The sequence below is a fragment of the Mytilus californianus genome, unplaced genomic scaffold (genome assembly GCF_021869535.1).
Source record: "Mytilus californianus isolate M0D057914Y unplaced genomic scaffold, xbMytCali1.0.p SCAF_9, whole genome shotgun sequence".
Classification (NCBI taxonomy): Eukaryota; Metazoa; Mollusca; class Bivalvia; order Mytilida; family Mytilidae; genus Mytilus; species Mytilus californianus.
This window is the reverse complement of record NW_026262745.1, coordinates 62,289,133-62,577,490: the sequence shown is the minus strand read 5'-3', so window position 1 is coordinate 62,577,490 and position 288,358 is coordinate 62,289,133. Positions and strand designations below refer to the sequence as shown.

The window sequence follows — 288,358 nt, the reverse complement described above, 5'->3', positions numbered from 1 at the left end:
TTTTAATAAAAAAAGATCTGATTATTTTTAAGTCAAGTTAACGCTATCAAATTTCCAAAAATCACAAGATTATCACACGTTAAAGCGATATTTAACAAAAAGGCCAAAAATAAGTATTTATGTGTTTAAATTTACTTTCTGCACGGTTTGCAGTGTTCTTGAGATAACAAAACAAACACAAAATAAAATTTCCGAAAAATGTTTGAAATCGAAAACAAAATTCTAAAACGATCTTGAGATAACAAAACAAACACAGAATAAAATTTCCGAAAAATGTTTAAAATCGAAAATGTCTAGGAACATTTTAAACTTGAATTATGCATGCGGAAAATCATTGTTTGGTTTAGAATGAAAATAATCTTAACTGATATGTAAGTTTTCTCGATTTTCAAATAAACATTACTTTGATGTTTTAAATACTAATCTGTAAAAACTTTAAGGTGAATACCAACAAGTTTATTATGGGTTTAAGTTTAATTTTGCATTTGGTCTTCGTGACTGGCTGGTAAGTGTAGAAGAAAATGATTAGAAAAGACAGACATGTCGTTACACTTAATGTACAAAATATTTTTAAATGATGTTTCTAATCTTATTATACTATTTGATAATGAACTGTATATTAAATGCAATGACACATCAATTAAAAAGAAGATATATGTATACAACACAACATTGTTTATTACATAATACAAAATGAAGAATACAAAAGCTTATACACTGGGTAGAACATGTTTAAGCGTTGAAAATATCTTTGAAATTTGAGTATCATTTCATAGATCAGTGATATTTTGTAACTTTTATAACTTTGTCAATTGATCTCTAGGTTAGACTTTACAGTTTCATAGTATGTCGTTGTTCGATGTGGATCAACTCGAGACTACCATATATTATTTTTTATAATTTATCATCAGTTACTGTCTATTTTGGTGACCAGTAGTGCAAGTAGATAAGAGTGTGTTTTTCATTATTACTCTCTAGGGATTTCTGGAATAAGATATTTAAAAGCCGTCCCAATGTCTTTTTTACTGACTTTTACTTGTCATGGTTATTACGAAGGATATCCCTATCGGATTTTGAAACTGCCTGCACTTTAACTTGACCAAACAGACATTAGGAGGGCTCACGTTGCATAATCTTTCGATTTCCGTGTCTAGATTTTTGAATCGTTTTTTATCGTTGTTTGCTAAGTTGTTGTAATACTATGTTTTTTTCGACTTTTGGTCATTTGATTAATTTTACTTTGAACAACCTCGTTATTATCGTGGTAGTGTGGATTTCTCTCTAAAATTGCAATCGGATATATAGTCTTAATTCTTCCCGGACGCGGTTGTTTATCTGTAAATCCCACACAGCCAAATGGATGCCACACTTTTGCAAGGTGTTTAGTGTCGGACGGGAGAAGTCCAAAAGTGACCATATGGCCATACCCCAGTTAACCTGTGGATCGCGTAGGATCTGCCGATACTGTCCTCAATCAATACATTAATTAAACTATTATATATACGAAAGAACATCTGTTGTCGTTGACTTTCTGGATCATTGACGTATTCCCGAATCTTCTTTTATCCATGTTTTTCTATTGCAACATTCTTAAAAATTCACTGTTACAAGACAAGACAAGACAAGACAATTTATTACAACTTAGGCATACGTATGGTGCTACAAGAGGATAACAATTTTATACATTAACAATTACATAATTATACATTTGCAAGAAAGACAAATAATAAATAAATTAGCGATATCATATAGTAGAATTGAAATATACAATATTTGGTAATTTTTTGAAATATTTTGAATTGCAACGTGATTTTTTTTTTAATACTACATTGTAACATGATACAAATTATGAAAATATTTTTTCTAAATGTCTTAAAAACGTACACAGCTGTGTTAGAACTGGCACATTACAGTGTGACAATAGACCTATAAATTTTATTTGGGAAGGATTCTTTGTGTTATTTGTAGGTATATACCTTTCTCTTAATAACATAATTTGTTAATTGGTACTTTTAAAAAAATAATGATATTATATTACAGTAGCTGATATATTCACCGACGTAAATATTTTTCATACATATGTCAGTACCTTGTTATAACTACAACTGACTTATAAGTAATAAGATATATAAGTTTTATAATAGATAAACAAAGGATATGGAATATCCATCCATGACAAACAAATCAGTATATGCACAACAAAAAAACACACAAAAAGCAAAGGAACAGCGCTTTTATTGCTGTTCTTCATCTCAAAGTAACAGTCTGGCTCTAAACACGGAGCAAAAAAAACCTCTCACCTCACTGCAAGTTTAGGACGGCCCCTAGCACTGGCTTGAGCGGAATTCTCTGCAAAAATAATTTGGATAGACTTTGTAAGATGTAACACCACCTAATCGGGTCCGGTCAAAAAAGAACATACTGGAAATTAGTACATATTTAAAAAAAAAAAATTCCTACCCACAGGTGTACATCTTAAACTATGTAGCATATATTTTAGAAATTGAGGTGAAGGGCTGGTGATCCTTGTAGGACACACAATTTACTGATAATTTTGATTAATACAAAAATGTATGAATGAATTCTAAAATTGAGGGCATATATAGCCTGTTTTTCAGATATGAAGTGCCTGGTTTGGTGTATCCAAAATTTCGATAACCAGTGCAGTACGGTCTGATGTATAAATACAGGTATATTGATCCCGCTTCCATAAGATGTTTTGAAATGAAAAATTTAACATGAATAGGAATGAGGACCAAGAATAGGTGCTGTGCGTCTTATAAAATTTTAGTATACAAACTGTCCTAAAATTGAAAGAATGGTGTGGCACACATAAGAGAAGTTATATCAAGAATACATACACCATAACTTTAAAAATACAGAAGAGCATACTTATCAAGCACGGGGAAACTTTCTACGGCCTGTATGCACTGTTGTTTACTGTTTCCTTCACTGCAGACTGTCTATCACCTTCAGACTGTTGCTCGTTTGCTGTTTCATAGTTAGCATCATGCTGCTTTATCTTCTGTTTCTTGTTCGACAGAGAGGGTATCAATGTCTTGTCCGCGTAATTTTTCGAGTTCATCTCTTTCCGTCTTAACAACAAGCTTTTGTTCTACTTCCATAAGTTCATTTTCCCCGTTTTTATGATCATCCGAACTAGTATTGCTACTCCTCTTTGTCACTCCAAAAGTCGATTGTCTGCAATAAACATGAAAGTTACCTCAATGCTTACCCTTTCGGAGTTCTTATGACCTCCCACAGTATAAATGGAGTCTTGTTAAATTTTTCATTTTCTGTGTAGTATTTTGTGGAATGTAATCTGTAAATCAGCTTTTTATAACATGATGTCTAGTTTGTTTATATATTGCTATCTTCTCTTTATTTTTCTGCCAACGTGGGAAATTTAAAATGACTACAAATCTGTGCTTTACTTTTTAAATCCTGTTTTTACAAAATGTAACAGTTTCTGCTTAAGATCACTCCTTAATAGAGAGGCAGTATTCCTTATTTGAAAGTTAAACATTGACTTAGAGAATAAAACTATTATTTATATATACTATTTTCCTTCTTCATCTACCTCTAAACGAAGAATCTGAGATGTGTGTACATTTAAATAATTAAAAAAAAAATTGAAAGTATTGGAAATGTTATACTTTTTTTTCAATTGCATATCAGTATCATGTTTTGAATTGACGTACATGTATTTGCTGTCTCGTTTAACAAGAAAATAGTTAAATGTCTTATTAAGATATTAGTCGTTTACTTTGCTATTTAAATTCAACATTATATCCATGATACCAGTGCCTATTTTGTGTTAATAAAATAAATATCAACATATTTGAGTACATTTTCTTTTAATGATGAAATAAAATGATGAAAAGCTGAGAGCTAATTATCGTTCTTTCTCATTCTCTTTAAGCCATGGTTCATATGTAGAGGGTTAAAAACGAATTATGCATAACATTTGGATCAACTAAAATGTTAATGAATAAATGCATTGATTGGTCACACATGAAAAACAAAATATATATATCACTCGGAATAAATGGTTTACAGATATTCGCCGGGTTTGTTCTAGTAATATATAAGGTGATATGTTCATATATTTTCAATTGATCTATTTTCTGCTGGTAGATTTATTTGATAGTTGTGTCCCAATGCAATTATGGGGTCTAGATTATTTGGTCCTCATTTCCGTACTTTTTAAATTTATGCCACATTTTGTATCCTGCCTTTTCCCCAATTATTCAATATTCTTTATATTTAAGGAACTTAAACTTTTATCTAGTTAATTATCCTATTGTTCACTATAGCTTGTTCCATTATTCTCTATAGTTTGGTTTTATACTCTCTATAGTTTGAGCAATTATTCTCTTTTCTGTTATTACAATCCAAATCCTTAATCATTCGTGTACCACACTACCTTATTTGTATAGTATTTATTAAGTTTTGCACAACGAAAGACTTTCATTGTTTCGATAGAGATGTGTTAATCTGTATGCAGACATTGATCTTTCGAAGGTACTGTTGTACGCGTTGTAAAATTTACCTAGTATATTTTTTCCATAGGAAGAAAAAAACAACAATTATGACCACCAACACAATAGAAACAGTTATCCCAACTGCTAATTTTGCTGTAAAATAAATAAATCTAAACTAAATAGAATCACATAGTCATGATAGTTATGCAATACAATCAAACATATCTGTACAGTACAATTGTATCATTGTTATGTGTTGTTTATGCATATATGTACCGGTTTTCAGATGCTTTTGGTTTGTACTGATAGATTTTTCCCACTTATACGAAGTCTTTTAAAAGACGCTCCAAAAATATTCCATGTTATATTTAAATGTATATGTTATCAAATATATTTATGAAAATCAAAAACGGAAATTGAAAATGTCTCTCATGATTTTGTTTTCACTTCACTACATATGATTTCCTTTGAGGTTAGGTCATCACTTATCGAAGTTTTACTGAAATCCAACATTATCTCCTTTATGCATACCCCTGATTCCTTATTTTTGCAAAGGGTTGTATTTACTTTTGGTCATTTTTGGTTTGATCAGCCCTTTGACGTTTGTGCTAGATTTTTGACTTTCAATCGTTTTGGCATCGAGAATCAATGAAGAAACAGAAAAATTGTTACCATTATTGTTCAACTCAGTAACCTCCACAATCGACGTATCCGTGCCTCAGTAGATAGTTCTTCAGTTTGTATAAGGTTTATATTGTGTATGAATTATGTATAAATAAAATATATTGAATTTTGTACTTCTGTGAACCAAATTACTCCAAACATATTTTGTAACGATTTGGCTGTCTTGTTATGTCACTTAAGGCAATTATTTCATATTGTTTTGTATGTCTACACTAACTGTCGTGCATACTTGTTGAATAATCCTTGTAATTCAAAATTAGATTTATCCATATATTGTTTTAAAATTGATGCAATAAAAATTAGAAATTTATCTGAAATTAAGGCACAAATATATATCTTTATCGTGCATAGCTCTGATTACAGACTCGGGTTAGGCTGCGCGTTTGATTTTTGGAAAGTTTAATGTTATGTCAAATCTACAGATTTTGTTTGTTTTTCATGTATTTTGGCCTTGTTAATCAATAAGTAAACATATATCGTCGATATGTTCAACTAGTACAGTGAAATTGCTACCGAGTAATATTTTTTATACGTTTATAAGTAATACATTGCATTACGCTTTGATGGAAATGTTCATTACATAATGTATTTCATTATAATTACCATTTATATGTTCAAGCGTATTGCATTAAAATATGAATCAAATTTCACAATCGTTTTCTTTTTAAAAGATGGTAGTTTTTAATTTATTTAATTATAAATAACCGAACATACACAAGTCGCTTTTTTTTGTAAATTGTAAAGTGCACTTTTAAAAAATGAACAGCGTACTACATGTAACCTTGTAATTTGAAAAAGAAATACCCATTAACACCAACAGCTAAAGATTTCGCATATATCATATCAAATATCATATAAACGGCTAGCTGTATGTTAATGAGAAATAGGGGAAACAAGGGGGTGCGTAAATTTCTATTTTCTAAGTTTTTAAAAAATAAAGTGATAGAAATCAGCTGATCTGAAAACGATAGTATTATTAACTTATTCATGAAGTGGATGTAAGCAATAATAGGAAACCGTACAGCCTTCAAAAACGAGGAAAACAGATACCGTACAGTCGGCTATAAAAGGCCCCGACATACATAAATATGAAACAATTCAATGGAGGACGACGTAATTTTTAACAAAAGGAGTTTGGAAAAACAAATATGACAGACATAAACCAACGACAACAACCGAATAAAGGCTCCTGACTTAGGACAGGCAGACGAAGATTATGGCGGGGTTTGAAGGCGCCAACCCTCTCTCTAACCTATTACAGTGGTGTAACGTCACAACACAAGAACAATTTATGCACAACAATAAACGAAAAACAAATATTAGAAACATTAAAAAAGACAACCACTCAATTACAAAATAGTGACTTGGGACAGGCACATATAGAATTTAGCGGGGTAAAACATGTTTGAAGTCGCCAACCCTCACCTAACCTGGGACAGTGGTATTATGGCACAGCATAAGAACAAACTTTAAAGATCGGTTACAAAATCAGTTAAGTACATTTGTAATACAATTAGAATAAGTACTTTTCTTTAATGAACTGGTACTTACTTTATAACTTCAATATGGAAGCACCACAGGGCATGAAAGTATGAATTTTGTTATAAATGTTATACAATGTATGTTTTTCAGATACCTTCACAAACTGGGTTATAGAGTGGGACTTGCTTTTTGGTTTTAAAATTGTGTTCGGATACTATTTTGATGATGTCCTCCTTTCATTTAATTCAAATCATTATTTCAAGTAGTGCATATAAGTTTGAATCAATTTTGTTCCTAAAATCGTGTACATCTTTGCTACGATGCCATGGTAGGTATTAAATTGTGCCATACTGATGCCTGGCGAGTCACACGTTTTGCCTGAATAGCTTTTCTACAATTACGATCGACATACTGTTTTCAACATGTTTTTTTTCTGCAGTGTGTACTTTCAAGAAAACAATATATAATCAGTTTCAGACATCCTTACACATGTTACATTTGCAACAGTCTAGTAGACATAAAAACACAAACACGGAACAAAAATTACAGAAAAAGTGTATCATTTCTAGAAAGGTACGTAATGCTTTGAAGTGTCAATATAACGTCATTTTTTATGTTTCATTAATTTTTTTAGGACGGAAATTGACGAGGAAGTACGGCTGGGTTTGAAATCCACCCTAGACTCATCGTGATGAAAAGCAAACATCACCTGTTGAATCATATTTTTAAATGACAAAATAGTACATTTATAGTAAATATATCTTTTTAATACCATTTTCGTTTATTCATTCATCTTTAAGACAGACGAATATCCCGAGAGTTGTAAAACCATTTATCTAATACACAGATCAAAGGATATTATGTTTAATATATGCAGAAATTTTTGTGAAGTCTAGGTCTTTATTGTTAGAAATTATCACACTTCAAATATATTGAAACTGATTCAAATGCCTGATTGATTACATAGTATTTAATCGTTTAATGATCTCTTTTTGAAATTGAATTGAAATGAAAAAAAAAAAATTTGATAATTATTAATGAAAGCAATACAATTTATTAATCATTCAAACAGAATTTCTTTCTCACCTGTGTCACTGTTTTTTATATTCAGTGTATAGCAGCCAAAAGTAGATAAAAAATCCAATTGGTCGAGTATCAATTTGTTTAGTCGTTTCGTGGACGTTTCTAACGTTCATATTTATAAAGTACAACTAAATTGTATATATGCGCGTCCCTTTTTAGTGTTCAGACTTTTCTTTTGTAATATTACAAGGTTTAACATGTAAATATGTAAACTTAAGATCTTGTTGATTAAGAAATAAAAAGAATGATTCCACACTTTGCATTGCAGTTATTATATCAATCAGTCATCAGACACCATATAAAAATAATTTTAAATATATGCCAGCATATATGCCAGCATAAACTAATTTGGATGAGATAATCAGACAACCTTGCCGATAATGAATAAACACAGTTTGCAGTACAACCTCATCAAAGATTTAAGGTTTATGATTTGTTACGTCAATCACACATTTCGTCTAAGTATGACTCAACAGTCGGAAGATCAAATCAAATGTAAAGTTGAACATAATAAAGCGAGGACGATTTACGAGAAACCCTAACGATGTTATATGATAAGGCCAAGCAATTAAAATAAAACATATGACAAGGTTGTTGATTAAACCATAAGTATCTGAACAAATCAAACGTCAATTTTAATTTTCAATTTTTATTAAGGATGTTCGCTACTCTGTTTCAAAATAACAAGGTTTTTAAAAGACTGTTATAAATTGATAGTATATAAAGAAAGAAACTAAAAAAGCAGAAAAAAATGAAGGGTCCGTGTGCTTGTTTTCGAGATATAAGCCATTTAAAATTTAGCGGGGAAATCTTCTCTCTAGATTTTTCATACATTTAACATTGAAACCTTTTTTCTTCCAAAAATGATGAAAAAATAACAAGGATTTCAAGGATGACATTTTAAACTATATGTAAGCAAATTACGGAAAGAAAAGCAGAGGTTAGTGGGCAAATTTTTTAATGGCTTTACATGGATAAAACCAGAGGATTCCGAATATCTGGCAAAAATTCAAAAACAAGAGGAGCGAACATCCTTAAAAACAGTGTCCGAAATGCATCCGATAAAAATAAAATCTGTTTACCTCCTCATGATAGCTAAACATATATGTTTTATAAACAAGTATATCATAGGGTATGTGTTTTTTGATATTCAAAATATACATAAAAGAATGGTATTGGATGTCTCAGCTGCTCACCACGACCCTTGAAGGAACAAAGTTGCCCCCTGAGAATTTTTTTTCTTTTCTTAGTATGTTAAAATTTAGCTATGTTCCGTTGTAAGAATGTAACGTGTAATAATTAATTTTGTTTTAATGAAGAGCGCTTTTAATTGTACAATTTTTATATCGTTAGCATTTTATTTTTAACATAACTGCCAATAATGTGATTTTCTCGCTAAAATGGCTTTTCAAGATTCACGCTGAATCAGTTATTTCTATCTGTCATTACCTTTTTAAAGAAATGATCAAAACAATAATGTAGAGAGGCATTTCAATCGTCTGTGATTTATTTATCTATTTTATTAACTTTCAATAAAGTAGTTTTTAAATTGTGTACTAATTTTCTTCAAACAAAATCATATTTGTCGTTGAACAAACCACTTCTGTACTTATGTTAAATATACAATGATAAGAATACACTCCATCATTTTCTTCACCCACATTTACTCGATTGCCATAGTTTTGAAATACTTCTACAAAAAAAATTCACGGCTGTCACAGTCTTTGAAAAAAATCAGTAATATTTTAATATAACTAATGATTAATTCTAATTATAAGCGTTATTACAAAAAGAGCAACAGATATATTCCAAAATTGGAACAGAGCTACACTCAACCTGACATCCTATGCTAGTATTAACATATCCATTCCAACAGGTACACGTAAAGCTTCCATAAGTATTGGTTCAGTTAAAATGTTCAGGACATGGTTTTCTCTCATATTCATTTACATCTATCAAAATAAATAGAACAAGTGTTTAATAAAAATAAGAAGATGTGGTATGACTGCAAATGAGACAACTCTCAACTTAAGACCAATTGACGGCGCATTGAGCAACTATAGGTCACCGTATGGCCTTCAACAATAAGCAAATTCCATACTGTAAAAGTTTATAGCATAAACTTAACCATTAAGACCAGTAGAAAAAAAATAATGTAATAAAGAATTATAAATAGGACACGGGTGGTCGGATTAAAATTTTTTTCAAAACTATCGAGATTGTTGATCGACGCTTCGACTTGAAATTCAAACACAAATCAGAGAAGGAAGGTAGATTAAGACTTTTACAAAACAATTAGCGAACTCCAGGTACTGTAAAAACACTTGGAAATATGACCCACAAGAGCTAGAGTCTGCTATTTAAACCGGTAATATTTTACCGCAAGAATTTAGGTCTAGTGTTAAATTTCGATGAAAAAATCAGTCATCTAAATCATCTTTCTGGTTTTATTACAAATATTAATGAAGTAAATGTGAGAAAAAAATCTCACTTCATGCTACCACTATTCGTGAACTGTCAAGACCGTTCATCACATTTGTGCAAATTATTTTAAAAACATGCATGGGACTAAATAAACTCATCCGGAATGTTAGGACAAATGTCCTAATAAAGATAAATGAGTAGCATGCGATCAAAGTAGTATTCCCATGTTTGAAACCGATTATTGTTGTTTAAGTTTTGATTCTATAGAATTTAATAAATGCAGTGTCGAAAACTTGATACAGATGCATAATAAATAACGTACTTATAGTGGTTATAATTATGAAAACTTGAGAATATTTATTCACTCTAGCATGTCTAGGTTAAATGTTCCATTTTGGAGACATACAATTAGTGTACTAATTCACCAAGATATTTGTGGACTTTTGGAGTTTGGTTGGCCAGTAGATATTAATTTTGCAGAAAAAATACACCCCTTTGTTGGGTAAGAAAGTGTGAAATCATGCAAGTGCACGACTATTTCCTAAAGGGATTGATAAATATATAAAGATGGAAGCTTCATATGGTGCTTTACTAGGACCTTTCAAAAGTAATCCCTTTAAAGATGATCTTATCTTATCTCCATTAAATTCTGTCCAAAAAGCAGATTCGGAGGGAAGAAGGATAATAATGGACCTTAGTTTCCCAAAATACAGCTCTATTAATAACATAAACGGTGCCAATTTTTCTGCACCAGATGCGCATTTCGACAATCAATGTCTCTTCAGTGATGCTCGAGGCCAAAATATTTGAAAATCCAAAGCTTATTAAAAAGATGAAAAGCTATAAACCAAAAAGGACCAAACAGTATAGCCAAAGCCGGACAAGAAATCAGAGCTTTCCATGAGTGAGAAACATTCTTTAATTTCAAATAATTTTCAAAATTTTGTAACAGCAAATTTTAATAACACAAAATCCGTATTTTCAAGCCAATACCGAAGTACTGGCTACTGGGCTCTATTAACGATTGCATCGATAAAAATGAGTATTTGGGGAACAAGGTTAGTTAACATTATCCAAATGTGGATGAATTAGTAAAAATTATCAAGCAAAAAGGTCCGCAGTGTCAAATTTTTTCGCGATTTGCGCCGGGCTTATAGATAATTTCCACTGGACCCCAAGGATTACAATTTGGAAGGTATTTTTGGCGCAATCTTATTGTTTGTTGACATAGGAGTTCTGCCCATAGGATTAAAATCGTCTGCATATATTTGTCAAAGAATCACAAATGTAGTGTCTACTATTGTAAAACAAGTTTGGTGTTGAAGTCGTTAATTATCTGGACGACTTTGCGGGTGTTATATCTCAAAACAAAGTTGAAAATACATATCAAATATTGAAACAGATGCTTGACAATTGTGGTTTAGAATATCCATTGAAAAAGCTTCCCCCCCCTCCCCCCCCCCCTCTTGTACCAGGTTGTCTTTTTTTGGTGTCTGGTTTGAAACGGAAAAAATGACGACAGAAGTGACTACTTCAAGGCCTACTGACATTTTGGCATTAGTTAATACTTGTTTGTTAAAAAGTAAGGTGTTGAGAAAAGTGCAATCGTTGATTGTAAAGTTAAACTGCATAGCCAGTTGTGTTAAACCGGGAAGAATATTCATTTCTAGAATTCTGAACTTTTTATGAGAATTTGATTCTGATTATCAGTGTTTAGAATTATCTGAGGAGTTTGAAAGGGATATTTTCTGGTGGTCAGAATTCTTGCTGATTTTTAATGGTGTTTCCATTTTAAGTCTGTTTAAAAGAATGGACAGAACCAGATCAGTTTTTCTCTTGTATGTTTGTCCGTATGAGATGGAATTTCATCTTCACGGTATTTTCAGTGTCTGTTTCCGAGTTTTATAACGAAGCAAAATTTACATATTAATACTTTGAAATTGTTGACTGCGATTGTTTGTTTAAGAGGGTGGGTTCAAAGGGGAAAGACGATTTGCCTTTATTGTGACAATGCTGTTTTAGTTCAGGTAATTATTCATGGTCGTTCGAGTAGTAGGTTTTTAAAAGCTTGTTTAAGAGAAATTGCTTTTGTTTGTGCTCCCTTTCATCAGTCCGATTTTTTAAATGTTGTCAACAAACAGTTTTTCAGGAAATTGAAATACATGATTTTCTTTTTAGGTTTCAAAATGAGTAGTGATTTGATAAGTGTGAAAATAGAAGCGAGAAGTTAAAAAAAAAGTGCTTATTTTGTCGGTACTAGAAAAAAATTAACAAACACAATGGATAATTTTTTTTCGGTTTTGCAGTTTTTATTATTTAGGTGCTTTGCTTTTTTAATAGAAACAATATGTTTATACTGTAAGTTTTCAAGTCGGTCATTTAATAGTACCGATTCAATAAGAAACTATTTTAATGGTGTTATATGTCCTCATTTGTATTTAGATTTAGAATTTTCGCATTTAAATTTGTTCCATTTTAAATTATTTATTTTTTAAAGGATTGCAAAGAGTAAATCCGCATGAAGTTAAATCTGCTTTTCCTATTTCTTCCTATATTTTAATGCAATTTAGAAAAGTTTTAGATTTTGAGGAGACAAATTACCTTACATTTTGGTGTTTATTTTTGTTTTCCTTTTCCTTACGTGTCGAAAGTTTAATTTGGTAGGCACCGTAGATGCCCCTTTTCAGATTTCAGCTTCTTAATTGTGAACTTTTTATTTCTATGTAGCAACATTCCAACAGCGCCTTCATGCATCTCCCTGTTGATACGATATTCCAGGAATTGTATTTCCTATCATGATTTCCATGATAGAGGGTTGCTGCTCACAAGGCAGCTGTTAGACCAAGAGTTCTAAGTGGTGAAGTTGAAATCATCCCTTCGTTAATTTTACGGACGCCATCACGAATTGGTTGACCTTTATGGAATTTCCGTTTCATCAACGGATGCTGGCATCAATGATATTTTCACTATATCTAGTGATCAATTTAGAACGAATATTACTTTGATTATTCAAGATTATTAGGAGTGTTGGTTCCTCTTGTAGAATAATTTTATCATCTTTATTGCCTGGACAAGTAGATTTTTAACTTTTTGACAGCTTCGTGAGAAAGCTTTAATCCACTAGAAGAGGAAGGGTGAAGATTAGCTACATGGTTGCTTGTAAATTTTTTAATAGGCCGATTTCCTCTTTATTTCATTAAACAGACCGACTACATTTGAATCATGCTGGAATTCAATTTTGTTTTCATTTAATAGCCAATACATTAGTTCATTCGATTTGAGGAAACACTCTTTACAAGAAAGGCTTCGTTTAATTCTGTCCTCTTTTTATCCAGGGGGAAGAAGAGTTTTGTAGCAGATTTTTCTTTTCTTTTTTTTTATTTTTCAGAAAGCTAACTTTAGCTTGTTCCTAATCTTATCCTTTATGGACACTAGGGAGGCTTATTTGTTAGCAGATTTTGTTTATATTTACTATAAGAGTTCACTCTTGATTCATTTTGATCAGTTTTGTGATTAACTTTCGGTAAGGCAGGGTAATTTTATGTAATAATTTTTTTTGAATTTCTATCTTGATAATTCTTAAATTTGTTTGTTAATTATTATTGACTTAATGTGTTGTGTGATTCCATATCAATAGCCATTAAGAATAAGCCAAGAGAATCTGGGCAACACCATCAGGAAACCAATCAGAACTATAACATGTATAATTTTGGTTACGTAATATTTTCAAAACGGCATGTATATCTTATGAAACTAATGGCCTCGAATCGTGATGCAAAGTAAACAACATCTGTTGAATCGTATTTTTAGACGAGAACAGGACATATTGAGAGCAAACAGTTGTTTGATATACTGTCTTTATGACCTCTTTCATCGTTAAAAAAACGTTGATATCCCAAAAGCTGGAGAACTATAAAAGAAAACTATTGATATAATGTAAAGATCAAAGAAAGTTTTGTTTAATACATACAGACATTGTTGTCAAGTCAACGTCTATGTTTTTTAGAAAGTATAAAATTTAAAGTAGAAGAACATTGATTTAACTAAAGACTAACTCAGAAAGGAACCGAGTCTTTGTTTGAAAAAAGTAGGGATTTGAAAAAGGCTTGCAATAAAAAAAAAATAAGTAAAAAGAAAATAAACCCGATGCCAAAAAAAAGATGTGACGAACAACAGTCAACAAAACAATACATAGACAACTTAAATTGAACAAGACGATCCTCATCAAAGCCGATGATCGAGAACTGTCAATTTTTCAAGCTTCTCTAGACATCGAGCATTCATCTTTTGTGGGGCTGGGTCCAGGCAAAATTTTTTTTAAATAGATTGTTTGCCAATAGTTTGTTACTTTTGAAAAATAAATAACAAAAATATTGATTTAAATAAATAGATTTCCCTGTATGTTATTGAAAATTAGTTTGTCTTTGACTCAAGGTGAACCAAATTATTTGTTTTTAATTCTCCCTTTTCCAAAATCAAACGCCCGACCCACCCTTAAAAATGAATAGTCTTAGCTATATCAGTCGCTATGAAATCTATATTTGATTAAGTTATATCCTAGTTGAAAAAAAGGCTACTATAAGTAAACGTAGAACAGGAACTGCTTACAAGAGCTCAGCATAGATAATAGAAAGTCACAAGCATAAATATATATATGATCATATATTTTTATTTGTCATGTTCTGTATTTTAGCATTACTTTTTATAATGTATGGTGTTATTCTTCCATTATTCAATGTTTTAACTTTGATTGAACATTCGTATAATTTTTATCGTTGCTTTTGTATGCATATGCTTAATTAATTTGAAATACCTGTGCAGTCACCATTCGTTTTCTGATAGCCATTTCTACAACTGCACAAATAAGTTCCAATTGTGTTGATACAATCAGAGTTACGACACACGGTAAGTTGGTATGAAGATTCATCTATGTCTGAAAAACATAATTGCTATTTGATCACGTCAAAGTAATATCAAATAACACATTATATAGCCATTCACATATGATTATCTACAGTAATCACATTTTGTTACATAGTAATTGTTTTAAAAAAATGTTGAAAAAAAAGATATCTTGATTTACACTTTAATATTCCTTGCTCTTCGATGGTATTATATTTTGTTTCTTTTTCCGTTTTAAAAAAATAGAAATTAATTGAAAAGAATTTATATGAATTAATTTCACTTAAAATATTACTGCACCAGATGCACATTTTGACAAGTAATGTCTCTTCGGTTATACTGGAACTCACAATGATGAAAATCATTAACCTTATGTGAACATTGAAGATCCGATTAACCACAAAAAAAAAGGATCAAAAGAAATGTCAAACTAATAATCAGATCTTTGCATGAGGGAGACACATTTCTTAATTCAGAGTTATTACGGCTACAAATTTCAGACGGTAACAAAAACATTTTATTTTACGCTAAGCAATGCTTGGTATGATATCAAAATACGAAGCTGTGGTATGGTTGCCAATGAAACAACTATATATCAGCGTCCAAATTCATAGATGACAGGCAACTATGGGATATCTAAGATTCTCAAAAATGTGAAAAACCTTTATATTTCGAATAGCCATAAAAAACTTGACATGACAAAATGGTAAGCAATTCAAAGGAATACATACTGTAGAGAGGTCGACGACGTCAATATACGTTCGCCATTTCGTTTTCTTGGTGAAAGAAATACATATCATGTCAGCTTTGAAGTGAAAATTAAATACTTTTCCATCATTTCTCTTCATTTAGAAATATAAAATTGTCTTGTTCAAAACATTAATATCCTAAGACAATAGTTTTCTTTGAAGTATGTTTGTTTGTATTGAACGATAATAATTATCTTTCTAACGCTATCATAGACGTTTTTTGTATGGTGACAACGGAAAATCCGAGAAAGGTTTTTTATTTAACTTAAAATGATCGTATGTTCCTGACGTCATTTCTCGATAAATTTAGTAACCAACGAAAGAAGAGATTCCCTTTTTTCATTCTCAAAGAGGAATTTTGATATCCGGTCATAATCAAGGTCAACATGTTTATGCCAGGCAACTATAGGTTACGTAATAATCTACAACTCGGTTGTTTTTGAAACAGACAAAATGTAAGAAAATTCCTCATTTTTATAATTTTCTTTCAAAATTAGATAATGGTTTGAAAAAAAACGTCCGGAACATACTTTTTTTTTCAGCGAAGTTTGAAAACAACGACGAATTATGGAAGCAAAAATCATTATCGAGGCTAACGTTAATACCAACGTTAACGTCGCTAACGGACAACCAGCTGTGTACGTTATGCGGAAGGACAGTAATCTAAATGAGAGTAACATAGGTGTATATATTTATATGTATTCTTATACTATTTCAATACATAAATCTATCTAAAAGGTGAATGAATGGAAGCCCATGTTTTATAGATAGGCCTGCCCATCATCTGTTCATTCATCTTACTTATGATTTGCACTCTTTTGGTCTGGGTTATATGGGAAAAGGGGCAAAATAAAATGTTTTGCGTGAAGTGGAAGTGCTGCCCATTTTTAACTCACCTGACCCAAAAGTGAGCTTTTCTCATCATTTTGCGTCCGTCGTCTATCGTCATCCGTCGTCGTCCGTCGTCGTTAATTTTTACAAAAATCGTCTTCTCTAAAACTACTAGGCCAAATTAAACAAAACTTTGCCACAATCATTATTGGATATCTAGTTTGAAAAATGTTTCCGATGACCCCTCCTGCTAACCAGGATGGCCGACTTGGCTAAAAATAGAACATAGGAGTAAAATGCAAGTTTTGTCTATTAATTTGAAAACTGTTATAAATAGAGAAATTCTGACATGGGGAAACATGTTCAGAATGTTCAGCTCAAACCAATTGTTCATTGGCATCAAAACTGTCAGGTGACTTCTTATAGGAGTAATTGCCCTTAAATGACAAATTTTACAATTTTTTTTCATTTTTGCCTATTATCTTGAAAACTATGATAGATGGAGAGAACTTTTAAGTGGCAAAAATGATCAGCAAGACAAGATCTAAGAATAAGTATGCATGGTTGAAATCGTCAGTCGACTCCTAATTAGAGTTTTTTCCCTTTCTCAATCTTAAAAATTATAATAGATAGCTAGAAACTAAGCAAAAATGATCAGACATTTGGACATTTCAATCTCTAAAGGAAAACTCCATACGAAAATTTACGACAAAAGAGACGATTTTTCACCTTTTTTAGACGGCGATTTTCCTTTGGCTCCATCATACGGTGTTTATATATCCCAACTCGTTCGTTATGCCCGTGTGTGTAGTGATGTCATAGATTTTAACGAACGTAATCAATGCATCACTGGTAAATTATTAAGTCAGGGATTTCGTTACCATAAATTACGTAAAACTTTTGCTAAGTTCTTTCATAGATACACAGATTTGATTAGTAAATTTGGCTGTACTTGTAGAAACTGATTAAAAATGGTATTTCACATCCTAAATTTTACGGTAATATTGTACTTAAAGCGCGGAAATCACTATGTGATCCGTGTAAACTTATCGAACCTTTAAACAAACTTATTAGTAAAGGTTATCTTACCAATGTTGTAATTAGATCTTTGAATATAGTTTACATTGGCACTGATATCGATTTTGTCATCAGCAAATTAAAACATATTCTTTTCAAACGGGATGTATAAAGACACACCCACGTTCGTTTTGATCTATAAAAAGGTTAAACTCCTAACTATCCTACTGTCTATCGATACATTTATTTTTGGCATTGCACTAGTCATGTCTTCTTTGACTGTCCATGAAGTTAAAATACAAAATCCCTGGGATGTGTTTTAGTTGATTTTAGTCTCTGATGCATGATTTTTTTTATTATTAACTGTTTTGGCTTTTGACTAGCTGTCAATAACTGCGAATCGTACTTTCTTGTTTATTTGACCTGTTGATACTAATTGTATTGTTTTTTTGTTATTTAATGTTATTCAGGGTTATATCTGGTCTATATACCAGCTTTGATAAGTGTTTGATATTATTATAAATTTTCACTTCGTACTATGAACATCAAAATTATTTATTTTGTAAAAATATTCCCTTTCTCTATTGGAACTGTACACGTTTACCTAACAACAAAATTATTTTCATTTACCTGTGTTTAAAGTTATTGCAAATGGCTGATATTTTTGTTCGAGCATATTGTTTTTCTTAAATTGTTTAACATTTCATACCGATATAGCATGTTACTTTTATTATTTTCCCCTTAGTTTATTTATTTTGTATTTACATTGTATCATAGGTCAAATTTATTTGGTCAGTGTATGTTCAGTGGTGTTAATATGCCCTTTGATTGAGTTAAGCTATTTCAGTTGATATTTTATAGTGTGTCTTTCTATGTTGTGATGTTACACTATTGTTTCAGAAAAAGGGTGAAGAATTGGTACCATTAAAACGTTTAAACCCGCTGCATTTGTTTGCACCTGTCCTAAGTCAGGAATCTGATGTTCAGTAGTTGTCGTTTGTTGATGTGGTTCATAAGTGTTTCTCGTTTCTCGTTTTTTATATAGATTAGACCGTTGGTTTTCCCGTTTGAATGGTTTCACACTAGTAATTTTTGGGGCCCTTTATAGCTTACTGTTCGGTGTGAGCCAAGGCTCCGTGTTGAAGACCGTACTGTGACCTATAATGGTTTACTTTTATAAATTTTAACTTGGATGGAGAGTTGTCTCACTGGCACTCATACCACATCTTCTTATATTTTAGATCTATATTTAAGACTTATGGAGGAAGTTTTTCGACGATTTCTTATTGGAGTTATTGCCCTTTAAAGGAGCATTAGCTACGAGATATAAAAAAATGAACATATGAATGTTTGTGTTCAATCAAAAAGAAAGTGAAATAGTAAAATGATAATTCGCTTTTAGCAGCCAGTTTGGTTCAATTTTGTCAAAATAAGCAAATAAATATCGCTGACGAAATATTCACTTGCAATAGTTGGGTTACGCATGAATTATGCGTGATCAGTTAACAAAAGGAAAAGAATGTCAACATTGAAAGTGAAACAAGGGTAAATCGTTTGATTGACTGATTCGATCCACAAACACTTCATTTTAATACAGGTAAACACGATGCTTAACATATTTTTGTAACCTATAATATGAAATCAAACAGACCTAGAAAAATCCAATTGCACGAGTTTGCTATCTATTTATAACTATATTCATGTTTACATCGGGTAATACGGCGGTCACCTCGATGAATAATTAGATGGCGTCTAGACTAAAATACACACGAAATGCTGATACATATTATCGAGCCCATGCATTGTAAATTACTTATTTTAGACTTTTTATAACTTGAATATACGTTTTAGTATGCTATAAACCAAATATGAGAATTTGAGTCAAATCGGTGAACATGAATTTGACACCTGATGCCCATTGAATTACGATTTTAAAATTTTTTTTGCATTTTGCCTTATATGATAACAATTATAATAGATAAATAGCAACTTTAAATAACAAAAATGATCAGCAAGGCAAGATCTACAAACAAGTAAAATTTTGCCGATATAGTTAGTAGATTGTTACTCTTCATAATAAGTCATATAGCTCACAGCTCATGTGTTTAGGCCTCATAAACTTCATTGCCTTTCAAATATTTTAGTTTGAGCATTACTTTTGATGGTAAATCCAGAAAAAAAACCAATAAGGACGTACAACATTAGTCAGTGATAAGTATTAATTTAGTGTCAGTTGACAATCTTCATATTAAAAAAAAATCAATTTCACAGTTAAACTAAAATCAAAGGATACACATTTATAAAAGCAACTATACAAAGATTAATTATAATAATTATTGATTTCAAAGTAAAACTAAAGCTATGTTAAGATACAAGTGAATTTTTCAAGAAGAAGTTACCAATGTCTTTCAATTCACGATACCAGTGATCAAAGTCCTTTAGAATGTTTTAGAAACATTTGCTCGCCAACGTTCTTTTATGTGAATAAGTTTTGTTAAGCATATATATCGAATCCTTGTCCAATCATATTGCTGTAAGTTCCCTTCTAAATGTTTCATGTTTTTATTCCTTTCTCAACAAAATCGCTGCATAGATGATGATAGATTGCATATATAACATTGTGTTGTACCCTTAAAATGAAGGTATGAAGAAAACTATTTTGAAGTGATTCTTAGTAGGTAATAATATATATATGTATACATCAACAAATTAAAACATAACTAAATTTGTATTCTTTTCGAATTGTTTGTTGGGATGTATAAATACACATCCACGTTCATTTTCTATAAAGAGATTGCTTTATCTAATTATTTATTATAAGGTTAAATCCATACTATCCTACTGCATCGCGATACTTTTATTTTGGCATTGCACAAATCATGTCTTCTTTCACTGTCCATGGCGTTAAAACCACGTTTAATAAGTATTTAGTATGACGATAAGTTTTCACTTCTGTTCTCGTACTATGAACAACAAATTTATCTATTTTGTAAAAAAAAAAATATACGTACTCCTAACAACTAAATTATTATTTTTAAATTTATCTGTGTACGTTCTTTTATTTAACGCCATTTTGTCCAAGGTTATAGTTGTCGTTTTACATTGTTTTACATCCCCCTTTTTTTGATATTGTATTGATATTGTGTCATAGATCAAATTTATTCGTTCAGTGTATGTTTACTTGTTTTTGTTAATATGTCTTTTTGATTGATTTAAGCCATTTCATTTGATATTTTATAGTATGTCTTTCTATGTTGTAATGTTACACTACTGTTTCAGGTTAGGGTGACGGTTGGCGTTTGTAAAAACGTTAAAGTCCGCTGCATTATTTGCACCTGTCCTAAGTCAAGAACCTGTTGTTCAGTGGTTGTCGTTTGTTGATGTGGTTCTTAAGTATTTCTTGTTTTTCATATAGATTAAACCGTTGGTTTTCCTGTTTAAATTGTTTTACACTAGTCATTTTGGGGGCCTTTATAGCTAGCTGGTCGGTGAGAGCAAAGGCTGCGTGTTGAAGGCCGTACTTTGACCTATAATTGTTAACTTTTTATACATTGTGACTTGGATGGAGAGTTTTCTTATTGGCGCTCATACCACATCTTCTTATTTATATAAAACGAAGAAGTGCACATAAGAAAAGTGATTTTATGAATAAATACGCCATAGCTGAAAAATGATATACTAATGTAAGTTTAGTATACACATTTTTATTACAGTCTTTACGTATACAATGATTCGTCCTGTTCTTTGTGGTTTACTATATAAAATTATTTTTTTATTTAAATGATATGATATCTATACAACATAAACTTACAGCGCAAAACAACCAGAAAAAGGCGAAAAGAAGTCAATGTATCTATACTATAAACTTATCTACATGCCAAGCTCTATATCGCAAAAAATCTTAGACATACTGCATTAAGATGACAGTTCTGATCTGCCAAAAGTTTTGATTAGAGCGTCGCTGATGAAGCTTATGTAATCAAACAGCGTCTGACGAACTAAATTGAACGTTTGGTCTGTATTCATTGTGATTTTTTAAACATAGCCTTTTTTTCTAAACTTTTGCAACTAAAAGTATGTATATCAAAAAAACATGTGGGGAATTATGAAGTTATATGTCCTACTTACAAATTGCTTGATCTTTTTTGGAAGACACTCAAGGAATGCTTAAAAATCACAAAACATTGCAACTTAAATATGTGAAAAATCGTACTCTAAAGCTTATTGTATGGCATGGTATGGGGTATGTTAGTTGTTGCAACCCGTACGGTCAAATTTACGTGCCCGTGTCCTACTCTGTTCGCCTTCTGTGAAGAATTGCCTCACTGACAATAAGCATGATAAAACACAACTTTAGACAGAACTAACAAAAAATAGAAAATTCATTTACAGCAATACATTTGTTGATGTTAAGTACCTGATCATATGCACAGTAACCCTGTTGCAGTTTTTTCTCTAACTTTAGTTTACCTCAACCAAATGTTCTGCAACTTATACAAAATGCTTACTACCACAGAAGACAGATCAAGTTTGAACTTGGGTGTCGTCACTTCTACCGTTTAAGATTTATGCGCCTTTAAAAATTGACCAAATTGCTGAATTTTTCGTTTCTGTTCTCTAACTTTAGTTTGCTTCAACCAGATGTTGAAACTTATACACAATGCTAATTACCATAAAACACAGATCAAGTTCGAATGTGGGTGTTCGAAGTTATGTCCTTTTATAACGTTATAAGAAAGCGGGGGCATCATCTGTGTCCCATTCGCCATTTATTTTTTAAGTTTCTATCTATTTATTATAGATATGTAGATCATAGTAAAAAACGCAACAATTTGTGAAAAAAATCGTCATTAAAGGCCAATAATAAGTAGCCAACTGCCGATTTCAGCATGTTGACTTATTTAGAGAACTTATCATTTTTTGTAATTTAAAGTTCACATCTATCATGTCTATCAATATAATTTTCAAGATAATAGACAAAAATACAAAACATGGTAAAAATTGTCTTAAAAGGCCAATTATTTCAATTAATGGTCGACTAACAATTTTACCGAGTTGCCTTATATGTATCAGCTTAATACCAAAATATATGATAAAAGAGATAATTTTTCATTTCCTATCTTAATTATCAATTTTTAGATGGTGACGTTCCCTTGTCACCATCTTATGGTGTTTATAAATCCCACCCAACTTGTTCGATTCCCTCGTGTATGTAACAACGTATTTGATTTTAACGAAAAAAATCTCTGTATTACTGAAAAATTATTACACCAGGGTTTCCGATATCACAAACTAGTCAAAACATTTACTAAATTTTATCATCGGTACATGAGCATCATTCGTAAATATAAATCAACATGCAGACATCATGGACATCTTATACGTTCAGGTATTTCTCATCCAATCTTTTATGGTAATATTATATGCATAGCACAAAAATGTCGACATTCACCTCAAAAGCAAACCAAACATTTAAACAGACTTATTCAGAAGGGATATAGTTACGATACTGTTGCAGGCATGGGGTAATGCAAATTTGTAATTGTAATGCATGGTAATGCATTACATTTTTCTAACTAATTGCATGTAATGTGTATTGCAGCAATTGTTGCATTATTTTAATTGTAATTTAATGCATTACTTTAGCAAAAAAATGTGTAATTTCATGCATTTAATTGCATTACATGGCATTACTTTTTTCACATACTATATCTCTTTGACAGATTGTTGGAGATTTAACTAAAGCAGAATTTAAGATTTCTTGATTAACTAAGAACATAATCATTCGAATATTGATTTTCTATCTTCTATTTATTTTTCACACTTTACATAAATCACTAGAGGGAATTTGGAGATTAAGCCTTGTCCCAGGTAGAACTTGAAAAAAATAATAAAGTGGTATAAATACTAGAATGACCAATTTACAATTCTAAATGAAAAACACAACACTGTATATCAGATTGAGTTTTTTTTTTAATTCATTTTATTTTATACATATTCCTGCATAAAAAGATTGATATTTGAAAATCATTACTGAAAAAGTGTTCAATTGTTTTCAAAAGGTCAATGAACACCTTGTAATGATTAAATAACAGATAATTGTAAATTGTCATAACACACTAATTAGTTTGTTTTACAATCAATCTTTTCACCATTTTTACACTTGTTCATAAATTAAGCTCTATGTTTATTATATAATTAGGAAAGAAATTCCCAGTAGATATTTTGATTGAAATTAAAAAACAAATGCAAAATTATAAAAGTAAAGTTAACATTAAGTTTAAATAAGTATTAAACTTCATCTCTGTAATTTCTTTTCAGAGAAAACACAGAGATGTATACATTGAAACTTTAAACCCAAAGATAGAAGAGCAATACATTTTGATAGGTTTTGTGAAACAGTCGGGTAGTCAGAAATATCATTCAGCATGAAACCTTCGAAAATCTTATGATGTTAAAATGTAATAGTCGTATTGAATAGACTTTTTACATGTATACTTAAATTCAATACATGGAACAGTTACTGCATATGCTAGAATCTTTTGTGACTTTGTGTTGTTTTTCAAAATGTTGATTTTTCTTTTAACTCGATAATAAAATTTACAAATGTAATGTGTAATTCAATGCATTACTTTGCAAAAGTAATTGAAATTTAATGCATTACTTTGATAAATGCTTGTAATTTTAATTGTAATTTAATGTATGGTTTCGTCAAAGTAATTGTAATATAATGCATTACATTACAATGTAATTCGCCCCATGCCTGTACTGTTTTCAGGTCATAAAAAATGGCATATTTTGGTATTAATATTGATTCACTCATAGGCTTTTTGCATCGGAAATAAACACATTTATTCTAAAACCAGTTGTTGGCATGATACGGGTTATGTTCTTCTCATATATTTTATGATGGTATGATACTAAACCCCTAATGGGAGGGATTGTGCTTGATTTTCATATGATGAAGACATAATATTTCAATCAGTTTAATTGAGTTTGGAGCTGGCAAGTCAGTAACTGCTAGTAGTCATTTGTTGATTTATGTATCATTGTCATTTTGCTTAGTTTCTTTTGTTACCTATTCTGACATCGGACTCGGACATCTTTTAAACTGAGTTTTACTGTGCATATTGCTGTGTGTTTGTTTTTCTACATTGGCTAGAGGTATAGGGGGAGGGTTGGGATCTCACAAAACATGTCTAACCCCGCCGCATTTTTGCGCCTGTCCCAAGTCAGGAGCCTCTGGCCTTTGTTAGCCTTGTATATTTATTTAATTTTAGTTCATTTATATGTTTTGGAGTTTAGTGTGATGTCCATTTTCATTGAACTAGTACACAATTTTGTTCAGGGGCCAGCTGAAGCCCGCCTCCGGGTATTTTCTCGCTGTTTTGAAGACCAATTGGTGGCCTTCGGCTGTTTTCTGCTCTTTGGTCGGGTTGTTGTCTCTTTGACACATTCCCCATTTCCATTCTCAATTTTACTTACATGTCTTATGTCACATACATGTATGTTGCTGATAATTTTTGCTATATATGTTTTATCTATCTATTATTGTTTTCAAGATAATAGACGAAAAAGAAAAACATCTTAAAATTCATCTGTTAAGGGCAATAACACCTGTAAAAAGTTGTTGAAAATGTTGATGCAAAAAACCTAATGTAGATCTCAACATTCTCAACATTCTTAATACGTCAGATTTTCTTTATCTATAGCAATCCCAAGATAAATGACAAAACGAGTATTGTATCCATATTTAATTCTTAGAAATGTCGGTCATGTTGGTTTGCATGCGGGGTCATCGGATACTTTATTTAAACTAGATACCCCATCTTGATTGTAGCCAAGTTTGGATAAATTTTTGCGCAGTTGTTTCATAGAAGATCTTGTAAAATGTAACGGACGACGACGAACGACGGACTCCAAGTGATTGGAAAAACTCTCACTGAAATCTTTGGGAGTAAAATTAAAAATTTTGAAAAAATTAATAATGCAATCTAAACAACTATGTATAAGGATTTTAGCGTCTTTTCTTTTTTCAAAAGTTGAATAAATAAGATTAATAAATAAGTTCCACAAATGAAAAAAAATAAGTTGAATAAATTGAAAAAATGTCATTAAATGTGTTTGATTAATCAGTTAAATAAATAACTTTATATATTGAGAGAAAACTGATTTGAAGAAAAAACTTTCAGGATCCGCTCTATGGTAGAGCTGTCAGCATCAGTTCAAGGGTAGAACTATCAGAATCTGTTCTAGGGCAGAACTATCAGAATCTGTTCTAGGGCAGATCTGTCCTAAACAAATCTACGACAAATATGTCACAATCTGTTCTGGACTAGAAATGTTTGTCTGTCCAAAACTGTTCTAGGTTAGAACTGTTCAACACTGTTAAAGAGTAGAACCGCTCATTCAGAAACTGTTCTAAAGTTTGTTCTTGACCAGTTCTCCTGACAGTTACTTGCTTATTTTAAGATTGGTTATAACTGAGCCCGGCTGTTAATGTCTGACTTTTGAGTGGATTTTACTGTTTATGTTTTTATCAATGTCTTTTAAATATGCCTTTAAAATACTAAATCCCTGGGATGTGTTTTAGTTGATTTTAGTCTCTGATGCATGATTTTTTTATTATTAATTGTTTTTGGCTTTAAATTAGCTGTCAGTAACTGCGAGTACTCTCAAATCGTACTTTCTTGTTAATTTGACCTGTTGATACTATTTGTAATGCTTTTTTGTTATTTGATGTTATTCAGGGTTATATCTGGTCTATATACCAGCTTTGTTAAGTGTTTGGTATTACTATAAATTTTCACTTCGTACTATGAACATCCAAATTATTTATTTTGTAAAAATATTTCCTTTTTCTATTGGAACTGTACACGTATACCTAACAACAAAATTATTTTCATTTACCTGTGTTTAAAGTTATTGAAAATGGCTGATATTTTTGTTCGAGCATATTGTTTTTCTTAAATAGTTTAACATTTCATACCGATATAGCATGTTACTTTTATTATTCTTCCCTTAGTTTATTTATTTTGTATTTACATTGTATCATAGGTCAAATTTATTTGGTCAGTGTATGTTCACTGGTGTTAATATGTCCTTTGATTGAGTTAAGCTATTTCAGTTGATATTTTATAGTGTGTCTTCCTATGTTGTGATGTTACATTATTGTTTCAGGAAAAAGGGTGAAGGTTTGGTACCATTAAAAAGTTTAAACCTGCTGCATTTGTTTGCACCTGTCCTAAGTCAGGAATCTGATGTTCAGTAGTTGTCGTTTGTTGATGTGGTTCATAAGTGTTTCTCGTTTCTCGTTTTTTATATAGATTAGACCGTTGGTTTTCCCGTTTGAATGGTTTCACACTAGTAATTTTTTGGTCCCTTTATAGCTGACTGTTCGGTGTGAGCCAAGGCTCCGTGTTGAAGACCGTACATTGACCTATAATGGTTTACTTTTATCAATTTTGACTTGGATGGAGAGTTGTGTCATTGGCACTCATACCACATCTTCTTATATCTACTTTATACTCTTTTTGTATAAATACGGATTTCATAATTTTATTTTTTTTTGTTCAAAGATATTGCTATTTCAGAAATCCTACATATTTGTAGAATTAAATTAAAATCTGATGCCTTTTATCTGACATGATCATGATTTATTACACACATGACTTGGTTTACTTTTACGAAATATCTGTGTCAAGGATGATCTAAAATACACTTATGTTTTTGTATGGTATAAACTGTTGGTATATTTTCCCTCCTCGATTACGATATCACCAGCCCAGTTGTCATCTCTTTTTTAATTGACATAAAATATCACCATGATCATTAATATGTTATTTTTTTGTGAATTTATTGTTTAGAAAATGTTGAATAGTTCGAAACATTGAGGTTTTTATAGCCAAGGCACAGATAACTTTAGCCCTATTTGACATTTCTTTTAAGAATTTTCGGTTTATTGCTTAACTCGTAATTGATATGGCATTGCGACGTTTTTATTTTGAGCGTCACTTACGAGTATTATATAGACGAAAGGTGCGTCTGGCAAACGCAATTAGAAGCGTGGTACCTTTGAGGAATTGTATGACTCTCGTCACGATAAAACCTTTTTAGAACTGGTATCTCGTTAAGCAATACCCAATCATTCTAGCTACATGTATCATGACGCTCTTCTTTTGCTTTGTAAACAAACATATTTTTCTAATTCCAATAAAATTGGGATGCACGTGCGAGACGTCACAATTAAAATTACTATCACTTTTGAATGCCACTGGATATTAGGAAGGAACATATTTATGTTGTTGCTAGCTAAAGAAATTAGAATAAAATTTTTCTAAAAGTAAGTCGACTTATAAATTGTTACACGGTTGGTTTTTTTAAACGCTATTGCTTTACCAAATTAAAAACGACAGCCTTTCAAACGTGACTAATTACGGAATACGAGAGGTGACCGGATATAACTTGATACGTACAACACAACAGGTATATAATATGCACTAGTGAACAGGATCAGCGCATCTGTGGGCAGCTCCTGAGTTATTTTTTTTTTGTTGTGGCCTCGTGTTACTTGATCTTTTGTAGTAGACCTTATAGTTTTATAGGCAGACACTGGTTAAAACTGTCTTTAGTTCATCAAAACTAGTAACCGTCCCTCAAGAGTTTTTTGTAATGTAGAAATGCGATCATAATTACATTGTAAATCTGAAACCTTTACTGTTTTAAATCTATTAAAGAAGTTTATTTAGTTTAACATCACATAAAATAAATCAGATTTGTTTTCAAGCGTTGATAGAGTATCTCCTTTTCAATTTGATTTTATCAGTTTTTAATCATTTAAATTGATGCGTATCGACTTGTTTTAATTTCAACATCTGAGCTGTACACAGTTTAATATGCTTTTAACATCATTTCTTCTTGATGGTCTAGTTAAAAAAACTACACCATGAAAGATTAATTGATGTTAAGAGCATATTAGGGAGATACTTTATTTACTTTTAATAAAAAGATCAGATTATTTTTAAGTCAAGTTAACGCTATCAAAATTCCAACAATCACAAGATTGTCACACGTTTAAACGATATTTTATAAAAAGGCCAAACTATGTATTTCTGTGTTTTGCATTCGCTTTCTGTACGGTTTGCAATGGTCTTGGGATAACAAAACAAAACAAAATTATGTTTCAGAAAAATGTTTGAAATCGAAAATAAAATTAATGGCTTTATTTTTTATGCATTTTGTTGTTCGTGACTGACTCGTAGGTTTAAGAGAAAATGATCAGAAAAGACAGGCATGTCGTTACACTTAATGTAAAAAAATATATCAACTAATGTATCTATTGGTTATTATACTATTTGATCTTGAACTGTATAATTAATGCAATGACACTTTCCACGATGCATCATGTGTATGTATACAAAACAACATAGTTTAATTACGTAATACAAAATGAAGAATACAAAAGCTTAAAAACTGTGATTAACATGTAATAGCATTGAAAAATTTGAGTATCATTTTAGAGATCAAAGATTTTTTTGTAACTTTTGTCATTTTGTCAATCGATCGATCTCTAAGTAAGACTTGAACAGTTTCATAGTATGTAGTTGTTCGATGTGAATCACATTGAGACTGTATTTGAAATGTAACATATAATCAGTTACTTGTTAATTTTTACCATTAGTACAATTTATCATAACTCTCCTGGTATTTCATGAATACGACATATTAAAAAGCCGTCACAATAACTTTTTTACTGATTTTTCCTCGTCGTGATAAATACGACAGATGCCACTTATCGGAATTTGAAGCTGCCTAAACTTCCGGAGAACTTGACTATAAAAGCATTAAGGGGTTCACGTTGCATAATTTTTCGTTCCCCTAATTTCCCGTGTACAGTTTTGTCAACTGTTGATTTATGTTTGTATTTGTTTGCCAAGTTGTTGTAATACTAGGGTTTTCTTCGACGTTTGGCCATTGATATCTGCATACTTTGAACCATCTCGTTTGTGGTGTGGTAGTGTTGCTTTTTCTCTAAAAGAGATATCGAATATATCGTTCCGATTATATTTCACACAGTCAAACTGACGGCACTCTTTAGCAAGTAGTTTATTGTAGGATTCAAGTTAACCTTTGGGGGTTATAAATTATTGTCTGGAGCATTCAATTATGATATGCAGATGAAGTCCTCAATTAATTAATCAAAGAAACTATATACAGGGAAAGACGTATATCCGCATTTTCTTTTTACCTAATTTTATTTTGCTACAATTTTAAACATTTAAATATCGATACATTTACAGTTACTTGTTATAATTACAACTGACTTGTAAGTAATAAATTGTGCTAGATTTTATGAACTGTTGTCCAATATTTCCTTCTCTGCGGACTGTCTCCCTACAACAGCTTGTTGCTCGTTAGCTTTGGTTTCAACAGTATCACAGTTAACAACATTTTGCTCATCTACTGTTTCCAGTCCATCAGGCAGGGTATTAGTATCAAGTCCCTTGGATTTTTCGATTTCATCACTTGACGTCTTTACGGTAAGATTTTGTTCTACTTCCTCAAGTTCATTATCCTGGCTGTAATAGGCATCTGGGCTTTTGTCGCTATTCCTCATAGTCACTCCAAACGTTGATTTTCTATAATAAACATGCAAGTTACCTCAATGTATCACGGGTGTCGATTAGGAAGAAGGAACTGCTTACAAACTTAAAGCCCTTGGGATCTCCCCTGGCATATGTTATAATCGTGTTGTTGAATCTCTTATTTTCTGTGTAGTATTTTTATAAATATTGTCTGTTCGTATGCTATTTAGAACATGGTCATTTTTAATTCCACCATGAGTATCTTTTCCCTATAGTTTCTTGCAACGCAGGAAATTTAAAATGGGTTAGACTCTGTGCTATACTTTTAAAAATCCATTTTGTGCAAGATGTTTCTTCTTAAGGATCACTCTTAAAAAGTCGTAGAATATCATTATAGGTTCTTATTTGTATGTAAATCATTAAACATGGGAATAACAGTTCCATTTATAAATTGCCATTTTCATCTTCTAAACTTACCCACTAAAACAAGTATCTGAGATGGTTTTCGTATTTAGATAATAACAAATATTTTAAAAGTATTGGAAACGTTGAAGACTGTATCAATCACAGATCATAATGATCAGGTTCTGAATAAACATTTTGATTCTGATTTTAATCAGTGTAATATTAATAAGAATAATTAAACAAAAAACACATATGGCGGAAAAAGACAATAAATTCATAAGATTAATAAAGAATGCAAATACATATTACTTATCCAATGGCGGAGAGGCTTAATATTTAATAGGAGTAGAGGTACAATTTCAAAAAAAAAATGTATAATTTCCCTCTGATACAGGCGCGAGCGATATTATGGTGTCGGACACATGAAATGTATAAAGTGTTATTTTCACTTTTTCATAAAACATGGCATTGAGTATTGTAGCTAAACTATCATAGAGTCTGTTCATCATGCACGAAGTATACTATTATTGTTGAGGGATAATAAAGCTATATCTAATTAAGTTTGAGAACGTAACAATAACATTAATTTTTATTTCAATAATTAATTTTTATAGTATCTGCAGATACCAACTTATGCAAATTTTTCACTAAAATGAGGTAGGAGAGACGAGAAAAAGAATGTTAAAATACAGTTAGAAGCAACTGCAATATTTGATGAACATTAATCGGAATAAATGGTTCATGTAAAATGCATTTGTTTTGTCTGACCGATGTTCAATCGATCTTACATTAACATAAATTATTCATCAGTTTTCATCAGTTAACAGGCAATTTTTCTTTATTCTATATTTTTTTTTACCTTTTTTTCCCTGTTTTTTTATACAACTTATATTTAAACTAGTTATTATTCTCTTTTATTATTTATCCAATTATTCTCCACTCTATATTTTTGGCCTATTGTTCTAACTTCTGATAGGGTCTCGATGGTCGTATGGTTTAAGTAGTTCATCGACTGTTAACCTCAATTAACCCCACAACTACCCTCAATATGTATAATCACCACACAACCTTATATGTGTAAGTTTATCGATTATCTATTGAAATAAAATCGAAATATGTTTAATGCTATCTTGGATGTGAATGGAAAGGGAAATATAGATGTTAATGTGCAGCAACAAGACATTGACCTAATATTATGGTTCACAATGTTAAATTTACCTTTTTCTTCTAAATAGCACACACATGATAGCAAGAAATACAATCATAACAAGTCCCAACGCTACAAATGTCAACCCGACTAGTAATGATGTATTCGCTGTAAAATAAACAAATTTATATATACATGTAATAGAATAGCATGATTACGTATTACCATCAAATATAATCTTTAGAAAATTGAGAATGTAAATGGGGAATATGTCAAAGAGACAACAACCCGACCAAAGATCAGATAACAGCCGAAGGCCACCAATGGGTCTTCAACACAGCGAGAAAATCCTGGACCCGGAGGTGGTCCTCAGCTGGCCCCTAAATAAAATTGTATACTAGTTCAGTGAAAATGGACGTCACACTAAACTCCGAAACATATAAAGGAACTAAAATTTAAAAAAAAAACATACAAGACTAACAAATGCCAGAGGCTCCTGACTTGGGACAGGCGCAAAAAATGCGGCAGGGTTAAACATGTTTAGTGAGATCTCAACCCTTCCCCTATACCTCTAGCCAATGTAGAATAAAGACACACATATCAATACGCACAGTAAAACTCAGTTTAAAAGAAGTCCGAGTCCGATGTCAAAATAGGTAACAAAAGAAACTAAGCAAAATGACAATGATACATAAATTATCAAAGGACTACTAGCAGTTACTGACATGCCAGCTCCACACCTCAATTAAACTGATTGAAATATTATGTCTTCATCATATGAAAATCAGGTACAATCCCTCCCGTTAGAAGTTTAGTATCATACAATCATAAAATATATGACAAGAACATAACCCGTATCATGCCAACAACTGGTTTTAGAATAAATGTTTATTTCTGATCAAAGACCCTATAAGTGAATCAATATTAATACCAACATATGCAATCCTTAATGACCTGACAACAGTATCGTAACTATATCCCTTCCAAATAAGTCTGTTTTAAGGTTTGGTTGGCTTTTGAGGTGAATGCCTACATTTTTGTGCTTTGTAAAGAATATTACCATAAAATATTGGATGTGAAATACCTGAATGTATAAGATGTCTGCATGTTTATTTATATTTACGAATGAAATCCTTGAATCGATGATAAAATTTAGTAAATGTTATGACTAGTTTGTGATATCGAAAACCCTGGTGTTATAATTTTCCAGTAATACAGAGATTTGTTTCGTTGAAATCAAATACGTTGTTACATACACGAGCGAATCGAACAAGTTGAGATATATGAATCCCATAAGATTGTGACAAGGGAACGTCAGCACTAAAAATAAATAAATAACAATAGGAAATGAAAAATCATCTCTTGCATCATAAATTTTGGTATTTATAGTACATTTGTAGCATACAAGGTTAACATTTGAAGCAGAACATGCTTTCCATTCATTAAAGCTTAGTACAAGCAGTATACTTATACAATTGAAAGTATATAACAATCTAATTAAAATCACAGAGAACAGCACTATACATTTTAAAACTTGACCCTTTAGTAAGAATGATCGAGGTTATGTTATAGAAATTTTTGACTTTTTTTACTTCCATGTTCTGGTTTGATAGAACCGATATTGTGCAAAAGACAATGTGAAACATTTGTGATGTTTTGGCAGAGAGAAACAACTCATTTTTAAGCCAAACTTGTCAACGGCAAAACATAGCTATAAGGGAAAGGCTGGGTATTTTGTATAGGTTTAGTAACAGGGAGCATACTCTGTTCATTTTAGGAATTGTCCCTTCGTCACTATTTCAATTTTAAAAAAACAATCTCGTTATCAATTTGATAATAAGCGAACAATACCAACAGGGGCTTTTGGTAAAATAATACCCGATAATATTTGAACAGAATCTCAAATTTAAGTATTATAATCATATAGTGTGTATCATTCTTTTTTAATATATTCATTAAAGGCTCTCTAGTTTTCATTGTTTTCAAGTTATAGTTTATGCCTTTCGGAATTTTGGGTACTCGATACTCGATGCTCGTCAACTTCTTACTCCCCCCCCCTTTTTTTGAACATCTTTTTGATTCGAGCGTCGCTGATGAGTCTTTTGTGGACGAGGAACAGGTCTGGCGTAAAACTATTTAATCCTGGTATATATATTTTGTTTATTTACAATCGTTAGGTCTAAGCCACTCCTGGAGGAGGTTTCTTCATGGAGGTATCAACAGCCCAGTAGTGAGCACTTCTGTGTTGACATGAATTATTATCGATATGTTCATCATTATAAATTAACTGATTATAAAACTTTGAATGTTTCGAAATACTAAGGGTTTTCTATCCTAGGAGTAGATTGTCTTAGCTGTATTTTGTAAGACCTTTCGTTATTATGGGTCATCGATGCCCTTCAACTTCGTACTTTATTTGACAATTTATTTTTTGATTCGACCGTCACTAGGGAGTCTTTTGCCGACGAGGCGCGCGTCTTGTGTTACATTTTTTAATCCTGGTATCTATGATGAGTTTATTCACAACCACTGTATCGATACCACTACTGGTGGATGTTTAATTGCTGAGGGTACCCGGAGCACAGGAGTCAAGACTTCGATGTTGACATGCATTATCATTGATATGGTAATTATTATAAATTAACTCATTACAAGACTTTGCATGTTTCGAAATGCTACGGATTTTTTACCCAAGGAGTCTTAGCTATATTTGGCAAGATCTTTCGGAATTTTGAGTCCTCGTTAATCTTCAACTTCGTACTTTGTTAAGCCATTTTAACTTTTTCGATTCGAGCGTCGCTGGTGAGGATTTTGTGGACGAGACTCGCGTTTGATGGCAATTAATTAAAACAGTAAATCCTGATATATATAATGAGTTTTTCATATATCTAGACTTCTTTATTTTGACCATACATTATATGACTGTTCTTTTTGCATACATATTAGCGGTCCTTTTCCAGTCTTGTTCCTACTAATTTTCGATCTCTGACAGTGTTTTGTGTCACTCCAATGACATTCAGAATATCTATATCCTAACATGTTATTCTTATGAAGTTACAAACAAACGAAAACAGTTGTTTTGCATCCGTTTTGGTATAACTAGTTCTATTTTTGCAGTTCGGTTAATTGAATTCATTGCATTGTTAGCGGTAAAATATATTCTTAATAAAGAAATCTTCTATTTCAGATTTTGTGACATCATCTACAATCAATGTATCCACGTCAAAGTAGATAGTTTGTACCTCGATCAAGCACACTCGGCATAAGCCATTTGTAATGTTTGGGTCTAAATAGCTGATACGAATTGAACTAAAATCAATGTTCTTTACATCGTGTTTGAATGTATATGTAGTTGATTCCTTTGATCAAATGATTCGCCAATTTATTTCGTGTACATTTTCGAAGATGAAAAACAGTTCCACCACAGCAGTAAGTACACATTTTCGAAGATGTAACAAAAGAATACTGTCGTTTTGCATTACTATTACAGATGGATTTTTTTGGTTTTCTTTGTTGATAAAGCAAATGTTGCTAGTTTAGAAAGCTGTTTTATGGGGTATTTGACACACCAAGTTGTTTGTAAGGACACTTACGTAGTATGGATATCAAGTACAGTTAATGAATATTTAGTCTTGAATCTTTGGTTAAAATTCATATAGAACTAAGATAAAACCAATGATAAAAAATAAACGATTTTGATTTGTAAATCTCGCCGCTGATGCACAAACTTTATATTAAAGTCTTTTGAAATTTCATTAAGTATGTGAATGTATCGCCCCACTTTACACAACAATAACCTCTAGAAAAAATATGCTTAATCTTAAATTGAAAATTAACACTACGGGGTCATAGGTGGAACATGAACTACTTACCCTTCCACAGCACCTGCATTCATCGCCGAATATTGTCCTGCTGTTCAGCCTTAAGTTTTTTGTGTAGTGTGATGTTATCTATTGTTTTTGTTGTTGTTGTTTTTTTTTAATTTGACTTATTGATTTGTATCTCAATTTGCTAGTTTCCCTTTTTTTTAATATTTATGCAAATGGATGACACAAACGTATTTAGTATTTTTTTTAAAGTTAAACTTATATCCGACTACCCTGCTCAACCTCCGCTAACCCGTATATGATTAACATTCATCACAATATGGATTCATTTTAACAAATCTGTATCTATACTTAGTAAGACATCTTCATTTGGTTGCTAATGAAAGAACTAAGTACAGACCCATAATACAGCGTACACATTTAACTTCTTTTCAATAGCTCATCCCTCTATTTCGTAACTTTCAAATTCATGTCCAAAAATAGCTTTATAGTTTGAATATAGAATTAATCATAGACTATCAAAACTTACATGCTGATTCATTTGACTTTTCTTCCGTGGATACTCCGTCTTCTATTAAACAGATAAATACATATTAGTAGATGGATACAATACAGTTTGCTTTTTTCATTATAAATTAGTACGTACAAAATAATTTAAATGTAAGAGTACCAAAGTGGATACTAATAAGCAGTATCTATAAACTAATTTATTATGTTCTGCAGTTCAGTTGACAAGTTTTTTTTTCGGGAGAGGTGATTTTTTTTTTTTTTTCTAATTTTTTGCCTTTTTGTTTTAAAGTGGTGTTCGGGTACTATGTTGTTGCCGTTTTATATTCTTTTATATTTATATAATCATTTCTTCAATTTATATTATCAATTTAAATTAATGTTGTCACCCCTGTTGAAAATAAAAACACACAATCATAACTCGAGACAATTAACACTAATCAAATACTAGAAAGTCAATGTTAAGCAAATACATGTAACCTATAAGAACATCAAAACGAAAAATGGCAAAAGAATATCGTTTAAAGTCAACATTAAGTTGAAAACTTATATAAGTATGATTTATGATCTGTAAGCTGAATGCATTTAGTCAAGTTTTAAAATTCAAATACGGAAAGCAGTACGGAAACACTAACTTTCTCGTATATCCAGTACACCAGCTAAGATACCAATGTAGAAAACAAAGCGTGTCGTACAGATTCCTGAATAGGTTATTTACAGTTTCGTATGCAAAAAATCTCTGATACTGTTTTTAATGCATTTTTTTCTGGGTCTGGTAAGTTTAAGAGAGAAAAAAAAAACTGTCATTCAAGTGATAGCTTTGGCTTGCTATAAAACAATGTTTAATCCACCATTTGTCTACATAACGAAATGCCTGTATGAAGTCAGGAAAATGACAGTTGTCTTCTATTCGTTTGATGTGTATGAGCTTTAGATTTTGCCAGTTGATAAAGGACTTTCTGATTTGAATTTTCCTTGGAGTTTGGTCTTTTTTGTTATTTTACTATTTAGATATAATTACATTTGGTACCGCTTAATCATGTTAATAGACACACCTGTGAAAGATTTTAAATGCAAAGGAAAAAAAAACACACACGCATGGAACTTATTTTACAACACGGTTAACCTTTCAAAACAGGTACGGTTTGGTTTGAAATACACATCAAACGTATACCAGTTTTTGTGCCTGGTTTAATTGTTCAGGGGAACAAATGGACAAGTACGTCTGGTTTGGGTTTCAAACCCAACCAGAATTCATGTATTGATTTATTTAAAAATCTGTACTCTTAAATACATATCATAGAAAAACCATCACCCATATATACATATTACTAGATATCAGCCATACAATTGACATGTCAATTAAATGTTAACGAAATAGACCATTCATAACACATGTAGTTAGATACAATAATTAGTCCATAGTTTTCAGTCAACATAACAAAAGACGAATATGCCTTACCCATTGACATTTATATTTCCACTCATAGACATTTTATCTACATACAATCACACCTCATTGGTATATATTAAACATTTCAAAAAGGGACAAATAGATAGATGTTGGGTTTTAGTGTCCGGCTATCTGTGTGGATATTGTGTACTTCATGGACCTATTCTTGCAGAGTTGGATCTGCAGTTGTTCTTTTCCCTTTTTTCTTGCTCCGACCTGGTGGTTGAGTCTGATACGGAGTGTCTTGTCGTTCTTGTAAGGCAAAGGCAGTTTGAATGGCCTCTGGATCTGGCATGGTTATCGGAGATGTGTGTGTGATGGTGTACGAAGTAGGTCGGGACCATCTAGGTCAAACCTATCAGTAAAATCTATCCTACTACCCTTACCTCTAGGTTTGGATGGAGTATAGAAGTATCGGCGATGGCATGCATTCTGGGAGTTGTATGGACTGGTTACAATGTCCGTCTTGATGTTGACACCCTCTGGTTCTCCACGATACTTTGTTGGTGTGAGTGGTATACCAATAACTGTGTCCCTGGCTTGAGTCTGACAGATGTTGTCTTCGTTTGTACTGAAGGTAAGTTACGGGGTAGCAGCTGAAGCAACGGCTTTTCAGGAGTCCATCCACTTGGTGAAACGCTGGTAATTTCGTCTCCTGGTAGATGGAGGCTTCTGTTTCCTTTGTAGGGCCGGCCTAGGTTTCCTGGATGTGGTGTCCAGGTCCTTGGCCTTGATCCAGGTGAGTTGGACTGTAACTTGGTTAGAACTAGCGTTAAATTTCCATTCTGGTTCTTTTCCTTCTAACTTCATGGTGGTTAGTAAAGCTTTCAAATCATTTGGAATTTCCTAATGAGCGCTCACGAGGTTGACGGTTCAAATTACATAAGTGACAAAAAAGCGACTAATATTAGCGGCATACCTATATATAGGAAAAGTCCCCATGCGCTTATCAAGCAATTGGTATCTATCGCGAACCTTAAACAACATAATTCATTGTTCAGGTCTTGAATACTCAGAATGATTCACTCTGTGTGTAATGTTTCCCTTTCTGTAAGGAATTAAATTATATAATCAATTTAAGCCAAAAGAACAAACCAACATCACCCGGAAACCAATCAGAACTATAGGTGTAAGACAACCAATTCCAAATCCCTATCTGTTTACTATATCAAAATTTTGCAATTTTCACAGCTTTCTAAATATTTTACCTTAAGTTTAACTTCATATATACCAGGTATATCCTGAATCATACTTGTGTCACCTTTCTGCATGCCAATTTTCAAACCATGTTTAAAGTCTTGTAGCGAAAAAGTACTGTTCGGAAGCCAATTACTACTAGAAATAACCCCTGGTTTTTCTTGAAATCTTATATTAGTATACTATGGAGCGCATTGATCCTCAATTTATAATGCAAACTCAAGGATGAGTTTTGCTCAAAACGGCCTTAATATATTTCTCTTTCACCAAAAGTTTCATTTCTACAACTTTGTTGGTGAGCTTAAGTAAACAATGACACCAAAAGCACTATTTTTGTCAGGGAAGGGCTACTTTTACATACGTGGTATGAGTGCCAATGAGACAACTCTCATCCAAGTCACAATTTGTAAACGTTAACCATTATAGGTCAAAGTACGGTCTTCAACATGAAGCCTTGGCTCACACCGAACAGCAAGCTATAAAGGACTCCAGAAATGACTAATGTAAAATCATTCAAACGGGAAAACCAACGGTCTAATCTATATAAAAAACGAGAAACGAGAAACACTTATGAATAGATATAGGAAGATGTGGTATGAGTGCCAATGAGACAACTCTCCATCCAAGTACCAATTTATAAAAGTAAATCATTATAGGTCAAGGTACGGCCTTCAACCACATCAACAAACGACAACTACTGAACTTCAGACTCCTGACTTAGGACAGGTGCAAACAAATGCAGCGGGTTTAAACGTTTTAATAGGTACCAACCTTCACCCTGATCTGAAACAATAGTGTCACATCACAACATAGAAAGACACACTATAAAATATCAATTGAAATGGCTTAACTCAATCAAAAGACATATTAACACAAGTGAACATACACTGAACAAATAAATTTGATCTATGATACAATGTAAATACAAAATCAATAAAATAAGGGGTGAATAAATAAAGGCAACAGTAGTATACCACTGTGAGATGTTAAACAATTTCCAAAAAACAACAACAACCTTGAAGAAAAAGCTGCCAAATACAATAATATACACAGGTAAATGAAAAGAATTTTGTTGTAAGGTATACAGTTTAAATTGAGAACGGAAATATTTTTACAAATTTTGTTGTTCATTGTACGAAGAAGTGAAAATTAATAGTCATAACAAACACTTATCAAAGCTGGTATATAGACGAGATATAACCCTGGAGAAGTAAACATTAAATAACAAAAAAGCATTACAAATAGTATCAACAGGTCAAATTAACAAGAAAGTACGATTTGCGAGTACTCGCAGTTACTGACAGCTAATTTAAAGCCAAAAACAATTAATAATAAAAAATCATGCATCAGAAACTAAAATCAACTAAAACACATCCCAAGGATTTAGTATTTTAACGTTATGGACAGTCAAAGAAGACATGACTTGTTCAATGCCAAAAATAAATGTATCGACAGGCAGTAGGAAAGTTGGGAGTTAACCTCTTTATAGAAAAAAAAAACGAACGTGGGTGTGTCTTTATACATCCCGTTTGAAAAGAATACAAATTTATTTATGTTTTAATTAACTGATGACAAAATCGATATTTGTGCCAATGTTAACATTGGTAAGAAAACCTTTACTAATAAGTTTGTTTAAATTTTCGATGAGTTCACACGGATCACATAGTGATTTTCGCGCTTTTAGTACAATATTACCGTAAAATTTAGGATGTGAAGTACCGTTTTTAATAAGTTTCCTACAGGTACAGCCCAATTTACTAATTGAATCTTTGTATCTATGAAAGAATTTAGTAACAGTTTTAAGTAATTTATGGTAAAGAAATCCCTGATTTAATAATTTACCAGTGATGCATTGATTACGTTCGTTAAAATCTATGACATCACTACACACACGGGCATAACGAACGAGTTGGGATATATAAACACCGTATGATGGAGCCAAAGGAACATCGCCGTCTAAAAAAAAAGGAAAATTAACTATAGGGAATGAAAAATCGTCTCTTTTGTCGTAAATATTAGTATGGAGTTTCCATTTAGAAATTGAAATGTCTAAATCTAGAAAAAGGACAACTACTGTTGTTTATGTTAGATTTAGTTAAAGTAAGTTCCTTTCGGGTAAATTTCGGTATTTTATATTTAGAGAACTCTGGATTATTTAACGAAAAAATATCATCAAGATAACGGTAGGTATTGTTGAATGTATCAACCAAATGTAACAATGACGTGTCTTTACTGAGTTTAGTAATAAATAATAGGAATAAATCTGCAATTAAAGGGGCGCAGTAAGTGCCCATAGAAATATCTACTACTCGTCGATACACTTTATCGCCAAAACGTACATATATGTTGTCCAGGAGAAAATTTAAAGCTTCAATAATCAATGATAATATCTTCACATTTCCAGTAAGTGTATCTAGCATACTTTCCTTTTTCGTTACAGAAAAAGACTGTAAACGAGTAACAGCAAATACATTTGCAATGAGATTTTTCAAAAGACCATTTAATTTAATATGAAAACTTTTTCTTGATAAGATTGTGTGGAAGTGTAATGTAGTATGTTCACTTTTGAAATTAAATTTGATAGAGAAAAAAAAATATCATTTTAAATGAAAGCGATATCATTCTAATTATTATTTAATGGGGACATCTTTGTATACATATGGTTGTCTTTCTGATATTGTTTTTTTTTTGTTTTACATCTAACCCCAGTGTTTTATTAATTTTGTATTTACATTGTATCATAGATCAAATTTATTCATTCAGTGTATGTTCACTTGTTTTTGTTAATATATCTTTTTATTGAGTTAAGCCATTTCAATTGATATTTTATAGTGTATCTTCTTATGTTGTGATGTTACACTATTGTTTTAGGTAGGGTGAAGGTTGGCGCCTAGTCAGGAACCTGATGTTCATTGGTTGTCGTTTGTTGAAGTGGTTCATAAGTGTTTCTCGTTTCTCGTTTTTTTATATAGATTAGACCGTTGGTTTTCCTGTTAGAATGGTTTTACACTAGTAATTTTTGGGGCCCTTTATAGCTTGCTGTTCGGTGTGAGCCAAGGCTCTGTGTTGTAGACCGTACTTTGACCTATAATGGTTTACTTTTACTCATTGTGACTTGGATGGAGAGTTGTCTCATTGGCACTAATACCACATTTTCTTATATCTATTGAACATCTCTATATTTAGTATAAAGCAGCCAAAACGTAGCAAAAGAATTCAACTGACCATGTATTAATTTGTGTAATCGATTCATGGACATTCCTAACATCTATATTAATAAAGTATAACTAAATTGTATATATGGTCGTCCCTTGTTAGTGTTGAAACTTCTCCTTAATGATATCAATGGGTTCATCATATAAACAATGAAAATGTTATTTATATACATATACATATATACACATTTTTATATAATGACTTGTGTCAACATTTTTTAGTAACTGTTTATGTTTTAACTCCACTTTAAGCGCTCTTAACTATATCTTAACCGTAACTTTTGTATTGGTTGAGGAGGTTGGAATACCCGGAGAGAGCCACCGACCATCGATCTTCAATTAAGGTTATGCATTTTATTAATTTTCATAAAAGTATACACACCCACTTCACATGTGTTGTCACATGGTTCACATAACGCTGCATCACCAGGTACTTCGTCACTAGTTCCTGAAACGAAAAACAGTTATATAAGAAAAAAATATGAGTCCTTAGTTGATATGAACATTATATCTTGCTTCACAATACACATGTAAATATTTTGTCTTTATTGACAATTTTGATTTAAATACCATCTGCTATATTAACTTATTTAAATTGTTGGCTAGTTTCAATGAGGACAATTTGCTTTGTGGCGGTGGATTTATCACCATAGAGAGGTTCCTAATACTGATGTTAGTTTTACAGAAAAATGGGCAAATTGATCTACTAGTGTGTTGTAGTTGTAATTTAACACAATTGGCTATGAGTTCACAAATAGCTAAAAACATCTAAAATTGGTTGTCAAAACAGTAAAATAGGTGTGGTCACAGGGTTCACTGCCCACTTGCTTACAAAGGGTCGGACCAATAACTTCGAGTCCCTAGACTGACAGTATGCATGATATTCGGTCTCAATGCTTAGTTGAGATATACCATATCGTCACTCATTAACCTACTTAAAAGAAAAACCTTGTAATCAGCCAAAATCAGCTGTTCTTTTGCGCATAGAGATCATTTTTGAGTTTGACCATACGTCCAGGAGCTCTTTAAGTTCTATCCCGTTACATTGAAAGAAGATATTGACTATGGATATTCGCCAAATGATCGGATTATAAACGTGACATTGGACAAATGTTGGAGCAATCTTATACAAAAAATGCGACTGTAAAGTATAGCAAGCAGGTTCTCAAGTGCTAAATTGTATGAACATCAAGAGTTATGGCTTCTGTTTGGTATAAAAGTGCTTTCACTTAAAAAGCAAATCATGAATCAAGAATAAAAATATTGTAATAATAACATGAATAAATAGATTCTGAATTGTGTAAAAAATAATTGCAAGTCTCAGAACAATACTGAGTTTATCCGGCTTCGATTGCTACAATAAAATGTGGCCTTTTACATGAACAAAATTCAAATCAATATATTTATATGAACAATATTGCAATTAACTTCTTTAAAAGAAACGTTGACAGTTGATTTTTATGATCTTTATTTTATATTTAGATTGTGTAATGATCTTTTTCTGTATTTGTACTTTATAATACAATACTAGTATTTGTTTCAATGAGCAATGTACACATGTGCCAATTTATCAAATTCACATCATTAAAATGTTTTGTTTTCGTTTAAGACGAGATTTTGAAATCAAAATATATATAACATTATGAAAAAATAAAAAACCGCAGAAACACTGTAAAGTGTTTGCTAACTACGGAGTTTAACGAGTGTTTGATATTTGAAATCCCTTTCTGCATTTCCATGTTACACAATAGGTAAAATCCCCTTAGAATATAAACTCATTGTACCCTTGTGGTAATTCATGCATAGCTATAAGAATACGAATATGTACCATAGAACTCAGAAGGTAAATGCAAGCATTTTGATTGGACGTTGTAAAGTTGTAAATTGTGCTTAATAAGAATCGACTATAAGTCGAAAAATAAAAAACACCAGAACTATAAAAGATGTCCATAGTACACCAAGCTCAGTTCGAACTGCCACTTTTCGATGTTCATAGCACGGTGAAATGTGAGTTAACATCCTAATTTTGGATATTTTTGAAATATTTAACACTTGTAAACTTGAAATCTTTAGAGGGTATCAAATCAATATGACTACAATTTAACGATGAACTACCGTTATCAATGGAGACGGGATGGACACACAGACTAATAAATAATGCCCTCACTATCATAGGCGGGAATTAATATGCACAGTCAAGCTACCATTATATGTATGCTTGCCATTCTGGAAAACCTGGGATCGACTAGGGTTTTTGGTTGGATTCAGGTTGTTCAGTGTTTAGCTTTGTATCTAGTGTTTTGTGGACTTGTTTGTCATTTCGTCTAATTTGTTTGTTTTATTTGTCATGGTTTTGTCAGTTTCCCTTTGACTTTGAATTCGTACGCTTCTTTTTTTTTATAGTATATGTATATAAATAAAGTTTACCTTGTCTTCTTAATGTGCGAATTTTCGGTGAGTCTGTGTATATACAAAATGTACTACACATCGGAGCATCATCATCTGGTGCGTTTCCTCCTTCTGACGCAAACACTCTCTCATTCGGAGTGACCCCAGTAAAAATATCTTTAAAAAGAAAACAATGTGTATGATATAACGGTTTATAAAGCTGAGGAGGAAGACTTTATAATCCCCCTCTCAAATGTATTACCTAATTTTTAAATGTTTATTATAGACGGAATCCTTTGATTTGGATAAAGTTGTTTGTATTTGATATGCACTGCTTTTCGGAATATTCCTAGGATTTGTGTAGATGGAACATTCTCATGGGCAGCATGCACAAACATTGGTTTCGTGTATAAAATAATAAAAAAAACAAGTTAATAGTTGTCTGCCAATCAAAAGAGTTGAATTCTCGAGAACAGGTATATTTGAATACAAACGAGACAAAAGCTCGTCATAAAACGTTTGTAATAATTCCATATGAGGCTTGCAAAATGTTGTTAATTTGATTGATTAATTATTTTGTCTTTTTAAATGCGTATTCGTGTCTCATGCATGTAGCTACATGCGCTTATTCTTTTTTTTTAGAAGATTCAAAGGAATTTACATGTATATGTTAATTCAATTTATATCATTATAACCATTTTTATTTTTTTATGACAAGTACATGTACTTTGATATATATATATATATATATATATAACTTTATAATGATACATAAATAATATGCAAAACCCTAAAATGGCTGAGCGAGACTGTTTTAAATACAAAACCTCTATCGAAAACTTTTTCAAACATCAATATTTTTGTAAGGGCAAAGCTATCTAAAGTTTCTTTAAATTTATTTTCATATTTTGTTTTTCCTTCCGAGCATTAATACATGTAACAATGTGCTGATATTTGCATTCAAAACATGCATTTTTGAGTAATTCCAGTTTCATTATCAGGTATTTTCATTTCTTAATATCCATCATTCTTTTCTAAGGTGTATCGGACGTGCATATGTGTATATTTCCTTTGTTGGTCAAGTGGATTTATTGGAAATACAGAGTACAGGAGCAGTTGAAACAACGTCGCATAAACATGTGATCAAATTTCACTTAGGTAAGGACACATAATTGATACCGCAAACTTGCAGATCCAATATTGTTGGGCTGTTTTTGAGACAACCTATTTCATGTATTTGTAATGTGTAGTGTCCGACCTATTTTTAACTGTTTAGTCCTTGGTTATCAAGAGAGTATATCAGTTGTGAGGTTGTAGACGTATATGATAAAAACACATCGACGTTGCTACATGGAAGGTATTTATCAGGTCTGCTAGGTACTCTCGAAAATACCACTTTATATCATGTCCACTGTTACGATTTCATGAAGCCGACATGAGAAAAAAAAAACAGCATTCGACTAACACAAACTGAATTTAATACAGTTAAGAAGGAGTTGCTAATTCATGACATCAGCATGAGAACAAATCCCGCTGAGGGTAGGACAAACTATTTGCTACCGCAAATTTATAGATTTTACATTATTGGCTAAGATTGAGACGAAGTATATGTTATATGCAATGTTTGTCAGCTATGTTTATACGATTAAGAATGTTAGTCGTACAATTGACTTTTATGCGTCGTAAAACTATAGCATATACACTCATCTGCCTTTTTATACTAGTCGTCCCTTCTATGCTGATAATTTTCACTGTTATTTAGTATTTATAAATGAAGTCCCATACCTGACAAAAGGTAAAAGTAATATAAATCGTTGGTAACTTTTGTCAATTTCATACAAAGATATAGCCTTCTGCTACCTAAAAAAGGTCCAGTGGTAAAGCTTGTGTCACTTCTGAAACATATCATAAAACATATACATGCAGGAATAACAATCACAAATATATTTATATTTATTACATTGGTTGCAATGAATTACATTGATTTCCCATTGTAATGAAAACCGATAATTTCACATGTGAAATAAACGTGTTTATTTCACTCCTCTGACGTCATACAACAATAGGCGTTGTCAAGACGTCGATTACGTCGGATCAAAACAAATTGTGAATGCGTAGAAAATGATATAGTTCCTTACATTTTCTACTTTAATTTTATAAAAAAAGCCATTTGCCAATGTAATAAAAAGAATAACTAATCAAAGAATTCAAATATCGAAAAATATTCGACTCGTGACCGAACAACACTGATAATTAACTCATGCGCTACGCGCATTCGTGAATTAATGTGTTGTTCGGTCACTCGTTGAATATTTTTCTCTATTTGAATTCTTCGATTTGTTATTCTATAATTATTAACATAAACGGTACCAATTGTATTGCACCATAAGCACATTTCGACAAGTAGTGTCTCAACAATGATGCCCGAGGCCAACATATTTGAAAAGTTAAAACCTTACTCGAAAATTAAAGAGCTAATACATGTAACACCCAAAATGACAAAAACGAAAGCAAAATCCAGGCAAAGATTCAGAGCTTTGCATGAGGGAGGTATAATCCTTAATAAAAAATAATTTCCAAAATGTTTTAATAGCAAATTTTTACAACACAATATCGTCATGTTCATTCCAGTACTGAAGTGAAAGTCATACAGTATAGTACATGTTACATCAAACATTACAACAAGTTTAAGCTTTGTTTTCCCTTACGCTTCAAAATTGAGATAATAAAAATGTTTGGAGTTTGACATTTGTTTAGTATGGTTTTTCATATTGTGCGTTTTATCAGAACAATTACTTCTTTGCATGAACCGATGTCAGAGAGTCTAGATGGGGTATCTAAAATGGTATTCTTGGAGTGTTTAGTATTTTAGTATTTGTTTAATAAATTATTCTCTTTTATATCTACCATGCTTTTATCTATCCTTTGTGTGTTTGCCTATTATTCTTTTTTTCGTAAACATCACCAATGTTCTCATAGTAGAGCGGTTGGATACTCGCAGGATTAAAACAAATATAGCCATGCAACTGCTTGAACTATTATTAATCAATGTTATAGATATCAAACCTTTCGTCATACTTTCCTGGACTTGTAATTCATATTCAGTGTCCTGACACGTTTGAGTCGTTGAATATTTTGTAATATTAAGACGTTTATTTTGGCGGATTTTAATTTTTGCAATTCATCTAGCACATAATGTTTTATTTAATTTAGCTTTTTTTTGTCATTGAGTCTGATTTGCCATAAAGATAAAGTTTACACAAGGGGACATTTTTGCCATTTTATTGTAAATGTAAAAATAAACCCTCAGAAAATATTTTTGTTTTGAATGTGCATGAAGTAAAATTAACACTTTTGAATTAACGGCCATTTTCAATTACAATAAATACCAAGTTGTGTTTGTCGAAAACGGTGGCGGCTACTACATTCGGTTATAGTTTTGATTTAGACCTGTTGAATATTGTTCAACAAAAAGACTCTATAAACACAAACAAGTAACCCAAGTAGCATTACGTCATATCAAATTCTGTATAATAATTCAGATTTGGTTTTTGATCAAAATTTAATATCACAATTATTAAATCTTGAAAAGGATATTTTGCGGACCTCAGACTTTTTATCTTGATTTAATAATGTTGATATTAAATGTTGATGAATACAATAATTGTAATAATCATCTTTACAAAACTAACACCCAAAAAGATTGCTAAAAAGTGGTGCTATACGAACTAGACATTTTTTGAAAGGATTAATAAGTAATGGTCTGTGTCTATTTATAGGTTCTTCGCTTGAAAAAAATTGAAAAAAACTCTTTATAACGGTCATGCCTCCGAAGCTGTTTTCTGGATTTATCTTCATCGAGAACATTTAAAGAAAGTATTTGAAAGCAACGGATATGTACGAACCGAAACAGTTAAAGAGCTTTATCACCAAAAAGGACCTACAAATAATAGCCAAATCCATTATAGGAACAAAGCAAACATATCTTTTATCGGTAAATTTTAATCGGTCGGTGGCAAATGTGTTACAACCCATAATGGCATATTTGAATTACTATTTAAAACACCACACTGATAAAAAAAAAAGAAGCAAATTTGTAACAATCATAAATTTGTATTTGTGATTTCCTTGATTCCGGCTAATCCATGAGGTCTAGGGGACACTTTCCCAATAATGTCACTAAAAATTAAAATAAATCAACCTTTTTAAAACATTAACAGGTTTACAAGGAACCCTGTCGAATCCTAGGTCTTGAGACAAATTCCATAAGAAAAAATTCAAAGAAAAATAAAAGACATATTTAAGAAATTTCTTTATGAAACCAAGATTTGAAAGAATGTCATACTGTGCACAATTATAGTTATAAACTGTTACTGTGACAATTGACCTTTGACTTTAACATCTTTTGGTTTCCTGCTTTCACTTTTATTCGATAAATAAAATCCTACAATTGTACTCCAAGAAATTACCAAGAAACAATGAATATGATGAAATATATATAGATATATTTATAAGTCTAAATTGAAAACAACGTTCAAACCTATGATTGCGTTGGATAAAAACCGCAATTTTTATACGTGTGCATGCAAAACAAATTTCTTGGTAGAGTGGTCTAAATACAGTACAAACAACATTTTCCAAAAGACCAAAAAAGTGAAAAAGTATATTTAAACAAAACGCATTTGACTAACAGGTCGAACAATGGATGTTCTTAAACCCTGCTGACTGCCATTTGCGATTGCCAAATAAACAGATCACAAGATGTAACAAAAATGGATCTTTATTATTAATTTAATACCAAACAGAAAACAATAAACTTGCGGAAAAGAGGGTATACTGCAAACATGAGGTGCAAAAATTTGTACACCATATCTGGATCTCGACAATTAATGTCTCTTCAGTGATGTTAGGAATCGAAACGGTATTTGGAAGGCCATATAATTTACCTCAATTTAGGATAGACTCTTGAATTTTGAAGAGTCGAAATAGGATGGACGAGTCATATAAACCCGAAGGCAAATATAATTCAAGCCCAAACGAAAAAATATAAATAAGTCTAAATTGAAAACAACGTTCGAACCTATGATTGCGTAGGATAAAAACCGAAATTTTTATACGTGTGCATGCAAAACAAATTTCTTGGTAGAGGGGTCTAAATACAGCAAAACAACATTTTCAAAAGACCAATGAAGTGAAAAAGTATATTAAACAAAACGCATTTGACTAACAGGTCGAACAACGATATATATATATATTTCATCTGATGTATCATCTGTGACCTTGACCTTTAACCAGTTTTTCAGACAATCGAAATTGTTCTTCTTTACCTTTTTATATATTTAACCTATATAGGTTTATTTTGAATTCGGTTCAAAAGTAAAATTATGTGTTGTACAGCATCCTGTCCTGTAGAATAATTTGTGAATTTAGGTTAAATTCTATCCATCGGTTTGTTAAGGTGTGGATAAACGGTGTGAATCTGACGACAACGCGGATGACAAGGACGCAGGACGACATATATTATCCCGATGACGTATTTGTCGTTCGCATTCGCATTAGGTACATATAACACAACAAACCCTATGTATCGTCCTATGAACATATGTGCAGTTATATGCTTATTTTTGTTGTTTGGGTACTGTCTCACTGATGTAATGTGTCAATCCCTTTAAATTGTATCATGTACGATGACAAGTTTTTAAAATAAATTCTGACATATTTCTTACTTGAAAACTACAATTGTCTGTGTGTTAGAGATGTTTAAACTATTAATGCAAGTCCAATCGTCGATTGTTGTTCCATAAGCGTTTAAATTGATGACAGAATTTTGTAACGTTGTAGTTGCGATGTTGAGAATTGTCGATTGTTCTGAATTGTCTGATGCTTTTGTGTAATTATATTCCCATGCTGCATTCTTTAGATCTGTAGGCAAATATTTAGCACCATCTGAAAATTAAAAAAAAAACAGTTCAGAAAAGAGGGACGAAAGATACCAGAGGGAGAGTCAAACTCATAGATCATTTCATCGCTAAAAAAAACAAAATGGACAAAACAACGTAAATTAATTTTCGATAGACATCAGCTGCTTACTTTTGACAAAAAATCTAACAAGTACAAAAACTCCTAATCATGAACTTTACATTATAACTTCAAATCATTTTAAATCGTTAACAATTGTGGAAATAGTCTTAGATTATATCGATTATCTCCGTAAATAATAGTTTTAATAGTTTGTATACTTTGAAATGCAACTGCCTGTGGTCATTCAAGGACACTTAAAAATCCAAATGTCATGACTATATATCAGATACGTTAAACAATATGACACAAGGTGTATTCCCTTGTTAAAAAGAATGAGTTGAACACTTATAAATTTAAATGTCAATTGTTCGTGACCAACTAAGAGATATTCCTTTTCAGAATGTAAGATATATGATTAGATAGAAGTAGAATGCATTGAAAAGCAATTAAACAATCATAAAACCCTTTACAAAGGATCAAAAACACAAAAATCGCTATCAAGAAAATGACCTTGAACTTTGACCTTTTGATATTTCTCAAACTCATTGGTCCCCAATGCCACTACAAAAGACCCGATGGGTCTATGACCTTTTGTTCAAGAGTTAATGATAATTTTGTCTTTGCAGACACCGTTGATCTTTCGGAAAATGTCAAATCTCTTCTGTCGAATTTACCAAAGTTATTGACCCAGACATTTTCCACTATCTAAAATTTTGTAAGTATTATGGTTTTTGAGATGATCCTGTAACAAGATGTAAGTTCAAAGGTCAAAGTCAACCTAAAATTGGATTTGAGGTATTTTCAAGGTCACAGGAATTGATGATCATTTGTGGAGATTCTTGGTGTCTACGACATACGGTTTCTGAGTTTAAGTGGCCAAACAACATTGGTTTATTTTCAAAGGGCTTAAGCCTACCAATGAGTCTTTGAATCTTTTCGGTCCAAAGTAACAAAGATATAGAAATTGAACTTGAACAAATTCCATCCATCGGTTGTTTTCTACCTATTACGGTAACTGTGTTCATCTGTTAACAAGGTTGTTTTGTTTTGGGTAAATAACGCAGGTCCGACAAAATTTAATGACTCACAGGGTGAGTTCAGGATAGGTATTTGTGACACCGATACAAAGTGTTAACCTGAAAGCTTGATGTCTTACGGTGACGGAGGCAAATCTTGTCAAAAGTTGGCAAATGAATAATAATAATGATTAAAATGTAAATCGTTCGTGAACAATTGAGAGGTCGTTCCTTTTCATAATGTAAGTAATGTGTTCAAAAAGACGTAGAATGCATTGAAAACCTTCTAAACACACATACAACACTAAAAAAAGAGGGTAAACAAATACCAAATTCGCTAATTAGGACATTTCCTTGACCTTCATTAAGGTCATTGGTCCTCGATGTCAATGCGAAAGACCTCATGTGTCTAAGACCTTTGGTTTGAGAGATAAAGCTAATTGTTTTTTTCAGAACCGATTAATGGATGTTATGGCCCTTAAAAAAGGTCAAATCTCTTTGATAAAAATGTAACAAAGTTGCACCTTAATGACCCAAACATTCTCCACAATTCAAGCCTTATGTATTCATATTGATTTCTGAGACATCCAATAACAAGTATTAGGTCAAAGATCAAGATCAACCTCAAAATTTGACCTTGAGGCATTTTCAGGGTCACATGAATTGATAATCATTGGTGAAGATCCTAGATGGTCCCGACTTACGGTTTCTGGGTATGAGTTGGCAACCGACATCGGTTATTTTTTTAAAGAACCACGGTATGGCAGTGAACAAATTCCATCATATGGTTTTTGTCTACCCATTACAAGTATGGTGTTAATCCCATTACAAGGTTTTTAGGTTTTGGGCAGATAACTCCGGACCGACAAAAAAATCAAATCTCTTCGGTCAATATGTAACAAAGTTGCACCTTAATGACACAAACATTTTCAATTAAATGGAAATTAAAATGTCAATTGTTCGTGAACAATTCAGGTCGGAATTTGATGAGACTGTCGTACAAGTGAGAGGTTTAGCACTATAAAACCAGGTTCAATCCACCATTTTCTACATTTGAAAATGCCTGTACCAAGTCAGGAATATGACATTTGTTGTCCATTCGTTTGGTGTGTTTTGTCATTTGATTTTGCCATGTGAATAGGGACTTTCCGATTGAATTTTCCTCGGAGTTCAGTATTTTTGTGATTTTACTTTTGCCTTTTCATAATGTAAAATATATATTTAAACAGACGAAGAGTGCATTGAAAAGCTTTAAAGCACTCATAAAACGCCTAGAATAGGATAAAAAAATCGCAATCCAGGACATGACCTTGACCTTTGACCGTATGTACGTTTTAAGGTCATTGGTCCCTGATGACATTGCAAAAGACCCTGTGCATGGGTCTAGTATCTTTGTTTCAAGAGTTAAAGCTAGTTTTGTCTTTTCAGAAACCGTTAAGGGGGGTTATGCCCTGAAAGAAAGATCAAATCTCTTCGGTAAAATTTTAACAAAATTGCACCTTGATGTTCTAAACATTTTTTACTTTTCAAGATTTCTGTAAGTATGATGGTTTTTGAGATATCCCATTACAAGTTGAAAGGTCAAAGGCCAAAATCAACCTTAAAAAACCTCAGAACACATATATTACCCACAAAATATGGTAAAAAACACAAAATTAGCTATCTAGGACATGACTTTGACCTTTGACCGTCTGACCTTTGTCAAGGTCATTGGTCCCATATTATATGTTGTACTGTTACACCATTGTCCATGGATAAGGGGAGAGTTTGGCGTGACAAAAATTGTTAACCCCATTACATTCAGTATGTGCCTGTCCCAAGTTAGGAGCCTGTAATTCAGTAGTTATTGTTTGTTGCTGTAAATCATATTTGATTTTCGTTTATTATTTTGTACACAAAGGAGGAAAACATATACTGGGGAATCGGCAAGTAGTGCATTTACATTTTAATTTTGTGAAATGTTCCCCATGAGAACACATTATAAATGTTACCATTTAGTAAAATGTTACTCCGGGCAGTTTTGTAATGCTCCTATCTGGAACACACAGATTAATGTGCCTCTTTGGATCACATATCAAAGATTGTCTTTTAGAGAAATCTTCCTCTAGGGAACAATGTAAGATGTGGACTTCTTTTAAAAAAATCACTTTGTCGAAAGTTTTAAATGAATCAATAATAATTTTCTCTGTTGCAGTATTTTCCTCAAATATCAGCAAGTCTTTAGTTCTAAAATACTTACTGCTAGGAGGTTTAGTATCTTGATGCTGTTGTTGGGTCGTCGTTTCTGTTTTAATATCTAGAATTAATAACAAATGAAATAATTGTTATCACTTTTAGACACATATCAAAATATTATCATTTAGTCTAATGTGTTGATGTTGTACTGTTACACCACTGTCCACGGATAAGGGGAGAGTTTGGTGTGACAAAAATGTTTAACCCCGTCACATTCAGTATGTGCCTGTCCCAAGTTAGGAGCCTGTAATTCAGTAGTTATTGTTTGTTGCTGTTAATCATATTTGCTTTTCGTTAATTATTTTGTACACAAAGGAGGAAAACATCTGCTGAGGAATCGGCAAGTAGTGCATTTACATTTTAATTTTGTGAAATGTTCCCCATGGGAACACATAATAAAAGTTACCATTTAGTAAAATGTTACTCCGGGAAACATTGTAATGCTCCTATCTGGAACACATAGATTAATTTGCCTCTTGGAATCACATATCAAAGATTATCTTTTAGAGAAATGTTTCTATAGGGAACAATCTAATATGTGAACTTCTTTTAAGAAAATCACTTTGTCGAAAGTTTTAAATGAATCAATAATAATTTTCTCTGTTGCAGTATTTTCCTCAAATATCAACAAGTCTTTAGTTATGAAATACTTACTGCTAGGAGGTGTAGTATCTTGATTCTGTTGTTGGGTCGTCGTTTCTGTTTCAATATATAGAAATAATAACAAATGAGATAATTGTTTTCACTTTTAGACACACATCAAAATATTATCATTTAGTTTAATGTTCTGATGTTGTACTGTTACACCACTGTTCACGGATAAGGGGAGAGTTAGACGTGACAAAAATGTTTACCCCGCCACATTCAGTATGTGCCTGTCCCAAGTTAGGAGACTGTAATTCAGTAGTTATTGTTTGTTGCTGTTAATCATAAAATTGAGAATGGAAATGAGGAATGTGTCAAAGAGACAACAGCCCGACCATAGAGCAGACAACAGCCGAAGGCCACCAATGGGTCTTCAATGCAGCGAGAAACTCCCGCACCCAAAGGCGTCCCTCAACTGGCCCCTAAACAAATATGTATACTAGTTCAGTGATAATGAACGTCATACTAAACTCCAAATTACAGCATATTTGCTTTTCGTTTATTATTTTGTACACAAAGAAGGAAAACATCTGCTTGAGAATCGGCAAGTACTGCATTTACATTTTAATTTTGTGAAATGTTCCCTATATGAACACATAATAAAAGTTACCATTTAGTAAAATGTTACACCGGGGATCATTGTAATGCTCCTATCTGGAACACATAGATTAATTTGCCTCTTGGGATCACATATCAAAGATTATCTTTTAGAAAAATGTTCCTATAGTGAACAATGTAATATGTGGACTTCTTTTAAGAAAATCACTTTGTCGAAAGTTTTAAATGAACCAATAAAATAATTGTCTCTGTTGCAGTATTTTCCTCAAATATCAACAAGTCTTTAGTTATGAAATACTTACTGCTAGGAGGTGTTGTAATGCTCCTATCTGGAACACATAGATTATTGTGCCGCTTGGGATCACATATCAAAGATTAGGTTCAAAATTTGGGTTAAAAACTCGAACAAATTCAGTTATAGCACAAAAGTTAAGTTCCTGCAAGGTCTGATACTATCTGTGTGACGATTGAAATTTAATTAAGCAAGACACACTTAGTGTATGTACTCCTGTGTATAAGTCAATATTGGGATACTAAAGTTTTCATTTGCTGTCCTGTTCGTTTTTACTGTTATTTGCGTTTGCGTTTGCTTCTGTTTTCTCTTGTCGTCATTGTAGGTCCTACTTTTTAGGGTATCTTGCTGTCACCTCTTCTTTCGATTCAAGGCTTTATAGTTCACCCGTTTTTGGCCCTGTATTGTATGGTTAATAATCGGCAAGATATCACTCAATATAAGTATGTGAAAATGAACGGTTCAACTACTTGTGATACCTGAGATATAACTTATAAATGTACGTAAGAGATGTATGCATGTCATTGGGGATTTTCGATTTAAACTTAAATTCTAGTCTAGGAATCATATATGTGTAAATTTAGAAGACAACCTAAAAAAAAAACGAAAATCATGGTATTTAAATTCAAATGTATATTATTATTTGTTTTCAATAATTTCGATGTGAAGGGGGCTACTTCAAAACTTAATTGATATGGATGCCGCTGGGATTCTGTTATCCCACCCTTTCATATAATTTTTATTCTAAAATTGTATATCTTTGTGTAGGTAAAAATGTAACCTTTTTCCAATATTGGTTTGGTTTCGTCTGGTGTGCTGGAGAAGTGGAATACCAAATTCATGAAAGTGTAAAAAGAGGGAACAATTGTGGATAAAACACTGTCGGGAAAACCAAGAAAGATAACAGACAAAGAAGAATTAACATATAATACAACAAATATTTTAAAGTACATACAGCAAACCCACCCAAAACCGGCGAGACTTTCGGCTGTGAAAAAAATACAGGGCTTTTCATATAACAAGTAATAGAAACTATATTGACCTTTTCATATATTTCTGATTTTTCCCACATATTTACATACTTTTCAGTCTTTTCAAGCTGTAAAATATTACCTAATCAAGCGGCACGTCCTATTACAACTTGTATATATGAAGTGCCCCCAAAGCCCCCCTCCCCTTGGGTCAACGTTATACACCTAAATACCTTATGGTACAGAGAGAGAGAGAGAGAGAGAGAGAGAGAGAGAGAGAGAGAGAGAGAGAGAGAGAGAGAGAATATTGGTTCAATAGAGTTTATGTCTAGGATCGTAACTCGTTATAAGTCTATAAACTTTACAGTTTAATGCTTTGTGTTTTGGGTCAATGTTTTTCTTCTACACATATACCATATATTTCATTAAGTTTAAATTCTCTAACATGTCGTTTTTTTTACAGTTACATAAAGTCAAGATAAATTTCATATAAAGGCACGATCAACTGATGATGTAGTTGCATGAATCACACAAATAACTGAATTTCTTAAAGAAATAAAAAAAATCTCCAATTTAAAACAGAAACATATCAAGTCTTCTAGTTGTCTTCATTTTTTTTTCAGCCGAATCAACAATTTAAAATCTCAGATTAATGAACAGTATATTATTGAAATATACAAGCATTAAATCAGCAATGCAATGATGATTTCCCTTTAACATGTTTAAGAACAAGTAAATAAAGAAATATTATAATTGTATATTTGGTTAAATTTAATGTACATTTAAAATTATTCATGTCATCTAAAACATTTCCAAGTCATTTCATTTTGTTTAGGAGAACCTTAGATGTTTTGCAGGACAGAATTCCTCCGGATTTAATTAAGAGCAGCTGTTTCATCTAAAGTTGTAAGAAAACCCATGCTGTTTCTTTCAAATAAAAATTGCAAAGTTAGTAAACGTCTTCATCGAATTGATCCTTTCGATTTACACAAGGTCACTTCAAGTTGACATATTTCAAGGTCATATGTCGTTAAACCTAATACAAAAAACAGTTATCATGTACAAGTATAATGTTATATCGATGATCTCTATGATCGGTACATTATGTCTTACAAAGTTCGATTTTGTTTTGTTCTACCTTGACCAGATAGTTAGAATGATTTATGAATCTGGTACCATTTTAGGAATTTTGATTTATTGTCGGGCTTACTGTTTGATATTTGATTATGTGTTAATATTTGATTTTATTCCATATTGGTATTATTTTAGAACGTTTTCTCTTTATGAATTGGATTTTGAATAAAAAAAGCATATTCACCTGGAGAAAAGTGATATTCACCGCGCTGAACGTCACACGCTTTTAACTGTAACGTTATGGTAAAATATTTGATAAACAATCGGTTTTGGTAAATATTTGACTTTTGAATTTTGCATAATCACCTCATCAAAAGACAGTAATTGTATAATATTGATATCAGACGTGGTCATAATATCTTGTGATATTTAAGAGACAAGGTTTGTGATTGCATGGCCATAATATCAAGGGATATTTTATAGGCATGGCAATAGTGTAACTTTTAGTGTGTATACACCGTTTGTGTTTATATTGTCTTGTTATATGTATACATAGAATTATTTTATAATAACATGAGTTTTGAAAAATAATATTTATTTGAATACTGTACATTTTCAGTTATCCATAAATGTGGGAGATTGAAAAATTATCAAAAGCACCCAATGGACAGGAACCTTGCAATTCTACGAGAAAAACTACCATCTTATTGATTATCGTCAAAAGCAGATAGTACCCGGAGGAATAATCAGTACTCTTTCAATGCTTTCTGTAGGTGGTGTTTTTCACATATCATTTCGACGACTTTACCTCCTACAGACTATTATGTCAGTTTGTATTTAATTCATCTAGCGAAATAAGATAAATCCACTAGTACTGTAAATGAGGCTTTGTATGCTATAAGTCGGAAACACAAGTTGGCAGGAATTGATAACCTTGTAAATCAGATCTTGTGGTGGCAACTACAAAAGGGGACCATATATTGAAAGGTCACTTTGTTCAAAAGAAAAAAACCTATATATAACTATCACTCCTAAAATTTAACATAAAATAGTGATTAACTAAGAACTGGATCATTCTCATTTGAAAAATTTAAGCATAGTCAGTATGTGTTTACTTGCGTATGCTGGATTTTACATTATTTAGAACTGGCAAATTTGAGGTCAAATAACGTTACTTTTCATACAGATCACGTGAGGTTAATTTTAGAAACCTGTAAAACAATATACACAGTGAATGAAGAGATGTCGTAATTTCTAAGACTAGTAAAATAACATGTCCTGTGAATATATTACAAAACTATTCATTGGCAGGCAAGATTTCTACATGTTCTACAGACAGCACTGATTTTATACTTTGTCCGCTTCCATTTTGCAAGTTATCGAATTCTTACAAACTTCGTAACGGAAAACTTTCTTACTACTGCAAGAGAAATATTACTACAAGTTCAACATGATTTTTTTTCAAATACACAACATGCACAACGCTTCGGTTTACACAATTTACGTTCAGATGGAGCTACAGCAGCAGCTACTTCAAAAGTAAACTACTGTCTTTTTAAAAAAACAGGTTTTCGGATTTAGTTAATAATTGCTTGATGTTCGTTTGAGTCTTCAACAAATGAGTACATACATGAATTTATTAAAGGTATCCGAACACTTGTGTTTGTTTACTACATGTTTTAAAACATGTGGGTGTGTATGTTACATGTAAGGTGTTTTGATTTGCTGATGAAGTAAGATCAATACAACAGATATAACATATCTTTTTTGTCGATAGGATGAAATAAGGCCGAAATGCAGTATATTTATAATAATAGAATTTTGTTATGTTAATAGCACGAAATTTAATTTTCTTATTAGATGGTTTTACTTATGGCATGTATAATGGTTATTCGTAGCCCTACATACGTTCAGCAAAGTTCGTTAAGCCATCTTGAAACGAATGTAAATCTTGTAAAATATTAGACTATAAGCTAATATTTATCTTTTATCTTTGTAGCTTGTTTGCTGTCTGGTGTTACTTTAATTCTGAAGTAATGAGAGTCCTATCAATTTGATTTGACTCAGAGTGCTCATAAATACAGTTTGATTATACAGTCACATGTATGTTTATTCAGAACTTTCAAGGGTATCTTAACAATCTGTACATGTATATGAATCTAAAATGTTGATTTCTCATACAAGCAATAATTTACCATTCTAAGTTTGAATTGTTCCAGATTTATCGGACTTGCAATCATTGTTAAGCGTTTTAAAGCACATACACTGTACGATGCAATATAAAAAAATGTCTAAGCCACATATTGCAAAACAAAAATATGACGCAAGATCGAACTTTGGCGGAAGAAAAAAAAAAGACCTAGAAGCGTCTGAGTAAGGATTACGGTTCTCAGTTATACGGTTTACAGACGACGTTGTCAACACGTAATGGCGGCCGTTGTTTGACTTTGGTTTTGGCAACGCACTCTGTAAAGTTGGATTTATGACATTCTTGGATGCTTTATCTTTATGCTACACAACATACAAGGTAAAGGCTCATTTAAGATATTCAGATAATTATTTTCAAATAAGTGTGCTTTCAGGAAATTATTTAAACGGCAAAAATAAAGTGTAAAATTATTTGAAATATGAAATACCATTCATCAGCATTCCCCATTCATATAGTGAATCCACTATTTATACTATACGTTGGTTAAGTAAATTCGGATTTCGGCCCGAGATATCCGCCCTTGTCTCCGGAAATATTATACCCACACAAGTTGTCAACATCCGTTTTCACACTGTTCAAATTGATTTTCACAATCTCCCTGACCGCTATCACTTGGTGGTCAGGTAATAGTACATTCTTGTAAACCCCAAACAGCAAATAACGATCAAAATGAATCAAATGTGATCGCATGGGTGATCACGTCTCATGCAGACTGTAAGTTCCAATTGTGTACTTTTATTCTATTATCTATGTTCATAAATTGTCAATATTGTTGACCTCAGATTTAATACTTAATTGCAAAGAATGAAGGATACAATCATTTAAATTTCATATATTTGATTGAAAACAATATAAGGTAAGTAACTTTTACATGATGTGCATCATATCCTGATGGAGTGTTAACATGAGGTTTCTGAAAGCTTTTATTCTAAAATATTTTACTAATCATTTTACCAAAATTATTTAAAATTTATTCAATTGACCATTTTTTTTCAGATAAAGAGAACTTACTTGAGCAGACCATAATGGGGTCATAGATGGACATAACAATGAAATACAATATCATAATTATAATATTTCCTAACTTTTGATTGAATTTAAAAACTTAATTTAATAACCAAATATTTTCTTATTTTTAGTAAACAACAGATCCTGTAAGTTGAAAAATTTTACTGGAGGATAAAATTTTAATACCTGGAATCAGCAATTTATATGGAATGTGTTAAGAGAAATATATTCATGTGCAGAATTGTTTCTTAGGTGGTAACCCCACCAGATAACACAGGTTGTTCGAGTGATTATTACATGTAGCAGAAATTTCTGCTGAACTAATGCATCATTTAATAAATGAAAATTTGGTAGACTACGGGCTCATACTACCCACAGACCCATCAACATTAAAATGGAGATTTGGATAAGTGAAATGTATTTTGTAATAAATTCAGATATTGACTTTATTTTTGTTATGAACAGTAAATTTTGAAATCACATATTTGGTTGTAAAAAGAACAAAATAAAACATAAGCAATTATATATCAGTGATACTGCTTTGCTGAATCTTCCCTCTGGCCTCAAGTGTTTCACTTTTATTTTGCAAATAAGTGTAATTTTTTTCCTTGAATGCTTGAAAGTTTGGTCGATCCTGCACAATTTTTATGATATACAAGATCAACACTTCATAGATTAACTCTAAATGAGTAACCCATTATCCTGAAATTGTAACACAAAATTAGGACTGACGAAACAAAGCTCCATTTTGCTTTTGACGAATTTGTTTTGTCATTCCAGAATTATTGAACTTTATTCATGGAAAATTGGACACCTACTCAAATGTACAAGAACTCCAACTTTGCTTTGATAATTTTTCAAGAAATTGTATCACAAGGCTAGATTTGATCAAATAAGCTCACTATTGTAATTTTAGAGTTATGGTACTTATTCCATACAAAGTATTTATCACATATCATACTTAATCTAGTATGCAGCTTATGCTTGGACTGATTTCCGTCACTTTTCACCTGTTGTTGAGATTGAGTGAAACAGTTTAATTATTTTATCCCAATCAATTGTGGGCGAGGGGTCTATGCCACCTGCACTCAACACTGCATAACTATATCATATCACAAGCTATGATACAGCCAACCATACAACATAGCCCCTGCCACCAAAAGGAGAATATATGTGTACAACAGACAAAAAATATATCATATGGCTAGCTATCCTATGAAATATTTCATTGATTTTTTTTATATGTAATGTTTTTTTTTGTTGGAAGTAGTTACTTATTAAAAGTATTTATTATAGTTCCAATTTCAGTTGGCCTGGTTTAAACTTGATTACAGTCCTTAGATAAAAATAAGAAGATGTGGTATGATTTAATGTCAATGAGACAACTCTACACCAGATACCAAATGACGTAGAGGTTAACAAGTTTAGGTCACTGACAACCTTCAATAAGGAGCAATGGGTCAGGAGGATTTATTAAATAAATAACCTGGACTGGTAAGAACTGAAAATAAATAACTTTACACAAGACAGGCTGAAAATTAATATTCTGCATCTCAAAATGCAGGGTAGACATGATAGATAAGGATACAAATGTATACAAAAGTGCAAATAAATTTAGAAAAAATGAGAATGTGTAGCAATAGATCAGATGCAAATAAATAAGTCAAATCAGAAACAAATCCTACTGTACCCCCTCCTAGAATATCAAATGGTTGTTCCCCAAAGATACTGCATTTTTAATTTTAAAAAGTAAAGCCACAGACAGTTTAAACATACTCAGCAAACCAGAAATTAAGAAGCATGAGCCCATAAAAATGACACACGCCTTTGCCGAAAATCAAATTTTTAAAGCCCCCCCCCCTCCCCCCCTCATTAAAACACATCGGCCAGTAACAGTTCACGAAATAAATATTGATCCACGAAACTTGTTCGATGTCAGAGAACAAATCAATCATATGTAGGCCCATAGGGCTGTGATTTTACCAAGCTTGGCCTGTGTTGGTAAAACGTTAATATGGATTCAACATATCGCATGACTTCCTTGTCATCTAGATACAAAAATTCATAAAAAAAGAAAAGGATCCAACTTTTAACTTTTAATGACATTTGCAACGTTGATCTATATACTGATCCATCTTCGGTTGAGGTCGATTTCGTCAATTCTGCTTCAAAATGTCACTAGCAGTTAACACTTATTATTGTTTTCAAATATATATGTTGTGTTTTTTTTAATTTTCAGAGGATGATTATTTTCGAGAGATGAATAGATAACGTGTACTTCAGAAACAAGGTTGCGGCGGGACCACGCCCCCGTAGTGCCTTCTTCATTTCGAAAAAAAATCTAAATTCTACAATTTGCTTACACATATTGTTATTTATAAAGGGGTTAAATGAATAGGGATTCACATTTTGGAGAGAATTAAATGAATATTTACTTTTTATACAGAAACTCTACCAATTTCTAAACTACCGCACATGCATAGAAAAATCTATAAAAAAGAGACCCCTACTTTAAAATGGATACAATTTTTTGCCCTGGCTTGAACATCCTTGTTCTTTACGAGTTTCGATGCCAAATAATACCGAGAACAGTATGTACAAATTTTTAGAAAATCGAAGCATAGGTATTTTTTGTACCCATTAAATAGTAACGGGTGAATAACTCCTGTAAAACGTCATCGGATCGCTCTCCAAATTGACCAAAGCTTCATTAGGATATAACGAACAATTTAGTAAAAGAATTTTGGTCGATATCTTTTTTTTGTTACGAAGAAGATGCACACACAAAATAAATAGTGTATGGGAGATGACTCTTACAAAGAAAATTGTTCTTAGTAGGGTGAAATTTAAAAGCGCATAAACTGTTCCATACAATATAAGTAATACCTAAGCCACATATTGTGAAACAAAAAATTATCGGAAGAACAAAATTTGGCGGAAGTAAAAAAAAAAAAAAAAACAAAAAAAAAAAAACAATAGTCAAAAAACCAATTGAAGATCTTTCCACCCCAAACGAAATATTTTGATATGAAAATATCAAAATCCGGTTTAAAATGTCATTTCCCCTGTCAGATGATAGCTAACTGTACGCTGACTCCAAATATAAGCGGTTTCTATACACTTTTGTTTGAAATAAAGGAGATACGTTTTTACTTCAGTTTGAAAAATCTCACTTTCGGTGTCAAAGGATAGGTTACCTGACTTGATTTAAAAAAATATATGGTTCTATATAATTTTATATCAAATAAGTTAACAAACTAACTAGATCCGGTTTTCACAAGGTCTCTTCCGGTTGACTTTTTCGAGGTCATATGGCATGCAAACTAATGCAAAAGGTCCCTAGGCTTTATCATGTATAATCCTACAATGTAGCAGATATACTGATTTGCGTAGAAAATATATAAAAAAAATATTACTGGTCTAGGCCATCAACTTTTAAGTTAATAGAGTTATTGTCTGGTGAAAACACAAAACAGCTTTGTAACTTAATAAAATATATGCATTTATTTTTTCAATTAAAAAACAGTTTATTGTAAAGATATTTTGAAATTAAAGCAAAGGCCAAAATCAACAACGTCAAATTTACCTTTGACCATGACCTCAATTTCAAGGTCATCAACCAATGACCTCATATTAAAAGACCTTAGGTCTCTACTATGCATTTTTATAAGTTATATGATAATACATTTTATTTTCAACATTCCAAGGGAGAAAAATCCATGTAAATGTAATTGCTCCCCTTCGAAGATAAATCTCTGTTACGACATGTTGCAACTAACAATTTAGTGAAAATATTTTGTCGATATATATTACAGTTTCAAAGGAGTAGAAAGCACAAACAAAAGAATGAAAATTACTTTGACCTTTGACATTGACCTTTTTTCGTGGACCCAGGACCTCAAATCAAAAGACCCGTGTCTCTATCAATTATAGTTTATGTCGAATACATAAAGGGAAATAATTCTCAAATGGAATCTTCAGATCTCTTCGATCAAAATAATGCTCAAAAACCTGAGGATATAACGAGCAATTTGGTAAAATAATTTTATCTCAATCTTTTACAGTTGCAAAGGAGTAGCAAACACAAGAAAAAAAGTGTTCGGGGAGATAACTCTTACAAAGAAAGGTGTTTGTTTAAGCGGTGTTGGTCTTAAAAGCGTATAAACTGTTCAATACCATATATCAAATATCTAAGCTCCATCTTGCGAATCAACCAAACAGCGCAAGAAAAAAAAATTGGCGGAAGAAAAAAAAAATATATCAGAACAAAATCAAAAGGTCTTTCCACAGAAAAGTAGAAAGACCTAATGATAATCAGAATAAATACAATAGGTAAACGTGGAAAGACCTAATTAAGTGTATATGGAGACCAAGCGGGACTATAATACGTTTTAGTAGAATGTTATCATACCTGCCACATCATTTACTACTCCCGAATTTGACTTTAAATGACTGTTACATTTTGGAAGGCCTTCTGGTACATAGTTATGTTGAAATTCAAAAGATTCATTAAGCATTACCGCCATTCCTTCGATCATATGTTTATCAATGTGACAATGCAAGAACCATACTCCTGGGTTCATGGAATGTATTCTAATAATCACATAGCCTCCATATGGTACAACTATAGTGTCTTTTCGTAAGGGATTATTTAAGTTTATGCCTGGTATATTCTTGTAATCATTCCAGGAATCGTTTTTCCATGTGGCGTTGTTGCACTGGCTTTGGCTATTAGTGAGTGTTTCACTGCATTTAATATCATCTGTAAATACGAACGTGCCATCGTTTGTAACTTCAGGAAGAAACATCTTTAGAACTTCAAACGTGTGACCGTGCATATGAACAGGATGAGAAATTGTTGCTCCTTGACCAACTGTCATCATAACCATTATAATTTCAGAACCAGGAGGTAATGTTAGCGAATAGCTACATTGACAGGTTTTTTCATCACCACATGCATCACAATTGGTATTAGTTTCAGACGGTTGTGTTAGGGGTGCTGCTGTTGGCGAATGATAAATGCGTCCATTTATGGATGAATGACCACCTGGAAAGCCAAAGTTTAAGAAACGTAATAAAGTTTCATTGTTTTTTTGTATATGCTCGTCACTTACAGCATCGTCATTTGGATATTCGGTAGAGTTTAAGTAAGAAACGGGTATGCAAGTAAAATCCTCTCTTTTCGGGTAAGTTTTGAACGGGCAATTCAAAACTCGAAGTTTATTATCATCAGTATGGTAAACCTTTGTTGGTGAAGAATCTCCTTTTGTTACATTAAGAAATCCAAGTCCAATATCGTTTCCAATTGTAAGATTTGGCGACGACAGAACACTAACAGTGATATTGTAAATTCTCTCTTCGGCATAATTTAAATCGATTTCAAAGTTATAACGTTCCGCAGGAAATATAATTATTTTATCCACAAAAGTTGGCACAACCTCAACTCCGTCAGTTTCGGATACATTTAATTTCAAACCTGGAATCGAAAATAAAAGGGTACTATGCGAACCAACTCCAATGAGTCTAAACAGATATTGATCGCCTCTCCTAACGGTGAATGTTTCAATGGGTGCAAGAATATCATCGAACTGTCCTCGTCCGTTGATTAAGATTGAGTGAGGTTGAGGAAGTGGACGGATGTTTAGTAATTCAACTGCATTATACTGATGGTTCCATTCTTGAATTTGAATAATATGCTGATTCATAGGTGGCTCTCTTTTACGGAGTACAATAAAACCACCGTATAAACCCATATCTCTTTGGATGCCTAAATGAGAGTGGTACCAGTAAGATCCTCCAAAACGAGGCTTGAATGTGTAATTGAATGATTGACCTGGCAATATTGGGCATTGTGAAACATAAGCAACACCATCCATGGCTGGATGTTCAAGCTGATCAATGCCGTGCCAATGAATAGTAACAGACTCATTGACCAGCTGGTTATGAATAATTATTGTAATAGTTTGATTTTGATACATAAAAATAGGCGGACCTGGCATGGTTCCATTGGCAGTGATAAGTGTTCTGGTAAGGTTCCAACCATCAGCAGTTATGATGTCATCTATTTGAGCTAGCGGACTGTTTACTCGAGATGAGTAAAGTTGACGATTATTTGCATACACTTGACCGACATCCGTCCTAAACATTGTAATGGATGACTTGATATCAATAGACGTAAAGCAGTGGTCGACGGTATCATCACAAGTAAATGCAATTGCGTAGCCAATCGTTCCATAAAAGGCAAATAAAAAAACATTCGACATCTACAAGTATTAAGAAAAATAATTTACAATATGTTTTTATACTGAACTTTTATGCTCTCTGAAGACTCAATAATATAAATATTTTTCAAATGTAGCCAGTTTAAAAACTTATCTTACTGAAACCGTTCAACTTCTGGACAGGTATATTTGACGAATGACGCATGGGAGACACACATTTCTTTTTATTCTCTCAAGAAACACCATCCATAAATGGGGAAAAGGGGGAGGGGGAGTGTTATTGCTGAGGTTTAAGATGGTGTATTTACTATTCTACTGTGTACACAAACTTTACATTCTGTGGTGAACAATATGCTTCTTTACCATGTTTACAATAAAACAGATCCTACAAAATAGCAGTACAGGAACATATTTTAATCTTAAAAGATAACTTGTAAAGCTTCCATCATATTTTTGAAGAATTTCTCGTAATATTGTACCGAAAAACCATTGGCGGAATCGTGGGGTGGCGTATAGGTGTTGAGATTGATATATTGTCAGTGAATGCATCTCTGATAGTTTCTGGTAAATTTTTTGACTTAATTGCCCAATTGACATTTATTTCTTCTATGAATGACTTGAAATTATGGCTTTAATCTTATATTTTTTGAAATTTAGTTACTACTATTTATCTTAGTCTTAGACTTTAGACAATTTGTAATGGCAATTTATGATATGACTGATTTTTATCGTTCAGTCAAGACTTATGTCCAATGTTGTCAAATTTTGTGATCGCCTTAATGCCTATTGCTTGTAAGTCAATTACTTTTATCTTTTAACGGAAATTGTTGAGATGATAATGTAGAGTCAATTTTCCTCTACCACAATTTGCTTCCGGAGTTTTGCCTTTTTTTTTTAAATTCAACACAATACAAAATAAGAAGCGCGATTGATTGTTGGTTGCGTAACGTCCAGTGGCGAATATTTCATGCATATTCAGGACGAGTAAAATAAGTAGCTTTTTCCTTTGATAGATTTTCTTCAAATTTTTAATTCTGGATTTCAATAACATGACGATGGTAAAGTGGTGTTAATTTTGATGACTTTCCTATGATTAATATAATTTCCTGGTCTTTCTTCTTTCATAAATCTGTCCCCCATCAGGTTCAATTATTGATTTAAGGTAGTTCAATGTTAAAAGCAAGGAACAGTAAATGTGCTCTGTCACAGATTTTTCTAAAATTTTGCATACAACTTTGGCTCGTTGAACTATAACTGAAAATCGAAAAAAAATAATGCATTTATCTCTTTTATTATCTTAAATATTACCGATTAAATACTTTCAAAATAGGTAAACAGTTGTACAGAAAGCACAAAAAAATCAGCAAAAAACCTTCTTAAATTTGTCTCAAAATCATCAAATCACTAATTTCTAATACATAGATTTTTCTAAAAAAAACTATATGTTGTTGATACATAAATTTCCGTTTTAATGACATAAAATAATCATATAGTCTCTGACTTCGTTTTTTGTCTAATAATCAATCTGTTACCTAGTTGGTAGTGAAAAACGTCAACAAATAACATGTTAAGGCCTGTAACTCGATGACGTTACAATTATTTCGACATTGTATTTTTTCACATAAATCACCACTTTGAATGATGTATACCGGAAAAACGAAGTCAGTGACTCTATCATTACTTTACATCATTAAACGGAAATTTGTGTATCAACAACATATAGTTTTTTTAAGAAAAATCTATGTAATAGAAATTAGATATTTGATGATTTTAAGACAAATTGTTTTGCCGATTCAATGTACTTTCTATACAAATGTGCACCTATTTTGAAAAAATTCAGTTGCATGTAGTTATATTTCAGACAATAAAAGAGATAAATGCATTTTTTTCGATTTCAGTTATAGTTCAACCATTCAAAGTTGTATGTAAAATTTTAAAAAAATCTGTGACAGAACCCATTTACTGTAACTTGACTATTAGGTATTAAACCTACATTAATTTTTTTAAATTGCAAATGATTGCAGTAAGGAATAGAAGCCAACAACAGTCCATTCTGTAAAATGCTTGACATAATTAACTTTAAGTAGCTAATATCTTACTTAATACATTATTTAACTTGTCAAAGAAGGCGAAAAAAAAAACAGACAAATACAACCGTTTGATAAAATTTATTTTTATCATGTGTGTAAATTATCTGGATACATTTTATTTCTTAATATTATTTTGCACTAGCTCAAGCAAAGCAATAGAAAAACAACATGAAAACACATGAAGCTTGAGAATAGGTTGAAGTTGCAGAAAAAGGTTCAACAATATCGAATGTACCGTCGTCGATTTTATTTGTAATACAACACATGTCTATGTAAACTACAATGAATAAGAACAAATGAAGAGATAACAAGCGTGCAAACATTTTAAATCATTTTGTTGTTCTTCCCTCATGTATTATATCAATGATTTGTAAGACAAGTATGATCCAAATCTTATATCTTTTATTCGTAAAAATGAATTGATAAAGTTATGATAGGTAAATTCATCGCCATGAAATATCCGGTTGTTTTTATGAAACAAAAGCAGGATAAAAAAATATCAAATTGATATTAGTTAAGTTTAGCGATTTACATGGTTTGAATCTCAGGTCCTTTTTGTTTAAAGTCCAAAGAAGAAGACTGGAAAGCAACTGTAGAGGCTTCACCACTCGCGCTAGTACGTGTTTTATGATTATTTACATGTGTCTTCCTGAACTCCGACAAAGTCTCACATTTCTGTCTTTGTTAGGTCTTATTTTTAAATAAAGTATTTATCAAAGATACTGCATTAACCAGCTGTTGAAACATCACTGTCGGCTTCCTTCAAAGGTTAATAAACGTGTCTCTTCTTCAGGCTTAAGCGAGAGTCAATAGTGAGAAAGATGACGACATGAACAAAACCATGACGAATTTCTTGACATTCTAGAATTGCTATACAGTCTATAATCAGAACTGAATTTGACACTTTAAACCAGCACTATAAGATTTTGAAGATTGCATATCACCATAGGAGGGATACCGTTCATGAATATCTAGACGAACGTCTTGCTGATATTGTTGAAGATGCTTCTGAATTATGAATCGCTGTTTTAGAGCTACCCACAAGCGTACAGCTAACAAGCCTTACAAAAGAGGTGGTGGCAGAGGAGGGTTTACCGCTAGAGACATTTTTCGTGGCTTCAGCAATGGATCTGGACCAAGGAATGACGACTACTAAATAATGTTCATATGATTATGTTATTTCTTTTATTCAAGAACCTCCATCTGGTTATTTGAATAATAAGAGATCAGCTTTTAATAATTCATAATTTGTTTTGAAAACTATTAAAGAAAAGAAGACAAATAGTTGTATTACTGAAGTTTCAAATAATTCATATGTAATAAAGCCTCTAACTGTGTATATCAGTAATCATAAAAAGGGAGATTAGTATTAGATCTAATACGATAATAAATATGTGAAAACGCGAAAAAAAATTTGAAAGCGTTATAGAGGCTTAGCTATATGCAAACAGATTTTTTCCATGTTTAAATTTAATAAACGTTCTGGTATTCACTATATAAATATACACCCAGAACATCAGAAATATCTAGGTTTTTATTTGGTAATTGATCGACAAGAAAGGCACTTTACTTTTTCAGTTTTACCATTTGAGCTATCTTCAGCTGGACATATTTTTTACTGAAGTTGTTCGAAAATTGGTTAGTTTTTGGAGAACACAAAGTTTTCCGATCAATGTGTTTTTGGACAACGAATGGACCTGTGACAGCAAGGAAAGGTGTGTTCGTATGTCCAAAATTCTTTTTATACTTTTTGAAATCTGTTTTTTTACCAAAATTTTGAATTTTTGTTTTCACTAGTGCAAAAATAAGACTGGTTAGGGTTTTCATGGAATCTAGTATCAGGTGTTATTGAAGTTCCAAAATAGAAAATCAAACAAAAACAGTTTTAAATTGAAAACGATTCTTCGGATAACCGTTCAACTGCCAGAAATTCGGCATCTGTTCTCGGGAATATAATATCTTTGAATCCAGCTTCTTGTCATATTTGTCAAATGATGAACCGTAATTTATGCATAACCCTATGTCAAAGTGATACTTGGGACTCGTATGTTGATGTTCCCTCTCGAGTATAAACCGAAGTAGAATTTTGGAATCGTAATTATTACAATTGTATATCAAATTTATTAGTTGGTCCTATACAATTCCAAAACGTATTATTTTATTTTTATGCCAGCATGTATGCTTGAGCAGATTTAAGTAAAAGCAATGTTCTCAAGCTGCTAACCGCCTCGTTGGTATCGTGGTAGCGTGTTCGGCTCGAGTGCGGGAGGTCCAGGGTTCGAACTTCGGCCGGGTCAAACAAAAGACTTTAAAATTGGTAATTTGCTACTTCTCCGCTAGACATGCGACATTAAGAAGGAAGAGCTAAGACTGATCGTCTCGGTGTCAGAGCAATGAGTCCGGGTAAGCTGACATGTCTTCCTGATGACTGTTTCCTTGTGAATCATACTCAGGATGTTGGTCTAGTACAAAGCAGGGTTAATATTCATATTAAATTAACATGTTCTTGTCCTGAATATGCATATTATTTTGCCGCTGGACGTTTAGCAGCCATCCATCATCATCTACAAATTGCTCATAATATGTTTAGTAATCAAGAAAGAGCTCCACCAGGAGAGATTTGAAATCTGTTAAGTTCATATTATAAATTGTGCTTACACAGTCAGTATGAAAACTTGAAAAAATTTATACTGATAATCAAACTGTAGTGCATATATGTCAAGAGGGCAGCATGAAGCATGATTTACATGCACTTGCAATGAATATTTCTACAAATTGCATAGTAAACGGAGGAATCTACCAGTACATTATTGAACGTAATTTTTTTGATGTAACCAACGTATATATCTTTTCATGAACAAATATTTTATTTATGAACACATATTTTGGTTTTTTAGATAAATATTTTGTTTTTATGAATACATAGTTAATTTATATGAGCAAGTATTTGTTTTTATGAACAAATATTTCTTTTTATGAACACATATTCAATTTTTATGAATATATATTTCAATCTATGAATATATATTTAATCTTATGCGTTTTTTTTCCAACGCAATCATAGGTTTGAACGTTGTTTTCAATTTAGACTTGTTTATATTTTTTCGTTTGGGCTTGTATTATATTTTCCCTCGGGTTTTTATGATCCGTTCATCCTATTTCGACTCTTTACAGTTCAAGAGTCTATCCTAAATTGAGGTAAAGTATATGGCCTTCCAAATACCGTTTCAATCCCAAACATCACTGAAGAGACGGGGTTTAAGAATATCCGTTGTTCGACCTGTTAGTCAAATGTGTTTTGTTGAAATATACTTTTTCACTTTTATGGTGTTTTGGAAAATGTTGTTTGTGCTGTATTTAGACCCCTCTACCAAGACATTTGTTTTACATGCACACGTATAAAAATTGCGGTTTTTATCCAACGCAATCATAGGTTTGAAGGTTGTTTTCAATTTAGACTTGTTTATTTTTAATCTTATGTATATATATTTAATTTTAATTAATTTTATGAACACATATTTTGTTTTAATGAACTTACATTTTATTTTCTTTTAACATCTATTTATTTTTATGAAGATACATTTTATCTTTTGTGAATATTGCAACGTTTGCCACGCTATACTATCTAAAAATGTACAAGCGAATTACTTTTAAATTAGTAGATTTTTCATTTTACCACTGGGCTGTGGCCGACAATTTATTTCAAATATTTGATAACAAATTAAATTATGACAGATCTGAAGATAAAACAAACCTTAAGATTGATTATATTGATTAATTCAAAAGTGTAGGTTCCAGGAACCCAAGGAGTTGACGCTTTCTTTTTCGACTCGTCCGGAGAAAACAACTGGATTGTGTCCCGTGTTAGGTTAGTTTGCAGAGTATTAAATCATATGTTTATTTGTCGAGCAAATGATGTATTGGTAGTTCCTACATGGAAATCCGCTCTGTTTTGACCTATGATTTGGAACAACACAGAAAATACATTTTATAAATTTAATTCGATCGTCCAAAACATTTCTTTTTATCAGGTTCAACCAAAGACAATATTTTTGCTCAATCCCCATTCATCACTAATATCCTTATTTTTAAACTTGATCATTCATTTAAATAGGTCACATTTTTTGTACAGTTCGTTGCACATTTTTACTATCGGGTGTAGTAATATAACTATGAGGTCAATAACCGTTTCTCATTAAGCGTACTATACGTTACATTTGTAAACATTATTAAGATATGGATCGGTAAATGGAGATGCACCTTGAACTTATAAAGAAATATATATATATCTAGTATATGTTATGTAAATATTCAATGAATTGAACTTCTTGTTGATAATTTGGAGGAGAGATGCACATTGTTTGGTTTAAAATTAAGTGTTTCTTTTTGTAATATTTGAAATTGAAGCACTTTGTCTGATTTGTAAAGAAGGGATGCATTTTGAGCGTTTTTAACAATGCATCTTGTGTGGTTTGAAAAAATAAATAAATATAAATAAAAGTGCACCTTGTGCGATTTGAAAATAGAATTTGGAACTTGTGCAGTTGTTAGATAATGATGCGACTTGTGCAGTTATTTTATTAAGATCAATCTTGTGCAGTTACCATATAAATATTCACTTTGTTGAGATGTAATAAAAATGCAGTATACACGATTCTTGCGTTATTATGTTAAAAAGTTAATGATAACTGTAATATTCCAATTTAGCTACGTTGATGCGTTTAGTTTTATTTATGTTTCATTATTACACGACAGTGCATTATGTAGGGACATTTCTCAGTTTGCGAACTCGAATCAACCATTAATCAGATGTGAAAAAAAGCATATTTAATATTGGGAGAAGAAGTAAAGCAATTTCTACAAATAAAAAGTATGATGTGTATTTCAAAACTTTAATGGGTGGTGTATTATATTGATCTATCATATGTTGTAGTTTATATTAGTGACCGTGTACAAAAATCCGTATCTAAATAAGTTTTATTAGCACATGTTTATAGCATTAAGTGGTACCATGATTTCAGTTTTTTGTATAATCCGTGTAGAGACAAGCTTATTCGGATGATGATTGAAGGATTGAAGAGAATTCTTAGTGACAAAAGAACCAATTACAGCATATCATTTACGAAAGTAAGTAGACAAAATTGGTACTGATCGTTCTCATTTACCACTTATTAGAATTTGTGCAATTATGTTAACTGTGTATGCCGAATTTTTACGCTACTGTTTGATTTTGATGTCTAATATTAACATAATGACACTTATGTTTCTCTGGATATTGAATCTGGGAAAACAGATATAAATAGAAGGGGAAATAATGTTATAATTTCTAGAACAATTTTTTCTACCTGTCAAGTAGCATTGTTATAGATATGCATAAACTTAGCTAAGAATAGATTCTGATCATTGTCTTTTTCGTTATGCTAGTTATTTGAAGTCTAAAGTTTCTAATACGTTAGCGAAATTTAATCGCTTGATCTTATACAAGGGCTAGGAAATAACTTTTGAGCAAATCAGTTAGATTGGTCTTGATTGTAAACAATTTTGTTTTCATAGTTTGCGCAGAGATGGTGCTACTGCCACTACAAGAAATGGTGTTTCAGATCGTTTAATTAAGGAATATGGAAGATGGTGTACAAATTTTGCTAAGGACTTTTATATTGAAGATTTTGTTAAAAAGCAACCCGCAGTTTCTTCAAATCGTGGTATATAACGAGATTTTTGTTCTATTTGAAATGTTATTATTTAGCTCAAGTATATTCATACTTTCCATTTTCTTTTTGATTCGAGGTTTTATAGAGTAGCACACCTACACTTCTTCTTTGCTCGTTGTGAAGGCCATATAATATAATTACTTTATTTTCGAACGAACGTAGTGAGGGAGAATATAATAAAAATTTAGTTTGTTGTCCGTTCATGAAAATAATGCTAACCAGAATGAAATCAACACCACAGGTCGATATCAAATGACGGACGATAGTATCAGTAATAATAGGAAATACATAAAATCCACCAAAACAAAACTAAGTGGGCTGTCAAACTCTTTGTAACCTGGCTGAAGGACAGAAATACAATTCCAAAAACGGATAGCTAATTTTATGTTATTTAGAGAAGTTTAGGTTCAATGGGTCATTCTCAACTCAAACAAAGTTATTGGATATTTCATATCTTAAGTGAGCAACAACAAAAGAAAGGACTACTATCCAAATACAATGTATGAATTGATGATTGGCATCCAGCGATTTTTACGACAACAACCGTTCAGTTAGGATCTGTTAGTCTTTTAGACGTGACTGATTGTAGTGTTTTGCACATTGTTCTGGATTTTTAAATGAAATAACTTAGTAGAACATGAATTGATTGAAATACAAAGACGGCAGATGTGATAAGCGTTGACCAGGAGTCTTACATGTGGAGTAACTGATACGCCTAAACACCTCTGTGATACATTACTGTACTGTATTGGATTAAACGTTTCCTTGTGTACCGGACAAGAGCACAGGGTCCATATGCATAAAGCTACTTTAATGAGGATTTTCCTTAGTGAACACTCATGTTAAGGAAACTTTGCCCTTTTTACCTAGTAAGTGGTATGCATAAACAATCTTAAACTAAGCATTTCCTTGATAAAATCTTATTTGGTTTAAGTCACGCCCTCTAAACTTAAGTGGTATGCATAAAACCCCTTTAACTATGAAGAAGCCTAAGATTATACTTAAGTATAACGTACGTATAGAGCTACTTTAAATTTTCAAATATAGAAAAAATATGTCGAAAGTATGCGTTTTTGCAAAACAAGGATCGATTAGCTACCATTTAATTGAGTAATAATTATATAACTAATATTTCGTTTATGTATTGCTAAATATGACGACCATTGTCATTTTCTTAAAATCACGTAAACATGGTATAATCAACAAAATAAGAGATAAAAGAGGGTAGTTATATAACTTTATTTTAATCTTGTGTCTCAATCTCGCTATTGTGTATTCCGAAAAGTACTCACAGTTTTTACACGCATGTAAATCATGTTATTATTTTTCTTTTGATTCCTATGTTCGTGCATTCTTACATAAATAACATTGAACTTAATATTGTTGAAATACCCCGCCTGGTATCGATTGTTGGTACACAACAGTATGAAGAAAGCGACGATGATTTTAGGCATGTTAACTCCTGTTTTCTTGGGGGAGGGGGGAAATGGTTTAAGATGAAGGGAGAGATTGCCCCTGAATTTTACGGTTTCACTAACTGGAACAAAATCAGATAGGTTTTAAGACCTACTCCATGGATTCGAATTTATATAACATATTCACGAATGCCACGTTCTCTGCACGTTATGAACGCGTGCAACAACTCTTTGAGGGTTCCTTATGTGGTCCGTTGCAAAGCAGGATGGCTGTCCCTATCCAATATACCTACATTTTTCCCGTAATAGTTTACATTTTTCCCACCTATATCCAGGATAGGCTCCATTTCAGGATCTACCTATTGTATTTATTGATTATTTGTTCGCGTCCTGAACATGCATGCAATATTTGCTACTGGACGTGAAGCAAACATTTATAAATCAATTAACTTCCTTCCTAGCCCCATTCATCTCTCTTGTATTACATGTGTAACAGAAGGCGGAAGTCTTAAATTTCAAATATTATTTTCTTCCGGTGCTTCGCCATTGTAATGATCTTTTTTCTTCTGTGCCAATTTGCCATTTGGTTACGATTTTTTTCAATTATTGTATACAGCATAATATGATATTGTTAAACATCTAACCCCCTTGTTTTATTAATTTTGTATTTACATTGTGTCATAGATCAAATTTTTTCGTTCAGTGTATGTTCGCTTGTTTTTGTTAATATGTCTTTTGATTAAGTTAAGCCATTTCAAATGATATTTTTATAGCGTGTCTTTCTATGTTGTAATGTTACACTATTGTTTCAGGTAGGGTGAAAGTTGGCGCCTATTAAAACGTTTAAACCCGCTGCATTTGTTTGCACCTGTCCTAAGTCAGGAACCTGATGTTCAGTGATTGTCGTTGTTTAATGTGGTTCATAAGTGTTTCTCGTTTCTCATATAGATTAGACCGTTGGTTTTCCTGTTTGAATGGTTTAACACTAGTCATTTTGGGGCCCTTTATAGCTTGCTGTTCGGTGTGAGCCAAGGCTCCGTGTTGAAGGCCGTACTTTGACCTATAATGGTTTACTTTTACAAATTGTGGCTTGGATGGAGAGTTGTCTCATTGGTACTCATACCACATCTCCTTATATCTAGCAACATCAATTTAACCCCAGTTCTTGATAAACGTATATATTGTTCAATCATTGTAAATAATCAAAACAAACATTTTACACGGAGTACATGCGATGAGCTATTATATATCATACGGTAATTATACATTTGCGGAAACTAGGTCTAGATCTAGGATTACACTGATACTTACAATTACTGTCGACAAAAAAGAAGGGGTCATCTCAAAATAACAAAAAAAAAAAACCCAAACAATTGAGATACATAGAAAAACCAATTGATTTTTTTTAATCATGTAAATAAGTGTTATCGACGACACACAAATGCAGCGCATATGTTCACAATAGATTTTAATTGCCACAAAGTCCCAATAACTAAGTATTTTTTTAATTCGCCAATGGCGTGTTCGACCTCTACTGTATAGTGGGTTATATGTCTATTTAATTCTCTACACGTCCTCTGCATATTCTGTGGTTCGTCTTGTATAAGGTGTCAATACTGGATGTCCGTTCCGATATATTTTGTCGCCTAGCAAAAAAATCTCAGTCGAGAAAGGTAGTTCTTGTCCTATATTTTTCATCAACATATATTGGTGATGCCAGAGAAATCACCACATAACATATCCTGTCTTCGTTCGATATTAAAACTTAAGTGTGCATGCAATGACAATGTCTGTGTCCTAAAAAATACTGTTCCTGTGGTTCTGTTATCGGCCGCTAAATTTCAGTCCCTACTACAAACCGAATATTTTGCCACCCGAAGACCAATAAATAAGACGGTCACATGTTTCTTGAAATAGGTATGCATGTACATTTGTATGTATTTCATTTTTGATAGTCGAAACACTAACGTCAACTTTTGCAGAAAGCATATGATAAGACGGGTACAATCGTAACCATAACATAAAAGAATAATTCTATTTCTCGAGGAAATCTTATAGTATCGACCGGTTCTCTGTCTGAATAGACCGTTACATCGGCTACAATCTGAAATAATGTTTCAGGAGTTTTACATGTAAAAGGAATATCGTTTGCTTACAAAAGAAGTCAACACATCTCTCCCATTCCATAAGTGTACATCATTTCCTTTCATTCTTTCCCTGTTTGTAAAAGATTGGTTTGGCGGTGGTCTAGCTAGGACTATCAGGGTTAAAATCAGATGGCGAATGAAATGCATAACTTCATTCTGGACCAGGGCAGGTAATGCTGTCATGGTTTATCTGTGTTCTTCGTCCATAACGGAAAAAATGAAATAAATGTACGATAACATTTATCATTTATTAATTTTTACGTATCAATAATTCGGTATATAGTAATTTGGAGTCCACCCGTCCATGTTTTACACGATGACACTTTTATATCTGCAACTAAGCCCTAATCAACTTAAATAGTGTGTGATTTTTTTTTACAATTTCTTCTCACCTGATGTATATTATCACCTTTTATCCCTTTAACTTAACAGAATTAACTGTTCGTTGATATGGAGAATGTCGTAAGTGCACTCTATGGTAAATTTTCAAGATAATTTCACCGTGGAATTTTGTCCTTAAAGTTAATTTAGAAAAAAAGGGGAGGGGGGCTATTTCAATTCTTTTATAGAAAAAACAATTGTATGTTTTTTTTCTAAACCTTTGTGGGTGTTTGTGTGTCTTGAAATTTTCCATTTTTTTAATTTAAGGATGTAGCCCTCTGAGGAGCTAAAAATTTCTAGAAATAAACTTTTTTTCTTAACTTGATATTGGTGTTTATATGACTGAACGAAATTATTTGATTAAGAAAAAATCATATGGTGGTGCACTTCTTTTTTTGCTACGGCCATTTGAAAGTTCCCAATTTTGATGATTTTTTTCATTTTTTAAGAATTTAATTTTTATCCATTTTTTCCCTTCGTGAGAAAACCCCTTACTGTTTTTCTAAGTTTTGTTTTTTCTTCCAACATTTTTTTGACAAGCCCTCCTTCCTTTTCTATTGAAGTTTTCATGACCAGATTTGAACCATCGATAGGCCTCATCATGAAATATTACCAGATGACCCTGTGTAGGATTTCATCAACCCCTTTAGACAAAGTTAGAAGTAATCATCTCCCTTTTATTGCTCTTTTTTGGACATGGCCCCCTCGTTGTTTTTGATGATATCATGACCTTATTAAGACAATAGGTAGTATTACCTGATGAGGCTGAGTAGGATTTTATCATCCACTTTGAAAGTTATATCCCCTAGAAAAAATTTCTTTTATTTGCATCTTTCTTAAAAAGTATTACAGATAGAAACGATTTGAAATGGCAACATGTACAGGAACAAATGGCAATGTTAATAAACATAAACAATTATGTTGTTATCAACCCTTATAAGAGTTACTTCCATTGAAATATTAAACATACATTGTGAAAAATTATATTTCGAGAACCGGAAGTCGTGAGGACTTGGGACCTTCACCAATGATCTTTAGTTCATGTGACCTTTCATTTGCACCCAAAGTCAAATGTCACAATGTGCAAACAAGTTTTTACGCTGAAATTTCAAGCTTACATATTTAGAAAGCGATAAGTGATCGCTGCATACATACAGTGTATAATTTGTTCCTCTCGAAGAGCCCTACATTTTATACATTACACTTAAAACTGTCCGACTATCCGTTCAAAAGTTACAACGAGATAGTTCTTAAAAGTAAAGTATTTTGTGTATATCTTTGAAAAGGTATCAGATATACCTACTATAAATTGAAAAAATAATCAATATTTCAAGACTTTCAATTTGAGGTCGATGTCGAGGTCATGATGAAATTTTACCTTGAGTGTAAAATGACCTTGACCTTGTGACATTTGGGGTCATTGAGTGCAAAAAATCAAACTTTCTAGAAGATGGTGTTGTCGCATATCGAATGAAAGGTTATCAAGTCTACATTACAAATATACTTCCGATCTCAAATAGTAAGGTGGAAATGGCCATTAAGTGCAAAAAATAAAAAGTTGAAGAAGGTATGCTCGTCGTATATCAAAGAAAGAGTGCATTAAAAATATCCAACTTTTAAAGACTTTGATATACTAGTTTATTAAATGATTTTTGTCCATTCTATCATACTCCGTACATTTACAGCATGTTCAACCTGGATAAATCCAAATGTACAATAATTAATATGTACATATTAGTACAAAATGAGATCCAGTTGCAGCAAAATCCAGAGGGGGACCAAAAGAGTAGGAGATTGACCAACTTATAGCAGCCAAGAGGCCATTTTTTAAAGATATTTCTTAAAAACCCCGTTTATCAAGTATACCAAGTATATTTGCTACCTGTAAATGTAATTGAAATCCTAATCGTAAGTGTATGACAGTTTCCGCAAATGTCAAATAGAGAAATGGTCCGATTCAAGTATTCCTTAGTTAAGTGTAGGCATAAAAAAGCATCCCTTTGATCAGATGTGGCTGCATATTAATGCACTCCACACGCCCTCCCTGGCACGGGTTTAAAAGAGAGGCGAAAGATACCAAAGGGACATTAAAACTCATAATAAACTGACAACGCCATGGATAAAATAGAAAAATACCAATTGACAAAAAAAGTACACAAAACAAAACATGGAAAACTAGAGACTAAGCACCACGAACCCTCACCAAAAATTGGGGATGATCTCGATTGCTCCGGAAATGCCGGATTGGAGACCTAACGGTGTCCATGTTTCAAAACCCCTGTCAACCGTTTGGTGACCTTGATGAAGGTGTAATTATAGTGCCGCATCAATGCAGTATGTCAAATACGTTGTTATAATTACCCCCAAAATATCATTTACAAGAAAAAGAATAGTACCACAATGACAACAATAAAGCATTTATCATAATTTCTAAAATTTCTTTGTACTTTGAATTGGTATGCTCAATTTTTTATGGGAAAACAAATCAATAATTTTAATGGGAAAGTATATCGTGAACATAATTATGTTCGATAAAATAAATTATATACAATGTTCGATAAAGGAACTTCTCGTGTGCCATTTTTAATAATGCATTAACAACCAACACAAGAACAATGCTTACATCAGCTACAAAACAGCAGCAGGAAATAATTCAAGTGAAATAATGAATTGTAAGAATATGAGTTGAAATAACTACTGAAACTTCATTGCCCGAATACAATACAGTTTAATAGGGCACGTGAGTACGGAAGCCATAAGATACACTGCGTGGATTAATCTTTAATACATTTGTTTTGCTACCATATATGAAATGTATTTTAAAACGCAACGCAAAAGACCTCCAAAGAAGAACTGCTTTAAAATGTGAGAACTTGGTATGAATAGTCTATTAAGAAATATATATTTATTGTTAATTGTTACGTCTTTGAAAAAGTGAATTAAAATCTGAATATAACTTACCTATAGTTGATTGTTCGATTGTTGTCAATCTAGTTGTAACACTTTTAGATAATATTTCCTCTCGACTTTATGATTTCACGAAAGGTACAATCGAAGTAAATTCTTGGTATTATAAGGGTGTGTATTCTGTGAACTAATATATGTCATTATTTTATAAATAGATTTGTATGAACAAACATTTGTCCTTTTAATTATAACTAACAATGGGGTGCAAGGCTTGCATGCGGAAGTGAACTCCGTAAAGGTATATAACGACTGTAAGCTGATGTCCTTTACATTAATAATGATATAAAAACTAGTTCATGTTTTTGAATGATTGAACACTGTTTGTGTTTTCCGGCCTGTATATTTTATTGTATTCATCATCAAAATATTCAACAACTTATACAAAAATTTAACTTTTGTTTTTTGCGGATATCAAATATGTCTTATATGGATTTTTAAAAGTTCAAGTGTTTTCTTGAAGAGAATGTATTCTTCTTGCCGGTATGTCGTTTGGGCGATACTGTTTGCTGTCTTTTACTGACACGATGTTTTTGTTTGATTTTTTATACAGCAGCAGGAAACAATTTAAAAAGAAAATAAATAGATGATAATGTGTCGGAACATGGTCTAAATTAATCATTGTTACATCATGACTAAATAGAACACAATAGTTATAGTGAACTCGAGCCCGGGCATAACAGATACGTCTCTGCGTGAATTAATCTATTATACTATTGTATGATGTTGAAACGCAATGTAAAAGAGCCCAACAGTAAAACTGAAATGAAATGTTTGAAAAGTCTTTATACAAAATAATATGTAATTATTGCACAATTTGTTCATTTGTTAATTATGATAAATGATTAAGATATATGTATAAACTAACCTTAAGTTTACTGTTCTAATGTTGTCAATATAGTTGCAACCGTTTCAGTTAATATCTTTTCTCGACTTATGACTTCACATAAAGTACAATTGAAGTTATGTAAAATAGATTGTATGACAAAAGGTTTCTACGTCTCCTTTCCGAGCGCACGAGTCGGTTATTTAAACATTCTGCACACAACGGACGACTATTTCGAGGTGTGGTTTACTACTGACGGCAAATTTAAGACCAATTTCTATACTGGTTCATTTTTTTTTTTTTTTTTCTGTACCAAAACTGAGTCTCAGAGAGATTACAAGGAAAACTTCAAAAGTTTGTATAATACATGATCCTAAAATATAAAACTCGAAGTTTTTGCTAAACTGTATTTGAAGCCCTTTACCAGAGCGTTTAATTAGGGTTATATATTCCAATTCAAATTTCCTTTTTCAATTTTTTCTTTTAAAAGTGAGAGTTATAAGTGTCAGAATCTCTTAATATTTCCGGAACCGTTCTGTTTTAACCAGTCGCTGAACCATCTGTATATAAGGTATGAAGCATCCAGATCTTCTACCCTTCGTCGCAGGCGAGACAAAAACTATTTTTCGTGGTTAAATGGTACTTAGAAGATAGTTTTAGTATTATTCAAATATGTCATATAACAAAAGGCGGAAAATATTTAAGTTACTTTAGTATAAATATTTCAGCATTTTAGGAAGACTAAAATGTTACCCAAAATGACCACTATAATGTGTTGACATGACGTTAATTCGTCAAGATCATGCATGAAATTTCCTGGAATTTTATTTTATTTTGATTTTATATATTTTTCCAAGCTCTTGTGCATGCATTCTTTTTGTTATGCATTATAATAGGAATATCAGTTCTGTATTTTTTTTTCAATTTCAATTTTCACACAGAAAAAATGACATTGTGTTTGTTCATAGGTTACGAGATATGTATATTTACGTGGATGGTGGGGGTAATGGTGGGGGTGCAACTGTAACAGTCATAAACACATCTGTCAGTCTGCGCTACATATAGATACATCGAAAATTTCATCACGCTGATGTTTAAATAGCGAAAGCAGGAGGTCATATTAGAAATGATTACCACGCATTTGTTGCCAATGCAGTCTATCATTCAGATTGCATAATAAACTTTGTTGAAAAAAAGTACAAGATTTCCATACATTCGGTATACTAAAAAATCATGTATTTCAAACCCATTCTGAATATATATTTCTCCCTGAACATGTTGATAAATCTAAATCATACAAAATACAATGCAAAAAACTGTCACCAATCCAATATAGAACAAGTAACTTATATAGAAATAAAAACAAAATGTGGTTTGATTACCAGTGGGTTACCTATCCACCAGAGTCCACATGACGCACATTTCAAGCATTTAGTTCATTGTATGGCCTTTCACAATGAACAAAACCCACACCAAGCACAAAAACAACTAACATAAATACAAAAGACATATATATTTATTCGCAGTTACTGGGCGCTAGTTGAAAGACGTCATCAACAGTCTGACAGAAGCCTGACCTTGTGCGATGGCAAAATAAAAGTTCAAAATATTGACAGGACGTAAGTTTTCAACGCAAAGCAATGCATATTAAGCTATGTTTAAACTGTCAAAAACAAAATCAATGTTTGTACCAAAATCATATTCAAAATTCTTACTACAGTGTAAAAACGATGTTCTTTAGGAAAAAGTTTATTTAAAGGAGCAGTAAGTTTACATAGATTGTATTTATTTGAATGTTCTATTTTAACAACATTACCTTAAAAATAAAGATGTCATATCCCGTTTGTATAAGAATTCTACAAATATAAGCAAACTTCAGAATCAAATCTGTGCATCGATGAAAGAATTTTATAAAACATTGTAGGAAATTATCATGATTATGGTAATGAAATCCCTGACTTAATAATTTGCCATTTGATTAGTATATATTAAGATATATACTTTTATTGAATTCTAAAACGTCACTACAGATATAGACATAGCGAACGAGTTGGGCAATTTGCACACCGTAAGAAGGGGTCAAAGGAACATCACCGCCATAAAAAGAAAAAAAAAAAACAATAGAGAACGAATAATCGTCTATCGTTTACAGATGTACATGTATGACCATGTCAGGCCAATGATAATTGTCGAAATTTCAATACAAGTAGAAATAAGAAGATGTGGTACGAGTGCCAATGAGAAAACTCTCCATCCAAGTCACAATGTGTAAAAAGTAAATAATTATAGGTCAAAATACGACCTTCAATACGGAACTTGGCTCACACCGAAAAGCAAGTTATAAAGGGCCCCAAAATGACTAGTGTAAAACAATTAAAAAAGGAAAACAAACGCTCTAATCTTTATAAAAAACGAGAAACGAGAAACACTTAAGAACCACATCAACAGACGACCACTACTGAAACAAGTTCCTGACTTAGGACAGGTGCAAACAAATGCAGCGGTTTTTTTTAAACGTTTTATCAGGCGCCAACCTTCACCCTTACCTGAAATAGAAGTGTAACATTACAACAGAGAAAGACACACTATAAAATATCAATTGAAATGGCTTTACTCCATCAAAAAGACATATTAACAAAAACTAGTAAACATACACTGAACGAATAAATTTGATCTATGACACAATGCCAAAAACAACTATAACCTTGGACAAAATTGCGCTGAATATAATAACGTACATAAAAAATATAATAATTTTGTTGTTAGGAGTACGGAGATATTTTTACAAAATAAATAACTTTGTTGTTCATAGTACGAGAACAGCAGTGAAAATTTATCGTCATACTAAATACTTATCAAAGGTGGAATATAGCAAAAATAGTGAGACGAGATATAACACAACATAGGTAAATATTGAATAATAAAAAATGCATTACAAATTGTGTAACAGGTCAAATTAACAAGACAGTACGATTTGAGAGTACTCGCAGTTACTGAAAGCTAGTTAAAAGCCAAAAAAACAATTAATAATAAAAAATCATACATCAGATACTAAAATTAACTAAAACACATCCCAGGGATTTAGTGTTTTAACGCCATGGACAGTCAAAGAAGACATGACTTGTACAATGCAAAAAAAAAAAGTATCGACAGGCAGTAGGATAGTTTGGATTTAACCTTATAATAAATATGTATAATGTTATATAAAGATAAAGCAATCTCTATATAGAAAATGAACGTGGGTGTGTATTTATACATCCAAAAAACCATTCGAAAATAATACAAATTTAGTTATGTTTTAATTTGTTGATGGCAAAATAGACATTTGTGCCAATGTAAACAATATTTAAAGATCTTATTACAACATTAATAAGATAACTGTTACTAATAAGTTTGTTTAAAGGTTCGATGAGTTTACACGGATCACATAGTGATTTCCGCGCTTTAAGTACAATATTACCGTAAAATTTAGGATGTGAAATACCGTTTTAAATACGTTTTCTACAGGTACAGCAAAATTTACTAATCAAATCTTTGTATCTATGAAAGAAATTAGGAAAAGTTTTAAGTAGTTTATAGTAACGAAATCCCTGACTTAATATTTTACCAGTGATACATTGATTACGTTCGTTAAAATCTATGACACCACTACACACACGGGCATAACGAACGAGTTGGGATATATAAACACCGTATGATGGAGGCAAAGGAATATCGCCGTCAAAAAAAGGAAAATTACCAGTAGGGAAAGAAAAATCGTCTCTTTTGTCGTAAACTTTAGTATTGAGTTTCCCTTAAGAAATTGAAATGTCTAAATCTAGAAAAGGACAACTACTTCTGTTTATGTTAGATTTATTTAAAGTAAGTTCCTTTGGGTAAATTTCGGTAGTATATTTAGAGAACTCTGGCTTTTTAAAAAAAATTGTTATTGATCGTTTTGGTGTTGAAACTACAGTGCATACATACATTTTTACAAGACATAAGTGAATGACATGTCATTTATGGCATTGTTATAATTGTTATTGTGCGAAAAAGAAATAGTAAAAATTTACAAGTTTATGATGTGAATACATAGTTTATGATACATCTTAAGAATACTTTGGAGTTCATTTAATATATAATCATATTCAAAATAAATTATATAACTTCAAAAAATCCCCCCCAAGTGATTTAAGATTTACAATTTTACCGATCAAGGAAAGGTTTCCGATCCTCCACAGTTTAATTATTGATTCCATTTTGTCTATGCATGTATCTAAATTAGAACAAACCATTTCTTCAAAAGTATTAAATTTTAAAACTAAGGTTTTAAAACCATCTGTACATTTAATGGGAAGGGAACCTTCTTTGTTAAATTTTTTTCTTCCAATCCATGTTGCTTCGGTTTTAGAAAAATTAACTTTTAGCCCTGAACACTTCTCAAACTCGTTAAAGGAATCCAATAAAATTTGCGCGGAAATTACATCTTTCAAAAAAACAAGTGGTATCATCAGCCAACTGTGAAATTTTTATATCAGTATCCCCAATTTTTATACCAAATATCTGATTGTTCTTACGAATACTTTTTGGCTGCAGTTCCACGGCCAAAATAAATAGAAAAGGAGACAAAGGACATCCTTGTCGAACACCTCTCTCAATTTTGAATGGACTAGAACTAAATCCATTATTAACGACGAGACTAGACATATTTGAGTATAAAGTTAAGACCCATTTCCGGAACTTGCTACCAAAATTAAAACAAACCAATGCTTTTTTAATAAATTTCCACTCTAGCGTATCAAACGCCTTTTCAAAATCGACTAGTAATATAAGACCTGGATAATTCTTTAATGTAGTAAATAATATAATATCAGCAATGAGTCGTAGATTTTCACCAATGTATCTACCAGCCACATATCCCGTCTGATCCGGATCTATAAGTTTTGGAACAAATAATTTCATTCTTTCCGCAATAACTTTGGCTAATAATTTGTAATTAAAATTTAAAAGAGAAGGAGGACGCCAGTTCGACAAGAGTGTTCTATCTTTATCTTTCTTTGGGATAAGAGTCAGAATATCCCGTCTTTGGTCTATTGAGAGGGTTCCGGTCTCGAAGGAATATTCATAGCTTTCTAAAACATATTTATAATATCTATCCAGAAAAAAATGTTAAACTAAGCAGTTAGCCCGTCTGTACCAGGGCTTTTATTATTTTTAAATGTTTTCAAAACTTCAACGCACTCAGATTCTGAAATATCTGCATTGCATATATCTTTTTCCACATCTGTAAGCTTAGGAATAAAATCTAAATTAAAAAAAATAGAATCATCTGAATATTTATCAGGGTCTTCTTTTGATGGGTATATATTTTCATAGAAATTTCTCTCTTCGTTTAGAATATTTTCTTGTGACATAATTTCAATGTCGTTGACAACTAATTTCTTGATACATTTTTTTTTTATAATTGCGTTTTTCTTATGACAAGAAACATTTTGAATTTCTTTCATTGCCTTCGCAGTGCTCGGCGTGTGATCGTATAATAGCACCCTTGTTTGATTGTTTACTATTTGCTTTAAATCCTCTTTAACAATGTCTAATTCAATCAAAAGTGTATTTATATCTTTATCTAAATATGTACGAGAGAGAGTTTTCTGAATTTCGTCTTGTCGTTTCTTTAAATTGGACTCTCTTTCCCGTTATTTCATGTTTTTATACTTAGAATATTTGACGGTTGCGCCTCTTATTTCACTTTTTATGGTATCCCATTTCAAATTTTTATTTTCTAAATTGTGATATTTATTATCACATTCTGATAAAGTATTTTTAACTATTTCCACATAATCTTTATCTGTCAGTAAACCCGAGTTGAATTTCCAGAAACCGGGACCTCTCTCACTAACGTTTTCACCGGACAGTGTCAATTTAATAAGACTATGATCAGTTTTTATAGATGGGACAATGGATGTTTTGTTTACACTGCTTGACAAGAAATTCGATATCAACCAAAAATCTAAGCGACATTGTATAAGCGGGTTTCTTTGACGCCAAGTATATAATCTAGAATCAACATTTTTAGTCCTCCAAATATCACATAACTCAATTTCTTCTACGATATCTTCTAATTTACTCGTATATTTGACAGGTGTATTATATTTTGAACCACCTATTTTGTCTAAAGATGGATTTAGTATCGTATTAAAATCTCCACCCAAAACAAAATTTTGATCCAACTTTTCGTTTAATAAAATCTTGATTTTTTCAATATACTCAATTTGTTCATTTTAAAAATGTTAACAGTTAGAATGAGATACCTTCCGTTTTCATCTGCTATTTTTTCCTTTAATTTATAGTCTGTTGAGCTGTTAAACAAAATAGCAACACCTCTACAATTAGTTTCCCCGTGCGAAAAATAAATATCTCCACCCCATTCCCTTTTCCATATAGTTTCATAGGATTCAACACTGTGTGTTTCTTGTAAGAAAATTATGTCGCTTTGACATTTTTTGAAACAAAGAAACATGAATTTATGTTTAAAATCGTTTCCAAAGCCATTTTTATTAAGAGAAGTTAAATTGATACAATAATTAGCCATTATCTGGTTTTGGCTTCACAGTCTTATAAATTTGATATGTAATACACTTAACGTAGTTGAACATTATATAACTAAGTAGAAAAAAAAACACAGAAAAACATGAAAAAATGAAAAAAATTCAAAAAGATAGGATTCTCTCTGTTCCGTCTGCCTGACCAAAACCATATGTTTAATGTTAATGTTTAGTCTTCATTGTTAATTCTCAAAAAAACACATGTAACGTTCATTCATCAATAACAACCTTTACTATAGATGACCCTATTGCGGTTTAAAGTACACGTGTACAGGTACGCAGACATTCTTTTCGTAAATTTTGTTTACCTTTTCTTGTCGACGTACGAATATTGGACACAGTTATGTAATGGCAAATAAGTATCGATTTTTAATAGAAGTGTGGATTACATTTGTTATCACTGGATTAATAAATAGACAGTTTTTTGCATATACGGTTGGATTTCTTTAGATGCGCAATGTGTGCAAAAAGTCCAAAATTGCACTTATTATTGTCAATGAATTGATATATATACGTTTTTGGATCACCCACATTTGCTGGAAAAAGTAGTCGTACTTTCCAAAAAAGAAAATGAGGAGCTGTCATTTTATAGAGTACCAGATGTATACATATTTATTCTCACGTGTGTATGTGGAATTTATGTAAATATAGTGTCAACAAGGAAAACTGTGGGATTTTTTTTCTCCCGGGATTATAGTAATACACAAGGAAGATGGCTACGTTCATGATGTCTGCGTACCGGTACCGTAAGTAAATTATGTTATGTACAAGTAAAATCACAATATACGCTGCATGTATTTTATTGACTTTTTTAATTCATGGTGACATTATTTAAAATATAGTATCGGATATAGTTCTATGTAATTTTAGAATTCATATAATGTAGTTTTATCTACAAATGACCGAAATAATTTTCATTTGACGTTTGTGGATTTATAAATCGCTAGTACTTAATAGGTAATAGTGAAATTAAAAAAATAATATCTAAATACAATAGAGAATGGAAACTCTTTAGATACTTTGAAAAAAGTTAATACATAGACTTTGAAAAGAGAATACATGAAACTAAATATATAATATCTAACAAATTGTAAACATGAAAGAAAAAAAATAAATTAAATAGCATTCAGCATGCTTTACTACATGTTTATTACCTAACAAAATGAGTTCAGACAATAGTTAATTGGTATGAAGATTTATTTTCTACATTTTGCGGAGAACCGACTTTACTCCCTCCAAGACAATATTGACTTTTCTAGAACCTATCTTTGCTGTACCAGGTTGCGGTGTGCGTGAGGAGATTATAGTAATGTTGGATTCATCTATTTCTTTTAGATAGTCAAGTATTCTTGATCCAATTCCGTAGTCTCTGTCGTCATCGTACCCATCGTGTGTATGTCCGTCTTTGTCCGTAAATATATATACCAATGTGTTGTATGTGCATGCTGATACTAGGCCCTGCATTATTTGTCGAACAGCTTCACGAACTTCTGCATATGTTGTGGTGATAGCAGCTGTGACACAGTACGTGTGACCATTGTCGTTGACTTCATTGGAACTAGTATGTTCAAATCGACTAAATTTAGACTGGTTAGCTTCAAAAATTCAAATGCTTTTGGTGTTGACACTTTTTCAACATGTTTAGTTCCACTTTTACTGAAGAATAGACTGTTTCCTTTTATTTTTGTTTCTACGTCTATTTCCTTATACTCTTTATGTTTTTGTACCAGCCTTTTTCTGTTTTCACGCATATCGTCTGGAAATAGTGGAGTTATATATGCCATTAAGTGTGTCCTTTTTTGTTTGCTTATTGTTCGTGCAGTGTTTATGACATGCTCCCGGTCATTGTAGTCGTGGAATTTTACAACTATAGGACGGATGCTATTTGGATTTGTCTGGGTCCCAATTCTGTGGGCTCTGTCAATTTTAATGTTTTCATTTATTTTCAAAACATTTTTGAAAATTAATTTTAATTCCGCTTTTACGTTTTCGTCTATTTGTTCATGGACACCTATTACAATAGCATTTTCCCTCATGCTACGTTCGACCAGGTTTGCTATTTGACTTTGTTGACAATCAAGTCTAGTTTCTAAATGTACCACGTATGATTTCATTAAATTTAATTCCGTAATAAGTATTGTGTTTAGATATTTGACTTCGGCTATCATTGTTGTTTGATCTTCAGTTTCTGTAGCAACAGCTTGAAGTCTGTCTTCAATGCCATCTTTGGCGTATATATCATTTTTGATACTATTTATTTCTTCATTTTGTGTTTCAAATTTTATTACAAGACTATTAAGTGTTTGTTGTATGCCTGTTATACCACTGAGAAGTTTGTTGTTGAATGTTTGATCCTAAGAGTATTCACCGAGGTTTTGTTCGAGTGAGCTCTCGGTCTCCGTAATGTTAGCATCCGCCATATGCATTATGCTTGTGTTTTGTTTACAATTGAAAGTTTTTTATTTCTATTTCTCTTTCACGTTTACGAGTTTTTTGTTTTTCACTCATTACCTTCATTCATTACTATCAAAATAAGTTGGTCGTGTGTTGATTCCGGAAAAATTCACTATTTCACCATATTTAAGTTGCAATTATCAGGCAGGTCGAGCAGAGAAAAAAAATCAACCAATCATTTCCAAGGGCAGAGAACTCTGGATTATTTAACGAAAAAATATCATCAAGATAACGGTAAACTGATTGCAATAAGAAATAATGACGATGATGACGATGACGATGTATAAGTTTTTCTTTGTCTGTTAGTTCCTAAATAATTATTGGTAGCGGTTGATGGAAAGTTAACAGTCCATAATGATATTTTAGAGTGTTTTCCTATTTGCCAAAACATATAGGTAATATGTTAAGAAATTGTGGGCAAAAACATGTATTTTATCTATTGGAAATAGATGTAGGTTTAAAGAAAGAAAAAAAAAATGTGCACACGATGAAATGTCTAGCCTGCTGTATTGATCATGATTGAATTATGTTAAAAGTTTTAGCAAAAAAGGTTACACAACAGGTATTCCAAATGTACACACAATTAATATTAATTCATTGATTCATGTAAATGAAATAAAGGTGAAATGAAATCTGTCAGACGGATGTATATGCCTTATAATCGTTATATACACCGATTATAGTTAATCTTGTGCTGATAGTGTCTGAGAAACAGACCTAACCAAGGAAACAAAATTGTGGCGAATGACCCATAAATATGATATCAAGGTCAGAAGAACTCTACCACACAGACATGTACACCTTGCAATCATTCCATACAACACCTATGTTTAACCTATTGCTTATAGTATCTGAGAAATTGACTTTACCATGAAACCAGAAGCATGACTTAAGAACCATGAAAATGAGGTCAACGTCAGACAAACCTAACAGACAGACATGTATTCCTTGTATTCATTTCATACACAAAATATAGTAGTCCCACTGCTTACATGTACAGTAACTGGGATACGACCTTGACCACAAAAACTTAACCTTGTTCACTGACCCATGCATTGATGCCAATGTAAGGTGAACCCTATTTGCCGGACATATAGACTTTACAAGGATACCATATACCAGTAGTGAGAAATTCACATGACGAAAGTGGACAGTTTTTAGGCAGTCGCTAAACAATGAAAATGAGGTCAAGGACAGTGATCATAAGACAGACGGCAACTTCCTAAACAAAGTATGAATCATTCAGGTCCTCAAACCCCTGAAATATAAAACTTTATACAAATTGTTTACGCGCCGGATTGTAATCTCTTTGTCTCGCATTCTGCAACTTGCATCGCAAACGAGTCAAAAAAAGCTGCCATTTGGTCTATTGTCTTGACATGATTGGTTGGCTTACAAACTAACAGGAAACCATGAAACGGAGATGTACAGAGACCATTTCTTGTAGATATTCTTTATTTCCATGTCAATTTTATAGCAAATTTCTGCTCTCAATAAGTCACATAAATGTGTAGGATGGAGTGATTAACCTGTTTCTAAATGAAAATTTGTTTTCATAACTTTGACCACCCCCTCCCACAATTTTTAATCATTTACAGTACTTCTCATTTCTGTAAAACAAAGATATACGAAGAACTGCTCATTCAATTCATTTTCCGTTAATATCACACACGTTTTAGAACAAAGTACAAATGTATGTGCTTCCACACTCATCAAAAGAAAATTAGATATTTACTCAGAAATCAACGAACAACTTCTATCCAAAAACGGGAAACAACATTATTTTTGGACCATTGATAATTGTTGATATCTTCAAAAACATCTTTAGAGTTCACTAGTAACAAATTAGCAGCTGAGAATAAATTGTAAATGTGCACCCTATATGTACAAATGTCAATCTAGCGTCATATTTGGGAACAGTAATATCAAATAAGTCCGAAATGTAAAAACTATAGTTATAATGCTTTGAATTATTTGAATTTAGTACGCTCTTAACGCATATACGTAGGGACGACAAGCTAACTAAAGGTTTCTCTACGTTTTCCTGAAATTTAAGCTTTGATTTTCGACCCAAATTTTAAAAAAACGTGAATACTACAGATAAAGACGCATCAATATATCGACGAGGCTTGTTCGCTTTATTCTAATTGTATTAAGTACAGTCGTGCGTCATTCTATTAACCCAAATCGATCAAATGCGTAAACTTGGCACTCTTCTAAAATACATGACACTTTGCTAGTGAAACACAGCTGTAGATTTAATCTTAAATTGACACATTTCCATTATCAGCATATTTAGTAATTAGTATTTTTTATGTTAAAATATCCCTAAGTATCAAAATTTATAATGTTAAATTCTTAATAGAAGAAAAGTACATTTAGAATTCGTAACATTCATCTCTATTAACACGAGGTTGGAAAATTAAGTCATGGAAAGTATGAAAATAACCAAATATTTCCATTAAATGCTAATTCGAGATTTATAGAGGGTAGCTCAATGATACATATAAGTTCAGAAATGATTGCGCGAATCATTGCGATTTTTAAGAATGAACAAAATTGCTAGTTTTATTATTGCGATTTCAGAAACATATGCGTACAAATGTGTGGATCATATATAAGAATGCGCGTTCATATCATTGCAATAATAACCCAGTCGCATTATTCCCAATAATAAAAACCTCGCAATAATTTCTGAATTTACAGTATGCCGGCCTTTCGTTTTAGATTTAATTGGGCTTTCGTTCATTTTGATTATTTTCGTAATTTCTAGCCTGATTGCTCATTTCTGATGCTTTCAAAAAAGTTATTTTCACCTGAACAAACAGACATGTGTGTACTCGAATAAATTTGTCCAGCAAATTCAAAATACGAAAACAATATCAGTAAAGATCATTTAGCACGTTTTTCTCTTTATTTATTTAAGACCCTATTATGTATTATAGATTTATTTTCGTTTATATATATTAATATGTACATGTATATTCATATATATAGAAAAGCGTCATAATCAAGATTTTTTTCACCGACTAAAAACTCTGTAGCAGTGTAAGGAAAAAAGAACGCTGTAGTCTGTTTTGCGTAAATTTACATTAGTATAGATGTCATTACAAATATTTTTTAAGTTAGTTGAAATAAATTCTGCTAGATTATAAGCTTGTATTTTAATTGTAATACATTCGAAAGATGTTATGTACGATAAAAAAAATACAAGATTTTCAAACATTCGGTATACTCAAATATCATGTTTTTGAATATACATTTCTCTTTGTACATGTAGATACATCTAAATCATGCAAAATGCAATGCAGAAATCTGTCACGGTTCCAATAGTGAATAAGTAACTATAAATCACTGTACAGCATTTAGTAATTAGCAAAACCAATACCGTATAGTTAGCTATAAAAGGCAATAACATGACTGAGAAAATGTAAAACAATTCAAACGAGAAAACCAAAAGCCTGATGTCGAAAAAACACCAATAAAAGAGACATTACTTCTTAAGGAATGATGTAATATTACACAGAGTCATCTGGTAAGACTTCATGATGAAGTCTATCGATTGTCTAAATTTGGTCATGATAACTTCAATAGACACGGTGGGAGGACATGTAAAAAAATGTTGGAAGATAAATAAAAAAAAAGAAAACATTAGAAAAACAATAAGGTGTTTCCCAACGTAGGCGAAAGACCATAAAAATTAACAATACAAAAATAGTCAAACATCCGAGTATTTTGTTTGAAATGGTAAAGATAGAATACACAAATATATACATTATTAAATTAAATAAATAAACAAAAAGAAAAAAGAAAATAAATACATAAATTTACAGATACATAGATAAATAAATAAATACATAAATTTACAGATACATAGATAAATAAATAAATACAAAAAGATTTAAAAAATAATAAGATTAATAAAATAAGTTCAACAAATAAAAAAAAATAAGTTGAATAAATTAAGAAAATAATTGAATATGCTTAATTCATTCATTAATTAGATAAACAATTTTATATATAGAGAGAAAACTGATCTAAAGAAGGTGCTGTCCGGACCTTATCTAGGGTCGGATTGTCAGTATCACTTCTAGTGTAGAACTATTAGAATCTGTTCTAAGGAAGAAGAGTCCTAAACTATTCTACGATATATCTGTTAGAATCTGTTCTGGGATAGAAATGTTAGTCTGTCCAAAACTGTTCTAGGGTAGAACCGCTCATTCAGAACCTTTTGTAAAGTTTTCATGAGTACTGTTCTACGGACTTTTCTTGACCAGTTCTCCTTACAGTTATTGACATATTTTAAGATTGGTTATAAATGATAATTTATGTGTTTGATCAATGTCTTTTAAATATGATTTTATACTGTCGTTAAATGACTGGTCTCTTTTGTATAAATACTGGTTTCATAATGATTTATTTTTATTTGTTTGTTCACAAAAATATTGCTATTTCAGAAATCCTACATATTTGTAGAATGAAACTGAAATTTGATGCTCTGTAACTGAAATTATTATGATTTATGACATAAATATTTACACACTCTTGATTTGGTTTACCTTTACGAATTACCTGAGTCAAGGATGACCTAATATACATGTATGCTTTTGTATGATATAAACTGTTGGTACATTTTCGCTCCTCGTTTATGATATCACCAGCCCAGTTGTCACCTCTTTTGTAGCCCAGATAAAGGTTGCCTAAGCCCTATTTAACACTATTTTTCAGAAATTTCGGTGTGCTGCTCAGCTTTGTAATTGATATGGCATGGCGGCTTTTTTAAATTGAGCGTCACTAACAAGTCTTATGAAGACGAAACGCGCGTCTGGCAAACCAAATTATAAGCCTGGTACATTTAAGGAATTGTATGACTCTCTTCACGATAAAGCTTTTTTTAGAACGGATATCGGGTAAAGCACTTCACAATCATTCTAGCTACATTTATCAGGACGCTCTTCTTTTGCTTTGTAAACAAAAACATTTTCTTATTCCAATACAATAGGGATGCACGTGCGAGATGTTACAATTGAAATTACTGTCACGTTTGAACGCCACTGGATACTAGTAAGGAACGGATTACTGTTGTTACTAGCTAGAGAATTAGAAACGACTTATAAATAGTTACACGGTTTTCACCAAATAAAAACGACAGCCTTTCAAACGTGACTTATTACGGAATACGAGGAGTCACCGGGTATAACTTGATGCGTACAACACAATAGGTACAATATATTCACTGGTGAACAGGATCAGTGCATCTGTGGGCAGCTCCTGAGTTATTTTCCTTTTGTTGTGGCCTTGTTTTGCTTAATATTTAGATTTTGTAGTAGACTTTATAGCTTTATAGGCAGACACTGGTTAAAAATGGCTTTAATTCATCAAAACTAGTAATTGTCACTTAAGAGATTTTAAAGTAAAAAAGCGATCATGACTACATTGAAAATATTAAAGTTTTACTGGTTTAAATCTATATTAGAAGTTTATTCAGTTTAACATGACATAACAATGAATTAGATTTTTTTTCAAGTGTTAATAAAGTATCTCCTTTTTAATTTGATTTTAATAGTTTTTAATCATTTAAATTGATACGTATTGACTAGTTTTAATTTCAAACATATGAGCAGTATAATATGCTTTTAACATCATTTCATCTAATTATAAAAACTACACCATCAACTTAATTGATATTAAAATCATATTAGGAGATACTTTATTTACTTTTGATAAAAAGATATGATTATTTGTAAGTCAAGTTAACGCTATCAAGTTTCAAACAATCATATGATTGTCACACGTTAAGACGATATTTTATAAAAAGGCCAAAACTATGTATTTATGTGTGTTGCATTCGCTTTCCGCACGGTTGGAAAAGGTCTTGAGATAACAAAACAAAACACTGAATTAAATTTCATTGAATGATTGGTGATTGCTTTACGCCACATCAGCACAAACAGGCTGTATCGCGGCGAGAAAAATTAAATGTCAGAAAATATTTGAAAGCGAACATTTTAAATGTTAATTATACCCCATGCAACGAGTTGCGGAGGGTATAATGTGTTTGACCCGTCCGTCCGTCTGTCCGTACGTCTGTCCGTCTGTCCGTACGTCTGTCCGTCTGTCCGTCCGTCCGTCTGTCCATCCGTCTGTCCGTCCGTCAGTCCGTCAGTCCTATTTCTTGTCATCGCAACTCCTCTCAAACCACACAACAGAATTTCACGAAACCTTTTTAGATAATAAGGACATACTATGTAGTTGTGCATATCGGCAGGAAATTACGATTCAATTTTTTTCTAGTTGTTATGCCCCTTTGAACTTATTAACTTTAATGTACTACTGCAACAGTTTGTCATCGCAACTCCTCTCAAACCACACAGCAGAATTTCATGAAACCTTTTCAGATAATAAGGACATACAACGTAGATGTGCATATCGACAGGAAATTACGATTCATTTTTTTTCCAGGAGTTACACCCCTTTGAACTTATTTGCCCAATATACTACTGCAACCTTTTGTCATCGCAACTCCTCTCAAACCACACAACAGAATTTCATGAAACCTTTTCAAATAATAAGGACATACTATGTAGATGTGCATATCGACAGGGAATTAAGATTCAACTTTTTTTCCAAGAGTTACGACCCTTTGAACTTATTTGCTTCAATGTACTACTGCAACAGTTTGTCATCGCAACTCCTCTGAAACCACACAACAGAATTTCATGAAACCTTTTAAGATAATAAGGACATAACATGTAGTTGTGCATATCGACAGGAAATTACGAATCATTTTTTTTTTCTTAGTGTTTTGCCCCTTTGAACTTATTTGCTTTAATGTACTTTTGCAACAGTTTGTCATCACAACTCCTCTGAAACCACACAACAGAATTTCATGAAACTTTGTAGATAATAAGGACATACTATGTAGATTTGCATATTGACAGGAAATTATGATTCAATTTTGTTTTCTTATACAATTTTTTTTTTTCTTACACTTATTTTATTTTTCCAATGACAATGTGGGGACGTGAGGTATGTGAGCGCGCTCACTAAAGTTCTTTAATTTTCCATGTTATTAATCATTATTTGGTTCAAAATAAAAATATTCTTAACTGATACGTAATTTTCCTCGATTTTCTCATAAAATGACTTTGATGTTCAAAACAAAATCCGTTTACTAAGGTGCAAACCTGCTTCAGTTTATTATGGTTTAATTTTTATTTATGCATTTGTCTTCCTGGCTGCCTAGTAGATTTAGAAGAAAGTTATTAGAAGAGACAGGCATGTCGTTACACTTAATGTACAAAATGTTACTAAATGACGTATCTAATTTTATTATAATTTTTGATAATCAATTGTATATTAAATGCAATGACACTTCATGGAATAAGAAGATGTATGTATACAAAACAACATTGTTTAATTACGTAATGCAGAATGAATTTTACAAAAGCTTATACACTGTATTTAACATATTAAAGCGTTGAAAATACCTTTTTTCATTATTACTTTCTATGGATTTCTGGAATATGATATATTGAAAAAGCCATCTCAATGTCTTTTTTACTGACTTTTACTTGTCGTGGTCAATACGACGGATACCTCCATTGGATTTTGAAATTGCCTGCACTTACAAAGAACTTGACCAAACAGGCATTTGGAGGGCTCACGTTGTATAATCTTTCGATTTCGTGTCTAGATTTTTTTACTCTTTTTTTTTTATCTTTGTTTGCTAAGTTGATGTATTAATATTATGGTGTTTTTTTTTCGACTTCTGGCAATTAATTAAGTTTTACTTTGAACCACTTCGGTAGTGTCATTGTATTGTGGATTTCTCTCTAAAAGTAAAATCGGACATATAGTCTTCATTCTGCCCGGACGAGGTTGCGCATCTGTTAATTTCACACAGCCAAATGGATGCCACACTTTTGCAAGGGGTTTAGTGTCGGACGGGATAAGTCCAAGGGTGAACATATGGCCACACCCCAGTTAACCTGTGTATCGTGTATCATCTTTACGATTTAAGAAGGATCTGCCGATACAGTCCTCAATCATTAAATTAATTAAACTTTTATATATAGGAAAGAACATTGTTTGTCGTTGGCATGCTGAATTATTGACGTATTCCCGAATCTTTTTTTATCCATATTTTTCTATTGTTACATTCTTAGAATTTCACTGTTGCAGTAGTTGATATATTCACAGACATATGTCAGTACCTTGTTATAATTACAACTGACTTATAAGTAATAAAATATATAAGTGTTATGCACTGTTGTTTACTGTTTCATTCGCAGCAGACTGTCCATCACCTTCAGATTGTTGCTCGTTTGCTGTTTCACAGTTATCATCATGCTGCTTATTTACTGTTTCTTGTTCAACAGAGAGGTTATCAATGTCTTGTCCACGTGAATTTTCGATTTCACCACTTTCCGTCTTAACAACAAGCTTTTGTTCTACTTCCTTAAGTTCATTTTCCCCGTTTTTATGATCATCTGAACTAGTGTTGCTATTCCTCTTTGTCACTCCAAACGTCGATTGTCTGCAATAAACATGAAAGTTGCCTCAATGCTTACCCTTACGGAAGTCTTATGACCTCCCACTGCATAGGTGGAGTTCGTCTTACTAAATTTTTCATTTTCTGTTTATTATTTTGTTGAATGATATCTGTTAGTTTGCTTTTTATAACATGGTGTCTAGTTTTCATTTGGTATATTGGTATATTCTCCTTATTTTTTCTGACAACGTGGAAAATTTAAAAGACTACAAATCTGTGTTGTACTTTTTAAAACTTGTTTTATTTTTTTAACAAAATGTGTCTACTAAAAAATCACTCACACAGAGAGTCAATATTCCTTGTAGGCTCTTATTTGTATGTTAAACATTTTTTTCAATTACATATCAATATCATGTTTTAAATTGACGTTTTCCTTCTGTCTACATGTATTTGCTGTCTAGTTTAACAAGAAAATAGTTAAATATCTTATTAAGAGAAAATGTTTAACTCCGCGATTGAAATTTAACATTGTACCTGTACCTATGTTGTTTGAATCAAATAAATATCAACATATTTGAGTAAATTTTCTTTTAATGATGAAATCACAATAATAAAAAGCTTATTATTGTTATTTTTCTCATTTTCATAATATTCATAGTTCATTTGTATAGCATTAACATGGAATCATGCATTACATTTGGATCAACTACATTGTAAATGCATATATTAACAATATATATCACTCGGAATAAATGGTTGACGGATTTTCGCCGGGTTTGTTTTGGCAACATATGTTCATATGTTTTCAATCGATTGTTTTCTGCTGGTAGATTTGTTTTTTTTATAGTTGTGACCCTAGCAAACATACGGGTCTAGATTTGGGGTCTTAATTTCCGTACTCTTTAGATTTATGCCTTATTTTTGTATCCTGCCTTTCCTCCAATTATTCAATATTATTTATTTATAAGTATTGTTTAAACAATTTATGTTTTAGTCCATTTATCTCAATAGTTTGGTGTATTATTCTCTATAGCTTGACCCATTATTCTCTTTTATTTTAACACCATACAAATCCTTAATCGTCCATGTATCACACTACCTTATTTGTATAGCATATATCCAGTTTGGCACAACGATAGACGTTTATAGTTACAATAGAAATGTGTTAATCGATGTGCAGACATAGATCTTTTGAAGGTAGTATTGTACGCATTGTAAAATTTACCTAGTATATTTTTTCCATAGGAAGAAAGCAACAACAATACATAACACCACTAACAAAACAGCTATCACGATTGGTAAAGCGATATTTGCTGTAAAATAAAATAAATCTTAATTTAATGGAATAACATAGTCATGATAGTTATGTAATATAATCAAACATATAGTTTGTATAGTACAAATTGTATTATTGTTGTACGTTGTTTGTGCATATATGCACCGGTTTTCGGCTGTTCTGGGTTTGTACTGATATATTTCTTTTTATCGCCTACAATGTCTTATAAAAGACGTTCTAAAAAATTATTCTATGTTGTATGTAATGTATATGTAATCAAATGTATTTAAAAAGATTAACCATGTTTTCGTATTCTCTTTACTACAAATAAATCCCTTTGCAGTTAAGCCGTCTCTTATGAAAGTCATACTGACATCCACCATTATCTTCCATTTGCATAATACCTCTGATTCCTTAATCTTGTCCGGGTTTTCTCTTCTTATGGTCTTTTTTGGTTTTACTATATTTATGACTTTGTAATATTTTGGCATCTAGCATCAATGAATACAGATATTATTCGTCCAAATGGGCATTTGGTAGAGTGAAATTGCTACAATTTATGTTTAACTCAGTAACCTCAGCAATTGACGTCTCCACGCCACAGTAGATAGTGTTTCAGTTTGGACAAGGTTTTTATTATGTATGAATTATGTATAATTAGCATTCATTCAATGTACGTTGTAATTTTTATGAACCAATAAGTCCAAACATATTTTTCAACGATTGGCTGTCTTTTTATGTCACATAACTCTCAAATGTTTCATATTATTTTGTTTGTCTACCATAACTGTCGAGCGTGCTTGTTGAAGCATGCTTGTTCTCAAAAGTCGGGTGTCTAGCAAAATTCAATTCAAATTCATACATAAATTGCTTAAAAGCTTGAAAAAAAATGAGATTTATTTGAAATTAAGGCACAAATACATATCTTTCTCATACATAGCTCTGATTACTGAGTCGGGCGTGGATGCTTGTATACTTTTGGAAATGTCAAGTCCACAGATTTTGTATGAGGTGTTGGTTTTTTTTATATATTTTGGCCTTGTCAATCAATCATTATACATAGAGAGTCGATATTCTCAACTTGTGCAGTGGACTTGCCACCGAGTAATATTTTTTTCACACGTTTATGATTAAAACATTGTATCACACTTTGATAGAAATTTTCATTACATTCTCTATTTCACTATAATTACCATTTAGATATTATTGACGTTTTGTCTATCATTTAGTTCATATTATTATTTCCACGAATGTGACCTACCGAGACCCATGATTTAGCGTACTCACTAACTTAATAGCTCTTCAATAGACCATTAGTCTATATTCAAGTCAAAAATAGCTTTATAATTAAAATATCAATTTTATCGACTATAATAAAAACTTACACTCTGAATCTTTTGAGTGATCTTCCTTGGACACTTTATTTTCTTTCAAACACACAAATACAAATAAATAATCAAAAACTGGTAAAAAAAATCATAGAAGTGGAAGGCTTAGCTAGCTATAAAACCAGGTTTAACCAAACATTTTCTTCGGGAACTGCCTGTTCCATGTCAGGAATATGGCAGTTGATTTTCACTTGTTCCGTTGATTGATAACGTTTGTTTTTGTCCGTTTTATGGAGTTTGGTATTTTATTTTTTATATATACTTTTTTATATCGTTATATAAAACAGTACTTTTTAATTTATAACTCAGTAGAGAAGTATACTCTCTGTTATTTTGTAATGTTATATGTTCCGCAGATAATTTTACAAGTTGTGTTTCGGAGATGGGATTTTGATTTACTAAGAACTATTTGCATTTATGTTGTAAGGATGTGTATGGGTACTATATTGTTGACGTTTTTTTATCATTATGTTCATATTATTTTTTATGGAAGCATATATCAATTCGAATCAGTATTGTTCCTGAAATTGTAATGCAAAATTTAGAAAACAACATGTGACGTACAACAATGAACACTAAATAACCAAGTTACGGTTTTAAGTTTTATATGTTGTTTTGTATACTGTTGTTTTTCTTTTGGTCTCTTCTAAGTTTTGCCATGGCTTTGTTAATTTATTTTCGACGTATGAGTATATGTCCATTTGGTATCTGTCACCTTTCTTTTAAAGTCTAGTTTCATTATATTTCAAAATATTTTCGACAACCCTGATAAAAATGAAAATACACAATCAGAACTTAAGACAAATAACACATAGCAAATACACTGTTGAACAAGCTACCATACAAAAATCAAATTCTTAATAATAAGAACATACGAAGAACATTAAAACGAAAGATGGCAAAACATACAGTTGAAAGTGAATTTTAAGTTGAAAACTATTTGTAGTACTACTTTATAACCTGTAATCTGAATGTTTTTAATCTGTATGATTTTAATAAAAGCAGTACGGAAGCACTGACTCGATTTGTAGAAATCCAGTACATCAGCTACGGATTCTTGTGCTTAGGACACGGTTTCTACAATCACGTCCGAGAACAAATCTTTTTACTGTTTTGTATGTGCCCAAGTGGACTTTTGTATGTATCAGGTACGTAATTATATCATGATGGCGTGCATCGTATGCAATTAATAGCTTTGCATCGTGATGCAAAGAAAAAAGCACCTGTTAAATCGTATTTTCATATGACAAAACGGTATGTTTAGAGCAAATAATTGTTCAGAATATTATTTTGTAACTCCTGTTTACGTTAAACACATAAAAATCTCAGGAGCTGGAAAATCCAAGAACAAAACGCTTTATCTAATGTATAGATCGAAGAAAATTTTGTTTAATATAGATTTTTGTCAAATCTAGATCAATCCTGTTAGAAAGTAGTACATTTAAAATATATGGTGATTGATTTACTTGTAATTGTCTGATTGATTATATATTCTTGATCGTTTAATGTTCTCCTTTGGATACGAATTTAATGGAGAAAGACATAATAATTTTAAATGAAAGCGATATCATTTTAATTTTTATTAAAAGGGGATATCTTTGTATACATGGGCTACTGTTGATATTTGTACTTTTGTACTATGTATATTTCCTTGAAATCTAAATTGAAAAAGAATTCATAGGCTTAATAACATAAACATTTTAAAAACTATAATATCACTGTATTTAGTGGATAGCATCCAAAACGTAGCAAAAGAATCCAATGATCCAGTATCAATTCTTTTATTCGATTTATGGACGTTTCTGTTATCTATATTGATAAAGTACAACTAAATTGTATATATGTACATCCATTGTAAGTGTTAGTGTAAACATATTTTATTAATTAAATTCAAGTTAAATGATATACACAATTTGGCATTAGCATATTATTACAACTGAATAATTAATAGGATCCGGAAACAATCTGTTAACTTATATTAATCCGTTTCCAAAGTAAGTTTTGTAAGTGTTGAAACGTTTTCATTATGCTAGTATGATATTAAAGGGTTAAAATGTTGATAAGCTGTTTGAGGTTGTAAAATAGAATATCATAAATCCATACATGGCATTGCAGTTATGATATCGATGCATGGGCTCGATAATATGTATCGGCAATATAATAATTCATCAGCGATGTTTCTTACCTTATTTTGACAAAATTGAACCAAACTGGCTGCGAAAAGCAAATTACTATATCACTATTCAACTTTCATTAATGATTGAACAGAAAAGAATTATGTTAAATTTTTTTATATCTTAGCTAATTCCCCTTTAAGTCAGTAACCATAGTGTTTAGAATATTTTTGGATAAATATTTATTAAGAAATGTGTGTTTATATTCACCAGGTTGATGTTCAGCATGTACACCTGAATTAGGTTATTCAGGCGGATATGGAATCCTTAATATTTAAGGCATAAATAGTTTTGACAAAAATTGGAAGGGAAAATCTTATTATTTTGAATGCCAGCATCAATTTCTGTTACCTGTTTAATTCATAATAATCGATACTACAAACCACCATGGATGGCTACTTTATTTTCAATTTGAATGGACTCAAAAAGTAACAGTTAATTTCAGGAACAATGTGTGTATGCACAAATAATTATTACTATTTTTGAACAATGAAATTCAATTATCAAATTTGTGTGCCTCACGATATCATAATATGATGATTTTTTGTCAACGTTTGTGTTAATAATTGTGTATCTTAATGATTTTATTTCTTAGCATGCTTTAACATATATGTATATATACTCTATACGTGTAATAAAACATAATATAATTATCTGTAATTATTTGTGCACACACACATTGTTCCTGAAATTAACTGTTACTTTTTGACTTTATTCATATTGAAGATAAAGTATTTACGGTGGTTTGTAGTATCAATTATTATGATTTAAACAGGTAGTAATATAATTATGTTTTAAGGAAGAGCGCTTTATATTGTTCAAATTATAGGTATATTTTTAATATTTCGTTTTTATCAGTCCCATTAAGACTTCAATTTTCTCGCTACAATACCTATCAAAGATTCAAGCTGAATCCGTCTTTACTATTAATTTCTTTTGAAACGACAACTTAATCCTTAATCTCGATAAGCATTCACCCAGACTTATATGTATTTATTGATTCTATAAACTTAACTTTAAATGAAACTCCTTCTAAATGTGTGTGAAACTTGTCTCAGAAAAATATGAGTGTTAAAAATTACACCTCGTTTTTTATGTGAGATGTACAATAATTAGTGTACACTCGTCCATGTTCTTGACCAAACTCCCACAACTATTAAATACCATTATAAAATAGGAACGGCTGTCACAGCTTAAGAGCAAAAGGTATAATACAAATAATGCTTAATTTAAACCATAAACATTTTGATAAAATGAGCAACATATTTATTAAAATATTAACAAATAAACACTCACCCTGACATCCCATGCTTGTATTAACGTACCCAATCCAACAGGCACACGTGAAGCTTCCATTTGTATTGGTACAGTTTGAATGTTCAGGACACGGTTTTCTCTCACATTCATTTACATCTATTCATATATAATAATAACATTTTGGATAGGTTTTACTTCAGCTGCGTCATTTCCGTTGTACATATTTAAAGTACATGCAATATTATTACAAACACATTTTTATAATGTTTGCAAACCTAAGACTAAAGACGAAAGTGGCCGAGCCTTCGTTTGCTAAACAAAATGGAGATTTTGAGGGTTCGAACTATAAATTATTAGAGGTAAACCAGGATGAAAAAAATCCGTGGCCAAATGAAAATAACACGAAAAGAGACAAACCACAGTCAACAAAATACTTAACGCAAAACTAATGTTAAACAACAGAAACCTCATCAAATCCTTTGGTCCAAAACCCTTAAAAATTGCAGCTCCATCATTCATGTTTTTTTGTAGAGGGGAGGTTTAATTTTTCTAATTGTTTAAATATAATTTCTATAAAAGAATAATATTAGCTACACAGTGTGCTAGTGACCTACAAAAATATAAATAGGGTCAATCATTCAATATTGGACGAGAACGAGCAAAGCTTGAACCCTATATGAAATGTACTGACCCCGTACAAATAATGTTAGGGCACTTACACACTGTGTAACGAACTCATGTTACTGACTGTTAACATAGGGAATTTAGAAGTAGTTGTAAACCTTCATATTATAATTTTAACACAACATTACACAGAACATTCAATTATTTACAGCGAGGAAAGCATGCAAACATTACAGTTGTGTATATTTATAATGTTTTAAAAACAACCACTTTTTGTGAGGAACGTATGGAGGCTTATTTCTGCCGTCATGAAGTCGAGTTGCCGAATAAATTATGTCGACTTGACAAGAAAATGATCGCAACAAGTCGAATTATGGTTTGTGTTATGTCGACTCAATCATATCTTATGTCGACTTGCCGTGATAATTATCACTACAAGGCGGAAAAATTATCTCGAACACACAACCGCACGACGGCAGATGTGAGCAATCATCTTGACTTAAGGACCAGTAACCGATATACTTTAAGTCAACATGTCGAGATAATTATGTCGACTTGTCATGATTATCATCTCGGCGAGTCGACATTAGATGTGATTAAGTCGACTTGTTGAGAAAATTATCTCGGCAGGTCGACTTAATTATTTCTGCAGGTCGACTTCACGACGGCATGCATAAATAAAGGCAACAGTAGTATACCGCTGTTCAAAAGTCATAAATCAATTGAGAGAAAACAAATCAGGGTTACAAACTAAAACCGAGAGAAACACATAAGCCTCTATGTGAACGTATGCATACTACTAACCTAGTATTTAGAATAAAACCATCCCAATGACCGTCCATTTGAATCAAAACACGCCCACTGACCTTATATTAAACATTCACGGTTTCCACGTGATATTCCTAAAAGTGTAAAGGAGATAAGATCTATTTTGTTTAAGCAGTGAAGTGAACGAAAATAATTGAATAGATTAAAAAATAGGAAAACAGAACAATAGTTCCATGTATTCGTTTGAACAAATATTTTGTCTTTGACTCAAGGTGAAAACAATTGTTTGCCCCCCTCCCCCCCCCCCCCCCCCCCCAAAAAAAAAAAATAAAAAACCAAACAAACAAAATAAAAGCCTCCTACATCTGGTTTAAACGATGAATAATCGTTGGGGAAGTGTAATCAGGCGATGCAAAAATCGATATTTTATTCAGTTTTATCCCGATAAACATATAGAGAATCAATAATAAACGTGAAATAAGGTCTTCTTACACGAAAATATCATTGATTAATAGTAAAGATAAGTACTTTTGTTTGTCATAATCTGTGATTTAGTATTGTTTTACAACATGAATAAAATATTATACGTCCTTTTCCAATGTGTAAATTTTCCTTTTCCATTACCATTTTGATTGTTTACATGAAATGTTATAATTTGCAATACCTGTGCAGTCACCGTTATTATCATTATAGCCTTGTCTACAGTCACACCTATAACTTCCTTCTAAGTTGTAACAATCAGAGTGGAGTTGACACAACGAGCGTTTTAAAGGTTGGTACGAACATTCATTAACGTCTGGAAAAAACATATTCGCAAATAAATCACGTCCATGTTAAATACATGTACAAAACATTATAAGCTTTTGAAATATACTTATAAACAATAATCATTTATTACCATCTGTTACATTCACACGCAGTTGGAATGCATCATGCGTTGTTTTCTTGTAGACATTGAATAAAGATAAGCACGCGCGAAACTATATGAAATTATTTCCCTAATATCGTTATTTGTACCAAATGTACTGCACCAGATTCACATTCTCACAATTAATGTCTCTACAGTGATGCTGGAGTCTACACTTTTGAAAATCAAGAAACTGTCACAAGCGTCGAAGAGCCAATGAAACCAAAAAAAAACATAGTTATAGCAAAGAATCAGAGCTATGCATACGGAGAATACATTCCGTCATTAAAAACCATGTATATAAAATTTAACAACTGCAAACTTAGAATGAAAACAATTTTCATAATTTTTTTATTATATTCTACTTAATAGAATTGGGAATCGAAAGGGGAAATGTGTAAAAAGAGAGACAACAACCCTACCAAAGAGCAGCCCAAGGGTACCAATGAGTCTTCAACGTAGCGAGAAAATCCCACAACCGGAGGCAGGCTTCCAGCTGTTATGAGTTATTGTGTCTTTTACAAACAGTAAGCATTGAAAGTTAAAATACATGAACATCATTAGTTTCCAAGCATTATCGTTTTCTCGTCTATTGTTCCTGATTTTGTAAAGCTTTTTACCGAATGCAAGTCTAGTTACACGTTGTGAGATATTTGTTCTAAACACAATCTATTTAATTGGAACATAGAATACACATTAATTCTAAACAAAACAATGCCTAATTTTGATCACATGATTCTTAAATAAATGTATACTTATGTAACATAGTGCTTTAAACTAGGTGGTAAAATACTGTCACAATGCTTTACCCGTTGTACAATTTTCTCCTTTCCAACCAGTAGCACATGTGCAGTTGTAGGTGTCTTTGAAATCCGCACAACTTCCATTATTTTGACATGGGTTTGGATCACATCTATCTATTAAGACACATCATTTTAAAATGAACAACTACATATATTCAAGTTTTACAAAGGGACTTGTGTCAATATTTGGTCGATTGTTCGTCCATATTCAACGCGTTTTTAGCACTGATGGCCATATTTTGGCGGCCAATTTACATTTTATTTTGGCGGAGGAAGCTGGGGCTCGGAGAGAACCACATACATTCAACAGAAATACTAGCAATCCTAGTTAACTATGATAGTGGACGAATCTTCGTGCCGCGTTCCCACAATATCAATAGTGATTATTGTAGACAAACTACTAAAACTTCTTTGCCACCGAGGCCACAATTGTGTTAGAGAGATATCTCGTATGCATACATTTATAAGAGGCGTCGATATTGATGACGTAACCTATACTTTACCTAGATATTTCTACTATACAAAGCTTTCTTACAAACATATAATGAATAAACAAATCTTAAATAATTATTTTATAACGATTTGCTTTGTGATAAACCTTGTTTCATCGCTTTGTTTAACCGGTACTAATCATGCTAATGTTAGGTATAAAATATGTATAATTAATGGCGCATGTACCGACGTTTAATAATTACATCGAAATGAAATATGCACAATCTTGTTTGATTTGAAACAATACATGTTTGTGTCCATAAAAGACATTATAAAAAATAAACCATCTTACACACTTAATTCTTAAAGTTGGATTCTTCTTAAATGAGTAAATGTCACATATATCGCTAACTAGTGTGTTTTATACAAGTTACAGTAATTTGTCATGGTTCTTGTCACATTCATGCAAAAAGTGCATTCTTAAAAATGAATTGTCTGAAAGTTTTTTTTTTTATATTTTAAACTTGAGTCTTATAGTTGCAGCACAATTACGTTTTTAAGAAGTATAAACAATCAAAATACAAATTTGTAATAACTAGTAAGGAATTTCGATATGTTGAACACGTTAATTCTTTCAGTAACGTGTTTACAATTCTGAGATAAGGATTCTTTGTTCTGTTCGGTTAGGATGTTAATTGTAACAAAAATATGCTCCATAACGTTTTGTCTACAAGATGAAGATTATTCTAGAAATGACAGACATGTGTATGAACGTTTCAGTATAATATGTGCTAATTAACAATGCGTTTTGTATATCTTTCACCGATTCTGGCATTCACTAATAACGAGTGTGTCGATGCTGTCAGAATGAAACAATTCTGTAATTAAAAAATGTTAGTTCATGAGTTAAGTAATTGTATTTAAGTTAAGGTTACAACTCCTGAGTGAGTTTTTGGCTTTTTCGTCACCAAGGCCCTCTTACTTTCTAAACTCATATCTGATGCATTTTCTTCTCAAAAATTTGTTCATGAGTATCATACGTTATAAAAAAAAACAATGATAAATTTTCAAACTGTATGATTTATTCAAAAAAGTACACATTGCCAATCAAATAAAAAGGGAAGTCTACACTAGCTGCAAAGATTATAAATAAATGGGAAATCTACTACACAAAAAAACCTACAATAACCATATAACTGACAAAATGATATATTTATTTTACCTAGAATCAATTTTAGAACTGACAATTGTCACTTAAAACAACATACAAATATTAGTCAGGTGTTCTATTTCATGTCAATCAATTTTGGTTATGCATTTTTTTTAGTTTTCATAAAGTATACACACCAACTTCACATGTGTTGTCACATGGTTCACATAATACTGCATCATCAGGTACTTCGTCACTAGTTCCTGAAACAAACACAAAACAGTTATATAAGAAGCAAATATGAGACCTCAGTTGATATGAACATTATATCTTACACAGTTTGCTTTAAAATACACATGTAAATATATTTTGTCTTTAATGACGATTTGAATTTTTTTTACCATCTGCTATATTAACTTATTAAAATGGTTGGCTAGTTTGAATGAGGACATTTTGATTTGTGGCGGTGGATATAGAAAAATAGAGAAGTTCCTAATAGTGATCTTAGGTTTACAGCGAAATTGGCAAATTGGTCTACTAGTTTGTTGTAATGATAATCGCAAGAGAAACATTTACAAAATAGGCTTTGCGTTCGCAAATAGCTAAAAACATCTGAATTTGTTTATCAAAATAAAAAAAAAATAGGTATAGTCACAGAGTTCACTGTCGCCTTGCTAACAAAGACCTGAACCACTAGCTTCGGGTCCCTAGTCTGAAACTATGCATGTTATTCGGTCTTAATGCGTAGTCAAGTTATACCATATCGTCACTCATTAACCCGATTAGAAAGAAAAAAAAAACTTGTAATCAGCCAAAATCAATTGGTCTTTTGAGCATAGAGAGCATTTTTGAGTTTGATCATACGTCCATTATGTCTTTTATGTCAATGCCGCCTTTGTAATAAAGACATTACATATGGATATTCACTGATGGAACGGATTTTAAAAGTGGCATTGGAGCAACCCTATACTTAAAATGCAACGGTAAAGTGTAGCTAGAAAGTTCTTCAGTGCTAAATTTTATGAACATCAAGAGTCATGGCTTTAGTTTGGTATCGAAGTACTTTCCCTTAAATGCTGCCATTGCCAGACTAGCAATTCATGAATCAAGAATCAAATGATTGTTATCATCAATAGTGGTGAATTTTCTAAAAAGTAATTGAAAGTACCAGAATAATACTGAGTTTATCTGGCTTTGATTACTATAATTTAATGTGTCCTTTTACATGGACAAAATTCGAATCAAAACATTTATGTTAACAATATTGCTATAAACTTCTTAAAAAGAAACGTGGGCAGTTGATTTTCATGATCTTTATTCTATATTCAGATTATGTAATGATATTTTTCTGTATGTCTGCTTTAGAATCGGCTAGTATTTGTTTCAATGAGGAATGTAAACATATATCTATTCATTAAATTCACATGTTTTCGTTTAAGACGAGGTTTTGAAATCGAAATATTTATAACATTATTCAAAATAATACGCCGAAACACAGAAAAGTGTTTGCCTTTCTACGGAGCTCAACGAGCGTTTGATATTTGAAATCCTTTTCTGCATTTGCATGGTAAACAATAGATAAAATCCCCTTTCCTTTAACAGAACTACCATTAACTGCCATTAACCTCAATTAGAGAATGTAATAATAGAAAAAAATTAATAAAAAGGACAACTGGAATTACAAATTGAAAATACTAGACAGTGCAACACATCTCATTGTAACACCAGCACCTGACAACTGATTCCAGGAAAAGGTAAAATAACAAAAATACCAAACTCCAAGGAAAATTCAAAACGGAAAGTCCCTTATCAAATGTGAAAATAAAAAGCTCATATACATTAAACGAATGGAAAAGAACTGTCATATTCCTGATATAAGTTAACATCCTAATTCTGGATATATTTGAAATATTTAACACTATTAAACTTAAAATCTTTAGCGGGTATGAAATCAATAGGACTACAACTTCACGGTGAACTACCTTTATTAATGCAGAACGGATGGACACACAACCTAATAGATAATGCCCTTGCTATTATAAGTGTGAATTCATATGCACAGTCAAACTACCATTAGATATATGCTTACCATTACGGAAAACCTGAGACCGACTACGGTTTTTGGTGGGATTCAGTTGCCCAGTGTTTAGTTTTTTTTTATTACTTTGTAGATTTGTTTGTCATTTCGTTTAATTTGTTTTTTTGTTGTTGTTTTTTTTTTTGTCATGGTTTTGTCAGTTTTCCTTTGACTTTTTACTTTTTTATCGTCCGCTTATTTTTTTATATTAAATACATAAATACAGTTTACCTTGTCTTCTTAATGTGCGAATTTTCGGTGAGCCTGTGTATTTACAAAATGTACTACACATTGGAGCATCGTCACCTGGTGTGTTTCCTCCTTCTGACGCGAACACTCTCTCATTCGGAGTGACCGCAGTGGATATATCTTTAAAAAGAAAATCAATGTTTAAAATCTCACGGTCTTTAAGCTGAGGAAACAGATTTTTTAGTCCCCTTTATCTATTGGACTCCATAGGTTTTATACTGTAATTGTCTCCTTTGATTCTGATTAAATTGTTTGTATTTGATATCCACTGCTTTTCAAAATATTCCTAAGATATAAGTAGATGGAGCATTCTCATGGGCAGCATACACATACATTGGTTTTGTGTTTAGATGGGGAAAAAATAATAACAACCTGTTTGTTATTGTCAATCAAAAAAGTTGAATCCTCAGAAACAAGTATATTTGAATACAAACGAGATAGAAACTTGTCATAAAATTCGTCGTCATAATTCTATATTTAGCTTGCAAAATGGAGTTAATTTGATTGATTAATTGTTTGGCTAAACGTCCACAGGAAATACTTTTCAAATGCGTATTCGTGTCTCATCCATTTAGCTACATGCACTTATTATAATATTGTTTAGATGAATCAGAGGAATTTATATATGATGTATATGTAAATTCAATTCATATCATTATAACATTTTTTTTAAATTCTACGACAAGTAAATGTACTTCGATATTTATACAATTATATAATAATACAAAAATAATATGCCAAAACACTGAAATGGCTGAGTAAGAACGTTTATAATACAAAACCTTTATCGATAACTTTTTCAAACATTAATATTTACGTAGGATCAAAGCTATCTAAAGTTTCCTTAATTTCTTTTTCATATATATTTTTCCTTTCAAGTATAAATACATGTAATAATGTTCAGATATTTGCATACAAAATATGCATAATTGAGTATAAATTCCAGTATAATTTTCATAAATTTTCATTTCCTTACATCCACCATGAATTATTTCATAAGGTTTATCGGACGTGCATATGAGGATATTTTATATAGCCTTGTTGGCCAAGTGTTTTTTATTGGACAAACACAGTAAAGGACCAGTTGGAACGATGTCGCATAAGCATGAGTTCAAATTTCAATGAGAGATGGACACATATATGTGATACCGCAAACTTGCAGAACAAACATTGTTGGGCTGTATTTAAGACGATCTATTTCATGTATTTGTAATGTGTAGTGTCAGCCCTATTTTGCCCTTTTTAGTCCTTGGTTATCAAGAGAGTATGTCAGTTGTGAGTTGTAGACGTATATATTAAAAACACATCGATGTGACTACATGGAAGGTATTTATCAGCTTAAACGGCTAGTCTGCAAGGTATTCTTCGTAAATGCCACCATATGTCATGTCCAGTGTTACAATTAAATGATAGCCGACGAGAACAAAAAACAAGCATTCGACTTACATAAACTATTTTGTATACAGTTTAGGAGGAATTGCTAAGATGTCAGAGCATCATGGGTTAAAATGAGGAAAGGACAAAAACATATTACATATACTTCGTTTGCAAAATAATTTAAGAGGAAGTATATGTTATATTGATTGTTAGCCGTCTATGGTTATACGATGAAGAATGTTACTCGTAGAAATTATATTAAGACATAAATATATGTGTCTGCTGTTGTTTGTGTTTCACTTAATACTTGTCGTAGATTTTAATAATAATAACATAGCACGCACACACATCTGCCTTATACATCTGATCGTCTCCTGCTGATTGTTTTCAATGTTGTTTTTTTACTGTTTATTAGTATTTAGTTTTGAAGTCACATACCTGACAAAAGGTAAAAGTAATATAAATCTTTGGTCACTTTTGTTAATTTCATACAAAGATATAGCCGTCTGTTACCACTACCAGGATCACTGGTAAAGCTTGTGTCACTTCTGAAACATATCATAAAGCATATACATGTAGAAATAACATTCACAAAGATATTTAATAACTTAAACGGTACCAATTGTATTGTACCATATGCGTATTTCGACAATTAGTGTCTCAACATTGATGCTCTAGGCCAACATATTTGGAAATTCAAACCTTATTCGAACCAGAGCTTAGCATGGGGGAGGTATAATTCTTAATTTAAGAATAATTTCAAAATTTTATAACTGCAAACTTAAATAACACAATATCCACATGTTCGTTCCAGCACCAAAGTGAAAATCATACAATATAGTACATGTTACATCAGTCATTACAACAAGTTTAGGCTTTGTTTTCCCTTAAGCCTCAAAAAGGAGGAAATAAAAATGTTTGTGGTTGTGACATTTGTTTATCAGGTTTTTTTGTTTTCTTTTATATAGTGCGTTTAATCTGAACAATTTGTGCTTTGCATGAACCGATGAGTGTTTAGTATTTTATTATTTGTTTAAAATGTTTTTTCTTTTCTTTATTATATTTGCCATGCTTTTATCTATCCTTTATTTGTTTACCATTGTTCATTTTTTCGTAAACACCGCCAATTTTCTCATAGTAGAGCGGTTGGGTACTCGCAAGATTAAAACAAAAATAGTCATGTCTCTGTTGGAACAATTATTCACCAATGATCATAGATAACAAGCCTTTCGTTATAATTGCCTGGACTTGTAATTCGTATTCACTGTCCTGACACATTTGAGTCGTTGCATATTTTGTAATGCTAAGACGTTTATTTTCGCGAATTAATTTGCGTGCAGTTTATTTTTTCGCAATTCATCTGGCACATAATGTTCTACTTAATTTAGCCATTTTTTTGTTATTGAATCTGATTTTCGACAAAGATAAGGTTTATACAAAGGATCGTTTTTGCCATTTTATCATTATCGTAAAAATAAACCCCTCAGAAAATATTTTTGTTTTCAATGTGCACGAAGTAAAATTAACACTTTTGAATTTGGCGGGCATTTCCAATAACAATGAATACCAAGTTGTTGTTTGTCAAAAACGGTGGTGGCTACTTAATTCGGTTTTTGGTTTGATTTAGACATGGTGAATGTTGTTCAACAAAAGACTCTATAAACAAAAACATTCAACCCAAGTAGCATTACCTCATATAATATTCAGTATACTAATTCAATTTTGTCTTTCATCAAAATTTAATATCAGAATTATAAAATCTTGAAAAGGATATTTTGCGGACCTCAGAATTTTTTTTCTTGATTTTATAATGTTGATATTAAATGTTGCTGACTGCAATAATTGTAACTATCATTTTTATAAAACTAACCCCCAAAAAGATAGCAAAAAAGTGGTGCTATCCGAAAGGAATAATACTTAATGGTCTGTCTCGATTTATACGTTCTTCGCTTGAAAAAATGGAAAAAACACTATATAAATTTCATGCGTCCGAAGCTGTTTTCTGGATTTATCTTTTTCGAGATGGGACAAAGCCAGTATTTGAAAGCAACGGATGTGTACGAACCAAACAGTTAAAGAGCTTTATCACCAAAAATAACATAAAGTTATAACTAAATCCATCTTAGGAACAAGGCAAATATTTACTTTTATTGGCAAATTTTCCTCGGTAGGTAGCAAATTTGTTACAGCCCATAATGGCATATTCAAATTACTATTTAAAACACCACACTGATCAAAAATGCAATTATCTAGAAAGCAAATTTCTACAAACATCAATTTGTGTTTGTGATTTCCTTGATTCAGACTAGCCCGTGAGGTCTAAGGCACACTTTCCAAATAATGTCACTAGAAATTAATAAAATTCCCCTTTTAAAAACATTAGCAGGTTGACAAGGGACCCTGTCGAACCCCCAGGTGTGGAGGCAAACACCCAATGAAACAATTCAATGAAAAATAAAAGACATATTTAAGCCAGATTTTAAAGAATGTCATTCTGTGCACCATTATAGTTATGAACTGTAACTGTGACACTTGACCTTTGACCTACATCGTTGGGTTTCATCCTATTCCTACTTTCACCCACTTTCATTAGATAAATTAAAAAGCCTACAAGTGTGCCCCAAGAAATTACCAAGAAACAATGAATAGCATGAAATATTTATATATTTTGTCTGATTTATCATCTTTGACCTTGACCTTTAAACAGTTTTGCAGACAATCGATAGTGTTCTTCCCTTTTTTATATATTTTACTTATATAGGTTTATTTTGAATTCGGATACACAGTGTGAATCTGAATACAACGTGGATGACAAGGACGCAGGACGACATATATTTGACGTATTTGTCGTTCACATTCGCTCTTAGGTACATCAAACACAAAAAACCTTATGTATCAACATATGTGCAGTTCAATATATGTGTTTTGCTTATTTTTGTCGTTTGGTGACTGTCTCACTGATGTAATGTGTCAATATGATTAAATTGTACCATGTACGATGAAAAGATTTTAAAATAAATCCTGGCATATTTCTTACTTGAAAACTACAATTGTTTGTGTGTTAGAGATGTTTGAACTATTGATGCAAGTCCAATCGTCTATTGTTGTCCCAAAAGCGTTTAAATTGATGACGGAATTTTGTAACGTTGTAGTTGCGATGTTGAGAGTGGTTGATTGGTCTGAACTGTCTGATAATTTTGTGTAATTATATTCCCACGCAGCATTCTTTAGGTCTGTAGGCAAAGAACAAGTGGCATCTGAAAATACAAAATTTACAGTTCACAACTGATGAAATGTAAAAATTCGTTGAAAGGTACATCACGTCATCGATTAAAAAACTGAGAATTGACAAATTAAAAACAATTGTAAAATAATTTTCGGTACAATTCAGGTTTTTTTCCCCCAAAACACATAACGAGTAAAAATACTACTAAGACATCAATGTTCCAGAATAGCTTCCTGTCACTTTCAATCATAAGAATGTTGCGTAAATAGTGTCGCATTATATCGATTATCTCCGTAAAGCGAAATTGTAGTAGTTTTTATACTAACGATTGCATAAACAAAAGCTTGAGTAATAACACAATGCTTAAACCCATAACGACCTTATGGCAGCAAAGGTCATACTCTTATTATCGAACTCATTCAATGTATACTGTTCATTAAATTGATCATGCATTCACCAAGATGACCAAGATTTCAAATCAAAAGTCAAAACATTTCGTAGTTTGAATGGTGATAAAAATTTATACAAAACGAACTAAATGTTATATGATATTGAAAGTACAGCTATAATTATGGAGATATTTTCCAAAGGGTTGTTGTATTGGAGGAAGATCCAACCAACATGTAATAATATGTGAAACACTACATTAACCGTGTTATCTGTCGAATTACAGAAACCTCATCGGAAGTTGTGAATAGGTTCCTAAATGTTTTTAGATGTTTCATAAGTACTAATGGTTGATGAAATATACCGATTTTCAAAGTATCTTTGGAGTTTATTCATAGGTTGTCTTAACTAAATAATGTCATAGTATAGTTCTCTTGTTTATTGTCGCTGTCCGATATGGATGAATAACATTAATCGTATTTCTTTTAAAACAATTGCTGGACTATTTGTTATTGTAGTATACAGAAACAGTTAAACTATCCGGACAAGAATAAACACACCAATATAATAATAATTGTTAGCAAGGATTATTTACATCATGACTAGATAGTAATTGTGTTTTTCTTACTTTTTACAGAGATGCTTACAAGGATATGTTTGCTGGATGGCCTGGCATGAAATGATGTAGGACTACGGTACATATAGTAAATGCAAATGAAAAACAAACCAATTTCAGTAAACAAAAATCCAAAAAAGGAAAAGCACACATTAAAAAAGTAATATAATAAATGAATACACATTAGTTGAAATAATGTGATATACTTATTATAGGTTTTAGTATACACCATCTTCGCTAACTTTTTGTTACAGTCTTATCACAGAAAATAATGTCTCTTAACCATTGTGGTTAACTATGAAAAAAAATAAAATTCATTATTTTAATGGTATGAATGATAATATGTTGATTTAAATAAGACTAAAACAAAAGCGCAAAACAACCAGAAAAATACACCTAAAAGTCAATGTATCTTTCTATAACCTTAACCATATGACAAGTTCTATATCGCAAAAAAATATTAGACATACTGTAAATTGATTGACGTATCTTCTACCAATACTGACAAATATTTAGATATAAAAAATAAAACTCAATATCTATAGATTTAAGAAGATGTGGTATGAGTGCCAATGAGACAACTGTCCATCCAAGTCAAAATTTATAAAAGTAAACCATTGTAGGTCAAAATACGGTATTTAATACGAAGCCTTGGCTCATACCGAACAGTAAGCTATAAAGGGCCCCAAAAATTACTAGTGTAAAACCATTCAAACGGGAAAACCAACGGTCTAATCAATATAAAAAACGAGAAACGAGAAACACTTATGAACCACACCAACAAAAGACAACCACTGAACATCAGATTCCTGACTTAGGACAGGTGCAAACAATTGTTGCGGGTTTAAAGGTTTTAATGGTATACTTGTTTTAAAATATGATGAGTTACATTGGTATCGAGAAAAGTCATTAAATTCAGTACTGAAACATTTTTATCCGTCAAACTATTATTTTAAAGTGGTCTGTAAGCATCTCTGTAAAAAGTAAGAAAAACACAACTACTATCTAGTCATGATGTAAACAAATCCTTGCTAACAATTATTAACCTTTTCGTCGATGACACAAACTATTTGTTTCATAATAATGCTAAGTGATAAGTGTCGTTGACATCAAAACATTTGTTCTGATAGAGAAGAAGCTACTCCTCTGGACTAAGACTTGAACAACGAATGCTTAGCTTGCTTGTGATTTTGTCATTAATCGTAGCTGCAAACTATCTCACACGTTTCCATTCACTCAAGCATGGCTTATTATATACTATTCAACTCAAACTTAAATTTTTGTGAAATCACATTATGTTAAAATATTGTATTACCGGTAAACAACAACGACCACGGAAGGAAAGAATGACAACATTACCTTGAGCCATACAATTTTCAAGTAGGTGCGTATATTAAAGCTATAAATAGACATGATCGATATAAACATGACCGAATTTGTTATGTTTTCCTGTTGATGTAATTTAAAACATCCTTTACAGTCATTTATGTTCAAGACTTGAAAATATACTATAACAAATAGAAAGAAAAATTAAAGGTAAACCGTTTTTTCAAATTGTAATGCATAGAGTTTCTGGATAGAATTTAGAGGCATTTTCTCGTCGCGATATAGTCTTCATGTGTTGATGCGGTGTAAAGCAATCATCAATTAATCAAAGTATCATTTTCTGTTGCTATCTTATTATACCGGTGATACATGTAGGACTTATTATTTCCACACAGCATTTAAAAGGGAACTCATGGACAGCCGTTACAAAATTATCTTGGGTGTACTTGCTGCATGTCCTGTTCTACGTTAATCAACAGGAAATAAGTTTACAAATCAAAAGAACATAGTGTAATCCTCATCAGGTGTCTATGCTTCGTATATTATAATACGTTCATTTCTAATTAACAATAGAATTTAACCGAATATATACTATACTTAATTCCAACTTAAATATATTTAATCGGCATTTGTAAAAAGACAGACACAATTGTCGCTTTGCTCTTAACATATTCCTCTTCTGTGATATAGTGTTATATATGTTTCCACTTTGTTTGTAAGTTTTATTCATGTAATTGTTATGCCAATTCGACTTTAATTGAAATGCTAATAACCGATAAGCAAAAAGCCGAAAGTAAAATATATTTCCTCGGTTGAAACCAGTGAGTTATTAACATTAAAAATTCGGTGTGGAAGATACCTAACCATCAAGTTGGGATAGATAATGAACGGCCTACCTGAAAGTCTATTTCCATTTAATATCAGAAATAAGCCCAACCTAAACATTATGTAAATATACATGTTTGAAATGTATCCATCCATCTTATTAAAGTTATTAGAACATGTACTATTAACACATGTGAATCACATTATCCGCTTCGCCTACATAAAAGGATGTATTATTCGGTTACGGCAGTGAATAAGTAAGTGCAACTTCTTATATAATATGAATAATAATTGATCACTCTCACGCAGGGAGTTATAAGTTGCGTGACATGTTATATTATTTAGCTCAAAGTATAATAAGCAATAAAATAAGAAAGATGGTGGACAAAAATTAGAAAATTACACAGTAAAGTGGTGTTGGAATTGATAAGCATATCTAGTTACTTTTGAAAGCAAATTGATCGATGTTCGATAAACTTTCGGAAAAAGTATACCACGGTATGATTGATCATTGCAGGTATGTTTTATGAACTGTAAGACATTCTACAAAAATGAATGTTAACAAGTTCATAAATGCTTATTTAAGTGTACTCCTATTTGAGAGTTTCCATTTTTGAGAAACTCACAACGATTTATACTCGTAAAATATTCGATTAAGGAAAGTCGCGTGATGAATGGCTCGTAAAAAGTTGACGTTTTACAGTAAAGTAGCACTTTATACAACATGTACAAAGACATCTCAGAGAGCATGAACTAGGACGAATTACCTGCTTAATCTCCGTTACCTTCACGTGCTGATAGATATATGTTGTCGCAATAATTCGCAGTATAATGATAATATTGGTAGCCTTTCCCCCGCCCACCTTTCCATTAAAATTACGTTTAAGGATATCATGCCACAAATACAGAGAAAAAGGATGTAGATACGAAATATTAAAAAACAAAGTTCGATGCCCAAGATTTACCTTCAACTATTATATTAACCATGTTCACATGTTAACAGTGAGGGTAATACAAAACGTGTATGGCAAAACGACTTAAATTTATCAATACAAATGTATTATTATTACAATGTATGTGTCATCCTCAGCATTCAATAAGACTCGACACAGTTCAACTATACGACTTTAAAAACGCAACACTAGATTATTATTTTGAAATCTCGTTCTTAAATATGCAATTTTTGTAAAATAAATGTATAAACATAAACTTCATTCATTACTTGATTGTCTAAAAAAAAATTGCAGTTCGAAAGTTGAATTGATTACGTCATGTGCAATGTTCAAATCATGTGGTATTCACTGAAACCTGGTTTTTTTCCCTTATAAATGGATGTATCATCGTCGAAGGCAATGACTGCCTGTAACCAACGCCTAAATGATTGACAGAAAGGTCAACCAGTTCTGCTGGGCATGTTTGGAGTTCTGTTGTGTACAATCTGATTTGGCCTCTGTCTCACCCATTACTGTGTGATTTGACAATTATGTGGTTTAAAGTTTAGGGCTTTAAATGTTTTTTTTGCAGTCGATTATTTGGCATTTCAGTATATAGGAAACATTAATGGAGTGAATCTGTCTGCCATGGCATTGGACGACTTGATAAGCGGTTGATGTTGCGGCCGTAAACATGTTTGACTAATGACGTTGCGTAATCAGATTTTATTGCCGTGGCGTTGTCACTACATATTGGTCTGATCATGAGAGGCCACCAACAAATCAAATCTGCGCGAACCGTTGTTGTAAGGACTATAAGAGGAGTTTCTGATGTGAAACTGTCTAGCAACAGCACGTTCGTGTATTCCTGCCTCCAATATTCTTTTGGCCTGATTCGGATTTTTATCACTCAGTTTCGAAAATATTGAAAAGCAACATGTTTTTATTGATTCAAGTGGGGGTAGGGATTGACAAAATTGTTTCACGAAGAAAAAAAAAGAAAAAAATCATTTATGGGTTTCAAGTTTCCCTTTATGAAAATCGTGCGACTTCAATAATCCGGAATGTTCATTAACCTCTAGTAAGTCAGGTATTGCATTTTTTTGCTAAACAGAAAGAAGTATGGTAAGCATGAATAGTAGTATTATGAGGATCAATTATATTTTGGTAAATCAAATCACTAAAATGTGTGTTGCGTTTTTAAAGTCCGTCAGTATATTATCGTTTTGTGGTTTACTACGAAATATTTTGTATCATATATAATCCAAAACTAAAAAAAAAAAAAATAACCCAAGATTACTTCATCTAAAATGAATTGTCATGTCTTGCGGCGGCACAATCGAATTACTTGAAAAACCACTACGAAAAGGTGTGTTTTAGATAACCATTGATTTGACGTATTCACAAATTTAGCCTTCTTTTTCTAAACTTTTGTTTCTATGTAAATCATAAAATTTTTCGAGAAATTATGCCCTATTCACAAGCTGGTTGATACAGATACGTTAGTAACAATGGATCATCGGAAGACTTCCAAGGAATGTTAAAAAATCACCATACATTGCAACTGACACATCAGAAAATCGTACTTTCAAGCTTATTGTATGGCATGGTATGGGGTATGTTAATTGTTGCAACCCATGTGGTCAACTGTACGTGCTCGCGTCATACTCCGTTCTTCTATGGAAAATTGCCTCACTGACAATAAACATCACAAAACACTTCTTGTGACTGAACGAGAAAAAAAAACTTAGAAATTAAATAATTCTTTAACAGGAATTCACATGTTGATAGATGACGAAACATTTTGTAACCTATTTTTTAGTATGTCAGCATTTGCACAAAAACACTGTAAGTTGCAATTTTGTTTCCTTCACTTTTCAAGATTTTTCGTAAATAATCATAAAGAAGCACACGATATCCCGTAAATATTTCCTTTCGGTGAACCAGAAAAATATTATGACATTTAGAAAATAAAATAAAAAAGATTTGATATGCTTTTTAACTTCAACAATCCCCATTACAGTTAAGCAAATCTAATTAAACTAAGGTTATCTCAAGTCTTTCTACTTGCAAATCTCTCTCAATACGTTAGTTATGTTATAGCTGTGTGAATGTCAAATGTTTTCCTCTGATCTCTGGAAATTTCGACGGCGCCTGATTTAAACCTTTAAATTGAACTTTTATCATTTTCGTAATATCATTATAAAACATACGCTCTTAAGAGCCCGCGTCGCTGACCTAGGTGTTGGTGCATCTTCAACAATTGATCCAATTGTGTAAACTAAATATATTTCATGACTCAAATCTCTATTTTGTTGCTCTTGTATGTTGTATTGCTAATCATTTTTGTCTTTTTACATTTTCTCTCTATCTTCCATATCTTTTGCTCAAAACACAAAAAGGAGCAATTACTCATTTAATGACATATTGGCAGATATTGCTTAGTTGATTATACAGTGGAGATCACTTCTAACCTTTCATCAAATCTGTCAGAATCTGTCAAGAGAACTGTTCTAGGACAGTATGTAGAACTGTCATCCTGACACCTTTTAGACAGTTCTAGCTAAAACAGTTCTAACCTAGAACTGATTTGGTCAGTTCTACCTAGAACTGATTTAGACAGTTCTACCTAGAACTGATCCTGACAGTTCCACACTAGAACAGTTTTAGACAGTTCTACCTAGAACTGACCAAATCTTTGGTCAGTTCTACGACTAGAACAGTTCTACGGCTAGAACAGTTCTACGACTAGAACAGTTCTACGATTAGAACTGATTTGGTCAGTTCTACGGCTAGAATTGATTTAGTCAGTTCTATCCATAGAACTGTTTTAAGAACTCTTTGTCTTAAATATAAATAAGTCAAAAGAATATAATATATATTAAAAAATTGCAGTGACGTCATTTAGAACTGTTCTACAATCCTGACAGGTTTGGTCAGTTCTACGGCAAGAACAGTTTTAGACAGTTCTGCTGACAGTTATCTTGCAAACTATAATAGATAGATAGAAACAAATACAGTGGAGATCACCTCTAACCTCTCATAAGAACTGTCAGAACAGATCTCCACTGTATTTGTTTCTATCTATCTATTATAGTTTGCAAGATAACAGTAAAAACACGCAACAATTGTTGAGAAAATCGTCATAAATAAGTCAGTTCTGCTGACAGTTCTACGGTTAGAACTGATTTGGTCAGTCCTGCTGACAGTTCTACGACAAGAATTGATTTGGACAGTTCTACCTAGAACAGTTTTAGACAGTTCTACCCTAGAACTGATCCTGATAGTTCTACCTAGAACTGATTTGGTCAGTTCTACCTAGAACTGATTCTGACAGTTCTACTTAGAACAGTCCAAGGGTAGAACTGTTCTAGGTAGAACTGTTCTAGGACAGTTTAGAACAGTTCTATGACAAATTATTCTGACAGTTCTTATGAGAGGCTAGAGGTGATCTCCACTGTATTTGTTTCTATCTATCTATTATAGTTTGCAAGATAACAGTAAAAAAACGCAGCAATTGTTGAGAAAATCGTCATTAAATTGAGACGACTGACGATTTCAGCCTGTTGACCTATTTAGAGAGCTCGTATTGCTGATCACTTTTGTTATTCAAAATTCACATCTGTCTAATATAGTTTTCAAGATAATAGACAAAAATGCTAAAAATGGTAAAAATCGTCATTATAGTGCAAATATTTCAATTAATGGCCGAATAACAATTGTAGCGATTTGACTTACATGTATATATTATGTCATGTACACGACGTATGTTGATGATCATTTTTGCAATTAAAAGACTCTATATATCTATAATAGTTTTCAAGATAAAAGAAGAAAACAAAATCAAATCGTAAAATTCGTCATTTAAGGGCAATAACTCCTGTAAAAAGTCGTCTGAAAGTTTGATGCAAAAAGACTTTGGGTATATCTCAACATTTTTATCCCGTCATATTTTCTATATTTATAGCAGTTTTCAAGATAAAAGACAATACTTCCATTTTACGCCTATTCTTCTTTGTTTTTACTCCAATTTAGATAGTGGCTGAGTTTGTTTAAATTTTGACCGGTGGTTTCAGAGGAGACTATCTTTGTAAAAGTAAACGGACGATTACGGACAACTGACTTCAAGTGATGGGAAATGCACACACTGGACTTTTGGGCAAGGTCAGCTAAAAATGAAATCTTTATGAGCAAAATTGATAATATTGATAAAAAATCGTCAACAGACGGAGAGTATAAAGAAGTTTCCCCGCATGATATTGTCTTTTTAATTCAAAACGGAAATCCTTATATTACGATCGTGGTTAACGCTACATCGATTACTTGTAAACTGATTTAAACTTTTAAGTATTAGCTAGAATCCATCTTTTGTAATGTTGTTGAATAAAGATATCACGGTTTGCACCTAAATTTTCATCGCGATATATATTTTTCAAAATAAGAAAAAAATATAGAACTAACTGAATTAAAATTGTATACGATATTTAACAAACGAAACGCAAATGAAAATAAAAAAATAAAATAAGTTTTTTATTTCAAATAAATTCGCCAAATATAAAATGTTAAAGTACCACAAAATACCTACTTTATATTGAATTAAAACCTCTAATTAGATATACTAACAAACTTTGTACTCATACCTAATAAATGTAACTGAAGGTTTGTGTACCAAACTCACCCAGACAATGATAGACACTGGTGTCCTCCCCGATGGACTTTGGCATCCAGAGCCCTGAAGGTGTAGATCTCCTGTAATGTTTCAGCCATTAAGAATTACTGTAAATACTTTAGAAATGTATATCTATCAGAAAATTCACTGGGAGATGTGCGTGAGTAGGTGAGCAAACGAGATTGTGTGGGTGAGTGAACGAGAGTAGGTGAGTGAGTGAGTGAGTGAGTGAATGAGTGAATCAAAGTACGTACGTGTATTGTTGATGATTCAATCAAGTTTGAAGTTCGAAGAGCATATTGTGAAATGAAAATTGGAAGCCAGTCCTAAGAGTAAAGAATCGTTATCATGCTAATTGTACAACCTTAATCATTTCTTAATGAAACCTCGACTTAAAGTTTGTTTTGCTCTGGTATTTTATTCCAAGTTAAATGTTTATGCATGCTCCTAGTATGTAATAGATAGTTTTAAAGTTTCTAACAAATAAAGCATTTTGTACATCGACACTGACTTCAACACAACTACACATCGTTAAAAGGAGATTAAGCTTGCTATAAAACCAGGTTCAACCCACCATTTTATCGGAAAATGCTTGACGGGTGCCACATGTGGACCAGGATCTGCTCTTCCTTCCGAAGCACCTGAGATCACCCCCAGTTTTTGGTGGGGTTCGTGTTGCTTAGTCCTTTAGTTTTCCATGTTGTGTCATCTGTACTATTATTTGTCTTTTTGTCTTTTTATTTTTGGCCATGGCGTTGTCAGTTTGTTTTCGATCTATGAGTTTGACTGTCCTTCTGGTATCTTTCGCCCCTCTTTTTTTGTACCAAGTCAGGAGTGTGACATTTGTTTTCGTTTCGTTCCGTTGGTTTATAAAGTTTAACGTTTGGTATCATCAGTTTTTATGGACTTCCCCTATTTGAAAATACCTTGGCGTTTTGAATTTTATTCAATACTTTTTTAAGAAAGCATCATTGACCTACGAGATATGACAATCTTTGGTCTGAAATATTGCATTTGATTTTCAAATTTAGAACATTCATAATCTTTTTAAACGTTTGTGGATTAGTACGTCATTTTGTTTTTGTTTTTGTAAATTCATTTAATTTCTATAACGTACTAAAAAGTTTCTATCATAATTTTCAAGGCGAGTTGTTGCTTACTAGAATGATTTAGGTTCTTCATGGTTTTTTTGTAGACATGATATAAATATTTTTAAGTATTTTTAAAAGTAATAAATGATGATATATATTTTTGCTTTATTTGTACTTGTACAAATAAAATCTCCTGTTACCCCTCTTCCATGTTGAGCAAGCGGTAATGTGGATATTTCTTTTTGCGTACCAGTTCATTTTGGGGTCTTCTTCGCGGTCCGCGTTTAAACTATGTCGTTTTCTTTAAAAAATTAGAGACAATGATTTAGATTTTAACAATTAAAGTTTCAAGTGTTGGGTGTAAATTCCAGGATAAAAACAATATATGTACATTGTCAGAAAATATCAGATGTATTTGTATTCGCTGCGAAACAAGAGAAAAGCTCGGCGAGCCTCGTTTTCCGTCCTGTTTCTAAAGCTCATACAAATAAATTTTATATTTTCCGACAATGTACATATATTGTATATTTATTAGCACATTTTAAAAAATGGACAAAAAATAGTTTTTTTTACCCTAATAGATAAATCGTTTATATATATTCGTGGTGTTGCCCTAAAAAACAATTACAAAAAAAAAAAAAAAAAAAAAAATAAGTGCTTATCTGAATATTACTGCTTCTTCATAAATTCATTTAATTTCTATAAATCAAGGCAACAGTAGTATACCGGTGTTCAAAAGTCGTAAATCGATTGAGGAAAAACAAATCCGGGTTACACACTGAAACCGAGGGAAAACCTCAACTATAAGAGGAAAACAAAGGAACAACAGGAACACGAAAGTGCAACAAAAAAAAACGCTAACATACATAGAAACGAACTATTTGATAACAACTGTCATATTCCTGATTGGTACAGGACGTTTTAAGAAAAAATGGTGGGTTAAACCTGGTTTAATGGCTAGCCAAACCTACCGCTTTATGACAATGTTTAAAAATATCGCTAAAATGACAACACTACGTGATAGAAATACAGCACAAAAACACGCAAGAACATTCATCACAGAGAAACGCACTAACAAATAATATAAGGGTCGACACAACATGCAAACCGCAGAACAACGACGAACATATTTCATCAACGACAAACACCACAGGTTTATAACGTACTCAAAAGTTTCTATCATAATATTTAGAGAGAGTTGTTGCTTACTAGAATGTTTGGATTCTTAATGGTAAATTTGCTCTTCCATTTCGTGCTCTCGAAACGCCATATTGCGTATAAAACTATAAGCCTAATATCTACGATAATCTTTCTTATTATTTTAATATGAAAGCAATTATAATGTTTTGTTTTATATTTTTATACTACAGGAAATGAATCGTTAACACCATATATGTGGGTCAAAACTAATCAATGGAAAAATCAACATTAAAATAGATTTTTATACCAAAGGTTAATGACTGGGCCTTTTATATTTGGTCGATATGGATACAATGTTCTTATGAAGAGTACATTTTATGTCCCTAACTGTTTTACAGGAAAGCATGTAACATCGAAATGGAGGCCTCTTATAAAAACAGACATTAAATTTTACATGATTCAAAATAAATGAAATGCTACTAATAAAACGATGAATACAGCATGATCGTAATTGTATATGTCTGTCTCTGTATCTTTGTATGAATGAATTCAATACGGCAACAAGCTTCAATGAAAGAGAGGTGAAATATGCCAAAGGGATATTCAAACTCAAAAGTCGATGTTCAACTTACAACACTATTTTGAAAAACGAAAAACTACGAAATGACAAACAACAGTCTACAAAACGCAACATAGAAAATTTCAGACTGAGTAAGAGAAATCCCACCAAAACCTGGGAATGACAGCAGTTGAATCTGTATGGAAAAGTGGGAAAGTGATTAGATAATTAGAAATGTATACTAGTATACTATTCTTACATTGTAGGAAAATATAAAATAATTTGTATGATCGTAAACAACAGGAAATAATGGAGGTTTAAAAGGCTTTTTTCCTGTTTCTTAAGAGTACAACTATTTTTCAAATGTTTTATACAAGTACAAATAGTGTTTATAAGTAGCAATTAAACATTAACATGTAAACATTTATTATTCGTTTATTTCCAACCACTGAATTTGTTCTTTAAGGCGATTCACATGGTTTTGTCGTGGACCGTGAAGAGTTATTGAACTGTGACGTTAACAATAGATTTAATGTAACCGTTCGCTCGAAACAGAAGCAACATAGATTGACAATATGAATTAAACGTTTATTATACAAATATCCCTCATCTATCAACCTGTATTTGTTTACATGTATCAGACATTTCGATTTTAGAATTAAAAAAAACTAAACTTTTCAATAGTTTATTTTGTAATAATTTGCTAATACATTTAGATATCTATCGATTGTTAAGCAGAATTTGAAAAAAAATAATGAATTCAGAAAAGTATATGAAATGATTTTAATTTCCATATAAGCTTTGAGATGCATATCTGTACGTTGTTCCGTTCTTTTGTTCTTTGCTCTGTGTAAAGATACCGTTGATCTTTCGTTGTTGTCTAGTATGGGTGTACTATTTGAAAATAAACAAATAAAGTTTGATATGTATATCATCAATGCTAAACTGTAAGTCGTGCGTAAAATATTGAAAACATTCTCTCTCAATTTCAATATTTTACTTATTATCAATGTTTGGACAAACAAAATAACACTTTTGTCACCAAACATATTTTAGGTGAAAATATTGTCCTCAGAAACTTTACAAACATGTATAAATCATCCTAATGCTATATGTCATTGTAAATTATTTCAAAAGATGTTGAAAAATTCATCTTTTGAATTTCTAATCCTGACAATATCTTTGAAATGCGAAACATTGCAAATTTTGAAGGCGAGGTGAAAATACACTTTAAAGGAAGAAAACAGCTTTCCTCATAAAACTATCTTAAAATAAAGTCGCTTTGCAATAAACAACTGTAATTATCACTTGTCATTTGTGAAGCCCTTAAAACCCAAATTGCTTATACAGATATAATCGGTAACTGTCTTACACACTGACAATTAAACATCTCTTCATAACACAATGCTTAAGTAAATTCAACAAGATCCTGCAGTGTGCTAATAACTGTCTCAACGATACAAACAGCAGAAGTAACTACGTTTGCATGCATAGTTTGCATGTTTCAAAAGCCTTAGTGTATTTATCATCATCTTATATTCAGGTTTAACCCGTTTGCTTAGACTTATTTCTAGTATGAAAGTAAATAATTCAATGTCCTTTTACTTGAAATAAAAAGTAAGAATGTAATATTCAGACAACTATCGTCATGGATAATGTTTATCAATTGTAGAATTATTACATCATTTGATATTGACTGACGACATCGGTAATTTGTGTGCTTTAATATTTTAGGTTGACGTGTTATATATAAGTTAACCTGTCAATCTTTATTGGCATATTTGTTTTTATTTCTTTTAACTTAGTTGACCGAACAATTCTATTCTTCGTCAATCCTGATATCTTTATACTCACATAGTTAGAAGTATCGGTAGACACTTCAATATTCGACCGATTGGCTCTTCGGCGTCTTTGGTAATGATAATAACCCTGGTTGACCTATACATAGAAAGGCATAGGCATGTTCATTTTATTTTAACAAAAGTATACAAATAAACATATAGCTTTTTTTCAATATCCTGGCATTATTGTCATTCTATCTTTCCGTTATGTATTTAGGATCTAGATATTTACATTGTATGTTCAAATAACTAGCATGTAGAGAAACACTGAAATTACATCATGGTAATACGTATCGGTTCAAAACAATAAATGTCTTTATTAGCCTATATCTGTACTCGACTGTACTGATTTTTACTCGACCAGTCTGAATTGGTCTGAAATTTACTTGATATTACTCGACTGTATTCTGAACCATACTTCTTTTCAAACGAGATGTATAGAGACACACACACGTTCATTTTTGTCTATAAAGAAGTCACTCCTAACTATCCTACTACAGTCCCTGTAACGTAAAAGTTAACACTTTTTTCATTCGGGAATCGTACGTACAGCGTTCGGGAATCGTTCGTATAGCGTTCGGTCATCGTTCGTACATCATTCGTATAGCGTTCGTATAACGTTCGGTCAGCGTACGTTCATCGTTCGTTCATCGTATGGTAAATGCCATCGTTTAGGGTTTTGTATATCGTGTGGTTCATGGTATCGTAAAGCGTTTTATTTGTCGTATGTAACATGGTATGGTTTAGCGTTTAACGTTTCGTTTATCGTATGGTTTAGCGTTTCATCTATCGTATGGTATATCGTTTTTCGGGTTTTATTTCAGAAAATTATTTCGTTTATTATTTTGAGTTGAAATAATTTTATATAAAAAAAAAATGCGAGATAAAAAAAAAAAACAAGATTGGATTGATTAATAGTTGGTTGCGTACTTTTTTATTTAATACTAATTGCGTAATTAATAACATTTCAAATTTGATCTCATAAAATGTTAAAAAAAAACTAACCTAAACAATACCCTTAACTAGTTCAATGGAACGTGAATTATCTTTATAGCTTTATAGCTTTATAGCTTTATAGCTTGCTGTTCGGTGTGAGCAAAGGCTCCATGTTGAAGGCCGTACCTCGACCTATAATGGTTTACTTTTATAAATTGTTATTTGGATGGAGAGTTGTCTCATAGTCATATCTTCCTATATCTATCTATTTTACATAAAACTTATGTAGTCGTAAAAAATAGTATTGGTTGTGACGTTTTATTTTGATTGAGAAACGTTTAGCAATGCAATAAACTTACTTTAAATATATTATAACTTAATGTAGATTTCGAACTGTATACCATTTCTAACCGATAGAAAAAAATGTTTGCAACTAATATCATTACACTATAGAATAGCCTGCTGTATAACACGAAGGGGAAACATTTCCTTCCATCACATTTTGACAGTAGTACATTTGTTGTAACATGAGACAAATACGGGAAATATATTAGTCTCTCTCTCTCCTCCTCCTCCACCAAATATTTCTTTAATCCAAATATTTCCTTGACACAATAAACTATGTATAACTTTCTATAAATGAGGCTTTATATGAGATACACGTACTATATCTAAATGTATTAAAAAAAGACAAGTTATCAATGGTATTTGTTCCCCTCAATGTCAGAGTCTAATTTAAGTCGAAGATTGCCAGGGATATATAACAAAAATCGTGAAGACTTCTTTTAAACCCAGCGTCGCTTGCAATTGCTGCTGTTGGTGTTAAAACTGTTATTTTGACTGTACAAAGTGTTTAAGTCCATGTATGAGTAAAATACAGAATGAAAAAAATAACTCTACCTTTTTTTCATACATTTATTTAAATTAGAGGTAAGCTTCTGTCCAAGTTTCATAAGTTTTAACGCAAATTATTTAGATCGAATCACCTTAAATAACCAATTAATTGTATATTAAAAGTTATTGATTTGTTCTTTACATACGAATCAATGAAATATTTGTCACTGGACGTTATGCATGCAATCAATGATCAATTACAAATCTACAGTATTTATAAACATACTGCAAATGTATATATGAAAGAGACTAAATAATATAAATATTAATTCTTTCACGCATATTTGAAGGATTGAAACAATCAGTTCTACAACTGGTTGTTATATAAAGACTTAATGCAAATTTTACAAATATTACATGCCTCTGTGAACTTTCATATTGGCGCACCAAATTATTTTCTTTTATCGTCCATAGCTCGTTTTCCGATTCACTTAAGGTTTTTACCGATCTTCTTAATTGTTTATTACATTCTGAAATTTAAATCCTACACAAATTGCCAAAACTTTTATTCTCAGTCTAGACAGCGTAAAAGATGAATGCACCTTTGTACAAACGGTGTTTTGAAGACCGATATCCATTTGCGCTGAAAAAAAATTAATTTGCCACAACTTAATTACGCTAATTCTTCTTTTGCAGCATTCATTTGCGCCAATAAATGTAAAATGTAGAAATACCGCAAAGGACCGATTAGTGCACGAAGAACAAAGTTTTGCACTTATTTTGAAATCAATGATAGTATTGACTCAAAGAACAAGGCATATAGAAGGAGACTTTCTAAAAGTACATAATTTCAAATTTGAAAATCATATCTTTAGTAATTATAAATTGATTTAATGTTTTATCGACACGCGCCACCCTCCGTTGATTGTCACTTGTGTAATCGATAGAAATTCGTGTTTGTTCAACCTTGACCCGTTTTGGATCCACTTGTATACTGATTAAACATATTTATCATATTTCAATTTTCTCTGATCTTTTTCGTTTGTTTATTACTGCTGTATTTATTTTGTTTTTCTGTCAGTTATATTTCTTAATTCTATGTAATAGTGTATTTTCTATTTTTTTTTTTAATTTGTGTTCCTTTTCTTTTGCTTGTTTGTTAAGCTTACTCTTTAATAGTTCTCTAGTATTTTTTTATAAAAATATTTTAGAATGTATATATATATTCTTATTTACCAGCACATAAGATACACATGTTCAAAGTATAACAGTTTATTACATTTTTGTCGAGCCTGCGACTTTTGTCGCAAAAGTGAGACATAGCGATCCTACATTCCGTCATCGGCGTCGCCGTCGGCTAGCGACATCCACAAATATTCACTGTAAGATTAAAGTTTTTGATATTTTAATTACTTTCTTAAACTATTCTGGATTTCTACCAAACTTAGACAGAAGCTTGTTTATGATCATAAAAATCATGAGTATCCGGGAGGAAATTTTGTAAAAAAAAATCATGTTTATCCGTATTTTACTTATAAATGGGCTTAGTTTTTTCTGTCATTTAACATTACATTCACTCTGTCACGGCGTTAAAGTTTTAAAAATTTTAATTACTTTCTTGATATATCCCGGATTTCTACCAAACTTGGACAGAAGCTTAGAATTCTATTTATCCGTACTTTATTTATAAATAGACTTAACATTACATACACCCTGTGATTAAAGTTTTTAAAATTTTAAAAACTTTCTTAAACTATCCTGAATTTGTACCAGTGACACGCGCTGATTAAAAAGTCAATAAGTTTACAAATACGTACCTATGTGCATTTAATAAAGCAACACTTGAACTTATTAATATCATTTTTTTTAGTGGAATTTTATTTTTATTTATATTTAATGTTACCCGATAAAATTCACTTGAATGAGTATTTCTACTGTAAATATCACACGTACTATCTACAATATACGGAAATGACACGGCTACGTATTGTAAAGTTACTGAAGGAAGATTAATGTCAAATTCATATCCCCGGGCGACGAAATTACCGGTTTGTCAAAAAATATAGAGAAAATGGAGAAATATAATGCGCGCTGTTAAATCATGCTTTGCAAGGATATTTACCAGATGACTTCTTTTTTGGTCGTCAATTACTTAATTTTTTCTAATGGACTTCTTCATAAATCAAAAACACGCACAAATTTTAGACCGAAAAACAATCACATGGCATTGAATGATTTTCCAACTCAAAACTAGTTATAATTGCCTCTTAAATTTTTCATTTTTCTCGTTGGGTTGCTTGTCCATTGACGTTGATCCCAAAATTGTCAATAAAATTGAATTTGTCGAAGTAAATTCCATTGAGCACAAAACAAAACCAAACCAGATTTGAATTATATGGATATTCAAATTTTTTATAAGAAATATGAAGAAAAATGATAATTATCTTGTTTGACTTTGAAACACGGATTTAATTCTTTAAATTACATTTTGCACAAAAAACACCTCAAATCTTCCTTGGAATGAGAACTCTTTCTTCATAGAAATGTATGAAATAGTTTACACTGGACATTAAACAAGCCAAAAATCAAACAACTAAAATATATCCAAGGGATTATTATTATGCATGTACATAAATGCCAAATACCATATAAATATATTGAATAATCAACAAAATATAATGCTGCCAAAAAGAAACATTATCATAAGGATATCAAAATAATTCACAGGTTTTTTTTTCAAAATGAATTGCAAACAATCCTCTTTTAGAAGCATTTTCCAATGTCCGTGCTATCGCTCCGTATCGGTCAATTATTTTTAGCATAAAGTTTTTAAATCGATGAAACACAATTATTATATAAAGAAGTCACAGTAAACATTAAACTTATGCATGGCGGAAAAGAAACATAAGAAAACAATAGGTGCAATGTGCATGCAGCCTCGCAAATAATATTAAAAATTAATAACATTTAATTTATTTTTGATGGAATGATGAAGTTTCCAGAACATAGAAAATACACCAGAAAATCTATTATACTAAAATACACTATCAAAATGTGCTTGGTGTCCATTTTACAATATATCGTTTAAGAATTTAGTGTATTCTTATTCATTCCGACATCTGTGTCCCTGGATCTGAATAAGAAATTGCGAGGACGTTATGCTCAGTTTACCTTTAACATGATTTTTTCACAGAATGTTATAAATATAAATTTTTTTTTTTTAAATTTTTCGCGAAAACAAGCTGGCCCTAAAGCTAAATGTCATCGTCAGATGTATAATGGAAGGCGATAAACACTTTAGAATATAAACCACCTGCTGGTTCTTTTTACATTGACACTTATTTTATTACGTAACAAGTACGAATGTAAAATTATCGATATGGTATATTTCTGTCGAATATACACGGTATATCTGGACTGGGGCATTTAAGATATTTTGATCTGACACTCTATGTAAAGTAATTTGTGTTTTATGTAAAAAAAAAATCCATATTACCATCGTATTTTCACAAAATCTTTAAAATGTGTTGACTTTGAGCATATATATATACGTATTCAAAACCAAAATCACTGATTTCAAATTATAGACCAGTCTCATTATTATCAGCAGTGAGCAAAGTATTTGAAAAAAGTGTATTTAAAAATGTATTTAATCACTTATTTAGTTATATTTCAAATAGACAAGAAAGCGTTTTTGTATTCATATTCGCCTTTTGAGAATACTAATGCAGGAGTTCCGCAAGGCTCTGTATTAGGTCCCCTATTATTCATGTATATTACATAGCTGGTAATTTGATAAGTCTACCTCGATTGAGTGCTGATTAAACATCCCTTTCTAATTTAAGTAATAGTCCTTACACAATAAATGATGTCTCAAATAGCGATTTAGAATAAATAGTCTAAAGATTGGCTTATTGATTTTAATCCTAACAAGATAAATGCAAAATGTGCTATTTTCCTTTAATTTTTCCCCAGATGACATAAGAAAATTTTCCTTTAATTTTTCCCCAGATGACATAAGAAATCAAGTAGTAGAATTGTCTTCTGTCATTAACACTTTGGGATTACTTTTGATCCCAATGGCAATTTCTATACACATATAGAATACGTTTTAAGTTGTGCAAGCACAACATTAAATTTAAAAAAAAAAGAAGAAATATGTACTGACTAGATAATCTTACTGGTGTGTTCTCATTTCGCCTTAGCTGTGAATTCCAGGTGAAAAAGGTAAAAAATATAGTACTAAGGCGAGATGGGAATTGAACTAAGGCGAAATGTGAATTTAGATAAAAATATTAAATAAACAAATTAAACCTCTGTGTTTTTATAGCAATTTAAACAACATGTGATTAGGGAATTGTTGTCATGAATTTAGAACATGACGTTAAGTTTGAAGCAGAATGATAAGTCACTGGGTCGCCCGTGTTTGATAGTCGGGGAGTTATACATATTCAGAGACACAGGGTGACATTTGCTAGTGGACAGAAGAAAGTCCAGAAAGCTCAATATGTTTTATTCTTCACATAATGGGACTGCCTCTACGATTTTGCCTCTTTTTGGTCAAATATCTAAATTATTATAATTTGCGAAACAGTAATAATTATGTGATACTCAGCATGCAGTTATAGATAGATATAACTATCGAATGAAATAGTCTAAACCCCGACATATGTACGTCCATAAATATGAATATATTTATCTAAATTGATACTATTGGATTCAGATACATGATTGCACGCCAATCTTTTTTATAAATAAACTCATCATAGATGAACTTTTTAAGTTAAACAAATCTTAATTTTCACGGGAACGAATATTTTGTAAAAACGTTGTAGTGATCAGATCATCAACGACGTAATCTAAAAAATAAAAGATGCGAAGGTCAAAAATAGTTCTAGCTCATAATGAAGAAAATATCAACCGTCTTATACGTAGCAAGAAAGTCTCCTCACGTACCCGAAGCTTGTGAACATATGTTGCTGGTGGGTATAGTCACACCGACTTACACTTGACTTTTTCTCTGCGGTTACAAAGCTCGTGGTCGAAATCAACTAGGAAGCTACCATTAGATTTTTACGAGGGGGGGGGGGGGGACTATGATGAAAAATTTTGTCCTGTATTTTTCTTTAAATGTATATAATTTCAATGTAAATGTAGTCCTGCCTTTTTATTTTACTCTTTGTGTCTCCATGTAGCCTCGAGATATGGGACTACGTATTTTCACGTCAGACAAACTTCTTCGTGCATGAGACTTCATATTCGATTAAGTAATTTCAAAAGGGAATGGAATGCCCATCGATTGTTAAAGGGAAACCGTAGAAAAAAAGTAGTCCATTCGATCATTCTTAACCTCATGTATAAACGTATATGTTAATTTATTATTGTGCACTGTTTAATATGGTCAACAGGGAATGTCACTTGCTGAAAGTCACAAATGATAGCTAAAACATATCATGAAACAATTACCACGATTATGATATTTCATTTGACTTCTTGGGTTAGTTGACCATGAAATAGTGCATTTTAGTTTTAACAAAGAAGTAATTCGGGATAAGAAATGTCTAAATTGATAAGTTATACAATGCATTAAAAAAATCCATTGCAAGAGTATTGTATAATTAGAAATCATCGCCCGCTGTTGTAAGTTCTATTTTGCCATTTTTCGTGCTTGTTATGAGACGATATTTCAGGGGTTTCGATTGTTAAACTCATCAAATCAAATAACGAACATATTCCATCTCAACACGAGAAAGAGTGGCTCATTTACATCTATCAATGTTTATCGTTTATAAGATGTTGTACTTTCAATGCTATTTATAAATGCAGAGTAAAATTTTAAATGTTTGGTATACAAGTTTTAAATTATTCATCTTAAAAAAAATCAGAAGATAATGGGAAATATCCAAAGAATCATGATATAAATTGAAAGAAAAGAAGAAAACCCAAAACATTTTTTTTTTATATTGAAATTGAAAATCCAACTGATCAAAAGTCGTAATGACGTCTAAAATTCTATACACATTAAACTAGTACTTATAGTATCTCAAAATGTCCAAATAGAGCCCGTTTTATAAACGCACACTGGACATAATTGTTATATTTCTATTTAGACTTTCCACATTTTATCAACCGTTTGTGAACTATTTTTGAAGATTACGAATCCGTGGCTTCATTGCACATTTTGTTTTGTTTAGAAAATAAAATACACAATTACTTGTATGTAAAATTATTTTAATGGAAGCTTTCTGAAAGTACTTGATAGGATGTACGCCAATTGATGAGGGCGTGACACATTTTCACGAATGTCCAATCAGCTTTTTTTTCTGTTGTACAAAGTTTGACGTGCGGTGATGTTTGAACAGTACCGACCGTGCAAGGGCTGTATAGCCAGTCAAGGTCGTTAAAAACTTCCATTTGTTGTTGTTTGAACAGTGTAAATGACATTGTCATAGTATTATGACATTGTAGTGACCGTGCAAGGGCTGTATAGCCAGTCAAGGTCGTTAAAAACTTCTATTTGTTGTATGACATTGTATTTTAACATGAAAGGCTATTTACTGTATACTATTGTGACTGTGTAACCTGATTCAAAACTTAATTAATTTAGAAAAAGTACTTTGCAATCGCTGAGAAGACGTTGAGTGTATTTTACATTTGTCCTTTCGGAGCCTTGTATATCTTACCATGCTGTATGGATTTTGCTCATTGTTGAAGGCCGTACAGTGACCTTTAATTGGTCATTTCTACGTTATTCAGTCTATGATTAAATTCTCTCATTAGACATTATCCCATCATAGATGATCAGGTGTAATATAAAAAAGGAAACTACATTATCGTATCTCGAATACATATCTATAAAATATAATAAAGAAAACTTTAGTAAGATTGAGTACAACAGAAGCTTTGCCTTATTAAATCCTCGATGCTGTCTCCTTCAGACTGTCAAATACCGTCACCTTCACTGAAGAGACATTGATTGTCGAAATGCGCATCTGGTGCAGAAAAATTGGTAACGTTTATGTTATTAACTGTTAACATGGTATTATATGTGATTAATTGCTGTAAACAATACTAAACTGAGTATTTATTCACAGTACGCACTTCCTATTTTAGTTATGGTGATATAAATCTTAATATCATTGATACACGTTTGAGAAATATGTGAAGTTCTTCAAATGCTGATTTATAAAAACCTTGTTAATATGAAACACAATCCCGCATGTAGCTGTGGCCATCCTGTTGAGGATAGTATTCACCTTCTTTTTTTTTTTGGTGCCCGTTTCACATTGAAGCAAGAGAAATATAATCTTCAAAATTAGAAAGATCTACTATATCCTTTTTGCTACTATTGGCTGGTGACCTTTCATTTCAGCACAGCAAAACAAAGAAATAGTTGAGTCTGTACAATCTTATATAAAAAATACACAAAGATTTAGAACATTCAATTAAAATTCAGAATTCCTACTTTCAAACTCTTCACTCTAGTCCAGTTTTATATATTACTCTGTATTATATTGTATTTTTTTTTTTTTGAGACAAAGGCATATTTTGTCAAATGAGAAGCACAATTACTCCAAGGCGAATTACGAGAAGTGGTTTCGTATTTCGTTATAGAAAAAAACCTAGTAGTTTATGTAAAGTAACGACTCTCGTACGGTGTCGCATTATTATCTTTTTGATAAATTGGTGCAATTGGATGCAAACAATACTGACCATAAAATGTCAAGTTTGCGAGATCAGACAGTAACCTAACAACTAAACAATTGAAAATCTAGGGATCAATATTTAACAATTGCCAGCAATAAGCTATTTTCATAAATAAAACATGATTTAGTCGAATAATTTGCGAGTAAAGAAAAAGAGACTACCATAGATTTGTTATTAATCCTAAATGCTTGATGGGTACAGATCAGTATTCAGGAGTTACCTTTTTTGCATTAAACCACATTACAATAGAAATTGGAAAATAGGGCCTGAGTGGTTTTGTTTACAATTATTTTCCATTATGTCGGCATTGAAAATCTGCAAGTGTTTCATCATGTTGTTTGATTTACACATTACAACAAAACTAAGAATATGACGGGTGCATTTATAGTTAGCTGTTTAACGTCCAATGGCAACTATTAGATGTATTATTAGGAGGATATTTAAAATGTCATGAATATAAACAAGGACATCCTTTGTTATGCAAACATGTGTATCACGGCACAAGCGATGACCTATAGACCCTGTGTATCATATGTATATTTAGGGTGGGGTTGCTCCGAATAAAGGAGGTATATAGATACAGGAAAATAAAGAAAAAAAATATAAAATAAGAATAGAGTATAACGGGCAAAATGAAGAATAGAGGAAAATGGTCTTAGATTATTAAAGAAAAGAGGGAAATGGTCTAGATTTTTGTTGTTGTTACAAAATAAAAAAATTAAAACGCTAAATTATAATTTCACTTACAATTTTTAGATTTTTCATTTTTTCAGTTTTTAGAAATTTTTCATTTGCCGGACACGCTCTTCTTTGATGATTGTTAAAAGTCAAGTGCATTAGCAGTAAAAATAATACACAATCGTTTGTACATTGGTAGGGATTTATGTTTGGGGTTGATGAGGCACATAACAGAATATTGTTTCTATTTGAAATTTCTTGAATATTTGTTTTTTTTCGACTGATTTGATAGATGAATAAAAATATATATATAATCTAAAAACTGTTGACTAAACACCCTGCAGACTGCAGTTTACTCGCACATTCACCTTTTCCACGGCTAACAAAATTCATAATCGTATCTTTTAGTTTGTTTAAATCTATTTCAGTGTTTATTTTTCAAATTTTTTATGTAAATAGTTTTGGATCAACGTCGAGACAGAATAAATTATAATTTATTTAATGAATGATTAAAAACTGAATTATGCATCCAATCTAAATTTATAAGCCTATTATCACCTATATAAAAAATATTTAACAGAACACAATTCTAGTTTTATATTTAAAAAAAAAATAAGTACGCTAAACGAAACTATGCACGCTAAGAAACGATGTACGCTTAACCATACGATATACGCTAAACGAAACGATGTACGCTAAACGATACGGTATACGCTAAACGAAACGAAGTACGCAAAACCATACGATTTACGATAAAAGGGCGCTTATGTTATCGTTTAGAGTATGGTTTATGGTACATGGTTTCGTTCGTACATCATTCGTTCAGCGTCCGTGCAACGTTCGGTCAGCGTTTCGTTTGCATTCGTACACCGTTCGGGTAGCGTACGTACATCGTTCGGGCATCGTCCGTACATGAGTCGGGCATCGTTCGTTTTGTTAACTTTTACGTTACACGGACTGTACCTGTCGATACATTTATTTTTGGCATTGCACAAGTAACGTCTTCTTTTACTGTTCATGACGTTAAAATACGAAATCCCTGGGATGTACTTTAGTTGATTTTAGTCTCTGATGCATGATTTTTTATTATTAATTGTTTTGGCTTTTAACTAGCTGTTAGTAACTGCGAGTACTCTCAAATCGTACTTTCTTTTAATTTGACCTGTTGATACTATTTGTAATGCTTTTTTTTTTATTTAATGTTAACATGGATCTTGTCTATATTCCAACTTTGATTATTTGGTATTTAATTACTACTAATTTTCACTTCTTCGTACTATGAACATCAAAATTATTTCATTTTATCTAGCACTAATTGTATATTTTTATTGTTGATATTCACCCCATATGTACCAAGTGTTGGATTAGTTTTATTGATATTAAAGAAATTTCTTGGTATTCATAAACGGAAGAATTTATACACACAGAAGAAGAAGTATACTTAACAAGAAAATTATTTTCATTTACCTGTGTATAATATGACGCAGGTTTCTTCAAAAGTGATGATTTTCTATAAATTGTTTGAAATTTCACAGTGATATCATACTTTAACTTTGTTTAAACCTGTTTCTTTACTTTTGACTTATTTTATCCCTTATTATTTATCCCTTGTAATTTTTAAATAACTGTGTATTTGCATTCAGGAGTCATAGGTCAAATTTATTCGTTCATTGTGTGTTAATTTACGTTTTTTGATTGAGTTAAGCCTTCCAATTGATATGTTATAGTGTGTTTTTCTATGTTGTGATGTTAAACTATTGTTACAGAAAAGGCAGAAGGTTTGGTACCATTAAAACGTTTAATCCCGCTGCAAATGTTTGCACCTGTCCTAAGTCAGGAATCTGATTACAGTAGTTGTCGTCTGTTTATGTAGTTCATACGTGTTTCTCGTTTCTCGTTTTTATATAAATGAGACCGTTGGTTTTTCCGTTTGAATGGTTTTACACTAGTAAATTTTTGGTGCCCTTTATAGCTTGCTGTTCGGTGTGAGCCAATGCTCCGTGTTAAAGGCCGTACCTTGACCTATAATGGTTTACTTTTATAAATTGTAACTTGGATGGAGAGTTGTCTCATTGGCACTCATACCACATCATCCTATATCTATTAACAGCGTGAACTTGTTCTCGACCTTTACTCTACCAGTACTTAACAATTCTATAAGTGTCTGAACCATTCTCGACCAAGTCTGAACAATGTCCGACCTAGTCTGAACCATACTCGACCTAGTCTGAACCATATATGACAAAGTCATAACCAACCCAGACCTAATTTGCTATATATATATTGTATTTCATAAATTTAGGAAATATTTGTTAGTTATTTCCTTTGGCTTTAAATTTGAACAATTTGTAACCCAAAATGTATTTAATATAGCATTGAAACCAAAAGTTTACGATAAACATTACATAATCATCAACGCCATATGTTAATACGTTTTTGACGAAAACGTATATTATGATGTACAAAATATGAAAAAAGTGAATAAAAACGATATACAATTGACAAATTACAATCGAAGGTTGCTGTTCTTATAAATTAAGGAGAAGTGTTATAATTGCCAATGATAACACTATCAAACAAAGTGGGTTAAACTTCAAAAACTCCAGGTCCCTGATCTAAGATGAACTCTTTCTAAAAGGTTACCAATTTAACACTGTTATTAGATCTTTGAATATTGTTTTATCGGTATTGTTATTGGTTTTGTTATCAATAATAACTTAATATTATTGTTATACACATGTGCATATTCACGGTCCTACAATTAGTCGATATCTATATATTTACATTGCACAAGGTCGTTTTTGTGTGACTGTGACGTCTTTACACAAATTCCATTGGAGTAGAATGTGTACTGATTGATATCGTAGTCTTAGATTCATGATGCTTTTATTAGTTGTTAATTGATAGCCTTCAACTAGTTTTCAGTAACTGCGAATACGCTCAGATCTGTAACTTGTGTATTTTGTGTTTCTGTTGGAAGGTTTGGCTTTGAATCGATCTGATGAGTTTAGCCCTTTCAAACTGATTTTAAAAGTTCGTCCTTATGTAGTGCTGTTAAGCCACTGTCTCATGTTATGGAGGGTTTGGCATCCGCGAACATGTTTAATCCCGCCACAATCTGTATGTGCTTTTTCAAAGTCAGGATCCTGTTATTGAGTGGCTGTCGTTTGTTGCTGTTCAGCATATTTGTGTTTCGTTAAATATGTTGTCCAGTTCGTTTCTTGAGTCGATCTGATGAGTTAAGTCCTCTTAAACTGATTTTAAAAGTTTGTTTTTATGTTGTGTCAAGTTATGAGAGGGTTTGGCGCCCACTTACATATTCATTCCCGCAACATTCTATATTTGTCTATCCCAGTTAAGGCGCCTGTCATTCGGTGGTTGTACATAAATTAGGCCGCTCGTTTTCTCGTTTGAATAGTTTTATATTTGTCATGTCGGCGCCATTTATATCTTGCTATCCAGTATATGTCTTGCTCATTTTTTAAGGCTGTATGGTGACTTATAGCTAGTAGCGTCTACATTATTTGGTCTCTGGTCGAGAGTTATCTCATTAGCAATCCTTCCAAACCATATTATTTTTTATATTGTGGATATCAAATTTTAGCGTACTAAAATATCTAATATTTACATTCACGAATCACTTTTTTATCATGGTATTTACAATGTCTTCAAATAAAACTTGTAAAACTCACCTGTTTGTTAAAAAAACAGTGGAATAAACAAATAAAAAGACCCTGTATGAAAAGAATAATGTAAATAATGTTACAATTTCTTACATCTTTAATCAGACTTTATATACATAGAACTACTATAAAAATGAAGACAGTGCACATACAATACTTAATAGAATAAACATTTTGCTTTGGTTTAGTTCTGCTAAAATTCTTATCCATCCATAAAAGTATTTTGTAAAATAACATGATCAGACTTGTTTATGTACAAGTAACTGTTTATAATAAAAAATCGGATATGTTTTATAAGTATGTCTTCCTTTAGATTTTGCAAAATGTCAAATTTTATGATTTAAAACGATGCAAGTATTTGAATTTGAAAAGAACTAAAATTCAAATTTTTGACTGCAAAATTTTTTTGAAAGTTTTAAAAGTTAACGAATGCTAAAATATCTGTTTGTTTTCTTTATTTTGAAGTATCATTAGAACCCAAATAACATTTTTCTTTGTACCCATGTGGCCTAACGTATATGACGTTATCGGAATTAAACTGAGCGTATTAACTTTACAATGTTCACAATACTATCCAGATAACACCATTTGTTAACAAACATTTGGTGTGTACACGTAAATAGGACAAAATTGTTTAAGAAATTGGATAGACAAATAGTTGCCAATGGAAAAAAAAATCATCAATAGGGAGTTGATGTACAAAGGTTAACAGTAAATTTCCATTATCTCGCGCTGAATATATATCTGCAATTATCTACATTTTTGTATTCGAGTCATAATACGTGTCTTTATCAATTCTTGAAACGATCCTGTGTAAGAATTGCATATATACACTGTGGTGTATGATTTGCATGATCTCCGAAGCTATCTAGATTACTCAATGAATTATATGTGTTGATTCGTATTTAGTCTTCAACTTAGTGGCTTATAAACTGCTGTTGTTTTTCTGAGTTTTCCTGATCTATTATTGGGTCTGTCGATCGGTTTGTCTACGACTTTTTAGTTTAAGATGTTCTTTTTGGATCTTCTAACTTTTAAAAATTACTTTGAGACATCAATTGAAAGCTTCGCAGAAGTTAATAAAATCTTTAATTTAGATATACGAGAAAAAAAAGAAATGAAAGATTAATCTTTTACTTCCAATATAGTCGATGAAGATACTTTTGGCGTACATACTTATGAGCTTGGTATCTTTTATGAGTTTTTTGGCTTTTTTGTCAAAGGTTTAGCACACATCATTATTATTATTATACATATACTAATTTATATCATTATTTGAAGCATAATACCTGTAAAGAGTTGAAAATTGCAAATAAGTATTGAAACACAACCAAATCCTCGTTTACAGAAAATGCACCAAGTACCCATGTTATTCCAAATAACGGTAAAATGACACAGATACTTTCTATACCAATCCTAGATAAAAACAAGTACAAGTTTCATTTCCTTTTTAAAAACTGGTTGCTAATGATTATGCGTATCATAAATAACATGGTTTATTTTGTTTTATTAATTTCTCTTTTCTTGAATACAAGTTACTTTATATTTCCTTAAGACATAAACATTATTCCTTGATCAGGTAATTTTAAAATGAATTTGATTTGCGGAAATTGGTTTCCAAGTAACGAACCTCTGGCTTTTGTTAGGTTTGCATGTTTTTTTTTTTAATTTTTATTTTGGTTCATTTATATGTTTCGGATTTTAGTTTAGCGTTCATTTTGCTGAACTAGTATATATTATTGTTTAGGTGCCAGCTGAATTTTTTCGCTGCGCTGATTACCCTTAGTAGACTTGGCCAGTTTTCTGCTCTTTGGTCGGTTTGTTGTCTCTTTGACACATTCCCGGTTTTCATTCTCAGTTCTATTTAAAGTTCTGAAAATCTCAAAGTGGATTACATGCAAACTGACCCTGTTCTGTTCCTTGCTTATGAACTTTTTGATTACCTTGTTTTTTTTATTAAACCAATAGTTCCAAATGGTGAAATTGAAATAATTCCTTCGTAAATTTTACGGACGTCATCACGAGTTGGTTGATCGTTATGGAATAACCGTTTCACAGATGATATCGGATATGTTCCTTATGTCGTAATTACAATACCATTCTCTTTTCACGAATGTGACCTACCGAATTAGACTATTTACCGGATTTGTTATAACATAAGCAATACGACGGGTGTCATATGTGGAGCAGGATCTGCTTACCCTTCCTGAGCACCGGAGATCACCCCCAGCTTTTTGTTGGGTTCGTGTTGCTTAGTCTTTAGTTTTCTATGTTCTGTCGTCTGTACTATTATTTGTTTATTTGTCTTTTTATTTTTGGCCATGGCGTTGTCAGTTTGTTTTAGATCTATGAGTTTGACTGTCCCTCTGGTATCTTTCGTCCCTCTTTTGTATCTCTGGCAAATCCAGTCAGTGAACAATGTTTACCTGCCATCAGCAGATTAATTGGAGATAATTTTTTATAAAAAAGCACGATTTTATAATGTTTGAGTAAATATGCACAAATTGTACATGTTAATTTACTGCTGTAAAAATTTTAACCAATGAAATGTTACCTTGATTTCTCGTCTAATGTTTTCCTAGCTAACCCTTTAGTGGTCATCATTTTATGTACTGTTAAGACAATGATAACAAAATTGATCTAAAATAAACAATAGAGAGTGAGACATATCATTCCCTATAGAGTACTTTGATTTATTTTCGGATTGTTTGGTGGTACTCGTACACGTGTTGCTTAATCGTAAGTTTGTTTAATTTACTTCGTTGAATATACATTTTAGTTTTTTATTTGTTGTTTTGAATTGTCTTGTCTTTTTTGTGTTATTTGGTTTTGTATCATGCGCAGCTTAACATAATGGATTGTTCAACATTACAAGTAATGCGTACTCGTTAATGTCAATACATATTCAGTTAAATGATGGTTACAATTTTGAATTAAAAAATCATCTAGCATAATAAATAATATTTGACGAAGACAGTTTTAAACTCGTTATGACATTTCCGTTTGTATAAAACCAATACGCACCAAAATTACAAGTAATGCTGGTCCTATGAACGCCCATATGAGGTTTGAATCAAGAGTCAACCAACAACTGAAATGATAAAAGCATCCACTTAAGTTGTTGATGGATAACTAACATTTACCGTACATATTTAGAGCACATAATGCGCATATTCGCAATTAATGTCTATTTAATCACGCTCGAAGCCAAACTATTTGAAAATCCACAACCTTATATTATGAACCAACATTTGTATTATTCCGTAAATGTTTAAACCGTGGACATGTGACACACATATAATATTAAAATAGTTAGTTGAAAAGTACTGTCATGGTTTGCTTGGCACACTTGTAAGTATAACATGCATGTGTAGTAAAAACACTGATTCAAGGGTTTATATAATAATCTGAAAGTGAGTTAAATATAGTCTTTAGCACTAAACCGTTATATAAGATTTGTGATTGTAAAATGTAATAATCGACGAGTGTTAAAACGAAAATTTCTACTTTGGGAATATTTTTTTTTTTATAATTGTGTCGGGTTTTATTTCATATTGAGTCTACTTATTACAAATGATTAACGACAAGCGATATATCACTACAGGAAATACTTTAGCGAGGTTTGAATCCCTTAAAATGTTTAAATATGTTGTATAAACTGACTGTTAACAAATCATAGATACCAGGCTAAAATTGTGTACGCCAGACGCGCGTTTCGTCTTTAGAATACTCACCAGTGACGCTCAATTCAAAACAGTTAAAAAGGCCAAATTAAGTACGAAGTCAAAGAGCATTGAGAACCATAACTGTCAAAAAGTTTTGCAAGATAAAGCTACGATAATCTATATATTACTTGGGTAGAACATCCTTAGTTTTTCAAAACATTCAAAGTTTCGTAAACGATTAATCTATAACTATGACCATATCAATGGTAATTCTTGCAGAAGTGCTGACTAATGGACTGGTAATACCCTGGTAATGGACTAGTAGTTCATATCAAGAAGGCGCTACCATCTTAAAGTTTTAGTTTTTTGGAAAAAAAAAACCAATTAACTACTGCGGTATGATATTATTAGAAGCTTTAAATTTTCAACCGGAAACACATTGAGTCCATACAAAACTAAAGTATAGGACTGTGAATTCATTCTATATTTTGTGTTGCACTATATCAAAAGCAAAAGTGCTCAGCTGAAATTTAAAGACCTTTTCTTTGGATGGATAAACATATTTTGATACCGACTAATGGTAATGATTAGCCTTTTCAGTATGTCTGTGCCTGCCATTCCTATTGGTGCTGTTATTGTTGAAATGTTATTTTTGTGTCTTTTCATTGTCTTTATTTGTTCAGTGATATTTGCTTGTTTTGTTAATTTTCCAATTTGTTTTGTTTTTCAATTTAAAATCTAAGAGATATATCTCTTAAGACAAAACCTATCATTATTTAAGATAAACCTTTGAAAAAAAATTATTTTGCCATATCAAGAAGCGTTTAAATTGTATACACAAAACGAGTTTAAAATAAACATTCAATCGAGATCATTTCTTATTCTTGGCCTAATAGAAAATTGTAAATTATCGGTGACACATTTTAATGAAAACGTTCTTGTGTATCATCATGGAACGACAGATGAAAATAATTACTTCACCTTTGATTTAAGGTAGATAAAGTAAAACATATTTCTGTTGTTGTCTTTATATATCTTTATTATCATGCTTATTCTTTATATTTTTGTAGGTTGCATTTTGTAAATACAGCTGTTTAACAAGCCACGCCACTTTTGCGGAGAAATTTAATATTGATTTCATAGATATTTTGTTTTGTTTATCTACTGGTTCCCATCTATGATCTTTATGATTCAACTCCTAGAGACACAACTTGAGAATGTTACAAGTATCAATACACATGGGTAGCGGCCACATTTTGAGTTCTGAGGAAGACCCAAAGTGAAGGAAGGGGTAGCACAAAATGTGAGTATAAGTTTAAACCATTAGATGTTCGAGGCATATAAATGTTGAAGTTATGCCGCACAGCCTTGTTTTTTTTACCTTTGAAAAAAATAGTAGTGCATTTAAACCATTATTGGATATAATTTGTTACTAAAATTCATAGTAAAAGTGGCAGAGTTTTAGCCGTAAAAGGACTTCCTCATGGGAAATTGTATTGTCTATATTTACAGAAGTGCAACCTGTAGTCAATTTATTCATATTATTCTTGATTCGGTGCGAGTAAAAGATTCACACATTTCATGTTCATATATCTGTTGTTGAAAACCAAAATTCACTTTAAATGTTTAAGATGTCTCTTGATTTTGTTTTGAATATCTGTTGTAATCTCATTAACGTTAAGTATTCACTTACTTTAAATCTTGTTATATGAAATCAGATGTAAATATAAATCAGAAACAAAAAATAATTAAAAAGCAATTAAGAAGACAGAAAACAGTCTTCAACAATAAAAATGTGTCTACGATATCATGATATGTCAATTTCTAGATCGACCAAAGTCTATTAAGGATGTACACCTCTGAGGAGCCAAAAATTTCTAGAACTAAACTTTTTTTCTTAACTGGATTTTTGGGTGTATATGACTGTAAAAAAGTAATGGATGAAGAAAAAATCATATGGTGGTGCATTTCTTTTTTTTGCCACGGCCATTTGAAAGTACCCCATTTAAAAGTACCCCATTTTTATGATTTTACAATTTTTCATCACTTTTTACCTATTTTTGGACATATATCATGAAAAAAAATCACAGTTTCACAGTTAAACTTTTTTTCATACTTTTACTAACGATGAAGTGGACCAATCTGAATAAATTTTACTTTAAAAAAAAATATAGGTAGGTAATAATATAAGAACGTTTTATAAAATTGTGTTGCTTTTTCGTGTCAAACTGACCATGCTGTAAATTTTGTAAATTTGGGATTTTTCTCTTATTTTTAGAACAAAAAGCATATTATATTAACTTCTTTGTTATGGATGAATGACAAAATTACATATCTAAGAATTTTAAAAAGAAAAAAATGATATGAGATGTACATATTTTTGGTAAAATCATTTCTTTATACACTTCACCCATTTTCTCAACATTTTGGCTGATGACACTGACTGGATTGCTTATAAAAATTGAAAATTTCATTACTCAGAAACTACTTATTGTAAGTACACAATTTTTTCACATAGTTTAGTTTGATTATAATATTTTTTAAAGTCATTGGTGTTTCCCACTTGTATAACATGTTTTGGGAATAATTCCCAAACAAGACTGAAACATCAGAAGAATACATCCTTAACGTTGGAAACAATTAAAAAAATCAATTACATATATGCAACAAGTCTACCATCCAGATGTAACTGAAATTAATCACTGATCATAACGGGGTCTTAGTTTTGGATAATACATGTGAATAGGTGTTTGGGTTAAAGAATTTCTTTCAGATCTCAGCCATTTCCTTTTTAGAATTGATCCCTGGACTATCCATACAGAAACAATCATTGCATGAACTGCACGTAACTCTGATATAAATAAATAATTTACCATAAAACTTTGTAAAATCACATGTTAAAATTATAGCAATACTATCATGACTATACCGTACAACTGAGTTCTTCCAATTACTAATGAATATTAAAAAACATGTTTAATGATGCATTTTCATTGCTTGCAAACAGGCAAACAATAGTACACAAAACACACCATAGAAAACTAACGACGGAGCAACACGAACCCAACCAAAAACTGAGGGTGATCCAGGTGCTCCGGAAGGGTAAGCAGATCCTGTACATGTTGTACCCGTCGTGTTGCTAATGTTAAACACATCTTATAAGCTATATAATGAATACGTACAACTGCTCGTTACCATAGCCATTAAGTTTAGTCACACCGGCAGAAATTCCGACAATAATACCCGGAACAACTGAAAATAAAGATGAACATATGAGCAAGTAGACGTGATTATGGTCATCCTTTGAAATTGCGTTGAGCGAACATCCACCACCATTCAAAATGATTAATGTATCAAGATATCATCTGGTTCGTCAACTCTTGTATCAATTTTAAAGCGGTACCGGTAACGTGCTTTACAAGTTTAAAGAAGATTTTGCACTTGGATGTCGTATTCAAAGTTATTTTGCAATCATGACTATATCAACTGTAACCCCTTCTTAGTAATAGCAGTAAGTGTGTGCCAGCTGAACATAGACATGCTAGCAGCCCTAGAAAAGATATATTATCATTATGCTCTTTTGATTTTGTGCTGTTGTTTGTTGAATACCTTTTTTTTTGGTAAATCTATTGTCTTTTGTTCAAAAGTAATTCTTCTTCCGGTTAAAGAACAGGAGTCGTTGCCGTCTATTGAAAATGTGACGTTTTATCGTTTTATAGTATAGTGTTATTAACTGGCTGTTTCTGTATTCTCGAAGAGTCGACGGCCAATACAGCTGATCGAGAATCTATAACAGGGCCAATACATAAACAGCCAGTTCATAACACTTTTATTAAATGATTTTAATTCTTTTAATTAGAATAGACTAAGAAACTTACTGTGAAGAAGATACAGAATTTCATATCTCTGAACTTGTCTTTTCGCATTCACGTCCAAGGATTTTTTGTCAACATTGTCAGATGTAATTTCTGATTTCTCGTCAAAGTACTTAATATAATGCTATAACAATTCATTTTATCTAGCAAATATAAAGTAGCCGGGAAGAATAAATCAAACAGTATAACTATTCTTACTCTTGGATCGTCTGCGTTCTGATGATTGATCAACGGAAATGAAACAGTGTCAATAATCGAAAGTCGTACTCGAAAAGGCTGTGACGTATTTCCGTTTCAAGACTTCAAGACGTTACAAAACACTGAACATCATTTAAACTTTTCATTTTTTGATTTTAAGTAAAAAAATATAATACAAATGTTTTTCTTATGCATAACGATACGTCCAAAATTCAGTAAGGCGTAAGAAAATTGAAACCGGAAGTGAACGTCCCGCGTATTAGCCCATGGGCCAATACGGCTTTTTTTCCGTATTGGCCCTGTTTTTTCGGTATTGGCCCTGTCCGAAAAGCAATATAAGCTCTTGATTTATATCGACAGGGCATCGTCATCAGTATTGCACATGCTGATTTATCTGTATTAGGGCTGATTTGCTCATATTATTTAAAAATACACGAAATATACATGATATCATAGATAAGTTATCAAAATAATCAGAAATAAAAAATCACCTGTACTATATTTGGCGAGTTACCATCGCCAATATGAAATTATCGTAAAGGTAAATATATACTCACCCCAACATGTAGGCAGCAACCAATGAACAATAGATTTTGTTGGGAAAACAATCATAACCATTCTCAATATCAGAATACCCTCAGCTAGCATCAAAGCTAAGTCTGTTAAGAACATATAATGTAAAGTTACTGCGATCGCTGTACAGACTGCCTATTAAGAAGATAGATAAAAAACATTACAAACTACATATTAATTAATTTGACTTTGACGAATTAATTAATAATTAGACACATTAGAAAAATTAATTTCTGTTCATCGAATCTATAAAATGTCCTCCATAGCATATTTCTATGCAATAAAATGATGAATTTTGTTGTGCCTACCTGTTGAAGAAAAACGTATTTGCGAGTTTAGATATTGGCCATACAAGCACCTGCAGGTCTATTGTTTTTCATCAACAGTACAATCTATTAATTAGCTACTAATTATTTGATGCCATGTTTCTTAGTAAATGATTTTAAGTTTTAAACGGTCATTTTGATCTTAACATGATCTGAAAAGTCTAAACAAATACTTATTCAGTCATGTTCAGTCTTTCAGTCAATTTTCAGACTTTTCCACTGCATTTAATTCAATACTGTTCAAACAATTTTCTGGCTGTTAATTCAGCCATGTTCAGTAGCTTTTCAGACAATTCAGTATCATGTTGTTGTATACAGTTGAATAACAATTACCTACCAGTCTGAACACAAACCGAACAGAATTTAAGTCACTGTAAGCTAATTATCTGAACAGTTCTGAGTTGAAATCGATGTATAAGTCTGAAAACTGACCGACAGATTGTTTATGACTTCATAATTTATTGTTCAGTCTTTTAAGAATTATTCCGATCAAATTACCTTTTCAGATCAAAATTGATTTACTAGTGGTATAAAATAATACATGCTATAAAAAAGAGTCAGAAAAACACGACGGGTGGCACATGCGGAGCAGAATCTGCTTACCCTTCCGTAGCACCTGAGATCTCCCCCGTCATCAGTTGGGTTCGTGTTGCTCAGTCTTTAATTTTTTTATTTTGTGTTTTGTATACTATTGTTTGTTTTTTTGGTCTTTTATTTTTGGCCATGGCGTTGTTAGTTAATTTACAACTTATGAGTTTGAATTTCCCTTTGATATCTTTTGCCTCTCTTCTCTTTAAAAAATAACAAAGGACCATAAAAATCATAAGTAAAGAAAAAACTTGTAAAAAAGACGTGAAAGATAAACAACAAAACACAACACAAACAACTAACTACTGAGCAAGATGGACCCGAAGACAAAGCAGGGAGTAATTAGGTGCTCTTCAATGAAAGGATAAACTTACCCTAATTTATAAATGATTCCCGTCGAGTTTCTCATAGCGAGTGAAGTTCGATTATAAGTCGTATTCTATTCGATAAGGTCAAAATCAAGAAAAAAAAGGGCGAGATTGATTCTACGGCAATGGTAGCATATCCATGGTAATCTATAACTCAGATATTTCAAATCGCTTCGACGTCCGTATAACTTTCGAAGGGATATTTGCAACTTTACTATAATGAACCCTTTCAATTATTCTCTTGAAAAAAAGCAACGCTCAATTAAGAACATTGTAATGCAAAATGTAGAATGTATACTCCATATGTAAGCACTGCTGGATTCTTGCTTCATAGAAATAGAAAGTTACAATTGGAAAGCTGCAATATTTTTTAGTCTTAAGGTTTAGTGATCAACCGACCATCATTGACAATTTCAGGACTTCAAATCATGAAGCATAATAAAATGTACATGTAGCTGTGGTATACCTTTTCCAAATTTGGGGAAAAAAAGGAGAAATTGGTTCAACATCGTTATATGTAATATTGATATTGTTTTACTGTTTATGTTCTTACCTTATTCTCTGTTCGTGTTATACCAGCTAGGAAAAGGACATAAGACAGAATTAACGCTACACATAAGTTCATCAGTGTTTTTGATCTATCAGTTCTTACATACCTACAAAAATCATTAAGAAACAAAATAATCATTAGTCATAACATTCTGTTTTTTGCATACAAAGTACTGTTTACTCCTAAGATGGAGAGTGTTAAGACTTTGTCATGTTTGTATCATGAAAAAAATACTTTTCGGTGATCGGTGATAAGAGTCAAATGACAGCTGTAACATAGATCTCCATTTCGAGTTTGATCTTCTTATGACTTGCAAATTCCTGTCACCATGGTCACTGATCATGGCAAATATACAAGTATGACAGTGGGGCGTATTTGCCTTAATTTAACAAATATAACATAATATATTATATCAAACATTTCCAAGTCATTACTCCCGAATCAAGCCATAGAAGATATCCACATACATATGCAAATGTCACATTGAAAAGTACATATATACAGTTAACTTTGTAATTCTAGTAGAAGAGATTAGAGGCAAACAAAAGACGATCTGTTAATTCGTGCATTTTCCCATGCATTTCAAATGTCTCTTTGCTTTGGTAGACCGTTACAGTAGGTTCTTTGTTCAAGACGTCATTCACGACGATTGTCCTCGAGTAAACTGGCGTAACTCAATCATAAAATAAATTCAAATTTAATAACTTAACAATTAATCTTTCTTTCAAGTTGCTACGTTTAAAGTGCTTCAACTGTAATATAGATATTCAAAACTTACCTCCAAAGTACTAAATGAACGACAATTGTAATGAATAGAAACAGAATTGATATTCCACATCCTATTGCTGAAATGAGGCTCAATGGAAAGTTGTGAGGCGATGGCTTAAACAAGTGGTAATTAGAAGTTAATATGAGTCTGTGTATAATCTTAAATCAAATATAATTTATAATGTAATTTGTCGATGTTAGTACTTATCTCATAAAAAAAAGGACGGTGCACATCGACACGCACAGCGAATGCTTTGTTTTCATTTTCTTATCATCTACAATTTTGATGAAATCGTCGACCTTACAATTAAGTATTTGATTTCAAGAAATCGCTGTACTACTTAAAAATTATTACATGAGGGTTTTCGATATCACAAACTTGTCAAAACATTTACTAAATTTCATCATCGGTACAAGGACATTATTCTTAAATATAAATCAACGTGCAGACACCTTATACATTCAGGTATTTCACATCCAATCTTTTATGGTAATATTCTATACAAAGCACAAACATGTCGTTATTCACCTCAAAAGCTTACCAACCAGACTTATTCAGAAGGGATAAAGTTACGATACTGTTGTCAGCTCATTAAAGATGGTATTTTTATTCACTTATAGGGTCTTTTCATCGGAAATAAACACATTTATTCTGAAACCAGTTGTTGCCATGATACGGGACATGTTCTTCTCGTATATTTTATGATGGTTTGATACTAAACCCCTAACGTGAGGAATTGTGCTTGATTTTCACATAACGAAGACATAATCTTTCATCAGTTTAGTTGAGTTCTGAAACTGGCATGTCAGTAACTGCTAGTACTCTTTTGCTAATTTATGTTGATCATTGTCGTTTGCTTAATTTTGCTTTGTTTCTTCTGTTAACTATTCTAACATCGGACTCGGACTTATTTTAAACTGAGTTTTACTGTGCGTATTGCTGTGTGTTTGTTTATTGGCTAGATGTATAGGAGGAAGGTTGAGATTTCACAAAACATCTTAAACCTCGCCGCATTTTTAGCAAGTCAGGAACCTATGGTCTTTGTTAGTCTTGTTTTGTTTTCTAATTTGGTTCATTTATATGTTTCGAAGTTTAGTGTGACGACGATTTTCTCTGAACTAGTCCACATTTGTGTTTAGGGGCGAGCTGAAGTCCGCCTCCGGGTGCTGGATTTTGTCGCTGTGTTGAAGACTCATTGGTTGGATATTTACTGCTCTTTCGTCGGGTTGTTGTCTCTTTGATACATTCCCCGTTTCCATTCTCATTTTTATTATTTATTCATAAGAACATAGATATGCTTCCCAACTACATATATCGTATAAGTTAAAATTTAAAAGGTGTACAAAGGAATACGTTTTACCCCAACATGTTTAAGTTATAGTAAAACTTGGAAATGCTACTTAGCATAAATAAATTAACATACTGTCCTTCCTGGGCTCATCAGTATGGCAAAATTCGTGGTGTGATTATATTCACAGGTTGTGTAAGAATCTGTGGACTCAACTACTAGTGATCCAAAAGACGACCAAGCTCCATTTACGGTATTCCTTTAATACAGTTGATATTATTAAAAAAATGTTGTGGAATTCAATGCAACGCATATATTGTTGTTGCAAATTTCATAAACATAGAAACCGTTTTTGAGGAAACTATTATTTGTACTCTACAACATAAAAAAAATGAAAATATTTATCTCAATTTACGATTTGTAGAATGACAGGCAATTATTTTAAAAGCGATGAATATTTTTTTTATTTTAATAAGGTTAGAATTTCACGAGCTTCTCAATAAAATCCATACAACATTTCAAAAAGATGAAGACCAGCATATAATATGTACAAGTGTAATTGACAACAATCTTACAGTGTAAATTAACTAGACACAATATCCATCTAAATTGTCTTTAAAAGAGTACAAAAGTGTAAATCTTACATCACAATTTAAATTGCTACATGTATGTATCATGTTTCCTTATATTTGTTTCGTTTGTCAATACTATCTGTGCATATAAAGAATGAAAAGTAATGGTTTTGAAGTAATGCAAGGTAACGCAACTCATATTTTAAGACAAATTACATTGAAAGATATACTTACGAAGCATTGAACTCCCAAAATCCACAAACAGGTCTAGAGTGGTTTCCCTTGAAAAAATATTAAAAATAAACATAGTCCTGGACTAAACGTTACAGGAATATTCTAGTCGCATGACTCTTTATGTTAGCCGTTTGTTAATCCATGCAAAGTTTAAACATCTTAAAAAAGTTTTCAGAGAAAAGTTATTATGCATATTATCATATTGCCTCTAATATTTACAAATTTCTGCTCTTACATATATTACAATTTTTTTAACTACTTAAAAATATTTTCACCAATCCAAATATTTTCAGAACTGTACAGACGTTCAAATATTAAACGGATTTTATTAATGTATCAATAGCATATCCAACTTACTAATACATGACCAAATCTTAAATCTAAGGAATAATTCGAACACGACTCTGACTCAATCGAAACATCAGCTATGATTGAATTTACATCGTATATTCCATCAAATAGCAGCACTTCCCTGCAGAAAATATAAACAAAAGTTATCTAGTTTTTGCATAAGGCAATGACTCTTTTCCTAGATAAGACATTGGAATATGAAAAAAATGAAGAATTTACAGACATTAAGCTTAATAATATCAATAACAAAAATTGGGAAATATTTCTACCAAATAACGTCTCTTCGACAAACAGATATTACGAGGTCTTCAAAAAAAAATTATGTCTCTCAACGGTACGTCATACAACGATGCATGTAGTGAACGGTTTAAGTTAAATTGTTTTAATATTTGTTAATTTGAAAGACAAATGAAGAAAATGATAGCTAATGTGCACCGGATTAAGTCCATTAGCTATTTATGAAAAAATAATATAGTTACGGCAAATCTATGACCAGTCTTCGTTACTTACCGATTTAAAAGTAAATATTTCGGAAATAAGCTTGATATATTTCGATAGAATGTGCAACTATATCCAGTCAAATCTAAAAAAAAGATTCAAATATTAGGGTTATTTATAGTCAGACATTAAGACTTAATAAAACACATAGAAGTATTTATTATATATGGGTGTTCAAGTTTTGTCATATAATTTTAAATCGATGATCAATATAATTATATGATGTTATAACAAGGGAACATAGAAAAATGCGGTAGATACAAACATACAAATTGGTAGACTACCAACCAATATCATGGCAAAAAACCACGGAAACACAAAACAAAAATAGGTTTAACTTCTTAAGCTTAGAATAGCTCCTTCATGAACCCTTCAAGTTCAGTAATTTTGATCTGGTTTATCTCTTAAAATACACAAAATAATTATGTTCAATGGAACATTTGTATAGTTGCTATGATGTTTATTTCATTTACTAAAACTTTATGAATAGGAAAGAGAATACCATGAAGTCAAACATAATTGATAACAGCTATGCAAATGTCAATTTACTTCTTAAAGGTTTAGTTTTAATGATACTGGTTTACTATATCATACAATATATATCAAATGTTGACTTACCGATGCACATGTTCTTTTTAAGTTTCATTTCAGTCCCTGAATCGGTTATCCACGAGTCGTTTGTTTGCAACCGATCAGGAACAATGATCTCGGTAGAGCTAGTCTTTCCTACTTCCATTACTTAAATAATTGACGGAACCATTAAACATTCAGTATAAACAGTGCAGAGAAACAGAAATGGAATTGACATTTATTTTAGTGATTTCTTTAGATAAATTAAAATGTTTATACAGTCATGTGAGTTTTACTTATTTTTTTTTATTAATACTTCCGGTACGGTGTTCCATATTATAAGTTCTGCTCTATAAATTTCGATTTAGCTGGACTTAAAATCATTCTGATATAATCACTCTGAGGCCGTTACATTATGTTCGTGGACTGCATGCCAATGATGTTTTTCGATGTAATGCAAAAGTTAAAATGCTCAAATTGACTGCTAATTATTGGAAATCAATCCCCGAGTATGTAAACGCTCTGAGAATGAGCGGCCCTCTATTTTATTCAACTTAAATCTGTTTTAATTACAAGTATTGTTGATCAAATGCTGTGAGTGTGTAATGAAACAATTAGCGGAGGGTCTTGAACAATAAGCAAAACCAAAAATTCAAAACCATAAAGAGTGCTATAAAGGGCCCCATGATGACAAAATGTAAACTATTCAAAAGAGCAAATTAACGGACCGATAATGTGAAAATTTATTAACGAAAAACAATTACTAAAAACAGCAGGAACAAACTCTCTGAATAACAGGCTACTTGCTTGATTAAGACACACAAAGAACGTAGTTGACTTAACATGTTTTAGTGCCCTTACATCTTCCCTAACCTATGGAGCAGTGTGTAGGGCTTATATTAATCAATTCGATTTGTTTTTTTTCTCCTTAAGCGTACCTAGATATGTAGATCATAACAAATGCATCCCACTAAGTCGCATTAGGTTTTAAAGAAGTGACAATGGTAATCTTAGCATATGAAGCTAAAAAAAGCCTGATAAAAATCATACCAATATTTTCCTTGTTAACATGCATAGAAAATTCACCATCCATCACATTATGAAACGCACTATTGTAATCTGTTACTGCTTTTACTACTGTGGTTATACCACTTGTTCCCTAAAAAATAACAATATACTGTTTTTATTTAGGTGTTAACAAAATGCAATGTTTACTACAATTTCAACAAGATTTGTTAGACCTCATACAATCAAAGCCCCTTTCCTCATGCAATAGTATAAAAAGACTTATCTTTTCTTTTAACTGGTATTTCTAATTCTAAAAATAAAGACATATTGAAAGAATTGGTTTATTTTTGTTTCATAAGACAGAATGTCTAATACTGATACAAGTATCTAGTGTGAGAAGGGACAAACTATTCTTTGTGAAAAGACAACTCTAATTCAAGCAACAAGATCTCAAAAACTGACATTATCAAAATAAAGGATTTGTTTTATTCATGATGGATTAGTTACATTAGAAGGAAATGTTTTTCAACAGGTTATCGACACCCTATTGGAACTAACTGTGTCACTCTGCTTATTGAATTGTTCCCGTATTCTTATGAATGACCCTATTGGTATATTTCGCCTCTCTTTGAGAATTGATACAGAATCTTCTCAAAAGCATATTCCACCTTGCGCTACATAGCTGATGTCATTTAACTGAATAATTTAAAGTTCGGTTTCTATGTTGGCTGCCTCTATCCAAAATAAACTAAATATAAAGGATACGATATATAAAAGAAATCTGTCTCATATTTTGACTTATAACTCGAAATTGATAAAAATGTCGATTAAGAACATATGAAACAACAAAAGACATGATTTCAATTTTCTGTTTGCGAATTTTCGCTATCTGCAGAGTAAACATTCCAGTGTCTGCAAATAATTATGTTTCCCAGTTGATACGATATTCATAGGATTGATTTCCCTATCATAATTAACTTGATAGAGGTTTATTCCTTGAAAGGAAGCTAAGGATGCATGAACGGTTTTACTTGGTAGAGTAAAAGTCATCCTTTAAAAAGTTTTTATCGTCATCATGAATGTGTTAACAATAATGGAATATCAGTGTTATAGATGACCACGGAAATGTTCTACTGGTCGGATGCCTAATATTGTCGGATGTTTCTTGCTTGTGGTATTACAGAACAAACGACTTATTTCCAGATTTGTCTGCCTAAACAACAAGCTGGGTGCCAAATGTACAGCAGGTATTTCTTACCTTTCCAAGAGATCTAAGTTCATCCCGGCTTTTTTTTTTAATTGGTTCGTGTAGTTCAGTCTTTATTTTTAAATGGTCTGGTATTCTTAATTGTCCTCTTTTCTTTTTTATTGTGGCCATTGTTTTTGTTTTTGTTGGACTTGATTGTCAATTTTATTTCTTGTTTTCCCCCCCTATGCCGTATTTCTAACTATGACGACCGTTTTCCTTTGCGCGACGGGATTTTCGATAAAAGTTAAAGAAAAAAAACTTGTTTCCATTGTTGATCTAGCTTGGACTAGTGGATTCATTGACGATGCTATTTTAAAGTTAATTACAACGACGGACGGATAATAAATGACGGCGACGAAAGTCAATTGATGGCAATAGCTCAAATAGTCCTAATGAGGTATTCATTACATTTTCAGTAATTCATTATTTTTGCTTTCAGAATTTTTGGCTTCAAGTGAAAGTTAGGATAAGCGGTCAATATATAATGTATTAGGTGTTTAAAATAATACGACACACATAATGTTTAAATGCACACCATTGATAAAAGGGTAAGAAACCAACTTTTCCTAGAATATGAAAGTGTTACTTTCTCAGAGAAAGTGGTTACCTTATCTTTTTGTTCTTCCCATGACTGATGGTATTTTTCATTTAGTAAATCATTGCAGATCGAACCAAAATTCTAAAAATAAAATGATAAATTGAAAATATGTGAAAATACAATTGGTGTTGTTTGGTCAGGTAAATTACAACTACTAAACAGTCTTAACAAAGAATAAACAGATCTTAATTAACTGCAAGCAAATCGTCGGAACAGCACTGAATTTACCGCAGTAGATAAGTCTGAAAGATTACTGAATAACTGAAATAACGTAATAATGTATTGTTTCTTTTAGAACTGTTCAGATCACAATGGCCGTTTCAGACTTAAATTCATTTACTGGTCCTTTGTCACATTTATTTGTAAAAGCGTTCTATGTAGCCTATGTAAAAAAGAGGCGAAATATACCAAAGAGATATCAGTATGTTACCTTTTAAAAGATCGATTTTTTTTTCAAGTCTATAATACTCTTGAATGATATGACATAACAAATGTATTAATTCTCATCGAGTATCCCTCCATCCATTTGGGAAACGTCTATATGGAGTACGTAAATAAAGGCAACAGTAGTATACCGCTGTTTGAAAGTCATAAATCGATTGAGAGAAAACAAATCCGGGTTACAAACTAAAACCGAGGGAAACACTGGATATTTATATAGGATGTATTGTAAATTGCATAATTACAAAACAATTCTCTTCATAAATCATAGTATTTATTAATACAAATGGCTATTAAAGTGACACTGCAAAAAAAAGGAAAATACAAAAACCAAGACAACCGCGGTTAATATCGGGATACATGTTCAATTACTTGAAAATACTGAATAAATAGGGTAATCGATTCAAATATTATTCTGGTTATAAATATGTTAATGCATTATTTTTATTATTTCATATGTTATACAAACTATTTATTGATTTACTTACCTCTAGCTGATCAACAGAAATCTTATCTGTATGATTTGTTACATATTTCGCAATGTCTTCGAGTAAAGCTGAAGCCGTTACTAGATCTCCAGTTCGTAATTCATTTGTCGCACTTGTAACGTTTTCAAGATTATCAAGGATAGTACTCACAAGTGGAAATTCACTATCTCCAGCTAATAGTTTGTCCAACTAAAATACAATGATATCATTTCTACAATCATATGATGTAGTTAACTTGTTTTAACTTAATTTTGTCAAATTTTAAAATTTGCACATGGCGAATAGTTGGCACTAACAAACATTTGCACATCAACAAAATAAAAAATTCAATATAGGGATTTATAGGAGATTATTAAACTTATAAAACTTTATTGAAAAATATATCTTGTGTGTACTCGATTCAAATAATCAACGAAACTAGCATGATATATTGAAAATAGAAAGGTTCATCCCTTTTTTAATTTTACGAACGCCATCACGAGTTTGTTGACCGATATGGAATATCTGTTTCACAGATGACGACGGATATGTTTCAATTGTCGTAAATAAAATTCCGTCCCCTCCCCCCCCCCCCCCCCCCCCCCCCCCCCCAATGTGACCTACCGAAGTAAGACTTATTACAGGGTTGGTACTTTCATGAGCAACACGACGGGTTCCACATGTGGAGCATACTGCCTTTACCAAGTTTATATCACAGATGCCACTTTTAGTGCATTTTGGTTTTATTGTATTAGGTTTCATAGTGTTCATGTATTTTGGCCTTCAGCATCACTAAGGTATTCATTGTCAAAATGCGCAAATAATTTGTCGAAATTCGCAAATGTTGCTGTCACATTGATACCGTTAACGTTATTGTCTTCATTTTTATCTGAATAACCTTTTTCGCTGACCTTAAGAAGTCATGTTAAATATACTTTTCTACGATGTTGGCGTTTAGAGCTTCACGGAAAGTATGTAAGTTCAGAAATTATATATTGAGGTTTGTATTGATGCTAATAATTCAACTAAGTGAGTATTGCAATGTTAAGAACTCGCATTCTGATATCTTATACATATATCTGTATGCAGATTTTCCTGAAATCGAAATAATTAATATCGCATTTTTAAAAAAAATCGCAATAATAAAAAGCATGACTGTATGTTTGCCTCCACATGTCATGAAAAAAATACCGCTTGGGGCAAAGTCGTGAAAACAGCAAGTGAGAAAACCAACAATTAATTGTTATTTGAAGTACATTGATTACCTGTGTCTTGATATTCTTAATAGATTCACTTATACACTGGGTGTAGTCCGGTTCGTCCCACATTCCACCACTGCTACAATTTTTTGAAACAGTACCCGTGTATTCCCCAGTACAGGATACAGTAACCAGTGTGTTTTCTGCTGTTCTGTTCCATTTAGTATCAAATCTGTCCGTATTTTCTACACAACGATGTATTAAATCTACAATCATTAGATACATGTTAATTTAAGATAAAAAGAGTGTTCTGAATATATTAGTAATAACAATAAAACTAACGTGATAATATCCATATGATCAATGAAAATATGTGAAATTCCTCGTGACTAAAAATATTCTTCAACTACAACTGTACAATAGTTGGAACGATCTGTGTCAGTGGTCCGATTAATGAAAACCAAAAAAACTTACCATATGTGTCATTGCTTGTTATTACTACTTTTTTTCTTGGTTTTGTTTTTTTTTTACTTACAAATATATATATATATATAAAAGATTTTTTTTTTTGGAAGACAGATATTTGGTGGTCGTTATGGTGTATATGCTAGATATTGAGGTGTATGAGTATATTTAATACCAATCATTCGAAAAGTTATAAGTTTTAAATGGGAATAATTCAACGTATTTTTAAAAATGAACGGGTTATTTGTGTCCATTTTGTTATACAAGAATATATATTTTCTTATTTCAAAATACAATAATATAACATGTGCTGTGGATCAACACTATATGTAACTTACGAGGTCAGGTTAAATCAACTTATGAAATCTTACCTTATGGCTCAGCACAGTGAAAACTGTGTTTCCACAATGTGACAGCAGCGGGGTAAAAATCCCGCTGTTGGAGGAAAAAACATTTACAACCGCAAATATTAATATTTTACATTTTTTGGCTTATTTTAAACAAAGTATGTGTATGTTGTGTCATTAGCCTTGTAGAACCGCAGGGTATCACGAATGTATGGCGTAATGCATTCCCACATTTAAACATACTTATACACAAATCATTTATATCACTGCATAGTTAGTATTAACATCCTTTCAGACATCATGCATTTCGCATAATATAACACAATATCATAATCAATGTCAGGGAGGATCACACGTGCTTTTTTCCCCGGTCACCTATATGAGGTAAATTGGAGAAACAAACAGTCAAATATGCCTGATGGTGTTGAAACCAAAGGATGATACAAGCTAAGATAGTGCTTTGGCATGAAATGATTGTCACTTTATTTGAACTTAAAACAGAAGAGCTATGATTGCTTGACATTAAAGAATTCATTATAGAAAGCAATGGGGTCAAGAATTAGTGGTGTTCCTCTATAAGATAGTGAAAACACGTCAGTAGTGAGTAAAGACAATGACAACTGCTGGTGTAGTTCGAGTTGGCGCTATTCTTTCAAATTACGTAGATTCTGTAAAACATGTGGAACTTGATATCGGTGTTGTTACTGATTCAAGAGTACTTTCTGTCAGTATAGTAGTTCTATCTAATTATGTAAGAGTTGATTTAAATGTTCGAAGTTGTAACAAAATTGTGGGTGTGAACAATCAAAATGTAACAGAGATCCATCCAAAACAAGAATAAGTGTACATAGTAGCACTCGTTATTTTTCATTACATTGTATTTAAACGTTCACCTGACAATGAACATTTACGCATTTCAAATTATCATATTTCTTAGTTCAATTAACCGTGTAATCGTGTGAACAACTAAAATGTTGTGAAAACTTGATTGCACCTTTCACCGCAGTTAGTGCATACAAAATGCATTTTCAATGTATAATACAAAAGTAAACAAAAAAAAGTCCATAAAAACTGACAAAATCAAACGTTACACTATATTAACTAATGGAATTCGATAGAATGGAAAAATAACTGTCATATTCCTGACTGGGTACATTGTTTTACAGCTAGCTAAACCTCACATTTGTGTGACTTGTGTTTATAGTCCCGTTATAATGACAAAATTGGGTGAGCAACCCAACAGACATAATCGGTTAATGTGACAATAATTGGGATCCAGCAGCCAAAACTGTGTAAACATACATCATGTGCATACAACACAACAAAATACAAAATTCAAACAAACATACAAAATTATCTGACATTTATGCTTGTACCAAAACACTCTGGGGAGAATGTTTTCCTTCATGACTATAAGTCTACAATCATCCCTTTCGTTATTGATACAAAATGTAGCTTTTAATGTCTTGTTATTTTGAAATTTGATATAAATATCTAAAGACTTATCATGTAAGTTTTTTACCTGCAGGTGTAGTTAGCTTTGGCTCTGTGCCTGAAAATTCCGCTGATTCTGTAAAATATGCGGAACTGGATATAGACATTGTTGGTTCAATTTTAGTAGTTATGTCTAATTCTGAAAAAAATGGATTGAAACATTTGAAGCCGTTTCCAAATTTGGTAGAGAATTAAATATGTATTTTGTTAAGATGCTTAAATTTTTGTACACCCATATATATGTTGGACTATCCAAATACAATGTCATTGTCTGATCGTTTTTTTGATTTATCAGTTTGAATATTCTTTTTGGTATCTATCGCCTTTCTTTCACAAAGACAAATTGATGTAATATAACCAGTAAAATATATAGCAAGGCGGTGAAATTATAGCGAAATTATCCCTACCAATAAATTTTCCTTTTCAAAGTCTCTTCATTCAGCTGGTACTTGTACATTTATGTGACTACTCTTCTTGATCGTTCACCGGCGGAGCGGTAATTTTTCACGGATGTCTTCAACATTTTTTGACAACAAAAGAATGAAATATGTGTCGGACGTCAGCAGATACTGCAACAATTCTGCCCCGGAAACGCAATTGTATTCATCAAAGACTGGGTAATTCTGGGACTATAACTATGACTCCATTACATTTGGCGGAAGAATCGATAACACCAATTATCTGAGCAGGTTTCTTATGATGATAGACAACACACAATTGTAAATACCAGAATCCTTCAACGGTGAAGCTATCTCATAATCAGGTATCCATAAAATTATGACAAAAAGTGGTTAACTGAATATATAGCATGTATAGAAAGTAGAACTTTTACTTTGAAATATTTCCACTATTAATCCAAAATAAAATAAAAAAATAGTCTCAATTTAGTAGTAGGTTCCATCATAATTATTATTTCGTCCCTCAGATTGCACAAATTGTAAAACAATTTAAGAATGAAAAAAAGGTTATAATGTTGCTAAATGCACAGATGGATAAAACTCGTTCGACACTTAAGTGCAGAAAGGTCACTTGTGGTGTTTAAATTTACATATGATACTTCATGTACTTCAAAAAGCTATTTTACGCATATTTTGTTTTAATCAAAATAAATATGAGCACAGGCATATTCCCAAAAAATATATATCTCTATATAGAATACATCTTTTTTTCCTTTTTTTTATAGAATACATCTTGTAGAAAAAGATGTTTTGGGTATAGCATTAGCACATATTCATAAATGGGGTTATTGAGTCAGACGTTGCATTTTTGCAATAAAGTAAAGTAGATTAAATTTTGTTTTTGATTTTCCCTTTCAAGGGGTTAAATTGTTTTGGTTTTTTTTTGTTATTTTAATTTCACCTTTAAAACCTACTTAAGAGATACTTCAAACGGGATATAACCACTTAGGTGACTCGTCCAAACTGTATTTCCGCAAACTTCGATTTGAAAGTAGTTCTAGATATTTTATGAAATACTCAAATTTTGAGACTCAGAGAGGAATGTAATTCAATTTTTAATTTTTTCTTCTAAATAGAGAAATTTGTGTGTTTTACCCTATTATACACAAGTTACTGAATTTATGTCTTTACTGATCATTTTAATCTTAACATCATCTGAAAAGTCTGAACAAAATAAATAAATTATTCAGTCAGTTTTCCGACTACGATTTCAATCACTACGATCTGTTGAGACAATTCGCGTGCAGTCAATTCACAAGTGTTCAGTGGCTTTTCAGACCCATCAGTATTATGTTCATGTGTTCAGGCAAACAAAAACTGAGGAATAGTCTGACCATATAATTAACAGGTCTAAATTGACTGCAACCAAATTGTATGGCCAGTACTGACTTTATCATAGTGGAAAAGTCTAAAAATTGCCTGAATGACTGCAAATGTATACAAAATAAATTTGTTAGTCTCTAAAAACCTGCTCTGATCAAATAGCCGTTTAAAATTAAAATTGACTCATTAGGGATAATGACCTCTTTTCAAATACAGGACATATTTTGGGTGTTTGAAACTTTAGCTCATCTGGCCGAAAAAGTCAAGTGAGCTTTTCCCATTACTTGACATCTAGCGTCTGTGATTTTAAAACTGGTATACGGACCTCAAGCTTTCCCTCGACTTCCTTGAAATACAGCTACATATTTTGTTACTGATTTAAAAAATATGGTTATAGAACTTTTTTGATGCAAATGTTTATAAAAATATTGTGTATCGAAAACAGTAACATGTACATGTAGCACTGTACCAAATGTATTTGTTGAAATATATAAACTTTGACATATCTCTGTAGAAAAAGATATAGACTTGAACAATGAAATTCCAATAAGCTTTGACAACATTTAGATTTGAATCCAACGAGTGAAACTAATTGAAACATGAAAATTTTCCCTATCTTTTTGACAATTTACTATTATATGAATTAAGAGATTCCACTATAGACGGTCTTTATCATGACGTTTTAGGAAACACTGATAGTAAATTCATATTGAAAAGCAAATGCATAACATACCAAGGTCACAGGCACTGTCACATGGTTCACACAAGGAAGCATCATTTGGCAAAACGTCATTAGTGCCTGGCATAAAAGAAAAAAGACATATACCAATTATTGAAGTGTTATCTCACTCGGGAGTCAGATTGCGAATTAATATGTTTCCGTAATTAGTTTGGTAAAAACAAACATGGGCATGGGACTTTTTTCCGATTTCATTTCATGTTCAGTTTGTGTAATGGTGCTGAACCGTATTGATATGTTTTCTTTAAGATGTATACAGAAAAATATTTTGTTTTTAAAAGGAACATAGGTGTATGCTCTTATTGTTTTTAGTGTTATGGCGTATTTATTCTTGATATAACTTATCTGGCGTGTGCTACATCATTCTCTCAATTTAAGGTAAGTTTGTCTGATATAATTTAATAAGGCGCACACCATATATTCTTGTCACCCATTCCTTTCTACGTTAAAGTTTTCACTTTCAAACATTAATGGGGGCGGGATCAATACACCGTTATTTACATACCAGACCGTACTGGTTACTGGAACTTTGGATACACCAAACCAGGCACTTCATATCTGATAAACCGGCAATATATGCCCTCAATTTTAAAATTCATTCATACATTTTTGTATTATTCAAAATAATCAATCAAAAGGTGTTCTACAAGGATCACAAGTCCTTCGACTTTCATTTGATATCTAACTAATCAAAATATATTTGTACGCCTATGCGTAGGAACTATTTTGTTTTAAATATGTACTATTTGCCAGTATGTTTTTTTTTACCGGGCCTGAGTTGGTGGTGTTAAATCGTACATAGTCTACCCGAATTATGTGCCCGTTATTTCCTGCCAAGTTATCTAACATATATATTGACTTTCCTTGTTGTTTTCTAAATGTTTTTATTGTTTTTTGCACGCTTCAGTGTGATTGTCGGATTTAATTAGTACAGTACATGTTTGATTTTTTTGCCAGATTCATTTAATTGATATTACTCCATGGATTTGTTCTTCAATTCACAGTTGCAAAGAATTCCGCTCAAATTGGTGCCAGGGGCCGTCTTAAACTTGTAGTGAGATGAAAGTGTTTTTTGTTCCGTGTTGAAGCCCTCACTGTGACTTTGAGATGAAGAACAGCAATAAAAGCGCTGTCCCTTTGCTTTTTGTGTTTTTTGCTGTGCATTTACTGATTTTGTGTTATGGATTGATACCCGATATCCTTTTTTTTCTATCACACATATTAATCCGTTATATTAGCTCAATCTAAAAACACTTAATAACAACTTGATTTATCTCTTAGATTGATGAGGAGACTTCGAAACTTCTAAAAATAACAGCATATAAAATAATACGCCGACACTCTGAAAATTGTATGATCACAATAGAGATGTCCTTTGAATTTATTTTTAAAATCCCCTCTCCATTGTCATTGAAATGATCCAGAATAATACGTTTTCCCTAACCAGTAGTGCCATTAAGAATTTATTAATGGGAGGAATAACAGGAATCACGCAAGCTATTTCATAGTACAACGTACATGTACCACAATATTCATTAACTACCGACCCCTCCTAAAACTAGTCGTACAAAAACAAACAGTAACACATGATCTATATAGTCTACATGTTTATACTATTAAATTACTGCCCTGTACGCTATTGGCTTGTTAATATCATGTCCGAGGATAAGTCATTTTACATGTGAACTCCTCCATTTGCAGATATATCATGTGTAGCCAATACGTGTATGTCGTTTAAGCAAAACAAACTTTAAACAAGAGTATATGTCCATAATACATAATGACCGTTTCGCATTATCACATATTGATGTGCATTGAACCACATAACCTGGTCAAAATCTTGACAAATATATTTCAAATAGTTCACATAAAAAAAAGCATCTTTAATACGACTTAGTATCAAGTTGATCTGACTACGCATTTATGGTATACTACCTTAACAATAAGAGACGGACTAATGAACTGAAACATACACCAGAAAAATAATGCCCCCATCCCCCTATCATTATGGACGAGTATTACCTCATGTGCAATTAAGATATCATGAGGATGTACGTGGATTACCTGGTCTTCTTAATGTGCGAATTTTTAATGAGTCTGTGTATTGACAGAAAGTACTACACATTGGAGCTTCATCGGCTGGTGTGTTTCCTGCTTCTGACATGAACACTCTCTCATTTGGAATTATGCTGGTCTCAATATCTATAATAATAAAAGGAAAAACGTAAAATGCTTATATATTACTTTCATAAATACATTCTTATAATCGAACAGTCATTCTAAATCTCTCTCTCTCCCTCTCTCTCTTTTAGATAATTCTCCATCTTATTATCGGAGACTGTGGTAATGTTTATTCTTATGCTTTTACTGTTATAATATTTTTTTTTTATAATATGATTGAATTGTTTGTATTGGATATGTACTGACATGGCAAAAGAGTTGTTTGTCTGCATTAATTAAGCATAATTAAATTTTAATGCTACATGTAAAATCATGAAATGATGAGGTTTTTTTTTCATCTGTAATAAATATTCCTATGTATTGAGAACATGTTCAGTTCTCACATTGGGCACATACTTTATTGAATGTTACGTTTTATTGACATATGACATAATTTGAGACATGGTATAGCATATTCGATGAATACGCGATTTTTTTTTCAGTCATTCAATGTAATTTTTATATAGAACAAATCATGTTTTACATGTTAATCAAAATCAAAATTATATCATTATAATCCTAAAAAAGCTGACCGCAAATATTGGAAATATTGGAAATACAAAATAATAAATAACTACAATCAAATACTTAAATACATAAAACTAAAAAAAAAATAAAATAATCATCATGATGATAATTGTGTTTTTCTTACCTTTTTTCATTTAGCCTAAACATAATCTTCGGTCCAAAAAAAGTCATAAAATTTAGTTAAAATTCTGTCATCCATACTGTATCTCTATGAATACATTCAGGATAAAGCAATGCAATCAATGCATCATGCATAAGTCATTAATCACAATAGAATTTGAATAGAAGTAACTCTCAACATGCACCTGAAATTTGTTATAAGTATATGTTCATGCTGCATTTAAAAAGAATGCAATGTTTTGCCTATATTTCAATAAACTTACTTATTAATTTAACCTACCTATCCTACTCACCATGCATTTTTTTCTATCAATATATTGTAATTCGGCGCATATGTATATATATATATGAGTGTCACTAAATACTTGTTGTCGTAAATTGTGTGAACTATAACAGACCATTTGAGCTCTGTTTCCCTTCAAATAGGTAATTTCTTGTTTGTTTGTTTTTTTTTTTTTTAATTTTGTAAGGTTTCCGTTCACCTTTAATCATTTGGAAGTGAAATCACATACCTGACAAAAGGTGAAAGTAATATAAATCTTTCGTCACTTTTGTAAATTTCATACAAAGATATAGCCGTCTGTTACCACTAAAAGGATCACTGCTGAAGCTTGTGTCGCTTCTGAAACATATAAACATAAAAACTATACGTGTACGAATTAAATTCACAAGCCTTAGGTATTCAATTGTAGGTTAGACAAAATCCTCTTTGGCGCTCATTTCAGCAGATGAAATGAAAATGATTACTGACAAAGAAAAGTAAACCCCTTCATTTGAACTTTGGTAGATAGTTGTCTTATTGGTTATCATACCACATCTTCGCATTTTTATAAAACAAATTTAATAGAATTTTTTCTTGGTGCTTTCTGTGGGTAAAATTGATTACTTGTCTTTTTCATATTGTTTTAAAAATCATGTAAATTCACTTAAGGTGGTACCAAACACCTTGACTAAAATTAATTTGGCTCGTTTAATTTTCATCAAATTTTGACATAATATTTATTTTGACCCTTTGACAAAAATATAAAAATTTAAAAAAACTTGAACCCCACACTTTATCGGAAACAATTTCATTGGGTATATAGCAGTTTGACAAACACTAATTTTGATCTTTGAGAAGCTTAATATTTCGTTAACAATAGAACTTGATTAAAACGTTCAGCTGATTTTTACGAGTTATCTCCCTGTAGTGTTATGTACCAACTTAAAAAGATGATTTCTTCTATTACTTCTTTTTTCTAATTAAAATTCAACATAAATCTATAAATAATGAATTAAAAAAAGACAAATTGTTCCTACTCGACATGGTTACTATTATTCATTACTATTTTTTTTTTTTTTTTTTTTTTCACTTCTAAAATAGCCTTTGGTTTATTTAAATAGTGAAAATCAGCCGGGCAACAATGCTAAGATAGTTGAGATCTTACTATTCCTATTAACATTATAACTATAAGAAGACTTTTCTATGAGTTTAAGCCCTAGATTTTCGATTTTTGACTTTTGCCTATAATACTAAGAAGTAAAAGATCTTTAAAAAATACTATAAACAAAACATTCGGACGTTAACTCCTAAAATGTTTTCTACTTGAATAAGGATTTTTGAATTTAGAGTTTGCACATATTATCTTGAAAACTATTCTTGATAGACATAAATAACTATAAACAGCAAATAAGATTAGCAACATGAGGTGAACAAAATTGATTGATAACATGATCTGAATACTCATTGGAGTAATTGTTTTTTAATGACGGTTTTTGCCAATTTTCCAATTTTTTTCTTTAAAAAGGTATAATAAATTTGCAGAAACTGTAAACAGAAAATTATGAGTAAGGGAAAATGAAATGAAAAATATAAACTTCATGCCCTAGAGAAATATTTGTGGAAACTTAATTGAATTATGTGCAGCCCTTTTTAGAGAATTGTGGATTATCACTGTGACCCTGAGGACGACATCGATGAGAAGACGCAAGACGACAAAACTGATCTGTTTGGCGCATTTGTTAATTCAACCTTGTTGTACGGCGACACAATTCACCTTTTTTATTTTCTTTTTTCTTAATGTACATATTTATTGTCAACTAACTGTCATAGCGTATATCCAAAATATCTATTTTATTCAATTTCCGTGTACAATAAGTTAAATTCTTAGAATCAAAACTAAGATATTTCTTACTTGAAAACCACAAGCGTCTGTGTGTAAGAGATGTTTAAATTATTGATGCAAGTCCAATCTCTTATTGTTGTCCCAAAAGCATTTAAATTGATGACGGAATTCTGTAGCGTTGTAGTTGCGATGTTGAGAGTTGTTGATTGTTCTGAACTGCTTGGTACGTCTGTATAATTATATTCCCACGCTGCATTCGTCAGATCTTTAGGCAAAAAACAGCTGGCATCTGAAAGTTTAAATGTAGAGTTTAGACCTGATGTTCATCACGCACCTTGGACGATAATATACCAAGTGATAGATAACACAGACAATGAAGGGTGTAAATCTGAAATAATCGTAATGACTTCAGTAAATTTTGGATTATATCGATATACTCTCGAAGTATTGTTGAGACACAATAAGGTGTTCATGCCTTTGAATACCCCTCCCCCTTTTCCTCCAGTAGAAAAAAATTCAATTATATATCCCGTTAAGTTTGATTTTTGAGTGCCTATGTATCTTCTCCATCTTTTTTAATTATCTAAACAACAACATATTTTCACAGCAGTTTTCAAAATTTTTCTTAAGGACAGCCCATTTGGTCTTCACCTCACTCCGAACTACATTTTAAACAGGACCGTACATAACATCATTGTTCTCGCGCATCTTCATGAACCTAAACATCCGTTTTATATCTGTCAACCACATTTGATAAGCTCATTACAAAGTGATGATACGTTTGTTATAAAAGTCCAATAGGGTATATGCCAACCGCATTCACTTGAATAAACACTCCGGGTAAAAGGCCGAAACGTGCCCCCGCTTTACGCTTTCACGTGCTTTGTGAATGTTGTGGTTTATATATTGCCCAGTTCCACTGTTCTGATTTTGCAAAAGCAAAAAACGATTGGTCACACTTGATAAATGATACATGTCTGCAAAAAATTGAACACATTGCCGGATGGAATTCATTGAATGTTGAATCATTGTGACAGATTTGATCTCTTCCTAAAAAATTGGTCAATGTGGACTGATATATAAAGACGGATGACCATTTGTCTTGGCTCTACATGCGTGGAATGCTGTTCAGACATATTTAATGTTTTCATTATCATCTGCTTCAAGCCATCTGTTTTATCATTTTGTTAATTGTTTATACCATGTAAGGATGCAAAATTGACTACTTAATCAATGTTAGCATACATGTATTTCTGGTTAGACAATTGGCAGACTGCATATCCATAAAACGATTATTATTAGATAAAATTGAGAATGGAAATGGGGAATGTGTCAAAGAGACAACAACCCGACCATAGAGCAGACAACAGCCGAAGGCCACCAATGGGTCTTCAATGCAGCGAGAAACTCCCGCACCCGGAGGCGTCCTTCAGCTGGCCCCTAAACATATATGTATACTAGTTCAGTGATAATGGACGTCATACTAAACTCCAAATTATACACAGGAAACTAAAATTAAAAATGATACAAGACTAACAAAGGCCAGAGGCTCCTGACTTGGGACAGGCGCAAAAATGCGGCGGGGTTAAACATGTTTTGTTAGATCTCAACCCTCCCCTATACCTCTAGCCAATGTAGAAAAAATAAACGCACAACAGTACGCACAGTAAAACTCAGTATAAGAGAAGTCCGAGTCCGATGTCAGAATAGGATACAAAAGAAAATAAACAAAATGACAATAATACATAAATAACAACAGACTACTAGCAGTTACTGACATGCCAGCTCCAGACCTCAATTAAACTGATTGAAAGATTATGTCTTCATCATATGAATATCAGGCACAATCCCTCCTGTTAGGGGTTTAGTATTATACCGTCATAAAATATATGAGAAGAACATAACCCGTGTCATGCCAACAACTGGTTTTAGAATAAATGTGTTTAATTCCGATGCAAAGACCCTATAAGTGAATCAATATTAAAGCCAAAATATGCAATCTTTAATGACCTGACAACAGTATCGTAACTATATCCCTTCTTAATAAGTCTGTTTAAAGGTTTTGTTAGCTTTTGAGGTGAATACTGACATTTTTGTGCTTTGTAAAGAATATTACCATAAAAGATTGGATGTGAAATACCCGAACGTATAAGATGTCTGCATGTTGAGTTATATTTACGAATGATGTCCTTATACCGATGATAAAATTTAGTAAATGTTTTGACTAGTTTATGATATCGAAAACCCTGGTGTAATAATTTTTCAGTAATACATAAATTTCTCTCGCTAAAATCTAATACGTTGTTACACTCACGAGCGAATCGTACAAGTTGAGATATATAAACACCATAAGATGGTGACAAGGGAACGTCACTATCTAAAAATGGATAATTAACGATAGGAAATGAAAAATCATCTCTTTTATCATAAATTTTTGTATTAAGCTTTCCGTTAATGATATAGATATCAAGATCGAGGAAAAGACAGTGGTCATTGTTAGTATTAGCTTTATTTAAAGTAAGTTCAACAGGATAAATTTCTTTAGTATACATACTGAAGTCGTCATTATTGAGAGCCAATATATCATCCAAATATCTAAAAGTATTGTTAAATTTTTGTATCAGATATTGTTTCGATGTCTCTTTGCTGATTTTAGTCATAAATTGTAACTCACAACAATACAAAAACAGGTCCGCAATAAGTGGTGCACAGTTAGTCCCCATTGGAATTCCGATAACTTGACGATATACGGAATCTCCAAAGCGAACAAAAATGTTATCAAGTAAAAATTCAAGGGCAGATATAGTATCAAAGCATGTCCAATTGACATATTTCTTTTGTTTGTTGCTACTAAAAAATGACCTAAAAGAGTTTGAACATATGTATTCGCATTCCGACTTTTTAAATGCCCATTTAATTAGGTGTGTGAATTTTTTCTTAATAAGAATATGAGGCAAAGTGGTATATAGGGTAGAACTATCAAAACTTTGAACAGATTCAAAATCACCAATATATGCATGCAATTTATCAAGTACTTCCAACGAGTTTTTGACACTCCAAAAGTAATTAATTCCACTATTTTCAAAGGCCTTATTTGAACAATTAATTATCAGGTTTTTGATTGTACCAAGTGTACTAGTAAGTAGAATACACAATTTAGTAGTGGAACAATAACTTGAAGACGAAATAAATCTATATTTGTAAGGTGATTTGTGTAGCTTCGGAAGCCAGTACATAGTTGGGACTTTCAGTGTATTTGGTTCTGCTTGTAAAGAAGTAGCTAAAAGTTTATGTTTGTTACAGATATGGTTTCCTGAAAATGAAGTCAGTTGGAATGTTGGTGAATTCGTGATTTCCTTTTGCAGAACCTCAATGCAAAATTTACGTCAAACTATAATGATATTATTAGCAGCTTTATCAGCCGGGACAAAAACAAATTCCTTGGCTAGTTCTTTTAGTTTATGTTTGATACGAGAAATAGGATTTTTATGGTTGTTTTTAAGAGTAAAATGTTCTTTAAAATGTTGTATACGTATATCAACTATCTTCATTACTGAATTAAAAAAAGAGTCCAAAGATTTTTTGTCAGCTTTTTCCCGTTTTATCCATTTCAAACAGTAAGCACGAAGTGAGTCGTGGATGATATTACGACACTCATTCCAATTAATAATTGACGGGGGGCGATATTTAGGTCCTTTACTGAGGAATGATTTTAACTCTCGGTCGCGAACGATGTTAAGGTCTCCTGTTATAACATGGGAAATTGGGCCATAAGTGTATTCGGAATTACTACAATTACATGACGTAGGTGTATTTTCACTGATATTTACATGTTTACAGACTTGGCTATAATTAAACACAAATTTCCGGGTAGATTTCTTGTAAATATAACAAATAAGACGGAGTTCAGTATTATCAAAATATCCAGGAAATGTTCTTTAACAGAATGGTCGTTAAAAATACCGGCAATATTTACAAAATCAAAACCTTTATTGACATACTTTTTTTTAATAAAATGTTTTTATGATCTTCAGGGCGATCAATTTTGGGAAACAGTTTAGAATAACAATATGCCATTATAATTTGAACGATTTCATACTTAGGACTGCAATATGAAATTGTGTTGCAATCCTCTTAAATTTTTATTAATTTATTTATAGGTAAAGAACAGAGCTTGGTTAATAGATAATGTCTGCCGTTGATTTTAGAAATTAGGTCCGAAATATTTGTATGGTTGGTCCGAAATTTTCTTTGATTGCGATTTTTTCTACGCCCATGAGAACGGTTTTTACGAACAGTTTTAGAAACTATATCAAAATGTTAACAGAATCGGTTCTTGATATATTACCAATTCCCATGATATTATCATTAAGACCGAGAGGGTAGACTGTCTGTAATTTTTTAATCCAATTTAATTCAATTATTTTCCGTGATCGTACAAACTTTGAATGAGATTCACCAGTCTGCTTATTTACTACTTCTAAAGGTTGAACTGTTAAATATCTAATAGGATGATTGTGCTTTTTAAGATGATGATAAATGATACTTTTGAATTTATTGGGTCTTTTAAAACGATACAGGTGTTCTTGCGTGCGTTTAGATAAATATCGTCCATGTATGTATGAAACGCATGATTATATTTGGTTAGTATTAAAGATATATCTTATTCTATAATAAAATATATACTTAAGTTATAGCAATAATACAAACAGTTGTGCTTGCGCACAATATATTGGTTAAAGTACTATGGATTATAAGGGAAAAGAATATATTTTAAAGCAAAAGGTTATGACGAGTTTGCCAAGTTAGACTAAGAAAATGCTGAAATATTGAAATTGTCGTACTATGTAACGATTCTGAAGTCGTAGTTAAACTCTTGTTGTTGTCAATATTGTCCATGGCTATTGTTGTAAAACCACATATTTTAAATGTTGAATGTTTTATAAATAGAATATTCTATTACTGTAGATTAATGGATAACTGAATCATTCATAAACAGCAAACGTAACTGTACATTTTGTCATTTAGTACCTCCTTTCCTTGTCCTAGCATCCAGTAGAAGACCATATACATTAAGAGATGGTTTTAGTTCAGTTGAATGTAATGTTAAAGAAGAAAAGAGAAATAAACAGAAGTTCCTTTGAAATGCTTAGCATCGTATTTGCTTTAATGGAATAACTCTGAATATTTGGCCAAACGATTATCAACTAATGTTTTTACTGATTGTTGAAAAGACTTTTGCTTACATCATGTCTTTTTGAACTACCTGCATGTGCAGCTTTTTCAAGTATTGTTGTCATACTAACAGATTGTTGATGTTGCTTGTTTAATTGCAACACCAAACTAATCACTAAACCGGAGAGGCAAGAACCTGCCTTGTTAATTGTCTGGCAAGCCTGATATTACTGCAATTTGTAGATCCTTACTATGTCCTCTTCCAGTTGATCACAGGGAAAACTGTTCGAATCCAGAAGAATACATTCTACATGTAGTTAAGTCTAGCTGAAATATTGGAATAACACCAGTGTTGATACGTGATCTGTCGTTGTAGACTACTGGTCTGCAAGAATGAAATCGTAGTTACGATTTTCTACACTTTCCTCGCAAATCTGTTGATGTTTGATTAATGTGGCATACACTTGGTATTACAATGCTCTTAGTTTTAGAAGGTACGTCAAAGCAAGACACTTTGTAACATTCTATAAGGAAATTTTATTGATTATGATATCTTGGAAAAAGAAGCCATATTGAAATTTTGGTCCATAGCTTATATTGTTCGAAGCACACAGTACTACTAACTTGACAAATTTAAACAAATATAAGGGATATTTGTTTATTTTGATATTTTGAGGCGGTCATCTTGGAAAAAGCCACCATTTTGAATTTGTTGGTCCATAGCTAATATTGTTTGAAACGCCAAGAACTACTACCATGCCAAATTTGACCGTATATAAGTGATATATGTTGATTTTGATATATTATGGCGGCCATCTTGGATAAAAGCCGCCATTTTGAAAATTCAAGGTGGGTCCATAACTAATATTGTTTGAAACGCCAAGAACGACTACCATGCCAAATTGTGTGCTTTTATCAGCAAACCCACAATTTTGTCACCGATCTGCTCGACTAAGGCTCCTGGGACAGACACAAACAAAATGTCAGAATCCCTTGTTTAACATAAGACAAAGGTGTAACAGCACACTATAAGAACTCACTATAAAAATCAGTCGAAGAAGCCTTGGCTCAGATCATAAAGCACAGAGACAAACAAAACAAAAAACAATAAACAAAAGGACTTTTCAAATACTTGATCTAGTTTTACTCAAATAATGCTGCAAAAATGCAATTTATTTTTATTAAGTCTTAAAACATAATTTTGAAGACTATTTTATTACTTCGATCTCTATAAAGAATACAATACATGTATGAACGATTTCCGCTGTGTGCTAATTATACAATATTTAGACACAACATAACTTCTGTGATGTCTTACACAAGTACAGCAAAATAACTAATTATTTTTAATATCAAAGTTTACTTTCAAAATTTCTTCTAAACTAATCATTTAAACAATATATATGTGAAAATATTAATAATTAACTCTTTATGTTAGGTCTTTACTAAAGGAGAAAAGCTGTCTGAATGTTATTCAAATGTCAAGAAATGGCATTGTGCTGATGTAACTGCAGTATTAAAATATGGAAAGTTATTATTTTGTCATCGATTTAAGGATTGAATGCTTCTTTTTGTAAATTTATTGGGGTGTAAAAGCGTTGATCGAAGTACATTTTGTATGAAGCGCGAAAGCGCTTCATTCTAAAAATGTGCGCACGGTCAACGCTTTTACAACCTTAAAGAATTACTAAAAGAAGCATTCAATACTTATAATTACATTTTTTTGCTATGAAAACGATTTCTATCAAGTTTTTCTTTAATTTACCTGTGCACTTTATTGTGGAAGCTCGTGTCATCATGAATGTTACATTTTATTTTGAATTGAAGGTTAATTTCAGAATGACGCGAGATTGCTGTTAGCCAATCAAAATAACGTATTATAATGAAACATACATTGTTCATGTAATGTAATTATATATGGTTAAAATAAGACCACGAAAGATAATTCTGTGTAATGAATACAAATCTAAAAATGTATGCAGTCGACAGCTCATCATTTTTAGCTCACCAGCACCAAAGCTGTCACTTGGAGTATGTCGTCGTCGTCCGTTAACTTTTACAATGATCATCTTCTTTGAAACTACTGGTCCAAATTCAACCAAACGTGGATACAATCATCATTCGGGTAAATGGTTGAAAAACGTAACCGATGACCCCACCCCATGTTCAGAACGATGTATCTGCCATTTGTCTGTTAACATTAAAAAGGCGGCTTTCTGTGGTATTTATTGCCCTTAAACATGTTAAATTACATATCTTACCGATTTCTTTCGTGTTTGCCTATTATCTTGAAAATCATAGTAGATAGACATAATCTGGCATGTCTGAAATCGACAGTCGGTTTCTAATTGGAGTAATTGTCTTTTAAAGACAATTTTACCATTTATTTTGCGTCTTTGCTTATTATCTTGAAAACTACAAGATATAGATAGAAACTTTTAAATCAAAAATGACCAGTAAGACAAAATCCGCAAATAAGTCAAATGACGGAAATCGTCAGTTGATGACCATATTGGGGTTATAACAATTAAATGATGATTTTTTACAACTTTTTTTTCCGTTTTTGCCTATTATTTTGAAAACTGTAATAGAAAGACGGAAACTTTTAAAAGCAAAGACAAGATCTGCAAATAGGTCTGCTAACATGTAGACGAACTTGTCAATTATCTTCTTAGAGGAGCTGTTGTCCTTAAATGACGATTTTGATACTTTTTGTGATAATTGGGCCAAAACGATAGGAGATAGAAACTATACACAGAAAAAATGATCAGCAATATAATTTCAACAACAACAAAAAAATTGATTTTAGTCATGAATAATATTCTAGTTAACATGTTGACGTATCCATTGTTGAAGATGCACATAGACCAAGGTGAACAACACACGACCTTCAAAGCATCTAGTTTATATTTTTGGGATATTATAAAAATCTGCTGATGTCCAGTTGCAAATACGTCATGCATATTGAGGACAAAACCGAAGAAATATAGTAACTGGCAAAACTATTTATGTATGTCCACCTAAAATTAAAACTTCATGGAATGCTACCAACCTAAACATTATTTTTTTGTAATTGTAGAATGACCCTATGTTGCATGTGTTTTACAGTACTAATTTTTTATTAGACATGTACGTTAAATTTAAAAAAAAATTCTAAAATACTATTGCACATTGTATTCAAATTAATTTTTATTCAAAAGAATTCTTGTTCAAAAATATTGAGATCATCATTGCATGATTATAGAAACGACAAATTAACATTTAGGAAAGGCTTATGATATTATGTTAATTTGTTGCTTACCATTAAACTTTAATTATGATCTTCTTTATTTTACAGGCTATCGCTTCAAGTATATATTAGCTGGGTACAGAGGACTAATTAAAGATGCAACATTTTTGAAGAAACTGGGAAAAATAAAGAAATGTGACAACTTTTAAGAATATGGATTAATATAATTTATTGACAAAAGTCAGTTTTGATTAATCATAGTGACAAAAGACTGTCCTATTTTGTTTTTATAGGGGATAATTAATTCATTTATTAAAAATGTTTACACTTAACTTCCTTATGTGTATTTGAGTCACCAGACAACTACCTTTTTGGTGGTAAAACAAAATTATACCCCAACTATAGGAGAGGGGGGCTATATACAATTTTCTTGTACATTTGTATGTCTGTCTGTCTGTCTAATAGTTCAACAGATAATTATCTCTCAGAACCTATAGAAAACAATGAACTCGGATAGCAGAGATGAATGCAAACGTATGATTGCTTTTAAGATCGGTTGGACACATATTTTCGACTTGTTCTTACTTTCAATTACGAGCTGGTGGTATACTTAGCCTCAACAACATGTGTTGTTTGAAATTGCTTCTGCTTTTTTTCACAGCTTAAGTTGTCTTGTCTCAGTTAAACAACATGGTTGAGTACAGGTGCCCTGTCTGAAGAGTTTAAAATGGGTCTTCAACGCAGAGAGAAACTCCCGCACCTGGAATAGGGCTTACGCTGACCCTAAACAATATTGTATACTAATTTAGCGAAATGGACTCTACACTAAACTCCCCTATACCTTTAGCAAATGTGGAATAAACAACCACACAGCAAAACATACGGGTAAAACTCAAATTAAAAGAAGTCCGAGTTCGTTGTTAGAATAGGTAACAGAAGAAACTACGCAAATGTCAATAATAAACATAAAATAACAAAGGACTACTAGCAGTAACTGACATGCAAGCTACGGGCTTGGGGTACTATTGTCGGGAATGTTGTGTTATTGGTAGTAAAATTGCATTTTTTGAACAAAGAAATCTGGAGTTATTTGGTCAAATAAAATAATATTTTTACTAAGTAACAGAACATATAAAAAGTATTCTCTTTTCATAGGTTTTGTGCTCAACTAGGATTTTTTTCTTCCATTGGATTGTTTTTTCTCCCTTGGATATTTCTTTCTCTCATAGGATATATCTTTCTCCCATAGGTTTTTTTTCCCCGTAGGATCTTTTTCTCCCTTATGATTTACTTTAATCTCCCAAAGTATTATCATTCTCCCTTAAGATTTTTTTATCCCTTAGGATTTACTTTATCCCTAAGGATTGTTTTTATCCCACAGGATATTTTTATCGTACGGCATTATTTTATTAAAAAAATATCCTATGTGATACAAAATATCCTGCAGGAAATGCTTTTATTTCTCCTATGGGTTTTTTAGTCCAAAGGGAGAAAATATATCCTGTAGGATATTTTCTTCTCCTAAGGGAGTATAAATCGATCTATGCCAAAAAATATGTTTGTATTGTTTTACCTACCCCCAGAGGTACATTATTGCCAAGTTGGATGATTCTACCGTTAAAAAAGTGTGGTTCCAATTTGCACTCATGACAAGTGCAAATTAATCCAAGAAACTGTTTATATATAATTTGGGAAACCTTTGAAATCAATGAAAGTTGTGTGTCTTCAAATGTTTTAACCAGGAAATGATCCGCATGTAAAATTTAAAATAACATTATTCATCTTATTTCTTCTGGGTCCCCAAAACCTCCTGTCGTTTAACCAACTCTCGGAGATAGATTTTAGTACATTTAATACTTCTAAATCTTAAAAGTATCGAGGCTTAAATTAAAATTTTATTCAAATGAAAAATGATACATGCATTGTCCTAGTGTGTTACACAGAAAATGATAATCGTTCTGTTAAAGGGAAACTCCGCAAAAAAATGAAAAATTGATATTTTGTTCTTTAAGCATAAAAAACCACATGTTCATAAATAAAAAACTTTTATTCTCTACGTAAAGAGATCAAAATCGATTTTTGAAATTCACTATCAGTTCTCGACATGTCGCCTTCTTGTCGGCATGTTCGATCTAAAAAGACACGTGATATCTATAAACCACAAAGAACAAAAATAATCGGGGATTTACCGACCGTGCGTTAAAAACTCCCATCATCAATTGGGAATACCGTAGACGGTTATTCAGTGTCAAAATGTCTTGTCAAGCGTACGGTTGTTCTGTCAGACAAGATTATGACAAAAGTCTACATAGTTTTCCCAATCCCACAAAAAAAGAAAGAATTGTATCAGACATGGTTGTACAACCTTAAACTAACAGCAAATAGTTGCATCTATAGCAAGCACAAGTTGGTGTGTGAAGACCATTTTGAACAATATTGTTTCGAGGGAGATTCGATGGTTATTATCCTTTTTTAATAACAAAATAAACTAGCAGTTCTGATAGCTATAGTTATCAAATCCTTATATGATAAGATCGCGTTGAATAAAAAAAATATAGATTTGATGAGGAAGAACAATTTCAATTATAAGAAAGACAAATGCAGTGTTCTTGTAACAATCACTGATTTACAGAAGATTCATTAGTATGCCTCTTTTATATAAAATGCATTGATTTGTATAAAGAATAGTTCCGTATTTAGACAAGATAATTTTTCAATTAATAAAGTTATACGATATAAAATAACATTAACATGATATTTAACGGCTATTGACAAGGAGCAATGTTAGGAAGAGGTTTTAGCTGGGATATAATATGTTGATATAGTATAATATTCCCAGGTTATAGATATGTAAATATCGAAATATCGGACATCTCAATTTTTTTTATTAAAAGTGTTTTTTTTTAACTAATAACACTGGACACTTTTAATTTGCAAAACACTCATTTGCAAATCCGCCGCCGCCTCTCCTTAGACCTACAGTGTCGTGTAAATAACCGAAATGTGTGGAATTACATGGGATTCAATAATTTCATTGCTTTTCTGCTGTTATTATTATATATATTTTGTAATTTGATTTAGAAAAACATGGGATTTTTAATATCCCATGGGATAAGGCAAATCCCATGGGATTGACCATTATCCCATGGGATTTTGGTTAAATCCCATGGGATTTTTTTGGGTCCCATGGGATAATTGTAGTCCCATGGGATATTTGTTGTCCCATGGGACTATAATTATCCCATGGGATTTTTAATATCCCATGGGACAAAATAAAATCCTATGGAATTCAAATTATAAATATACAGTAATGTGTATGTTACAATGAATTCTGTTTGGTAGTAAAAAGTTTATAATATATATATGAGTGTATTTTTGGTTTTTTTCATTTTGTCACAAACATGTTTTTAATTTGTTTATATGACAATAAAGATTATTATTATTTTGGAAATATAATAATATTTAAAGTCAAAAAATAAAATCCTTTAACTGAAATAAAATGATGACGTCTTAATAAAAGAAAAAAATATTGATTTGAAATCTTTGTCTTCTTTGTTTTATTATGAAAAATAGAACTGAAAAAAATATTTCATATTCTGACTGAATAAATTGACAAAGCACAGTTAATAGTTTACTCTTTTCATGAGGTAAAGTTTTCTTTGTTATAGTTCCATTGCAATACATGAATATGCAAATGATTTGAATCTTATTCCTTTGTGGTGTTCATAATATTACATTTATATTTGTAAATTTATAAAATAAAGACTTTTCCTGTTAAGTTTTAGTTTTCTTGTTTCAGCTTGCTATGAACAATTATTCAGTCCACTATATAAGAGTCAAGTAAATAAATTATTTCATCCACTAGAATATTCCTACAATTCTTAAGACAAAACATTTATGCAATCTGTTCTTCAAAAATCTTCCTCCGTACATCTTTATTGGATGGAGCGATTTAAATGAGTGGACAAAGCAAGTTCATTTGGACAACAAAATACTAATATATTTTTTCATTCCTCCCTTCTTTCAATTGATAATTACGTTGTTGCATTTACATGATTAATTAAGTTCTTGAGCATCTATGATCATGATGATATGACTCCTTTTTGTTTATAGTAATTATGTTGAAATTTCCTCTTTCTTCTGTAGGAAAAAAAACACATTCCATTTCAAATTAATAAAAAAGTCACACTATGTAGAAAAATATCAACTTTAAGTTTGCTGTTCAGTATTGACCTGTTGAATGATGATCTTGAAAACCAAGATGTCTGACCTACAAATACACAAAACTCAAAAATTATAAATGAAGAGAAATACAGCAATAAAATGGCTATTTTATCATATTTATGTACATTTTGATAAAAATTTCATTTGAATATTTAAAATTGTAAGAACTCTTATTTCAGTGCTTTGAGTCTATGGTTTTCATATTAGTTGTTTTTTGTGCCTTGTTGCAGTCTTTCGAGTTAAGCCAATTGCAACAAATGTTTACAGTTTGTTCAAATGTTGTGCTGTTATTAAAACCACTGTCCCAGGTTAGGGGTGGGTTGGGTGTTCACTAAATGTTTATTTTATTAGTTGATATTTGCTTTGAATTAGCTGTCAGTAACTGTGAGTACTAATAGATCTGTATGTTGAGTCTTTTTTGTTAAAGGGAAAGAATAAATTTCCTGCCACATCCGGTCTGTGTTTTTGGTAGCTGTTTTTCTGCTTTGTTGCATTCTAATGAGTTAATAAAATTGAGAATGAAAACGGGAATGTATTAAAATAATTCAATTTTGGATGTAACGCATCTTCTGATTGGCTGACGTTGTTTTGTTTATCAGCTCATAGACATAATTTTGTCATGTGACTGTGACGTCATCAACGTTTTTTCATGGTTTACTCCGGTTTAAAATGGAATTTAGAATTAAATTATAAGAAATGACTGTAATATTTTTTCTGTCTATTCGAAATAACATAAAAAATGTGGTGCACACTTTAAAATAACCTGCTACGCGGGTTATTCAGTGTGCACCACACTTTTGATGTTATTTCTTCATAGACAGAAAAAATATTATAGTCATTCCTTAAATAACCTGACCCAAGAGCAGAAAAAAACCCTTTTCAACTGATTTTATAGTTTTTATATTGAACTGACACTTACGGTACACCACTGTCCTTAATTAGAGGAGGATTTGGCGCCAGCAAACATGTTAAACCATGCCACATTTTGTAAGTGTCTGTCCCAAGTCAGGGGTCTATTATTCAGTGGTTGTCAATTGTTGCTATATATCATATTTGTTTTTTGTTTATTGTTTTGTGCAAAAATCAGGCACTTAGCTTTCACCTTTATGGTGTTTCCCCCAAGCATGTTTAGCATGGAATAGACACCATGCCCTTTTTAAATGACGCCATGCCCTTATTGAATTGTTTTACATTTGTTATTTCATGGCCTTTTATGGATTACTATGCAGTATAGGGTTTGCTCATTGTCGAAGGCTGTACAGTGAACTAATTTTGTTAAATTTAATGTCATTTGATCTCTATTGGAGAAAAGTCTCATTGGCAATCGTACCGCTTCTTATTTTTATATCAACCCTGCCATATTTTGCCTGTCATTATTTACAGGTCATCATTGGCCTCTAATAAGTAATTGCATTGCTTACATCCACTTAATTGAACTCTGGTGGATAGTTTTCTCATTTATCATACCACATCTTATTTTCATAATAATCATTATTCAAGGGCAATAACTTTTATAGAAGTGGACTTACCATTTAGGCTTTGTTGACGTCTGTAAATCTATTTTTGTTGATAATTTCTTTTGTTTATAGTTTCCCTTTATCTTTAATGTTCTTGCCCTACACATAAAAGGGTAAACATTATCATTTAATGACAATAACTACTATTACATAATGAGTAGGCAACTGACAATTTTGGATCATTTGTATCTTGTCTTGCTCATCATTTTTGCTTGATATTATCAATATTCTATGAAAATGAGGTCACAGTAATATTAAACTTGGCAGACAGACATCTTCTTATTTTTATATGACACCTTGTAGTCATTCCATACACCAACAAGTAGACATATGCTTATAATATCTGATAAAATGAATAAAATGCTCCGCTGGGCGCAGCTTGATACGACCGCAGAGGTCGAACCCTGAACAGTTGGGGCAAGTATGGACACAACATTCAAGCTTGATACAGTACTGAATTTGGATTGTGATTAAATATTTGACACAGCATAGGTTTCTGACACAGAATGAATGTGGTCTAAGAACTTAAAAATTTTTAATTTACCTATTCAAACCATATCATTATTATTTGCTTTTATATATAAATCAGAAATAACCAATTTAAAATGGAAAATTTTAAAGAAAAAAAAAGGAAAAAAAGGGAAACCCCCCCCCCCCAATTTTTGGAACCCCCTTATGATTCATCACCCCAAACTCAATCCCAGCCTTCCCTTTGTGGTATGGTACCTTGCAGTACAATTTCAGAGAGATCCATACACTTATACACAAGTTATTGTCTGGAAACTAGAAAAATGCTTGTTTTTTTTGCCCCTTTTTGGCCCCTATTCCTAAAATTTTGAGGCAATTACCCCCAAACTCAAACCCAGCTTTCCCTTTGTGATATGGAACCTTGTAGTACAATTTCATAAAGATCCATACACTTACACACAAGTTATTGTCCTGAAACTAGAAAAATGCTTGTTTTTTGCCCCTTTTTGGCCCCTTATTCCTAAAATTTTGAGGCAATTACCCCTAAAATCAATCCCAGCCTTCCCTTTGTGGTATGGTACCTTGCAGTACAATTTCAGAGAGATCCATACACTTGAACACAAGTTATTGTCTGGAAACTAGAAAAATGCTTATTTTTGGCCCCTTTTTGCTAAACATTTTGGGCAATTACCCCCAAACTCAATTCCAGCTTTCCCTTTGTGATATGGAACCTTGTAGTACAATTTCAGAAAGATCCATACACTTACACACAAGTTATTGTCATGAAACTAGAAAAATTCTTGTTTTTTGCCCATTTTTTGGCCCCTAATTCCTAAAATTTTAAAGCAATTGCCCCCAAAATCAATCCCAGCCTTCCCTTTGTGGTATGGTACCTTGCAGTACAATTTCAGAGAGATCCTTACACTTGAACACAAGTTATTGTCTGGAAACTAGAAAAATGCTTATTTTTGGCCCCTTATTCCTAAACGTTTTGGGCAATTACCCCCAAACTCAATTCCAGCTTTCCCTTTATGATATGGAACCTTGTAGTACAATTTTAGAAAGATCCATACACTTACACACAAGTTATTGTCATGAAACTAGAAAAATGCTTGTTTTTTGCCCCTTTTTTGGCCCCTAATTCCTAATATTTTGAGGCAATTACCCCCAAAATCAATCCCAGCATTCCCTGTGTGATATGGAACCTTGTGGTACAATGTCAGAGAGATCCATACACTAACACACAAGTTATGTCTGGAAGTTACAAAAATGCTTATTTTTGGCCCCTTTTTGGCCCCTAATTCCTTAACTGTTGGTACCATAACCCCCAAAATCAATCCTTATGGTAAAATTTCATAGAGATCCATTCACTTAAACTAAAGTTAGAGTGCGAAAACCAATGCGTCTTCGGACGACGATAACGCCAACGTCATACCAATATATGACCGTATAAAAAACTAAGAAAACTTAGCATTGACCAAAGAACCATAAAATGCGATCATGGTTATATGAATCTGCCAGACAGACATGCACACCTTACAATCGTTACATCCGCCAAATATAATTTACCTGTTGCTTAAAGCATATGATAAACTGACAAAACAATGCAAACTTTTCATTGACCAATGAACCATGAAAATGAGGTCAAGGTCATATAAAACATGCCAGACAGACTGTGCATCTCACAATCATTCCATTCACCAAATATAGGGGCCTTATTCATGTTATTACCTAGGAATAGTGATGTCATGGACTAGGAAAATTAGTCTGGGGACATAAATTACTGACATCGGACTAAATATACTAGTAAATTCTGTATCCATGGACTTTTTATACTAGTTATATTTGTCTGACCAGACAATTTATCTCTTACACTAGTTCTCAGAGAGACATGTCACCTTACCTTGACACATTATTCTGACTCTGAACAAACCAGTATTTGCTCTTACTCCTTAATACTGCGTGCTTAGGGGAGAAGCAGCAAATACCAACTTTAAAGTCTTTGGTTTTACCCGGTTGGGTTCAAAATAAACAACCTTCTGCACGTGAGGTGAACACGCTACCACGAGACCAGGCAGTATAATATAAGGAGTTTACCCAAGATTTAAAGTTTCCAAGTTTTTGCAAAAACTGGATCAAAATCATCATTGAAAAGCAATAACTTTTTAATAAGATTTAAGTTTCTCTTTAATTATTACAGTTTTCAAGATAAAAAGGCAAATTCAAGAAATATGAAGAAAAAAAAAATGGTTAAAATCTGTATTTAAGGCAACAACTCCTATGAGTCAGCTGCTAGTTTTGATGCAAATGGACAGTAGATTTTTTTTTCAACATTCTGAACATTTCTACCCTTGTCAGATATTGTCTATCTATTTTAGCCTTTTGTAGCTTATTACGCAGTTTGGCTTTTTACCCATTGTTGAAATCTGTACGGTGACCTATATAGTTGTTAACTTCTACGGTTTAAGTTTCTGTTGAAGAGCCGTCACATTGGCAATGATACCATATTTGTATATGTTTTTGTCATGTAGGTGTAAGGAGACAACCTTTTGATTTTCTGGTGGGATAAAAAGGGGAGACAGATTTTTTATCACCTGGCCTGGTAAGTTTTTCAGGGTTCGTAAGGATAGAAAACCCGGCAAATTGTAACAAACCCTGTGGTACGACCATATTTGCCAAAAGATTAGTCCAAATAATTATGACGTCTTGCAAGGCTATTTTAACGTTTTTCTGGGCACGTAATAGTCAAAGTTGTGACTGAGTGCGGAAATATGAAGATAGATAGATAGAAAAATTATAAAGGGACATAACTGAAGAACGGTAAAAGTGACGCTACCCAAATTTGAACTTGATCTGAGTTTTGTGGTAATGAGCATTGTGTGTAAGTCTCATAACATTTGGTTGAGGCTAACTTTAGTAGAGAACAGAAACTAAAAATTCAGCAATTTTTCTATTTGTAAACACGCATCATAACTCTAGAACGGTTGTGTATAAGTTTTATAACATTTGGTTGAGACAAACTAAAGTTAGATGACGGAAACGAAAAATTCAGCAATTTTTATGTTTATAAAGGGACATTACTCAAGAATGGTAATTTTTCGCCACCTAATTTCGTACTTAATCTGTATTATGTACTAATAAGCATTGTGTATAAGTTTCATTACATTTGGTTGAGGCAAACTAAAGTTAGAAAACGGAAACAAAAAATTTGTACTTGATCTTAGTTTTGTGGTAATGAATATTGGGTATAGGTTTCATAATGATTGGTTGAGGCAAACTTAAGTTACAGAATGGAAACTAAAAATTTGCAATCGTTCAATTTATAAAGGGGCATAACTCAATAAAGGTTAAAGTGACACTACCCAAATTCAACTTGATCTGTGTTTTATCAGTGGAAGTCAAAATTAAACATTGCATTGTATAAAGCATTGATTGTAGTTGATTCAACTATAATAATGGACAAAGGGAGATAATTCCAATTTTAAAAATTACTTGATATTTAGAAGAAAATACAAATTTTGCAATTTTTCCATTTATAAAGTGGCACGACTCTAGAACGGGTTAAAGTGACGCCACCAAAATTCAAACTTGATCTGTGTTTTGTGGTAATAAGCATTGTGTATAAGTTTTATAACATTTGGTTGAGGCAAACTTAAGTTAGAGAACAGAAACTAAAAATTTTGCAATTTTTCCATTTATAAAGGGGCATAACTCTAGAACGGTTAAAGTGACGCCACCAAAATTCAAACTTGATCTGTGTTTTGTGGTAATAAGCATTGTGTATAAGTTTTTACTTTAACATTTGGTTGAGGCAAACTCAAGTTAGAGAACGGAAACCAATTTTGGGACGTACGGACGTATGTACGTACAGACGGACAAGGGTAAAACTTAATGCCCCCACCGCTACGGCGGGGGCATAAAAAAAATAAAATAGCCTTGCTAGACGTCATAATTATTTGGACTACCAAAAGATGTAACCTAATTCTTACTTGTTTGGGGAAGACGGGGATTAACCGAACCACTATTCAATCTAAATCAGTGAACTGAATTATTGTCTTCTGCAGTAGTCCGAGTCGACATCTGTAACTAATCATGCAAATTGATAGTCAACAGTATACCTTTTTCAGAATGTCAGTTCACAAAGAATCACTGGTGATAGGGGAGTGTAACCGATAAATTGATCCTGAATCAGATAAGATTTTCCAAGGACGTATAACTAACACAATACGTCCTTGGATTTTCCCAGTAACGGAGAACCCCTTTCTTTGAGTGAATATAAATAGTGACGGGGGTCTCACAAATAAATTTAAATCTGAATTACAGGAACATCGATTAGCAAAGTAAACTTACATATTAATCTCGAAGTTATTTACGCTAAAGACAGACTGTGCTCCTGAATTAAGGTATTATACATTTGTGTATTTTACTCGGGGGAAGGGGGGGGGGGGGGGGGGGGGGGGTGATATGACGTGCCGCTGGAATAGGTCACTTTTTCCAGCTTGAAAATATGGGAATAGGTGGGAAAAACTATCAGAAATATATGATAGGTCGATAAAGTTCCAATTACTTGTATATGAAAAGCCCTGTCATTTTTTCACAGCCGAAAGTCTCACCGTAAGTAAACATTACATACAGAATCTTAGCCTTAAATATTCCACTTTTCCAACACACCCCACGAAAACCAACCAATATGGGAAAAGGTTACAATTTTACCCTCGCAATATATGAAAAGGTATAATACATTTTTAAGATCTAAATTATATGAATAGAGTGGGGTAACAGAACCCCAGCGACACCCCCTATCAATTAAGTATTGAGCGTTTTTTCGGATATTTTTTAGGACCGTTGTCAACTTGACATTGTCAAATCCGATCGCGACCTGCCACTTTGCAACCTGACCTGCAAAAACATAATTCGACTAAAAACAATGCCAGTCAAAATTGCTTTTTGAGACTGGGCGACTGAAAAAGTTTTAAAATGTGACCTTGTGACCCTACTTGGAATTCTTCATTCATCGGCGTGTGTCGGTTTGGCTAAAAAGGGGGCATTGTTTTTTTTTTTCTTGGGACAAAAAATTGTTTCTATCTTTATTAAAAAAAAAAAATTAAGACCAATCATAAACTCTTTTTTCAAAACTCAGTGTCGTATTTTATTGTTTTCCAAACAATTTTTAATAAAAGCTTAAAATGTTTGTTTCACTTCCCTCAGACTTCCCTCCTGATTTTTTTTTCTCAAGAAATTATAGAATTAGTAAATGGATATATATATATATGTCTGTGGTCACCGTCATGCAGTTAGATAAGAAATTCCAGCATGCATCATCAAATAATTCATGTGTATTTGTGACATCAACATAACTGAAACATTATATTATTTCCCAGTAATTATGTAAATCATTTTGATTTACAATTATATATGTCTGGGACTTATGCATGCATATATCTCACAGGCACTTGTCTCAGGAAAAAAAATCCTATATACTTTAATAAAAGTATATAGGAAAAAAATTCTGATACAAGTGCCTGTGATATATCTGTCAGTCCCAGAATAATAAATATAATTGTATCTTAATCTTTGGGAAAATCCGATTTTTAAATTGTTAAATTCTTTAACGTCATAATTATATCAAAGTTTACTTTTTAATGTTTTAAATTTTAAAGTTAAAATGAATATTCCGTTTTGATCTGAGGAAAAACTTTTTAAACTGTAATGACATGGTCAGTCAACTGATTTGTTGCATGGCTGATTACAGGTAATTAAAGCATGCAGTAATTTTCCATTACGACAGTGCGTGTACCCTAGGGTGTGTATAACGTATTAGAAATATCATAGTTTTCTAGAGAACATCCTGTCTATGTGTAATACAGATTGATGACATTACACACATTTTTTTTCGTTAAATGTAGTTAAGTATCTGTGTCCATTCCCTATTGCAACACTACAATTCTTTCGAAGAAAAAAATGTAATAATTTAAAAAAAAAAAAATCATTTATATAAAATAAAGAAGAAAAAAGTAGCAAATAAACTTATGTAACTACGCATTGAGTAAACATAATTTCACTTTACATGTACAAACCCTTGAGAAAACGTATATATAGATGTGTTTAAAAAGGCCAATTCCCAGTGGATTTATTTCACACTAGGACCACAGGCACTTGTCTCAGAATTTTGTTTCCTATATACCTTAATACAGGGACTTTCTATACTAACTTAGTATAGAAAGTCCCTGCTTAATATAACATTAAAAGTATATAGGACATTTTTTTTCTGAGACAAGTGCCTGTGACTAGGAACTAAGATAACTAGAACTAAGTTCATTGGAAAGTCTTTTTGTCTGATACATGTATACCTATAGATAATGTACATAATTAAGAAAAGCTTCAAATATATGCCTGTAAATTAACGGTAGTCTAAAAACCGCTCAGGACCTCCTGAGTGCAGACAGGACATAAAAAGTCACTCAGGACATGTATATATGTTTTAGTGATCGTTGAGGGTATACATTCGATAGATAATTTAATATTTGATCTTATAATTTTGGTTTTGATAAAATCAAACCAACATTAAAGAAGTTATTTGGGATACGTCATGCATGACCGATGATCATATTCAATACCAATCATCATTTTGATTACAACGTTTGATCTTTAATAATTAGGACTGATTGGTGATGGTTATAAACACATACAAGTAAACTTTGCAAACAAACAAAAAAAAACGTTTCCTTGGAAAAAATATAAAAATACCTGAATATTGTTTTTACAAAAAAAGTTAAATAAATTTTTCGTTTTGTATGTAATAATTGAAGCCATTTAGAAATATAAGAAATCTTCACATAGTCGGGAAATTTTCAATTCAAGTTATTTCATTTGAAAACGTTAACAAATATAGATCTTATTCGATGTAAAATGTGGTGTCCTTGGAGATCAAAACCCCGTTTAAATAGGGTTTGTCTACTTTCGTCTATTGCCAAACATTCTATAATCAAGGATTTTTACAAATCCTTGCTATAATATAATGAATCGCGTCGCCAATATCACCACAATTACATAAAGTACAAATACAATCTTCTCCTAAATATTTGGCATCTAACAATTACAATAGGAAATTTTTAGTCGAAACTGAAGTACCAAATCTACAAAAAGAATCACTATTTTTTGTAGTAGTAGGCGTTGAAAACTAAACTGTTTATAATCTTTTTTTTCTCCTAAATTAATTGAAACTCCTGAAATAATTTAACATTATCTATAGACAGCTTACATATGCAAATCATTTTAGAAGTATGTGAGTGTATAGTAATAATTTGTTCATTAACCCCCCTTTTTCCTTCTATAAAATTACATTGTAATCGATTTTATTTCCAAATTTTTGTTTGCTAGGATTGACACTTAGAACGTACAACAAAAAGTAACAAGTAAAAAGTCACGATTCAGTTTTGGGATATTTTTTTCTTTGAATAAACTTAATTTTAAAAACGTTTCAGTATTTTTCTGAAACATTTTTAAAAGGAAACGGACTTGTAAACAAAAATTTTTTTTTTTTAAATATTAATATGAACAATAATCTGCAAAAGTGGTTTGGTAATTAACTGAAGTCATGCTGTCAAAAATGTCTCCTTTTTATAAGTTATTGATAAAAAAAACTATTTGAAGGCGAATTAATCATTTCCCCAACTAAATACATTTATCTATAAATAAAGTCAATTCGTCAAGAACTTTCTCTCATATATTTAAACAATTGTAAAATAATTAATCTAAACCTTTGTCCTGCGACTTTCTGTCCGTTTACCAATACTTATTCCTTGTTAAGTTTTTTCATATCCATTTACGAATACTTATAACGTGATAATTAATTTTTCCGGATGCTTTTTATCCTATTTTCATATCAAACAACCATGTTACCCGTAGAACGGAGTTAAGTACAAATTTAGGAATTTAGTACTTAAAATTTTCAACAACACAATTTTACACTTTCATTTACCTGGATTTTTTTCTACGCTTCGAAGCCGCCACCCTGTATCAAACTTATCCAACACCTCGCATGGCGTATTCACGATGTGGAGGGATTGACAATATACAATCAAAGTTAGCAATATACAGCAAGTAAGTAATTGGGTGTTGAATGCCAGTAGATCTGAATTTGTTAATTTTTAAATTGAATTTAACCTGTTTAGAACGTGTATTGTTGAATTGTTCAATAAAATTACACACATAATCTGGGCTGATATGCATAAAACCACTTTAAGTTCAAGGTATCAATAAAACTGGGTCTGCATGAAAAAAATGACTTATCACATAATACCAGAACCTATGTTTAGCCGATAAGAAAATATAGCTGTAGGCCTAGTTGAAAATCTTTACAAATTATTTATTCTTTTAATTTCTGTTTGACTGTCTGGGTGCTTCTTATGTGTTTTAAATACTATAGTCAAGTTTTATATACTGTTGTACGTCATTTGGTCGTTTTTAAGTTTTTTGCCATGGCGTTTGTAAGTTTTATCAAGGATTTGTATAGTGAGATTGGTTTTATATAATCTGCATCTCTTGTGTTGTATTTTAAAATGTATTACAATTGCTGCATCTTTACACATTCATCAATACACCAAAAAATATGAATAAAGCTTTCGTATATATATAAATAAGGAGATGTGGTACGATTGGTAATGAAACAACTATCCGCCAGTTCAATTCAAAAACCTGATATAAGCAAATGTGACTTACTTACTTACTTTAGTCAGAGAGATCTTGAATCTGAATTCAAGGATACGAAGTGGGAAGGGTTTAGAGGTGGATTAAGGTGAGGGCATGGGGGGCCGCCCCTTTTTTGGAAATAAAATTGGTTGATTATTTAGAGAATCAATGAAGCGGGCCCCCTCTTTATGCATGACAGTTAGTGCCTCCTTATGACATTTTTTGGATCCGCAACTGGTGAGGACTTCATAAAAAAATATTTAGTAAGTTTTTGTTTTGTGATAAATAATGTATTTAGACAGAAATAGGATAAAATAAACTACCGAAAGCTTAAGTATGGATGGGGGTTAACAGAATAGAGAATAACGGACAAACAATAAAGATTAAAGAATAATGAAATGCTAAAATATGAGGAAAGAGAGTAATGAGCAAAAAGTGTAAGTTTGTAGAAATATAGCAAAAAAAAAAAAAAGAACATAGAAAAAGAAGACCCCCCCCCCCCAAGATCCTGACTTCAACTTTGACGCTGCCGGGATATTTTTTAGACAAAGTGCACGTATTAGTAGTCAGCCGAAACCACTAAGCGTTTTGCATCCATACGTTTTTTTTTTCGGGATACTGACTGCATACTGAGACTACTATAGTAGTCTCAGCTGCATAGTAAACTATCAATGTACTAGTTAATGTTCTCGAGGGATGACCCTATTACAGAGACATATATACACATATGTGTAAATATGTCTCTGCCCTATTACGTGTCAGTAACCTCCTCGACACGGTTCATTTTTACGGCGGCTCAGTTTTGTCTTAAGAATAAACATAATTGATAAGTTTCTTTCCCCTGCATTTCTCGATCGCACTTGTAAATAGCACGGTCTCAAGACATTGGTTACAACACTTGCCGTCAGTACTCAAAATTGGAAAAATATTAAATAAGAAGGTATAGAAAATTAAATTAATGCACACACACTATTATCAACCACAGACATAATGTTTTTCTCAATTTGCCTAAATCGTTATTCCGCAATACAACGAGGGTGAAAACCCACCACTTTAAACACAGTCACAGGCACCGGCATGCTGTGAACTTGTAAGTTTCCCAAATGAGTAACTATCCATTACTTTTCTAGTGTAAAGTTTTATTTAATACACATTTGATTTGAAATGGCATATCAGAGAGATATATAAACATATATCATAGGCTGATCCGCGGTGGGGGGGGGGGGGGGGGGGGGGGGGGGGGGTTTTCTTGGGAAAAATTTAGTTGATTATATAGGGATCACTAAAGCATGACTGGAGCCAGCCCTCCCTTATGAAAAGTTCTGGATCTGCCACTGTATATTCATAAAATAAACCAACAAATTATCCAAAAGATGAATAATACTTAATACTTACGACTAAGATTGATTATAAGTATACTTGAGTCGGTTTTACAAAAAAAAAAACTTACAATTTATCGTAAGTATACTGTATTGTACATGACTTAATTACTATCAATATTATTTGTAAGTTTTTTTGTGAAACTGACTGCTGAATTGTTTTTCCATGCTTATGGTACATCTAAGTCGTATGCTTTTTTTAAAACCACCTCCAGGGTATAATGTCTGCTCGCCCATAGAATCTGTTTGTAGATATAGGAAGATGTGGTATGAGTGCCAATGAGACAACTCTCCATCCAAGTCACACAGTTTATAAAAGTAAACCATTATAGGTCAAGGTATGGTCTTCAACACAGAGCCTAGTTTTTATCAAAAATGAAATATATTGATATTAATAGTATACAGGTTAAATAATTTATTCATACATTTTTAATTGACTGACTAGAATTATCATGATTATTGAGGAATTTGAACCATTCCTATTTTTAAAAAGGGACAAAAATAAAATTTATATATAATAACAGGGTGATACAAATGAGAAAAACTCAAGAAATTGTTTTCAATTAAGATAAATACATGGTTTTCAGTTGATTTTTAAAGCAGAGGCAGATTTAGTTTAAAGTTGGAAAAAATTGTTTGTACCAACAAAAATAGATACAGAAAGTTAATCCAGAATTATGTGTTTATCATTTTTTTTTATGTTTAGGTTGCCAGCAAGATGAAAAAAACAATGCAGTTCAAAAGTCAAAATGTGGATAAGCTGCGGTACAAGGTCCTACTTTTGCAGATTTTCATATTTTGCATGAATGAATTTGAAGTTTATATCCTGGAGGGCAGAGAAAGAAAAGAAACACTTCAGTTTTCCTGCTTCTGAAGGATAAATGTAAAACATCTTGTTTGGTAAGTTTTATGCTCTGTTATGATAGTGTTTGTGCATCCATCTGTCTTTCTCTTAATTGTATTCACTTTAAGTTTTTGGTTACAGTTCACCATGAACTTCAGTTAGTAACTTGTGGTTTTACATGTATATACTCAAAATTTAGTACTTTTAAAATGTTCATGTATTTTTGTCGAGCCTGCAACTTTTGTCGCAGAAAGCTCGACATAGGGATAGTGATCCAGTGGCGGCTACGGCGGTGGCGTTAGCAGTGGGCGTTAGCTAACTTCCTAAAAGCTTTATATTTTAGAAGGTGGAAGACCTGGATGCTTCATACTTTGTATATAGATGCCTCATGATACGAATTCTGTCTGAAACATGTCCATTGTCCTTGACCTCATTTTCATGGTTCAGTGACTACTTGAAAAAAAGTTCAGATTTTTTGTAGTGTTAATTTCTCCCATATTATGAGTAATAGGATAACTATATTTGGTATGTCCGTACCTTGCAAGGTCCTCATGCTCGTCAGAGAGTTTTCATTTGACCTAGACCTCATTTCATGGATCAGTGAACAAGAACTTAGTCTTAGATGCATGATTTTTTTTCTTAGTTGTTAGTGGCTTTGTACTAGCTGTCAGTAACTGCGAGTACTCTCAGATCTGTACTTAGTGTCTTTTTGTTGTTTGGATGTACAAGTACCCGGCCACGTCCACTTGTATTTGTATTTGTAGTATTTGTATTTTTATCCATCTGATGAGTTAAGCCTCTTTCAACTGATTTTTTTTGCGGTCGTATATTGGTATGATGTTGGCGTCGTCGTCGGTGTCGTCGTCGTCCGAAGACACATTGGTTTTCGCACTCTTACTTTAGTTTAAGTGAATGGATCTCTATGAAATTTTACCATAAGGTTCAATACCACAAAAGAAAGGTTGGGATTGATTTTGGGGGTTATGGTACCAACAGTTAAGGAATTAAGCATTTTTGTAACTTCCAGACATAACTTGTGTGTTAGTGTATGGATCTCTGACATTGTACCACAAGGTTCCATATCACAAAGGGAATGCTGGGATTGATTTTGGGGGGTAATTGCCTCAAAATATTAGGAATTAGGGGCCAAAAAAGGGGCAAAAAACAAGCATTTTTCTAGTTTCATGACAATAACTTGTGTGTGAGTGTATGGATCTTTCTGAATTTGTACTACAAGGTTCCATATCACAAAGAGAAAGCTGGAATTGAGTTTGGGGGTAATTGCCCAAAACGTTTAGGAAAAAGGGGCCAAAAATAAGCATTTTTCTAGTTTCCAGACAATAACTTGTGTTCAAGTGTATGGATCTCTCTGAAATTGTACTGCAAGGTACCATCCCAAGAGAAAATGAAAACGGGATCTATCGGGATCCCAGTCAAATCCCGGTAAAATTAGCGGGATAAGCCGGGATGGGCCTCAGAAGTCGGGATTCCATTCGGGATAAATATCTGAAACTGGGATCCCATTCGGGATATATGTCTGAAACTGGGATCCCATTGGGATATCTGTCTCAAGCTGGGATCCAATCCCAGTTGAAGCAAGATAAATATACGAAACTGGGATCCCATTGGGATAACTGTCTGAAACCGGGATCCCATCTTACTTTAAACAGGGAAACATAAACCAGAATTTTGTGTGGAATTTAAAAAAAATTATCCTGGAAATGTAAAATATATCCTGGTTATAGATTTCTGTGAAAAACCTAAATTTTGTAAATTTTCCTTTTTAAATCAATATATTTTGAATGACCCCACTTAAAACTGGTGCTTTGAAAAATTGGATGCCCTTTTTTAAATGCCTCTCCCCCACTTATTGCTTGAAAATTATTCAATGAAAATTTGAATTATTATTTGAATGCACTTGATAGATCAATTAATGGAAGTAAAGATGAAAAAAATAATTTTCAAAATATTTATATTTGAAGTGTTTTCAGGTTAAAAATAATTAAAAGTAATATTCTGATATGCATTTGCATTCAATTTGTTTTATTTTTTTTTTTTTAGAAAAGATCAATTAATGGAAGTAAAGATGAAAAAAATAATTTTCAAAATATTTATATTTGAAGTGTTTTCAGGTTAAAAATAATTAAAAGTAATATTCTGATATGCATTTGCATTCAATTTGTTTTATTATTTTTTTTTAGAAAAAAAACCAATAAATTTAAGGAATATATTGTGAAAAGGTGATAAAAAAGGGGAAGTAACTGAAACATTTTTGAAATACACAAATTATTTATGACATAAAGCAAAGGTTATTTGTGTTAATTAACAATGTGTTTGACACCAAAGCTGTCAGGTGAAGCCCTGCACTTAATGGGTCACTTAATTTGACAGTTTACACAGCTAGCTGAATTTCTGTTGATGGAAGAATTACAAATTTTAGTTTGACAGTATTTCAAAGTCAGAAAAATGCCGAGATTTTCGCGATAAAAACGAAAGGGCGCCCTAGAAACGCCAACGGCTGTTTTGCCATACAAGCTGGATCGTTTCTGATTTTCTACCTGTTGTCCGGCATTTAAATAACATAGAAAAATTATCAGATCAATGATAGGCCAACGATCGACATCGTAAAACCTTGGTTCTCAACTTATGTAAACAAGTCATGACCACGTGGTTTTTAGTAATTGTACTGAACAGTCCGACCCTAGAAAATACCGTCCTAGATAATGCGGCCACTAGTTCATCCGCATGCACCCTGTGCCGATTAAATTAAAGGTTTTTTTTTCTTATTTTTAAAAACTGGCCAGTAATAAATACTTTTATACGACACCGTTGATTTATTTTTATAATACCGTTACGGGGACGGATCAACTTCTGGCCGATATAACATGGGGCGAGATTGTCACCTCGACGTTAGAGTACTCAATAAAAACGTCATCAAAATGTGATTACGCTGTAGCAAAATAGAAGATTCCATGTGATGGTGAAGATGTTTTCAGATAAGTGCATTAAACATTTAATTTAACATGTGTATATAATGAGATTATAAAATATAATTTATTGAGGAACTATGATTTTTTTATGGTTTTTTTTTTTAGCAAATCAACAACAGAAAATCTGAAAGTATAAACCTGGGAACATGCAGATATATCTAATATATATATGTTCCTGCATAAACTGAAAAATATATTTATTTTTAACAACATTGAATAATCTTGTTGTCACATAACAGGCATAACTGGTAGATATGTAAAAATTTAATTGAATTGTGTGAATGGTTATTTGGTGAAAATAATAAGTCGCTAGTTTTTTATCTTCAGGGGATAAAAAAAGAGGGAGGGTAATTAATTTGATTCCAACTGGCTTCCAATGTATACTGTATAAACATGCAATAATATTTCTATTGAATTTATTGCTTCAAAATGTCTAGAACAATTGATTCTTTGTGGATTTTTTTGATACTTTTAGGGGATTAAATGATTAAATGGAGCTGCCAATTTTGAAAGTAAACGGATTGCATGCAGATTCCAGTTACCTTTACTCAGCAATACTAGTTGGAAGTACAGAGACAGCAAATTTAATTACAGAAAGGAGGAGAACTTCACATGTATCCTTTATATCTGACACACATTTTTAATATTATAATATTTGAAACTGAACAGCGAGCATCATTAAGCCATGGTGAAAACTGCGTATCTAAATACAATTAAGACAATGAAATGCTTGAAGGTGTTAGTGAACATGGGGAGGAGGGGTGGGGTGAGTACCATATTTAATTAATGGGTAATTTAACAATATAAGCAGCCATTAAAAATGGCAAACAAGTTTGCTAGTAGTACTAGTATCTATAATTTTGATGGAAGTTTAAGGATCTGACATTAAATACAAGTACATTTTTTTTGAATGGGAACTTGACAGCCATTGAAATAAGATATTAAACATGGCCAATACAATGTAATTCATGCCGCAATGTTTATATATACGTGACAGATTTGATACAACAAGGGCAATATTCATCTACCTTATAATGAGTAATAAATGTGTATATTCCCTCAGAAAATGCAAAATCGTAGCATTTCGGGAATCCCGCCAAAAGTCCGGGATTCCCGATGTAAATCCCAGTGGAAATATACTGGGATCCCAGTATATTTCCACTGGGATAAAATTTCGGGATTCCCGCTAAAAGAGCGGGATCCCAATCAGAATCCCAGTATATTCCAATCAAAATCCCACAATATCCCAGTGGGATCCCAGTATATTTCAACCGGGATTTACATCGGAATTCCCGGACTTTTGGGCGGATTCCCGAAATTTTATCCCGGTGGAATTAGGTGGGATCCCACTTGGAATCCCATCAAAATTCCAGCTGGGATTTCAGTGGGATTCCAGATTTATTTTCTCTTGGGATACCACTAAGGGAAGGCTGGGATTGATTTTGGGGGTAATTGCCTCAAAATTTTAGGAACTAGGGGCCAAAAAGGGACAAAAAACAAGCATTTTTCTTGTTTCAGGACAATAACTTGTGTGTAAGTGTATGGATCTTTATGACAAGGTTCCATATCACAAAGGGAAAGCTGGGTTTGAGTTTGGGGGTAATTGCCCTAAACGTTTAGGAATTTGGGGCCAAAAAGGGACCAAAAAACAAGCATTTTTCTAGTTTCCAGACAATAACTTGTGTTCAAGTGTATGAATCTCTCTGAAATTGTACTGCAAGGTACCATACCACAAAGGGAAGGCTGTTATTGAGTTTTGGGGTGATGAATCATAAGGGGGTTCAAAAAATTTGGGGGGGAGGATTTTTTTTCCTTTTTTTTTCTTTAAAATTTTCCATTTTAAATTGGTTATTTCTGATTTATATATAAAAGCAAATCATTATGATATGGTTTGAATAGGTAAATTAAAATTTTTTAAGTTCTTAGACCACATTCTTTCTGTGTCAGAAACCTATGCTGTGTCAAATATTTAATCACAATCCAAATTCAGAGCTGTATCAAGCTTGAATGTTGTGTCCATACTTGCCCCAACTGTTCAGGGTTCGACCTCTGCGGTCGTATCAAGCTGCGCCCCAGCGGAGCATTTTATTATTGTTCGTTCTTATGTTGTACTGTCACACCACTGTCCCAGGTTAGGGGGAGGGTTTGGATCCCGCTAACATGTTTAACCCCGCCACATTCTGTATGTATGTGCCTGTCCCAAGTCAGGAGCCTGTAATTCAGTGGTTGTCGTTTGTTTATGTGTTACATATTTGTTTTTCGTTCATTTTTTGTACATAAATTAGGCCGTTAGTTTTTCCTTTGAATTGTTTTACATTGTGATTTCGGGGCCTTTTATAGATGACTGTGCGGTATGGGCATTTCTCATTGTTGAAGGCCATACGGTGACCTATAGTTGTTAATTTCTGTGTCATTTGGTCTCTTGTGTAGAGTTGTTGTCTCATTGGCAATCATACCACATCTTCTTTTTTATATTTAAGGTTAAGTTTTGGTTGTCAAGTCCATATCTCAGATACTATAAGCAATAGGTCTAGTATATTCGGTGTATGGAAGGACTGTAAGGTGTACATGACCAACTGGCAGGTGTCATCTGACCTTGACCTCATTTTCATGGTTCAGTAGTTATAGTTAAGTTTTTGTGTTTTGGTCTGTTTTTCTTATACTGTATGCAATAGGTCTACTATATTTGGTGTATGGAATGATTGTAAGGTGTACATGTCTAGCTGGCAGGTGTCATCTGACCATGACCTCATTTTCATGGTTCAGTAGTCAAAGTTAAATTTTTGAGTTTTGGTCTTTTTAGCTCACCTGACCTGAAAGGTCAAGTGAGCTTTTCTCATCACTTTGCGTCCGTCGTCCGTCGTCCGTCGTCCGTCGTCCGTAAACTTTTACAAAAATCTTCTCCTCTGAAACTACTGGGTCAAATTTAACCAAACTTGGTCACAATCATCATTGGGGTATCTAGTTTAAAAAATGTGTCCGGTGATCCGGTCAACCAACTAAGATGGCTGCCATGGCTAATAATAGAACATAGGGGTAAAATGTAGATTTTGGCTTATATCTCTGAAACCAAAGCATTTAGAGTAAATCTGACATTGGGTAAAACTGATTATCAGGTCAAGATCTATCTGCCCTGAAATTTTCAGATGAATCTGACAACCCGTTGTTGGGTTGCTGCCCCTGAATTGGTAATTTTAAGGAAATTTTGCCGTTTTTGGTTATTATCTTGAATATTATTATAGATAGAGATAAACTGTAAACAGCAATAATGTTCAGCAGAGTAAGATCTACAATTGAGTCAACTTGACCAAAATGGTCGGTTGACCCCTTAAGGAGTTATTGCCCTTTATAATCAATTTTTAACCATTTTTCGTAAATTTTTGTAATCTTTTACAAAAATCTTCTCCTCTGAAACTACTAAGACAAATTTAACCAAACTTGTCCACAATCATCATTAGGGTATATAGTTTAAAAAATGTGTCTGATGACCCCGCCCACGAACTAAGATGGCCGACATGGCTAAAAATAGTACATAGGGTAAAATGCAGTTTTTGGCTCATATCTCTGAAACCAAAGCATTTAGAGCAAATCTGACATGGGGTAAAATTGTTTATTAGGTCAAGATCTATCTGCCCTGAAATTTTCAGACCAATCAGGCAAATCGTTGTTTGGTTGCTGCCCCTGAATTGGTAATTTTAATGAAATTTTGTCGTTTTTGGTTATTATCTTGAATATTATTATAGATAGAGATAAACTGTTGACAGCAATAATGTTCAGCAAAGTAAGATCTACAATTAAGTCAACTTGACCAAAATGGTCAGTTGACCCCTTAAGGAGTTATTGCCCTTTATAGTCAATTTTTAACCATTTTTCGTAAATTTTTGTAATCTTTTACAAAAATCTTCTCCTCTGAAACTACTAAGACAAATTTAACCAAACTTTTACACAATCATCATTAGGGTATATAGTTTAAAAAATGTGTCCGATGACCCCGCCCGCGAACCAAGATGGCCGACATGGCTAAAAATAGAACATAGGGGTAAAATGTAGATTTTGGCTTATATCTCTGAAACCAAAGCATTTAGAGTAAATCTGACATTGGGTAAAACTGATTATCAGGTCAAGATCTATCTGCCCTGAAATTTTCAGACCAATCAGGCAACACGTTGTTTGGTTGCTGCCCCTGAATTGGTAATTTTAAGGAAATTTTGCAGCTTTTGGTTATTATCTTGAATATTATTATAGATAGAGATAAACTGTAAACGGCAATAATGTACAGCAAAGTAAGATCTACAAATAAGTCAACTTGACCAAAATTGTCAATTGACCCCTTAAGGAGTTATTGCCCTTTATAGTCAATTTTTTACAATTTTTTCATAAATTTTGTAAATTTTTGTAAATTTTTACAAAATATTTTCCACTATAACTACTGGGCCAAGTTCATTATAGATAGAGATAATTGTAAGCAGCAAGAATGTTCAGTAAAGTAAGATTTACAAACACATCACCATCGCCAAAACACAATTTTGTCATGAATCCATCTTTGTCCTTTGTTTAATATGCACATATACCAAGGTGAGCGACACAGGCTCTTTAGAGCCTCTAGTTTTCTAACACTAAATGCAATAGGTCAACTATATTTGGTGTATGGAAACATTTTATGATGTACATGTCAGTCCCACAGGTTTAATTTGACCTTGACCTTATTTTCACGGTTCATTGCTCAGTATAAAGTTTTTGTGTTTTGGTCTGTTTTTCTTAATCTATAAGCAATAGGTCAACTATATGTGTTGTATGGAAGGATTGTAAGCTGTACATGTCTGCCTGGCATGGTTCATCTGATGTTCACCTCAATTCCATGGTTCATTGGTCAATGTTTAGTTTTCTTGGTTAAGTCTGCTTCTTAGAAACTATAAGCAATACCGGTAGGTCAACTGTATTTAGTAATTTGAATGATTGTAAGGTGTACATATATTTCTTGTCAGGTTTATATGACCTTGAATTCATTTTCTTGGATCATGTTGAGTTTATGTGATAGTTGTAGTAAAGCTTTATATTTAGGACTATCAACATGATATCAATGATTAGTAAAGAAGGTGCAACTTTTCAGTGTGTGCACTCTTGTGTATACATTAAACACCACATTTACTGTTTTTACCCTGATTTTATGGATCACTGAACATAGAAATGTCATAATGTGAAATTATAGTACATTCTTAGGTTAAAGTTTTAGGTTAAGGTACATAGCTTACCATGAAGTTGAATTTCATGCACATGTTCATTATGTGGTGAATTTTTAAATTCAGTGCCAAACTAAGATTTTGAGCCTGATTACATGATTGACTAGACATTGACACATGCTAGTGTTTGCCAGGCATTGTGTCCTGTACTAGGAATTTGTCCTGTACTAAGAACTTTAATAGTACTCGCTGATTATGGAGTTTTTGTGAAAGTTTAATATTAGTGAGATTTTTGCATGACATCCTGTCAACTGCTTGTTGATCATGTTTATACATGTCTTAAAATTAATATCTGACACATTGGTGTTTTGTGAACTTGGAAATAAGTTATTTGATAGAATAATAATGTTTTGAGATTATCAAAATAAAAAATATCCCATTTTTACTACATTGTGTATTAATGATTAAGTATATAAAAAAGAAGATTTAGGATATATGTATAACCATATATAAAAATGAGACAGCAACCGAACAACACAAAAATAAGAAAAAAAAACCAATATAATTTTTTGTATCAATGTTATAATTTCCAACATGTCCAAAGAGTTCAATGTATTTTCTAATTGAAATATAACACAAGTGGAACTCTTTCAGAACTTCAGAACTTCAGAAGCTTAAAGAAGTGCTGTTTCTATTGTTGGCTTTCTGTATAATATATTGCAAATTCTTGTGAAAAATGGAATTTTATTGTAATTGCCTAAAGTTTTAACATTGATCTATATATATATATAACTGGGGAAAATACCCAAATGTTATAAAGAAGAATACATAAATTGATTGTTATATAATAATAGAATAGGAAGATGTGGTATAGTGCTAATTTGACAACTCTCCATCAGAGACCAAAGGATGTAGGAGGTTAGCAACTGATGACACTGGACAACCTTCAACAATCAGTAAAATCCATACCGCATAGCTATTTTTATTGAAAATCATATGTTCTTGCTACATGTATGTATACAATTTTTTATTATCCATAACTTCGGATTTTATCGGTTCTTTTTCAGAAGGATTGGAATTCATCACTGAGAATAGAAGGAGAAAACACAGAAACAAGACCAAAATAAATTCAAAGACAAAAGTCAGATCAGTTATTATTTTCATCACTCAGCCAATGAATTGCAGTTCTATCAAATATCTAAAGATATTAAAACCACAATAATGACAATGTTCTGTGCTGAATGGCAAAAAAGTGGACTATACATTACGATCACACAATGCTGGATGATAAGAAACTATTAATTTTTTGGGTGGAGGGATATCCTGAAAAAAAAATAGATTTATGTAAAAAGCTACTAGTATGTTAAGCATATTAATAGAGTTTTCATTGATTTCAAATGGGAAAAAATTGTGTTTCAAAAAAGTGTTCTAGAATTCATAAATAAACATATATTGATACTTACATTATCTGCTTTGTTGTTTAAAAGTTTAGTTTTGAACAGTTATAGAACAATATAATTGCATTAACATTTCCAAGGAACAAAAAAGATATTCAACTAAAAAGATTCATCTTAAAACAATTTACTACCAAACAGAATTCATTGTAACATACACATTTATTTACTGTATATTTATAATTTGAATCATAGGATTTTATTTTGTCCCATGGGATATTAAAAATCCCATGGGATAATTATAGTCCCATGGGATTTTTTTTGTCCCATGGGACAACAAATATCCCATGGGACCCAAAAAAATCCCATGGGATTTAACCAAAATCCCATGGGATAATGGTCAATCCCATGGGATTTGCCTTATCCCATGGGATATTAAAAATCCCATGTTTTTCTAAATCAAATTACAAAATATATATAATAATAACAGCAGAAAAGCAATGAAATTATTGAATCCCATGTAATTCCGCACATTTTGGTTATTTACACGACACTGTAGGTCTAAGGAGAGGCGGCGGCGGATTTGCAAATGAGTGTTTTGCAAATTAAAAGTGTCCAGTGTTTAATCTTTAAATTATATCAAATTGATACGGGATCAATTCGGAACGGTCACTTATAAAGACACTTAGCTTTACAGTTTAATGTGTGACTATCTGGTATGTTCGGTGAAAAATTTTTAGAATTTTTTTCTTTTTAAATTTTATTTACGTTATCTTATTATATATATATATTATGGCTTCCTCCCGAATTGATAATAGGTATGTCAGAATTATTGATAGATGTCGTGTCAGAGCGACACATTCAGTTAGGTATTCCAAGGACGTATATTAGATACACGTCCCTGGGTATTCCAGTGACATCCTGTCAACTAAAAATTCTTATTACACAATTATATAATACAGGTTCATGCATGGCCTCTTTATTGAGGTACCCGGTGTGCACAGGTAACATTTATTGAACCATATATTTGTGTCTAACGTTGTTTATCTTGTGTGTGTTTGAAATTATAATTCCACCTTTGAATGAATGATGTTCTGATAATAATATTATCCACTATTTTTGCTGATAATAAGTTTTAAAAAAATTATAAACATGACCTTTGAACATTTTTGTGAAATGAATATTGTTTTGTCATGATTCTGGACCATATTTTTGAAGAAAAAAAATTCTTCACGCAAATACAAGCTTTTGTCAATTGGCAAACATGCAGATATATAAAGAAATGCAGCACGTATAGTCACTATCAATATTAATTCATTGAAGATAAGAGAGCCCCTTCTATGTCTAATGTCCCAATCTTTATAAGGATTAGGACCGGTACGTCTAAACACTGCTAAGGAGTCCTTAGTGCACTAAGGACGTAAACTATGCCACTAAGGACTAGAAGGGGTGCAGTTATATGTATTATTTTTCCATATTAAGTAAGAGATTGATATTTAATGCATAAATTTCAAATTTTATAGAATGATAATCACAAATAAACGAGTTATTAAGCATTGTTTAAGCACGTGCCGGTTTTTCTTTGATATGCCGAAAATAAGTGAACCGATTGACACGTGCCATATAACATAGCAACTGAATAAACAATCATAATCTTTTTATTATAAGTAATTAACAATTGTATCGAAAAGATTAATGCTTAATAATTTATAATTAAATGTGTTGTTCTTATTTACAATGATTAAAAGGACAAATAATTTGGCTTTTGTTTTATATTTTTCCCAACAAAATTATTTGCCATAGGTGTGCACCAACTAATAAGTTAGTGTGTGGTCAGCTCGTTAAATGTTTATGTAAGAGATACCAAGACAAAAGGAATAGATAGATTTATAAGTTTTTTGTTTTAAGTTTAATTCGCCGAAAATGCGTGTAAATACAAATGGTTGCACTAAAAAATATGAGTAAATTCTGATAAAAATATCAAAACCTGATGTTTGCCTTTCCACTTTCTATTACTGCTTCATACTTAGTACGAATTACGATTGAATTGGAAAAAAAAATCATGTGGCGTCCTTGGGGTTTATCAAAACCACTAGTTTTCAACCAGTTTGATATCTGTTTACAAAGGCTTCATACGGTACTTATTTTTTTGTAATTGTTCGACATTTGTTTTTTTCTAAAAGTATAAGAAGTTTAAATATCATTTATCAAACTTTAAAGTTTCATTTTCAAATGTATAAAGGTGAAAAATGTTTTTTTTTAAATGTTCCACAGTTTTTAGCACATTATTTACAAAAATTATCCCATATGTGTTAATTTAGAACTATAGATATAATTTTGACATTAAAAGGTTATGCTTCGTACGACAAATGTACGAATGCCTTGAAAATATACTTTTACCACATGATATGAAAATAATCATTTTTTTGTAATACAAGATAATTTGAATACTTCATACCTTAATCTATCATGTGTAAAAATGAAAGAAATATATTACTATACAAATCCTTGAAAAAAAAAACAGAAATATTTTCAAATACAATTTCTTTGAATCTATTTTTTCTTTAAGAAGAACAGGTATGTCAGAAGGAAATCCGATTTGTATTTTTTATTAACCAAGTTGTCTGTTTAAGATATTGTATGAATCAATTTATGAAATAATTACTATGTGGTATGTGCTTTACTCATTGTTGAAGGCCGCACGGTGACTTATAGCTGTTAATTTCTGTGTCATTTTGTCTCTTGTGAAGAGTTGTCTCACCTCCAATCATACCACATCTTCTTTTTTTATATTGGTTGCATGTACATGTAGTAAAAAATTATTATCATATTGAATTAGTTTTTGTCCAGAAATATATTGCTCAAACGTGTTCTTCATATGATAATAAATTTTGAAAATGAACCATAGCAAACGCAAAAGATTTAAACTCTGTCCAAACTGTTCATGTTTTAAATACGTCTGTTTACATGTAGCTTGCATTAAATAAGTTTGGTATTACGTAGTAAATATTTTGTATCATATAGAATTCGTTTTTGTCCAGAAATATATTGCTCAAACGTTTTCTTCATATTATAAAATTTTTGAAAATGAACCATAGCAAACGCGTTAGACAATCTCTGCCTAAACAGTTCATATATGAAATTAGTGTGGTTGCATGTAGTAAAGATTTATTATCTTATTGATTTCGTTTTGTCCAGAAATACATTGCTAAACGTCTTCATATATGAAAATGAATTTAGATATATTGTTCTGGAAACAAATCTATTATTTACAAGAAATAATTACAAATTACTCTTGAGAATCTGAAAAAAAAACAAGAATTTCAACAACTTATTCAGTGTGAAGTCAAATCAAAATTGATCACTTAAATCTGGGACTATTATACTAATAGTCCCAGCTGAAATATAATCTCAAAAAGAATTCATTTATTAGTATCTAACTTCTCCAATCTTGTCGATTAAACACAACAGATAGCAGGATTCCCGTATAATCAGTTATGTAATTTGACGTGTCTAACGGTTCATTGATTTTCGGCATATCAAAGAAAAACAGACACGTGTCTAAACAATGTTATATAAATCATTTATTTGTGATTATTTTTCTATAAAATTTGAAATTTATGCATTAAATATCAATATCTACCATAATATGAAAAAAAATTACATGTAACAGCACCCCATCTAGTCCTTAGTTGCATATCATAAGTCCTTAGTGCACTAAGGACTCCTTAGCAGTGTTTAGACGCACCCGATTAGGACGACAGGGGAAAAAGGAGCGGAGATAGAGTGGCATAGTGAAAAAAAATAACCGAATAGAGAACAATATAGAGAATGATCGACGAAAAGCGAAATAGTTATTGTAAAGGAGCGGAGATAAAGAGAGGCATAGTGAAAAAAATGTTTGCTTGACAAAGTTATTGCTCGCTTTGATATTTTTAGTTATACAAAATCACACATCGTGTTCCTAATTGGTATTCACGTGCATTAACTTGATGCTTGGAACAGTATATTAATATATATGTTCCTGCTTGATGTGTTAAGTTTCTGCATAGCATGGTTAAAAATAATTAGTATCCCATTTGTTATATCGTAGTGTCACGGTGTTAATTTGTTAAATTTATTTAGTTTGTTATTGATTGTGTAAATAAGAATAAATCTGTATAAAAACTTCATACCATTTTAGTGATTGCCTATAGGCGTTTGATTATTGTTACATTTAAGATATATATATATATATTTAGAACCTTTCATATATCTTAAAGTAAAAGATGTGTGTCTGAGTTAAACGACACAAGAACCCTGTAATACTAGTACGAGAGTATAGCATGTAAAAATTCCTACTCAATATGGTTGTATTGGAAATCTTTTCATACAGATTGACAACTCATGGTCCGACATGCATGTAATATTTGCCACATGACGCTCATAGTTCTTTCTACCATAATCATCTTATTCAATGACATTAAATATTGCTGTAAACATCGATGGTTCACACCCAAAGAAAATGGGAGTAATATACCTTCAGATCTTCTCCGTGGTATACACTTGTGAAATATATAGACGAAATTCGGTATTGAAGTGAATCTACATCTCACAAACACAATTTTTGAATAACGATTTTGAGTGAACACCCACCAAACCAATACAAACGTATGGCACGATATAACCATGCAGGCATTTAGTTTTCGTCAGACACAAGATAAATAATCACTTTCATAAACGTATATATGCATGCAGTTTCAAATATCAAGAACAAGCGGTCGATGTCTATAGATCATAGTTAAGTCCGTTTACTAACTGTTCAGAGTCAGACATGTCAATAGTTCATTCTTGGAACCTTCATATACCCCATCCGACGATGGGAACTCTTTCTGATAGTGTTAACAACATAAGCTTGTTTATCTGTACAAGTGGTTGCATGGCCTCTCCTGCCCCAACAAACAAATACGCTACTAGTCTGCTATCTCTAGAGCTCATCCTCAATGGCGCATATACGTCAGGAAACTTACAAGTATACTAGTAAAGATTGTTTCAAGAACAACGAGGTTGGGACGAACTGTTCTAAAATTGTCAATATCAGTAATACATTACTAAGATATGCCTTTAATTACAACAACTGTATTACTAATTTGGATTAATGACGGCTATCCTAAAAAAAAATCCTCAAACAAATTAATGTATTAGCTTAGATTTATAATGTATGTATATTCATTAATGAAATAAACGATAATTGGTATTCTTTTCACAAATAATTTGTCTAAGTGATTGTCAAATGAATTTAATTATGTAAGAATGAAATGTTAATAAGAAAATTAAAAAAAAAAATCATGCATGTTGTACTGTTGTATTTTTTCAATTAAAAACTTTAAATATGCGATAGTTTTAAGATTGTTACCATTTAAACATCGCCAGATTTAAATACAAGTTAAAGAATTCCAGTAAAGTAAATTAAACAGATGTGGAATGATTATTAATTGGGAAATGTAACATTTAGTTTTTAAGATTAAAAGTACTATTCTTTTAACTTCATATCTTAACTTTATGCTAATTGCATAGAACGTAACCGAAAATTGTTCCATTTTAATATTGTAACACTTCCGGAATTAAAACGTTGAATGTTAATTTTCAATTAATTTATGTATATGTAAGAGAATGATAATTCCTTTCTTCATGATTAAGTACGAGCGTTAGCGAGTACTTATCATGAAGTAAGGGATTATCATTCTCTTACAAACTTAGAATATTGTAAAGTGCTCAAGGCTTAAATGATCTCTAAGACTTGATTGGTTTTATTCAAGAATTAGTTTCTTTGTCAGTGCAATGTTTATAATTGATGCATGACTTCCTTTTTCGGCATGCCATTTATGGATTAGTTTTAGTGATGTAAGGACTTTCTTATCATTTGGGAAATATTTTTAACAAAAATGCGTTATAGATATGAGTTGACACAACAGTACAAAGAAAATGTTGGAATTGTATATATTTACTGATTGTGAGTATGAATGTAAATCATGTAATATTTTAGTGAGGAATTATCCTTTTTTTATTATTTACAGTTTAAATCAATTAATACATTTGAGTTACAACTAAATTTTATTTCACAGTCAATATTTTGGTCCGGCTTTTTACATCAAATGCTATTTCATTATGTCAGGGAAATGTTCAAATAAAATGCCTTTAAAAGTTTTTAATTTGTTCAAAACTTAAATTCCTTTTTTTTTTTAATTATATCGGACTATTGGAAATAACTAATCTTCCCGACAGCTGATCCAGTAATCAAAGTTTTGGAAAGCTAAAGATTTAGGTTATTTTTTATTTTAAACTTTTTTTTTCTTTTTTTGTATTGCTTTGATATTGTTTAATTTCTTAGTAATTTGATGTTATTAATATTATCATTATTACATTCACGGTATCAATTTTACTGCACCAGTAAACTTCAACTTATTTTAAGTTTGTTGTTTGTTTCACAATTCAACTTTTAGTCAGTTTCGATCACTGTGTGATAAATCCTTTCAATCTGATCATGCTGATAAATGTGCTTCGGGGCAGTTGTAACTCATTTATAGAAACTCTTTGTTTTGAACTGTAAATAGACCCAAATAATAGGATAATCCCTTACTAAGAACATGATTTACATTCATTCTTCACAATTAAGAGGCACCAAATCCTACAATTTCATTGGTCGAGAGCACTTTGCTATATTCTAAACAATTTAATTATTGTTTCTCTATTGTCATCGGGTATTTTATCTGGGTATATTAAACACGCTATACTCTTTCTGTGAATCCATTCAAAATGACAATATTCACACCTGTGTACGCTTGAAATCACACCTGTGTACGCCTGAGGCTAAATTGCTGCAAGGTAAAGTTCAAACGAATTCTCCTCAAATCGAGAAATACACAATGACTTTACAAAATAATATACACACTCTGTTCACAAATATTTTGCATTGAAATGGTTATCAAAGTTATAACGGTAAATAAAACTTAAAATGTTTCAGTTCAATATCAGTAAAAATGTTCTATAGATATTTTATGAAAAAATCTCAATAATTTATGAAATTAATTCGAAAATATTTATATTTAGATAACTTCATATAGGAAGTTTTATTCAATCAATACAAAACGGTACACACATATACCGGGCTGAAGTACGTTCACTATTCACTATTCACTTTTCACTATTCAAAATTCATGAATAGTGAACTGTGTTTTTTTGCACTATTCACTATTCAAGTTTATTAAATTGTCATGAATAACTGTAGTATCTACTTGTATATACAAAAATTAGAAAAAATTGGTATGATTGACAATGACACAGACATTACATGCTTTAGGTCACCGTACGGCCTTCAGCAATGTGCAAATCCCATACCGCATAAATCATAAATGTAAAAGGAATTCAAAAGATAAAAAACTAACGGGATAATTGTTATTCTTCTAAACGATTGCAAAAATATCCATGATTTTTTACTTATATTATATATATATATTTCTAACGACACAATATTTTCATGTTATCAATCTATATCATAAAATAAAATATTTTTATGAGTAATCATTTAATAAATAAATATTATTTTGCAAACGATAATTTAGATAGGTTTGCAGTCAAAAACGAAAGTAACGTAAGTAGAAATCTATATTGAATTATATAGTATTAAGGTATAAAGAGAAAAGATATTTGTTAGGCCTATCCCTTTTTAATATTTAGACTGAATTATTTATTTTTTACGTAACATTACATTTGATCATGCATCTAAAACCCACTTATGCATATATCTAGAAGTTTACGGTACAATTGTCGCACTCAGTTTGTTACGTATATTTCTAGGGGTGGGGTCTACTTTTATTCATAAAGCATTAAAGTGAGCATTCGTTTCAGACTCATTTCACTATCAAGATGTCCACACTTAACGTATTTTTTTTCACTCCCCTGACACAAGGTGTACCGTTCAGTCCGTAGATTACGTCTTTGAGTGCCAATAATTCTTTTCAAATTCTCAAAAATTTACACATTTATATTTAAAAAATATTATCAATATGAAAAGTCTAGAAGTGGTAATATACACAAGTAATGAAAGTTTCGTATAAAAAACTAGGGGTGTTTCCCTAAAGAAAAATCTAATAATAGCACTAATAGGAGATCTATGTTATACTACGCCCGAATACCAAAAACATCTCAAACAACGACGAACCGAACCTAAGAAAAAATACACCACAGATCACGTTACGATCGAGTTTTGAACCCCCGTATCCCCTAATTACAGGTATATCCTATATATCACAAGAAAGGTAATAAAATGAGGAACAAAAGCTATATAGTGAATATGTGGCACAGATGCAATTTAAGGGGTAACGAGCGACCGAAAACCGAAAACGGCCGAACCTAAGAAAAAATACACCACAGATCACGTTACGATCGAGTTTTGAACCCCCGTATCCCCTAATTACAGGTATATCCTATATATCACAAGAAAGGTAATAAAATGAGGAACAAAAGCTATATAGTGAATATGTGGCACAGATGCAATTTAAGGGGTAACGAGCGACCGAAAACCGAAAACGGCCGAACCTAAGAAAAAATACACCACAGATCACGTTACGATCGAGTTTTGAACCCCCGTATCCCCTAATTACAGGTATATCCTATATATCACAAGAAAGGTAATAAAATGAGGAACAAAAGCTATATAGTGAATATGTGGCACAGATGCAATTTAAGGGGTAACGAGCGACCGAAAACCGAAAACGGCCGAACCTAAGAAAAAATACACCACAGATCACGTTACGATCGAGTTTTGAACCCCCGTATCCCCTAATTACAGGTATATCCTATATATCACAAGAAAGGTAATAAAATGAGGAACAAAAGCTATATAGTGAATATGTGGCACAGATGCAATTTAAGGGGTAACGAGCGACCGAAAACCGAAAACGGCCGAACCTAAGAAAAAATACACCACAGATCACGTTACGATCGAGTTTTGAACCCCCGTATCCCCTAATTACAGGTATATCCTATATATCACAAGAAAGGTAATAAAATGAGGAACAAAAGCTATATAGTGAATATGTGGCACAGATGCAATTTAAGGGGTAACGAGCGACCGAAAACCGAAAACGGCCGAACCTAAGAAAAAATACACCACAGATCACGTTACGATCGAGTTTTGAACCCCCGTATCCCCTAATTACAGGTATATCCTATATATCACAAGAAAGGTAATAAAATGAGGAACAAAAGCTATATAGTGAATATGTGGCACAGATGCAATTTAAGGGGTAACGAGCGACCGAAAACCGAAAACGGCCGAACCTAAGAAAAAATACACCACAGATCACGTTACGATCGAGTTTTGAACCCCCGTATCCCCTAATTACAGGTATATCCTATATATCACAAGAAAGGTAATAAAATGAGGAACAAAAGCTATATAGTGAATATGTGGCACAGATGCAATTTAAGGGGTAACGAGCGACCGAAAACCGAAAACGGCCGAACCTAAGAAAAAATACACCACAGATCACGTTACGATCGAGTTTTGAACCCCCGTATCCCCTAATTACAGGTATATCCTATATATCACAAGAAAGGTAATAAAATGAGGAACAAAAGCTATATAGTGAATATGTGGCACAGATGCAATTTAAGGGGTAACGAGCGACCGAAAACCGAAAACGGCCGAACCTAAGAAAAAATACACCACAGATCACGTTACGATCGAGTTTTGAACCCCCGTATCCCCTAATTACAGGTATATCCTATATATCACAAGAAAGGTAATAAAATGAGGAACAAAAGCTATATAGTGAATATGTGGCACAGATGCAATTTAAGGGGTAACGAGCGACCGAAAACCGAAAACGGCCGAACCTAAGAAAAAATACACCACAGATCACGTTACGATCGAGTTTTGAACCCCCGTATCCCCTAATTACAGGTATATCCTATATATCACAAGAAAGGTAATAAAATGAGGAACAAAAGCTATATAGTGAATATGTGGCACAGATGCAATTTAAGGGGTAACGAGCGACCGAAAACCGAAAACGGCCGAACCTAAGAAAAAATACACCACAGATCACGTTACGATCGAGTTTTGAACCCCCGTATCCCCTAATTACAGGTATATCCTATATATCACAAGAAAGGTAATAAAATGAGGAACAAAAGCTATATAGTGAATATGTGGCACAGATGCAATTTAAGGGGTAACGAGCGACCGAAAACCGAAAACGGCCGAACCTAAGAAAAAATACACCACAGATCACGTTACGATCGAGTTTTGAACCCCCGTATCCCCTAATTACAGGTATATCCTATATATCACAAGAAAGGTAATAAAATGAGGAACAAAAGCTATATAGTGAATATGTGGCACAGATGCAATTTAAGGGGTAACGAGCGACCGAAAACCGAAAACGGCCGAACCTAAGAAAAAATACACCACAGATCACGTTACGATCGAGTTTTGAACCCCCGTATCCCCTAATTACAGGTATATCCTATATATCACAAGAAAGGTAATAAAATGAGGAACAAAAGCTATATAGTGAATATGTGGCACAGATGCAATTTAAGGGGTAACGAGCGACCGAAAACCGAAAACGGCCGAACCTAAGAAAAAATACACCACAGATCACGTTACGATCGAGTTTTGAACCCCCGTATCCCCTAATTACAGGTATATCCTATATATCACAAGAAAGGTAATAAAATGAGGAACAAAAGCTATATAGTGAATATGTGGCACAGATGCAATTTAAGGGGTAACGAGCGACCGAAAACCGAAAACGGCCGAACCTAAGAAAAAATACACCACAGATCACGTTACGATCGAGTTTTGAACCCCCGTATCCCCTAATTACAGGTATATCCTATATATCACAAGAAAGGTAATAAAATGAGGAACAAAAGCTATATAGTGAATATGTGGCACAGATGCAATTTAAGGGGTAACGAGCGACCGAAAACCGAAAACGGCCGAACCTAAGAAAAAATACACCACAGATCACGTTACGATCGAGTTTTGAACCCCCGTATCCCCTAATTACAGGTATATCCTATATATCACAAGAAAGGTAATAAAATGAGGAACAAAAGCTATATAGTGAATATGTGGCACAGATGCAATTTAAGGGGTAACGAGCGACCGAAAACCGAAAACGGCCGAACCTAAGAAAAAATACACCACAGATCACGTTACGATCGAGTTTTGAACCCCCGTATCCCCTAATTACAGGTATATCCTATATATCACAAGAAAGGTAATAAAATGAGGAACAAAAGCTATATAGTGAATATGTGGCACAGATGCAATTTAAGGGGTAACGAGCGACCGAAAACCGAAAACGGCCGAACCTAAGAAAAAATACACCACAGATCACGTTACGATCGAGTTTTGAACCCCCGTATCCCCTAATTACAGGTATATCCTATATATCACAAGAAAGGTAATAAAATGAGGAACAAAAGCTATATAGTGAATATGTGGCACAGATGCAATTTAAGGGGTAACGAGCGACCGAAAACCGAAAACGGCCGAACCTAAGAAAAAATACACCACAGATCACGTTACGATCGAGTTTTGAACCCCCGTATCCCCTAATTACAGGTATATCCTATATATCACAAGAAAGGTAATAAAATGAGGAACAAAAGCTATATAGTGAATATGTGGCACAGATGCAATTTAAGGGGTAACGAGCGACCGAAAACCGAAAACGGCCGAACCTAAGAAAAAATACACCACAGATCACGTTACGATCGAGTTTTGAACCCCCGTATCCCCTAATTACAGGTATATCCTATATATCACAAGAAAGGTAATAAAATGAGGAACAAAAGCTATATAGTGAATATGTGGCACAGATGCAATTTAAGGGGTAACGAGCGACCGAAAACCGAAAACGGCCGAACCTAAGAAAAAATACACCACAGATCACGTTACGATCGAGTTTTGAACCCCCGTATCCCCTAATTACAGGTATATCCTATATATCACAAGAAAGGTAATAAAATGAGGAACAAAAGCTATATAGTGAATATGTGGCACAGATGCAATTTAAGGGGTAACGAGCGACCGAAAACCGAAAACGGCCGAACCTAAGAAAAAATACACCACAGATCACGTTACGATCGAGTTTTGAACCCCCGTATCCCCTAATTACAGGTATATCCTATATATCACAAGAAAGGTAATAAAATGAGGAACAAAAGCTATATAGTGAATATGTGGCACAGATGCAATTTAAGGGGTAACGAGCGACCGAAAACCGAAAACGGCCGAACCTAAGAAAAAATACACCACAGATCACGTTACGATCGAGTTTTGAACCCCCGTATCCCCTAATTACAGGTATATCCTATATATCACAAGAAAGGTAATAAAATGAGGAACAAAAGCTATATAGTGAATATGTGGCACAGATGCAATTTAAGGGGTAACGAGCGACCGAAAACCGAAAACGGCCGAACCTAAGAAAAAATACACCACAGATCACGTTACGATCGAGTTTTGAACCCCCGTATCCCCTAATTACAGGTATATCCTATATATCACAAGAAAGGTAATAAAATGAGGAACAAAAGCTATATAGTGAATATGTGGCACAGATGCAATTTAAGGGGTAACGAGCGACCGAAAACCGAAAACGGCCGAACCTAAGAAAAAATACACCACAGATCACGTTACGATCGAGTTTTGAACCCCCGTATCCCCTAATTACAGGTATATCCTATATATCACAAGAAAGGTAATAAAATGAGGAACAAAAGCTATATAGTGAATATGTGGCACAGATGCAATTTAAGGGGTAACGAGCGACCGAAAACCGAAAACGGCCGAACCTAAGAAAAAATACACCACAGATCACGTTACGATCGAGTTTTGAACCCCCGTATCCCCTAATTACAGGTATATCCTATATATCACAAGAAAGGTAATAAAATGAGGAACAAAAGCTATATAGTGAATATGTGGCACAGATGCAATTTAAGGGGTAACGAGCGACCGAAAACCGAAAACGGCCGAACCTAAGAAAAAATACACCACAGATCACGTTACGATCGAGTTTTGAACCCCCGTATCCCCTAATTACAGGTATATCCTATATATCACAAGAAAGGTAATAAAATGAGGAACAAAAGCTATATAGTGAATATGTGGCACAGATGCAATTTAAGGGGTAACGAGCGACCGAAAACCGAAAACGGCCGAACCTAAGAAAAAATACACCACAGATCACGTTACGATCGAGTTTTGAACCCCCGTATCCCCTAATTACAGGTATATCCTATATATCACAAGAAAGGTAATAAAATGAGGAACAAAAGCTATATAGTGAATATGTGGCACAGATGCAATTTAAGGGGTAACGAGCGACCGAAAACCGAAAACGGCCGAACCTAAGAAAAAATACACCACAGATCACGTTACGATCGAGTTTTGAACCCCCGTATCCCCTAATTACAGGTATATCCTATATATCACAAGAAAGGTAATAAAATGAGGAACAAAAGCTATATAGTGAATATGTGGCACAGATGCAATTTAAGGGGTAACGAGCGACCGAAAACCGAAAACGGCCGAACCTAAGAAAAAATACACCACAGATCACGTTACGATCGAGTTTTGAACCCCCGTATCCCCTAATTACAGGTATATCCTATATATCACAAGAAAGGTAATAAAATGAGGAACAAAAGCTATATAGTGAATATGTGGCACAGATGCAATTTAAGGGGTAACGAGCGACCGAAAACCGAAAACGGCCGAACCTAAGAAAAAATACACCACAGATCACGTTACGATCGAGTTTTGAACCCCCGTATCCCCTAATTACAGGTATATCCTATATATCACAAGAAAGGTAATAAAATGAGGAACAAAAGCTATATAGTGAATATGTGGCACAGATGCAATTTAAGGGGTAACGAGCGACCGAAAACCGAAAACGGCCGAACCTAAGAAAAAATACACCACAGATCACGTTACGATCGAGTTTTGAACCCCCGTATCCCCTAATTACAGGTATATCCTATATATCACAAGAAAGGTAATAAAATGAGGAACAAAAGCTATATAGTGAATATGTGGCACAGATGCAATTTAAGGGGTAACGAGCGACCGAAAACCGAAAACGGCCGAACCTAAGAAAAAATACACCACAGATCACGTTACGATCGAGTTTTGAACCCCCGTATCCCCTAATTACAGGTATATCCTATATATCACAAGAAAGGTAATAAAATGAGGAACAAAAGCTATATAGTGAATATGTGGCACAGATGCAATTTAAGGGGTAACGAGCGACCGAAAACCGAAAACGGCCGAACCTAAGAAAAAATACACCACAGATCACGTTACGATCGAGTTTTGAACCCCCGTATCCCCTAATTACAGGTATATCCTATATATCACAAGAAAGGTAATAAAATGAGGAACAAAAGCTATATAGTGAATATGTGGCACAGATGCAATTTAAGGGGTAACGAGCGACCGAAAACCGAAAACGGCCGAACCTAAGAAAAAATACACCACAGATCACGTTACGATCGAGTTTTGAACCCCCGTATCCCCTAATTACAGGTATATCCTATATATCACAAGAAAGGTAATAAAATGAGGAACAAAAGCTATATAGTGAATATGTGGCACAGATGCAATTTAAGGGGTAACGAGCGACCGAAAACCGAAAACGGCCGAACCTAAGAAAAAATACACCACAGATCACGTTACGATCGAGTTTTGAACCCCCGTATCCCCTAATTACAGGTATATCCTATATATCACAAGAAAGGTAATAAAATGAGGAACAAAAGCTATATAGTGAATATGTGGCACAGATGCAATTTAAGGGGTAACGAGCGACCGAAAACCGAAAACGGCCGAACCTAAGAAAAAATACACCACAGATCACGTTACGATCGAGTTTTGAACCCCCGTATCCCCTAATTACAGGTATATCCTATATATCACAAGAAAGGTAATAAAATGAGGAACAAAAGCTATATAGTGAATATGTGGCACAGATGCAATTTAAGGGGTAACGAGCGACCGAAAACCGAAAACGGCCGAACCTAAGAAAAAATACACCACAGATCACGTTACGATCGAGTTTTGAACCCCCGTATCCCCTAATTACAGGTATATCCTATATATCACAAGAAAGGTAATAAAATGAGGAACAAAAGCTATATAGTGAATATGTGGCACAGATGCAATTTAAGGGGTAACGAGCGACCGAAAACCGAAAACGGCCGAACCTAAGAAAAAATACACCACAGATCACGTTACGATCGAGTTTTGAACCCCCGTATCCCCTAATTACAGGTATATCCTATATATCACAAGAAAGGTAATAAAATGAGGAACAAAAGCTATATAGTGAATATGTGGCACAGATGCAATTTAAGGGGTAACGAGCGACCGAAAACCGAAAACGGCCGAACCTAAGAAAAAATACACCACAGATCACGTTACGATCGAGTTTTGAACCCCCGTATCCCCTAATTACAGGTATATCCTATATATCACAAGAAAGGTAATAAAATGAGGAACAAAAGCTATATAGTGAATATGTGGCACAGATGCAATTTAAGGGGTAACGAGCGACCGAAAACCGAAAACGGCCGAACCTAAGAAAAAATACACCACAGATCACGTTACGATCGAGTTTTGAACCCCCGTATCCCCTAATTACAGGTATATCCTATATATCACAAGAAAGGTAATAAAATGAGGAACAAAAGCTATATAGTGAATATGTGGCACAGATGCAATTTAAGGGGTAACGAGCGACCGAAAACCGAAAACGGCCGAACCTAAGAAAAAATACACCACAGATCACGTTACGATCGAGTTTTGAACCCCCGTATCCCCTAATTACAGGTATATCCTATATATCACAAGAAAGGTAATAAAATGAGGAACAAAAGCTATATAGTGAATATGTGGCACAGATGCAATTTAAGGGGTAACGAGCGACCGAAAACCGAAAACGGCCGAACCTAAGAAAAAATACACCACAGATCACGTTACGATCGAGTTTTGAACCCCCGTATCCCCTAATTACAGGTATATCCTATATATCACAAGAAAGGTAATAAAATGAGGAACAAAAGCTATATAGTGAATATGTGGCACAGATGCAATTTAAGGGGTAACGAGCGACCGAAAACCGAAAACGGCCGAACCTAAGAAAAAATACACCACAGATCACGTTACGATCGAGTTTTGAACCCCCGTATCCCCTAATTACAGGTATATCCTATATATCACAAGAAAGGTAATAAAATGAGGAACAAAAGCTATATAGTGAATATGTGGCACAGATGCAATTTAAGGGGTAACGAGCGACCGAAAACCGAAAACGGCCGAACCTAAGAAAAAATACACCACAGATCACGTTACGATCGAGTTTTGAACCCCCGTATCCCCTAATTACAGGTATATCCTATATATCACAAGAAAGGTAATAAAATGAGGAACAAAAGCTATATAGTGAATATGTGGCACAGATGCAATTTAAGGGGTAACGAGCGACCGAAAACCGAAAACGGCCGAACCTAAGAAAAAATACACCACAGATCACGTTACGATCGAGTTTTGAACCCCCGTATCCCCTAATTACAGGTATATCCTATATATCACAAGAAAGGTAATAAAATGAGGAACAAAAGCTATATAGTGAATATGTGGCACAGATGCAATTTAAGGGGTAACGAGCGACCGAAAACCGAAAACGGCCGAACCTAAGAAAAAATACACCACAGATCACGTTACGATCGAGTTTTGAACCCCCGTATCCCCTAATTACAGGTATATCCTATATATCACAAGAAAGGTAATAAAATGAGGAACAAAAGCTATATAGTGAATATGTGGCACAGATGCAATTTAAGGGGTAACGAGCGACCGAAAACCGAAAACGGCCGAACCTAAGAAAAAATACACCACAGATCACGTTACGATCGAGTTTTGAACCCCCGTATCCCCTAATTACAGGTATATCCTATATATCACAAGAAAGGTAATAAAATGAGGAACAAAAGCTATATAGTGAATATGTGGCACAGATGCAATTTAAGGGGTAACGAGCGACCGAAAACCGAAAACGGCCGAACCTAAGAAAAAATACACCACAGATCACGTTACGATCGAGTTTTGAACCCCCGTATCCCCTAATTACAGGTATATCCTATATATCACAAGAAAGGTAATAAAATGAGGAACAAAAGCTATATAGTGAATATGTGGCACAGATGCAATTTAAGGGGTAACGAGCGACCGAAAACCGAAAACGGCCGAACCTAAGAAAAAATACACCACAGATCACGTTACGATCGAGTTTTGAACCCCCGTATCCCCTAATTACAGGTATATCCTATATATCACAAGAAAGGTAATAAAATGAGGAACAAAAGCTATATAGTGAATATGTGGCACAGATGCAATTTAAGGGGTAACGAGCGACCGAAAACCGAAAACGGCCGAACCTAAGAAAAAATACACCACAGATCACGTTACGATCGAGTTTTGAACCCCCGTATCCCCTAATTACAGGTATATCCTATATATCACAAGAAAGGTAATAAAATGAGGAACAAAAGCTATATAGTGAATATGTGGCACAGATGCAATTTAAGGGGTAACGAGCGACCGAAAACCGAAAACGGCCGAACCTAAGAAAAAATACACCACAGATCACGTTACGATCGAGTTTTGAACCCCCGTATCCCCTAATTACAGGTATATCCTATATATCACAAGAAAGGTAATAAAATGAGGAACAAAAGCTATATAGTGAATATGTGGCACAGATGCAATTTAAGGGGTAACGAGCGACCGAAAACCGAAAACGGCCGAACCTAAGAAAAAATACACCACAGATCACGTTACGATCGAGTTTTGAACCCCCGTATCCCCTAATTACAGGTATATCCTATATATCACAAGAAAGGTAATAAAATGAGGAACAAAAGCTATATAGTGAATATGTGGCACAGATGCAATTTAAGGGGTAACGAGCGACCGAAAACCGAAAACGGCCGAACCTAAGAAAAAATACACCACAGATCACGTTACGATCGAGTTTTGAACCCCCGTATCCCCTAATTACAGGTATATCCTATATATCACAAGAAAGGTAATAAAATGAGGAACAAAAGCTATATAGTGAATATGTGGCACAGATGCAATTTAAGGGGTAACGAGCGACCGAAAACCGAAAACGGCCGAACCTAAGAAAAAATACACCACAGATCACGTTACGATCGAGTTTTGAACCCCCGTATCCCCTAATTACAGGTATATCCTATATATCACAAGAAAGGTAATAAAATGAGGAACAAAAGCTATATAGTGAATATGTGGCACAGATGCAATTTAAGGGGTAACGAGCGACCGAAAACCGAAAACGGCCGAACCTAAGAAAAAATACACCACAGATCACGTTACGATCGAGTTTTGAACCCCCGTATCCCCTAATTACAGGTATATCCTATATATCACAAGAAAGGTAATAAAATGAGGAACAAAAGCTATATAGTGAATATGTGGCACAGATGCAATTTAAGGGGTAACGAGCGACCGAAAACCGAAAACGGCCGAACCTAAGAAAAAATACACCACAGATCACGTTACGATCGAGTTTTGAACCCCCGTATCCCCTAATTACAGGTATATCCTATATATCACAAGAAAGGTAATAAAATGAGGAACAAAAGCTATATAGTGAATATGTGGCACAGATGCAATTTAAGGGGTAACGAGCGACCGAAAACCGAAAACGGCCGAACCTAAGAAAAAATACACCACAGATCACGTTACGATCGAGTTTTGAACCCCCGTATCCCCTAATTAATGAGGTTTGTGTTATATTTTTTCTACGGCTAGGCCGTTTTCGATATTCGGGCGCTTCATTATCCCTTAAACCGGATCTGTGCCCTATATTCACTATATAGCTTTTGTTCCTCATTTTATAAGCTTTCTTATGGTATATAGGATATACCTGTAATTAGGGGATTCGGGGGTTCAAAACTCGATCGTAATGTAATTTGTGTTGTATTTTTTCTAAGGGTCGGCCGTTTTCGATATTCGGGCGCTTCATTATCCCTGAAACCGGATCTGTGCCCTATATTCACTATATAGCTTTTGTTCCTCATTTTATAAGCTTTCTTATGGTATATAGGATATACCTGTAATTAGGGGATTCGGGGGTTCAAAACTCGATCGTAATGTGATTTGTGTTGTATTTTTTCTAAGGTTCGGCCGTTTTCGATATTCGGGCGCTTCATTATCCCTTAAACCGGATCTGTGCCCTATATTCACTATATAGCTTTTGTTCCTCATTTTATAAGCTTTCTTATGGTATATAGGATATACCTGTTATTAGGGGATTCGGGAGTTCAAAACTCGATCGTAATGTGATTTGTGTTGTATTTTTTCTAAGGTTCGGCCGTTTTCGATATTCGGGCGCTTCATTATCCCTTTAAACGGATCTGTGCCCTATATTCACTATATAGCTTTTGTTCCTCATTTTATAAGCTTTCTTATGGTATATAGGATATACCTGTAATTAGGGGATTCGGGGGTTCAAAACTCGATCGTAATGTGATTTGTGTTGTATTTTTTCTAAGGTTCGGCCGTTTTTGATATTGGGGCGCTTCATTTTCCCTTAAACCGGATCTGTGCCACATATTCACTATATAGCTTTTGTTCCTCATTTTATAAGCTTTCTTATAATATAGAAGATATACCTGTAATTAGGGGATTCGGGGGTTAAAAACTCGATCATAATGTGATTTGTGTTGTATTTTTTCTAAGGTTCGGCCGTTTTCGATATTCGGGCGCTTCATTATCCCTTAAACCGGATCTGTGCCCTATATTCACTATATAGCTTTTGTTCCTCATTTTATAAGCTTTCTTATGGTATATAGGATATACCTGTAATTAGGTGATTCGGGGGTTCATAACTCGATCGTAATGTGATTTGTGTTGTATTTTTTCTAAGGTTCGGCCGTTTTCGATATTCGGGCGCTTCATTATCCCTTAAACCGGATCTGTGCCACATATTCACTATATAGCTTTTGTTCCTTATTTTATAAGCTTTCTTATGGTATATAGGATATACCTGTAATTTGTGTCGGTTCGGCGTTGTTTTTTCTTTTTTTTTTGGTATTCGGGCGTTCCATAACACAGATCTCCTATTTTTTAGTGCTATTATATTATATTCTTCTTGAGGAAAACACCCCTAGTTTTTTATACGAAACTTTCATTACTTGTATATATTACCTCTTATAGCATTTTCATATTTTTCTATGTTTTTTTATATATAAATGTGAAAATATGTGAGTACAGGTATTTTAATTGGAAAATGAGATTTTGAAAAGAATTATTGGCACTTTGAAACAGAATAATTCTTTTGCCCTCCCCTAACACAAGGTGTACCGTTAAGTCGCGGATTTCATTTAGTGTGGACATCCCGATAGAGAAATGATGCTGGAAACGAATGCTCACTTTAATGCGTTATGAATAAAAGTGGACACCACCCTCTAAAAATATATGTAACAAACTAAGTGCGACAATTTTACCGTAAGCTTCTAGATATGCATAAGTGGATTTGAGATGCATGATCAAATGCAATTTTACGTAAAAAATAAATAATTCTAGATAAAAGGGATAGGCCTAACAAATATCCTATCTCTTTATACCTTAGTACTATATGATACTAGTCCTTGACGTTTTAAGCTGATAGTATTTTAATCGAATTATAGCAATTCATTACACAAAACAAATCAACTTATCGATTTTTTAAATAAAATTATTCTAAAAGGTTACCAATCCAAATGCTGTCATTAATTCTTTGAATATTGTTTATATTGGTATTAATATTGTTTTTATCAGTAAATCAAATTCCAATGATCTACAATCTGTCGATTCCTGTATCTTGTCATTGCACAATGTCATGTTTTTCTCTGATCTTAACACTAAATCCATGTTGGATGTGCACTGATTGATAATTTAGTCTTAGATGCATTTTTATTAGTTGTTATTTGCTTTGAACTATCTGTTAGTAATTATGAGTACACTCAGATCTGCACTAAGAGTCCTTTTTTGTTGTTGGGATGTTCAAGTACCCGTCCACGTTTACTCTATGTTTTTGTTAATATGTATTTCTATTTGTATCCATCTGATGAGTTAAGCCTTTTACAACTGATTTTTACATCGCAATGACCGTGAGGGCATTCCGATGTATTGTTGCAACAGAGATTTCTACTTACGTAACTTTCGTGTTTGACTGGTAACCGATATATAAATACGCGGACATTATCGAGTGCAAAATAACATTCCTTATCGCCTGTTATAAATTCATTTCTTTTAAATATTTCATTTTATAACATAAATTAATATTATGAAAATGTTTTGTCGTTAGAAATATATATATATATGTAAGACTCTAAAGTGCGATGGTACTCTAAAGTGCGATGGTCACGCTAAAGTGCGATGGTCTACGATAAAGTGCGATGGTGTCTCACGCTAAAGTGCGATGGTTGTATGTTTGCTAAAGTACGGTGGTATATCAAGACGTTGCGCACGGTATTGGTACCACTGAGCGTTACACGACGTTCCAAAATCAAACGGGGATGTTGACGTTGTTCCAAAGAACGTTTTAAGCGTACGAGCTTTTAACTAATGTGATAATTCCGCTTAAAATGACCATAGAATTTACATTCTTCTATTAAGTATTCAGTTTGCAAAGATTTTCGAAGTTGATTCAATATATTTTTTCATTTTTCCAAGCTGGGGTTTGCATTAATAAATGCATTTGTTTCCATTTCCCGGCATAGAATTAAACAAATATTTAAACACACAATTTTGTGTCAATCTGAAACTTTTAAACTTATTTTAATACTATGAGTGAAAAAATGCAGGGAAAACATACACTGCTATATTTTCTAACATTCGATGTCTTACTTTCTTCATTTTCTTTTACTATTTGTGTATTATCAGTTTCTTTTTCTTCTTTTTTAATTTAGCAATCTGATCTCTTTGCCGTAAAACTTCTTCAATATTGCTTGTGAAATTATTAATATTTGTTTCTTGTTTCTGTCTCTTTCCCCCTATTATACTTTTCTTTTTGTCACGTTGTTATTTGGTAATTTCTCTCCCTCAATTTTTCTTTTTTCAATTTACGCTAAATTTCTTAATTTGATTATTTGAAAGATGTTCATAGACGATAGGGGGGGGGGGGGGGGGTGTGCCCGTGCCACCCCTTATGGAGCTACATTTATGGTAAATGTAGACTTTTTACCTGTTCCACTCCTAAGGTTTCTAGTTTCGGGACCCCCAGGCCCCCTCTTTTTAAAAATCCTGGATCCGCATCTATCACATTTTAACACTTTATTAATAAGATGTTCATTGTACTAATTTTTTTTCATAAAATGTGGCGTATACTAATATTTCATACATTTTATCGGGGTTAACTCGAACAAATAATCATCATCATATACTAGTATGTATTAGTTCACGATCTTAACATCAACTACGATTTTGAAGAAATTGTAAAAAATGGCAATGTTTTTTGAAAAATCCCTAACGAAAAACTTTATAAACAAGCATTCTGAGAGAATGGCATGGCAATACATAGTCCCCTACCGGTTAAAAATCCATGGTTCTTGAACAAAATACTAACTTGATCTATAACTTGTCATGATGTAAACTTTATAACAAATGTCAAATCAATATCTTCAACATGTTCAAGCATAACAAAATAAGTGTAGAAAACTGATTATTTGAGTGAATTTTCTAAGTCCAAGGATCATAACTCTGCCAAAAAAAAATCATCCGAACTGAACCAAATTTGAACTTGATCTGTAACTTGACATGGTAAAACTATATACCAAATATCAAATCAATATCTTCAAGCATGACAAAAAAAGTGCAGAAAACTGATTGCTTTCGTGAATTTTCTAAGTCCAAGGACCATAACTCCGCACAAAATCATCAGACCGGAACAAAATTCGAACTTGATCTGTAACTAGTCATGATAAAACTATATACCAAAAATCAAATCAATATCTTTAAGCATGACCAAAAAAAAGTGCGGAAAATTGATGACTTGCGTGAATTTTCTAAGTCCAAGGACCATAACTCCGTACAAAATCATCAGACCGCAACAAAATTGAAACTTGAACTGTAACTAGTCATGATGAAACTATATCCCAAATATCAAATCAATATCTTCAGGCACGAAGAAAAAGAGTGCGGAAAACTGATTTGCCGGACTGACGGATGGACAGACCGACAAACAGACGGACGGAGTGCAAACCTAAAGTACCCTTCGACTTCGTCGGCAGGGGACTAAATATGGATACAGTTTGAAATAAAAATACGTATTCTTTGCTGCCATTGTTAACTTTCAATATTTTAACGTAGATTGGGGTCTAAATTTTTTTTTTTTTTGCAGATAACTGCAGATGATCGGTTCTTAATTTTTACTATTATTATTAGCAAATTTGATGCAGAAATGATATTAATTTGTGAGCTTTTCATTTCAATAAAAAAAAAATGGTTACATCTTTTTGCATTTAAAAAGAAAATGTTTTCATTGATTAAAATTTTTAAATCATGATTGTTTTATCAGACAAATAATTCAGAAAATTTATTTTATAGAGAAATGTAGAAGTAATTTACATATTTTGTGATTAAGTAAGAAAACGAATACGGGGGTTCCGTTTTGTTTTTTGCTTTCGGAAAACACATTATAAGAGCTATCTTCTCATATATATATTATTTAAAACTCTATCGTTTAGTTTTTTCTTCTTCATATTTTCTTCACATTAATGTACCTTTTCCAAGTATAATCCTTACAAAATCTGATAATTTTCACAAACTTAAATTTTAAAACAGGTTGGTGATCCATACTTTTTATTATGTTTTTTTTTAAATTATAGCATTTTGGCAAAGTATGAAAGCTCTACCCCTTTTTATATAGACCCAAATTCATCAAACAACTATTTGATTAACAACAGGCAGAAATCCGATTTTAAAAAAAATCCTTATTTTTTGCGAATAGATATATACTTTTTAAGTTACTGCTTTTGTAAATATATACATCATCATGAATCATTATTTTTTCTTAAAGGAAGTTCTATGGACCAGGAAAGTACTTTTATACTATAAATTCTTTTTGTTTTCGAGCTGCCAATTTCAACAAATAGTAGGGTGTCGGTTTACACTAAATTTCCTTTGACATTTTTAGACCGTTTTCAAACGGGTTATTTTCGGGTTTTCGGTTTCAGTGTTTTTATGCCCTACCAAGGGGCATTATGTTTTTCGGTCTGTGCGTCCGTTCGTCCGTCCGTTCGGCCGCCCGTCCGTCCGTCCGTCTGTCCCGCTTCAGGTTAAAGTTTTTGGTCAAGGTAGTTTTTGATGAAGTTGAAGTCCAATCAACTTGAAACTTAGTACACATAATACCTATGATTTTAATGCCAAATTAGAGCTTTGACCCCAATTTCACGGTCTACTAAACATAGAAAATCTGTAGTGCGAGTGGGACATCCGTGTACTATGGACACATTCTTGTTGATTTTGTCTTATCAAGTATAAAAATCAATAGTTCAGTCATGTTTTGTGACGTTCTGCGAAGATAAAAAGAAAGATCTACTATACATTTAAATTGAACATTTCCGCTCAGCAGATTGGTTGATTGTTTTTTTTTTTTGTGGTTAACGCCACATTTAGCACTATTGGATATTTCATGTTGTTCAGTTTTAATTGGTGGAGGAAGCCGGAATGCTCGGAGAGAACCACCGAACCCACACAGCAGACATTTTGTGGTTGATTTAGTGGTAATAAAGAGGAAAATATGATGTCAATTTATTATACATACAGTGTGTTCAATATAGTATATTTATGAGGATTTGATATTTTCTCTAACTTTTTCTATCGATTGGTTATACATGCAAAGAATATTGAACTTCCAGCAAAATATACGCTTTCAAAAAATATAGACTGAAAGAAATTTTGGAAGATGAGTGGAAGATTGCATGGTGACTTTTTTTTCGAAACGGAGCTAAATCTAGGTTAAAAGGTACTTCGGTGTGTCTGTAAATTAATACACTGGAGCCTGCTAAATGTTTGTGTGCAATCCATCATATTTTTCGGACGGACAACTATTACCCTAACACATATTTGCTTTTTCTCTCTCTCAATTTAATGTAAAAGAAAAGTTTCAATTAAAATTGTTAACTCGTCGAATCGCATGCCTATGTAGCAGGCAATTCTGTTGGAGATTCGAGACAACAAACTCCATTCTGCCACACATTACTTCTAGAAGTAATAAACTTTTTTTTCATAGTAAACAGTAAACACAAGCGACTCATTTCACAGATAATCTTACGAGACTGTGACCATATGTAAACTTGTCTCACTTTTATGGCCCTGGAGCACGATTATCGCACTTAGACTAGTAAATCAACCAATCAAAATACTGATGTTTTGAGCAGAAAATGTGTACTCCGAGTTAAGTTTTATGACAGAGAGCCCTGATTTCTGAGTCTGAGTACGATAAGAAAGTTTTATGACCGCAAGGCCTGTTCTTTATTACGGAGTATCCGAGTTAAATATTTCGCCATCTTTAATTATTTATACAATGCAGATCTACTTAGATGCATATTAAACAAGAACTTTATTTAATATAGATCAGACTATTTCATGTAATTAATTGTATGTCAATTATGCAAGAAAAGTCATGTACAGTTTAGCGTTATCATGACGTGAACGTCAAATTACAGTGATGGGGACATGTCATTGGACATCTAAGATGGTTTCGTATTTTCTACCAGCAACTCAAACAAAAGTATATATCATATCATTTTAGAGGAAATTAAATGTATTTTCCATTCATACCAGTTAAAAGGTGATAACAATTGGAGATCAAGTAAAATTTTGTTTAAAAAACAGCCTCCGAATTATTTTATGTATCATTTTGTCCATCGGGACATTTTATTGGACACGGGAAAACTGACGATGTTTTGAAAGTAAGACCACAGTTATATATTGATGACTCAAATACGTTCTTTAGGATATGTATAAATTTTCTGATATCAGTAGAAGCCACTTACATCTGTTATATCTTATAATAGTGAAGGCAAAAAGTTTTTATAGGAGCTGAGCAGCTAAATGGGACATTTTTTCTCTTCCTTATCTCAGCGCTTCTGACAATCTTCTTTCACTCACAGTTAAAAAAGCCTATGACACCATTTTTCGTCAATAGTATACAATCATGTTGTAAAGTTTTATCACATTTAACCTACTAATTAATCCGAACCGTGATTTCAAAGACGCTCAAAAAACAAAATTGTAACAGCGGGACAACCTTTAAATGACGTTAAGGGCATCAAAATGAGCAAAATTTTCTTTACAAAATATACAAAGCACAAAATGATCTATTTCATTGATTTTTTTTGGTTTCTTTCCTTTCGAATGATATGCAGAACATGGATATTTATTGTGTAGAAAAAGAGCTTGAATTGGAATAACCCGCTATCTGTCGCATTTTTTCAAAGAGACACCAATACCGTGCGCAACGTCCAAGCTAAAGTGCGATGGACCAATAGGGTAAGGTTCGAGGGCTTTAAAAACGTTAAAGAACATAAGATGTAAAAACAGTCCTTTTGCAAAATCTAGTATTCTAATGTATACCATACAGTATGTGATAGGCATTATAATCCACTGGTAGGCTGAAGTGATTGTTTCTAAATCTAGAAGACTGACTACGTAATAATTGCTAAAACGGTAATATAGGTGTCACAAAATACTACATTTCCTGTAAATATAACAACTGGGGGCGTATTAAATATTTGGATAATTAGCGTAGCTTGCCGTTCACACAGTCTACCAATAATGTGAACACCTCCCCTTACAGTCGTCATTGTATATTACAAATAAAAAATTCGTTCATTGTCGGAATAAGTAACATTTATTAGTACAAGCTTTAATATCAATGTGAGAGAAAGGCAATGTTCGCCTAGTTTTCTCCTTTTTCGTAGCGACCACACATACATGTTATATTTTCCTATAATGTACAAACTAATATTTTTAGCCGACAATTTACGCATGCAAACATGTACCTTTATTTTACCGATGTTACTTTTTAAAGCGACAATATTTTAACGGGGACCGCAAAGTAAACTCCAACATAAACAATGATTTAAATGTATCCGTTCGCTTCCAATGGAAGCAGGAAACCTCTGTGTATACTATTTTGTATCTATATAGTAAAATGGTTGACTGCAGGAGACAATTCCTTCTTTCAGCACCCGAAAAAAATAACACATTTGCTTCTGCCGAAAAAGCACGGTTAGGTCTAAAATTAAGTCATGGATATTTAGTTTAAAAGTTGTTTTAAAATCAAATATTCTTAATCTATCTTCCGGCATGCTCATTTTTGGTTTGTATAAACGACTGTTAACGTCATAATCAAACTACGTTTCTTAAGTCTATACTTTCGCGGACCATCGGACTTTAGCGTATGGAGGCATCGCACTTTAGCGTATACCATCGCACTTTAGCGTGACCATCGCACTTTAGCGTCCCCATCGCACTTTAGAGTCCTACATATATATAAGTAAAAATCATTAATATCTTTTCACTCGTTTAGATGAATTGTGTTAACGCATGCGGAAGAATATCTCAAGAATGGTTTGCGGAAAATTATGAAAGCCTTTTCAATCCTATCTATTAGAAAAATCGAATTATTACAGAAGAGTGTCCACCATGCACTTGCAATGCACTATTATTAGAATAGAAGAATAGAATAATATACAAATGGATGAAAACGATATATACATGTAACTGTTATATACAAATATTAATATAATATATAACAACAAACCAGAGTATACTGATTTTTTTCACTACAATCAGAGACATATATACTAGATATTAAGATGTATCTGTTACAATATAATAGATTCATCATCCACGCACGAACTTGTTTCAGAAAAAAATATATCTCTGTACATTAACCTCACTTTCACAAGTGCTTGTGACCATCCACAAGAACTTGCGGTCATCCGATGTTCAGTAATTCAGTACTCTGATTATAGTTGGTTCTTATGTTGATCTGCTATACCACTGTCCCAGGTTAGGGGATGGTTGGGATCCCGCTAGCATGTTTTTATATATAAATTACATATTTGTTTTTTGTTCATTTTTTTGTACAATAATTAGGGCGCTAGTTTTCTCGTTTGGATTCTTTTTACATTAGTGATTTCTGGGCCTTTTATAGCTGACTATGCGGTATGGGCTTTGCACATTGTTGAAGGCCGTATGGTGACCTATAGCTGTTAATGTCTGTGTCATTTGGTCTCTTGTAGAGAGTTGTCTTATTGGCAATCATACCACATCTTTTTTTTAATTTTTATATATACAAGTAAATATTAAAGTTATTCAATTTGAATAAACTTGAATAGTGAATAGTGCAAAAAAACACAGTTCACTATTCATGAATTTTGAATAGTGAAAAGTGAATAGTGAATAGTGAACGTACTTCAGCCCGGTCACACACATATTCATTTTCTTTCATTCTTATATTGTGGTTATTAACTACGACCAACGGTCATCTGTGCTCTTTTAATTACGTAAAATTCTGATAAGCAATTAAGACTTTAACAGGTTTTATTTTTTCCCATGATTCAACAAATCGGGTTAAAACGTCACAACCCAGTGACGTAGGTCAACCAAAAAAGATACAAATACTTGATTTTCTCCGTTATTAGAAAGAATATAAATTTAATACTTTGTGAATGTGTTTTTTATGTTAAGATGAACATATTTAGATGATAAGTAAAAAATCGCGGACTTTCCCTTTAAAATTGGAAATAGTATCATTACAGGACATTAACCCAAAACAATTGAAATACAAACTTTTCCGAGAATCACAATAAATTATACGCGATTAATAGATCAGTTTATAATTCAAGGTTAATAATTCAGACACTCATTGACAACATATTTTTTTTTACATGTGATGAGGTAAAAACGATTTTTTAATAATTTTAGAAAAATGTAGATGAAAAATAAACGGATTGTATTTTATCGAATAAAGAATTCTATGGAAAGCCACAGTGAACCCCCCGATTATTATTATTTTTTCCCTTAGAAATACATGGATACAAATAAATCTTCGGCTTTTAGAAATTGCCGATTATTATCAATTATAAAATCTTCGGCTTTTAGAAATTGCCGATTATTATCAATTATAAAATCTTCGGCTTTTAAAAATAAAGACCCGCCGATTATTTTCAATAATAAAATCTTCGGCTTTTAAAATTCACGACCCCACCGATTATTATCAATTATAAAATCTTCGCCTTTTAATCAAGAGCCCGCCGATTATTTTCAATAATAAAATCTTCGGCTTTAAAAAATCACGACCCGCGGATTATTTTTTATAAAATCCAAACCAAAAAATAATCTGCGGAACCCACCGATTATTATTATTATTTTAATAAAATCTGAACCAAAATTAATCGTCGGGGAATAGCCTAGTCAATTTAGCTCCATGACAATCACCAAATTATAGGCTCCAGACTTAGAGTAGGCACATATAGAATATGTTGGGGTTACACATGATTGTGAGTGTGAATGCTCAAATTAATTCACCTTAATTGATATTTGTTACCTTCAGTTGTATACACTTCTACTGTATATTACAAATGTATTATACCTTTCCCTTGTTTGTGTTAATATGTCTTTTGATTGAGTTAAGCCATTTCAATTGATATTGTATAGTGTGTCTTACATGTACTATGTTGTGATGTTACACTATTGTTTCAGGTAAGGGTGAAGGTTGGTACCTATTAAAACGTTTAAACCCGCTGTATTTGTTTTCACCTGTCCTAAGTCAGGAACCTGATGTTCAGTGGTTGTCGTTTTATGATGTGGTTCACAAGTGTTTCTCGTTTTTTTATATAGATTAGACCGTTGGTTTTCCTGTTTGAATGGTTTTACACTAGTCATTTTGGGGACCTTTATAGCTTGCTGTTCTGTGTGAGCCAAGGCTCCGTGTTGAAGACCGAACTTTGACCTATAATGGTTTATTACAAATTGTGACTTGGATGGAGAGTTGTCTCATTAGCACTCATACCACATCTTCTTATATCTATAAACCACTGGAATTATGATAGCATAAATTGAGACTGTAAAAACATGATTGTTATAATATATCTAAATTTAAAGTCATAGCTCATGCCATCCATACAATATGAAGCAGGTGTACTCTATGAAATGTGCCATTTTGTTTTGATGTACTGTGACTTCCAGCTAAATTGACTAGGCTATTCCCCGGCGATTAATTTTGGTTCAATTTTTATTATAATAATGATAATAATCGGCGGGTCCCGCAGATTTTTTTTTTTGTTTGGATGTTATAAAAATAATCGGCGGGTCACTGTGGCTTTTCATACATAACAGCTATGAGTTAAGATTTATTTTAGGACTAATCTCAATGCGGTAAATTGACAATTAAAGGGAAAATAAATGCAGATAGAAATGTTATGTTTAATATAAACAGCTAACGTAAAAGAATTCTGTAAAATGACACTACTTAAAATGTAACTGATCGAGATGAGCTGTTCCAATAGTTTGTGTTGATTAGTCGTTTGTCTTCTTCTTTGTACTGTTATGTAGACTGTTACTCGTTTTTTGCTCAGTTTTCGTTATTTGCCAATGTGTTTTCAGTTTATCTTCGACTTATGACTTTGAATTACTCGTTGTTATTTCTTCCTTTCTTTTTCAGGTTGTTGGTTATGATAATTTTATCAAATAATTATTCATGGTGTGCTAACCGTGTCCAAGAACACGTTTTTACAAAGTACTGATTTAGCAAAAAAAACATTTTTTAGAAACTCTATACATTTACTGTATATGAAAAAGAAATTTGCTTCTAAAAATAGTTATAAATCTAGTATAACAATTTTTATAGTGTAATATCGCCAAAAATGTGTTATCATATTTTTTTTTAAAATCGAACATTTTCAAAAAAAAAATATCACATGTTTGGCTCATTTCATATGCAGATTTAATATTTTTGCTTGAATTCCACATGACTGAAGTGGTCGTTTTACTCCAAGTGAAATAACATGTTTCTAAAATGAAAGCAATACATATATTATAAGGAATATGTTATTCTATGCTTGAAAGTTATCCTTCTTTAGAAATTAATTCATTTTGTATTGAAAGGTATGTTCTAAATTTACAGTGTATACTTATCTGTTTATATGTAAAATATTTAAATACAATCGCATGTGACATCATTACGTCGCATAACCGGAGTTCATAGTTCAAGCATGTTAAAAATATTTTGAAATATTTATATACAATTTTGTTAAAATAATCGACGCAGTGGTTTGTCACAACATGACTGTGTCTTACAACAAAAATTGACGAATACAAGGAAATCTGTCTTTCCGACATCGGTTCCCAATTAGTAGTAGTAGTAAATATATTTAAATTTTACGGACTTTATCACGAGTTGATTGAACATCATGGAATATTTGTTACACAAAATTAATGACGACAGATATATTTCAATTGTCGTAACCACAATCCCAAGTACGGAAGCCGGTTAGTGTCAGGTTGGAGTTTAATTTTTAAGTCGTTATAACGACTTAGCTAACTTGTTATAACGACTTAGCTAAGTTGTTATAACGACTTAGCATATTTATCTTGTTATAACAACTTAGCTAACGTGTTTTAACGACTTAGCTTACTTGTTTAAACAACTTAGCTAACTCGTTTAAACAACTTAGCTAACTCGTTAAAACGACTTAGCTAACTTGTTTAAACAACTTAGCTAAGTTGTTATAACGACTTAACTAATCTAACTCGTTATAACAACTTAATTAACTCGTTTAAACAACTTAGCTATCTTGTTATAACAACTTAACTTACTTGTTTTAACTACTTAGCTAACTCGTTTAAACAACTTAGCAAACTCGTTTGAACGACTTAGCTAACTCGTTTAAACAACTTAGCTAACTCGTTAAAACGACTTAGCTAACTTGTTTAAACAACTTAGCTAACTTGTTATGACAACTTAGCAAATCTATCTCGTTATAACAACTTAGCGAACTCGTTTAAACAACTTAGCTATCTTGTTATAACAACTTAGCTTACTTGTTTTAACGACTTAGCTACATTGTAACTCGTTTAAACAACTTAGTTAACTCGTTTAAACAACTTAGCTAACTCGTTTTAACAACTTAGCTTACTCGTTAAAACGACTAAGCTAACTTGTTTAAACAACTTAGCTAACTTGTTTAAACAACTTAGCTAACTTGTTTAAACAACTTAGCTAACTTGTTTCAACAACTTAGCTAACTTCTTATAACAACTTAGCGAATCTATCTCGTTATAACAACTTAGCTAACTCGTTTAAACAACTTAGCTATCTTGTTATAACAACTTAGCTAAGTTGTTTAAACGAGTTAGCTAAGTCGTTAAAACAAGTAAGCTAAGTTGTTATAACAAGATAGCTAAGTTGTTTAAACGAGTTAGCTAAGTTGTTATAACGAGATAGATTCGCTAAGTTGTTATAACAAGTTAGCTAAGTTGTTTAAACAAGTTAGCTAAGTCGTTTAAACGAGTTAGCCAACTTGTTTAAACGAGTTAGCTAAGTTGTTTAAACGAGTTTGTTAAGTCGTTAAAACAAGTAAGCTAAGTTGTTATAATAAGAAAGCTAAGTTGTTTGAACGAGTTAGCTAAGTTGTTATAACGAGATAGATTAGCTAAGTTGTTATTACAAGTTAACTAAGTTGTTTAAACAAGTTAACTAAGTCGTTTTAACGAGTAAGCTAAGCTGTTTAAACGAGTTAGCCAAGTTGTTTAAACGAGTTAGCTAAGTCGTTAAAACAAGTAAGCTAAGTTGTTATAACAAGAAAGTTATGTTGTTTAAACGAGTTAGTAAAGTTGTTATAACGAGTTAGATTAGTTAAGTCGTTATAACAACTTAGCTAAGTTGTTTTAACGAGTTAGCTAAGTTGCTTAAACGAGTTAGCTAAGTTGTTTAAACAAGTAAGCTAAGTTGTTATAACAAAATAGCTAAGTTGTTTAAACGAGTTAGCTAAGTTGTTATAACGAGATAGATTCGCTAAGTTGTTATAACAAGTTAGCTAAGTTGTTTAAACAAGTTAGCTAAGTTGTTTAAACAACTTAGCTAAGTCGTTATAACAAGTTAGCTAAGTCGTTATAACGACTTAAAAATATAACTCCAACCTGACACTAACCGGCTTCCATACCCAAGGCATCCTCTTTTCCTCGAATGTGACATACCGAATAAGATGTACATTGTATCACTGGGTTTGCACTTACACGAGGAACGCGACGGTTGCCACATGTGGGGCAGGATGTGCTTCCCCTTTCGGAGCATCTGAGATCACTCCTTGTTTTGTTTTTAAGGAGTGGAATTGCTCTTGTTTTAGTTTTAAATGTTGTTCTGTTTGCTTTTTACTTTTTCAATGACTGTGTTACTTTTTCAATGTATGTGTTACTTTTTCGATGTCTGTGTTACTTTTCAATGTCTGTGTTACTTTTTCAATGTACGTGTTACTTTTTCAATGTATGTGTTACTTTTTCAATGACTGTGTTACGTTTTCAATGTATGTGTTACTTATTCAATGACTGTGTTACGTTTTCAATGTATGTGTTACTTATTCAATGTCTGTGTTACTTTTTCAATGTATGTGTTACTTTTTCGATGTATGTGTTACTTTTTCAATGTATGTGTTATATATTCAATGACTGTGTTACGTTTTCAATGTATGTGTTACTTATTCAATGTCTGTGTTACTTTTTCAATGTATGTGTTACTTTTTCAATGACTGTGTTACGTTTTCAATGTATGTGTTACTTATTCAATGTCTGTGTTACTTTTTCAATGTATGTGTTACTTATTCAATGTCTGTGTTACTTTTTCAATGTATGTGTAACTTTTTCAATGTCTGTGTTACGTTTTCAATGTATTTGTGTGTTACTTATTCAATGACTGTGTTACGTTTTCAATGTATGTGTTACTTATTCAATGTCTGTGTTACGTTTTCAATGTATGTGTTACTTATTCAATGTCTGTGTTACTTTTTCAATGTATGTGTTACTTTTTCAATGTCGGTGTAATTTATACCGGTGACCGATTGTCTATCATTTGTCATGAAAAAAATTATAGTTTCAGAATTTCACATTCGGTTAAGTTTCAGGTTCAGAAAATTTACATGACCAATGTTTCACGAATTGGGTGATGTCTAAGGGTGAGACAAGAATTGGTTATCATCCCGCTATTGTGTGATGCCTTAATTATCACTTCATATAACTTATCAACGTATCGTACAGGAGTAATATCACGGGTCTCACATGTGGAGAGGATGTGCTTCCCCTTTCGGAGCATCTGAGATCACTCCTTGTTTTGTTTTTAAGGAGTGGAATTGCTCTTGTTTTAGTTTTAAATGTTGTTCTGTTTGCTTTTTACTTTTTCAATGACTGTGTTACTTTTTCAATGTATGTGTTACTTTTTCGATGTCTGTGTTACTTTTCAATGTCTGTGTTACTTTTTCAATGTACGTGTTACTTTTTCAATGTATGTGTTACTTTTTCAATGACTGTGTTACGTTTTCAATGTATGTGTTACTTATTCAATGACTGTGTTACGTTTTCAATGTATGTGTTACTTATTCAATGTCTGTGTTACTTTTTCAATGTATGTGTTACTTTTTCGATGTATGTGTTACTTTTTCAATGTATGTGTTATATATTCAATGACTGTGTTACGTTTTCAATGTATGTGTTACTTATTCAATGTCTGTGTTACTTTTGCAATGTATGTGTTACTTTTTCAATGACTGTGTTACGTTTTCAATGTATGTGTTACTTATTCAATGTCTGTGTTACTTTTTCAATGTATGTGTTACTTATTCAATGTCTGTGTTACTTTTTCAATGTATGTGTAACTTTTTCAATGTCTGTGTTACGTTTTCAATGTATTTGTGTGTTACTTATTCAATGACTGTGTTACGTTTTCAATGTATGTGTTACTTATTCAATGTCTGTGTTACGTTTTCAATGTATGTGTTACTTATTCAATGTCTGTGTTACTTTTTCAATGTATGTGTTACTTTTTCAATGTCGGTGTAATTTATACCGGTGACCGATTGTCTATCATTTGTCATGAAAAAAATTATAGTTTCAGAATTTCACATTCGGTTAAGTTTCAGGTTCAGAAAATTTACATGACCAATGTTTCACGAATTGGGTGATGTCTAAGGGTGAGACAAGAATTGGTTATCATCCCGCTATTGTGTGATGCCTTAATTATCACTTCATATAACTTATCAACGTATCGTACAGGAGTAATATCACGGGTCTCACATGTGGAGAGGATCTGCTTACCTTTCCGGAGCTCCTGAGATCAACCGTTGTTTTTGGTGGGGTTCTTTTGCTCAATCTTTAGTTTTTGGTATTGCGCATGCGTTGTGTTTGCTGTTGTTTGTCTGTTGATAGTTTTTCGTTTTTTGTCATGGCATATTGTCAGTATGTTTTCTAGATGTGAGTATGGATATCCCGGTGTGATATTTTGCCTTTCTTAAAAGGTCAAGAGTAAAAATAATTCAACTTTCAAAATTTCCACTGTTTATTCATAAAATATCACATGTAATTTCGACGTCACTATGGTCAAAATTAATGAAAAAATATCTACGGTTCACTAGAATAGTTTAGTTATATTAATATCTTGTAAACACTTCTAAACGAATAAAATCATCTTTTAGAAAAAAGTTGCAATACAAACAAAAAATCAAAAACTATGGAATATCAAATTGCAAAAGGTCTTTCCGAGTGCTTTTACGGAATAGCTTGTGGACCATGTAGCCATGACATTTGAAAAAACATTTTTCGAAGTTAGCTGGAAATAACTAATGTATGAGTTCACTACGCAGATTGTGTAATGAAGTTAAGTATCAAAGTTACATTCTTATTTCAGAATTAACTGTTAGTATTTTCATCGCTTATTGTTATTGTTATTTCAAACAAATTTGATGCAATTTTATTGAATACTTCTTTAAATTCAATACTCCTAAGAATAGTATGATCAGAAATAGTTATTTACCTGTTTTCGTTGACGTAAACACTAGATTAACAAGGATGAATGGTAAAACATTTATTGAATCTAGGTGTATTTCCATTTTTAAAAAGTAAGTCCAAATCAAAGCTGTGATTATCACATTGACGTCTTATTGTTTTTTTTTTTTGTTATATGAAATGAATACATTAAGTTTCCCTTTTTTCTATCTTTTTCGCTTTTTAGATTGTAACACAACTGCAACAGGTGTGCAAGTTATGACAAGAATATAAAGAATTTAGGTTAAATTTTAAATTCTATTCAAATAAAATATGATACTTGCAAGTGTATAATCCAGGTGAATTAAAATAGTATCATTACAAGGAAATTACTAAATTAAATTTAAATGGAAATTAAAAGTCCTTTCTCGGAATTTTATCAACGATTAATTTTAAATTAATGACGGTTATCTGTGTAAAACTGCAAACAAAAGTAAAATAATTGACGATGCCGAATTGATAAATGATTGATAAAATACTTGACAATGTGCCAAAAAGAGCGATTTTATAGTATCATAGAACGCTAGGATTATTACTGAAAAAAATGCATATAAGTTCAAATCCTGAATTTGAAATTCTTCGTAAGAGGTATAAAGTTCGTAATTTAAAAGTTACTATGGAAAAAAAATCATACACTCAGCTAAGCTTTTGTTCTGCATTTTTTCTTAAAAAATCTTTAATGCTTGATATATTGTTACAAAGAGTCTTTACAACTCGCTTTTTGTGGCACTGACAAAAAAATGAGAAGATAAATGAAGAAAACGAAGTTGTTGAAGAAAAAAGACAGCATCGTGGTTTAAGGATAATCCAGGAAGAAGAAAACAGTCCAAAAAACACCACACACTAAACTAAAGTACAAACACACTCAAACAAAAGCCAGGTAAACTTAGGTGCTACAGAAGGGTCACTTGGTCATGATCCAATTATGACACTTGGCGTGTTATTCCTATTTAAAAATCGTTAATTGGTCGAATCAAGGCGTCATACATACCGGATTAAAATTTCTCTTGTCTAACTCTTAAGATATGACCAATTTATGTAGACATATATTATGAATGATTGTAATGAAAGAGAGGTAAAGGATACCAACGTAACATTCAAACCCATATGTCGAAAAAAAACTGACAACGCCTTAAACGAACAAAGAAATTGGCCAAAAGACCAACAACAGTACACCAAACACAACCTAGAAAACTAAAGACTGAGCAACACGAACCGTAATAAAAACAGGGGGTGATCTATCGTGCTCCGGAAAGGTTAGCAAATACTGCTCCACATGTGACACCCGTCTTGTTACTCCTATAAAATGACACCCATTACAGTGCGGTAAACATATTTTCTTGATCAACCTACATTAGAGAAGTCTGGCATCAAATGTTTGGAAAGTGACAGTAGATCGATATGTTCACATGAAAACCAACTGTGGACATACACACTCAAAACAGGTTTTCCTCCATATTATGAATATTAATAAAAAAGGGGGATACATATACACGTACATCAGCGATAATAGAACGAATTGCGAGAACACATATAAAGAATATAACATTATTTTTGAAATGAAAACTGAAATGTATGGCCTCCGGGTGCGGGATTTTCTCTCTGCTTTCTGCTCTTTGGTCAGGTTGTTGTCTCTTTGCCACATTCCCCGTTTCCATTCTGTTTTTAAATTATATCATATTGGATTATATTTCACTTTTTCTGTTGCGGGGTAACTGTTTTATCTCAATGTTAACTCCACATCTCTGTTTTTCACATTTATATAACATTACTACAAACGTGAGTGGTACTGCGCAGAAGAGTACTTGACTTAAAAGAGTGTAACAAGGAAACCGACTCAGCTCACGGATTATTATGACCAATATATATAATAAAAAGGAGATGTGGTATGATTGCCAATGAGACAACTAATCACCCAAGTTCAAATGAAGTGGATGTGAGCAATTATAGACAACCGTACGGCCTTCAACAATGAGAAATCCCATACCGTTTAGTCGGCAATGAAAGGCACCGACATTAAAAATATGAAAAATTTCAATAGAGAAAAACAACGGCCTAATTTGTTCATTGTGAATTTAATCCCAGATAGCTAGTAGATACGACTATTTATAATTTAAAGTTCATTTCCAAGGAAATTATTAACGGTTGGTGACCCCTTCTGTAGGCCTGTGTAGTACGAAATTTTCAAAGTACAACAATATCCAAAAAGTAAAAATAGAGAATAAAAGTGACGTGCCATTTTGTACATATATCAAAGGGAAAGGTTGTTCAAAGCAATACTGTTAAATATTTTATTGCATTTAATAAAAAATGGGGATTTGGTGACAAATAAAGCCAAAATTTTTGCATAAAACCCGCAACCTTTATTACAGAGATTTATTAATTCGCTTTTAGCAGCCAATTTGATTTAAAAATGTCAAAATAAGCTGAGAAACATTGCTAATGAATTATTCACTTGCAAGTGAATAATTCGATCTCATTAAATCTGTATTCATGTGACCTTCAAGTTTACCCCATAGCTGGAGATAGGTTACGCATGTATTCAGCTATGAAAAGGAGAAGAATGTCAACATTGAAGTTGAAATAAGGATGAACCATTTGGTTGACTGATTCGATCCACAAACTATCATTCTTATACAGTTAAAAATCGATGAGAAACATACTTTTTGACTTACAATATTAAATCAAACAGACCTAGAAAAATCCAATTGCTCATGGTTTCTATCTATTCATATTTATATCTATATTTATATGGGATGTATGACCGTCGGCAGTCTTCGGAGGTCATCTCGATAATCAATTAGATGACGTCTAGACAAAAATACACATGAAATGTTGATACATATTGTCGAGTCCATGCATTGTTAATTGTTTATTTTAGACTTTTTGCAATTTGTATATACGTTTTAGTTTGTTATAAATTTGACAGCTAAATTCCCTTTAACCAATTTCTTTATTTATATACTTGTTTTAGGGAAATCGTTCCACTGCATGCAATAATCCTCTATCCATTAAACACCGAATTGTCAATTTGAAATATAGGATTACAAGGGGAAAGCCTATGGATTTTTTTTTTTTATATAAAATTCCCATATGCTTAGCATTGAATCAACAAAAAAGTACATTATCCTTACTCCACGGGCGCTATGTATTGCTCTCTTCTGTACATCGTCAGAATATCTTCTTGTGAAGAGTCCAGAAAAATGAATCTGGACTAGTGGAGGTATTTTGAAGAAGAAGCAGTAAAACACTAATTCAATTTGGCGTCGAAATAGCAGAATTGTTTATTTTGGAAGACATAACTGAAGTTTACGATGATTTATTAGAAAATCCAGTCACGTCAGCTCATTCGAAAGACATGACTGTAATATTGTGCTCTGTTTTGGCATTGTTATAATTATTTAATAAATGTAAAAACAAAGAAATTGGTTGGTTCTTAAAATGCTTTCCTAACTTAATTATCTAAACCAATCCGACTTAAAGCTCCAACCATTTCATTTTCAGGAACAATCTTCGTGTGGTATGATTGCCAATGACACAACTATCCACCAAAGTTAAAATGAAGTGGATGTAATACGATTGAATATCATTTGTCTGGTATATGATTGAAAAAGACATCTTATTGTCTATATATCAAAATAATTTTAAAGTAACCAAACTTGATTATTTATGTAATATATGAAAGATATTATGTATACAATGTATTTGATGTCTGCGTTTCTCAGACTGTCTTCTCTAAATCCGTTGTTTGTGTACTGATTGATACTTTAGTCTGGGACAACATGATTTATTTTTCAATTGTAATTGGTTTTGAACTAGCTTTCAGTAACTGAGGGTACTCTTTATATCGTTGCTTTTTGTATGTTGTTTTCGTGTTAGTTGTTTGGGTGTCTCGTACCGATCTTTTGGGTTAAGTCAATGCAACTGTTTTTTACAGTTTGTTCTTATTTTGTGCTGTTACACCACTGTAAAAGGTTAGGGGAGAGTTAACCGCTCAAAAACTTGTCTGACCCCGCAACAGTTTTTATGTGCCTGTCCGAAGCTAGGAGCCTGCAGTTCAGTGGTTGTCGTTGGTTTATGTCTGTCATATTTGTTTTTCTGACTATTCGGTATGGATTTTTACGCATTGTTGAAGGCCGTACGGTTGCCTATAATCGCTCACATCCACTTCATTTGAACTCTGGTGGAATGTTGTTTCATTGGCACTGCAGCACCCATCTCCTAATTTTTATATAATATACCCGACTTTTAAACTGGTGTCGTCCTGAACATGCATGAAATATTTGCCACTGGACGTTTAAAAATGAACAACCAATAATTAATCAATTTAACGTTGTGTAAAATATGGAGACAATCGTATGATTTTTTTTTATGAAAGGGGAGCGGGGTGGGGGTACATGAAAATTTTGAATAAGAACTGGAAATATAGGCATGCAGAGCGACAGATAAATATGAATAAATCCGAGAGAAAATATCCTCCTGCCCCCTCCCCCTTCCCAGAATATTAAATTGTCGCACATTTACTGTTATTGTCTGGCTAGTTCTATAATATAAAACCATCGATTTTTTTCTTCTTTTTTTTCATTTTTCATCGGATATTTTCATTGCTTTTTTTTTTTATGGATTATCAGACGGAAAATGTAAAAAATAGACAAGAAAGATGTGATTATATTTTATAGAAGTCTGAACTACTATTAAGCAGACGTTTTAACTCGTATCTTAGAAATATAACAGTATTGCAAGCAAATATTTATCTTCATCCGGCTTATTGTTCTTACAAGGATGCCCTATAAAGGCTGACATACCATAAAAACGTTTATCGCACAACTCACATTCTATTATATCTGCATTCACAAATTTATTAATAACATTTATAGTAAACGACGCCATGTTTGTTATGTGCCTCTGCCGTCTTATCTACTTTTTTAAAAGGAGGAGATAGAAGAGAGACGACAGAAGATCTTCGAAATGCAAACACAAAAACAAAAACAAAAAAAACAGAAATGGATCTCTTCTGGCTCACTACCGAACAACAAAAAAACCAGGCCCCATGTTAATATTTTGAAGAATTATAAGGTCGCATTATCACAATATTACATGCTTCTATTTTAATATCATCACCTTTCATTGTATATTATACAAATAGACAAATGTGTCATATTTTCTCTATTTGATAATACATTTATCGTACGTCCCATGTTCACATTGCTTCCTATTGCCCTATTAATCAATTAGTTTGTATTGACGCATGTCGCCTTTTAGAGGTAATATACAAATATATAGACAATATTTTAAATTATTTAAAATGTTGTTTAAACTCGAAATAATTAATTGACATGACATTTCTATGCATTTGTATAATGCGATGAAAATGCCACCATTAGCTGGCTGTTTCATCCCAATGCAAATTAATCCGGGCGTTTACGAGTTCAAATCGAACACACCGTGAACAATTGATGTCAGTCAGTCATATACACTTTTAATGTAAGTAAATAGTACAATATTTATCAGATATATTCGTTTATATATAAGGCATTACTAAGGTCAAGTAAATAATTCTAATGACTCGAAATTGATTTTTTAATTGTTAAGTTAATATCATGATGGCAATAATTGAATTAGAAAAAAATCGTCATAATAATAAGGAACCCCCCCCCCCTTTTTTCCTTTTTTTAAATGGCTGGATCCGCACCTGTGTCTGGTGTATACAATGTCCAACTGACTCTGCACGTTCAAGAAACCTTTAAACAACTCTTCGACGATACCGTATACGTGAGTGTTCTGTTGAAAGTCAACATGTATATCCCTATCTAACATGCATGTATCAGCAGTCCAAGTGGTTGTCTAAATTTCCAACCAATATCCCGGTTGACCAACAATACAGAACCTATATCTGGATTTATTTTGAAATTGCATGAAATATTTGCCACTGGACATCTAGCAAACAATAATCATCAAGGGTCCTTTTTAGGGTCAACTAATTCATTCTCGATGTTTAAATGCAGAAAATCGGACTGTTTGAAAAATCTAAGAAGACAGATCAAATACTGCTGATTTCTTTCAAACGTCAAATAATATATAGATATAAGTAAATCCTGAACGTCAAGGTATACTTTCTCAAGTTCTATGTTGTTTGTTGTCACACCCTGCACTAACATTTAGTCGTCACACCCTGCACTAAAATTCAGTCGTCACACCCTGCACTAACATTTAGTCGTCACAGACTGCACTAAAATTTAGTTGTCACACTCTGCACTAAGATTTAGTCGTCACACTCTGTACTAGAAATTATGTCTTTAATATTCAGAAAGTCAAGGTATCAACAGTATTAAAATACTGCCTATATGCCATCTTGTTTTTCTTTGTTGACATATTTGTTTGTTTTTATCATGAGTGATTAAGATTATAGCACAATTTTGACTGCTGTACCCCTATTTTTGACATTTTTACCCTTTTATAAAATTGAAAATGGAAATGAGGAATGTGTCAAAGAGACAACGACCCGACCAAAGTGCTGAAAAAAGCCGAAGGCCACCAATGGGTCTTCAACACAGCGAGAAAGTCCCGCACCCGGAGGCGGGCTTCAGCTGCCCCCTAAACAAAAATATGACTAGTTCAATGAAAATGGACGTCACACTAAACTCCAATACAAATAAATGAACTAAAATTAAAAAAAATATACAAGACTAACAAAGGCCAGAGGCTCCTGACTTGGGACAGGCGCAAAAGTGCGTCGGGGTTAAACATGTTTTGTGAGATCTCAACCCTCCCCCTATACCTGTAGCCAATGTAGAATAAACAAACAAACAGCAATACGCACAATAAAACTCAGTTTAAAAGAAGTCCGAGTCCGATGTCAGAATAGGTAACAAAAGAAACTAAGCAAAATGACAATGATACATAAATTAACAAAGGACTACTAGCAGTTACTGACATGCCAGCTCCAGACCTCAATTAAACTGATTGAAGGATGATGTCTTCAACATATGAAAATCAAGCACAATCCCTTCCGTTAGGGGTTTAGTATCATAACATCATAAAATATATGAGAAGAACATAACCCGTATCATGCCAAGAACTGATTTCAGAATAAATGTGTTTATTTCCGATGCAAAGACCCTATGAGTGAACCAATATTAATACCAAAATATGTCTGTTTGTTTTGTTCACACATTGTTGTCAATACAATGGAATGTTAAGCGACGGTCATATAAGTGAGAGGTTTAGCTAGCTATAAAACCAGGTTTAATCCACCATTTTCTACATAAGGAAATGTCTGTACCAAGTCAAGAATATGATAATTGTTTTCCATTCGTTTGATGTGTTTGAGCTTTTTAGTTTGCCATTTGATAAGGGACTTAATTTTCGTTTTGAATTTCCTTGGAGTTATTTGGTATTTTTGTTAATAACTTATTTACAACAGGCAACCGCGTTCTGTAAGCTTTTTCTCTCTATTTGAGTCTGTCTACTGTTTATGTCTGTGAATTGACCTCTAGATGTTTTGGTTTTTGAGTGTCGTTGGGTTGCTGTCTCATTAAAGTATTTCCCATATCGTCTTATTCAAACCTAAATGTTGAACTTTGATCAGACAAAAGTTTCATATCTGGTCTATGAACTTCTACCGTCTGACAGTATTGATTGGCTGTGTGGGATGTATAAATACGTAGCCACGTCGTATCGAAATTGAAACAATAAATCCGACAAATCGTGAAGGAAGCGTGTTAAACAATCCTTGCAACAGCTCTCTGAGATGTCCGGAGCTTGCCTGTTGTAAGGTCAAATGAATACACCTATTCAACGAACTCTATGCCTTATTTTCTAGTATCAGTGCAAATTTCCTGCCATTTATCCCAGTCAATTTTTGAAATTATTGTTAATTTGGTTCGTCCTTAATATGCATGTAATGTTCGCTACTGAAAATTGAGTAATCAACCAATCCTTTTATGTATATCCGAGTGTGCTTAACACACCAAATACTGCAGCCTCGACGATAATGCATGCAATGGTCTGTATACTTTAAATTTGTATGCCCATTCTTCTCTAATCTTTATATTTTCGCCCATTTTCTCTTGTCTTTATAATTAAGACCCATTATTCTCATGAATTTTCGTTATCATCAGTTCTTTGGGATGCTTTCGATTACGAAAACAAAGCAACGGCGAACACAATTTTTGAGAAAAGAGTCTGTTCAATTAGTAGTAGTTGTCGACTCCTCTTGTAGTTCACTGAAAACCTTACGTATTTTTTCGTTTTCCGGGAAACTATAATAGTAGATGGAGGGAAACCGTCACCATCAAAAACTAATCAGCAAAATAAGGACGACCTTAAAGCTGAATGACCGAAATAATCAATTGACTCGTTATATGGGTTATTTCCCTTTACCAACGACTGCTTGTCTCCCCTGCGCAAAAAGTCGGAGCAATAAGACATAACCATCCTTCATTCCATCGTCTCATTGCTGGCGTGGTCAACATTCAGGTTTAGTTTGTGGTTTGCTTTTATTTTAGACATCAATAACTTTGTCAACTCTTCATTGAATTTAACGAAACTTGGACAAAAACTTCTTCGTGGACAAAAGACCGTATCAAAAGTACGCGTAGTCGTAAACTAATGTGTTATTCGGTTACTCGTTCAATATTTTTCTATATTTCAATTCTTCGATTAGTTTTACTATAAATATCACAATTAGGAAATATTGTAGGAATACCAAGACAGCAATTCATACAAGATTCAAATTCACATTGGTTACTCAATGAAACTGATTACTCCCTTAACCATGTTAACGTCCAGTGGCAAATATTTATTGTATAATTAGGACGAATGATTCTAAATAAATCAAATACATTAGTATTGCAAAGTGGGAAGAACGGGATCAAACGGTTAAAACAATGGCGTGCAACTTGGATAAGATGGTATGTTGAATTTCGAAAGACACATAAAACATGTCGTATTTACATTGTACAAGAAGAACGTTGAACAATGACCAATACCGTAAGATAAGCTGTTGGAGCCCCTTTTTCAACGGGTGATGAATGTAAAAAGAATCAAAGAGCAAAACAGCAGTAAAGGTCCCCTATAAGTAACATATATAAGTATGTACTTAATATAAATTCAAATAGTTGCCACGCTTTCCAAGATTGTTTCCGAATATTAACCAAAGACTATGGAGGTACAAATGATCGGCACATTAAATGTAATTTAATTCTTTCTAGTTATATATTTTAGAATGTTAATTCTGCTATGTCGCATGCAACTTGTTTTTTTTTTCTAGATCCTAGTATTGGCCGCTGGTTCTTAGAAAGTGTTTCTTATTAGTCACAGCCGGTTAAGTTTTAGTTAATGGATTTTCCACTATAAATACATACTCCTAGTAAATAAGTTTGGGGTATAATAATTATGAAAAAGAGATCGTGTACGAAATGAGATCGTCTTAGGTATTTTAGATAACTATTTTGCGTTGAATAACAATGAAATTGCTCGAAAAGGTTTGTAGCATTCATAATTATATAGATAGATTTTTGATATTATTAAGGCCTTCACTTTTCCCTTTTTTGTTTCATTTTCTTTTCTATTGAGTACATGTAAAAAAGAGCACAACACCAATATTAGTAAACATACTGTTGCTACATATTTATGTCTAAGTTATGCCTCTTTGTCCGACGAACATAACTGTCTACAAACATACAACTAAAACTGACACTAAATAGAATTCAACAAATTTTAAGATTATTGTTGCCACATCCCTCCCCAGCATATTTTTACAAATCTTAAATCACAGTTAGGACATGGTATAGCATTTGTCCTGAATAATACTTCATGTGCGATCAACGTAGGAAAACTATCACAATTAACAACAAACGCACGCACATTGGTAGACTTTTCTATTACAAAGCCTCATCCTTGCTAACTGGTTCCTTGCATCGCAGTAATGTTTTCTTTTTTTCTTTCCGTGACATAGAAAAAGGTATTTCAATCATAATTCTCTGGTATCTTGTTCCATTAATATTATCGTTCTAAATAGAAGATATCTTTTTGAACTGAATGCGTAAATGAGATTCTAAATAATGTAAAAAAATATGTGTCAATTTTATGCAATGTAAAATAAACAGACCCGTTTTATAAATGACTTGTCTGTTGTGGTGAACACAATTTATATATAATAAAATGTGCACGATTTTAACGGAAAGTGAAACAAAACAAATTAACGGATTACATAATAAGATATTTTTGACTTAATCAAATGTTAATTTTTATTTATTTACTTCTACATGTTTGTTAAATTATTTTTATTTCATGAAATGAAATGTATAGGATGCATTTGATGCATGTATCTGCATAAAGATGCATTAATTTTGATATCTGTACATGTATATGTATAAAAATACATTTGATACATGTGCATGCATAAAGATACATTATGACGGCATTGTGGATATGTTTATATTGAATGTATTCATTGTGACGCGTTAAATAGCAACTGACATTATTATGTATTTACTTATTTTTGTAATTAAAAAAACAATAATGTAATGATTAAAGTGCTCACTTCCATGCTGATTTTCGATTACTAGGAGGTGTTCAAGACCTTGACTACTCATGAGGGTCTCGCACGGTCGGCCTCTTGATTAATAATTGTGTATTTGTGGTAAGTATTTTCTTTGGTCTCTTAATGTTTTTTTTTTAATTATTATTTGATAGAATAACAATAATAATAATAATAAATAATTAGAATAATTTATTTTATTAAAGTGTCGCATACTTGTATACAGATTATATAATATACATTGCACAGTAATAAAATAAGACAAATAGACTAACTTGCGGATTTCCGACATTAAGCATTGGACAGATTATGAAATGAATGCGCTAATGACGTATAAAATTAAAACATCCGTATTTTTTTTTCGGTTTCACTAATAGGATGTGTTTACACTCATATTTAGGTTTCATATGAATTTGAATTATGTTTGAAAAAACCAAAATCAGATAACTTATTTTCACTACATATACCATGTACCAGCTAGTTCAAATTTCAAAAACTAATTGACCCTATCAAGTATCCGTCACATCCAATCTTTTCCTTATTTTTTTAAATACATGTCACTCAAACGATAATTAGAGGTCATATAGTGAAACGAATTTAATGGAAACGATAGTTTCACCTGACATGTATCATATTTAAGTGTAAAATAGTAATGCATTTCTAACTGGATGGGGTGGTGTATATATTTACCCTATTTTATGGTTCAGTGTCCACATCTAATTGTTGTTATTATTGAAATAGTTGATGTATAACGGATAGTTAATGTACGTTATATAGAACAATCTGTAAACCTAGGTATATACATTCAGAAATTCATGTCGTTTAGGAGTGTTGGCATAATTTTCTCTCAGGAAAATTAATTTTGTATTACGACCTCTTTTCAGATGGCTTTATTGTTGCAATGAAACGTGTTATTATCTGATGTAAAGACTTCATTTACAGTGAAAGTTCAATATGGACGTATTTAAAGACTATGACCACATCTCTCTGACAACAGTTGTACTGATGTTGAGTTTTTCTACATTTACAGGTATGTATAATTTTTGTCTCGCCTGCGATAAAAGTCTCAGAATGCGAGACAGAGGGATTACAATCCGGCGGCGGCGGCGGCGTACACGATATTTGGTATTTGGAATCCTTGCAAGGTCTAAATGTCCGTCAAACAGGGTTCGCCTCATTTTGACCTCGTTTCATGGATTAATAATCAAAGTGTTCATGGTCGATTCCGAAACTCAGATATTATAAGCAATATGTCAACTAGCTCCAGTGTATGTAATGATTGTAGGGTATACATATATCACTGAAATATTTCATCTGATAATTAACCTTATTTTCATTGTTCATTGGTCAATGTTAAGTTTTGTTGTTTTGTCTTTTTCCCACTTACTGTACGCATTGTATCAGCTTTATTCGGTTTATGGAATGACTGTAAGATGTACCTGTCCGTCTTGCATGGTTCATCTGACGTTGACCTTTTTTTCATGGTTCATTGGACAATGTAAAAATTTTCCCGGTGTGGTCTATATTTCTCAGATACTATAAGCTATACGGCAACTGCAGATGGTGTATGGAATGATTGTAAGGAGTGCATGTCTGTCTGGCAGGGTTCATCTGACCTTTATCTCACTTTCACGGTTCATCTGAACTTGATCTCACTTTCACGGTTCATAAGTCAATGTTAAGTTGTCACTGTTATGTCAAATTCTCAGATACTGTCGGCAATAGGCCAACTTTATTTGATGTATGGAATGATTGCACGGTAAAGATGTTTGGCAGGGTTCAAATGACCTTGACCTCATTTTATAGTTCATTTATCAATGTTCAATTTTCGTTAAGTAGGTATGTTTCTTAGATACACTAAGCAATAGACTCGCTATAGTTGGTGTATGGTATGATTGTTAGATGTACATGTCTGTCTGGCAGAGAAACATAGACCATAAACTTTTAGATTGATAATGTTAATCTAATGTGATACTTATAGTAAAACCTTCATATTACAGACTTCCAACAAACATTCAATCATGATAAGTAAATCAGGCGATACTTTTCACCGTATACACTCTTGTTTATTAAAAGAAGACTGTCAACTCTATATACGATTACAATTGTATTGCCAGTTGGTCGATAGTTTAGAAAACAAATTATTAGTTGAAGTTGTAGTTGATTTATTCTTTATTTTTAGACCATTTTTACTTTATTATTTATCTGTTTGGTCCTTAATTTTTTATTCTTTATGATTTAGCACCTCGTTATTATTTCTATTTACAATATGATTGTTGGCATATTTTTTCTCTTTACTCTATTTTTTCATCCATTATTCTCCATTCTTTACATCATAGCATAGCCCCACTATATATAGGGATAAACAATCATTGGGAAAATCAGAACCAACGCGTCAAAAAACAGCATCAAGGCAAGACACTACGAACAAAAAAATATCGGTTTGTTAAGCACTACACTGACTTATAATTAAAATGGAACAAAAGCAAAACCGACCAAAATCCAGGGTGAATTTATTGTTCCCCATTGTGTAAGCCATTTGGTATTCACAATCAATGATTCAAAAACAGATCGCACAATTACAAAAAGCAAATATACAAACATGGGGAAAAAATGTTAATTTTATTAAGCAGATGGCTAAACAGCATTATCAAATATGGTGGGGGGAAAACAATTAAATAGCGGTGAAATCATGTACAACGAGGGTTAACATTTCCTGCTCCTCAAGTAGCATGAGTCGTGCACCTTACACTGTTTACTTAGAATATAATTGACCTGTTTGTTACGTGTTGTATTTTTTACACAGCGGATTCATTGTATTAAGAAATAGACATTTGAGAGTATAACAAGTTTAAGCCAATGTCCTCAATGAAGAAGTTTTATGTAATATGGCCTTTTTTAAATGATAGAACATTTTAAAATCTAGTTTTTTCTATCAATTATAAGGTTAATCAAAAGTTATTTAGAATTGTTACAGTTATATGCAGGGCGTTTTCATACAGTCATCTATCTGGTTTTGCGATAGGTAAATCGTGATGCAAACAGGATATTTCCATCCCTTTTCAATTCACCTTCCTTTCAAAAATATTTACTAATATCTTTTATCATCCTTAAATTATGTAATATTAATAATCATAAATAGTATGAATGTTTGTAAAAGTGCTCTTTGCATATTTGAAAGCTTTTCAATATCGCATAGGTTTAAGATGATAAACTTGAAAAGTTGACACGTATATCCCAGATATTCTGACATTGCAATACCATAAATGGATAAGTAGATAACATTGATATATATTATACCAAAATAAAAAAATCGTAAACACAAATTCCGTGTTTTCATATCTTCCGCCTAATGACAATAAGTGTCAGATAGATTACGTGCATATTACGTCGGTGCATGTATCTTTTAATGTTCTGCACCAGTCACAATTATACAATCATTGCATAATAATTGAAGAAAGTGAACGCTTGGTGAAACATGATATGTATAGGTTACATTGTGAATACTAGAGTGAACTTTTTGTTCAGACATGTACCCATTCACCCAGGATGGACACATCTTTCTCTTAAATTACACGCATAGTGTGGGTGGTAACATAGTTTAAATGTATATGTTTACAAAAAAGGTTCAATGCATATTTACGAGTATTTTTGCACATATTTAGTAACTTGATTCATAAATGACGTGTTTTAACTTTTTGTATTACATACAAAATGTACTATATATGAGGGTGTGGATGGCGGTTTACAGAATGGAGAATAATGGGCACAAAATGTAAAGAATACAGAAAATGGGCAAAAAAAAAAGAAAGAATAGAGAATAATCAGGTGTTACAATATAAAGAAAAGTGAATAATTGGCAAAAAGTATAAAGAATAGAGGAAAATGGCCTACTACATTAAAGAAAACAGAATTAAAGGACCCCCAATCCAGACCCTCATGATATGATCCTCGTTTTGTAACGTTATACCCTTACTGTACATAAAATACTACTGAATGGAAATTTGACGCTTCTTATATTTGGTAGTACGCCCAAATCGTGAACCTCTAATTTAAAAGTAGTTGTTGATTGTCATATTTCTATATTTTTATAATACAAAACTCATAAAAATACAAAAATGTCAGTCAAAAAGAGTATCGTTTACGAATAAGAATTCAACTTTATAGAGTCTTCTGCAATTCTTTAGGCATGTATAACTTGAAAGGAGTGATTTATATTGTTACAAACCAATTAAGTAATCTTCTCTCTCACCATTAGATATATTTGGCGCGATAACAACTCAATACGGTTAGTAATATATGCTCAATCTTGTTCTGAAGTATGTAAAACATTATAGGTTTTGTTATTTATAGAATTGGGTTTCAATAGTATACACTTATTTACTGGCTATGTGCACGAAATCAAGTGTAGTGTACACGAGACACAAAATATTTACTGAAGCGAAGCCGAGTGAAATAGTTGGTGTCGAGGGGACAACTACCTTTCTTTTGTCCGAATAGCCTGTTTTGTTTGGTGCAGTTTGTTGTAAAGTGTTCCATACTTTCTGCTATCTTTTTTTTAAATGATCATTAACCGGAGGAAATGTATTATTCAAATAGTCAATCAATTCAAAAGAAAGAATATGTAATATCCATTCGTGACACAAAATCAGTAAGTGCACTGCAAAACACACAACAAAAAACCACTTAAAGCTACTTTTAAAACATGTTTCGTGTTCTTCGAATCCCAATCGTCCAGTATTATCTATCTTACTCCTTGGGAAAAAGATGCAAATAGGCCTTATGCAGATGTTGCCATTTCTCATCTCATAAGCAATTCGAAGTCAGGGTGAAATAATAGGATCGCAAAAATCATTTACCGTTAATCCTCCAACCCTAAAATGTTTGTTTCCAGTAAATAATTCATACCCAGTAAATGGTCTCGTAAGAAAACATACTCGGGTATAAATTATAACATCATATTTAATCTTTATTGTTAACTTTTCAAATCATTGACGTCTCAAGACGATTTAGAGCCTCACATTTTGTATATTCACCTTTCTTTTGAAGAAGACTCAATGTTTCCTTATTTTTGTTTAAATTTATGGTTTCTGTGTCATTATACCCTGCATCTATATTAGGCATGTATAACTTGAAAGGAGTGATTTATATTGTTTCAAGACAAAAGGGTACAAATTATGAGCATGATTTAAATATTAAGACTAGATATCTTGGCTTTTCACCAGCAAGTTCGTCTTTTTCTTTTTTCTTTTTCTTTTTTGTATCATTTCTATTATGGACAGCTTATTCTGTCTCCATAAAGTAATGCTATTGTTTAAAAAAATAGTAAATGTTCCACCTATTTTAATATCAAATAGATTGAGGTTAAAATATATATAAAAATGTGTAAGCAGGTTAGTTTACACTCAAACTTATGTATAATAATTTCTCATATACAAAAAATGTATATTAAAATCGTTCCTGTATTATTATACTAAATTGCTAGCGTGTAAAATGTGATTGTTGGATTTAAAATCTCCGACCTCATCATATATAAATGAAATCTAATGTACCTTTGGGATATTAAGTGACTACTCGACGATATAACATAGATACGAGTATTAGAAAAGGAGATTAAAACCCGGAGTGAACTTACATGATGCTCCTACAAATTTTAAATATTTTCCCGGAAAGATTTTTATATTCCAAGAGTTTGCGACTTATGTTCTTCTGTACGATGAATAATAGTCAACAATATACATGCATATAAAACTTTACTATATTGCAAAGCTTGAAAAAAAACATATTTTTGTCACTTGTACCTTTACTTATTTGAAGCTTTATTTGAACAGTGAAACATGATAAATCATTTGCACGCTTACTTTTTGTTACGTTTTGTATCAAATACGTTGAATGTTGTTACCTTATAATAAAAATATGTAGGGGATCGTCTTTTATACGATTGATTGATAATTGGTTGATGGTTGCTTAACGCACAGTGGCAAACATTTCAAGTATGTTTAGGACGATAACAAATTAACAATAATTACAAAAGGTAGGTCCTGTAATAGAGGCCGTCCGGGAAAAAGGTCGGGAAAGTTTGGACTGCCACTGTAAAATGAGGATCTATTAAATAGCGACAGACATTTTACCTCGCAAAAGGTCACCTACCCTACGGATCCCTCAAAGAGTTGTTGCAAGAGTTCTCAACATGCAGAAAGCGTGGCACTCTCTTTACACGAGGCATAGGTTTTTACGTCCACATTCTGACCGAACGTGAGTGCGTACTTATTCATCCCGCACAGGCAAACGGATGTCCCACTTTGGCATTTTTTTAACTGTCAATCGGAAGATGACCAAAGTGACCATATTTCTATTCCCCCGTCACCCTTGGAGTTAAAAATACGCAATTAGCTGAGAACATAATGATAAGGTACAGCTTCTAAAATTAAATCAGTCTGTTTAAATCCCATTTAAAACATTTACAAATCTGTCAACACCTAAAGGTTCAAGACTAGGGCGTATCACCAAATATACAAGGTGTCTAAATATCCTTTTGTAGTACAGCTGGTAGGATATCGGGTAAAATATGTTTTATGTACTGTTAGCATCATTAGGATATACAGTAACAAAACATGCATCATACATTATGTAATACAAAAAGTTGAAATATGTCATTTATGAATCAGGTTACTAAAGTTTAGTAATGAATACTCGAAAATATTGAACTCACTTTGTAAACAAATACATTTTAACCATGTATATGTTTACAATTACCACCTACACTATGCGTGCAAATTGAAAAAAAAATAACGATGTGTTGATCATCGGTTAAAGGATACTTGAGTACTTGTACGAACTTAACTTCAACTCCATTATACACAATGCAAAAGATACATATTGTGTATCTTTCACCTTTTGTTCTGCTCGCACTATGATATATCTCGTTATTTACATGATTCGGTTCTTATAGCATATTTGATTGTTTCAGTTTTACTGTGTGTATTGCTGTGTGTTTGTTTATTCTACATTGGCTAGAGGTAATGTTTTTGTTTCTTCTACATTGGCTAGAGGTATAGGTGGAGGGTTGAGATCTCACAAAACATGTTTAACTCCGCCGCATTTTTGCGGCTGTCCCAAGTCAGGAACCTCAGGCCTTTGTTAGTCTTGTATGTTTTTTTTTGTTAATTTTGGTTCATTTATATTTTTCGGAATTTAGTGTGACGTCCATTTTTGCTGTATACATTATTGTTTAGGGTCCAGCTGAAGAAGGCCTCCGGGTGATGTATTGTTTTGCTGTGTTGAAGACCCATTGGTAGCCTTGGGCTGTTTTCTGGTCGGGTTGTTGTCTCTTTGACGCATTACCCGTTTCTGAATTTTAATAATTAAGTTATTATAAAATCAAATCTTTGCCCTCCCACCTTTTCAGTAAAATACCAATTTAAAACTTTTTCAGAGTTCACTAAATCTCCGCATCGACAAAACCAGACCGGTGTCTGTAGGATCCATGTTATGTTTTTACCTGCGTCACCAACAGTGAAAGCAGGTCTAATAACCGAACTACTCAGTTTGTTTGAATGTCCGTCCGTGTGTTAAGCCCCGGATAGCGCGAACGGACGCCGAACGGATAACTTTTTTTCAATCCGTTCATGTCCTTTAGACGACGTCCGTTATTATCCGTTAGACGTCCGTCCATATCCGTTTCATGTCCGTTCAGCGTCCCTTTTATCTGTCGACGTCCGTTCTGTCCGGTGGAAAATTTTGAGCATGTTCAAATCTTTGAACGGACGTCCAACGGATGAAGTGTCCGTCGAACGGCCGGTAGGCGTCCGTTTTTTACGGTACTCGTCCGTTCTGTTTCCGTTTTGTATCCGTTACTTGTCTGTTATACATCCGTTGGAGGTCCGGTAGACCAATTTACCAACGGACTTCTACAGGACGTATAACGGATAAAACGGATGTGAAACGGACATGAATGGAAGGATAATGGATAAAACGGATACGTACCGAATGTAAAACGGATAAATGCCAATTGAAAATTCGGGTCAGAAATGCCAATTATTAGTATGTCAGATTTCTTGAGTGTTATGAATGTTTATTATTCATGTTGGATCTTGGAGTTCGCATTTTTAAGAATAAACTAAAACCAGTTACACGGAAACTTTTGAATTATTTTAAGGTCACGTCTATGTGATCTACATGTATTGTATTGCCGCCTTTAATTTTCCGCTTATCTTGTTCGTCCGTTTTATCCGGTACGCTTCCGTTAGGTGTTCGTTTCATATGGTACTCGTCCGTTGGATATACGTTCGACATCCGTTCTGTCCGGTACGTTTCCGTTTCTCGTACGTTGCATATCCTGTGTGTGTCTGTTAGTCATTCGTTACGCGTCCGTTTTATTTGGTCAGGACACCAACGGACTCCCAACGAATAAACATTTTGTCAACGGAAAACTTTTTTTTATCCGTTCGGCGTCCGTTTGAGTATCCGGTAAGGTGTGAACACATTAGTCAGTTCGTTCGTTCGTCCGTCCGTCCGTCCGTCCGTCTGAAGACCTTCTACAGAAGACGTTAGTCAAAGTTTTCTTGGCTTTTATAGATATGGATTCATTGTAAGGTGTTCATGTCTGACCTTGACTTCATTTTAATGGTTCATTGATCAATGAAAACTTTCTCTATTTAAGTATATTTTGTAGACACTATAAGCAATAGGTCAACTATATTTGGTGCACGGCATGACTGTAAGGTGTACATTTCTGACCCGCATGTATCATCTGACCTTTACTTCATTTTCGTGGGGCATTGGTCAATGTTTAGCTTTCATTATTTGGTTTGTTTTTTGATACTATAAGAGATGGGTCAACTATTTGTGGTGTATGGAATGATTGTAAGGTGTTTATGACTGGTTGGTAGGATTTTATCTGACCTTCAGTTGGCTTCATTGTCATTGATCATTGATGATGTTAAGTTTATGTTATACTTGTGGTTAAACTTTATCTTTCAACCAAAAATCGATCATGGTAAAAAAAATCTGGCGAGACATTTCACAATGTGTACTCTTGTTTGACATACCAGTATGAATAAAAGTGTATTCATTGATTATATTTTAGTACATCTTTTGTTTGTAAATAGCTGCAGTGTGCACCCTACCAACAGAACTGCAAAATTCAGTTTGGAATTATCAGTATACAGACGTTGCGAGCAATACGCAGAAAACAACGACTCTTACGTTTGGAAGAACAACCCTACCGGAGCCGTCAAACATCATTTTGAATGCATTTGGAACAACTTTAGACAAATGGACGTGCATTTCTAACTTAACAATGTCTAGTTCTGTTTCTGTTGCAGTGTTTAAGTGAGTGTTAGGTTTTAAGGTAGAAAATAAGGAGTTAGACTACAAAAACAATAAATAACTAGATTTGTAATTGCTAACAATAACGGATGGCACCCTTCCCCCATTGGCAGGGAAATGGCAGCCATTTTGAAATTCGAAAGTCAAAGAGTGCATCTACACATCCAAATTAACATTTTTGTAAAGTTTCATTAAGTTTTGAGCATTTTCAAATTTTGGACATTTTTGTTGTTTCCATGGTAACGGCAGCCATTTTGAAAATTCAAACGTCAAACTGCAAATCAGCACATGCCAGTTATTAATGCTGTGAAGTTTCTTGCAGTTTGGAGCACTTTGCTGTCTCTATGGTAACGGCGGCCATCTTGAAAATGCCATACCCCGATTGCAAATCTGCACATGCTGGTTAACATTATGGTATAGTTCCATAACAATTGGTTCATAGAATTCTAAGATATAAGCTGGACAAAAAAAGAGGAAGAAAAAAATAAAGAAAAAAAAAGAAACGTAGAATAACAATACGTCACCCCAACTCCGTTGAGGGTGCCATAACAATATGTTGCCTTTACCTGTCTTTGTCAAATCATTAGATGAAGTCAAACAATTTAAAACTACAATAAAAAGTTATTATTATAGATAATAAACATTAATGAATTATCAAGATGAACATTATGTAATAAAAAGACTCAGTTGGTTGGTTCATAGATAACAGAGAACGTCTGTCGAGTCGAAGCATTCTGGGTTTTTTTAACGTTTGAGTTTTTTATAATCATAGGCCGCGGTTTGTTTTCTGTACTATCAAATTTCAAGTGCATTTTTTATGCCCTACCTATGGGCATTATGTTTTTCGGTCTGTGCGCCCGTTCGTTCGTTTGTCCGTTCGTCCGTTCGTCCGTCTATCCCGCTTCAGGTTAAGGTTTTTGGTCAAGGTAGTTTTTGATGAAGTTGAAGTCCAATCAACTTGAAACTTAGTACACATTTTTCCTATGATATGGTCCTTTTAATTTTAATGCCAAATTAGAGATTTGACCCCAATTTTACGGTCCACTGAACATAGAAAATGATAGTGTTAGTGGGCATCCGTGTAATATGGACACATTCTTGTTTCTTGTTACTTTTAAATTCATCAAAGATCTTAACCTGTATTAACACTCTCGAAATTAATTGCAAAATACAAATGTTGTTTAAAGAATCTTGTCAATGTAAATACATGATTAATAGAGCTTTTGTCATTAAATAAATGTATATCTTCATTTAGGAGTGATATGAGCTACAGTACATTCAGTGGAAGAAGAAGATGGGTATACCTCTGCATGAAACTAACCAAAGTTACAGATAATTTATTCTATTTTTATTTATTATCAGGTATGTAAAATCTTATTGCCATAAAAATGAAGTATTCATAATTATTAATTTTCATTTCCATCGACTTGCACGCGTTCTTTTTTCTTTTCTATATCTGTGTTCCAAGGTGGTGCTGATTGTCATCACCATGGTTATTGGTTGTGGTGTTGTCGTATTCGGTGCATTACATTACGTTTAGTTTGCTTGATAACTATTTAATATTTAGCTATAAATTAGTATAACTTCCTTTGTAGAAAGGTTCTCCAGCAGGCGAAGTGAACCTTTAAAAGAAATGTGTATTTAGATTTTTTTATGGATTCATCAAAAGAAAACTTTGGGTTTTATGTTGAAAACAAATAATGAAATCAAATATAGTTTAATTAAATAACAGTTTTCTTGATTTGTATTTGTGTGCGTTTCCTGTAGCTCAGTCTCAAGTTTTCTATGTTGTGTTTGGTCTTTGGTCTTTTCCCTTGTTTGCCATGGCGTTTTCCTCATTTTGTTGAGCCTGCGATTAACAGCAAAAGTAGGCGAGACACTGGGTTCCGCGGAACCCTTACGAATTTTTTGTTGTTGTTTTGTAATAAAAAAATGTGTATTGCTTTTTAAACTTTGATTTAAAAGATAATAGAAACCAAAGTGAAGCATATGTTTACGAATTTACGAAAAGAAAATAATTTGATTCTGTATCATTTCAAGAACTGTTGTACGCCTCCTGTTATTCATTTCTATACACTTTACGTGTACATTGTCCAATGTACGGAATAAACTGTTTTAGAAGAGAAATCAAATATCAATAATCAAAATAATTATAAAATTTTTAGATGAAGACAAATCCTTATTTCCTACTGAAAGAATTTATCACCCCGCAGCGAGCAGTATACCAGATAATAATGATCCAGTGTGTAGTACATTCTGTCAGTACACAACTCAACCAAAGATACGCACACTTAAAAAATCAGGTATTTTCTATATGTATTGTGAAAATGTATTTCGATCTTGTGTTTTTTTTTTTTTTTTTTTTTCAAATTTCGTAACGTTTTGTTTTTTGTTTTTTTTTTTTGAGCTTTCACACAGTTTAATAAACCTTAAACTACATTGATTTGATTTTGTTTAAATACAGTAAGCTGAATATATATTCTAGATCTCAAATGCTAATAATATGTTACAATTTATTTAAACAAAACATTAGAAACTCATCTAGAAGCTATGTTATTCGCCGTTTCAGAATCTAAAATGTAGGTGATTTCATTGTTCGTACATCAAACCGAAACAAAAAGTCACATCATTGGTTGTATTTGAATTGTTTCTGTCATTATTACCTACTCCCAACGTTTTTGAGTACGATTTTGAAAGAATTACTCATAATGTGTTTGATTCTGAGACGGCCATTGATCACGATTCATTATGCACGATTGTTTATATTCTAACTGTTTATGTTTTTCAGGTAGCAGTGCCACTTTACCTGGCGACGTTTCCTTATGTGAACCCTGTGGCAGTGCTTGTGATGAAGGTTTGCAATTGTTTTCGACCATTTGAATATTAGTCTAATATATGCTTTATAGATGTACCAAAGCTGAAATTAAATATTTATTCGTCGGTAATTTGTTGTGTAAGACTGAAAACAATATAGGCAAAACAAGCAGGCAAAGACAAACTCTAGTTAACAAAATGATTCAGCTACACGAACTCAACAGAAAACTAAGGATAAACTTAAGTGCTGTTGAAACGTGAATAGTTATAGATGCACTTTTCTCCACTTACACGTGCCTTTCCTCTATAGAGCAAAGTCAATAGAACCATCCGTATATTTAAAAAGAATATGTATGCATGAACATTCAAGTAAAAGTTGAATGCGCTGAATGACTCACAAAATATATTTGCTACGAAAGTCACATATTAGTAAATCTTTAATAACAGATTGTTAATTGTAGTGATATCCGGAAGTAAAATCGCCATATGTCCCCAGTTAGAGTACACTTTATAACCTGACAAAATCAGATTACATTATTAGGATTTACAGGTATCATTAAAATCTATTCTTTTTTATTTGTGGTTTGTGTTTCAAAAAGTTATTTGATATTCAAGTATTTATTGCAAAGGAAATAAAACTGTTCACAGAATCATGTTGGAATAAGTTTGCAATTTAAATCTTCGCAAATGAAACTGTCATATTCAATAAATACAATAGCTATTATTCTTTGTTCAATTTATTAAATTGGAACTTTAAATTTATCTTTTCTAAACAATCAATAATTGATAAATTTGGCAGTACAAAAAATGAACCCCTAGTAATGTACCAATACTGAAAAATAACCTACATTATCAGAGCACACCAAGTTTACACATGTTAAAAGCGTTGAGCACTTGATCATCATTCTATTAAACCTTTATACAATTTTTGAAGCAACTGCAGAAATGACATCAACAGAGACAATACAGAAAACAACAATACCGCGCACTTCTACTGAAATGGACACTACGACAGAAGGAATATCAACAGAGACAACACTGAAAACAACGACACAATCCTCTTCTACTGAAATGGAGACAACACTTAAAACAACGCTACAACCCACTTCTACTGAAATGGACACTACGACAGAAGGAATATCAACAGAGACAACACTGAAAACAACGACACAATCCACTTCTACTGAAATGGACACTACGATAGAAAATACATCAACGGAGACAACACTTAAAACAACACTACCACCCACTTCTACTGAAATGGGCACTACGACAGAAATTATAACAACTGAGACAACACAGAAAACAACGCTACCGTCCACTTCTACTGAAATGGACAAAACGACAGAAATTATATCAACTGAGACAACACAGAAAAAAAGGCTTCCGTCCACTTCAACTGAGATTGACACTACAACAGAGACACCACAGAATACAACACTACCAGCCACCTCTACTAATTTAGGAACAACAATACAACATACAACAATTCATATCATGCTTGATGATACAGAAACCAATATCAATATGAAAGTAGTAACTACAGATACTAAAGACAAAACAACGATTGAAACTCAATCTACAGGTATATTTCAAAATATCTCACCTTTCAACCCAATATAACGTCTTTAATTTTTAATGCATCATGTAAATTGATGATATTTTGATGCGGCAACAATAAGCTACTATGGCAAAAACAATATACTATCAGAATTAGATAAACAATCTAGTTTGTTGTTTGAAGGTATAAAATGTTGATATAAAAAAATACTATTTTTGTGTACATATATACAACTTATTATCATTGTTAAAATATGTTACGTTAACGTCGCGAGCTGTTACAAATTCGTGTCCGTATAGTTTACGAAACATTTAAACATGAACGTTTAGTTGATTATATAATGTTTACTATATGCCGCCTACATCAAAACAGGTATACATGGTATGCATGGTAAATGTAAGACACAAAGGTACTTAAAAATACACTGAACGAAAATGTATTGCTATTTGTTTTTTTTTTTTTTAATCATAGATACTGAAAATCTGAAGATTTATAGTGGACCTATTATAATAGCAGTTATAGCAAGTGTGGGTTCTTTAAGTGTTATTATTACTTTCGTTTTCCTCAAAGGACATTCGATGGTTAATACAGATGAGATGACGTGAGTATTTGCTCGTTTTTCCTTAATATCTTACAGGAGTTTTGAAATATCTACACTATCCTAAAACTCCCTTTTAATATTCCTTCGGTTAACATGTTTGTTTACAATTGTTACTATATACTACTTTGTCATCATGTGTAGTGTGCAGTACATTACCATCATTAGATAGAGCTTTCAACTACCGCTAGGGGAAAACAGCAGTAGATTATAAATCTGTTCACATTCATGACCTAAATCTAGGTAATAAACAAATCGTCGTTTATGGGGGTAAATTTTGCTAGGAGAACACATAAATGCTTATTAAACTAGAAATCAGGATATTGTTGGTGCAAAATGTTCAAGAAAAAAAAATAGGTAACATTAAAATGAATGAAGTCATTAGTTTACAAACTTTAAGGAACGTAAGAAAATGATATTTTGCAATTATTGCTTGACACACGCTACACCTTTATAAACCAATTAACAGTACATTAATATCAACATATGCATATTTCAAAGAAATGCATGCATTACAAGTTTTGTTGGCATTAAAAAGCGGACCTGAGTATTGATCAATTCAAGTTATTATCAAAACCGGAAAATAAACTAAACAATAATACAATAAACGATTTTTAAGAGTAAGTATAAAATAGGAACGAAAGATACCAGAGGGACAATCAAACTCATAGATCGAAAACAAACTGACAACGCCATGGCCAAAAACAAAAAGACAAACAGACAAATAATAGTACAGATGACACAACATAGAAAACTAAAGACTAAGCAACACGAACCCCACCAAAAACTGGGGGTGATCTCATATATTCAAATGTATTTTGTAAAGTAACAGTCGCAACTCACATATGAAGCTTTTTCATGGAGACAGTCAAATGAGCTTACACAAAATAAATGCCTGATAACCATATAAGAATCAACAACAGAAAATTCCCTTTGCATATAAAAGTTGTTTTTGTAACTCAAGAAGAGTTACCTTTTTTATTTTTCTTAGTAACATAAATCCCTCATAGGTATCACCCTTTCTTACTAAATTCTAAATTAATGTCCTATTTCAAATCAATATCTTAAACGCATATGTGAAGTAGATTAACTTGATTACCAAATGTGCCAATTTCATTCGTATATCAATAATTGCTTACTTTAATTGATATTGCATGCGGTGTGGCACTTTAGACTTTTACAGAACGTGTTTGCCTCTTGTAATAAGTTATTAACAAAAATACCTAATAACTTCAAGGAAAATTCAAAACGGAAAGTCCTTTATCAAATGGCAAAATCAAAAGCTCAAACACATCAAACGAATGGAAAACGACTGTCATATTCCTGACTTGGTACAGGCATTTCCTTATGTAGAAAATGGTGGATTAAACCGGGTTTTAAAGCTAGCAAAACCTCACACTTGCATGACAGTCGCATAGAATTCCATTATATTGACATCAATGTGTGAGCAAAACAAACAGACATAATAGGTAAAAATGTAAAAATTTGGGTTATATATTGTTCAAGTCATATTAATATCGATAATTTGTCATCATCATTGTCGGTGGTTGACTTCACTATACTGTCGTGCGTATTTAACGTGTTTTGAAGGAGTCTTTGGAATATAATTGTAAATTTGAAAATTGTTGGAAAGGACATCATGACTGATTTTAACGTGAGAGTTTCAAATGATATAAATAAAATAAATGTATGTGGTGTACGTCAATAAGACATCAACCCAACTACAAATATATCCAAAATACAATTAATAAATGTTTATCCACATTCTTGTTGTGATCACATTACACTATAAATGGCCTCCCGTGATAGGATATTAAGTGTCCACATCAAGTTATGACAGACGTGAAAAAAACAGTAATAAAGACACCGATATGGTCCTTGAATTATTTTTGGATCATACTCTTATACACAACGCTTATTTTCACAAAACACAGGTCAAGTTCGAATTTAATTAGGTGGCGTCACTTTTACCATGTTAACCGTTCTTGAGTTATGCCCCTTTATTAATGGAACAATTGCTGAATATGTCGTTTCCGATCTCGAACTTTAGTTTGCCTCAGCAAAATGTAATGAAACTTTTACACAATGTTAATTACTAAAAAACACAGATCAAGTTCGAGTTTTGGTGGCTTCACTTTTAGCGTTCTTGAGTTATGCTTCTTTATAAATGGAAAAATTGCTGAATTTATCGTTTCCATTCACTAATTTTAGTTAAGTATCATTTGAAGTAAACTATAAAACAGTCTGTACAAAGAACATAAAAAATGGGTATGTAAGAATACAATGTAATACTATATAACGATACGGCGATGTTCATCATAATTTGCAGTGAACATATTCAAAATTTCTGAAAACTGAAAAAAATCGGCTTAATACATATACATATATATCTATACAGTTTTTCTTTTCAGACACGAGAAAGGAGATGAAGCATATGACATTACTCCAGAATTTTTTTTTTTATATAACGGCCCAAAATGTGGATTTCAGAAAATTGCAATTCAGCATTGGGATTGTCATTACGATAACTCTTAAATAAGCAAGCTTTGTAATAATTCGTAAAGAATATGAAAATGGCCATGTTTTGATGTAAATGACTTGTATATGTTGCTTGAATTTTCAAAATAGTCGCTGACATTGAAAACAACAATATTTTTCTAGTGTAGATAGAACATGCGATTCCGTATGGATTGACAGAGTAAAGAATAATTGGCAAAAAGAAAAAAAAGAATTAAGAAAAATAGGCAAACGAGAATATGGGTATACAAGACGCTTGGATATAAAGAAATGAAAATAGGGAAAAGCCTTCAAGAATTGCAGAATAACGATTTACAGTCAAGAGCATGACACCCTGAAGAGAAACTGACGATTTGTTGGCTCAAAGTCGAATTAATGTCTTTGAACATGTTACAGATTGGAATGATCAATCTTAGAACTGTTGCCTTGTTGATTGCATATAGAAAATCAACACGTCTATCGATTTCATTCATTTTTAACATGTTATAGGTTCTTCTTTTTCAGTTAGTAATAATTGGCTGGGGAGCCGCATCGATACAATCGAATATAAGAAATTAGAGAAATAATCCACTTTACACCAGTCAGAGTGTTGGTTACTTGATGTGCAAGCTCTTCAAAAGTACATTTTTGGAGTGTCATAATGGTTAGATTATTCAGGTTTGTTTTATGCGAGGAAGAATCCGAATACTTCCAGAAAATTTATAGAATAAATATCAATAAGTTGAAAACTTTTTATCTGCAGATATATGTTAATATATGTAAATATAGAAGATAAAATAAAGGAAAAAATACGAGAAATAAAGAAATCGCTGAGTGAATAATGTGGTTGCATTGCCTAAGTAGAAAACCATATTAGTTTAAAGAAAATGAGAACAGAAAATTGTTTATACATATTTTTCTTTTAGTATTCCTTTAAAGTACTACCTGCAACTGTTTGTATGCAATACGTACACTCAATATTTGAATTTAGTTAACCTTTTCATGATCCTATTGAGAAAAGATCATACTTAGGAATTTTGGAACACATACATGTATATGTCATTAAAGAGCATTATACCGAATGCACATGACATCTGTTTACGGTTATATATTGCATATATTTATGTTAGTTTATACGTTTTAGAATATAAGTTATTGTCATAGTATTATAACGCTTATGTTGATTCGTTTGATGTCTTAATTGGTGGTAACTTGCGCATTAGTTTCGTCGCAGGTAGGTGAGACATAGGGATTACGATCAGGCAAATTTGGTGAAGTCGACGGCGTTATCAATATGTATACAGATTTATATTTCAGAAGATAAAATATATGCATGCAGATACCTGATGCTACGAAGTTTACGTATGTCCATTAACCTTGACCTCATTTCCGTTGCTCAGTGATTGCTTGACAAAAAATATTGTTTGTTCATTCATCATGTGAAATGATCACTCGTTATGCGTTGTAGGATGTATCTATATTTGTTGTTTTGAATCCTTGAAAGGTCAACATGTGCATAAGACTGGGTTACCAAGAAATCGACCCCATTCTATGGATCAGTGGTCAAGTCCGTATATCATTTATGCAATATGTAAACTATAGTTGGTGTATTAAGCTTGTAAGGTATATATAACCGACTGCAAGGTTTCATCTGATCGTTTCCTTTTTTCAAAGTCCATTGGACAATGATTAGTTTGTGTGTTTTGGTCTATTTCTTAAAGTTATAGGGTCACTATGGTTAATGCATTGATTGCTTGAAAGGTTAACTTGTATGTCTGTAAGGTTATATATATTATTGACTACATTTTCATGGTCCTTTGGTCAATGTTTTGATTATTTTGTCAGTTTATCAGAGACTATAAGCAATTGGTGAATTACATTTGGTGTATGGAGTGTTTGTGAGGTTTGCATGGTTCATTCCTTCAAGTAAAGATTTTTTGAGAAAACCAAATATGATATCCATCAACAACCAACACAACTCAGGCACCTGACGCGGGATAGGCACATACAGAACGTGGCAGGGTTAAATATACTACAGTAGCCCTTTTTTACAAAAAATTTAAGTGTAAAATTAATCTTACGATAAAAATATTTAGTTGAATTGTTAAGGAATATTTTAGACTTACGATAAATTTTACACTTAAGATTTTTTGTGAAAAGGGCTACTGGTGGCTAACCCACCCCGAACATTTACAGTGGTGTAACAGTAGAACATCAGAACAAACTGAAAAAATCAGTTTAAAAGGGTTTAACTTAACAGATCGATATCGCGCACAAAGACAGAGAATAATTACACAAACACATAAGACACAAAGTAGAAATACTCGCAGTTACTACAAACTAGTTTAAAGCCACTAACAACTTATACAAAAATTAATGTATGTAAGTCTAAAGTATCAACCAGTAAACATGCAACATCCAATTAATTTAGGGTTAATACGTTATTAACAGTCGGAGAAAAACATGACCGTGGCCTTGGGCAATGCGACAAGCAAATGCATTGACAGACAATAGGACCGTGAATGAACATGTATAACAGTAATGTTTAGTTGGTTTTAATTTGCTGATAACAAAATAATTGTTTATACCGATGAACATATTATTTAAGGATCAATTCACAGTGTTCAATTTGTAACCTTCAAGAATAAGTTGATATAAAGGATCGATAAGCTTATTCAGATCGCATCTACATTTACGGACTCGGTAAACAACATCTCCGTAAAAATTAGTTTGTGAAGTCCTGTTTGCAACAAATTTGCTACAGTCAAACTTCAAAACCAAATTTACGGAAGATATTAGCATGGTATTTTACCTTGACTTCATTGATAATGTTAAGTGAATTTGATTCTAGTAAAACTTTAATATAACAGGCTTTAAACATGAATTTAATCATGCTAATTAAAGCAGTTAAGACCTTTTCATGATTTTAGCGTGTGCACTCTTATTTCATACACGCATAAGATATGATGGTGCTATTATGAAGTACAGAATATCCGAATTAGTATACCTCTATATATATCGTTGCATTAAATTGTTTGTGTTCAACTAGTTCTTAAATAGGACGACATTGGTTTTAATTATACATGTTTAAAATGTATTGCAATACATAGATATTTTGTCATGCTACTTTATGTGTTTTTTAATAAACGTAAAATAAACTTTAACAGTTTTCAATAATTCATTTTATTTAAAATAAAACAATTAGTAACAAATATATTGCCGTATTTGCAGATAACGTTACTGTAGGTTTTTGTAATAGTTCTCCAACAATCTTATATTGAATAACAGCTTCGAATAATCTTTAAATGATGGTGAATTTACGTTAGGACAATGGATTGGTATTAACATGATTTAAGTGGTTTTGAAATTACAAAAAAACGGATCGAAGGTAGAGCAACTGGTTTTCTATAAAAAAAAACGTGTTGCACATTAATAAACACACGAACACTATATATATGACTTATATATTTGAAATTCAAAAATAATTAACTGCATATTATGTCCAGATCAAATGTTTCATTAACACTTACAGAAATATATCACAGGTGTATATGAGTATACGTCATGACATGACCCGGGATTACAATATTTAGGTTGTCATAACACTCTCAAATGAAAAAAAAAACTCAATGATCACAAAATATCCAAATAATATAATTGAATGATATGTACACAGTCTAATATTACTTTTTATAGTAATATATACAAACAAATCATTGACGCTGTTTATTTTGAGCTTATGATTGACAAAACTACAAAAAACATTGACATCATATCTTCACATTTATAAAGAAAATATTCAGAATTGAAAGCATTCAAGGGTTATGACAATATATTTTACTGAATTAAAAGGCGAATATGATATGCTGCTTGGGTTTATAAAGGTCTTATTTACATAAAAAAGATTACAAATATTGATCTGCATATTTTCAACAAGAACATCAGCTATAATAATAATAATAAAGACATGTGATTTAATACTTATAAATATCTGATTTACGGTTACCAGATGTTTCAATAAGAGCAACTAAATGACATACAAATTAGTTTAATTATCAACATAAAATTTTTAAATATAAACCAAACATTTTTTTATATCTCAAAAAAGACAAATGAGATAAAAATTAAGGAGATATTTTCAAAGAAATACCACGTTAAATGCGGAGAAAAACCAAAACAAATTAAAGGGAGACAACAAGATCCCAAATATAGAACACGTACATCAAAAGTTAATCTGTCGTTTCACTCCTATAGCTTTCTTTCAAAATCATAACGAAACCAAAATGAAAACATTCAGCCTTATAACTTATTTAAATTTAAGTTTGTATTGAAATTTGACATTTTTTTCAATAGATGACTGGCATTTTTAGGGGAAACACTAGTGTTCCTCCTCGTGTCGACATTATACAGGAATTTCTCAAACAGGATAAAAAGAAGTTTGTAATATCCGCCAAACTCGCGTGCTGCTACGGATGGTTTCCTATTACTAAATAATTCAAAGTTGTTGGCCATTTTGAACGCATTTATCAAATCGCACACACAGTAAATGATACATCTTAAATAGATGAATCTCCTTCAAATTTACATTTATAAGGTTAAATGAGTGTCAGTTGAGAATACACGCTTAACTGAAATTCAAATTACCAATTTAAAACTATGTATGTCTGAGGAACGACATTGCAATAGCGGCTGTATATGGAATAAATATATCTCCAATTTGAAACGATATTCCAAAGGTTGGTTTTCCTTGATAAAGGTTTGTTAAAAAGGAAAAGAAAACTTTCTTGCGACTGGCAATGTATGGCCAGCTAAATGTTATGCTTCAATGTTTGTATTTTGTAAAAGATCTCGCCAATGCATTTAACTATCCCTTTGGTATCTTCCTCTTTATTTTAAATCTCACTTTGAAATGCATTGATTTTTATGTCATAGTTCCAACAGGGTATTACTGGGTTTGATTAAATTCCGTATATCTTCAATAAAGCCCCTAGTTAGCATAGGTTAAAATGTCGCATGGAAAAGCTCCGGTAGATAGTACTACATTGACATTTTTTTTTATCTTTTTGATATTTGCTTATATAAAATTCTAATACATTTGACTCAATTACAGATATTCATTTAATCATCACGTTAACACCTGTTGTTCGCAGTTGTAAAGTTTCATGCGATGCTTGCAAAAATGTGTCGATAACCCCTAGTTGCAGGAAACAGACATTTTATCTTGATGGACAATTTTATTTCTAGCGAATTTGGGATTGCTGTCGATAAATTCGCCAATTAAAACGATTTGCTACTAATACATTATAAAAACATGATAAAGGTAATAAATCATATTAACAAAAGCTTATCTTTAATGCAAATCTTCATATTAACCTAGTATGAAATGAAAGAAAAATATGAAGGGTCTACGTCGATGAGACAACATAGTCCTCAAAAATTGACACATATCTTTACAATATGCCAGCCTTTAAAGTTGTCTTACTCAAGTCCACAAACAATTGAGGTACATACTAAGATTAAACAGAAATTACATAGAAAATGTCAAAAAAAATATAAAGATTAATAATTTAGCAATTAAGCCATTATCATTATTAAATAAAACACTGTTGGTAAGGCTCTTGGCTTGAACAGGCACACACTTTTACGAAACCGTTTCAGATCTCAACTCTCTTCTTTTCATACTGTTTAAATAACACAGATAATAGATATACATATCCCTTTCATAAATACTTTGGTATGACAAATTCAAATATTGGCCGATACACCTGGTTGAACAATCATACCTAAGAATATATATAAACCAACAAGATATTTAAAAGATACTCTTGTGTTACTTTCGCTGACCTTTTAAGAATACAAACTTTACTGAAATTTTATTCAGCTACATGTTGTAAGTGGTAAATGCTAATTCAGATAACTGAAAATAAAGACTTAAAATACCAAAAAACGAACTTGTCATACCTCAAAATAATTAATCGCTGTATGATTTAACATAAGGCGTGAAGTTGTGAATCTCTACTACAATGATTTACCTTCTGAATTATTTAGATTTTTTTTTATTCATTTCTTTAATCACTGAAGTGTCATAAAGAATATTTAAAATATGTGTCGTTATATTATTTTTGTATTGTTAGCTACATCAAACATGTTAAATGTGTTCAGGTTTTTTGGATAATAATGGAGGAATATTCAATAAACTGATATTAATAAAGGAAAACAAACGTGAAGTTTTGTATTTAAGGAGTTGATGAGCAAGATGAACATTGACACGTCAATAAGGAATTGTTACCACGCCTTTATTTCAGTGATTATTTGTTTAATGTATTCGTCAACGTCAGGTATATTTTTTTATATTTTTAAACTTAGATTTGTACAAACACATGTTATAATGATAGCAATTAAATCATAACTGTGATCAACATGCTCGGTAATTACACGCCGAGAACGTATTTTCTCAGCATTGCTTTGTTAAAGCAAATCATGCCTCATTCATGGACTGCATTCCTGTATGAAGTATTGTAGGACAAACATGTTCTTGTATTTTCAATTTGTTTATAAGCTTTCTTTGGTCTTTTTTAATCAAGCGTCACTAATGAGTCTTTTGTACACGAATCGCGCGTCTGGCGTACAATGTTTTAAACTTGGTATCTATGATGAGTTTATTTTTTATAGTAATTGACATATTTCTTCAAATCAACATTGATTATAATTTTAAAAAAGATACAAAACGGTGGTCATAGTCACGAGTCGAAGAATGAAACAAAATATATTTTCCTGAAATAAAATAGAAGATTCGAACAACATCCACAAAACTCTACACATAATTCCAAAAAATAAATTGGTTGCTCTGATTTTGCACCGTCTTTCCCAAATAGCGAGTCCCTTTGTCTTCCTCGTGACTATCAAACATCTAGTGATTAGTAATATCATATGCAAGTAATAAATTTGATAGACGACAAGATTAGACCTACGACACATTATAAAAAGAAATATATAGCTGCTGTTATCTTCAAATATTTTTGCCTCGAGCATCCTTAAAGAGACATTAATTGACGAAATACGCATTTGGGCAATACAATTGGTACCGTTAAAGGACAAATACCAATAAGGGTCATTTTTGGTCCCTTTTTCAAATTAATTGAATTATTTGATTTCAATAGACTAGATAAAGAAGTTTTAAAAAATACTTTATTTGTTTTGTTATTATCATTTTTTGGTTGCCTATCAACAGATTTGAAACCATTTATCAAAAATGCGTCTTTTCCGTATGAATCATATAATACATATACGAAATCTCAAACAGTTACGTTTTATCTATCTATATTATTGAAACGAGTATATATCAACACCTTAACCACCAGAATGACCCTAAGCAACAATGCCTTATACTAAGTAACAACAACCGTTGGTATCTGCTCAAGGTTTATGTAATCAATAATGTGCTAACCAAAGCTATGTTTCTATTGTTAGGTACTCAAACGACTGTTGTACAAATGTTACGTTTTGTTGTATGATTAAAAACTACCTAGTAACCGTAGGGACTGCATAGCAACGACCGTTTTCATGTATGATTTACGTTGATCATGTTGATATTGTACTTTTCTGATGGTATTTTGTCATCTACAATATTGATCTTTTGTAGATTTATCTCTATTCGACTATATATTGAAGTCACTTGGTGTTCACTTAAAGAAACACCAAGTGACTTCTATTTCTACTAAATGAATAACGAAATTATAGTGAGTCTAATGCGGACCTACTGACCTCATAAGCAATATGTTTCTTCCTGATATCATAATATAAGCGACAATATATTATCAAGCAGGATTTGTAAGTGTTTTCTCTAGCCTCCGAGAATCAAAACCACTGCCCCATAGCATTTGTGCTAAAAAGCCAGATAAATAACTATTGTCTTTTAATATATTATCTAACAATAATTATATAGTTTAAACATATTCTATTGTTCAAAATGACAAATGGATCAGACACAAGTTTTACAACTTAGTAACGTCTTCTCCAATGATTATATGAACTATGAATATTATGAAATAACAGACAGTTTTGACATATATAATATAAAATTAAACCATGTTCTGTAGGATGCTCATAGAACCAATAAGAATCTTTCTAAGGAGTTCAACTTGGTAAATAAAGCTTTTCTCTCGATATAGCATGTAAAGCATACTATGTTTAGTATCCCCATAACGAGTAAATACAATCATAAGATATTATTAGTTACACAGTGTGCGAAGAAGCTCTCACACCATATGAAATTTACTGACCAAAAATATATCGTATTAGGTGACTAGCACACTGTGTAACGAATTTATCTTAACGACTATCTTAACATGTTGCATTTAGACTAGTGGCCTATCAAATTGATCAAGTTTTCAATATAAAGAACCTACTTCTATTGGTTGAAACAAAAAAAAATGCCAGCAATCATAACTTGTTAGCTTTTAATGTGTTTTCTGCATATATTTCAATCGTTCATCATCAATTTCTTCATCTGTTGTCCAGGCAAAACGTTTCAGATATTTCCTCAACGCCGTGATGTTTTTATAAATAGACGTAACACCACTACTAACCGAGTATTAAAATAAACCACGCCTACTAACTCCATATTAAATATACACGGTCTCTACGCGATCGCTTTTAACCAATGATATTTCTAGAAATGTATAGGAGGTAAGATAAAGTCTGAAATTAAAAACCACATACACATCATTGTTGAAAATCTGTGAAAAAAATGCTATAAGACAAGGCAAGTAGAACGTCCATATTACAAATGTACGTTAATTGGAAAAATCTATTGCATAATATATCAGCCATATAGTTATACTACACACAGTGACCAAAGTTTTATTTATTAGAGATACAAACCATCACAAGTCAATCAGTTACAAACTATGACAAACTTTGACAATATCTGCTGATGATCTTCACCAACGATTTATTTCGCAATACTAATGATTCATAATATAGATTTCTGTACCGTTTTATGTAGCATATGTTCAGTTAGAGCATGTAGAATACACCACAATGGAACCTAAGCTTCGACTGTAACTCTCATGGATCGACCCTCTGCCATGTGACCGCAAACGTGTGCAAACATATTCTTATCCTTAAACAGGTTAATGATAGCAATTAATTAACTGTGGAAAGGAATATATGAATGCTTGTTTTTTTGCCCCTAATTCTTGAATAATTTGGATAATTACCCCCAAAATTAATCCCAACATTCCATTTGTGGTACCGAACCTTGTGGTACAATTTCATAGAGATTTATGCACTTATTCTCAAGTTATTGTCTGGAAACTATATGTATTCGGACGATGAAGCTCACGACGCTGATGACGACATCACCATACTAATATACGGCCGCAAATTTTTAAAAGCAAGGACGGAAATCATTTATTTGTTATCCGTTGATACAAGTTAAACCTTTCAAAAATTCGCATGCGTCTGAAACTGTATATTTACAAGTTATACCGATAGGTACTCCCTTAAATATTATTTCTTCAAATGGCTACTACTCTACTGCCTTTGTCAAAAAAAAAAAAAAGAAACATCGCAAATAAACGGGAAAAAAGTGGAAGAGACTCCAACCTTGAAGAAAATCCTTTAATATTCCATTGAAAAGACTAAACGGTATATGTTGAAATAGAAATTCGACTAAATTGCTGGCTATTATTATCCCGAAAATTCTTTTGCCATTCTTTCTCGTTGAAATGTGTTAAAATAACACAAGATAAAATATTGGAAAAAAACTTAACTGTGTGAGATTCGAACGTAAAACGCCTTATGCAAATGAATGCGTGTTACCACTACACTCTCTTTGCCGAATACATGACAACTCAGACCAACGACAAGTCGGACCAAGACAACTCGGACCAATCTTCAGGCATCTTGGACTATTCCCAAGATAACTCGAACCTCTTTTGAAGACAACTCGGACCAGTTTGATAAATAATTCGGACCACTTCTGAAGACAACACAGAAATTTTTAAAAGAGGGTTGTAATGGAGATACAATAACGACTAATAACGTCAAAAATCTTCCAACTGATACACGTTAACGGTATACGATACATATATGGGAGCGTGAGGATAAAGAATAACTTTATGAAATAATTTCGATGTAACCATTTGGAAAAGATACACTGAAAGATGATAGCAATTCGCCCGCTAGGCCCGATTATGCCCAAATAAGAAATCGCAGAGCAACGTTACATTTTTATCTACTAAAATAGAAACAGCAGAGAGACTCGTTAAACAGCTGAGTCATCTCATTTAGATATAAAAAACACATTAGAGATTAACCAACCTCTTGTTGATGAGATTTTTAACTTCTTAGGTCGCGCTTAATTCATTTAAAATTCTGGTCTAGTGACGCGATTTTATCACATGAAAGTAAACAATTTAACTTTGCTGTAATGGGTAATGTCGGCAAAGGAGGATGGAAAATGTTTGATTAGAGCAATTAAAATTGTTGTCTATGTAATTGCAAAATAGTCATAGTTAATAAATTGTTTGTTAATTTCATCTGTCTTATTGACAAATTACAACGGAAAATATTAAGACAGTGTTTTCTTTAAATTCTCACATTAAATGCTGACCAACACATCTTTTTGATATTCAGGCAGTAAATAACGAGTTGGCATTTTTTTAGTATGGGCTAATAATTTGTTTCTAATGAAATATAAAAAAAATTCCTCGTTAGTAATGATGTGTAAAACAACTTCAGTCAAATCTAGACAAAAAACTGGTCCTCTGAAAGTGATCCGAGTTGTCTTTAAATTTGTCCGAAATGTCTTGGTCCGATTGGTCTTTGGTCCGACAACCTTACTGAAAAGTGTTAACAAGATTATTTACTCTTACTGCATTTCATTGATTTGTAACTTTTCTCTACTTTTTTATTTATAAAATAAAATATCTGAAGTTAAAAAAAAACCAAAAAAAAAAAACAAAAAAAAACAACACTTTTTTATTTGTTTACAAAAGAAATCTGGGACTGAGACAAACTAACTTGTAAAAATTATTTACTTTAGATGCTTACTCATTATAAAAATTTCACGTTTATATTAAACAAAACAAGCTGTTTTCGGTGATGGTCTTTTTCTCAAAGTCGTCTGCAACTGGCCCCGGTATTTTGTCCCGAACTTTTACATACTCTGAGTATTTTTTTTTTTTGAAAAGAAAAATAATTTAATTATCAAAACATTTTGTTACTTTATTTCATTAGGTGACTCAACCGTAGAGACAACTGCAAAATGGTCGTTCATCATGTCTGCCAAGTGCATATGTTTTCACCATGTTAGGTGTTGATCTAAATCGATAGAAAAAACTCCATCTTGATAAAAAGATAAAAAGTACGATTTGAAGAATGATGGCAAAATCTTAAAACTAAAAAAAAAACCTCACCTATGGAAGTATTTTTTCTTTAGTTGAGGGGGTCTTGAATGAGTCACAGCCGAATGCGGATATTTTCAGCCATTTCTTCGATTTTGATCCGATATTTCCATTTCGACAAAAGTTGTTTCTTTTTTGGAGAGATTTTTTTAATTTTTGAGTGCCTCCGCCAACGTGAACCAATGATTTCTTTTCTTATTCGGCAAACTCCGTTTGTATGCCATCTTAATAACTTATTTTTACAGTGGCTCACGTTGACGGAAGCCTATTAAAACGAAGGATTTCAGTCCAAAAATCAACATTTTTCCATCTTTTGAAGTATTCGAATCACTGTAGGCAATTCAAAATCAGGTTTCTGCTTTACTCAAAGAAAAAACACGAATGTGCTAATAAACAACAGATATATGCAAATCTTTTCCGATGCTAAGTTTATTAATTTCATGAAAATTATTATGTGACAAAATAGGGGGCCAAATACGGCCCTTAGTGTACCTTGTCCTATATTATCTCTGTATCAAATTTGCAGTAAATCGTCCAGAAAATAATTGAAAATGGAAGAATTGTTGATGTGATGACATATTCTTTTGAAGAACCCTGTGTCCTATAGCTTCGTAAGTAAAGAAGGGCGACGATGGCAAGTAGATCATACATAAAGTTTATGTCGAGGAACGACAACTTCGCGTTAACAAGGAAAAAAAAATAGTAGTGGTTTTCCTATTATTTGAAGCCAGTATAAATATTTTTAACTGTATTATATAATAAGGGGACCATTTTGGCCAGTTGTGCTATCAGTGTTCTCAAAATTGTCGGGAAAATTAATAAATGGATGGATATATCAATTCTTGATTAACGTTTTGTGCGTACAGTATACTTTTAAAATTTGTTTAATGGCCAGGAGAACCGTTATAGATTAATGCAGCAGTAATTTACCAATGTTCAAATCTAATGTATCGATTAGAAGACAAATCAAGCCAACGAACACAAATGTAGGCAATCGCATGAACTCTAAAGGATGAGAACGGATTTGTTAAAATTTTTTCGAACATCTTCTCACGGAGACTGATCTACCCATAAACTGTGGTGTACTGTACTATTTTGGAAAAATTGGACAACTATATCAAAGAATATGTTGGGAAATTCTACCCATGAACATGTTTTACAACACTTATTATTATTATCTTATTTTTTCGTTTATTATCTTGATCATTTTGTTCTCATTGTATACCAAACAGTACATAACAACAACAAATATGCATCTCAATACAGAAGATAATTAAATAGCAGGTAAACTCATGTATACAGCAATCCCTATGAAGTGAAAGGGACCGTCAATAATTTGTCCCTCAAAGTGCTCCTCAAACTGTGTTATTGTCTTTCCAAAGATTACCGTGTTTGCATTCTAGTACGGAAATATTAGAATTACATTGTCTAATAACATAAGCAACACGACAGGTGCCACATGTGGCACCAGGATCTGCTTACCCTTCCGGAGCACCTGAGATCACCCCCAGTTTTTGGTGGGGTTCGTGTTGCAAAGTCTTTAGTTTTCTTTGTTGTGTCATCTGTACTATTATTTGTCTGTTTGTCTTTTTATTTTTGGCCATGGCGTTGTCAGTTTGTTTTCGATCTCTGAGTTTGACTGTCCCTCTGGTATCTTTCGTCCCTCTTCTATAGCGCTTAAGCATTTTGCTAAAACAAAATAAAATCTGCATATGAACTAACTTTATCTCCTAATTGATAATATATTCCAGAGCTTGGTTTTCCTCCATGATGTCCTTCATAAAAGTTTTTTTTTCGAAATGAGAAGCAAATTTCTTTTCGACTGTCATGACATGTTATAGTAAAACCTTTATCTAAAATACTTTCACAAACCAGGTCAACCCACCATTTTTTTCTTAAAATGTCCTTTACCAAGTCAGGAAAATGGCCATTGTTATATTATTGTTCGTTTCTGTGTGTGTTACATTTTAAAGTTGTGTTTTTGTTGTTTCATTGTTCTCCTCTTATATTTGATGCATTTCCCTCAGTTTTAGTTTGTAACCCGGATTTGTTTTTATCTCTATCGATTTATGAGTTTCGAACAGCGGTATACTTCTGTTGCCTTTATTTATTCAATGCATATTTGATCATGAGAGGAAAGACTTTCGGCGTTTTACTCTCTAGTTCGTCGATGCTTTTTGAGTTATTTTTTAGTCCACTGATAGAGATTAAAAAGGGGAAGACTGAAAAATCGAAAAATAGTTTTACCCCGCCTTATATGAATGCGCCTTTTCCCAACTCAGTTCGATTTTGTTAAGAGAATTTGGTGTTGATGGCAGATCTTTAATTTTTTCTATTTATTTATTCAAGCATAAATTTATACGGGACTGTTCAACCATGTATATTTTTGTCGTTGAGATGTCGCTTCGTTGAACTATATTTAAATTCACTCAGACATGTTGAAAAATAAATTCAGGTTTTGAACATTTATTCAATATAAATAGAAGGAGCAAAGGTCAATATTGATGAGACTGCAATTTGTCAAAGCAAAAGATCAAATTTTATGGTCATCATACAACTTTATCTTGACGTAGATTGAGGGGTGAATAGATAAAATTTATATATGTCACACTTGAAGACAAAAGAAAGGGCTTCCCCCGAATGTGTTTATATGGGCTTAATTATACCACACAGAGTTAATTCTATAATTCCATAATATGAAGTATGCCAAAAGTAACTGATTTCATTATAATTAATATTGTTTACATCCATGTTTGGTCTTTCTTAGTCATCTCATGGTTTACGTTTGTTTCAACATGATCAAATTCCTTACACTTCATCCGAAATTTATTTTCAGGTGCCACGTGTTCATTGCCTCAAGACTTGAAGAATGCAGTTTGGGAATATAATTACACAAAAGTATCGGACAATTCAGAGCAATCAACAACTCTCAACATCGAAACTACAACGCTACAAAATTCCGTCATCAATTTGAACGCTTTTGGGTCAATAATAGACGATTGGACTTGCATCAATAGTTTAAACATCTCCGAAACAGAGGCAGTTGTGGTTTTCAAGTAAGTAAAATCTTAGTATTGATTTTCAGAATTGAAATTATTGTACATGAATCAGTAAATGATACGGTATCTTTGATAAACGTCATGACAAATAGCTGCCAATACATGTTTTTATTGACAGAAAAACAGGGTGAATACGTCGCCGTCCAACCAACGAGATTGAATCGTCACTTGCGTTAAAAAAGAGCAATTATGACATTTGCGTATTCGTCATCCGTGTCAAAGTTAATGTCACACTATTAACCCCAACGTTTTGAAAATGGACTCATATAACTCAATCAAATTTACACAAATGTTCGACTAGGACATGCAGTTGTGCATTTTTTATTTCATATTTTACTTTTCCAATAAGGATAAAGTCCCAAAGTCGCATAACCTCGACCTTCAAAGCAAATGCGATTCAATGAACAAAAAGAACGAAAATAAAAGCTAGCGATCATGTTTGACCTTGGTAATTCAGAATAGTATAGAATTGTAAACTGTTTAACAAACGAGGCATGTTTGACTGTAGTATTGACATCTACATTATTCAGAAACCACAACATTCGTTATTACCAGATTAGACGACTCCGATGGCAGTGTCGTTAAAAGGCAGAATACACAAATATAAACTAGTTTAAATACAGCTGTAAAATAAAGATACAGAGCGCTGTATATTATTTCATATTTCATGAAGGAAACATTTATTCTCAATAACAATATTTCTTGTAATTGATTACTTTAAGTAAACATGAATTGAAAACGCACGAAATCATGCAGAGAACGCAATATCAACTGAAGCGATTCTTGATGACAAGGTGGTAGGGTTCTTTTTATTATTTTAAAATACCAAACCCTCTTTCTGTGAGTAACATGTAATGGTAACAGAAAAGAGAGAATAAAGAAACAATGCAAAATATGCATATTTTTTTCATAACACAATGTCTTGTTTTTCCATGCACGTGGACTTGCTTTTGAAAATTAATCTTTGACTTATTCAAATATTCGGAACTTGTATTGTTTTGAATTATTGTCTTCTAATACACTAATTCGGCGATAGCTTTAAATTCCTGATTGTTGTTCTAATTTTTTTCGGTAAGTATCCTGTGATAACAAAAAATGAAAACAGAATTTCATGCATCTGAAGCACTTTTTCTGGATTTATCTTCATCATGATCGCCTAAAGCCGAATATATGAGAGCAAAGGATATATAAGAAACGTAATATTTGAAGAGCTTTATGACCAAAGAAGGCCTAAAAATGATAACCGAATCCACCTAGAATCCAATTTTGACTAAGTTGAAACCTTCGTTTCTAAATAGTTTATAAATGTTAAATGGACAATTTAAGAAAAGTTTGGTACAAATCATGTCAGTACTGAACCACGGACTACTGAGCTGATGATACCATCGGTGACTGAAAGTCAACATAGACGCAATACATTATTGAAAAACATCGTCATGGAAAAAGAGGAAAGAAACATAG

The 288,358-nt window shown here is 32.3% G+C and overlaps 4 protein-coding genes and 2 long non-coding RNA genes across 10 annotated transcripts; 2 read left to right on the top strand and 4 right to left on the bottom strand.

The window, feature by feature from the left end:
• Positions 1 to 29,885: 29,885 nt before the first annotated feature.
• LOC127714529 (uncharacterized) lies at positions 29,886 to 54,374 on the bottom strand. Its single transcript, XM_052220616.1, has 9 exons — positions 54,306 to 54,374; positions 53,656 to 53,712; positions 50,106 to 50,325; positions 46,165 to 46,274; positions 44,419 to 44,556; positions 42,374 to 42,439; positions 36,149 to 36,190; positions 31,864 to 31,960; positions 29,886 to 30,294 (listed from the first exon to the last, which is right to left on the bottom strand). The coding sequence occupies exons 4-9, from the start codon at positions 46,214 to 46,216 to the stop codon at positions 30,006 to 30,008; spliced, it is 684 nt and encodes a 227-aa protein (XP_052076576.1). The 5' UTR covers positions 46,217 to 46,274; positions 50,106 to 50,325; positions 53,656 to 53,712; positions 54,306 to 54,374; the 3' UTR covers positions 29,886 to 30,005.
• Positions 54,375 to 94,914: 40,540 nt separating this feature from the next.
• On the bottom strand, positions 94,915 to 126,568 carry LOC127714524 (protein crumbs-like). 4 transcript variants are annotated; one of them, XR_007987765.1, is made up of 12 exons: positions 120,629 to 120,840; positions 117,215 to 117,434; positions 114,616 to 114,725; positions 112,783 to 112,920; positions 110,672 to 110,737; positions 108,899 to 109,006; positions 107,847 to 107,978; positions 105,830 to 105,946; positions 104,545 to 104,573; positions 102,357 to 102,398; positions 100,921 to 101,008; positions 99,593 to 99,740 (listed from the first exon to the last, which is right to left on the bottom strand). XR_007987765.1 is itself a non-coding variant. In XM_052220611.1 (11 exons), the coding sequence occupies exons 1-11, from the start codon at positions 126,211 to 126,213 to the stop codon at positions 99,464 to 99,466; spliced, it is 1,344 nt and encodes a 447-aa protein (XP_052076571.1). In that variant the 5' UTR covers positions 126,214 to 126,568; the 3' UTR covers positions 94,915 to 99,463. The 4 variants fall into 4 exon arrangements, 3 of the variants coding, with proteins under 3 accessions (XP_052076571.1, XP_052076570.1, XP_052076572.1); XM_052220611.1 differs by lacking the exons at positions 104,545 to 104,573; positions 120,629 to 120,840 and adding an exon at positions 126,168 to 126,568 and having other exon boundaries at positions 94,915 to 99,740; XM_052220610.1 differs by lacking the exon at positions 104,545 to 104,573 and having other exon boundaries at positions 94,915 to 99,740; positions 120,629 to 120,828.
• Positions 126,569 to 129,617: 3,049 nt separating this feature from the next.
• LOC127714522 (adhesion G protein-coupled receptor L4-like) lies at positions 129,618 to 245,319 on the bottom strand. The gene is made up of 25 exons (XM_052220607.1): positions 245,075 to 245,319; positions 173,883 to 174,102; positions 172,221 to 172,330; positions 170,905 to 171,042; positions 168,835 to 168,900; positions 166,349 to 166,459; positions 164,081 to 164,280; positions 162,837 to 163,025; positions 161,917 to 161,988; positions 160,103 to 160,211; positions 159,101 to 159,220; positions 158,495 to 158,567; positions 157,991 to 158,105; positions 157,634 to 157,680; positions 156,963 to 157,086; positions 155,549 to 155,652; positions 154,774 to 154,876; positions 152,923 to 153,073; positions 151,475 to 151,544; positions 147,652 to 147,718; positions 147,182 to 147,267; positions 145,917 to 146,043; positions 144,637 to 144,678; positions 130,803 to 130,886; positions 129,618 to 129,842 (listed from the first exon to the last, which is right to left on the bottom strand). Exons 1-25 carry the CDS (start codon positions 245,148 to 245,150, stop codon positions 129,732 to 129,734), a joined length of 2,715 nt encoding a protein of 904 aa, XP_052076567.1. The 5' UTR covers positions 245,151 to 245,319; the 3' UTR covers positions 129,618 to 129,731.
• On the bottom strand, positions 185,757 to 192,804 carry LOC127714533 (uncharacterized). Its single transcript, XR_007987772.1, has 3 exons — positions 192,545 to 192,804; positions 187,971 to 188,057; positions 185,757 to 186,487 (listed from the first exon to the last, which is right to left on the bottom strand). It is a non-coding gene; the product is annotated as an uncharacterized LOC127714533 (long non-coding RNA).
• Positions 196,187 to 208,972, top strand: LOC127714531 (uncharacterized). 2 transcript variants are annotated; one of them, XR_007987769.1, is made up of 3 exons: positions 196,187 to 196,529; positions 199,203 to 199,396; positions 208,578 to 208,972. It is a non-coding gene; the product is annotated as an uncharacterized LOC127714531 (long non-coding RNA). The 2 variants fall into 2 exon arrangements; XR_007987768.1 differs by lacking the exon at positions 196,187 to 196,529 and having other exon boundaries at positions 198,417 to 199,396.
• Positions 245,320 to 256,325: 11,006 nt separating the features above from the next.
• On the top strand, positions 256,326 to 273,176 carry LOC127714523 (mucin-5AC-like). Its single transcript, XM_052220608.1, has 8 exons — positions 256,326 to 256,658; positions 264,739 to 264,961; positions 266,214 to 266,320; positions 267,124 to 267,261; positions 267,747 to 267,812; positions 268,707 to 269,357; positions 269,805 to 269,934; positions 272,343 to 273,176. Exons 1-8 carry the CDS (start codon positions 256,583 to 256,585, stop codon positions 272,464 to 272,466), a joined length of 1,515 nt encoding a protein of 504 aa, XP_052076568.1. The 5' UTR covers positions 256,326 to 256,582; the 3' UTR covers positions 272,467 to 273,176.
• Positions 273,177 to 288,358: the final 15,182 nt, after the last annotated feature.

Bases quoted from the DNA above. Each gene is read 5' to 3' on its own strand.
- LOC127714529 (XM_052220616.1), bottom strand. From the start codon at position 46,216: ATGAAATTGACAAAAGTTACCAACGATTTATATTACTTTTACCTTTTG. The intron at 42,440-44,418 runs GTAAACTTTATT...TTTTCGTTTCAG, and splicing joins TCGCACATTAAGAAGACAAG to GAACTAGTGACGAAGTACCT. The intron at 36,191-42,373 runs GTGTGTATACTT...TCTGTTTAATAG, and splicing joins TGACAACACATGTGAAGTGG to AAGACGGAGTATCCACGGAA.
- LOC127714524 (XM_052220610.1), bottom strand. From the start codon at position 120,713: ATGGATGGATACATTTCAAACATGTATATTTACATAATGTTTAGGTTG. The intron at 102,399-105,829 runs GTGAGTGTTTAT...TGTGTTTGAAAG, and splicing joins TACAAGCATGGGATGTCAGG to AAAATAAAGTGTCCAAGGAA. The intron at 101,009-102,356 runs GTAAGTTTTTAT...TTTATTTTACAG, and splicing joins TCACTCAAAAGATTCAGAGT to CAAATATCGCTTTACCAATC.
- LOC127714522 (XM_052220607.1), bottom strand. From the start codon at position 245,150: ATGGAAATACACCTAGATTCAATAAATGTTTTACCATTCATCCTTGTT. The intron at 158,106-158,494 runs GTAAGTAACGAA...TATTTTCTGCAG, and splicing joins AAATATTTACTTTTAAATCG to GGAAGTGCTGCTATTTGATG. The intron at 157,087-157,633 runs GTAAGTATATCT...ACTGTATTAAAG, and splicing joins TTTTGGGAGTTCAATGCTTC to GAATACCGTAAATGGAGCTT.
- LOC127714523 (XM_052220608.1), top strand. From the start codon at position 256,583: ATGGACGTATTTAAAGACTATGACCACATCTCTCTGACAACAGTTGTA. The intron at 266,321-267,123 runs GTATGTAAAATC...TAAAATTTTTAG, and splicing joins CTATTTTTATTTATTATCAG to ATGAAGACAAATCCTTATTT. The intron at 269,935-272,342 runs GTGAGTATTTGC...TTTTCTTTTCAG, and splicing joins GTTAATACAGATGAGATGAC to ACACGAGAAAGGAGATGAAG.